Source organism: Embiotoca jacksoni, unplaced genomic scaffold, assembly GCF_022577435.1.
Source record: "Embiotoca jacksoni isolate LCO1_2020_lvr unplaced genomic scaffold, fEmbJac1.0.p SCAF_9, whole genome shotgun sequence".
NCBI lineage: Eukaryota > Metazoa > Chordata > Actinopteri > Embiotocidae > Embiotoca > Embiotoca jacksoni.
In genome coordinates this window covers 3,564,302-3,777,871 of record NW_027185447.1, presented here as the reverse complement: position 1 = coordinate 3,777,871, position 213,570 = coordinate 3,564,302, and the positions used below count along the sequence as shown (strand labels likewise).

The following is a 213,570-nucleotide window of genomic DNA, read 5'->3' as shown; positions in this document are numbered from 1 at the left end:
GTATTGTACTTCATGGCACTTCTGCATTGATCTCGTTTTTCAGACTTGGAAGCTACGTTCACTTTTATATATACATACAGTCCACACCAGAGGTTGATTTACAGGTGTCATATTAGGCAAAGCAAACTGAACTAACCAGGCAAATGCATCACAGCTTGTTTAATCTAAATCAAACAGGTATGTAAACGCTAAAGACTTCATCAACTGCAGCCACCTATTATTGTCCTTGAGAAAAAAAGAAAAGGTTTTTCACTTCAGGATCATCCCAGAATAACCCACACATGCTTGAGTACATTACGGTCCTCTAATGATCATTAACGATGATCTACGACTGTCCTACATTGACTACTGCTATGTGGATACTGTTAGCAGAGACATACAGTACATGTATATGATAACACGACCAGTGGGAGGTGAGCTATAGATTTAATGTTAATCAGACAGTTGTCAGTGGTCATTAGGGGTTTGCATCATACATACAAAATGTACCATTATTGATGGGCTCCCAAAACCGAGTGAAGTAACTGTAGTATTGATCCAATCGCAGAGTATGTTCCGTCTGAAGCCGGCCTCAGAGGGAAGCTCCCTGAAAAAGCCCCAGGATCTGAAATTGCCAGGTCAGCTTGTACTCAGCGCATGTTTTGTGCCTGAGTGATTCACACAGCTTTCTTTGTTACACTCACACTGACATGGATCCACCTTCAGACACAAAAACCCACACACAGACATGAGGACTCATCCCATGCATGCATAAACACCCAGCCTACTAGGGTTGCCAAGATCAGCTGTCAATCATGGCCACTGTGTCTATAAAGAAGACACAAAAATCCCAGCTGCACTTTTCCTGGACTATCCACATAAAATTAATGGGTTTCAAAGGTTCAATTACCTTGTGGGGATTATGAAGGAAAGGCTTAAATAATAGTAGTATTGTTGTCTTGGCTGTTACATAGTCCTCTTCCTGTCAAGTTTGCTTTTACAATAGAGCCAAATTGAATGGAAAAAGCAGCCTGAAGCAATAGTTGGGTGTTGAAGCCATCCTGAATGCTGCCGGCAAAGGCAAATATTGACATACTGTACATGGATGCCAAACACGAAACCACCTGCAACAGCCCAGGGGTGAGCGGAGATGGCCAGCGAACAAGTACCAACAAAGACGGGGCACCTGCGGCATCTGTGTGGTGAATGCCATCTGTTAGCCAGTGACACACAGTCTTAACAAAATAGTGTAGGATTACATAAGGACCCATTTTCCTCTTGAAAGACATGAAGGACTTCTCTTTACTATATAACAATGTTATAGTCAATGCCGTCCTTTCACGTTGGATGATATCAGATCAATGTTATTTTGATTACAATAAAAATCAATAGGCAGAAATACCATTAAACTAAATGATGCTCTGTCCAGATACAATAGTAGTCACGCCTAAATGTGTTTGATCTCATTGACTGTTAATAGATCCATCATTACCATGGTATTGCAGAGCAATTAGAACTATGATTACCATGAGTTAGTACAAGTAATGACAGCTACACTTTGACCAGACTGTTTCAATGTCAAGGTCAGGCCACCACTATTACAGAATTTTCCTGGTGGAGGAAGACATTTACTTTCTAGAAGCATAAAATTATGTTTCATATGAAAACGAATATGCTATTCTCTATCACATAATGCACACATAAAGATAATGAGGCAAACCAGAGGGGACAAATTCATTCTCAACTGTAACCACTCACAAATCGTTAATGTGCCTTTAATGTCAAAAAATAATTGAACTGCAGTTACAACACAGCAACAGTAAAAACAAAGGTAATATATTGTAAACTTATAGTGGTGGGCTTTATTGAACTAAAAGAAAAATCGTGAATTATTCACACAGTTGTGTTGCCTTGAACTGTTGTCGGTGAGTGAGACTTTTAATGGTTTGGTTGAGATTATGCAACATCCATACGGGACTTGATTAACTCTACAGCCACTTGAGGTTTAAGCTAATACACTAAAAGCAGTCATTACATGGTGGGTGCAGCAAAAAATTAATTACAGTTTAATTACTATACACAAAAGATTTGAGCCCTACAATTTTCTGCTGCATCTGCTGACTCAGGGGTTTCTATACAAGGGCATGCTATTGATTTCTGTTGAACAGCACACAGAGGGACAGCATGTGTGAAGACAACGATACAATTGAAATGTGGTGATTAATGCTGAACTTTTCATGTTGAGTTTAATTATAACACCCATCTCCTCAAGCCCCTCCCACTTCTTCCTCTCTCTCTCTCTCTTTGGGGTTGTTTAGGTATCAGCGTGGCCCTAGAGCGGGGAGGAGAGGGCAGTCATCTGTCAAAAAGGCATTATTGCTTTTTATGACATATGTTTGCGTCATGGTGCACACTTGGGGTGCAGCATAATTACAAATGGGAAATCAGAGGCAGCTGTAAGTGTGCCACTACTGTTGTTCTCAAAGATGCATGTTTATCCACCCTGGTAGAGGAACACCCACTACAATGTTGGTTTGACTTTAACTCTTTGAGTAATGGAGCTCAGCAGCTGGCTCAATCGGTCTTGAAGTCAAACCCTGTCCTTATACGTCTTTATGTCTGTTTGTACTAAACTGTGGATATGTATTCATGGATAAAGGCTAAATTATATTAAACAGGCTCAAAGTAAGAACCTTAATCAAAATGAAATGATATGTTCTGATGTAAATTGTTGGAATGTTGTTGTATAGATCTTGTGTAATCCCTACAAAACTCTTGTGTCTATATTTTTAACCACGCTGCTCACACCTACATGAGGTTCACTACTTTCCAAGAGGTCTTGAATAATGGAAAGTATGCTCACATAAACCTGGTGCTTTTTAGTCAAATCTGTAACAGTAATAATGGTGCAAAGTGGTTTACAAAAGCCCTTTTCAAATTTTTTTCTATGGGAAAAATACTTTTTTATGTAGGTGTTTAGATATTGTATGTTTCTTCTAACAATGCCAAAACCATTAGCTCAAAGAATAACTGTCATTCAAAAGTCTCATTCAAAAACCTTACAAAGAGAGGCACTAATATACAACCCCCATCCAGCTTTACTTTGATTCAAAGAGGAATACAACTGAAGTGATTACAAAAGCAAGTGCAGATAAGAGGACACTGTTCAGCTTCCACGCATGTTTTTTATGTGGAGATATTCTGCATGTTTCTCTCAAGTTTCGTTATTGCATTATAATGCCAGCTACATGGCCATAAATCAACCTCCAATGATTTTCACGACTAAATAAGCAATGATAAATATTTGCTCCATGCATCATCTCAATGGTATGGCTGCAGAATGTGATGTATCTGGAGGATGTGTTTAGAGGATAGTGTTGTATGTGGGGGAGTGTGGTGTGAAGTCCCTGGTGTGTCAGCAACATCAGTTAAAAAAAAAAAAAACAGCTGAGGAGGCTCCTCGGGGAAACAGTACAGGGGCGCAAATTCACCATTGCCTCTAAAAAAGATTCTAACATTATTATTATTTCCATTTGACTGTATTTTCCATTATTAGTATACGTATGCAACAGTAGAATGCAGAATAGAAATGTGTCTTATTCATTGATTTGTTTCTTTGGAAAAAGATGAGCCTGCTGCTTTAGACAAAAAAAAACAATTACAGTAAATATATTTTCACTATATACCCACATACACATTAGTGTGTACTCTCATCAATAGTGAGCCTATAGGTTTATTGTCCTTCATTCCCTATGGAAATATTACAGGAGTATAAAAATGTCATAAATTGAAGCCATCTGGGAATAAGAAGCTAATTTGATTGATGTCCATGATACCACCTAAAAGATGATTGTCAGGATTACACGCCTTTATAACTTTCTTTGAAACCTTTACTTTTATCTTCATTACATGAAAATCACACCACTTCCTGCATTTGTGCTGAACATTTTCACTATGCGTAAATTGCCACTGGAGGATTGCTGCATATGAATGTACTTCATAGTAGACAGGGTGGAATTAACGAGACATCTTGAAAATGTCAAGTGAATTAGGGGAAATCTCCAATGCATATTAAGAGTCATTTGTCTTGGCCACTGTGGGCGTCCCACATGGTGACACTGGGATCCTGAACACCGTTGGCTGTCTCTAGCATGTAGCTACAGGCTCCCTCATCCATCACAAATCCACCTGACAACTTGACACAATGTGCTTGGATGATTTCTATTACTGTTAGCCTCTGACCTCTCCTTGCACATCCCACTGTTTTTCAGAGCAAGTCATGCATGATTTTGTTTTAGAAAATAGTCATCCATCAATGACATTATTAGTGCAGGTAACATTTCACCGTGCTGGCACCCTTGTTGGAGCGTCTCTACAAGTAGGCTGCTCCAAGGTATCCACTGTGCAGTTTGAGTAGTTTGTGACTCCTCTCAATCTGGTTTACAGAATTTTAAATTGATGAAACGGTCTGTCTATCTTATTAAAAAATTGTGAGTGTAGCTGAGATTTAGGGAGAAAGCCAGGTCTTTCATCTACTCTTGTATTCCAGTTGTTAGATTCACAAGAATGTAGAGGACCCAGAACCACAATGCTGAGGTGGTTAGTCAAAGCAAACGAGAGCGCTACTCACAAAAGGAACTCACAGGAAATGAGGCAGTTCAATAAAAAACATTACATGCAGGCTGGAGTAGAATCCAAAAAATAGGCAAAATAAGTTTTTATACACTCCCTCTTCACTCAAACATGTCTTGGTAAATGTTAAATTTGAGCTTTACTGTACAGAGATGTATGTGCAGAGTTGTTTTCAAAATCTTCTGCTGTTTAATACCTGGACTGTTTTAGGTTTTATCAAAAAGGCCTAACTTTTCTGATTAGAAATAAAAAGCCTTCTCTGTTGCCTTTTCAGTGGACAATCCATTCACCCATTGTCCTCCGCTTATCTAGGGTCAGGTTGTAATCCACCCCTGAATCTATCCCAAGGTCTCCTACAAGCTGGATGTGCAGCTCAGCATTCATGAGTGAGAAATCATCATCATCATGCCTGCCCATTTCCTGCATTATATTACCCACCTGCTGGCTTGCTAAATTGTTAGCCGACAGCAAGGAGTATTTTGGTGTCCATGTTGCCAGTGCCAAGCAGCGGTGCTTTCACAGTTTAACCACTTGAACACTGAACATATTGTGCACACAACCTCGCAAGTCTTAATCACCAGCTCCATTTAAAGGCAGCATTATTACCAGACATAAAACATAAGGAGGTGTTGACCCGCTGGAGCAACAATAAACATCATGGAGCTCATCTCATTTTCTCATCCTCCTCAATAATGGAGGGGAGAGAGGCTGCCTGACTGCACGGTTCCTCAAGGATTGACAAGGAAGTAATTTGCACTGCTTTTGTGTGGTGTCAACAGCCTTTGGGCTTCTTTTCTACGGTGCGTAAAAGCTGCAAGTTATCTATCTAATTGAATCGTTCCTGTGAATAAACTTTCAGCCTTGATTGTGATTACTTATACCAACTGTACTAAGGAGTCATTTGGAAACAATGTTCTATATCTCTCGAAACTCTTATCTTTCATACTGAATACTTCCTCTGCAATAACTGAAGCTTCACAGATACTCTGGACATAATGAGTGTGCTTGGTTTAGCAGGACTGTGTACTCATATTGCCTTTCCCTCTTCCTCTGTCTATACTTTATCCCTCCCACTTCCTTCCCTAACTTTGTTCCTGTCTTCTCCCGCCCCCCTTTTCTCTTCCTTTCACTATCTGTCCCTGTTTCGGTCACTATCCATCTCAATCTGTCTTCCCAAATCCACCTGCTGTCATCTCCTCAGTATAAGGAGGAACAGGGGAATGTGTGTACATGTGTGTGTGTGTGTGTGTGTGTGTGTGTGTGTGTGTGTGTGTGTGTGTGTGTGTGTGTGTGTGTGTGTGTGTGTGTGTGTGTGTGTGTGTGTGTGTGTGTGTGTGTGTGTCATTGTGTTTATGTGACCTGATTTTTAACAATGTATAGATTTCTACAACTGCTGACATCATCCACTGAACATCCCATCATTAGAGTGTGTTGGAAAGTAAATTATAATGAAATTTCTGTGTCCAAAACTTAAAAAAACAACAACCCAATAATAATATAAGTTAGCACAATTCAGTTTGTTGAACATCTCCAATCTTTTTTTCTACCCGCTACAGCGAAGCTCTCAGAGGAAAACAGGTTGGAGACCCCTGGGTTACAAAATGCTCCGCTACCAGTCTGTGTAGACCCGGATGTTCTGCACAGTCCTAAAAAAAAGACACGTTTTGTTTGCTATGTCTTTCTCCAACTGAGCATGCGGTTGCACACAGATTTATACTCTGGGGGTTGTCCAAAGGAATAATGGGAAATGTTAGCAGTCTAATGAAGGTGTTTCTGTAGATGAGGCGGGTTTAGTTATTAAGTAAAATTAACTTTATCACCATGGTAATTCTTGGAAAATAACCTTTATTTGACTTTAACCTTGGATTTTCTGACTTTTCTTTATTCCAGCTGTTCCAATATATATTCCTTTTTTCCTTACATTACAAATGCCTTCTCAAATTAGAAATATAAATTTGAACTGCCTTTTTAATGTAATATTTAAATTCTGAATACTTTTAGTGCTTCATGGACAATTGGTGGTCTCAGAAAACCATTTCCATCTAAATTCAAATTGTCTAGTTAGTAGCATGGAGGTAACAGGGGATGGCATTCAAAAGTGGTCCAGGACAACGTTGCAGTTTGCATAAGTTTGATTAAAAAAGGTCAGAAATATATTTTCTGAATGCTCACATTCAAAGGCATAATAACCTCCTCCTGACTGCATCCCGCTGCCTCCATCAAGTCTCTCAAAAAAACTTGGTCTATTGTGTGTCTTTGTTGTCACAATGACATTAATTGTATACGTGTGGATAAGGGCGGACACTTCCTGACAGCTCTCTTCAAAGACAAGACACGATATAATGTCATAATTAGCTGCATGAAGGATAAAAGAAGAAAAAAAGAAGAGTCTGCAATTATATTTAATTCCCGTCTACGTCTTTCTCATCTCTGCATACTTGGGAATGCTTGTCACAATGTCGCTTTGGGAAAAGTGCAAAAAAAATAAAAAAATAAAAATCACTAAATACAGGCACCCAAACCTCACGAATGGAAAGTATCGGGTAATGTTTTTCAGATGTAGTAGCTTTCACAGAGGTCTGTAGTCAAATTGGTTTTCAGCAACTTTTCTTGTTATCAATAGACTACATTAGCTTCTCCACTTGTTAAGAAGGCACTTTAGAGAAGGTTGCCTGAACAGTAACCTCTGAATGGTGTTTGATACTTTAATTTGCTGTTTAAGGTTTGTTTTAGACACAAATGCCTGCATATGATGGTTGGTGCTGCTTAGAGCTGAATATTAGCCTTTTTTGTTTCAAACTAAACAACTTTACTCCCATTTATAATTATTTTGGCTTGATTATGAATGAAAAAAAACTCATTGGGAGCCTGGGTCACAAAAGAGCTATTGCTTACATGCAGATTGCAAATGGTGGCCACATCATTTCACCAGTATTTGGTGAATATTGCAGATATATTTGCACGTCCTACAGGTTCATTATGTGGTCATGCAAGTGAAAGATGTGTTTTGATTAGGGAAACATGTCAAAATGAGTGATAAAGGATCTCATGTTGCAAATTGCCGCTTCCTGGAACTTTGGTGAAATCTTTCCTTTTTCCACTTTTACAGTGATGAACAACCACCTGTACAACACTACACGGTGACCAAGCTGTCCCCAGTCTGGTGTCTTGGGTATTCCTTACCAAATTCTCTGTCATGAAATGTTGGCAACACTTTCTGCTTGTGCAAAGAGATTTTGTGTTTGTTTCGTGGTGATTTTTTATTTATAAGAACGAACCCCTCTGGAATGACATTGAGCTGGTCCACTCTCATTAAAAAAAAAATGACAAAGAGCCCTAGCTCTGAATAGGACCTCAATGCTGCAAATCCCTTGTGTGGTGCCAAGCTGAGGTAAGTTAAGAGGAGGCTGCTGGTTTTGAGTTTGAGTTCTTGCTGCTCTCAGCTGTGTCCAAGAAATAATGGGAATAAAATATTTTTCTCTCAATACTTTTTCCCTTATGATTCCGTAAGATTTTGTGAAAATGGTTTCATTGCAGTGTACAAGTATAGCTACAGGCTTAGGTTTATTACTGTAACTTGTTTTTTCTAAAACCCACCACTGGGAGCAAATTATTAAAAAAATACACTGTTAAATAAAACCTCAGCTTAAATATTAATTCACACAGTTCAGTTTGCTCTGAAAAATAAAACTGAAATAAATTAAAACACTATTATAATGGTTCAAAGCAGCACAGGTAACTATATTTCTAATACGAGATTTACAAACTGAATACTTGATCACCAATATCCATCAATTTTAAATAAAAACAAAATTATGAAATTTTCTGAAAATCAAAATCCTTTTGAAAATACATAAATTTATTTTTGAATGAATAATTTGCTCTGGTAATGTTTTCCTAATGAATGGAAAATTGGCCCAAGTTGATGAAAATGTTAAAAAAAAAAAGATATATATATATTTCTCTTGAACTGACATCACAGTTATTATAGCAAATTCTGTAAACAGAAAAAAAAACCTACAATTTCATCGCAGATAAGAATATTAACGTTGACATTCTTTTGTATAAAACTAATTAAAATAACACACCTGAACCACATTGCTGTCGTAACCCACCTTTTTAATTCCACCTTTCAATCATCTATTGTTAGGAGTCTCTCACTAATGCCTCCAGATTGCCCAGTTTAAAGAGCACCCACTTTTGATAGCTTTAATTAAATGGGGAATACTTAAGTGCAGCCTGAGTGACTAATGCTGTTCCCCTGATGTTAAGGTCACCATCTGAGGTCCAGTGGGGGGTGGGCTCTCATCAATACTTAAACATATTCTTGTAGATAAGTGCTAGTTTTTGCTCCCCTGAGACACAGAAACATCATGCAGTGAGGAATGACTGCATAACCAGTGCATGCAACAATTTCAACTGAAATTTAATGCAAATGGAAATTAGCTTTAGCCAATCTATCTAATTTTTTGTCATGCAAAGTTACTTTGTGATGCATTTAATCCAAAGCCCTTGGTCTTTATATACACTGCTTAATTCATTTGATGAGTGTTGGGCACTCATGCCTTCAGGCTCTTATCCAGTGGCACTTTTAATTTAATGGAAGTTTTAGCACCGTCAAAATTGAAGGGCCAGCTGTTTTACGCTTGTCTTACTCCCACAAGGCACCAACTAGCCAAACTTTAATTCTGGTTCAAAGACTTAAAATATAATTGTTTTTTTTAAATGATATTGAAAAAGTAAACAGATCCATGTGATAAATAACTATAGCAACATTTTAAATACATGATTATCTCAAATTCTGCTCCAGTAATAATAGAAATAGGACAAACGAGGTCAACATGGAACAAAAAAACTAAGAGCTATAGACCAAAGTGGCACAAAAGCACCGTAACCCTGTTAGATTGGTCTTTTTTTTGCAACACAAATGGGATTATTCCCATGAGAGAAGTCGGGGAGTTTGTGTCCTTGTCACTACTCCAGCGACAAGTGCCTCCACATAAAAGTAAGTAGACTCAGATTTATGATTCTTCATCAAGGTGTTCCCAACCAAGATGCCTCCATTTCACAATTACATTTACAGTTCAGTTTAGTAGTTTACTTGAATGTGATTAAGTGCCACTGCGACACCAGATGTCCAGCAGTGCCATACATTATCAGACTGTGCCATGCATTCATTATTTGTATCAGGCAATGAGTTTGCATTTTTTCACTTTGTGACAGAAAAAACAGCTGCAGCGCAGACAAAATTTGCAGTACAAATATCCAACATATTGTGTCCTTTTTAACACTGAAAAGGAAAAGATAATCCAGCCCTTCTTCAGATTTTGTTCCATGTTGTGATCACCATCAACAATCTCTGTTTGCATCAGAAATGGGAAGGAGAAAAACCACAAACAGCCCAAGCTGAGGAGTTCCAGTTTCTTGTACATCTACATAGAGCCCTACCGTGTAGTTACAGCTAAGCAGGACCCCTGGCAGAAAATAGTCTCCACGTTGGAAAGGTTACTTTTGAAATGTAATCGGTTAGAGATTACTAGTTACCCGGTTAAAATGTAATTAATAATGCAACATCATTGCCTCAAAGTAATGTACTTTATCACATTTGTTTGAGTCATGATACAACCATTGACAGGGCTGGCTAGTGTTTGCAGGTTTTTGTCTCTGGTTCCTGAACAACTGTTAATATACCTTTTCATCTTATCTGATGACATGGCCAATTGCCTTGGTTTGGCTGCTTGGAGCATTGCACATTAATTTGATTGTCAGACAAGAGGCAGGGCAAAAAAAGAGAACCAATCAAAAACAAGAATAAAACTTCTGGCGCATACTGCCAAATGAATAGAGCCTGTCTAGACATTGACACAAGACATTCCTGCATACCAAGACATTCCTGCATACCAAAGACGTAAAGCAGCTAAATGATTATATTCAACAGAGCTTTTTATTGAAAAGAATATATTCACATGTGAGCCATTTGTAATCACCAACATTTTGAACAGTAACTGTAATTTAATATGTAATTAGTTATTCCAACACTGTCCATGACAGTCTATTGGAAAAGCATGGAAACTAGCTTGTTTGATGTACAATAGCTTAAGGTCTAACATCATTAGTAAATGTGTAAGCATGATTTCTAGGGATTGTTAAGAAAATGCTGAAAAATAACGATGACAAATATAAGGTATGCTGGGTTCACATCAAGTAATAACAAATGAAACATTAGAAACAGGTGAAAAACTGACGACAAAATGCGATTAGTGATAATTTGGGGTTTCAGAAAATGTCGCACTTCAGCCAGTTCTTATATTCACTACTGAGGCATGTCTTATTTCAACCTCTAACTAGCCAGTCCCTATGGAGAGCTGTAAACAATCGAAGTCTGTTTTTGCCGTTTTATTCCATTTTTGTTGTCATTTCTGGATTGCAGAAGATCTGATTTCTACTATTTGAACACCAGCTGTGATAATAATTGCAAGGTGAGTACCTCTCTGTTAGTGGAGATGGGGAAGATGGATGAGATATTAAAGATGGATGAGCGATAATTGTGTTGCAGAGCTTGACAAGACTTCCTGGGGTTCCCATCTTGTTGTCTGTCGCCACCCACTGAGGTTTGAGGCGCACATCACAGCACTGCCTTCATTTTCCTGGAAGAATGTAAAGTTCATGAAGTTCTGTATTATTTGTTATATATCATATTTCACTGATATAAACTTCAATTTGAAACATGGACATACATTTATAATTTAATTCATGGGCAGAAAATATCCAGAATTAATTTCTAGAAATTGGGGTCAGTTTAATTCCTGCTTTATATCTGATGTTTGAGGGGCTTTTTATTTGGCCTAAAAGTCCACGTGGGAATAACCCAAAAAGGTCAGTGAGGATTGAGAAGAGGTTTCAGCGATGCGGCAATTTCTGAAGAACCTTGAACATATTAAGTGCTTTTTAAAGTAGCCTTCAAGAAAGATAAATTCCCATAAATAAAAAAGGTTTAAGACTCACTGCAACTCAAAGCTCTCCCTTGTAATTCTAATGCTTCAGAGGCCAGATGACATCTCATATGTTTCCATTGAGAGAGTCCGTTAAATTATTTCCAATCATAAGGTGTCAATAAGAAATTACAGTGAGGCTAAAAAAAAATTAGTTTAATATTTGCTTTTCTAACATTTTCCATTCCAAATGTCATCTATGATATCTGAAAGTTTAAGTTTGAAGTTATCCATTGTCAGTCTATAATATTGCTTTTTATGCTACCCCGTCTACAGTTTAAGGTGGCAAGTATTTTGTCCCTGTTCTCTTTTTTCATTGTGAGCCATGACCTTGGAACAGCTAATCAGTTCAGACCTTGAAAAGTTTAGGGATGCCGTTTGACTACTCCTTCTCAGATCAAGAAAACAATCATTGTCTGTTTCTGTTCAATCTGATATTAATAAATGATGCCAAGGAACTAATGTACCCGGTTTAGACAGTATACAACAGATAGGCACATGTTATCAATAAATCCTACTGACTCCCAAAAGCACCAGCAAGCACAGAAGGGTTAATAACACAAAGAACTATTGGGATTAAGTGCCCATGTTATTGGAGCTACACTGCTGGCTGACAGGAAGGCGCCTTTAACAACATAGCTGCTTAATAAATTGATAGCATAAGTCACTAATTACTTAGAAGTTAATGGTAAAGACTTATTGGTTAAAGATTGGTATGAAGAGTGATAAAAGACTTAGTGGTACCTTTAGGTCAGTCATTAAAAATGCAGAGATCAATGTTTTGACTTTCTTGATTATGATGTGGCACAGGTTGCTCACAACAGTCACGTTATCCCAGAAGTCTGCCGAGTGCCACAGAGGACATATAATGTGTAAGAAAAGTTATAGTAACACTTTGTTAGCCCCCAAAGCAAGACAGACGCTCTAAAGTTAACTCTCAAGTCCATAAACCCAAGTGGGAACCAAAAGTAACGTCAACGATTGACTGATCTGAAAGTTGAAGCCAATGTTTCAATACCAAAAACTGCAGTTCTTCAAATGGCCACTTGAGGCTGACTCTAAATGGAAGTGAATCCTCACAGACCCCCATGTTAGAGCAGAAATAAACAAATTTACAGCGTGGTTAAAAAATAGTTTTGATCTCTCAATTAAAAGACTCTGCTAGCATCAGTTGTTAGTTTACAAGCAGTATATGTGGGAGTGTGTCTGTGTGTTTGTCTGCAGCTTAGCCTTACACTGATCTCAAAAGTTACTAGAAAATTAGAGGATACCATGTCAGTGCCAGAGGAAAGTCATGTGACAAAGGCCGTGTATAGAGGAGGTCGGGGGTGGTTGGTTGTAACAAACACAAGACATTCACCAAGATGACCAATGTTTGATTTCATCTCAAAACATTGTGTTTTTGTCACGTTTTATTTTCCTATCCATGTTGTTTTTGATGCCCAAACCTGGGGCACCTTGCTTTTGGTAGGTAGACTGGACAAAAACATTACTCTGACACGGTATCCTCTTGTGGACTGACGGCTGTATTACATGATTTGGTATCATACCGAATTGAAACTCTCTCTTTAACCTCTGTCGTTATACAAAGTAATTTCATAAAGCATTGGCATTAGAGCAAAGTTTTGGTTTAAACTGAAATATTTTCAACTCATGCAGATGCCCTGGCCTTAGTTCATGCCAGCTCTATCAAATTATCATTCATTGACTTTGCAATTGTGCGACATCTAAAATCCGCCTCAACTTCTGTCTGAACATACCACTTTGTCACAGCTTCCTGTGTAATCTTCTACAGCTGCACTGAACACTTACCTACCTCATATGAAGGAATTCTTTTCAGACCTTCAATTTGCCCATTTTAATGTCTTAACATCTTTTGTGTCGCAAGCTTCATCTCGTATGCCTTGACCTACTCCCCTTTTCAGCATAATATTTATCTCAGTGGCACCAATTTCTTCTTTAAAACTGCAGACTAGTTTTTTGACCTTCAGCTTCCAATTTCCACACGCATGACTATCAATGGAACAAAAATAAAAAATAAAAAAAAAAGGAACCCACCAAAAGCCTTTATTTCTCACTTCAGATCTCATTCAAACTGTCTCCAACCACAAAAAGCTACAAAGGAGACCATATTTTTTGGCTTTAAGAGCTTCGCAGCTCATTTGAACCTCTGTGAAATTTCATTAACTCCAAAATATGCCAATCATGCTTCTCTTTCAGGATTCCATCTTAGTCACAGAATCAGGCCCGGTCGCCACACTCACATTTTAACTTCTGCCAAGCTGTTAATTAGAGCTGGCGTATCACCAAAGCAATAATCAAGGCATCAATAAATTATTTCATATTCAAAGTGTGGGGAGGAAAAAGAACCTGCACTTGCCTCCAGGTCATTTACTTCACAATCACACCGCTTTATTCATGCAGTTTCACTTGTTTTACTCATGGGTTTCCCTTTGTTGTGTTTTGCTTGAACTTATCTTTTGTCCTTTTCCTAGAAAGACAGAATTTTACTGCTACTGAGAGTAGATGACGTCCTAGCAATGAGTACATCCCACCCATCTTTCATTTCCAGACTGAAGCATCTGATTGTCTCCTTGAATAGTATTTGTGGATTTAAGCTCATAGATAAAACCTAAACCCACAACAGCTTCTTTCAGCTGCTGCCATCAGGTGCTGTGGGACCTACATGAAAACACAGAGCAGGTTCAGGTGAACCCAGCTCTGTCGGTCTAAGAACATCGGTAAGGCTTCCCCCGAGCCTGTGTGAGGTCAAGTCTGCTACTTACACTGAATACTAATGAATGTAGAAACACTGACAGATACATCTTCACTCGCTGCAGTTCTGCTCTGTGGACAACAATGTGTTCCAACTTCCACATGGACGGGGGCACACAAACTGACTTTGAAGAAATCAGATACGTAACTGTGCAATGTGTCTATAGGTTCTGTAAATATTCACATTCACAGTCCGCTCAGTGTATAAGTTGCGTTCCCAATCACATACTTTTTCTTTTAGTATGTACTGCAGCTACCCTTACAAAGTATGTACTGTTGCACACAATTGGGACAAACTACTTTGTCATAAAAATGTACCCTGAGGTTTAACCCTCTTGGTCCTATTCGCCACGATTCATAATGTAACATTTGAAGTAAAAGGAAAAAGTATGCAATTTGTGAAAGGTGCTGCACTTAAATTTAATTCTTCTTCCTCCTTTTGCAAATTGCAACCAGGTGGAGCATTACCATCATCAACTCTCTCGGCTACTCAGTCGATGTGATATATCGTCCACTGCTCAGAGGATTGTTGGTCAGAAATAGCCAGAGAAACACGCTGGTCTGCATACTGCAAAATACAACTGGATGCTTAAGGACATCCTGGTATTTTTGGCATACTGCATTTAACAGACTATGTATTGTTAAATACTACATCTTTTCCTGGTATACTAAATAGTATGGTAGTATGGATACTGGAACACAGAATAAGTCGAGTCTGTCTAATAAGACACGTTTTAGAATAGTCTCTCTATGTCTGGTGTAGCAATCTGGTGATCACAAGAAAAGCTGTTTACCTGAACAGGTCAGACAAGGAGGTCACCTTCTGCCTCAGTCCCATTCTAAACAGCTCAGAACAACTCAAGTGTGCATGCTCAGTGCAGACTTTGGCCTATTTTTTCTGACTGCAGCATGATTTGTGTTGAAGTTTTACTTGAACAATGTTAATTTAAGTTCCTCTGTGGAAACTGGAAACTTTTTTTGCTTTATTAGCATTGTTTCTTTGGAGTTTAATTGTTATTGTTTTGCTGGAGTTCAATTATGTTTTGTTCATTTTGCCGAGGAGGATTTATTCAGCCACATTGAGCGACTTTAATGGACTCAGCAACTCTTTTCATTGTTTAACTGATTTCTGTTGTATCTCCATTAATTTAAAAAGCTTTGCTAGAACAAATGAATGCAATCTTTATATAGTAGTGGCTGTATGGGTTTGTTTAAGTCAGTGCGTAAACCAAAATGCACACCCAAATCTGTGTATAATTTGATGTCAGGGGTTCAAGGAATACATTTTAGATTATATTGCCTACAGTTACAGATTGTTAAAAATGACCCGAACTTCTTGAAATAACTTTACTGAAACAGCAGTTAAATAAATGTGATCCAAATCGGACCCTGCATCACATTAATCAATATCCATGACCAATCACAAAATTCATGCGGAGCGTTGCAGAAAGAGTAATCATGATTGGCGTCAGATATTATCACCCTTTAAGTATGAAATGAAGATCTGTCGAGTTTAATTTGCAGTTTTCAATCTTAAAGCCCCCACTGATGATTGCTCTGGTTGGACGTCTTTCATAGAACTTCTCAAGCCAAGAAATTAACTACAAGTAAACATTTGATCCAGGTTGAAATTTAAACCAACTCAATATCTGATCACAATTATATTGAAAATCCCAGGACAGATTCCTTCTTAAATCTTTATACATTTTCCAAAAATTTAATAAATGCAGCTCTAACAAATTAAAAAAAACTTCTGCTGTGTAAAGCTTCTTTGTTCTGTCTTGAATTCTGATCATTTCAGTGAGGCATTACTTCCCTTCTGCTCTACATTGAAAGAAAAAAGCTTATCTTGGTTTCCTTCCCTGGGTTACAAGGGCCAAATTAAACGTCACCTAAATGGCCGCACTCCTCCACAAATCATAGATGAAGGATTTACGTACTTCCTACACCCACATCTTCTCTCTGTTGAAATATAAGGAATATCAGTCATTTACTAAATTCAAAAGAAATCTGCTGTAAGCAAGTCAAGGACTATTTATTCAACCACGTCTACTTAGATTTCAACCTCCTCCCATCATTTCCTGTGTCCCTGAAGTAAGAATCGTTTCAGTGAAAATACCCTGGTTTTATGAATAACATTACAAACAAGTAAAAAGCTGGTAAATATCACAAAGATGTCATCAATGCTCAACAGACATGAGTCTGTTTTCCGATTCCACTTTATATTAGTGTGACACACTGTATTTACGTTAGCTTTCAAACCCTAAATATATTACATACAGGCTCAGGTATTACTCTTTTGCAGGAAGTATTAACTTGTATTACTGCGTTTCCCTCTTTAGGATTAGAAAAGGTCTCAAGTGTGCTGATACTCCGTATGTGAATGAGTGTATGTTGAGACTATTGAGCTGTTGTAATGATTACTTTATATGTGTCAGATTAGTGTATGTGAAAGGCATTTCTCATTAGAATCAAGTATTATCGCTTGACTTCAGTTTGCTTCAGCTCTATGAAAATTTATAGCATTCAACATATTGTTTGATTTATGGCGAGGAGTAGGTGTTTACAGTAAAAACGCTTTGATAAACCCTCAGTACAGTCAGCCCAGTATCAGACCAAAGTCGGTAGTACAGCCATTAGTCCACCGGGGGATACCGTGTCGGTGTCACGTTTTGCCTCACCTATGTGTGAAAAGTAGACACATGTGTGACTGTCAAAGAATGAGGTCACATGATGGAAGATAAAGTTCATGTCGGGAGAAGGTTGGATAAAACAAAACCATGAGAACGCAAAAGTATAATGTAACATTACACTTTTCCTAAACCTAACAATGTGGTTTTTAGTTCTTTGACCTCAGGCTCCTTATTTTCCATGACTACGCGAGGCAAAATGTGACACTGACACGGTATCCTCTAGTGGACTGATGGGTGTATTACAAGCAAGGGAGTGATGCAGGTGACAAATTTAATAACTGAGGCAGAAAGGACAAAACTGTGACAATGTAGCAGAAACCACAAGACGTGAGAGTTTCAACATACAACAGGAAACATACTGATCAGGCTAAAGATAAGGGGCAGACAAAACTATACCACCTGGCTATATGTAGTCATAATAGGCAACTGTTCACCAGCATGTTCAGCATGTCAATTTCATAAGGTGATGTGTGTTTGTAGCTTATTCCGCTTCCCCGAAGAAACCAAAAAATACTTTTTGGCAGGTTTGAGCATGGTTTTCAGTTTGGTTGGTATTGAACCAGAAATTCATTTGACAGATAGAAGCAACAATAAAGAGGACCCAAAAGCAGACACTGGCAGAGGTAGTGAAAGAAACTTAAATATAGATTTACACTGACCATTGTGAACGAAGTCCAAAAGAGGCAAACTAAGCCCAAAGCATCACAATCATGTTACACATAAAAGGAATATATTGTTGGTGCACTTGTAATTTCTTAAACAGACCAGAAGAGTACACAGTCTAGTTAAGTATATTCAAGAGAAATTAAAGATTTAAATTAGACTGAAAATAAGAATAGAAGGAATAATATTAACTAAGCTTGTAAATAAGAAAGGGGGAAGAGACTGGTCACAGTTATGAGGAGTACGTAGAAAGTGCCTGCTATTAATGCCGTAAAGGCGATTAAGGTAACAAAGGACAGATGTGTTGGGTCAGGTCAGGTGACTGTCAAATAGCAGGGAAGTCTCATCTGGAGAGATCCATAAATAGATGAAGGAGGACAGAGGGCTGTAGAGGGGAGAAAGGGAGACAGGGCAGATTACACATGATATGATTTTACATAATTGTATATTTATATAGTGCATAAATGTCATTATGACACCAATAAAAAATGTTAACTATAAAACAAATTAAAAATGAATTACAGTGCATTACTGGATTGTGCTTTATCGTGGTTATCAACACACATACTGTATACTCATTGATACATATTCCTCTCATATTCACCTAACGTTCCTTATTTTATAGCTTTTATCAGTCACATCATTCATTTCTGTTTACTTGTATGGAAGGGCAGACCACAGGATATCAAACATTTGGTTGACTTTTCTATGATACTACATCATTAAATTGGTAATTTTGATACTGACAGCAGATGAATAGAATTCTGCTCACAAAGTGTTGCAATCATAATAGTTCACAACACATATATATCTTCCTGTTTCTTCCCACACATGGGCATTTTTATAATGTGGTGTGAAACATATCCTGATATGAGGCCATTCAAATTACACTGTAGCTTTACAGAGAAGCTGGGTTCATTTAATGAAGGTAGGGAAACAGAACACAGTCATCACTGTGTGCCCTAGTTTTAATATTCTGTAATTATAGATTGTATATAATGTAATAAAATATATTTTAACATAATGATAAAATTTAACAGCAACTGATTATGCAATAACCTGCTCCTAATATAATAGCATTATGATTACATAATGTAATAACTTTTGCATTTAATTAAATAAATTATATTGTGCATCCTTGATTCATTCAGCGCAGACTCCCCACCATCCTACCTAAATATCCCAACATCAGCACCATAATCACCCACATCAGAACTAATGACATCAGAGCTGGACAGTCAGAGGTTTTAAAACGAGACTTTCAGGCACTCCTCAATTCACTGTTGGACACCGGCAGCAAGATCATTGCCCCATCCCCACCCACAACAGGGGAATCCAAAGGTGATCCAGACTTTTTTCTCTACACACCTGACTGAAGGACTACTGCGCCGCCACTGGGATCCCCTACATCAACAACTTCGACCTTTTCTGGGCGAGGCCCATCCTCATGAAGCGCGATGGCCTCCACCCGAACACAAGGGGATCCCAGATGCTGTCTGAGAACGTGGACTCTGCACTGAAGAAATGACACGGCGGCACGGTAGGAAATGTTGCAGCAACCCCTACTCCTCTTGCCGACTCCACTCTCCAAAACAGGACTAGTACACCTTCTTTTATTACCACCATCATTTCCTACCACAGATTCACTGCAGCACGCTCAGTATCACACCCAGCTGCTGCTAATTATAATAATTTGATTAGAGTTCCTCTGTAACGTCCCATACTATCTGCAAATAATAGCAATCTGGAAAACTTTGGTCTTTTAAACATCAGATCTCTCAATAATAAGTCTTTTTTATGCAATGATTTTATTACCTGTAACAAACTGGACTTTTTTTTTTATTATCACTGAGACATGGTTATCTGAGGGAGATTGCAGTCCTCTGATAGAGGCAACCCCCCCTGATTTTACACACCTTCATCACACTCTGACCTGGAAAAAGTAATTCACACACTCATTTTGTCTCGACTCGATTACTGCAACTCCCTCCTTTCTGGCATAAACCAAAAATTGATCTCCCGCCTCCAACTAGTCCAGAATGCAGCAGCTCTGCTTCTTACTGGTTTTAACAGCTGACATCACATTACTCCAGTTCTGGCCTCTCTCCACTGGCTCCCGGTTGGTTTTAGGATTGATTTTAAGATTTTGATGATCACTTTTAAGGCCCGCCTCGGTCTGGCCCCGAGCTACATTATTGAAATGTTGGCCCCATATGAGCCAACTCGCAGCCTTACATCCTCCGGTGGGGCCCTTCTGGCCGTTCCAAAGTCGAGACTTAAATCAAAAGGTGACCGTGCTTTTGCCATTAGAGCCCCTCGTCTTTGGAACGACCTACCTGAGGAGATAAGGCTTGCAGAATCATTAACTTCTTTTAAATCACTTCTTAAAACCCATTTTTATCAAATTGCTTTTAAGTGATGTTGTCCTTTTATGTCCTTTTATGCAGTTCTTTTGTTCCCCTGTTTTTAATTTGTTTATTTTATTCATTTATTTATTTGTTTGTTTTCTATTCCATTTGCTCATTTTGGTTATTTGTTTGGTTTTTGTCGTATTCATTACCTTTATGGTATGGTCTTTTTTTGCCTCCTGTTTTCTTAAATGTTTACCGGTATTGACGTTATGTTTGACTATGCTTTGCTTCTCTGTAGAGCACTTTGTAAACTCTGTTTTTAAAGGTGCTATATAAATAAAGTTATTATTGATGAAGCTTTTCTTTCCTTCTGAAACCTCATCCTGAGGTGTAAACTCATCCTAACCCTTTTCCCGAGTTGTTTTTTTTCTTAGTGATATCATCCCTAACTGGCTTCCCATCCACCAACAGTGCCAGTTGTTTTGGTTACAATATCTGGCTAAACTCGAGGCTTGGTTGCATCAGTTGACACTAGTTGTCTGCAGTACTGAGCCACATGAGAAACATTAGTCTTACAAAGGTGTGCAAACACTTCTGTGTTTTTCTTTTTTGGAGCACACTCAAATTAAATGCATTTTACAAATTTCTACATTAAAAAAAAACATGCAGTTTATCTTTAAATTTTATCATATCAAAGACATGTTTTAGCCATGTTAACGGTATGGGTCTGAGATGGCAATGTCTGGCCGTCAGTTGGTTCAGATTAAAACTACTGTAGATTAAACTACTGTTGGATGGATTGTCAGGATCTTTTTTCAAATCAATTTATTAATTTGCGATTGCTAAACATTTAGTCTCACCATCTGGCGAAAATGTACATTCTGTGCTACAATACTTTGGTGGTCAAATATGTTATACCAGGGTACACAGGACCCACAGGCATGACACAAGACCCAGACAGTTCAGGCTCTTTACTTGCAGGTTGTACAGAGCACAACACAATGAGGCAGTGGATCAAAGGAATGAGGCAGAAAAGAGCAAGATCAAAAACCTGGGAAACTCACAAGAACGGTGGAAAACACAGGGGTAAGAGAGAGCAGAGAGAAAAAAAGAACAGCATAGAGATGGGAGAAATAAGCTGCCGGTGGGGCCAGTAACCGCAGAACAGAAACATGTGGTCAGTCATAGTGGTTAGCGTGACTGTCGGCTCTTGATAAGTTTCTGAAGGTAAGTTGTAAACCACGGTTAAACCTAGCAGAATTATACAGGTTTTTAACCTCACACAAAGTAGCTTCGGAACAACGATTTGAGGTAATCTTATAATCTTACAAGTAGCCTATAATGTTTCCTGTTCTGTGATTGTTAAGGCATAAAACTATAATAAATTTCTGTAAAAAATGGTGTAAACTGACCGACAGCTCTGTGATTATTTCTCCTGTTTCTATTCAAGCATAGTCACAAATATTTGTGACTTTGCAGTCCAAACTAGTATATCAAGCTAATTAGTCAAGTCAGGTTATACATCAATAAAATGGTCATATCCTTCCTCCGATCTGATAAATGAATGACCAGACATGCTTCTGGCAAAAGCCTTTTGGGAATTAAGATCAATTCAATTTGGTAATTATCTGATGATTAATGACAAGCTACGTGCTCTCAGTGAGGTTTATTCCCAGGTATTATTCTCGTACAGGGACCAATATCTGGATCGCCTCTGTTTGTTTTTTTTATATATATATATTGTTGACAGAGGACTGGAAAATTGTAATTTGTGAAGAACCTGTCACACAAATCACGTCACGCTCAAGTTACACGTTGAACCTCTACACCTGATGGGAATAATTAATTATACATGACACGTGTCTTACCTCGTGAAAATTTACCTCGGCTGTAAATCCATTCATATAAGATGCCTGTCCCGTGTATGATTATTGATGTGCATGCATTTATGCTTTCACCCATTTATAACTTAATAAAGAGCCACACTCCACTGTGAGGGGATCAGAATGACAATACGTTATAGTCATAAAACAGTAAGGCAATACAGATTGCCTCTTGTCATTGTGAAAAGCCTTTATCTGAGCTGCAGCCGGTGTGTAATGACGGTAAATTATGATATATGTTGGCCAATATTATCTACGCAACGGGTAATCCCCTCCCCCATTGTCATTATGGCCCCGTATGTCTTAGTTTGTGTATGTGTGTGTATGTGTTACTGAGAGAGATAGAAAGATCACCTATGTCTACCCTTGGTGGACATCGATGACACACTGCTGATGTAACCCAACACAATACATAAATAAAATGTATACATGGAGCCCACCTCAGCAGACCTGTGAACAAACACAGCTGGAGTCAAGGACACCGAATCATTTCATCCTCTCCTGTGTAACTGCAGAAAGTCACCTCTGGCAAATTAAGGATTTATGTTTGACCTGGGCTCATTTGAATAAACAGCATGTAAGTTAATTTAGTCATATATGTGAAGTGCAATCAATTCAGAGGGCAGGTGAGTGATTTTTTTTTTTTTCAAATGAAAAGCTGAAAAGAAAAGGCCATAGAGCGGTTGAAATGTGCAGTGAGGCTGCTGGAGGAGCTACATTTTTATTGCTTTCCTTTCTGTGCACTCAGTGGTAAAACATGTCAGCACACATACCATTACCAAAATGCATAGAGCCCATCTGTTTTTGGCCCCTCATTTGACAGGACTCTCGTAAGAGGTGGATCACTAATGGTTTCATTGATTGTTGGTTCTAATCATCCATCATCAAAGCGTCAGTATCCTACCTCTGTCTAATGACACCATTTAAACACAAATCTCTCATCTTTGGATAAATGTCTCTGGCTAATAACAGTGTTATCTCTGTGCTCATGCAAAACAGCAGCAAACCCAAAGGGAGCTGTCATATTTGTGTTAATTCAGCTGGTTTCCCACGAGTCACAGCAGAACTCTGGGTCCATCCTTGGAGTATAGTTGTGGCAAACATGCATTTTGCATTTCAATTACTGAAATGAATTGGTAATATGCTCAAAGTCACTGAAATATAGATTAAACTCCAAATGCTTGTGCCTGCTAGTTGTTTGTCCTTTGGTTTACGTTCTGGGTGGTCAAGCTGACTGCAAATCCCAAGGTGCTGCAGAGAGTAAATAAGCCTTAGATGCTGTGTCGCCATCATCTGACTTTTATTAATGGGCCAATCAATTCCTATTTGTACCACCCTTTAACTCAAATCCTGGCTTCTCAACACTTAACAAATTGGCTGACCCAGGGTTGAGCTTGAGGCATGGAAATGCCCCTCTGCTATTTTACTGACAATAGCCAATGGCTGTTGAATTGGTTGTTAAATAAAATCAGGAGACAGCAATAAATAAATCTACTTTTTGCTGACATAGACACAGGTAGTGATATGTAGGTTTCAGCTGTGCTATGTTTCTGAAAGTATGTTAATGTGTTTATTTAGCTTGCTTTTTGTTGTGGGGTGATTTTAATGGTTTGGGTTCCGCGGTTTAGTTTTAATCAAGAGAAACCTTGAAATCTATTGTAGACTAACAGTGCTATTAACTTTGTGGCATAAGTATGTGTAAAACAATTCCCTGCTTAAACAAAACAATACCCCTGTGCACAAAGCAAGGTCTTTAAATAATGTTTCATCTCTCTATCTATGGTTCTATCTATCTATCTATCCATCTCTCTCTCTCTCTCTCTCTCTCTCTCTCTCTATATATATATATATATATATATATATATATATATATATTTATCTATCTATCTATCTATCTATGGATCTATCTATGGATCTGTTTATCTATGGGTCTATCTATCTTATCTATCTATCTATCTATGGGTCTATCTATCTATGGATCTATCTATGGATCTATTTATCTATGCCTGTGGATTTCTATTTCTGGATGTATCGCTGGAGCTCTCTATCTATCCCTGACTGAAATGAAGTTCTTGGTTGCCATCTAGTGATCTATGGCGAATATTACAACATGTCACAGCATCATCTTATTAACACAGGACCTAATAAAAAAAAGGGGCAACAGAGAGCTACTTTGTCAGTGATGTACAAAGTTTTATTATTGAAGAAGATGAAGGTGCAGTTACACAATGGCGCTGAACTAGCATCTACTGTATCATGTAAAACCCTACAGGTCCTTCCAAAGGGTTGTACAAAACATGCCGGAAAGGTTTGTTGTCTTCTTTTCTGAAAAATACGGATTGTGTTTGACCAGTCTCTTCTGAATGACATTTCCTCGATTATCGTGTCCATGTTTCAGTAATGGTGTTAAAATGAATTGGTATGACTCGGGTTAGCTTTAACAAGAACTGTTCATGCTTAAATTGTTAGCATTATAAATGACTAAATAGGTAACCTAGAACATCTGCTCTCAGGCCACTGAACCTCCCATACAAGTCTTGAAAATGTACTTCCACAACATTTATGAAATGTCAAACATGAAATGGTCTATTTGTGATGTGAAAATAAGGCAATGTTTGGAAAGGATGCTTCTTGATTGCCTTGCTTGCTTTTTATTGCATTTCCTCATTTAGTGCAGAACTGACATATCATCAGGGAATCTAAATGATTGATCAATGCATCGCAGGCTAAATGACAACATATCTGACTGTGCCAAATTTACTCAGCCCAACTTCAAGACTGAACATTGTGTGATGACGATACAAAAATGTATGAGCTCCATATATATGCAGCATCGGCCTTTGTATTTGATGTGTACATAACGTTTGTACATATTTGCCCAGACGAGAAATTAGCAAGCTCAGGCTGCAGTTACATGATTAGAATTCACGCAAAGCCCCTTAGAAAAATTAAAACGTAGCTTGAAACCAGTCATGCATGTGCATTTTCATATAACATTCATTGTTATATTCACCACTCAGTCTGTCTGTATAGAAGAAAAAACAGTTTTAAAACTGACATCTCGCAGCTGTTTGCTTTTATAGCCTGCCGAACAAAATCCTTAAATCAACCATTTAACATGCCATGCAGGAGGTTCACTGGTTTATTGAGGGGGAAAATATCTGTATTACTTAAAGGGGAGTTCTTCTGTCGTATCACCACGCTGAATTTATGATGTGGAAAGCAAGCTGGGTTTTTTTTTAGTCTGCAAGAATCTAACTGATTATCATAGCTAAAGTTTTGGCATCGTAACACCTCAAGTCATTCAAAGGTATAGAAGTTATCAAGACACTATGCTAACCACGTGAGTAGATTTTAACAATCTTGCATTAAAAACTCCCACAATCTTTTGAACGTTAAAGTGGTCAGTGTTTAACAGAAGTGCTGAAATGCACTCAGTACTCAAAACAAAACAACTTTCTCTTGTTTGTCTCATACAAATGAATGTCAAGTAGAAGTTCAATGCAAAAGTACGATAAATCACTCTCAATCATGTACCTTTCATCCGTAATATATACAACGGAAAACATGTTCAACTGAGTTAAATAAAAGTTCCAATCAGCTAGTTTTCTAACCAAGATCTTGATGGATAAGCATTGCTTGTAAAGTGTTAACATCACAAACATAAAAGTGATAAAGTATGACCCCTTTGTTTTTATGAGCAGCTACTCATACCCTCCCTCGTAACGTAAAATTGTCTGTCACAGCATCATCGTCATCATTAAGTCGGTTGGCTACAAGGTCTAGTGACAGGTCTCCTGTTGGCAAATAAAGCACCGATCTCTTTCACCAGCAGCCTGTCTGCCAGGCAGAGCAGTCCTCCCTAACCTATTTCAGTCCAGGCCATCCCCTCTCCCCGCAGGACACCTCTCCAGTGAAGGACAGAGGCGAGGGAGCGTAGAGGTCGGAGTCTGTGTCTGATTCCCCCTCGGCTATGAAGGGTCTGACCCTGGCACAGAGTGAGGGTCCAGCTCCGGCTTCAGCCGCTGCTGCAGCGCCCCCTCCTGAGCCTGTAAAGAAAGTAGGCCCGAAGAAGTCCTCCTTGGCCTGGGAGATGCTGAACCCACTGAAGGAGCGCTCCAGCTCCTCGTGGTCGACTGACGGGATGGAGAGGGACGTGTCGCTCTCCACAGCGGTGGCATCCTGCTGACACCTCTGCCTCCTGTGGCGCCTCCTGCTCTGGGAGCCGCTCTCTCTGCCGCTGCCGCCCTGACCGGAGGAGGAGCGGTCGTGAACTGGAGCAGGCGGAGGTGGAAGGCGGAACAGGGTGGGCGAATGGTCGCCACCGACTGGTGAAGGGGTGTTGGCCACGCTGCTGTTCCAGGCAGGCTGGCTGAGGGGGTGCTGCAGCTGGTGCTGCCAGGAGGTAGAGGGGCGGCTGTTGCTGCCAGAGGGAGTGCCCACTGATATCGCCACAGACAGGCCAAGTAAGGGATCTCTCTTTTCCAAAGACCCGTCAGAACACGGGACGTCTGCCACCGAGCACGTCTTCACCTCCTTTTCCTCCTTGACCTCCTCTTTTTCCTCCTTCTCCTCCTTGCTTTCCTCTGGGCTGTGGTAAGGCGGGGCTGGGTATGGCTCTTTGGCGTTGAAAAAGGCCTCCGTTTCAGAACGAGGGATGCCCATACGCTGCACGTACACGTTGACCAGGAAATCAAGTTTCCTGTCCATACAGACCACCTGCAGGAAAAAAAGCACACACAATGAAGAACTAGAGTCCCATCAGCAGAATTAAAATACATTAATCATCAGGGAAACATTGATTTGACCTCATCTGAACATAGTGTCTGTTTACAATTAGATGTTCTGCACCTCACATATACAATCCTGTACAGTATATAGTATTTAACACCTGCACTACCTGTATACATAAAAGATGTACACATAACCTACAATTTTTTTTTTTTTTTTTTTTATATATAAAGCTTATAGTTAGAGCTGCTGAGGTGTCCCTGAACCATCCCTTAGTTCTGCTGTTATAGGCCGAGGCTGCTGGGGGATATTGTGATGCACTGAGCTTCTTTCCTCTCACTCTTTCACTCTCTATACACTCATATCTCACCATTATATCTCATTAACTTAATGCCTTTTCTCTCCCATAGTTTTTGCTTATTGTCTGTTGCCTCTCCATAATTTCCATCACTCGGGTAGTTTCTGTTCTTTCTTTTGTAGATGTCCCGGCCGTGGAGCTGCACGTCTCTGCTCTGTGATTTCTCTGCATAATTCTGTTGTAAGGACTTGAATGTGTTACGTGCCATGAAATAACCTGTGTTTTGATAGTGGCGCTATATAAATAAAATTGAATTGAATTGAACTAGTGTTTTACTCCAACTCTACCACTCCCTCTACATACAGTATGTCATAAGGTAGGACAAATCCAAATATGTCCCTATATTTTTTTATATATTAATCCATATTCTTGTATCTACATTGTTGTCTTTACTTTATTTTTTCTATGCCCCTTGTTTTGTAACGACCTTGATTGTTTTCTTCAGTTTTCCTTTACAAAGACAAATAAAAGGAGTTCTGACCCTACAGACCTGGGTGCAGCATTCCTACCTGTTTTTCCACTTTGACCAGACGTCCCATCATGCTCTGGTCCTCTGCAGCCTCTCCATCAGCTTTAGGACCTTTACCAACTATCTGGTCAACTCTAGCATTTGAGAGAGGTACAATCTTAGATTTTCTTTTTTTTTTTTACTTTTTTTAACTAAAGTTTAAGGTGCCAAAATGTGGATTATTCCTACATGGTAAATAGGTAAAGAAATAATGTATGTGGATGGTTTCGTCAAGCTACAAATAAAGTAGGTGTGAATGAATTAATGATGGCCAAACACTTAAGGACAATAAAGTGAACATCACTGGCTGATTTTAGGTGAATGGTGTGAAACATGCATTATAAGATAAAGCAGCTCTTCAATGGAACAAAGACTGAACTGAAGGGATTTTTTTTTTTTTTTTTTTTTCCTGGGCCAAAATGCAACACATGCATTTATGGTGCTTCATGCTTCATTTCCATTGCGTCCTACTGGGGGAGCTCTCCCTCTGTCTCTCCACTATGAGAACAAGCATCTAGCACTTCAAACCCCTGTTGAGTGAGGCCTTATGATATGGCTCATTAACATTCAGATAGCTGCTACTGTTTGTTTTAGATTTTTTTCTTCTTTGGCAAACAAGCTAACTGCACAACATCATGAAAATGTTGCATATAAAACCATTTATCATACCATTTCCTGGATTCTACGTTACATCTTTAACTCTATTGCCATGTACTATGATGGTATTCCTTGAGCTCAATAAGACAGGTCAAGTGGCCTGAACTCAAAAGGGGTTTCATCAATCAAAACAATAAGGTAGCATGTAACTGCTTTAGTATTTGGACTATGATATAAGGAGAATAATGCTGGTAAAATGGTCATTCTAAAAGGTGCAGTCTATTAACCTAACCTAGGACCGTCAGTGGACTTCTTATGGCGAGGTGTTGTTGGGGGAGGGGGCCCCACAATCATATCTATCCTGGCAAGGTACACAGAGACGATATGAGTGCAATGCAAAATGAAGCAACGGGGGAATCACATCAGCTATGGAGAACACGTTTCAATATATTCCATACACACACACACACGCACACACACAAGACATATGGTGAGTCTGACTTGCTTCGTGGATGAAAAGTCTATGCATTTCACTACTGGAATATATTTCTTCTACATGTTAGACCTTCAAGGGATCAAGATGTGGGGAGCTAATTTGCGGGAGGCAAAACTGATACAGAAAACAACATGAATTATACATCAATGTTACATCAAAAATGAATTTGAGGCGCATTCAGAGCTGAAGGAGTGAATCACACTATGATTTATAGATAAAACGTTACCAGGATAAAATAGATCTGAATACAACACATGTAGTTGGACAAATGAAACAGGCAAATTAAATGTGTGTCACAACATGTGTGTATCCAGTGACACCAAAAACACCATGTTAGTGGATGACATCTCTACTATCACTGCTCAGATATTTTCCTTAAAGAAATAACTCCCTTCTACTGACAGAAACAGTGGAGGTGCACTTGCCTGGACTGCAGGTTCTTAATGCGAGACAGCATGTCCAGGTGACCTGCAGAGTACTGCTCGATCACGTCCATGACATCATAAGGCCGCAGGCTCTCTTTGAACCTCCTCTTTGACACCAAGAACTTCATGATGCTGAGGGAGAAGACGCATTGTTTTCAATCACGTCACAGTGAAATGAGCAGATGTTTTGTCTTGTCAGAAAAGCACAGGTGTCACTGTTCTTTTCTCCTAGTAAGCTCTGGAAGTGTGACTGTGAGCTAAACCCACTCAATATCCACATCCTGAAACCAAAGCAGCTAAATGGAGTTCAGCCATCACTAATTTTTATGATTTACACCCATAGTTTTTCTACTGTGACATGTCAACATGTCTTGTCTGACAAAAGGTCTATTATAACAATTTGACAGGGGGGGGAGTATTTATTATAATACACAGATATTAAAATGCTAGGCTTTAAGTCCACTTCATAGCTTTTCCCAGTACTTTCCACTCTATGTCATGATCTTGATCACCAGACAGAATTGGCATAGTTGTCATCATGTGATGTAAATATGGCAGTTTGCTCAGTTGTTCTGAAAATCCTCGTAACTGGAAAATTTTTAACTGTTATTTCCATATTTTCACAATTTGGGCCATCCCTTCTGTTGGTTGTTATAAAGTGGAAGTCACCAAAGTAATTGATGGGATCTGGGAAGAATAGCACTGCAAAAGTTCAAGTCACATGTGGAGGCACATGACTGGACAGGCTGTAAACAAACCGGAAAGTTAGTCAGATTAGATGCAACCACTTTATTCGGAGGTAAAACTAAAAATTAATACCCCCAAGTTATTGCTGATAATTCATAATTCAACATAAAAGTAGTTAAGCCAATAAGACTTGATGTTTTCAATCCATATCATAAGTAAGCACACTGTTTGCAGTGGAATTGGAGTGGTGAAAGTGAGGATAGGTACGTCATTGGGGTCGTCAAGTGGGCACCCTCCTTCTTTGATGCTATCTTGCCTGGTCCAAGACATCTCCAGATGGCTCAACGATGATAACTGGCATGCCAGGTACACCCCCCTTCAGTTCCACACCCTTCTGTTTTCATTTTGCAGCCCAGTTGTTGGCTTTTCCTTAAATTTAAATCCATTTGATGCTTATTTTCTGCTTCACTTAACAAGGACTTGATTGCCTGTTGTTTAAAAACGGTATACTCACAACTACAGGAGAATTACTAGGTTTGAACCTGAATCAGAAAGTTGGTTGGTTAACTGTGATGGATCTCACCACTAAATGTTACCATTGCTGACACGAATGATTGCGAAACCTAACAAAGTAAACCTAAGTTATAATACAATGAAATTGTCATTTAAACACTGTCAAAGCTAGAGAGACCTTTTCAAAGTGAAGGAAAATCCAAATTACAGACCATTATTGGCCATTTTTGTGACCATGGGTGAAATAAACATTGCAGAACCATAAAAAAGACAGTAAATTAAATCCCTACCAGATTGCCCGAATCGTAACCTTCAAGCCGGGTGGTAAATCTTGGGCGAGAAACTCGCAGTGGCAGCTCTTATCATCACCAATTTCCTCTCCTGGGAGGCTCGCCTCTGGAAAGAAAGGACAAGGACACTTTCAGAATATTTAATCTGCTTCCGCATGACGAGCGTCAACAGCAGGAGCGAAGCAGAGCTGTTGCTTTAAATAAAAAAATAAAAAAAAGGGTGCAAAATTCAATTATCAGGTTGGTTTCCAGCCAGTTAGACAGTTTGTGAGCATATAGTGAGCGAGCTTTGACGAACAACAGAAAAATAGACTTGGTGCAGAATTGAAGGACAGTGTTGATGTGGTAAAGCTTTACCGAAACCTTTAAAGACAAGTACTCTCTTCCCACCACCAAGGACAGATTAGCATTGTGACTAGCATGTTTAGAGTAGCCAGAAGGCTGGTCTATGGACTTTGAAACGTGTTGCACACAGGTGTCAAGGCCTGATTACTGTTGATCAGATATTAGATAACAATCTGGTAGGGAAAGTGAGGTCTCTTCATGCATAGTAAAGCAGGTTTTGGGCATCGTGTCTCTGGGTCACTTTTGAGTCATCTTGGCACCACTTGACTTGAACCCACTGTCAACTTACTCTACTGTACTGCCACTGTAAATAAATCAGCCTGGTATCACACCAAAGTGTGTAATGCACCCATCAGTCCAATAGAGGATACCGTGTCAGGGTCACGTTTTCCCTCCTCTGGGCGTGAAAAGTACACGCAGGTATGACCAGGGTGGAAGGAGGAGTGAGGAGGGGGTAGGTCAGGGGTGGCTGGATGAACCAAGTACTGGACTCTTACCTGGGAGACCACTGTTTGAGTCCATGTGAGAGAAAATTAACATCGATTTGTTTTGAGTGACGTAAATAAGTTATTTACAAAACGCAACATATTTAACTTGTACATTGAGCTGCTTAAAATAATGTAAAATTTCTTATTTCAAACCAAACTCGAAATCTTTTCATAAACCTAATCACATGATTTTTGGTACCTAAACCTAAGGCACCTTACCGTTCATGTCTTGGGGAGACAAAACATGGCACTGACATCCTCTAGTGGACTGGAAGGGGTATTACATGCTTTAGTGTGATACCAGGTTAAAATAAATACATACTGTATAAATCATATCTGTGGTGTTCTGATAATAAATTAAAATCAATTAAATCGTTACATGCTTGTTTTCAGCTCATGCTTTAGAGCCTTCAGTCATCACAGGAGGAAAAAAAACACAAATAAAAAGGGGTTCATGTCAAGTGAACATTTCTCATTTCAGCATGCAGGTTTCTCAGACCGAGTAAAGCTGACTTGTCTTTTGATTATTTCTCCTACAGAAGCCAACCAACAATATATCCCAATGTCTTACTTATTAAACCTTCAATTGCTGCAAAAAGAGAGAGGAGAGACATGGAGAGAGATTTGTTATGGATTCTAGCAGGATGACAATGGCAGACAAATCAGTTCCAAACATGGAAACTTGTGGAGTCCACTAAATGGTTTCTGGCTCATGTTTGAAAGCCCTGGTCTCTCTTCTTTTACATGTACCAACTGCATATACTACAAAGCTGTATGCAACATGTATGGTAAACTACACATCTACACATTACAGGCTATATTACAGTCTAAATTGAAGACATGTCATGATGACTTGTCTAACCTGGAGAACTCTTCAGTCCAAAGTCTTCATCCTGCATTTCAATCAGCACTTTAACATACCACGAAGTGAAAGAAGAAAAAAAGCTAATGAGAATTGGTTCAAATTGTTTAACAAAAAGGCAAAGAAATGGTGAAAGAGAGAAATATATCTGCTGATAATGACAGTGGCCTGGATGACATATGGATGCAGCTGGGCTGTTGAGCAATAACTGATGACGACATCCAAACCGACAGTCCTCTGTCTCCTCAGTCCAATGTTGAAATGCTGGCTTTAGTTTGTGAGAAAAATGCCCTGTCCTCCTCATACGTTTGAACACATTGCGGGAGAAAACTACATAGCAACATTACATAAATGACAATTACTGTACTGTCTGCGCAGTGATTGCATCTGCAGGAATTTAGTGGCATCAACACCCTCCTTCCACACAGCCTTAGATATCAGTTAAATTAATAACTGTGGAAGGAGTCACCATCAACAATAAGCTATGGTCCGAGGTCTCATTAATGAATACTTTGGGTTGTTAAAAAAAAAAAAAAAAAGGTATCAGGCAATGATTTGCGTGAAGAATTTTGACCAACATGGCTTACAAAAATACTCTGCATACTACAGTATATTGGTGTACTGTTGTTGTTTAGCACTAGAGGGGCTGTGGTTGCATAAAAGCTGACAGTAAAACAGCAAATAAATGTAATTTTCATTTGAATTCTAATCTTAAATATTTCTAAAGGCACCTTAAGTTTGTCAATGATTGAAGAGAGCAGGTCACACTGGCTTAAAGGAATCCTTGGACATTTTGGAAAGTGCACTTACATGCATTCTTCCTCAGAGTTAGATGTCACTTTTATGTCTAAATATGAAGCTGGAGCCAGCAGCCTGTTACCTTAGCTTACCATAGCAAATGACAAGAAGCAGGCTCTATGCTTAGCTAAGCTAAATGTTTCCTGGAGTTTTCCACATGTTGTTTTATGATGGTTTTTATGCTGTTTCAGAAACCGTCAAACTACAACTACAAAGGGCAAATACATTGATTTTACTATGAACAACTGTCGACTCTAAATCACTCTAAATCAAAAGCAGTGGAAGTCCTTTAAGCGTCCACAGTGAATGCATCTGACCTCTGCTCTAACACTTGTCATTATATATTCTCTGTACTTTATGAGGTCCCCTCACCCTCAGAGTTTTGGCGCGAGGTGCTTCCACGGGCCCTGAAGGCATGTTTCGGCCCTCGGTTCTTCTCATTGAAGCTCCAGCTCTTGGCGACCTTGCTGGGGCTCGCCTCAGCACCGTCCTCGGGCCCCGGAGACTGAGCCTTCCCCTTGGCCAAGGGAGTTTTGGAAGGACTGGGAAACACCTTGTCCTTCAGACTGGCCTTCCGGCTACAGAGGGGGGAAATTTCACCAATTCAACTATTATTTACTTTTACAGCATCATTAAATTCAAGTAAATGACTCTCTGGAACTACACAACTTTATCCTACTGTTTGTTGTAAACTTCGTAATTTGTAGAATTCAGCACTGATGTGATCATAAATCTTACCTCAGCCACAACGCAAAATGCGCAATGTCCTACAGCAGAGGGAGCCATGTCCACATACGCACATAGTGGAGCATTCAGTGGGTCAGGCAAGCAGCAGGAAGCTACAAGCAGGCATGCACGGGAAGCAAAGTGATACTGCACGTCTCAAAAGGAAGAGCTGTGGTTTCAGTCTATGCAAAAATAAATTTAAAAAGTGAAAACAAATCATGCAAAAAAATTCACCATCATACTGTGTGCTCCGCCTGATACACATGAATTGTTAGGTACCCAGCAATATGTACCTCGCCTGCTGAACAGAATTTCATAAGAGCTGATTTGACAAAAAAGGCAGCAAGCAAATCAACTGCATAAAGACATCACTAAACAGAAACCATAAATCAACTGTGACAGGGTGGTAAATAAGGATGTATATCTGCGTCTTCTCTGAAGAAAATGGAAAAGGTGTGTACAGAGTAGATCTTCAAGCATTTCATACAGACATCTCTGACAGAGCTGCATACACTATAACTGGTTAACTGGTCTGATCTTATATTTCACTCAGTGACGTATCAAAAGTGTCCTTAATCTGTGACATCTCTGCCTTTACTTTGAAGAAGAAATGAAACACAGGTAAGAATGGAAGGAGACACACAGACTTGCAGTGCAGTTGTTAGTATCTGTGCAGCAACTATACCTAATGGTTCTCGGACAGCACCCGCAAAGTCTGTCTTTGTGTGCATTTTCATTACTGGAGTGGTGGGCAGTATAGAGGAGACACAAAAAGATAAAATAGCAGTGGGTACAGTCACAAAAAACAGCAGTGTGTGCCATACTGTGATGCCAGTAACACTTTATTCTAACTGTAATTTATAGTTAATTTGCAATCTGTTTGTTAGTCGCATCATTAGTAGTTGAATATCTTGGAAATGTTGCCATTGTAAAGCTTGCCAGTATCTTTCCAAGTATGTTTAAGGGATGATTTTGCATATTAAAGTTAAACACAAAATATGCAAATGGTTATATAAATTAATCAGTTATGATAAAGTGTCACCACATTATCAATAAGTACACTTGTTTCCTTTGTCAAAAACAGTGTGATCAAATTCAAGCAAGGCTCTTAAAGTGTTCGAAATCACTTTTTTCCTCGGGCGATGCTGAAAGCTAGAGTATCAAAGAACAGCTTATTGGTGCATATTCAATAAAGCTGCTGGTTGGGAGTGAGGCCAAAGAGAGCTGATCTTTGAGCACCATGTGAGCAAATGCAGCATGACCATTCTTGAAGGAGGCGCTCAGCACACAGCCGCGTCCATGTCTGAAACCACAACACTCAAAACTTGTCGCTCGCACACAGACGGACTGTGCACACACTCCCCCAAGAAGAGTGCCTCAGTGGCAGCTCAATGCAGAGTTGAAGAGAAGCCAAAGGAAGGTGAGGTGAGATATACAAAATATAAAAATAAATCACATCACAGACCTTGGAGAGGTTTCTGTCTGAGACTCCTTCCTGTGAGCAGAAAAGACACAAACTGTTACACAGCCATCAATTATACTGCAAGTCATAATTAAAATCACCCCATGTTGTAGAGTTGAGTTCAGGAGGGAAAACCAGAATAGACAATGAAAGTAGCTGTGCTGTGAGAAATAATATTTTAAAGCCACTTTTGGAACTTAATACCCAAAATATGGACACATAAGAAAATCCTTTTCTGTTTAAACCTTCTATTACAACATGTTACCTCTTGGGTGCAGCAGAAACAAGCTCTAACAGTTGCCTATTTACATATCAGATACTGAATATTTACTACTGAGCAGCAGCATTCAGTCGAATTGAGTTTATGTGTCTTTTAGCTTTTAGTTTTTGGTCTCCACTGATTTATGAGAACTATCATTTTCTTTAGCAGATAAATGCAGCGCTAAGGTAACTGGATTTGGCCGAGAGGCAATAGTATTGGTAGTCATGTAGGACTTTGTGGCTTTGAGCAAAGATAACGTTGCCAAAGTATATAGGCACAAGTCATAATAGATTAGATGTAGATTAGATGTAACTGTTGAGCCTTCCCGAGGTATCGCAGGCTTAACTGGAGGAAACACCAGTGAACAGAGGTGCCCACTTGATAATCCCAGAGAGATGCTGCACACTCTCACCTTGTTACTGAGGCGTTATTCGAGATAGTGTCTGACTTGGGTGTATGAGTAATGTGGATAGTTACACTAAGATGATAAAATAGCAGCCTGTGAGTTAGCGAGGCATTTGATTGGTGAATATAGGTAGTAACATTGAGCAAGTCGATCTTTGACATGTTGTTCTGCAATAATATGGCACTTTGTGTGTTAGTTAATCATACTAAAATGTTTTCTGCTGAAAATATTCATCTTCTGCATCAAAAAATTTAGCTCTGAAAGCAAAACAAAGCAGTAAAGTTGCAGGCTGGAAAGCCAAAAACATTAGACGAAAACTGAGAGGGACTATAGCATTTGCTCAGTGTACAATTGCACCATCGTTTAACTGTATATGTGTCCTTAGGCTGTATATATATATATATATATATATATATATATGTCTATTTATGTCTTTTTCTGTGTATGTACATTGAGGGCAAGTTACAACCAGAGTCAAATTCCTTGTATGGCTAAAAATACCTTGCCAAAAAACTGATTCTGATTCTGACTGCAGAGTCAGGTCTCCCTTCACATACTACATCAAAGTTTGATCCATTGTTACTATAAAAATACTGATTGAAGTCAATTAAATCACTATTAATCTTTTGGCTTCAAGGAGTCGAAACTCCACAACAAGTTAAAATGTTTGACACATTTTTTATGTTTTTTTCCATAAAGTTTTACTGAGGAGTACTCCTTAGTCTTCACAAACTTTTAATTTGGTCTTTGGCTCACTAAGTGCTCCACTATGTTCACCAGTGTCGTGGTCACAGGTTCATGTTTGGGCTTTCATTAATTGCTAGTCTAAACAGGCCAATTTGAGGACAGAGGAGAGCATTTCTCCTGGTGACCATTTGCTAACCTAAATGAACGGAGTCCAACGGTGAGCTAAGTGCAGGGTCGGTAACAGGAGAAGAAAACCAGGGTGAAGCTGGCCCGAACACAAACAAAGTGCAGGGGGGAAGTGTGAGAAGCTCACAGGCAGTTCAGTTAAGGCCTGCAACCTTTTCTTATTGTAGAGTATTGGTTTATATTTTGACCTCTGCTTAGAGATAATCAACTAACAAATTATTTTACCAGCGCTATCTGTTTTCAAGCACCAGATACTTGGTAGTTTTCTGTAGGTTTGTTACTACAAACACACATTGCATAAAATTATTTAAATATTGTTGATATAACACTGTATTAAATATGGATGAGATCTTTTTCAGAATTACTGATTCATTGTCATTGTCATTATCATCCCTATTATCAGCCTCATGACATCATTTTCGTCATGACACCATGCAGTTACATCATCATCTTGGTTACTCTTCGTGTCATGTTTCTACCTGAATGTCTTGCCCTTCAGATTCCTCAGCAGGTCCAGCTGATTCAGGGGTGGAATAAGTCTGGGAAAAGACAAAGAGCATTTTGTCAGTCTATCACGATGGTTCTCACAAACTCAGTCTGGAAAGGTTAAATCTCGCCTTTGGGGCTCTTTCAAGCTAATTGCATTTAGTTTGGCAGTTATCCGTTCTGCCGGTCGTCAACTTTTCACCTCAAATTACGACTGGAACAAAAGTGAACGGGAAGTCATTTTCAAACAGAACAGACATCTTTTTACTTCAGCAATTTGTGATATGAAAGATCAAGCATTGCCGCTTATTTGCTGATTCATACAGCCGGACAGCAAAATGGGTGGTTAATTCCTCAAAGTGGCCGAGGGGAGCGTTTGTCTTTTGAGCAGCTTTTCAAAGAGAGAGTGTCACTGCCAAGACTCATCCCCTCTAAAAAAAAAAAAAAAAAAAAAAGCCTTATTAAAGCAGAAAGTGAAAAGCCACACCAGTGTGTGATTCTTCATGACAGACAGCAGCATCTGATCTAACAAAGGAGTCCAGAATACAATAAGAGGAAGATGTTCTTTGGGGTCAGCTTTCGACTTTGGCTCTCAGTTTTAATGAAGATGGCAGAATGTGATATCAGAAAACAGTTGTATCTCCTAAAAACGCTGATTAATGTGCAGCATTATTCAGCCAAATTAATCAATTACCTGTACATTGGAATGGCTACAGTCTGCTCATAAAAATCCCAAGTGCACAGCAGATCTGTACGGGAAAGGTTGGTAGCATAAAACCTCCAAGCACCCTGTATAAGGACAAACAGAAGTATTTTGTTTATCAGGAAAACAAAACAGATTATATTTATTGAATACATACAGGGTGTTGTTCTTACTGTTTTCTTCGGACACATACCTGGATGAGGCCTGCAGCAGGGTTACGTCTCTTCTCAAAATGCTTCTGCCTGTGCTGCTCTTGAACTTTGAGAGCAAAGCCAGAACCCAGGATGCCCTGCACACACACAGAGAGCCCATAATGAGATCAGAGACCTTTATTGACCTCAACTGGCCTGGAGGACGAATTGCAACAACAGCAAGCTGTCTCATCTAACAGTGTAAGGCCTCTTCAAAACAAAGTCCAGAGAATTCATCCAACAGAAACATGTAGAAAAAAAGGGAATATCACACATTCACATCTGCAAAGCCTCAAGGTAAAAGAGCTCTGAGAGAAAATGCTGATTTTAAATGCTGCGCAAAAGTAGTGTTTCCTGTTAACTGAGTGCTGACACAAGAATTCTATATTTTTTTGTGTGAGCTGCTTCCTGAAAGCTGACTCATGTTTCTCATGTAAAACACCCAACATTTAACAGCAACTGGCAGATGCATCAGTGACTGAAATTACAACAGCGAACAACAGTTTTATGAATGTAAAGGGAATAACAAAGTGCATTTTTATGTCTGGTTGATTGTTTGTTTTCTTGCAGTCAGAGGAACCTTTTAGTTTTCTTCTACAGTCTAGATATAACAAAGAACAGATGTAATCTGTAAAAAGAGATGAACTCAGTTAGAATGATTCATTTTGTGATTTATAAGATCAGAATGATCAAGACTATATAGTCCTTCACATCCTTTTCCAATATACAGTGTATATATATATATACACACACACACACATTTATAACAACAGACATTTCATAGCAGCAAAAAAACACGTGTATATATTAACATTGATAATAGCTGAATCCTATTTAGGCACATAATTGTCTTTGTATCCACCTTTTGCCTCCAATACTGACTCAAATGAAAATGGTAGCCTATGTCACTGCTGTCATTTATTTAGAGCACCTGTATCTGTTACAAATGCATTTACCAAAACATGTCTTACATGGAATAATTTGGTCTGTTTGTTACAAATAATAATTTTTTTTTTTTTGTCACTTGGTGGCTGCAGTGCAGCAAGCAGCAAATTAAGCACTGTCATACTATATAATTACTCTCTAAAGCTAATAGCATGATAGCCAGCAGTTGCCAAAGCATCAAGCAGACGGAGCAACATTCACATTCATGTGCTAATTCTGCTTGTGTTGTGACTTGATGAATGCAAGTCAAATAGTCAATTTTAGCTCTGTTTTGGTCTCTTCCAACTCCTGAGGGAAACATCTCTTTATCAGGTTAATGCTCCACTATGTTCACCAACTAGTAATTCATATTGTCTTTCAGCTGATTGGACCTGAACCTGTTTCAAAGATGAAAACAACTAATTGTTTTGTTCAGAAACAAGGTTAATGAGAGCAGTGAGAGTGAACCACAACAGTGCATTGAAAACAATGAGCTGAAAGACACTAAAAACTAAGTAGAGTTGGAAAGAGCTCTCAGTTAGTCACCTCCTTACCTCTTTGACCATAAATATAGCAATAGGAGTATTGATTAGGGGCACTTTAAATAAATAGTTTACCATATTTGATATACATTAGCATGAATGTGTTACTGTAAGTAGAAATTCTGAATCCAAGGAAGAGCATGTCGTAGAGCTGTACGTACAGTTTCTGAGGTAGATGCAGAGTTTGTAACATCACATTGATGAGCACTTAAGAGAACACCATGAATAGAGATTAAATGAATACAAATGAGGATCTTCCATATCAGCACTTCTAAGAGTCTCACTCTTTCGCTGGTGACACTGGGTTCAAAGTGCTCCTGACAAGCCCACATACTTACAGCCGGAAGTGCAAAGAAGGCCACTCCAATCATACTGAAAGTGGCTGCCAGCAAGCGTCCATTCCAGGTTTTGGGTACTTTATCACCATAACCAATGGTGGTGAGAGTGATCTGGGAAAGAGAATAAACTAATGTCACTGATTTGTTTTAGCACTGTGCTACAGGTTGTATATAGTTAGTGACAAAAGCTTTTAAAAAATGAGGGAAAACTGGGAATAAAATGAACATCACATCATCACAATATGATTATTTCTCAGTACTGTGAAGTGGACAGCATAAGGTGACCCCTATAGATCCTTCTTTTTTTTTTTTTGTCTTACCAGCCCCCACCAAAGAGCATCAGCATAGGTCTCAAACTCATCATTCGACTCCTTTTCCACAGAGTACACCAGGAATGAAGCCAGGATGAGGCAAAGGAAGCCGATGTACCACGCTGTGATGAGCTCCTACAGAGAAAACCAATAGGGTGAGCAACAGAGCATCAGTAATATTGTGTCATCCTGGATGCCTTGCAAAGAGGGTGATGTAACCTCTATCAGTGGGTGAAAATGGTCTCCATAATAATATTGGACATGATTATGTGAGGCCTATGCCCTGTGCGGCACACCAAGTATTTCATAAACATCTTTATTTCCCTCAGCTCCACACACGCTGCAGACACACTGTCTCTCCTCACATCGACACACACGCACACATACATATTTTCCACAGCTTATTAGTGCAAGCAAATACTTCTATTTCAAAGCTCATTAAAACACTACAGAGAGAAATAGGCTTCCTCACCATGACAGGATTACTTGGAGGAGACACTACTGGAAAGATTGTGTCACCGAAGTCACACAATGGAAAGTAAAAGATTGCTTTTAGCTTAAACTGTGGTGGTTAAAACCCCATGTTAAGATCTCATTAACCAGTTTAACAACTAGTCTTGGATATGAGCTACTTCAGTCACAGACTGGAACTCAATTTCACTTAGTTAATGACACACCATTACTCAGATTTGAGGTCAAACTTTACACTTATATTTAAACCTGATCATCTGGTTGGCGAACAATTCACCAGTTCTTCATGTTGACAAAAGCGATCCAAGTCTATCCAGGACTGTAGCACAACGATGATGATATAATCTAATGCTGCTAAGGAAGACTGAGAAAGGACTCTTTAAAACGGGACAATAGGGCAGCATTTATGGTATATCTATACAGAAATGTTGCTAAAATAACTTCTTCAGATGCCATGGGATGTTTTAAAAATCCTAGTTATGCCCTGGGTTCTACCTGTCAGGCAAATTTTTGGCTGCCTTAGCTTGTATCCGTTGAGGTTGGGCTGTGAATGCAGAGTCGACTCAGTAAAAACATCAGTGAAAACAGTACTTTCACCTCCTCTGCTGGGTTGAAAAATATGTGCTCTGTATTTCCATCAAAGATGAGTCAGTAAAGTGAAGGTAATGAGGGTCTTGCAAAATGTTCTTGATCCTGTCTCTCTCACAAAAGATGTTTCCAATCATAATGGGACCAATCAGACTGAGCAAAGGATCAGATTGTTTAATATCAAAGTGCTGACTGGTGAGAGGAATGTGAAGACTTTTTTTATGAGGCCATATTATAGTACTGCTGTTAATTAAAAGACAAATTCAAGGTAGTGATTTTGACTGCAGTGGAGAACAGATATAGTTTTAATTGTTGTACATAATGTTTAATAATGTCCAACCTTTAATTACACAATTTAAACTACAGACAAAACCAAATAGTGTCATGATCACCTTGCTGTGGGCGTAGACTACAGATCCGAGCAGCTTCCAGGTGCCTCCGCGGCGGTCCATGCGCAGCATCCGCAGGATCTGCAGGAATCTCAGACTCCTGATGGCCGAGGTGGCAAAAACATTGCCCTGAGATCCAGCTGCCAGTACAGACACTGAGGCGATCAGCACCATGATGTCTGGAGAGGGAAGCAAAACTCAATAACAGAATACAACATACGTATAGAGGCACGGGAAAGCCGGCAATAATATATCCGTGATCAAATCAGCCTGAATTAACAACACTTAACTGTGCACGGTGGGGATCATTTTACTTGTAGTCTGAAGGTTAAGCCAAGTACTTAGAATTACAATTTTCACTTTCAGAGAACGTATTGTATCCTTGCTTTTTTACACACCCTCCTTTTAAGAATGTAAGGTTCAGAAAAACACAGCAACGTGTCTGTTTTATGTTCCTCTGACAGAGCAGGGTGAGAAACTTCAGGCAGCCAAACTCAAACCAACCCAGTTTCCTTACCGATGACACAGAAAGGCTTTCTGGCAAATTTTAGCCTCCCTCTCCATCCTCTGTATCGACAGCAGCAGCCGGCAGCCCATATCCTTACAATGTACTCCACTCCAAACACCACGATGGTCACAATTTCCTGTGGAGGAAACCAGTTAACCCTGTGACATGAATGGATATGCAGTAGAGGCTTAACACTAATCAAATGATACCTACCAAAATGTACAAGGCACTCTCTGAGCTATTTTTGAACTCTCTGATGGTAGCGAAGACTGAGAGTATGAGACAAGAGAAGACCAGGAGGAAACTGGAAGAGATAAGAGAGGCAGAAAGAAAGTTATTGCTTTTTCTTTGTAGCCTGTGTCGCTGTAAAACAGATAGGGTGTTTAATATAGTATATTCAATGATACAGCTGCCTTCATTTATAAGAAACACACAAACATAGCACCCGGGATGTCAATAAAAAGATTTCTAAAGGAGTTTTACTTCTCGCTGTCAGGTCGGTTAAACCACAAAATCTACATTTTGTTCATGTGTGTTCTCGTCAAGACACCTGTCAGTCCAGCAAAGACAACACCAGACATACAAGGGAAAAATTCCTTTAAAAAAAAATATAAAACCTCTTTGAAAAGTGTTGACAAGAAAAACCTGCATTTTGCCTGAATGAACAGAATGAATCTAATTTAGTTACATAAGAAACCTGAAGTGACCCTGTGGTGAACATGTTTGCACACATTGTCAGTAAATCCACAAGACTGTGAGTGTGAGTAGAGAATAGCATCAGCTGACACTGCCTTCAACCTGCCTACCTGCGTGCCAAGTCTCATTAGAGTGGGTGAGTGTTTACAGGATGAGCCAATCGATAGCCCTTCACTAGAAAGACAAAAACCTTTCCACGTCCTCCTGACTGCTGTAATATTGCTTTCTGTATTTCTATGAGAGTCAATGTAAGAAGCAGTGATAACAGAACTGTAACAGTTTCAGTTTCCCATGTGTCGTCTAATCTTTCATTCGATCTGTTTTTGGTTTTCTTTTTTTCCTGTCTTTTGAATCTTCAGTCCATCCTCTCCTACCTGCTCTGCTTCTCCACCCACCTCTCTGCCTACCTGTTTCCACTTTGCCATCAGCCTCCTCTGTATGTACAATATAATATATACCTTCTGTTCTTCCGCACTCTTTGTCAGCTTGTAGTTTCTCCTAAAGTAATTCGTAGTGTCTGTATTTTTCAGCCTTCCGGTTTCTAGTTTATTTCATGCCTCTTTCTGAGCTTCAGACTCTGCATGAGCTCCTCTTTGTGTCTTGTTAGCCTCTTGTTTTGTTTTTTGTAACACTGACTATATCTTTATGGGCAGAAATATGTGTCGGTAGAAACTGAATTTGAATAAATTTGAAAGAAAAATGCCCTTTTAGTGGATGTACTTTTGACGGGCTGTTAGTAAAGTTATAAAGAACAGTGTACAATGTGCAGTAGTAACAGTTACCTGAAACGTTTTCTACTGCCTCATCTACTAAGATATACCCACTCAGGTATCTGTTGCTGTTTGAAAAAAAAATAGGTTACAGTCATTGCAAAACAGTCGAACACAAGCAGAATTATATTGAATAAATGATTATCAAGGTCAGTCGCTGCACCTCTGGTAAAATAATGATGAATGATCACAAGATGTGAGACAAATCAACAAAATACAAGATAACTTTGACTCGGATCATTTTTGTCATTTGGATGCCGCCAGTGTTTACACCAAGGTTATGCCATTGGTGTCGCTATAAACCTTTTTCTTATACAAGGCGCAATTAAAAAGTTGACAGACAGCTTGTGTTGCGTGCAGATGGGGCGCGGCACCGCGACGTGCACGGAGCGCGGCACCGCGACGTGCACGGAGCGGGGGAAATTATGCTCTTCATTAAATCGCGCCGCACATATGGTCACAAAAACGTGTGTAACTCAACTGCTCGTGTTTTTTTTTTTTTTTTTTTTTTTTTTTCTCAACATAACGTGAGAGACTCGGTAACAAAGCGCACAGCTCCCCCTGCTCCGGGCACGTTACTGCGCCGTGCTCCGTTATAGCGTAGCTGGAGCTGTGAAAGGAAGCTCTGTGGATCTGCCCTCGATTGCTCTTCCTCAAAGACCCGGACGTGTGAGACGCGAACTGAATCTGAATTTCATGAACTGAATTAGAAATGTGAGAACTGAATTTAGAGAGTTTAATTTTCAATGACATTTAAATGCGGTTTCAAAGCCAATTCATTCAAATTCAGTTTCAAGTTTATTGAAATTCAGTTTCAAACAAAAAAATTGAATTTAATGTTGAGATATTAAAATTTTAAAGCAATTATTCAAGTTTTGCAATTCACCTTCAAATATAAATGCTTCAAATTGAGTTTCTACTGACACATAGGTCTTTGTCAATTAAAGACTTTGTTTTGTTCTTTAACCTGCTTTGTGCTGTACATTTGGGTCCACCAGTCTTAAACCCACCCAACAAGAACTGTTTAGGCTTGGACAGTGGTGATGCCTCCACATCCCGATCCTCAGACTGAAGCAGGTAAAAAACTGATCAAAGATGTATAAAACGTAATTCCTTTGAATAGAACAGATAAGCGATGGTCTGATGTGTTGAAGCAGACTGATGTGATTCTGAAACACTAAAGAGGTTTGGAAGAAAAATCAATTGTGCGCTACACACTCAGAAGACTGGCTGAGACCATCAGACCAGCAGCTCATTGGACAGAAGATAACATGTGATCTGAAGAGGCCGAGGCAGGGCCGACCTGACCTCAGGGACTCTCTTTAGGCACGGTGGTGCAGTGGTTAGCACCGTCACCTCACAGCAAAAAGGTTCTGGGTTCAAATCCGGTCCTGGGCCTTTCTGTGCGGAGTTTGCATGTTCTCCCTGTGCTTGCATGGGTTCTCTCCGGGTTCTCCGGCTTCCTCCCATCATCCAAAAACATGCACCTCAGGTCAGGTTACCTGGCGCCGCGCTAGTGGCAGCCTGCTGCAGCAGCTCCCCCCTGAGAGCCCCCCTGCTGTAGTGAAGAAATTTCCCCTCGGGGATTAATAAAGTGAATAAAATAAAAAAATCAAAAGATCTCCTGGAAGAAATCCAACGCAGAGTTAATGGAGAGAGCCTGATGAAACTCAATACTGGGGCAATGCAGGATTTTAAAAGACGCAGTCGCAACTTACATTAATCGGAGTGGAGATGTAGAATGTAATGAGGACTTTCTGAGCACAAGATCAGGTGTTACAACTTACATCTCACGCTACAATATACAGTGAGATATAACCTTTGCTCTGAAACAAGAATCAGAAATATTACAGTGCCTAAGATACAATACACTGATGCCACTTGTGACTTATGCCATGCAGTCATATCTATATAAGGCCTATAAATAAAGATTTTATTTTGCTCTCCACAAACTCTTTGGTAGGATATCAGCCTCTTTAGCTACAGAAACATCCAGCTATCAGCTACGGTTGCTATAATTTACTGTGTGCCGGACAGGTATACAGCTACCTTTAATGACTGGAAAAGAAACCGATGAGAGCAGAGCTCGAAGGCCAAAAAACAAAACAACCAGCTAAAAGAGGCAAAAAAAAAAAGAATACTCAGTAGAGCTGAGAGAAATCTTGTTGGATTTATCACTACAAGAGACACCTTTCCATTATTAACAAGCATTTAATCCAGTATTAATATGAAAAATATTGTTTGGTGCAGCTTTAAACATGTTGAAGGGGGTCATCGTGACAAAATTGTTCATATAGGGCCTGTAAGGAGCTAACACCATGCTTAAATCACAGACTGGACTATTTGAACTTCTGCAGTCCAAGAACAAAATTATTACCTGCACCATCTCTCAAAACTGATGAAAACAACCTACCCTGGGTTGAATCTTGCACTGAGTATATTTAAACCAAGGTCACATATCTTTGTCACAATTCAACAATGGAAAGGACCCAAACGCACCACACTGAGATGTGAAGTAATTACTAAAAATACAAAACAGGCAGGTGAACACAATACAAAGAAGATGAGAGTCCAAAATCCAAGCAGGGAACAAGGCAGGCCAAATACTGACCAAGAACAAAACTCAAGGAAAACTAATGTTACTATTGCTGATAGTTTTGACTTGAAACAACCCTAGAAGCTCTAAACACTGCACTTTGATTTAGATCGCTAGCTGTGGTATCTTAGACTAACTGGGCTTGATGTGTTCTGACAGTAAAATATTCATTAGCTCAGAAGCTGCAAATATCTTAACTCTAAAAAATACTAATGTAACATGACGAATTTGTTTTCTGTTTTAATTTTAATATAATTTACCAGGGTGGGAGGGGGCATTGTTTCCCTATTAACATTTCCTTCCAGTAAGCTTTAACCAGACATTCCTAACTCCCTGCGTAAATTCAGAGCGTATCTGGCATATTAGTATCGTCACATTTTTCTGTTTATCCATTTTTTTATTTACGTTGACACGCAAGTTCATCTGAGCTTCTGCTTTCTGTTCTGCTTCACTGAACCCTCATCACCCCTCATCAAGGATCCTCGCCAATGCACCTTGAATAATAATATTTTAAGTAAAATGTTTATGTCCTCATTACTGCTGTAGCAGTTTCCGTTTTGTCATATCAAACTCTTGGCAGTGTCCACTGGCCGTCAGCCAATCAGAATGAAGCAGCAGAGATCAATGGTGTGTAGAAACAGTAGAGTGAATGAATAAGCTTTTTTCATTTCTTCTTCATGATATTATTCATCACTTTCCATCAAATGCATGATGCGTGGCAACAGAAAGCAAAATAATCTCTTTGCACTTTCAGCTGTAGCCACACCCGCTCTGCAAACTTCACTTTGTGAAGTCAGACTGAGGTCATTCTCTCTCACATCTACAGCAAATGTGGGTTTTTGGCATCTCATACAACATTGATGGCCACAGCAGTCAAAGCTTGCTTGTAAAACAGCTTTTCATGCACTGAAAAAGCTTGTATTACATTATGCGTTAAATTTGCAAATTTTCATTATACAGCAGATTGGATTATTAAATCTATGAAAACTGCTAAGAGCCTTCTCATGGATGTACATTAAAGTTTTGTCAGATTTTATTAGTTTAAATTAGAAATACTGTACTGTTCTCATGGTGTTCTTGTGAATAGTTCACTAAATTTTGCAATGTTTTTATTGGACAGGTTGTTCTTTTACAAGTGGTTGTTATAGCATCATGAACAGATAAAAAAACAAACACTGATACGTTTTCTGTTGTTCGGCTGATTGAATTTGTTGCTTGAATGTAGCCTCGAAACAAGACAGGGATACCACGCGTGGCTTCCCTGTCATTTTCACTCTAGTGTAGCCAGGTGGCATATTTAGGTCAATCAGTCAGTCAAGGAGTCAGACACTTTACATCTTGTCATTTACAGATCTTCGACTTGTCATTTTGATTTCACTGTCTGAAGACCGATTGCTTCAGTAGAGTGGAAATAGCTACGCATTTAGCTTAGAGTTCAAAACTAACTGCGTTAATCACAATGGTACCTTAAAGAAATTGTTCCTGTAACCTTGTCGTGAGGACATCTGTGCTAACGTTGCAGGCAAAAATTTCAGAATGACAAGGCACGCTGCAGAGAAATTGTCCAGCACAGAAACCATAGTATGCTGTTCATTTTCCTGTTTTGTTTTGACAGATATTCATGTGACATCAGTCTTATCATCTAACTCTCTGAAAGCAAAATGGTGAATTATTCCTTTAAGTTTGTTGAAGCGTTTATCCAGAAAATACAGTCTGATACTGAAACATGTTACAAAAGCAATAAATCAGTCTTTAACTCCATGTTGTACCGATTGTTCTGAAGTAAATCGGATCCCTTTCACTTCTAAAATACACACTGAACTGAAATTTTGTGGACAAAGAAGCTGGCTGGCTGCAAGTCTAATTGGAGATTAGTTTATATGCAACTTTCCTGACCTTGCCAAGCTCATCAGTACCTACTAATGAGGACACTTGCTGATAAAGGAGGGGACAGAACCTGCCTCCTGAAGCAGTCAAACAATTAACTCCTACAGATAGGCTACTCTTCTGTCCATCCCCTCACCGTCAGTAGAGTGAGGCTTTTGAAGATTCATTTATATCTCCCTGTCATAATGTACCCTACATGGATACACAGAGCAGCTCATGGTTGTGAGTCCAAGTGGGAGACACAGTCAAATATATGAGGTCTTGTTCAGAGATGACCTCAAACAAGCTCTGTTTGACCACAAAAGCACTTCTAAACATCATTCATAGTTTCTTATACGATACTAACAGCGAACTTGTGCTGAGTTTCTTGCCAAGAAACAGTTTGACATTTTAGAAAATAGACTTGTTTGCTTTCTCACACAAAGTAGAAATGATTTTTGCCTCTCATGGCTGTAAGAAGCGACATACTAGTAGCAGCCAGATAGCTTAGCATGGCATAAACACTCGAAACAAACTCGCCTGGTCGACAGCGAAATAACCACCCACACACAAACCCTCTTATACGGAGGTTATTGTTCTTTCGCTGATTTTTGTACAAATTAAATGAGGGAGATATAAAACGTTAGTTTGTGTGCTTAAGAGGTGATTGTAGGTGGCAGTTTTCCTGTCTTTATGCTAGAATGCTATTTATGTTTAGCCGAGCATGCAGACATGTAACTAGCTGTAAGAAAGGAAATACACGTATATCTCACAAAGTATTTGTTACATAATGTATGCAAATTGTCAATGTACAGTTCAGAGCAACAGACAGATGATCAAATAAGACTGTTAGATGTCCAGTTGGATTCGGGCCTGATCGGGGTCCAAGGTCCCCTCAGCTCCTGGGTGTCAAAAGAGTTTTTCGTTGACTTTTAGACAGAAGAGACCGGAGCCAGAATACAAGTTAAAGGGTTTAATCAGCAGTTGATTAAACTTGTACAAGAGGAGCGTTTTAACAATGCACCGACATCATGTGGTTACAGAGTAAAAGGCTCAGAGTATGAGCGTTTACAGTCAGCATTTATATGTCTCTTGTGGACGTGGTCCTCGTCGACTCAGACGATACATTTCTCTTCAGGCCGAGGCCTTGGCCTTCATAATTATCTCTTCGATAAAGGGCCTGTTATTGACTACTTGATGAAAATAACAAGTTGCACAGCAGTGAGCCATCTCTACACGGGCACAAAGAGTTGCTCAAGGACGTGTCTCCACGTATTTTACCATATAAAAATGAAATTCTTATAACACTGGCTGAGAGACATTTTCAGAGCTAAAAGACACGATACACCAACAAAGAGGCACAAATGGACCCCAAAGAGATGACACATTTATAATCATCTCTTTCAGTCTGGGGGTTTTCCTCATGGTTTTCCTCAAGAAATGAGAGGTGGGATCTTTTTTTGTACCCATCTTCAATCACTGTATTTATAGTTCACAATTATAAACTATAGTTTTCATTATATTGGTCAGTATCATTCATATTTAAATTATTCAATGCTACTGGTTTACTTTCTGAAACTATACGCGCTGCAGCGTGTACACGAAACCACACACGGCCATACACAGCTCAATTTATACAGCATGTTGTCGGCGGTACCTCGTCCACAATAAAACCAGAGAGAAAATCCTACTCCTTCTTGCGCTTGACAAACAGCCGCAGGCAGCAACACACACACAACATCCACTTGTTGCCAGAGAGATCCAGACAACATCACTAGCAACGTGACTGTTGATCAATCAAGCTGAGGGGGTTGTTGTTGGATGAAGAAAAACCTGCATTTCTTCCTGAGCTGCAGATAAAGAAACATTGATTTTCCCCGCTCAGCACATCATTGCCCACCCAGACGTACCCATCACGCTAAATTTAGACTGCGACAAACTCAACGAGAGCAAATAAGGAAGAAAGGTTTTTTTTTCACTAAGCAAATAGTGCCTGTGAAGACCATGTGCCAGTAATGCAGCGTCCACTCTGTGGAGATGTTTGAGAATGATGACGGCTCCGGGCACTATCTTGTAGAAATACTACACTAGGTAGTCTGCTAGTGTAGCTGCCTGCTGTGATTGTGTTCCTCATGAGCCTCAGAGCTGCAGCTGCTTGCTGAGCATTCACAGCAGCCATTAATAGGTGATGCTAAAGAGGTTTCCTTGTTTTGGAAAGAGACATCTTTAGTATTTGCATGCACAGAATGAGAGGTACCCTGCAAAAAATATCAAGAAAAAACATCCTGGCAAGCCTGCACTCTAAACTAATGTTTCCAGAAGCTTTATGGAGGTTTGCCAACTATATCAGCAAACAATGTGATATACAATTTAGCTGAAGCCAGTTGAGGCAATGACATAAAAAAAAAAAAAAAAAAAAAATAGGACATTTAAGGGACTTTACAATCTCTTGGTTTAAATGCAGCAAACCTCGAATTAATGTGATATTGAATGTAACCGCCAAGATAGGTGACCTGTGTTAAAAAAAAAAAAAAAAAAACTATAGCTAGAGGCTAAATCTGTTTACCCATGCCACATGCAACGTTATAAAATAATTATACGAGTATTTCTTAAAAGCTGCAGTAGCTGGTACGACAACAGAAGCAATCACATGCCAGCTCCTATCACGCCAAAGCATGTCACGTTTAGCCTCGCCAAGGACTGAAAAGTACACGACCAACCTGTTCTCAGCCCCCAGGGTATAAAGAGTGATAAAGTGTGCTCAGGTCGGTCAACATTAAGTTCTTTTTTAGTGACACAAGTTACTGAGTATTTAACTTTAAACTCACTCACGTACTTGCTGTACTTACTTTAACATAATCTTTTCCTGTACCTAACTACGTGGTTTTCGGTGGTTAAACCTAAGGCACCTTATTTTTTTATCGCCTCAATGAGGCAAAACATGATACCGATGGGTGTTTTACATGTATGTTTTTTTATGATACCAGGTTACATATAGCTACCAACCCACTGACCCTTTGAGCATTGCTTGTATTTTTGTATTAAAAGCTTGTAGTAGCAACAGACTGAACTGGTCTGCCTTTGTGCCTCTCTACAGTGGTGCGTTCACCAACTGACACGTACGGAAGCACATTTAAGCAGCAATGTGATGACTTTGCTTCAATACATATGAAACTACATTGTTGGTGAGTACAAAACTTTGAACTGAACTGCATGAGGTGATTCAAAGCACAGTACCACACTGCAGGCAAACCCTTTCACAAACAAACAGCCATGTCATCCATTGGAGAAATATTTGTTATAGCTTGTCTAAAGAATTCTATAAAAGTTGTTTTATTGTGTAATGTGGCCCTGCATGTCATAACTGTCGTCACAACATTGTGACAAACTAACATTTAAATCTATGTAGCTTTGGTTGAACAGTAGCCACTGTGGCTACAAATGACATCAACAGGATGATGATATAAATACAGTGTCACCAATCTGACTCAATATTTTCTCAATAATGTTTATCTAAAATGTGATAACATTAGTAACTATAACACAACAGGGAATCACCAGACCAAGTAAAGCTGTAGTGGAAAATCCCCTGAAAGTGTTGATTAAAGCAAAACTGCATTTTATGGGGGCTCTTGTTTCAACAATAATAAATATTCAAATATCCTGGCAGCATATTAAGGTTTCTCATTAGAACAGCAGCAGGACACTTCAGTGTCATCCGTAGCCTGGCTAAAGGACTCCGACTTTCACCCCTCTTCTCCTAAAACAGACCATTCAATCACGTCCCTGTAGCTTGGCAGCCAGCATCTGTCTGCTTCTGTCCTTGCCTTATTTCTTCCTCAGTTTGTCTTCAGCTAGCCAGCTCAGCAAAATAGTGAATAACTGGACCATGCCCTCAATCTGTCTCTCTGAATCACTTAACAGAACATTTATTTATTTTTCACTGACTGATCACCTTCTAAACCCCTCTGCTCACCCTCCTCTCTTTGCAGTCTTTTTCGTTCATATACATCTGTTCCACTTTGGTGCAGAACTCAGAGGCCTTTCAAGTCTCGCACACAATTGGTGCTTTCTGCAAGAGGACACAGTAATCAGGCTTCTCTTGAAGCTAAACCAGTGAAGATATCAGAGCCCCGAGTTCTGCATCAGAGCAGGAATATGCAGTTCCCACAGCTTTGTAGGGATCAGTGTTGGCTGCAGAGAATCAGCTGTCTCACAAGAATAAAGTCTTTTTTTTGGTCCACTGTCAGAGTGTCCTTTGTGGCAGAATTTGTCAGCAAAGAACACAGACAAGTTGCATTTGACAAGATGCTAAAGCTTTAGATCCTCAGGAAAATCCTTGACAGCGGATCACTGCGTCTCTCCCCCTTTAACAGATGTTGGACCAACTACAGAACTGACGGGGAAGAGTGGCCTTGGTCTCAGACAGCTATAAACAAATAGAGGGAGAAAAACAGAGAGAGAGAGAGACCGGAGGCAGCAACACATAGAGTACTCTGGAAGTACTCGTGTTCCTCATATTGATCATTCACACGCAGTACAAATAAGGCCGCAGAACAAAACACCTGCCCGACATTTAAAAAAAAAAAAAAAACTCACCAAAAAGAAACATCTGTTGTTGAAGCGTTACATTCTGCCATTCTGTCCTCCTCAATTCAAGGCAACTGTGTCACTTTGTTTGCCAAATTATTTTTTAGGAGCAGAGTTGAAGAACAGAATTAAACATGGAGGAGAGGGGAAGGGGAATGGGGGGGGGGGGGGGGGGGGGTGACTGACACATGATAGTTTTATAAATCATCTGGCTGGAGGCAAAGGGTTGGGAGATGAAATGAAGTGTGGTCACTATGAATAATGTACAAAGCAGACACATGGAATAAAAGGAAGAGTCATAGTGACACTGCATAGACTCTTTTGCAGGATAGATGCATATTATGGGAATGTATGTGCATAATAGTGTGACGTTTACAATCACTTTTCTCCAATCAGGTTTCTTGTGTTCGGGCGGAGTTCGACACAAATTCACAACTTTCTAGAGGATTCCTATTTTAGAAAGCACTGACCCTGTTCTAACTAGGCTGCTTGGAATAGCTTGACTCCGAATGCTGTACAATACAAAAAAAAACCCACTTTTGCATAGGAGTCACTGGTCAATGAACATCCCCCAAAAAGCAAAACAAATGGTGAAGAAGGCATGTTAGTCAGCTGCTGTAGTATTCTGTTAATATTTTAAAAGTACCCAGAGGCCCTGTGCGAGTGTGTGTGCCGCTTCACATCAAAGCGCAGGCCATCCAGCTGTCTCAGGGGAGTCGATATGCTGCGCACAGTGAATTCCTTAATGTCTCTTCACCCCCTCACTACCAAGCATGCAGTATCATTGGAGGGATTCTGGGATGGCTGGAGGGCGATTCAAGACGCAGTTGACCCACTTTTTCATTATAGTTATGGGCAGAACGTGCACAAAACTACTGCACGTCACATGCAATAAAAGAGAACTCCATTGATTTTACACATCGGTTTACTAGTAATGAGGTGCAGATGGTGCAAACAGTTGTCTGCTGTCTCAGACTGAAAGGCTGCATTACAGACAGGGAGGTTGGGTGATTATGAAGCTAGGAGGATCTAAGTATATGTGTTGGTTGCATTGTGGGAAATGTAGGATCAAAGTCTGGATATCTTGGCATCTGCCCTACAAATTGTGACCATAAAATATCTCGCAAAGCTCCCAACCATACAGAAAAATATCACTAAATTGCTACAGCACCACTTCAATACAGAACAGTCAGGTGATTTTTGTTATCATGGTTCTCTGAGTGCTGATCACTCTCCAGAGATCCCAGATCATCAACTTGCATATTCATGATGGGGGCATTCGAGTTTGATATTAACTCTTTGCCAGACAATGCCTTGCACATAAAGGCAAGAAAAGCAAAGCATCATGTTCCAGCAACAATAAGTCATCAGATTGTCTGGTTGTTGGGTGTAAAAAACAGAGCATTCCCTTTTGCTTACACACACACAAACACACACACACGCTATTCTGTATGTGGTAGAGTCCACATCACTGTGCAGAGACGGACTGCAACGTTAATTAGTGATAAAGCACTGAGGCGGCCCGGAGCTGTCCACAGACCACGGTGCTGAAACCTGCCGCAACATGCTACTGTATGACAACTCCAGTGAATAGAAAACAATAGTGTGTAAATGTGAGCACATGCCAAACTTAGACTGTGTTACATCATGAATACATGTCAGTCATAAATGTCACTAAGACATGAGTTGCAAAAGCTCAAACAAGGAGTTATAGTCGGAGTTCTGCAGGTGAAGTGATAGCCATCCTATATTCAGGCTGTAGCAGCTTGGCAGCAGGACAGACTTTAACCCTTTAGTGCGCCATCAGAACACGGATCATCAATGCAGAACGAGACCCACCAGCTGCAAAACTCCACAGCAGCTCATCTAAAATTATGACACAGTATAACAGCAGTGTAGCCCCAAGAAGAAGAAAAAAAAAAGAAAGAAAGAAAAAAAGGCCACGAATCAACATGAAGCACAAACAGCACTTACACATAAGCGTGGTAGATGAACGCCCATCCCCGCGGTCTCTCCAGCGCATTGTAAAGAAAATTCTGTAGTTTCCGATAGCTGGCATTTTTCTTCGACGGTCTGGTTCTCCCGGCGGAGACGCTGGACCTCGGTCTGCAAAGGATGCCGCTCCGCTTGGTGCTTTCCGAACCCGCAATGAGCAGCGCCCCGTCTCTGCTGGATTCGGGAGCCCCGGGATCCAAACCAACAAACCCGACTTTGTGCTTCTTCTCTCCGGCTTGAGTTGGGTAAACCCCGCCGTTGAGAGATTTCTTCACCATTCTAAAGTGGAGACGAATCTGACAAGGAGTTGTCCGTGCCCTTGCCGCGGGGATGCATCACCGGCGCTGAGGGGTGTGTGCTGCTGGTGAACGCAGTCGGTGTCGGTCCCCCCCTTGAAAACCAATTGCAATAACTATGCGAAACTGCACCGTGTATGCTCCTGCCTTAGCCCCTTCCGGCTATCTGAGACACACAGCAAGGAGGAAAATGCCCAAGAATTTCATTCCAGTCTCATCACTTATTCGCATCAGTAATTTAGATACTGTCTGCAATTATTTAATGGCCAAGAAATACATAGTATAAAATCAAATCAAATTCAATGTCTTCTTCTAGTGAAACAACATCTGGTCTGGGTGGTCAAATTGGAGCATTGGAGGGAGGAGAGGACATATTAGTGTCTTATTCTAACCATTTATCCTGAGATAACCTTTCATCCTCTCCACTCAACTCCAGCACAAGAGAGAAGCTGCAAGGAAGGTTTTCATTAGAAGATGCATGTTCATGCAATATTCATCTGCGCAGCTTTCTTCAGTGAGGGTAATGGTCACCAAAAACTATGTCAAGCTATCCTTTAAGGTTCGCAGTCTCTCAATGAGAAGCCATACAGGACCCTGAGGTACCCGTCAACATCAGCAAGACTTAAAACACAAAGATGGAAAATCTCAGCAGCTTTGCAAACATATAAATGTACATTTCAATGTGAAAGATCAATTTGCAGAAACCTGAAACTGAAAGATGTCTAAATAATGTATAGCAGTGTGTTGTGAGTGAATTCAGCTTCCGCGTGATGAGACAGATCATACGCACCATGATGTAAAGTAAGATTATGAGTAAGTGGGGTGAAAAAAAGAAGCCAGCTCAAGTCCTATTGTTCACTTCCAGCAGCACTTAGTCACAGGCTGCTGATGTGATGTATGCAGGGAAAGAGATGGAATAATAATCTGTGCGCACTCCTCCTTGATGAGAACCTGAAGTAACATGCAGGAGATCAAGGGGCAACACCACCATGGGTGTGACACAACGTTAAGTAGAAAGAGAACAAGACAAATGGTAGTTGGGGGAAAAAAATCCTGACAATAGGGAAAACACTTTTAATCTGAGTGTTAGCATTTTTATGTTGCACATCCCGTCCTCTGTCAGACCACCACATCCCAACAACCCGGCCTCCCCAAGAAAAAAAAACCAACAACATTGTCATACTGGGAACATTTTATTTACTAGCGTGTTAAGATTCCATTTACAATGATCATTTTAGAAAGATTGAACAAAAATCCTTTGTACAGTTATTTTCAAGCAACATAATATTGCAGATAAAATATATACAAGGAGATATTAGAATAACGTAAATAAATGTGTAATCGGTGACATGTTTGTCCAGCTACACCAACATGCTGCAGTCATTAGCTCATCTGAACCGGTAACACGATTAATACCAGGTTACGGTGACTAATGCTGCATTGGGACTTCGTGCTATTTACACTGCTCCATGATACGAGCACATTTGAAACAGGATATGGTGTAAATAACTGATTGGATGTAAAAACGTGTAGAGGTCATGCTACTGTCACAGGATCTACGGAGACTATTCCAACATGCTCATTTGAACCCAGACTGCCTTTAAATAAATAAAAGAAAACTAAGTGATCTGCCTAATGAATGCAAGCATGCCAAGAGAGGCTCTTGAAATGCATTTCATTTGAACAGTCAGACACAGCAAATTGTCAGTGAGGTTACGCTCAGAGAAAGAGATGCAGCTTTTCCTCCAATGCACAGTCACAAATACAAAAGGTTTTATATACTATATTATTTCCATAAAAATAATCCGATTTAATTTATAGCATTACTCTGCTGCTGTAATACATTTCCTATCTTTTCCCTCTGACATTGTTACAGTCTATGTACAAGAAAATAAAATCTTCAGTAAGCTAATGTTACTGTGGTTCAGTCATCAAGCAGTCCCTTTGTTCACCTCACACTGTTTACAGTACGTTTTACTAACACTGAATGGACCAATCATTGTGCTTCTTTTAATACCTACAGTGAACGCAGCAGTTTCAAGACAACATGAAAGCCAATTTTTAAAAAAATCAGTTGATGTCTTAGTTAACTGAACACAGTCCTTTAACTAGTTAATTAATATATTAATAATTTAAGAGTGATTCAACATCACAAACCTGTTGACTTGGCTGCTTGTTGACAAACAGCCTCTGGTTTTAGCTTCCTTTGTCCTGATTCTGATTAGCTCATTTCAGCTCATCCATCCCTTGCACTCCCTGAAGATTAATGTAACACTTTCTGACATGGTAAAAAATATAATTAAATGAAATTACACAAGCAGTTACATCTAAAAAAAAAAATAAAATAAAAAAAAAAAAAAAAAAAAAAAAAAAAAAAAATGGCATGCCATTGGTCCTTTAAATACTGTTCAATACGTAGGCTGGAATGCTTTTAATTCTTTAATACCTGATATAGTTTAAGTAAGCGATAAAAACGCTCCTTGTGGACACAATAAATAACTATCCTTCATATAGTGCAGTAATACAGTACTCACACTAAACCTACAGTAATTGCACAGTAACCGCATGCAACGGGCTGAAGAAGAAGCAGCCCCACCCCATCATTACCATTTTCTCATCTGTCCCTCAATCCCTACTTCCACCTGTCCGTCTAGTCTTTGACTTTCTGTATCTACTCGGCCAGCTATCATACAGGAATACCAGGGGAGTCTAGTATTCTACTTCAACTGGGGTCCAAACATCGAGCCCTGGGGAACACCAGTCCGAACAGAGGAAGAGACGGCTCTCTCTGGAGTTTGCAGTCCAAGGCAAAATGGATAACGTCTGCATTCAGGACGACAGTCAGCTACAGGTAGTTTGGTTAATCCAGTTAATAACACAAGCTCAGTTTTGTAGCAGAATCACTGTTGACATCGTCTTTACGAGGCCTCCTCCTGTTTACCTCTGTTGTGAAGCACATGACTAGTCTTGAGCCTCAGTTGGTGCTCCGTGATATCTGACATTAGTCGTCTGTACAGTCTCGTATAACCTTCACGCTGCACTGAAGACTCTAGTGGTATCCATGCTACGATAATCCCTGTGAAACTGGGGTAGTCGGGGGAGAGAGGACAGGGGTCTTTCCATTGGCAGTGTCTCTTGGAAGGAAATAGGCGAGACTCATACACTTTGTTACTGTCATCTCTCATCATATCTTCCACTTCTCCACACACCCTCGCAGTCCTCAAGTGACGTTATTCTTAGAGTTCTCCATCTGAGGGTGGCAAACACAGCTTGAAGAGCCTGTTGGAAAAAAAAGAGACCACCTTAAATGAGGGGAATCCGTCTTGTTTATGACCATAAATGGTGTATTGTACTGATAGAAGAGGGGAAAAGGTGTCCGATAATGGCTTCATACAGTACCTTGGGGCTGCTGGAGGCATCTGGTCCATTACTTTAAGGTTTTTAGCCGAGAGCTCAACTCTTGCCCCCTGATAATAGAAAATATATTCTATAAGCTGCACAATGACCATATAACAAATGGCTCAACTGTTCTGAAATGTTAAGCATGAAAAGTGGGGGTATAATAAAGACAAAACACGCTTATATATGTTGGTAACACTTAGGCTAGTAAAAAAAAAAAAAAAAAAAGTCATTCCTAACAAGTATTTAAAACTACAACGTAAATAACAAATTAATAGGTTACCGAGATTTTGTGTCTGAAAGTTTGTTTGATGTAATAAATGAATGTGGAGGACAGCCGATTGCACTGGACATCAAACTAAATACTAATATTAAAACTAATACATACTACTGTATGGGATTTTGGTTGCATTCCACGTTGTGATAAATATCATAAAAATACACTTATTTCAATAAAAAGTATTGCATTATTGTATGTAATAATATGACCCCGATTTGACCCATATTTCCAAGTCTTTGGTCTTATTAAAATCATTTAAAAGGGTCCTCTTCTGGCCCATGAACCTCAGACTGAGATCCACTGAGGTTTACCTGTTTACGCATGATGTCCATGGTCTGCATGATGCAGCGCGGCATGAGGCCGTGGTTCCTGGCCAGGATCATTGCCTGTTCCAGTGTCACACTTAGGGTACATCTGCAAAGAAGAGAAAGGTTAGCCGTGTCTGTTCCTCTGTAATAAGCACACACTGATGGGTTTGTCCATAATGTGCACCTGCAGGACACACTGACTCTGCACCGTGTTAATCTTTATTCCAGCTGACAGTCCGGTGATCATACACATGCAGCGTAATGATGCCGACGTCGTGCCTGACTGACCTCTGCATTCCCGTGCCACACATGGTGATGTGGCAGGCTCCCAGGCGGTTACACAGCTCGGAGGACACACACAGCACGCTGACACCTGACGGGTGGCCGTGGGCACTCGGGCGCACGTTGACGTAGGACTGCATCAGTCGACAGAGGTCGTCCAGTGTGTTGAGGGGTCGCAGCAGCTGTGAGGGGGTAAAATAAACGTCACACGGGGTCAGTGGTTAAATGGACTGCTAACAGGAGGACTCGATAGCATATTATAAAAATGCCCTCTTCACAAGTCATTTAGACTACCATTGAATGTTGAAATTGGATTTATAAAACCGAGTGGATGAAAAATGCCTTGTAACCTCAATGAGGGGCAATCAGAAAGTTTCAAGACTATTTATTTTATGCACAATCGTAAGGGGAAGCGATAACCTTTGTAAGTAAATACTCCAAGTTACATCACTTGATCAGCGTCTGATGTACACATGTTTTTGTAACCACTCGTATGTGCACATCTGCAATGTCACCATGGAACTGAAACCTGAGCAGGGAGCGAAGTCACAGGGACCCAAATCCAGTGAGCATGGATGGTGGGGAGCGACCATTGTGTGTTTTCGACATCCTGTCAGCGGGTGTGTTGTCAAACGCCATTGTGCCACAGTCGTTTGCACCAAATGTTTTCCCTCAGGCGCCGCCAAACATCACAGTTAAACTCTGTGTTGACAGTCTGAGGGACGAATTCACCGTGGATAACCCAGCAAATATGCTGATGTTAATCAAGCGACACAACTTGGAATACTTCCTCATACAGGTGATAGTTTCCCCCTGCTCTGTGCTGCGCCGAGTTTGCATGCAACAGGAACAGTCTCTGAACTTTGTGATTGCCTCCCATACTGTTTCTTTATTTCTGGCCATTTTGGCAGGACAAGTGACAGTAAAATAAGCAGAACACTCCAAAATAACGCCGTAATATCAATTCAATTTAAGAAGAGGAATATAAAACATTGTAACAAAGGTAATTTGTAGAATTAAAGTATTTTAATATGCAATACTTTGCAAAGTAGAGTAACTGACTTGTAAGATGGAGTACCAGCATAAACAAGGAGAAAACCATAAACTATAACTCAAAAGGTGTTTACCTCTTTGCAGTCTAGATACAGTATAGAGAGAATAAAGCTCTCTATATTGGCACTATGTTCTATTCAGGTTTAATCAGTGGAGTCTATTGCAGCTACAGTCAGTTCGGGACACTAGTGTTGAAGTTCAAATGGAGGCAGTTTATAATGCTGAGGTGTTGAGGTTAGTCAGAGTTAATAGGGAGGTCTTGAGCTAGGGGGGGTTTCCAGTGGAGGGAAAAGCACACCAGTTCATCTTACTTTGGAAATGCTTGGTTGAAGGTCTCTAACTTCAAGTCCCAGTATCTGTGCTTGCATTTATATTCAGTCACAACATTATATATAAAAAAAAAAAAATTGACTTATGTTACAGGAACAAGATATAAGTCACTGTGATACAAGACCATAGAGAGTAAAATGTAGCAGTAAATGGGAAATACATCAGAATAAGTGTATATTTACCTGGTCTATCTTCATCGCTGTGGCGTTTGAGTCTGTGGGGAGATTAGACTTCTCCAGATAGAAAGCCCTGTTGGGACAAAAGCATTTCTATTTTAAAACTCATCGTGTGCTTTGAAAATGTACAGATTTGTGTCCTATGACTCACTTTGTCTGAGAGCTGAGTCATCTAGCATCTAGAATACTTTACTTTATGGAATATGCATCTGCTACAGTAGATATTTCATCATTTATTGATGTTGTATGAGTCATTTTCTGGGAATTAGTGTGTACATATCAGAAATGATGACCAGATCAAGAGGCTATTATAAACAGTATTATGTTTCAGGGCAATAAACAAGAAGAACAGTCAAATTAAAGTCTGAATGAACACATACTGTACATGCTAATATAAATATACATATATATTTAAAACAGAAAGATCATCAAAAATAAACTACATTCATTGTATTTCGACCTGTTAATCAAAGGCATGTAAAAAGTAGCATATTATAGAAAATATTGTAAAACTGTAAATATTCTGATTCCTAAAAAAAAACATATCTGACAGTTCAAATTCATACTGTATGGGAAATATTCCTTAATTATCCCTTAATTCCTGCACACAGTGTTAGAAAACAAAAGATATGGAGGAGTCATTTTGCTTTACTTAATGAACAAGCCAACAAAATCCCGTTAGTGGATGTGGAATTCTGTTGAGAGCAGGTCTGGCTCTAAAAAAAAAAGTCAAGACCTTGATTTAAAAAAGAAAACAAAAAAGGAGAGTAAAACCGCAACAGAAGCCAAGTTTCTGCTTGCTTATGCAGCACCACACGGCGAACTCCTGCTTTAAGGTGAAACATATCCCGAGAGAGGAGTGAAGCCGCTGAAGAGTTGCGATGCGGTATAGCCCAGCGTACCTCAGTCTGCGGTAGTAAGCCTTGACCTTCTCTAGTGAGACGGCATTGGTGCGCTGCTGGAAGTCCTCCATGGCAGCGTAGTCCTGCTGGGACACTCCCTCCGGACGCTCCAGAGCTGCAACAAAAAAGGAAGGAGATACACACTTATATGAACACGGGACTTATAACCCCAGAATTAAAATCAACCTCATCATTAGGCCTAATTTTTGTGTTAACTCTGAACCCTTCATCTATTCAGTCTAAACAGCCTTTAACTGGCTATAAAGGTCATGACCTTGACATTAAGAAAATACTTTAAAAAAAGTAAGAATTGGCCCGAATGTTCTCACAATGTGAAAAATGTTTGTATGAGAACATATGCTTCTCATATATATGTCTACACACGGAAACTACAACACCTGCAACATCACATTGCCCTGTACATCCCCCCTGCAGCCAAGACTATTCTCCAGAAGGTGGCGATGTTCATTCACACAGCTGCACCACTGAAAAGCTCTGAGCTGAGTTGCACTTTGAAGTACATAAGCTCTCTCATTAGATTAGTGTTCCAACTAGCACTTGTGTATGGAAAATTAATGTGTATTTGGCAGACAGGCATGATGCGTAATGTCCTCTATTCATCTGAAGACTGAGACTGATGGAGGACTAAAGGAAGCATTGCAGCAAAGAAGACTGTGAAGGTGGGAAGTTTTAAATGGACAGTAAAGGGCTTCAGTCTAACTCAATAAAAGCATATAGAGCTATCAGGAAATCTGCAGGTGTTAAAAGGCTGCATGATAAACGAGAAGAATGAAAAGTTGAAGAAGAAGGAGAAGCAAAAGAAGGAGGAGGAGGAGAAGGAGAAGAAGAAGAAGAAGGAAGAAGAAGAAGAAGAAGAAGAAAGAGAAGAAAGAAGAAAGAAGGAAGAATAAGAAGAAGAAGAAGATATTGCTTTGGTGCTGAAACTGAGCTATTTTACATGAAGGGAACGACACCTGGCCCTACTTGTCACATTTAAAACCCGCTGTACCAACTGATCCACGCCCCTCCGGTTCTCCTGTCCCAGTCTGCCTAGTCTTACCCTTAGTGAAGAGCACAGTGTGGAGCTTCAGGCTGCCTCCATTTTTCAGCCGACTGGGCAGCTCACTGAAGTGACAGCTGTCCAGGCACAGGGTGACCCTCAGGGCCTGCCGGCTGCCCTCCACCTGGTAACACACTGGTGTGTCTGCAAAACACACACACACACACACACACACACACACACACACACACACACACACACACACACACACACACACACACACACACAGAGACAGACAGACAGACAGACAGACGGACAAAAGAGGAGTTAACAAGACTGTAACACTTTTGGCTGTTGGAGCCACTCAACATGTGAAAATGTGAGAACTGTAACACGCTATATAGGAATTTAGTTACCCTGAAGTACATTCAGATACTTTGTTGGAAATTAACTGTGAAACATTTACTTTTAATATGCATAAAAGTCAACAATCACTTCAAACCACAATCACAGCAGTGACATCAGAAGCTTCATCCTGCCAGGGCTGAAGGTGGAAACTTTACTGTTTACTGTGCCTCCAGTATTTCCTTCACTTTGCTATGACACTGACACTGTAATGGAAAGAAAATGACTAAATTCCATTTAAAACAAACAGTGTTTCTTACCTATGTTTTAGTGTTTGGACAATATGTGGCACACTCACTACTGCGTCTGTATCTAGACGTTATGTTTATATATACCTATACTGTATAGCGTTAGTGATATTTTATTAAAATTTTAAAGGCATAGAATACAAATATTTTACATTTTGTGGAAATCTGATGTGTGGTGTCCAACTCATTGCACAGGGCAAATGGACAGAGGTTGATTTCCTCATATGTGGCAAAGACATGTTCTATTTAGGTGGTTAGATCATTAACTGGTACATTTTTAATTTGTAAATATCTTTCTGCATCTAAAACAATCGTTTGTTTGTTTTTAATCTGTAATAAATATATGACTTATATGCAGAGCATCATTTTTTTTTCTATTTCTACCAACAATACATGACTAGTAATAATTTATACATCAGCTTAATTCTCCTCACATTTTCTCAGAAGATGGAATGGATAACCTTTACGGCGTCACCTGTGGGGTCAGCACTCTTTCCTGGAGAACCCATCAAGCCATAATCTGGTGGATTTGGCTGCGGTGCTTCAGGCTCAGGGCCCTCACACTCTGTGGTGCTTACATGCGTGTACTCTACTTATAGCTGTCAGCTGACTGAGAATGCTATTAGCAAATCAATACTGTCCGATGGACTCTTGACGCCACAAACCATCTACGTGCACTGCAGCAGTCTGAGCGGATGTGCAACTTCAGCAAAGAAGCTGGTTCTAAAACTTTTCAGTCTATATATCACTACGTGCCTGTAATGCGTACTCAATAAGTACGGTAGGAATGATCGATAGCAATATGTACTGGCTAACATATGCGAGTACAATATATGCATGTGTGCACAAAATTCTTCCTGCAGCTGAGCGTGTATGTAGAAATGCAAATCCATGCCTCATCCAAAATGTTGCCTCTTAAAATGGGAAGTGCGTGTTGTGCTTTTCCTTTGAGCAGCAATCTCTGCCGGCCATGTTGAGGCTGCTGAAAAGAGGACTGATTTAGGATGCAGTCATCCTTTGTATCTGCTGGCTTTGAGGCTTCCGCTAACCCGGACCACCTTCAATGAATGCAGATACTAAGGTTGTTAGCGGCACAAATGCACCTGAGTCTTTAACTTTGATACACGCAGTTATGTAGAGATGCCCACAATGCCCTTTTAAAAAAACCCGGGCGCATCCTCAGTGGAAACTGCTGCTCTACACCTTTGTATTACAATAGTTACTCTGACATAAATGTTCTGACCTTGAGTGGTTTGGCAGAAAAGAAGCAATGCAAACCACAAAATACATTTTCACACTCCAAAAGCTAATTTCTCAACCACCCCATATTGCATTTTGATGCAATAATATTACTTTTAAGTATTTAAATATTTGTATATATTTTGGGGTGCTTCAATGACACTTGTATAAGTATTTTATGTGTCTCAGAGCAGCACTAAAGTTTAAATGAAGCCCCTCAGAGACTGTCAAGAGGGACCAAGTTATTTGTAATACAAGGACAACAAGGACTTTAAGCGACTGCATGCTTTGACCTTGTTTAAGATGATTTATGAAGCCATTATAATGTTGTTATATCTCCCTATTCAGGTGCTCTCCACTGAAAAAAAAAATTGAATCAGCAATGGCAAATTGGCAATTTCACCCTCAATAGCTCCCATACAGGCACATAATAGAACTTTATTTCGAGTTGCTCAAAACATACAGCTGCTCATTAGCAGCAGCGTGGTTTGAATGGGCTGACTCTGTCTTCGCTGGTGGAGTGTCTTACTTGCGACTAGACACTCGTCCCTCAGTTGCCTGAAGAACACAGTGACTTTGTCCAGGTCCAACAGGGCTGCCTTGGTGTCCTCCAGCATGGTCCGCTCCTCCTTCTGCCGGAGGAGAGAAAGAGAGCTCAGAAGTGGCACCAGGAAGAGAGCTGTGATAGTTGTGGAGACAGGTGCATTGGCCAGAAAGCCATGCAGACCCAGAGCATTTGGGAAACACCAGGAAAGTAGAAAAAGATCCAGGCATGCATCTAAAAATTACATTCAACTATGAACTATCGAACCCTGTTATTTCCTGTTTCTACAACCAAATCTGTACTCACCATGTGTGGAGCGAGTGTGGACTGGAAGTTCAGCAAAACCCCGATGACAGATATTTGCTCCAGCCACTTGTGGCTGGTCTCCTTGCTGTCTTCCTGGTACTCGCCAGCGTTGTTGAACCGCGACCGCAGTGCTGTGAGCAGCTGCTCGGCCAGCGTGCACAAGGCGCCCGTCGCCGCCTGGCAGAAGATCACGTCCCGTCGCAGCTGCAGCGACGTGTCTGGTGGTTTTTGGAGAGATGATCATGTCAGGGACTGATGAAGTAGTGCTACAGAGGTTGGAGGTTATGGGGGTGAGCAGGTCAGTGGGCAGGACGGGGAAAGGAACCTTCCTCATTACACGTGTCCTGAACTGGCTCCAGTGCATATACTTTATTCCATTAAGCTCAACACTCTGACATGATATGTCCCATTAACCAGCACCATATGCCACTGAGCTCAGTTCAAAGGGATGAGAGCGTCATGTGCTTCGACACCAACCCTCATTCCAGCACAAACACACAGAGCCAACCTGAATATGACCTTTCTACAAAAAATAAAAAAAAACACTGCTGACAGCTGAAACTTATACTTAAGAGTTAGAGCAAAATATACTGGAAAGAGTGTATACTTAAATTGCTTTATCTTTTTAATAAAGCGCATGTAATAAACAAGAAACAGAAAAAATAGCTCAAATGTATTTTGGGTATTTTGAATACAACTTTTTTTTATATATATTTTAATATTTATCAAAGATGTTTTAAGGCTCTGCAGATGTCCTGATGTAAAACCGGCTGTAATTTCACATGATGGATGATCTCATTTGCAAAGAGCTCTAAACTGTTGGAATCATTTAAAATGCTCTGGTTATGAGACTGAGCTCTGCCGAGTGATTGCACCGCCTGTCTCTTCTGGTAATTTGATGGAAAATTACACTCTAGTCTAATTATCTGCCACTTTATTGCACCGAATGTGAACTGCTTCTCTTTACCCGCTGACTCGTTACTCTACCTGTACACTTGAGCAGAGCCAGGAGAAGCTGGTTCTTTCCCTCTGTAGAGAAAGAAAGAAAACAAGATGCGAGTGAGAGCGTGCACGACCATGTGGCCCGGGTGTGTGCATGCGTGTGTTCCACTCACCGTCCACAAATCTCTGCAGGCTGTCCATCAGGGTTTTGATGGCGTTGGGGAGGTTCCAGGGGTCCTCTTGGATGTTCTTGTGGATGACATAACGACAACGAACAGTCCAGTCTTCTGTTTGACGAAACTCTAATCACATAAAAACGGAGAATGTGTGAGTGCATGTCGTTTACACACACTCCCACCTTTCAAGCAGCAAACACACAGAAACAAATATGCACCTGGCTGGCTGTGGTCAGAGTAAAAGTGCTTGGTCTCCTCGCAGGCCTTGGTCATGACAGGTCCTTTGAGCAGGCTGTTGATGGAGTCAACCTGCGTGTAAAAATAAAAGCAAACACACATTCAAGCTTTTTCTGTACTTCCCCCCGTCATATTCTCCACTTATTTCATCCTTTCCCCTTCAAACTACCTCCTTTCTTTCTGTCATGCAAACACACACACACACACACACACACAAACACACACACACACACACACACACACACACACACACACACACACACACACACACACACACACACGTCAGTCAGAGATCTGTCAACATTAACAACAAGAAGGCTTGTGTTTGCAGGCCCCCCAAGCTGCTGTTTGCATGTGGAAAGAGATATAGCAGCCAAAATGGGTGCACCTCACGGGGAGTCAAAGGGCACCTCATGCTGAGATGGATTTGACTTTGCCCATGTATCAGTGAAACTCTGCCTGTGTGCGTGTGTGTGTGTGTGTGTGTGTTAGGAGAAAAACAGAAAGAGAAGGGGCAAGAGAAAGAAAGCAGGTCAAGTGAAAGATGAGAGATTAAGCCAGAATCCTGAGCAGAGGACAGAGAGCTGCATGAGGTAACTCAGCCCAGATGTTGACCGATCATTATCACCATGATCTGTTCCAAATGCTTAATGCTGACATGTGGGTTTCTTGTTTCTCTATCTTACAGTTTTACATCTACTGGCTGCGTTTAAAGTTAAAATTAGACTGAGGGTTTGGAAAAGCATTCAAGAGCACATTCTGCGACAGAAAACATCAACGAAGCCCCTCTTGCAGAAAGAAAATTCACCTTTTACCATAAACTGAATGGCAGAACTCACCTGGTTGAAAAGGTGCTCGAGGCAGCCGTGCAGCTTGTCCTGTTTGTCAGAGGAAATCCTCATGTCGCATGGCAGCTCATCCCCTGGTGACCAGAAAAACCCCCAAAAATATCACAAATTTAGACACAAGTTCATTTCTATTTGACCACCTGCACGTAGTAAACACACTTTTTGTCCATCTGTTAATGTAAATTCGGCTTAAAGTCTCAAATTTGAAAGTATGAAGGCTAATAAATAATAATGCAGACAAAAACAAAGCAATAAATACTGTCGCAGTGGACACATATTTGGCTCACTGTACACGAATGTGGCTTTGGGGGTTATGAAATGTTGTTTCTAAAATATCTGGCCACAGTCACCTCCACAGGATTTCTCTGTTTTGGAGAAGTGTGACATCTGATCAACATTATCACAAAATAAAGAGCCATCACAACGAGGCAACTACTGATTTATTCTTATGCAAATATCCATTATTTCTTGTCTTTTTTTAGATGTTCAAAAAGCAAGTATTTGCCTAAGCCTGGCTTATGTTGTTTACACTGAATTCACTTTGTTATGCAGTCGTCTGTTTGCACAGCGACACAGTTTGTCTTGTGCTGGCTATTCAACCAAACACCAGATCTGAGACGATCATTGTTTCACTTTAAAAATCCAACACGCAGAGCCAGAAACAACAGAAATGTGTCACTGGCTGAATCTGAATCTGAATCCTACTTTGTCACTCTTTTACAGATGGACAGAAAACCAGAGGCATGTATTACCTGATCCCATCTCGTCACTCCCCAGGTAGGAGCTGTTACTCCGCACGCTGGTGTAGGACAGGACTGAATCTCTGTTGCTGTTGCATTCACTGCAAAAATGCACACACACACACACACACACACACACACACACAAATACACACTGTTAAAATGCATTATAAAACAAAGAGGTTTCATTCCGTTCTTCAACCGCATCGAGGATTTCCAAAGCAGCATTTGGTAATTATGCTGCCAAATAATCCTTCTGATTGTACATGCCTTTTCTGATTTACAGTATGTGAGACCGAAGGTAATTAAATGTTTCTCCCAACAACAACCGCTGCTGGTTGACACAGAGGAGCAGTCAGTAAACTGTGGCTGCATTACATTCCCAAATATTTGACTAATAATACATGAGCGCATCAGACTGAAATGCAGCTCTTCATTGACACAGATACTTTTATGGACACACTATTTTCAGCTGTATTCCTTCATTCTGGTGTGTGCAGACAATTTCACCGTCTCTGGGACAGTTTTGTAAAATGTCTCAGTTTGGTATTTATAGTCGTACATCTACGTGATTCAACATGATTACCGGGAGCATGTGGAAGATTTATGTGGCTCAAATTATACATGGCCTTAAGGGAGCACGCTCACAATCCCCTCAGAGGAGCTCGGAGTGATTCACAAGCTGAATTACCATGACAAATGGGCTACTAGGGACTAGGAGCTACGAAACGACAACAGTGGCTTTGTCTTCCTTTACTATTATGAGCCGTGGCTGGATGACAGAGTGGGGGAGTGAGGCCTGGATATCACCTGCCGGGTTATTCTGTGGTCTCTAAATGTGTGTATAAGTGTGTGGGAAAGTGTGTGTGTTCTGGTAGGGTGGTGGGGGTGGCTACCGCAGAGCTGCTACAATTATGGGGAGAGTTAATATCACTTGGCTTGAATTCTCAGCTGGCTTTTACTCACACACACACCAGAAAAAAAAAACACAACATCATACACTTATAGTAAAATGTGTGTATGGACTAGTAAAGAAAAAAATATTTTTCAAAACTATTCTCTGTATTTGTTGACGAATACACATAATCGCCTCCCTCCCTGTGAGTATTATTCCCCTTCTGGATGTCTGCATCTGCACGGGGAGTAATATTTTCTGGCTGAATTCAGTTACAGACACAGACAGACGCACGCACGCACGCACGCACGCACACACGCACGCACACACACACACACACACACACACACACACACACACACACACACACACACACACACTCTGTCTCACAAAAAGATTATTTCCAAATTTAGCTTCACACCCCTCCTGCCAAAAGTGAAAGCCCCACTGTGATAATTAGTACTACTGTAGTGGTGAACACATGCACGCACGCACGCACGCACACACACACACACACGAAAACACATACATGTCGACTACAGCTCTAAATACAGGTGAGAATGCATTCATAAACACATTGAAAACAACTCATCAACAACTTCCTTGTTATAATATAAAGCTACAGGTAGGATTCACACTGAAATAAAGGGTACTGAAAATGCCAGCACACAGACTGAAACCACTTGATTTTTTTTTTTAGGGTTGGCGTTAAGGGACATATTTTCCCACAATGCAATATACAGTGAATATATTTCAGGACATCGTTAATTAATTGTGACTGGGCTCTTCTCCGAGGAAACAAGGGATGTTCGGGGCTAATCGGCATGTAAGGACAATCAATCACCCGAGATACACTCTGACACTGAAGGTGAACTGTAATCGGTCTCAACTGGATCTGGGGACACACACACACGGCAAAAGGTCTTAAAAGGGCCACATACACACAGATGCACACGTTCACTCAGGAGCCAGCGATTTATGGAAGACACAATGTACCAGAGTTTGAAACAAACACTACGTTCTTCACACAATCCTTTTCTTCTTCTCAATCCTCTCAGCATGTCTCTGTCTTTGACCCCTGTGTGTGTGAATGTGTGTGAGTGTGTGTGTGTGTGTGTGTGTGTGTATATCCAGAAGCCAGTCTCTCCTGTCCCTCAGTAACATTATGTTCCTCACAGGCTGTACTTGGCTGCTGACCTCCAACTGTTGAGCTCTGCTGTGGTCTGTCAGCACCTCAAGCTTTTAATACCTGATTCTCTTAAGCAGGACAAAAAAATTAAAAAAAGATCCAAACACCCATCTCTGAAACACAGTAACACATTTCATCATGTCCAAAAATGTACAAGTGGGAGGATTCATTCACGTTTACTGAGCTACACTGCTACCTTGAACACAGTATTTTTTTTTCCACTTGGATTCAAAACCCTGAGTAAACAACCCAATGTGTGCGTGCGTGCGTTTGTGTTTGTGTGTGTATGTGTGTGTGCATGTGTGTGCGCGCACGAACAGCCTACATTTTCCTTTACATTTTATTGTGATGAGGTAGTTGCGTTCCACATGGCGTGGCCGAGCCCTAATGACAGAGCGGGTGAGGAGGCCTCGCCCCAAACATTTGGCTCTATTATACACCAGCCCACCACACCAACAACCAATAACTACATCTTAGTGGGTGGTGGAGGGTGGGGCTCAGTGGAGCTCTGCCCAGTGAACCGTGCAACACACACACACACACACACACACACACACACACACACACACACACACACACACACACACACACACACAAACACAAACACACACACACAGAGGCAAACATCTGAATGAACTCGCAACAAGCAAATGACATAACCAGATTCTAGCGCAACATTTTGAAGTCATTTTTAGCCCTCGATCGGAGTTAAGATGCCGACATCTGGAAGGAATTATAGCCTCCAAAGGGGGTAAATGAGAAGCATTATAGGTTTGTGGAGTAAGGAGGGAGTTTGAATGTTGTTTATGTTTTATAGAGTCCACAGTTAGAAATCCAGGTGTAAGCCAAGTGTGTGCTGTGTCTCCAATCTTGTGTTTTATAAAGGTGCTGCTTTACCAGGTGGCTTATTGAAAACAGAGGAATGACAGCATTGCTCTAAATGATTCAGTTTAAGTTGTATAAACTACTCAGCTCTCAGTTGGTAAGTCTCAGGACCAGGTTGCACTTTAACATCCACTTTTTTGAGACCCTCTTAAACCACCATTTACCTGTAGGAGTCCCTGTAGCTCATCGTGTCGTGACCCGAGTCCTCCTGGTCGTCCTCGTTCACCCTGAAGCAGACCCTTTTAATGCCGCCTTGCTCCACTTTGTCCTGGTCACAGCCGTCCTCGCAGGGGGCCAGAGAGGGAGGCTGACTCGGCTCGTAGACCGGAGGCTCCCCGCCCACCCCCTGGAGCTGCGTGGGCTCGGTGATAGACGACAAGAGGCTTGAGGAAACAAAAACAAGGTATTATTAACAAAATTAGATTTGAAAACAAACTGTAGACAGTGCAAAAGGTCACAAGACATTTTTTGCATGTACCTTTTTTGCATTTTAAACATGAGGATTTTGACACATTCAGAATGTTGTAGGATTGTTCAGACAACAGCTTCATCTGCAGTCATGAGCTCCGGAGTTCATAGAAATGTGCATTCATGTTAATGGTTAAATAAAACTGTTGGCCTATATTTCAGCATTTAAAAAGGTGTATTTAGTTTATATAACTCACCATTTATTGTGTGTGTGTGTGTCTATATACTTTGGTCTTTATTCAAAACGTTTTCAAATGTTGTCTTCTATTTGTATTGTATTTGCAGTTTTTGTACTTATCTTTTCTACCTGTATCCTTAAGCCGCTGTGACGACTGAATTTCCCCGCTGTGGGATTAATCTAATAAAAGTCTTATCGTATCTTGTTTACTGATACTGTATCTGTACTGCAGATAAAAGTGTTTGTTTTTCAGATGTTTCGCAATCCATAATGAACTTTTCCACGAATTGTGAAAGGTCTTGACACAGCACGAGGACCAAACCCATTTCTCAGCATCAAAGGCCAGAGAGCATTTAGGACTTTATTATTGTATACAACATATTGGACAGACTGGTGGTTTGTCAAAACTGAGTGAGCCACATAATCTAATATCAGCTGATGATGCATTAAACTGTGGAAATCTGTTTTTAAATGTCTCAAACATGTTTCACATCTCTTGGAATTAAATGATTGATGTGAAGGCTCTATTATGCTCATATTTACATTGAAATACACTATGCATGGATGCCCCACCGTCAAACTTACACATCTATTTATTCACATTGTCACACCCCTTCCTCCGCACAGACACACAATACGTGTCTTTCTCTCTGGATGTTATCCCGGCCTCCCTCCCTGTTCCTGTACTGGGTCCGACCCATAAATATTTTGGGCCTGAAGAATGTTCCTTTTGTAAATCCTCAGCTTTAAACAAGGCAAAGGGCAGATAGACAAAAGCACGGCTGATGAACGGTCTCGGGAGGCTGGCGTGGAGATACAAGCTCCTGGCTTTTTATGCAGAGATCTCTAAATGTCACTGTGAAGGCTACAAAAATAGTCTATTCATATAAAAACACCAGTGGAATGGCAATATTTGATAACAGCTCCAGGCCGTCTAAACTGAAGATATTTTCTGAATGTATGTGAGTAAACACTTTTCTATTTATCTGATCGATGGCACTTGTCACAGGGGTGGAGAGAAGAGATTTATATGGAAAAGGTATAAAAAAAATTGCTTAAAAAAAGGCATTTGAAGGTAGACGAAAAACATATTCATATTAAAAAGAGTTTCAATATGATCTGTGACACTTACACATCTATTTGAGTAACATACTGCCTCATTTCCCTCACGGCAACATCCAGGCGGCTGTACAAGTAAATGTAAGCGTCCTGTGTCTCCGTGTCTTCCTGTTTGAGCAGGAAACTCAGCCCGCCTTCTCTGTGTCCCCCCCGGCGACTGTCCATCAAACCGTTGCCGCCATCCACCGTCACCTCCCCGCTGCCATCGGCCTCATCTCCTTCTAGACCGGTGCAGCTCCACGAAGGAGCTCCCATGCTGGTCATGCAGTGTTGAGTGTGGGACATGGGATTCAGTTGTGCTACAGGAGAGAAAAGGAAGAGGAAGAGGAAGAGGAGAGGAAGAGGAGAGGAGAGGAGAGGAGAGGAGAGGAGAGGAGAGGAGAGGAGAGGAGAGGAGAGGAGAGGAGAGGAGAGGAAGAGAAGAGGAAGAGGAAGAGGAGAGGAGAGGAGAGGAGAGGAGAGGAGAGGAGAGGAGAGGAGAGGAGAGGAGAGGAGAGGAGAGGAGAGGAGAGGAGAGGAGAGGAGCAGTGCGAATAACAACATGTTAGCGGTGGTTAAGTAAAAAAAGACTTCACTCTCTGACAATTATATCTAACCCAGATGTTGAAAACCTATGAAGTAACGCTCTTGTCTGTTCTCTATTTAGGTCTCAATGAAAAACAACTTCTTAAAGGACACTTATGAAACTGATATGTACGGCGAGCGCATGATGCAAAAACTGTTTACTTGGGTTGAATGCCAAACTAAGCTGTAATAACCTGACACATCCAGAAACTGAAGACAGATTTAAATTCCTGCGATGAACTCGAGAGTGTGCAAACCCTAACATTAAATACAGTAGTGATGTTTTTATACATTCCGCACATCCTTATAAAATTCATAGTTTGGTGTTTTTTTTTTTTTTTTTTTTAAATCACCTCAGGTAATAAACCTTGTTTCGGCCCGCAAAACTAAAGACTGCTCATCTCCATGGTTGTAGTCTGGTTAAGTAGGGAAAATCTGCACTTAAAAGCACCAAAGTTGAAAATCCCACCAGTACAACTGCTCGGCAGATGTCTGATCGGCAGCTGGTGCCGGGAGGGAAGATGAAGACGAGGCATCTTGGAACAATGCAAGCAATGCTAACTGTCTGCTGTCTGGACAGCTGTATTGCGTTTTCATCTTTGTTCAGAGTGGAGAGAGTTCAGCAGTTAACCCTAAAGATTTACAATAATCATCAAACCGTTTCATTATGAAGTTGGGGTCATATAGACACTTAACAGGATTCTTCTGTTTCTGTATCAATGAACAAAGGATTTCTAACCTTTTGCACTATTCTTGAAATTATTCTTATGCAGCATTACATTCCACTTAAAGTCAACTTCTCACTCTCTTTTTTTCCCTCTCCTCTTTGACCTCTGCAGCAGCAGGGAGTGAATGGCACACATTCTTACACTGCCTTCAGGCACCAGCTTTGCTGACGTCATTCATTCACTTCTCATGTCAATAACTGGAGCATGGCTTGGGGCTAATGGAGTCTTAATGGCAAGCCACTCATCAAATTTACTATGGGAATCCTTCCTGAGACCGTATGACTACTGTAGGAGGCTGAGGTTGGTGTTCCCGCCTCTCTGCTGTGGGATTAAAATGGTCATAGAGGGTAATTAGTCAAAATGATCACTGAGTTAGTGTTAAGTCGGTTAAGCTATATTATCATGAAGGGGATTGATCTCAGCCAAGCTTAGTTTAAGCAGTGAATATGTGATTGTGAGGAAATTGTACGAATGTTCAAATCTTCTTGGATAGAGGTGTGTGCGTGCGTGTGTGCGTGCGTGTGTCTTGCTCCTACCTTGGTCATGGTCCAGGCCAAAGATGGAGTTTTTGCGACCAAACCGCATGCTGAAAGTCCTGCCAGCAGAGGTAGTGCTTTTGGGGTAGGAGACCTGCATCAAGTTGACGTGGCAGTTGGTGGGAACAAAGTCCATGCAGCCAAGTGGGTGAGGGAGAACACCGGCCTGCCGGAAGGCGGGCCACACCTTGTTCCTCAGCTCCAGGGCAAACTAAGTAAAAAAACAAAAAAGACAAACTATGAAAAACAAGGCAAAAACTTAAATTGCATCTGCAGTGACTTTGTTTAAAAAAAACCTGGTCACTACACTTACATGAGAACATGTTAATGACTGGTAATGTAATGTAATCTTCTGAAGTTTATTACAGACTTCCAACTAACTGGAGAGTTCCTGCTGTCTCGAGTAATTAAAGAATAAATTGAATAACAGTTTGTTGTCTAACTATCTTCGTATCACATTTATTATCAGATTAAAGCTTTGGAAGGATATAAAGAGGAGCTGTATTTCACAGTTGTCAACCCACCCTTACGCCACCCATTAATTTGTGAACTGCCGTTTTGAAGCCTCCAGTCTGGCATTTTGGCCGTCACCATCTGGTTTGTTTTTTTAACCAGAACTGACCATATTTGGATAAGTTAGGGAGTCACGATGGTGGATCTGACTGAGGACTGCTCAGGACTGTGCCCATCCACCTATAGCAGAAACTTGGCTGCACCCCAGGCATGTCAATCAAACCAGGCATGCTGCCAAACACACCTCTTGGTGGTATTACACTTCTGCATCACGTTTTAGAGACGACTTCCATTTTTAGATACAATATATTTCACCATGTCGTGGTACATTTGATATTTGAGTGTGCTTTAAACACACTGACATATCACTTTAAAAACAAATACAAATGTACTGTTTCAATTACACAAGAAACAGTGTTAGAGTCATATAATGCAATGCATCCAGAAAATAAAAGCCAGAATGAAAGATACGGATGGGGAGCATGAATATACCGGATTAACGGATATTTCAGTGAACTGTTTAGTCACAACTGAATACAGAAATTGTGTTTTCTAAGTTAATATGAATCAATAGGAGACATTCCTATGTTTATATCGGTCTTCAAGAGAAAGTAAAGTATGTCCTAATACCTGCTCATAGCTGCTGATACGCCGTCTGATACTCTCCAACTTGGTGTCACAGATTTGTCTGAACTCGTACTGTGGCATGGTAACCACTCGGTCGCTCTGGGAGATGAGCTGGCTGCAGTTACAAACAAAGAGGCTGTCATCACCAGAAAATGCCTTTAGGATCTGTAGAGACAAGAACCGCTGGTAAGTATGGATCACTACAACAATAAAACATTTGACACCTGATTTAGGCGATTACATCTGCATAAAAAGGAATTTCTGGCAAATTGTCATAAAGCAAGTGTTTTTTGTTACGATATACATTCAGCACTACAATATGAACAACTGAAACCAACAGTAAGGCAACAAAATGCTTCTGACAGCTCAAAAATCCTGTCATTATAATATGATTGAACAAATATCAGTGGCCAACAGACTGGTGAGCAGCTAATTTGGGATCTTCAATGATACAAGATGCGTAGGTTTAGTGCTGCCGGAGCGCACTGCAAGTGAGGAAATATAAAATGTTTACAATTCTTTTGATCTGGCTGCAATCCATTTTGGATTTTTTTGCTTAAAGATCCAATCCTCTCTGAAGTGCAAGTAATGCTAGAGAGCCAATAAAAACAAAAAGCCTCTGATGATATCTGATATTTTCTAGGTTGCGAACATTAGATCCATATTAACAAGTGTTATACAAACTAAAATAAATGAATAAAAGTCAGACTAATACCCCTCCATCCTCTCCTCAGTATCATATGATCAACTTTAGGACGTTTGCTCACAAACACTAAAGCTTAAGCTAATCAACCCTAACCTCATCTTCCTGTAAGTACCTGAGCAGTAAGGCTGAAGCAGCCTTTGGGCTCCACGATCTTCTCTAGGACGTGGCTCTTGAGGCCAGCAGTGCTCACGTATTCATAGACCACGCCGTGCTCCAGGTGGACATTATCGACCGTCATACTGACCAGAGGAAGCTCACTGGAGAGGGAAAGTCTGCCGAGCCTGTGGTCTGTGGATCACAATTTTCACTTAAATACATTGCATACATCCATAAGTAAGAAAAATATTTACAGTTTTTATAACAATACTTGTTTATGTAATTTAAAAAACACTGAAAAAAAGATTACATTTAATTCACAAAACCATATCCAATTTAAAAACTAACATAAAACTGGAATTAAGTGTAGAGGTAGTGTCATGCCTTCAGCTTTGTTAGTTTATTGGAGATAAAAAATTTAAAAAAAAAAGAGCACAAAGCACAGACACATAGTAAACATGTAAAGGTGTGCTGTACATTCGTCAGGCGTGTTTATCTTGCCAGCAGTGGAAGAAAAATTGGCAACTAAGTGTACATACAGTACACTGAAGTTTACCACATGACGTCCTCCGACTGAAGCGTGCGGAAGTGTAATTTTCAAACAGAGAATTTTCTATATCCAGAGCAAATTACCAACTGCTGAAGCCACTTTCTGACTGACACAGTGACTATGACCCAACGCAGGGGCCATCTGAAAATAGCAAACTTAGGTGGAACATAATGTTTTGATGTCGTGTTTTTTTTGCTAGCGACACTTTGTTTTGAACATCAAGCCTTCAATCGACGTGGAGTCACACACAAAGCAGCTACAGTTTACAATGCAAAACTCATAAGTTTTACTAACCGAGAGGCCACAAATGAAACTTGCTGCCAACAGTAGAAAAACTAAAATAGAATTTCCATTTTCTCTTTGAAATATTCAGCATGGACTCCTTAAAATTCCTGATCATAAATATACTGCTATTATATTTTCAAGGAGTTTTAAATCCAAGATAAGAGAGGGTAACTATAATGAAAAAGGCGTAACAGCGTGTTTCACCTGTTCCGTTGGTGCCGTTCTCCTCCTCGTGGTCGGAGCCGTTCTCCACCGGGTACGGCCTGAAGGGGCTTTCCTCCTTCTCACCTGCTCCCCTTTCTCTCTGTTGCTCTTCCACATCTTCGAATGCATGATACACCCAGTGACACTGTGAGAAAAAAGATGAAAGCTCAACGGTCACATCGAGCACAATTGTACTGCTCCATAAATATTTATTGGAATTAAAAATGTGTGAAAGAGGAGGTGATGAGATGTGAGCTAAGAGTTACGAGGTGTAGGTGAGATAAAGGGGGAGAGCCTGAGAGAGAAGAGGCAATAGTTGTGTGTAGATGTGAGCGCACTTTCTACACTTTATTTGAAGGAAAGAATGCAGAGTATTTCTACGTGTCCTGTGGACACAGACACTTTTCACCTAACGAGGCAGTCGGGCCTCACCGCAACTACCCGAACCCAGCAACGCCGTCAGCCACATCAACAACGTCCCGGTAATTTATCCTGCTCTTAAATGAACCAGCAAACATTTACTGGAACGAGTCCAAAATAAGGCTGCTCAGCTGAGCCTGTTCACTGGGTTTGAGAAGAGGGGGATCTGTCAGTAGGCTTGACTAAATAAAGTAAAACACTGTTTTACACAGCAAGGAAGACACCGTACTCTGTCTGCAGCCTTGTGAAATATCGCTTGGAGACATGAAATGCTGCTCTAGGAATGTCAAAACAACCAGACAAGCGTGTGCAGGTTTGGCCATATGGTATTGAGTATAATATATAAACTAATATCTAGTCAGTTTAGATATAAAAAAAAACAAATCTGCTATTATTACATAAACAAAGAATTTAACGCAAATATTATTGGCAACAGGAATGAATACAAATTCAGTGGAGAAAAGCTGAAGTTGCTGCTTGTGGTTACTCTTCGGCTCCAGGCAGGACTTTATCATGAGCTGATTAAAAAAAAAAAAAGGTCAACTCTCACAGCAAGTGGCCTCCAGCAAGAAAATGTCAGCTTGTAATGTATGTAGTAAATCACTAGATAACCTACTTTTGAAGCCAAGAACATGAAAGAAATAAAGAAACAATATGTAATGTGTTGTTTCTTCTCTAGTTTTAGACTGAACTACTTCTAATGTTGTTTTGTGCACCATCTCAGGATTGTCTGCGTCACGGCGGTTCTTTGGACTGTGATTTCAGATAGCTACCCCACGCTGCTGAATAATCTGACAAATTAACATTCAAAGCTACTCCTGTTTATAATCACACTATCTTGTGGTACTACATAGTTTTTAGTATAAAGAAAGCACTCAGGGGTTTCCCTGGTACACTAAGAGCATGACGACGCACAACAGGACTGTAAAACCTCACCGGACATCATGTATTGAGTGGGATGATGTTTGAATTTTTTTTTTTTTTTCAGATTTCATTGACTTAATTATCTCAATGTAAGAACGACTAATGCTACAAAAACCTGCTCTGATGAAGAAAGGATGAAGCGTTTTCGTTCTCTCACCGCTTGCGGAGGCTCCTGGTGGGTGTTCCCAGCGGTGAAGTGCTCCAGGACCTCTTCGTAGTCACTGCGGTTGACATTGTTGCCGTTCACCTTTAGGATAACCTGGCCGGGCTGAAGACCCGCCCCCGCCGCCTCCCAGCCTGTAGCGTGGTGACACAGGATCGTAGGTCAAAGGTCACAGAGTGGCATAAACACAGTGGACATGCATACAACACATTAGGGCTATTATGAAAACATGAAACTTACTGTACATCAGAGAAAAACAGGAGTTAAAAAGTGCCGTAAATGTGTCACCAATGTTCTGGGAAACATCTTAACGTAAATGAGCTCATCTTTTATGAGTTTGTTAAAATAATTTGGATTCAATTCGCACATCTGGAAGTAACCTCAACCCCTTTTGTTCCTTAAGGACAACAGAAAATGACTCGGTTCAGCACCGTAACACGTCGTCTCAGGCTACTAAGGCTTAACAGGCTGGAAGTCCAATCAACACCTCCATCATCTTCCTCTCCACTCTAAAAATACCAGCGCTGGCATCACTTCCACCCAGGGTGCCAGCCATTACCCAACACTGGAGCTACTTGACCCAGGCATGAAGAGCACATACGGAGATGGATTTAAGACAAACAGAAAATGAAATGAACACTCTGAATCCAGATGGAAAAACTGCACCGCGCACAACAACAGAGAGCCAGAAGGAATACAGAACACCAGGAAATAAAAGGCGTGTGGGATTGGGGGCGGAGCGGGGAGTGTGTGTGTGTGTGTGGGGGGGGGGGGGGGGTGTTGGGGGTCCTCTCCTACTCCTGTCTGGTTTACACATTGGGATTCATCCCTCATTCAACTTGTAATAAATCTCTCCTTTTTCTATTTCGAGTCAGTCTGGGCGTCACAAACATCTGGTGAAGAGGTTGAAAGGACACAGCAGGAAGAATAAGAAGGCAGAAAAGAAAGGTGTGGGTGTCTTGTCAGTTACCTATTACATGGAGATCACAGAACATTGTGCGTGTACACGTGTGTGTGTGTGTGTGTGTGTGTGTGTGTGTGTGTGTGTGTGTGTGTGTGTGTAGTTTGGTAGTTTGGTCTATTAGGGTCTTGAACCTTGACTGCAGGCTGTCTGGCTGACAGGTGGCCATAAAAACCTAATAGAGGTTCTCTAAAAGCAGAATGTAACAGGTGGTTGGAGGCTAGAGTTACCTCATCTTTCCCCTGATTTCACTCACAATTATTTGACTTTCTGACACTGTAAACACTTTGAACGCATTTACTGGCACTGACGCAGCAATAACAAGGTCAAAATCCAACAAATCTTTCCACAGATCTACGGTGTTGCAGCATAAACAGAAGAGTTGAAACTGAATATAAGAAATATCAATTTAACTACATCTTCCTGAGGGCTGTAAACTGTTTCACTGCCCAACTGATTACTTTTCCATCACACACACACCAACTGATGGTGTTATTTTACCTTTAAAACTAGATTATAGACTTTCTTTTCATGTGATTGTGACACTGACTGGTGCACAGTTTCTCCCTTCTTTCACTACAAGACTTTAGCGAATGAATTTAGGGGTAAAACAGAATATAAAAGATATGTTTTTGTAATCGTGTAATATTACATTTTACCCCAAAATTCAACTTGGGTGATAAGAAAAGAACATCTTTTTCCTAGCCATATTATTATCACAACTTAAATAGTATGCACTTATCCTGCTTGTTATTCCACACATGTTCATAACGTAGGGAGTAATTCTCCAATTGATATACGACTCTTTAAAAAAAAGAAAAAAAAAGAAAGGATATTGTGAATGATCTGTCTCTCTGGAGGTCAATTAAATCTCACCTTTCCTGACAGCGTGGACATGAGGAGGAGCAGAGCCGCAGAGTCTGAAGGAGAGGCTGTCTGGGTTGTCAGGGATCTTCACAATCCTGGAAGACAAAAGTCCAATCAGTCCAGACCGTCCCGTGTGTGTGTGTGTGTGTGTGTGTGTGTGTGTGTGTGTGTGTGTGTGTGTGTGTGTGTGTGTGTGTGTGTGTGTGTGTGTGTGTGTGTGTGTGCATGTGTGTGTGTGTGCATGTGCGTGTGCGCGTGTGTGCCCTCACTCCTTGGCCTTAGTGGCGACCAGCAGCCGCAGCGAGCGTCGTATGCAGAAGGCCTGGTTGATCATGGTCTCCACCTCTGAGAAGGATCTGAGGAACAGCAGGTCCTCGTTGATGGTGTAGATCTTCCTGCCCACCTGCAGGCCAGCCATCTGGACGGACAGACGGATAGACAGGAGACAGAATGCTGTTATTTATAGGCTGCAGCTCGTATCAGCTCCCTCTGAAGGGGCCATTCGCACATTGAGTGTTTTTAGGTGGGGAAGGCGATCAATTCACAAATCTATAGCATCACTGTGAGACCTGAACTTTGACCTGGTGAGTGTGGATTACCCCCAGTCAAGTCCCTCTTTAGTATAATGTGCCTCTGAGGAGCACAGCAGCAACAAACTAACAAAACAAAGGGTTCTCCTTTGCATGTTTGTCTTGACTATCAATTCATTATTGTTCATATAAAAGAAGCCTATTCAGCTGGTTGGGTGGAGCTCAGCTATGTGAATAAATGCACTCTCATTTTGTCAAAGTAGCTCTCGGAAGAAAAAGGTTGCAAACCTGCATTAAATGGAAAAACAGTGAGTACTGCCCAAAAGCCTATCATGGCGTGTCTTTTCCAGCATATAAATAGTTTTTATGGAGGGAGTGCATATCAAGATATGATTGAGATGGATGATATCGACACCCGAGTCTCCTGCCTGCATTTCCAGCGAAATGTTTTTATTGTCCATCATTTTGATGCATGTTACAGCCCGTGACCTTTGGCGGTATGAGTTATCATCAGACCTTTGTCCTTTAACTAAATACAATCTCATCCGTCACAGTGAAGTAAATGCAGCAGAACAAGTTATTCCACATGCTCCCAAAGTATCAAACATTCTCAGGTTTGCAGTCAGACATCAGCTTCTAAAATCCCATCACAAATGACAGACACACAGTACCACAGCCTGTTGCATGTCATTAATTGCAGTCATCTTTCACATCTTCGGTCACGTGAGAATAATGCCGCCTCTGTGTGTTCGCTGTGTGAGTCCAGTGTCCTGGGCAGAGATCCGGTGGGGTGGCCTTGGCTGCGCCGAGCACAGACTCTGAATACCAGCCCAGGATGGATGGCTGTAGGAACGACTGGGAGGAGCCACAGCCATCTGAATGAGGGAGGATGTGTGTGTGTGTGTGTGTGTGTGTGTGTGTGTGTGTGTGTGTGTGTGTGTGTGTGTGTGTGTGTGTGTGTGTGTGTGTGTGTGTGTGTGATTGCACAGCATGAGTGCCGGTCTACACGTGACTTTCTATAATAGTATCATATAGTGAAAGAGCTCAGTGTGTGTGAGTGTGTGTCCTCGCAGCCCTTTTCTGAGCCCCATGGGAATCAGCTGAGCTTCATTCACTGTGCTGGCACACGGGCCGTGTCACAACTAGCAATCCTGTTATTGTGGGGAGTGGAGGACACGGGGAATGAATAACAGAGTGAGAGGGGGAGAGAGAGATGAAGCAAGAGGGAGCAAGAGGAGTGAGGGTTTACTGTGGTGGAAGCAGGCAGAGGAGGAAAAGAAAGACTATCAAGAGAGTCACTGAGGAGAAGAGCATTATGGGAAAGAACTGCAGTAAGTAAAATAACAGACACAGTGAGGATTACTGAAGCACAGAGAAAAGAGGGTGAAATGAAGTGGCGCAGAGGAAGACAGTTAAACTGGAGATGATGAGGAAAAGGGTTTCCATCTCTGGACCTGTGGAAAAGGACGATTCCACAAACAACCAGGACATCATCCTGTATTTTGAGGGAGATGCTGAAAATATTGTACAAACAGAAAACAGGCTTGGGTTGCTCGTCAGACTGACCGTACATCTGAGCAGTGTAGAGTGACAAAACATGAGGATGAAATGACACAAAAGACAGGGAAATAGTTGCTTTGTACATTTTGTTTTTGCGAAACCATTAATGTGTCACTAACTTTTTTTTTATAGGTTAAAAATCAAGTAGCCACAAATGGAATGTTTTTTTTTTTTGTATGTTGCTCTCCTAAACATTACCTAAAATTTACCACATTATTCAAAATAAACTAAGAATAGGCATTTTGATTTTAAATGTTTTGTCAGGGCAATATCTGTATTTAAATTGCCCCGGATGAGTGAAGTTTTATGTGTGTGTGTATTTTGTCTGGAGGTCATGTGAGTAAGCATGTCAGTGGTTCTGCAGCCAATCAGAGCAAAGTTCCTACAAAGGGAACAGAGGCAAGACGGACAGCAGCCATCCAAACCGTAGACAGTCATTACCTACTGGAACTAACACCCTCGGGCTGGAAGAGGATGCAGTGTGTGTGTGTGTGTGTGTGTGTGTGTGTGTGTGTGTGTGTGTTGACCATTACCTCAGCATGTGATCCCCTGGTGACAGATTTCAACATGATGGCCTTGTTTTTCTCCTCGATCTCAAAGCCGTAGTCCTCCTCCTCGGGGTGAATCTAGCACAGAGAACATCACCTAATTACTCCCTCATTTACGCTGGTGACTGACTGTCAGACGTAAATGTCTCTCAACAGTCTAACGTCGTGAGTAAGCAAGCAGCCAAATAATTTTAGCAACACACATATTCGTAAAGATTTTATGCCTCACTGGGCTCGGCTGCTGTTTTTTACAGTCTGTAAAAGTCCTCTAACGCAGATATTTGACTCTTCATGATAAATCATGTGTTTTTACTACAAAAGGTCATTTGGACGTCAATGACCTGATTTTCACCTGAGGAATCCTTAAAAAGACAAGGCACTCTGGGTGGTTTCACATACAAGCTATCCACACATAATCATAGTTTCGTTTGTGATTTTTATCGCATGTCAGGTGTCCTGCGTCTGACGATGTTTCCAGCTCCCCATATTGCATTCCCCTGTGGGGCGAGGCTTAGATTCTGTCATCACCGAACACATTAGCAGCTTCCATTAGTTAAGCTGCTCAGGCCATCTTCCTGCTGCACACGCCTGATAAGATGTGGATCTCGTCTGTTGTATCAGAGGAGATGGCTGCGGTAAATAAAGAGTTCCTGCACTTCACTTCAATAACAGGCGAGAGGGATGATTGGTTCCGCTAATCAAGGGAAAGAGCCTTCTCCACGTCGTGTGGAAGGCCAGATAGCGTACTGACTTCCAACTCTGATATGAAAAGGGATGCTGGTGATGCTTCTAGGTTTCCCTGAAGATAATAGATTTAACAGTTCACTTTCTGTTTCAGACTTTGGAAACCCCCCTTCAGCTTGACCCAGAAAACTGTAAACATTGACTTCATTTTATGTGCCAAATAAATACAAAATTGTCAGTTATAAATAGCAAGTTACATGCTATATGACATACAGCACAAATCATAAACTGGTGGGGATATATCTTGTTTCTTGTTGATTAAATTGGCAACCCTTGCATCTTTTTTTTTGTTTCCTAAGAAATGGCTGTTAATATCTGTGTCATTTTTTCATCTATTATGTAACATATACTGTATATTGTATTGTGTTATAAATATTTGTGTCCTAACTAGTTCTTATATGTTCCTGAAAGTGAAAAAAAAGCTTGTCTCTCAAAATAAAGTCATTCAATAAGTTATACTTGCGTAACATACTGACATATGTTACACGCATCAGTGGTTTAGTTTTGTGTATTTTGTCTCATCATGCATAGAACTAGCTTTAAAGAAAGCCCTACATTTTTTTTTAAAACGTTCACCTTTGTCTACAAAGAAAAGGCCAAGTTACATTAGATGCTTCAACCAATTTGAATGAAGACAAAGTACGCAAAGCTAAAACATCTCCCGTCACGTATTTTGGAGGAGTTTCTCTTCTTCACTCTGTTTTTCTAACACCTGTTGTCTCGTCATGACTGAGATTGTTGGGTGTCAGAGACAGAAGAAAGAAAGGGAAAAGAAATGTGCATGAAGAGAAGAAGAAAAGTCAAATCCCGTTGACTTTTAATATCAATCAGCTTCTATGTTATTAGATTTGGGAACTAATAAGACTGAAGCCCAAATCCTTACTAACAAGGTATTTTATATACGTCTCTAAATCAGAGCAATCCGTACAGGAGGGAAAATCCAAACTGGTGTTGCTACTATTTACTATTCTCTGTTATATCTCTGTGCACCACCATCACCAACCAGCAACAAATCATGATCTCATGTTTATTTCTAGTGTATTCATCTGACTGCAACAATTAATTTCAGACTCCTCTAACAGTTTCATCTCTTGTCTCAGCAGCAGCACAACAGGGACTTCATCGCTCCCAATACAGTTGATTATATTATGATGGTATTCACAAGGAAAGACTTATTAAGATGCATTCTGATCAGAGCGAATTTATTGTCGTCAAAGTTGCTCCCTCTCCCATGTGGATGAGGAGTAGGGGGTATTCTTTGTGTATAGTGATGTTAATTACATCTAGCTTTGGGGATCAGTAAGCAGAAGACACACAGAGATAAACAAACTGAAAAATATGGTAGAGGCCAGTATGGCCCTGTTTCCATCTGGCTATTTCAATCCGGACATATGCGATCTGACCACAAGCGGCCAGCAAACGTCCAGGTGGAAACACACCCAAGAAACATTGAGGTCTGATCTGTTCAGACCACATTCGGAGGTGGTCTGGCACGCGTGTGTCCACATTCGTTTAGCAGTGGAAACACAATCCATCCTGAGGACTCATTGTAAGACCGACTACTCAGCTGACGTCCTTTGAATATCAATAAAAATAAAAGCAGCTTCAGGTTCCTGAGTTGGTATCTGACCCGGAGCTCCGGTGAGTTACCGACACGTTAAAGCAGGTTCGTTAACTGATCATGCATGAAAGAGTGGCACAAATCCAGATATATTTGATAAAGTATCTTGATTTCTATGTTTTTATATTCCACACTAACCCGTTCTTTCACACCATTGTAATGTTTTCTGACAGTCTGTGTCTCCATGTACATGTGTGACAGCATGTGAAAATGTGTATTGTGTGTGTTCCAGCTCACCACGAAGGACTTGGCCAAGATGTTTTCAATGAGTTTGAAGTCATTTCGCTGGAGCTGCTTGCTCTTGGTGCTTGTTCCCTCCGTTTCCTCGTCGGCGTAAAAGCGGAAGAACTGGGACTCATCTTTAAACTCGCTCTTCTCCAAAACTAAAGGGAAAGACACACGACATGTATGAGCATTGAGCAGCTGAAGAAACCATGACATAGCATCACATCTCAGTCTTGTTAATTAACTGAGCACAGAGAAAAGGTGAAGAAGCCTTCAGAAAGGCTAAACAAGCCTCTTACAATGAGCTTGGATCATATCTAAACTGTGCTGTGCTCATACCGCATACTATAAACGTTATCCAAAATGGCACAAGAGTTGTTTGCAGGTCATTTGCAACTTCAAAGACCTGTGGAGATACACAGGTGTTTGCAGAATCAAAGTAAGCTTCATGTGTGGACATCTTCACACAAACAAGCTAACTGCAAATTAGCTAATTAGCTGATAGATGTTATGAGGAACATCTGGAGCCAAATCACATCTGGGTCATAGCCAGTGCAGGCCAGAGTTAGCAAGAAGACCCTCCGGAGGACACAAAAAAACAGTCTGTCATGTGTTTCTGAGTGTTTGGAAATCCCACTGTTGCGCTGATCCTCACTTCAGCACATGAGGCACTTCAGACAGGTGAGGAGCACATCATGGATGCTTCTCCAGTCACAGCATTTTTGGAGCCTGAACCAAAATGCACTTCAGGAGCTACAGGAAATGCTGTGCGTTTGCATGCAAGCAAAAAAGGATAGTTTAAAAAAACCAGGTACTTTGTGTTATTAGATAAGCAGACTGGTGGTCATTGTATCTGCAGCCACTAACAAATGGCTGTAGGCTTTAGTAACCAACAGTTCACAGTTGTCTTGGATTCAGCCGTTACAGTATGTTTACTCGCACACTGTGTTCCCAAACAATTTTTTTTTTCAGACTAACATCTGTTTTGAGGCACATATGTGAGTAAAATATCTACACTCTACATTTTCAGATACTGAAATCAGACCCTCATTTAATTTAAATTAGCATGTATCCATACGAGTTCACAATCACTTACAAAACTGCGTTAAACAAATACTTTTTGAATGCGAAGTCCCTTTTCACAAAACTTCCTGACCCTCTATGGAATGTTGACAACTAGAAATTATAGGAAGAAGAAAACTTACTACTCTGTGACAATAATTTATACTGTGGATGGCCATCAAGTCATTAAGCTGAAGCACAACTGCAACAGGCGCAAATACATACTCATGTCTTAACTAAGACATGCACCATTGTACTGCACAGTGTGCAGTCAGGCTCAGCTTTTTCATGTTTGTACTAAAAAGACATGATATAAAAAGTAAATATGTAAATATGCTATGTGAAATAGATCAGCTAAAATTTGTGACATGCAGTGCAAACATTCACAGAAACAAGCCAACTGAGGACTAATTTAACAAGGGTACGTGGGTGTGTGTGAGAGTGTGTGTGCGTGCGTGTGCACGTGTAGGTATATGATTATCTTAAACCACTGTAACACGGGGCTTGCACAGGCAACACCGAGAGTTAAAGGTACCCAGCTGTTCAGAGATTTGGAGCACATCTGTCACCCACAGATGAACAAAAGCACAAACGCATTACACACACACACGCCACACCCCACTCACACTGGCCTCACGCCAACTCAAACGAAGCCTGAATGCAAGCGATTTCCTTTGAGTCACGGAGGCTGTGGCCGTATAATACCTTAACACCACCTATTCAACTGGAGGGAGTGGTGGTCCGGAAACTGTCATACCCTAATGACACACACGCATAGTTACTCACACACTGTTAAATCATCATTTAAATTCTGAGAACAGCTGAGAACATCCAAGAAAACAGTGGTAAGACTCATTCTCTGCACAGGAAGAGGATGGCAGGTGCTCAACAGTATGTTTCTGTGAAATTTAAAATACGAAGGACTGATACAAGTATTTAGGCAAACATGAAATAGATACATCAATGTGAAAAAAGGCTAATTTAAAAGACACATTTCTGACTGATCTGAGCACAAGTTGCACCTTTAAAAATTGTGGAAACATTTAATGCCACTGATCAGCAGATACACAGTTTGTCCCAGAAAAGTTCATGGGAAGATCATTAACTTTTACTGCTTTGGTATTGATTTATGTGTCTGTTAATATAGAAGTCATTATGACTCCGTTACTTATATTGATTACATCATCATATGTAAACTGTATCATCAAATAGATGACAGCAAATGTCATTTTGCTTCAGAACCCATTTAACCATAGGAAATGTACTCTTGTACTCTGTATACCGAGTTGTCTGAAGGACAAAATGCAACAGGTGTTTATGACAGACAGTGTAGATGTGTGACAGAAGCAGGTAAGCACAGATGACAGGCATATTAACTGTTATCAGTGATCATCCCACCAATGATGAGCTTTATTACCGCCAAACAAACAAAATCAGTCAGACAGAAAGTTAAAACAAGACAGTGAAAAAAAAGAGAGGAAGAAGAAGCAGGTGAAGAGCAGCAGATGTGCTGACTTAAGAGCTAAAGAGAGTGACTTGATGGGAGGCGAGGAGTGCGGACAGGCTGAGAGGAGAGGTCGTGACCTTGAAGACGGGCAGAGAAAAGAGAGAATAGGTGACACCTTCCAACAGATGGTAGCGGGAGGAAGGTGTGTGTCAGAGTGCAAGAGAGGCAAGCAGAAAGTGAAGTAAAAGTCACTGCATGGCTGTAGGAGGAGGACTAGATAGTTACAAGCCATCCCAGCATATTTCATGAGCCAAAAAAATTCCAAATAAAATAAATCGAAAGGATTTACCAACATCTACAAATAACGGGTGTAATAATGATCTTCTTCTTAAATTTCTGTCGTGCACACTTCATTTTAAGCATCAAGAAATCAGGAAGTGCTGTCATCATGTTACGACTTCACTAACTACTTTGCTTAAGTGCTTCTCTCTTTACACATAACACACACTCGGCCTGCGAAGGTGACCGATTCAATGCCTGGCCTTAACCAGTGGTCGCGGTTCAGTAGACAGATCCAGACAGCCATGTAGCAAAGCCAAACAGCTCTGGTTAGGGTACACTGCTAAAGCCTGTTTACGTTCAACACGCTGGGCTGAAACCGAAGCTGCTCCACTACAATGTGGTCAGTGAGGTTTGAACATTTTTACTGGCTATGCAAATTTACGATGCCCCTTTTTTTTCAAAGTATGACGGCATGAGAGAGGAGAGGCCAATATTACATTTTTGTGGTGTTGACTGAGGGACTGACCGGGTGCAAATAAGGGGCAAGATGATATAATGGAGAAGTAAGAATGAAAACAAATGGAAAAAGTCCTGCAAAAACAGCATTAATAAAATTTAAGCTTAGCTGTTTGCAAATGAAAATGCTGTAAATCATCAGAGACCAACAAAAGACAGCACTACAACCCATTCAGCATTTTTCATATCACAATGTCATTGAGCTGAAAAAGAGTGTCATCAAACTGAATTGAAGCAAAAATACTTGTGTGTGTTTATCCATCCTCCATGTGAGTGTGTGAGAGGATTGAACTGACCGTGGTGCATGAAGCCATTGTTACAGAGCCCCACACCCAGCATCACAGCATCCTCTCGGGTCGAGCAGTCTCCCTGGGAAACCAAATCAATGAAGCACACACTCGGTCAGATACAATGCCCGTTGACACCTTGTCTTACACTGACCACTGCTGCACCACTGGAGTTAGACAGTAATCGGTGACCTGAACGTCTTAATAACTGTGTCTAATAAAGACGAAGACTGATTAAAAGACTGATTCTCCATATCCAGATCTGTTAAGTGAATGGTGCATTCAAATCGGAGCTACTGGGTTTACTTTAATAAACAAACTGCCTCCATGACTTGAATGAAAGGGAGCAGTGCTCTTTTGAAGAGTGTGCATTTCAACTATAATAATCAAAAAGGTATAATTTCTAAATTCCAATCACTTTTATAACTGTAATTACTCCTCCTTTGTTACATACTCCATTGTCACCACCTTTGCTGTTAGCTAGAAAACAACAATTACATGTTTCCAGAATCTGAAAAAATAGAGATAAGCATCTATGCTCCTATTTTTTGGAGGGAAATCAAAATCAGTTCTTGGTTGCGCTTTTAAAGATATTTAAGTGGTGACAACTGTCCAAAATATTTTGTTGAAAATAACTTAAAAACCCCTTAGTTTGTGTCTTCCAAATGTATAAGAAAACTAAACTGATCAACTGTTGGGTGTCAAGCTTCATTTGTACAGAAAGGACTGTAAAATAACCCAAAATGCACTGCAGCAAAAGCAAAATGGTGACACAAAGTGTATAACCAGTTACAGAGTTACAGTGATGACAGTTATGAAGATTTGATGCATCCTTGGTGCCTTGTCTATTTTCTTTGTGTGTGTTTAAGTGTATTAGATCCTGATTGTACCTGTGACAGTAGCCAGTCCACCAGTTTGCTTGCAGGCACCACAGATTTAAAGGTTTTCAGATGGTGGTCTCTGTCCCTGAAGGAGAAACAAAGGTTTCACAAAATCAACTGCAAGAAAAAAAATACAGCTCAAAACACAAAGTATAACAAAACCTCTGTGGTTGACTGTATCAATACCCAACTGTGTATGTTATGCTAATGGCGTGAGGTGTGTCTCTGACTGGGCTACTCTCAAAGGTGGATTTTCTTTGTATGAGACACTTTGTAGTGGATTTACTTTGAAGTTCGGGGTCATTGTCCAGCTGCATCCTTCAGCTTCTACTGAGCTCCAGCTGTGGGACAGCCGTCCTGACGTTATCCTGATACATACCTTCATAAATTTGAGAATAATTCTCCCCTCTATGATGGCGAGCTGTTCAGGTCTCGGTTCTACAGCTTGGTAAAGATCTACATTCAACGTCCCTTTCATTGCTGATTCTTTGAGCTTTTGTGAGCACAAGTGAAAACCAAGAGTGACAGCCTGCTCAACATGTAAACATGAGAAACAGCAAACACAACAGAGGATGTGTATTTGGCTGTGTGACTTGGAGGGTGTATCGGAGCTTATCAAGTGAATGCTATAATCTATTTGCTTTCACATCTCAGTGTTGTGAGATGTTAATCTGGCCTATACATATCTACAGATGTGGACATAACTGCACTGATTGACGCTGCAGACAGTGCATTAAAAGTGAGTGACTGTACTTCCAAACATCATTCGCTGATCAGTAATTTTCTGGTTCAGGCATCTGTGGCACTCTCTGAATGATTTTATTTGGTTTATATGTATTCTATCATGTCTCATTCTTATTCAAGTAATTTAGATGTTATGAAATCGGGTGGGGGGGAGGGATGAGACGAGGGGGGGGGTGTTGTCACTCAGCAAAGTTTAATTAAACAGACTCAGTGATTATTTATGATCCATAAATGTAATCCATCTATCACTCAAACATTATAATTAATGGTTGCTACTTACAATGCCAATTTAGTGATGGAAATAAAAAAGCACGGCCGTGTTACATAATAAATGGCTGGCAGGCAGAGGGATTGCCTTTGTATGTTAATAGGATTTGTCCTCGGACCAAAAGGCTCTTTGTTTGCACCAATGGCAACCCTTGGCACTTCAATCAGCAGTGGAGTGATGGAGGGGAAGATAGAGGGATGAAGGTGGAAGAGTAGAAGAGGAGCTGCGGTGGACAGAATGAATATGTGTGTGTGTGTGTGTGTGTGTGTGTGTGTGTGTGTGTGTGTTTTTGAGGGGTTGTCAGCGAGAGACAATGTGTGTTTTCTTTGCTTCTGTATAAATCTAGATGTATTAGACCTTCAGATGGAAGATTTTTGTGAAGTGTGATTATTGTATTCCACTCAACAGAACTATTTTTGGTCTCAGGATTACAATATAATTCACTCTTAATCCTAATGCAACCCTTAGTTTAAGGTCTCTGGTCCAGATTTATAATTATTATCATGTTCAAAGTTAGTTTAGAAGAATAACGATGGACTAAGAGAGGGCTGCATTTGTATATTAAGAAATGGTGTGTGTTTATATGTGTGCATATAATATATATTGTAATGTTTACATTTCGGAGTAGATGTACTACATTTGTAAGCAAGAAAGTGAGTGTGTGTGCATTTGTATGAGAGAGGCACAAAGACAGAGAATAGAGAATGATGGTACTATAAAATGTTTGCAGACATCATTAGAACTTCCATTAAATTCATATCAATGTAATAATTCGCTAATATATACTGAACTAACCCCAAACACTACAGATTAAGAGACAAATAGTCACAATAAGTGGCTCTCCTTAATCCTGCAAGAGCTTTCTCATATAAACCTCCAGTCATGAAAACCTGGCATCCTCAACCTGAATTGCATCTTGAAAGCGAGATCCCACAGCAGCTCGAGCCCGGCTGAGAGTCCGAGCTGGAGCGGGAAGAGGTTTTTGAGGGCTGTCATTCCTGGCAGTGCAACTGTTTGTTCAGTCATTACAAAGAGGGTGACGTGGGGCGAATGTGAACCCTTCATGAATATGCATTGGTGCACCTGGAGAGCAGGGACATTAGCATAAAGTGTGTGTGTGTGTGTGTGTGTGTGGGGGGGGGGGGGGTAGAGGAGAGGAGAGGAGGGCAGGTACTTACTTGATGACAGGCATGTGGAGGCTGTGGAGGCGGCAGTACAGCCTGATGCCCTGAAACAGAAGAAAAACACAGCTGCTGAGTCATAGATCATACACACCTTGTGTAAACGAGTACAACGGTGACTGTTGAGTGTGAAAAGAGTTACCCTTGGGCTATCATTTTAGGACAGAGATTTCAAAACTATAATCTCTGAATGAAGACTGAGAACAAATGTAGGTCGACACAAACACCCTAAATTATTTTCAACCTTTACATCCTTTTTGGAAATCTCCTTCTGGCTGAGTTTTCTATTGGAAAAAAGAGTTTATCTGAACATTTACATATATATTTTACTTAAATTAATTTGTATTAAAAGTTATATATTGTTCAAAAATATTTAAATGTAAGTTGTAAGGTACTTTAATACATTAAGATGATACAAAGTAAATATTTGATGTGTTGCTAGTACGGAGGTGAAAAAATGACAACATAAAACTGACTATTTTGTGAAATCTAGCACTGTGAGCACAGGTAGATTTTATTTTTGCCTTGCTATTAATCTTTTTTAGCAGGGTCATTCAAGGTTTTGAGCTATCCTCTGTTCTAACTTGCAGCGTTTTTAGAGCTGACATTTGCCGTGTTCCAAACGGTGTACTTATGTACTGACACTCACTATTTTGAGTGCATAAGTACGCTCACATGGTCAAGTACAGAAACATGCAGTTTTTTGTTTTTTTTTGACAGGTCATCATTGTAAATGAGAATTGGTTCTCAATTGATTTTACCTGGTTAAATAAAGGTCATATATAGGTGCTGCAAGTACCCAGATAAGCACGCAAAACAATGAGTGTGAAACGCTGGACACTTTTCAACCTAAGCGAAGCCATTAGTGTGTTTATAGTGTGTTAAACAGAGGGCATGATAAGTAACAGACTTCCCTTCATATTTTTCCTTCCAATTTAATTAAAATCACAATGCACTACACATTTACAGCTCAGACATTTGCCTTCTGCCCTTTTGTTGCCCTTTATTTTGACATTTCTTCTACGACACCAGTGAGGATATCCAGGGGCAGCATTATAGTCACCTTAGACATGATGTCCTCCATCTCACTGCGGGCCTTGTAGGTGCCGTCATCATAGCGGAAGCGGTACAGCACCTGCTCGTTCCTGAACTGGTGCTTGTCCGACACTGAAATATCACCAGAAAGAGAGGATGTCATCTCAGCTGGGCTCCAGTTTGACGACTTGGTGATTCAGGGTTCATAACATTAGCTCCGAGCGCTTGATTGCATAATATCTAAGTGAAATAATAACTGTGCCCTTCACATATTTCCTTTGGGACTTTCTAATCTTCAAATCACGTCTGCATTTCCTGAAGATTAATCTGAACATCTATGTTAGTTATTGTCACCTGTAACTGGATGGCATGTCTATAATATAGTCCCAATGCTCTCTGGTATTTGTGGTTTCCCGTTGTCACTGATGTATTCAGACATTAAAGGCTGAAGATCGTATTGGATTGTATCCCATGTTTGGCTGAAATCAGTTTTGTTTGTGCCTTTCCAGTTCTGTCAAGCCAAGTATGTGTCAGTAGAGCTCAGTACTCAGATGAGAACGGCATATAGTTCAGAAAACATGATTTCAGAATGTAAAGAAGCAAATAGATTATAAATGACTAAATTTTGAGAGTTGAAGCACATCTGTATTGAGTCCACCCCTGAAGAAATGTTGCATTTATTTGTCTGCTACGTGTAAGTTCAACATTATTTGGAGTGCAGAGCTTTAGGTTTCCAACTGTTTTACACCTTTAATAAACTGAGGATATTCGGGTAGATACAGAAAACAAGCAAGAATCAAAAACCAAATGTTAGAGGGGGAAAAACTGCAGTTGTAAATTTGTGTCTTTGTTGGGTTAGCAATGACAGAAATATTTAACATAGCAGACAGCTGCCAATTCCCATAAAAATCTACCAACTTTCAACTCAAAACTTCCAAAACAAGTTCTTATTCATAATGAAAAGAGAATGGAAAATGACTAATACATACACAAACGGATGAAATCTGCCAAAACAGAGGCAGTTTGGTTTGGCCACAACAAGCTGGCATGGACTCAAACAAGCTGCTGGTTTTCTTAGTCTAGACTTAAAATGCCCTCATAAAAGAAAAAGGAATGCACCACCAAATCAGTCTCTGTAAAGTGTCAGTTGTGGGATTTAAAGTACACTGAATGATAGCTGAATTATTGTGGGAGCAAAGGAGATGTCAAAATTGCAAACATTCAAGTATGAACTGGCAAGTAGCTTAAACATGAACACGTGGTTGGATAAAAGGTGCTAGAAAATGCATTGGGTTGACAATCTCTTCTTTATCTCCTCTCAAAACTAATACATTACTTAATACTGCTAGATTGAAACCCACAGTTTGCTGTCACGTTACTTTTCTTTTTCATTTATTTTCAATGACTAACTGGTGACACCTACATTTTGCTTGCAGGGCCCCGAACCTCTCCGGTTTGCCCACAAAGTCTTACTGGTATCCCACAGAGCCTTACATGTCATCATTGTATCTCTCTGTGGTTATAGGCAACTGTGAGGGAAGATTTCTGGGGATTTTCCACAGCCATTAATGAATATGAACGTTGGGTCTCAGCAAATTTCCATGAGAACGTGGTGTGTAAACTGTGACGAGGATTTGCACTCGCTATGTACAAGAGCCCCTTCAGCAACATCCTGGATCACTGTCTTCATACATTATTTATTATAGTTGTTTGTGTACGAGTGTGTGTGTGTGAACCTGTAAGTATCACCCTAAAGACAAAATCAGGGATATAATGTGAGACACATTTCCAGTGCTATTTTTAGCAAAGAATGACTTTGGATTAATGGTTGTTCCTACCATAAGACGTGTTGGAGTCACGCTTAAAATGAATGTGTCCAGCAATTATAAAGGGGGAATTAGCATCAGAGGAAAGAAGTCAATAAAAAAAACAAGCCAAGAGACAGAGAATTATTAGACATAATTCAAAACAGAATAAAAACCATGACAAGCAGAGCTATGAAATCTATATAGGATTAAAAGATGAGAGGGGTTTAAAAAAACTGAGAAAAATAAAGAGAGAGAAAGGAAGGAGGGGAGAGAGGAAGAAACAAAGATTTTCTTTTGTTCTCACCATGGTGAATGATGCCATTTTCCAGCAGGGCTTGTCCCAGGTTGACCCCTTCATCGGGTTTACTGATCTCTCCGCTCTCTATCAGCCAGGACACAAACTCACTGAGGACACAAGACAAAGATCCATAGATGAGGCCGGGTTTCTTAAAGTGCCGATGTTTTTGTTTTTTGAATCTGTGTACATTTTTGGTGCGGGGCTCCTTGCTATCCTGCTTTTGCATGGGGCGTGTGTGGTAGCCACCAAGCCACCATGTTTGTTTCTTGGTATGCTGTCGATAAATTCGGTATTTCTAAAAGTAGCATTAAATTTCTTTTTTTTCCCAATTCATTTAAGAAACCTCTTTTTGGCTGATGCATACAAACAACATACAAATAGACAAATGTTAAGAAACCTTGAGAACCGTTTTGCTGATATTTTAACATATCAGTCATAGTGGAGTCATATCTATAATACGTGTGTATATGCAAGATGCTTTGATGTATCTTCACCAGCAGGTGACTTCAGTACAGCTCAGTCTTCAGTTGAAACAGGCATTTCTGTACTTTGGTAAATGACCTTTCAGTATAAGTGCAGAAGTAATTATTAATTCACTATTTGACAAAGTGTACATGCACACCATCCCACTAAATGTCACTCTCATGAAACATAAATCAATACATTTTTTTCCACAAGTCATTATTGAGTCTTTTGCTAAATTCAGTCCTTCTGATTATCGTTCTGGTGGCTCTACTGAAAGTAATTTCATTTTAGGTTGTTTGGTATGATTGCCATGCTGAGGGAGCAATCAGGTTTCCTGTGTTGGTGGGCGGGGCCTATTGTCCTTAGGTTCTCAGTATGATTCACCCATCGCTCCTCTCCAGGTAGTCTCAATATGGTCACTTCTGGTTCCAAAAATCCAAGATTGCATCAGCCAAGATGCCAGAATCAAGGCTTCAAAAAGGCCCTTCACAAACCGTGGCAGTGGGTTGCCACCATTGACTGTGGTTGTCACTTGATTTTACCCGAATGCTTTGTTTGTATATGTCTAGCACTGTAATATATTTTGTTCAGCTGACTGCAACAGAATAAGTTAATGTCTGCTTGTACTGTATTACATAGAGTGATCCTTGCAATTGTTGTTTACACACGCGTCTTACAAGCAGAGGCTACTGTTTTCAGTTGGCCCACATGACACAACCAGTGTAACATCCTTTCTGGAGCTAAGCTGACCTCGCTATCTTCTGGGAGCCTTGAGCAATGCAACATGTTGACACTGTGGAAAAGCTCTTTACACATATGCTGTTTAAACTTTCAGTATAAAAGATGTTACAGCATGTTAATGGTTCCTATAGACCACGGGTTTTCCACATATATGTAAAGTTTATCCTTTTCCTACAAATATCCTTCAAAGGCACTTGGCTACATGCGTTTACAATCCAAATTTAAACACTTCAGCGCTGCTCATTTGTCTTCACAGCCAGCGGGCGCTGAACAAATGTTTGAGGGAGAAAATCACATTCTTCCCTTCTTTGTCTTTCATACAGTTGAGTGAAATCTCTTCCCAAGAAAATGATGAACAGTGAATTGAAGAGAGCTGGAGCATGTTTGTGTGTGTGTTCATTACTTCTGGGAACACACCAGAATAATTTTAAAGCATGTGTGTCGGTGAGAAATCTGTCCTTCTGTGTGGTTTTGCTTCCGGGCAGTCATGCAGTGGGGATGCACGAGTGTATGTGTCTCAGTGTGTAGCATGCGTAAATGTCAAGCGTACAAGCTCTGCGGGTGTGTGTATAAAGTATGCCCACAAGCACATGATTGTACTGTGTGTGTGGTCATGTAGAGTAGTGGACACCTTGAGCCATCTGCCACTAGTTCTTCGCAGAAAAGGAATATTCTGTCATTATTACTAACAGTGTGACTTGATAGCTGCTTGCTGTAACCTGTGTATGTTCTATACGTGTGATTCTGTGGACATGAATCATTCCCAAAGGCTTTTCCTTTTTTTTTTTTCATGCCTGTGATATTTGTGCATATGTGTGTGTGTCCACTGTCCCTCTTTATGTTCATGTCTAAGCCGGTGGCTGTTAATTGACATTGACAGGGGACTGAAGTGAGCGGGAGAAGAGGCTGTGTGTGTGTGTGTGTGTGTGTGTGTGTGTGTGTGTGTGTGTGTGTGTGTGTGTGTGTGTGTGTGTGTGTGTGTGTGTGTGTGTGTGTGTGTGTGTGTGTGTGTTATGTAAGAGTCAGGTTCATTTTGGACACAGAGGGGTTATGGGAATGAATATGATGAGCAGAAATAGTGAATAGAGAGACAGAGGGCGGAAGAAAGATCCTCAGAGGGAGAGGTGGAAGACAAGAATAATGGATTTGTTGATCTGTTGTGAAATTTCTTTAAGTTCAGAAGCATATTGTCGCGTAAGCATTTTTAAAGATGTCATTTTAGTTCAAGTGAATCCCTGTCCTACTACGCTTGGGTAGAAACATGCTTTGTCCCAATTCCATACTACCTACCTAACTGTAAAAAGTCTGGACTTTATGCTAATCTTTACAACCCACTGTTTTTACAGTTACATAAAAGACCTAAGTACAATAATATAACATGGATGCTGTACACTGTACATCAAACAGCAACTTCTGAATGCCACTGCCAATTAAACTTCACCAAGAGAAAACAAATAGCTTTCCAAGCTTTTCTTTTTTGTTTTCTAAGATCTTTCTGGAGCCATCTCACCACCATTCCACTTAATTTGTTCCAGCTCCATTTGCTTTGAGCATTGAATTGTGGAACAAAACCTTTGATTGTAAACTGACTTTTTTTTTTTTTTTTAAAAGCTATTTAGTTTTATCACAGTGAAGACACTACACGCTCGAAACCTGCTTAGGCTTAACGCATACTATGGAAGCGAGACACAGGTCATGTTTCTTCACCACAGGGGGCTAAAAAATACATTGAGAATCAAAAGCTAGTGGAACTGAAGCTAACCTGACAAGAATTTCTGCCTCGCGGTTGTGTGCCTCCGCCGACCAGTCAAGCGGCAGTTTACATCCATATCTGTCTTGACTCATATAATGTATGTAGTGAAGACTTTGAATGAATGTTTTCACATGCTTGGCCAATAAAGCTAATCGACAGTAGACAATGCTTAAAATATAGATGTTGCTGTAAAGAAGCTACAAAATTCTACGACGTGGATGCTTCACACAAACTTCAACCCGATAGCACAGAGGATCGATACAATCATCACTGTTTCAATGAAATATGGTCACGATCTCCCTTTCTGTTCCAGATTTATGGTGCTGAATAATGGCCAGAAAAGTACTTTTGCAGAACATTTTAATGTCACCATGAAGTTTACCTTCGACCTTTAACCGTTTGGGTATAAAATGTCATCACATCATCATGCTATCTTATTAAGCTTTTCTGTGAAATTTTAACATAATTAGCAAATTCATTCTTAAGTTATGGCCAAAAAAAGTCATAGTGACCTTTGACCTGTGCCTTTTGAACTCCTAACAACTAATCAGTTCATCCTTTAATCTGAGGAAAAGTTTGTGCAAAATTTCAAGAAATGACCTCAAGGCATCCCTGAGATATTGTGTTCATAAGAATGGGAGGGCGGAGGGCACTGTTACCTTGACCTTTGACCCTTGGCCACCAAAAGGTTATCTGTGTGTCTTCAAGTCCAAGTGAAAGTTTGAGTCAAATTTGAAGACGTTCCTTTACCTCGTTCTCGCTCACAAGAATAGGAGGTACGGACGAATGTGTCTACTTCCGCTCTGGCTATCGTCATTGCGAAGGCATACAAATGAAACCTAAATTATATCTCTTCCTAGCCTGACGTCTCCTCTTAGCATGAAAAGGCACAAACAGGGAACAAATAATATGTATGTAAAATGTTCAGAAATGAACCCTCCCATTCTTATGAACACAATATCTCAGGGATGCCTTGAGGTCATAACATGTAAAAGTATGAGGATATGATACACCACCACTTTAAATCCCATCATAATGTGAAGCCAGCATTTACACAACCTAAAAGTACCCGGAAAGAAAATATAAAGTGTTCAACTGCTGTCCATTTTCCAGTGTGGATAGCAGACACTTGATGGAATTAAGCTATCAAGACAACAGGGCACGGCTATCAAACCGGCAGTCAGCATCTCTGTTTAATGCAATAAGCACTCAAACTATGGCTTTTGCTAATTTCATCAGAAAGACAAATGTAGAGCTAATGCAGGTTGCACTCATCGCCAGTAAGTGAATGAGTGATAAAGTGGGGAGACGGTGGGATGCTAAAACAGAGAGTGGAAAAGGCAGACAGACTGGACTGATACCACATGGAAGAGGCAAAGAGGCGACTAAAGAAATGACTGTTTGAACCAGCTCCACGGCTACTGTTCTGGCACTGACTCTCAACTCTGACCTGCAAGATGAGAGAACGTTACTTCCCTCGAAAAGGGATTATGAACACAGAATCAGCTCTGACTGGGGAAAAAAAAAGTGCCAAATGCTAATACACACAAACACAGTGCGGTGGAATGTAACTCCTAGAAGGTCCCGGTACCTCGACTTAAATGGTGCATCGGACAGAGCAAGGAAAACACCCAGACTAGGACTTCACACGATGCCACCGAGATGGAACTCGTCTCCCAGAAACACCCTTACATTTCTGAACAGCTCATTAAATTCACTTCTTGGCAGTGAATCTGATGTGATAGCAGTCAACTCGCTGTTATCGTCCATTCGATTTATCTCCAGAAAAAAACTGTTTGACATGAGGGATGCATTTAATGATCTGTAAGGTACTGAGAGGCCACGTTGGCAGTGGTGCACACATTAATGGTTGCTCCCTGGTTTCTCTTTACAAGACTAGTCATTGGTCCCCACCGTAGTCTCGCCTAGTTTTATTTTTTGTTTCCCCAAGATGGTGCCAGAAAGAATTTTAATTGCTGCTCAGGATCTCACAAACTCTGGTGTGTATGGAGAGCAAACTGACTGAAACTTAAGCAAGTCTCTCATTGTCTATTCAGTGCACTGAAACATCGAGGGGACAGAAAGGGGAATGGCCTGTTGAAGAGACTCAGTTAAAGGTCCTCCGCTAATGAAAGTCTCGGTGTGCCTGTGTGTGCTGGATGATATGAGGGTGAGGGGAGCAACTTGGCCCTTTCTATAACCCGTGAGACTGTAAGGGGGCCTCATTACGGACAAGAGGATGTAGGGATAAAACAGTCTAGGCACTTTGCCAGGACTCCGGGAGACTGGATACCAGCTCTTTTGAAAGCCTGCTGATCTTACGTAACGACAATTTGTAAGGATCCCCATGTGAACAGCAGAGCACTGCAGTCACATTCTTGGAACCTGAAGAAGCCAGGCACTGAGGAGGCAAAGAAACTCACTTTCCCATGAAGCACTTGGGCACAGTGCTGAGCTTCCTGCGCCTATCCCTGATCAGGTGCCGACTCTTGGTCATCATCATGTGGTAGAGCTTCTCCCCCTTCTCGGCAATCATCACGTAGGCGTCCCGTTCCATTCCCAGTTTGAGACCTAGTGACAAAAGAGAGAAACAAGGCAGAACCGAGAGGATTTAATGCCAGTACCATCAATGGAGTGACACTCAGTTGGAGTAAGAGTTAATAAAAGAATATGTGAAGGGAAATGAATGAACAAACAAAATCTCAGCCAAGACAAATACTGCTGACCCATTACAGGAAAGACATTTCAACTTGCTTTCCACAGCTATCTACATGTATCAAAGCAAAAGGGCAAAGGCACGTCATGGTGCTGTTAGAACAGACAAATGGGCCTTTGCGTGTCTGGCCTAGTTGTGTTCTGGTATTGTGCAGATGGAAAATAGCCAGGAGCAGCGCATGGCGGCTCCACAAACCCAGATGTTAATCTATCCTGGACGAGTTGTTTTTGGAGGGCGGCGTGATCTTGATCTTGATTGTGTCGATTTGGTAACTATTATTCCTCTATTGTAAAGCAGAACATGTGAGGGCCCATTGTAAGACCCGCTGCCCCAGTAAAAGCTCCTCAGTGACTACACTGTTTGAGCTGCTTAACCTCATCGTGGGCTTTGATGAACTTCTGAACTGCACTGTGAGACTTTCTGACTCGGGCAGCTCAACTCTGCAGCACTGTGACTCCCTAATCTGCTTAACTCTGCTGAGGCAGATTGCACTACTAAACTTGAATGTAAAGTACTGTGTTTTAAGTTGCAATGTGATTGGAAAAGTACTTATATTGGTGACACCTGGAAAAAAAAAAAATCTACTGAAGAGTCTTTGACAAGTAAAAAAAAAAAGCCAGGCGTTCCTCTAGAGCTCTGACCCAGTCTATCAACCACCAAATTGCCATTGTGACATTGGGCTTTCTAGACTGGTTGGTCAACCTAACAAATCAGTAATTTCAACCTGTATAAAGGGCTATTTGTCATTCTCTTGTTGCCCTATTGGCATTATGGCTACAGCTTTTTTCTTTTCAAAGATTCACAATTACGATGACAACTAACAACTATAAACTGTTTTTATTATCAATTAACCAGCCAATGTTTATCTCTATGAAACAAGTCATAATTTTGTCTGTAAAATGGCAGTAAATAGAAAAGAAAAAAAATTGTTTTCAGGAGCAATTTCTAGAAATTGCTAGTTGTATCCTCCCTAAAGCATTCCTGCGGTGTCCAGCACAAACTATGCAATGATGTTGAAAACTAACAAACGCCTAATACAACTTAAACCATCTGAAGGCAGAATGTTGAGTGATGAGTTGGCGCTTCGACCAACTGAATTGAAGGGGGGGGTTCTGGGACAAACAATGTAAAAAGTTACACAGCTTATTCTCAAATCCAATTTTCCCCATTGAGTCTGTGGGGACCTCCGCTGGCAGCCTGTGATGGAGGTGGGGTTATATTACATTTGGCAGCAGCTGGAGTAGACTTAAACAATGACTGTCATTGAACAACAGACGGGGCTTGTCCAGCGCAGCGCCCCCACAGCTTCTGGTCCAGCTGTCGGAGTTTGTCTTGCATTGCTCCTCATCTTCCTGCGCTCACTGGCACAAGATAAAACCCTACCGACATTATCTGACCCACGCATGTTCCCCTAAACTTCCATAAAAAACAGTGATAAGACACAACACCTCCAGCTGGCAGCTGTTGAACAAGTCGTTCGGGACACATGTCCGACACAAGGAAGGATTGCAGCAGTACATCGAGAAAAAAAAGGTTGCATTAAATAAGGCGTGACAGCAAAAGTAATAATGCACTCAGGGCAAGAAGTGAAAAGAATCACTGCCAGGATTTATTGCAGAAAAATGTAGCGTTGCTGTCTAGACAAGAGCAGAGATGTTGAGCACACTGAAAGTAGAGTATGCTGCAGAGAGGGTAATAGAAGGGGAGAAAGTGGGGAAATTGGGCACTGTGACTGATCTGGCATCTGTTAGCCTCAGGTCGATTTCCGCCGGGTTGAAACTCTACACCACACGCTGCAGCACACTCCTCCGCACTTAGCCGTACTCTGGAAGCCTTTCATCACAGGATCAGATGCTGATAACATCAAACTCCGCTGTACACACTTACTTAAACGAGATCCAATTTATAAATCTAATTTAAAGAAAGTTCATGTTTTTGTTGATGATTGTCATCAGCTAAACTGCTAAACACACACACACACACAGACACACACACACACACACACACACACACACACACACACACACACACACACACACACACACACACACACACACACACACACACACACACACACACACAGCTGAGCATTCAGCCAAACCCTGGTCCGATAGCTTTAGGGGGATCCAGTTTTAATTGTTAGCTATCAATGCTATCAGGTGGCCTGTTGTGTACAGCCCCAAAATCTGGTCAAAGCCTTTCACACCGTCTAATGCACAGAGCAGAACAAAGGCAGATGGCCAGTGCTGAACAGGTGGGAACACATTTTGAGGCAAAAAGAGGGAAGGCACCAGTTGAAAGGAAAACAAGTGAAGGAGCAACAAGAATATCAGTTTACATTACTAATGTCAAATCAGTGGAAGTGGTGCTGAGACTCCGATTTACCATGAATGAATGAAGTCTATCTTTCAGAGGATTTTTAGGGGCGAGACAAAATACTTTTTTGATCCTCAGAACGTTAATCCAAATAAAAGTCCACAAAAAAATATTGATTCAGCATGTGGCTGCAACACTGAGGAAATTAAAACAAGTGTCTTTAGGTGTGTGCAAGACACAAACACTAGTATTACAGCAAAAATAGATGCAAATGAATTGAAGTGGATGTGTATGACGTAACAGTGTTTCACTTTCTTTGACCAGTAAATGCTATTTTAAGCACTTGACCAAGATACTGTTTTTAGCATTTCGGTTGTTTCTGAAAGAGACTTTTGAATTTCACTACCCAACAGGAGCTTTGACTAGTCAAACACCTCTGCTGCAGACTCTCTGAACGTGAAAAATACGATATTTTGTAGCAGCCTACCCGGCACGAGTCAACCGGACAAACACAGACGTCATGTCACCTATGCCTCTGTTGTATAAACAAAGGCAGGCAGCTTGTTCAAGGTGAGACATAGCCAGAGGACACAAACAGTGTATCCAGGTCATAGGTACGTCCACAGTCATTACTGCGTGCCAGCTGAGGTGCCTTGATCGTTTGTGCATCTAAAGGTGACACCAACATGCGGGGCAACGTACGAGCGTACAGGTGAAACCAACCAACTGAACGACTACGGATAGAAATCAGGAGTGTAAAAGCGCTAAAACTGGCACCCGGACAAAATACTATTCCCACTCTTTGAATTGAGAAGTGATCTCTAGGACGTGCAGCCCAACACTGCAATGGAGAGACATAACAGGAAAAGCACACGTGTAACAATAGTGATAGCATTACACTTAGAGAAGGTCCTGGTATCGTGCATGCTGCCACACAGAAACAGTTTAGTGGGACACTTAATACCAGAGTTATCATTAATAGTTTTTATTTCCACTTGTGGATATCCTTCTAGAGCCAAGTCAAAATGTATTCTTGGAAAGAAGGTCTGTGATCATGCAGCATGAAAGGTGGAGATGGAGCACAAAAGAATTTAGAGCATTGAAGTTCAAGAAGTCTGAAATAAATGATTGCACAGGGTTTCCGTGTAAAACATTTTTGATGGAGTATAAAATGGATTTCTTTCTGCTTTTGTGCTGTCAGTCCCATACACTAGAAGCATCATTAAAAATGGCCTTTAAAAAGTATTACTTACTCTCTCTCTGCTCACGCTCCTTCAAGATGGCATCCAGCCACTTCTGCTTGTCCTCTGCGTGTTTGGCCATGCAGACAAACCACTTGTTTTTAGCCGTGTTGTGGATCTTCCAGCCACTAGTCACCGTGTAGTTGTTGCTGTGATAGTCCGCTGGAAGGCAAAATATTAATTCATTTGAAAAAGGGAGGTCATCATTAAAAACATTAAAATACATTATTAAACTGAGGTTTCTTAGCTATTTTTGTTTAGGCTCAGCTGTTATTAACTACCAATATTATACCGGATGGGCCTAAAGGGTTCAGAGAATAATCCAATTCAAATGAAATGTTACATTTTAGATTATTTTTCTGGTCTTTTGTCAAGCTTGTTGTTTCTTCATCTCTTGTTCTCATGTTTTCATTGAGAACTTCAAACAAACAAACAAAACACACACACACACACACACACACACACACACACACTATGTAAACAGTGAAGTCAGTGGTAAGTAAAGTAATCAAACCACGCTTGTAAAGATGTTGTCGAAGTTAACATTAAAGTTATCTCTGCAGAGAATTTCCGACTCGAGGGAAGATTTATAAGCCAATTAAAAAGATAAACACGATGCACCGCGAGAGTAGTAAGAAAGCATCGTTTCACTGACTCAGCAAAAATCTCCCCTCGTACCCATTTCTAATTTTATCATCCATTTAGCTGCAGGTGAGCAGCCATTGAATAATGAATGGCCACTGGTAATGGGGTGCATTAGTCTCACCCTCGAAGGTCGTATAAATAGATGTGATACTTCAGGCCCTGCAGGGAGCAGCTTCTGATGTTCTTGGAGTGCAAGAAAGTGTGTTGAGACACACATACTACTGTGTTGACTCTCTTTTCAGTAATCAGCATAGAAAAAAAGGATTCTAGTACAATCTTGTAAGTAAATGCTGAGATCTGGTCAAGCAGCTTCAGAAGTGTATGAGTCAGAGAAGATGAGGGAATTTTTAATCAAACAGGTTGGCATTTAAGTCAGCTATTTCCCTTTAAAAATGCTCTGTTACCTATTATCATGTTTCCATTCAAGTTTTCTGCACTTTCCTACATTTAATATCTTTCATACAATCAGTTACATAGTCTCTGTTCTGAGTTCACGTGTGTATTTCCAACGTGGAACCCATGAGTTCTGCGAATAAGGCATGTTTTTCTTTGTGGTTTCCCTTTCAGCAACCTAAATGTGACAGCCAGCAGCCGACATGCACGAAAAAAAAAAAAGGTCATGTGAGCTTGCAAAATATTCTGAAGAGAGAGAGAAAAAAAAAAAGAACGCAGAAACATGTGAGAGGAAGGAAGACCAAGTGTTTCTATACCAGCGGACAGAGTGTACCAAGCCCAGCGAGGTGCCTCGCAACAAGAATCACAGGCAAACTGAGCCGAGTGATGGTGGTATCACTACCAGCCCACACGAGGTGTTTATCTCTGGCACAATATGAAGCGTGTCACCTAGCTTGGGTTGTTTTTGCACTTCAGCTTACATCAAAGGGTGGTCGCAAGCTACATCCTGTTTGAAACTAGGTGCAAGTACGATACTCCACCTAAACTGTCAACAAGTACCTGATTCATATCCAACCAACAGTTTGTAAACGGTTTCGTGAACGAAGTTGGGAAATGAAAAGTGAGCACTTTATGCAAATTGAAAGTATTGCGAGTCATTTTCTATATTTTCTGATATATCAAAGTAAGCAAACCAAGGGACTGAGTTACAGGGCATTGCATCAGATATAACTAGTGCCTCATGAGAGATGAGAGTTAAATCAATGGACTTACAGACAGTTTCCAAAGGTAACGCAAACACAAACCTGTTCCATCCTCAACATTTTCCACCTCCATCACCTCCGTGTTGATTCGGCCTCTGAACACATAGAGGGGCCCGTTGATAGACTTGGTCCTCTTGGTGGACTTCTTTCCAGAAACCCTAGAAGAAAAAAAAAACAGGGACAACACTGCGGTTACACTCGGCAGGGAAAACATCCGCTGATGCCAGTCGCAGCGCTGCGAAAAATAACCTGTGTGTGTAACAGATGCGGGTAAAGTAGCAGCAGACATGTGTTGGTGTTTTTGTTTTGCTTGCATGCTAATAATGTGTCCACACTAACAGGGAATGTGGACGTTTCCTCTAATTTTCCCTGTCTGGTCTACTTCCATTAGTCAGCCAATAAAAATATGTTTGAAAGCTCTCTTGTTCCTTTCTCCTTTGACACACAGTTTTGGTGGCTAGTTGAGCAGATGTTGCATTTCTCACCTGGACTTTCTCTTACAGTAAACCAAAAGGTTGTCAAACAGGAAGAAGACACGCTCCTGAATGTTTCCAGCTGAGATTTTGAGGAGATTTCCATGAAGCAGCAAATCTGTGCAGATATCTGTCAGGTTGGTTCCCTGAAGGAAAAAGAAAAGGATTATAGTTCACTTCACCAAACAGTCTTCATGGTCATGTGCAGCAGCTACAGTATATTTTATCTGAGCAGAGCATGGAAACTCTGTTAGCATTGTCAGTCCAACTTAGAGAGCTGTAAAGAAAACACTGTTGTCTGTATCAAAACGTAAGAGTTCATAACCTCAGTGAAACAATCACAAACCCAACTTTGACTTTGTGAACAATTTGTTTTCATTCCATCATCAATGATAGGAAACACAGCTGTCCTCCCCACCCCAAACTCGTTTTGTGTTTCTCTGCCAGGACAGTTAGTCTCTTGCTTGTCAATCATTGTACTTGTGACAAGCGACACCAAAAATTAGCATTATTGTGGTGGCAAGCAACACATACTTGCAGGAGAGATTCACACCAGAACTGTGAGGTTCTATCAAATGGAGTTTTCAGCAAATTTATAATGTGTTAAAGTCTGCAGTGTCAGGGCAGCCCCACAAAACTCTTACCTTGGCCTACATTTATTGTCCTTTAGGACAAACAAAGTATTTCATTCTCCTTTCAGGATGCAAACACACAAAAGCATCCCTACACCTAAAAATCCAGCTGTAAATACATAGAGGAAGAAGATGAGTCATAACATAGGACAGACTGGAGGCAGAAGTGCTTCAGTCTTCTTCTGATCCCTGCGGTCAAACCTGCTTTTTAAGATTTAAAAATTGTTATAAAAGTCTTGTCTCCTGCTGTGTACTTATTCAGACAGATGCTATTATGTTACCACCTTCACAGGGTGTGACGAGGTCTTGCATAAAAAGCCATTTCTCGTCAGCTATCAAACACACCACAACCTTTTAGGACTGAAACAACCTTTTCTTTTTATGCAACCGAATAAATGGCAGCGACAGAAACGACACACTGCTCTTTTTCAGTCATCACAATCGACCGTTAGAGACAGTTGTTCCTCCACTCAACACATGACCTACGTTCATGAATGAGATTAATTGTCTGAGTTATATTAATCACTGAAGATCCAGATGTGCCTGATTACTTTCTTCCTTATTTTAAATGTATTACTTAGAAAATGTACTTTAAGGAAAATTATCTAATAAGCCTTTTTGGTCTTTAATCTAGAACTGTTAGAAAACAATGTCTGGTTGAATGACCACAGCATGGTATCTAATCAACCTTTTCACAAAGTAACTCAACTTCAACATCAGCATCAACCATTAACATTATGTCCGCTTCATTATTTATAGAAAATTCATTTTTAAGTGTTTTCACATTTGCAGCTGGGGAACAGCAAACTGATTTCACAGATACACGTGAGCAACCCACACGCTCACATGTTCCGGCCCAAGTTGTGAATAACAATTGAAACTACTTCCTAATGTCAAAAATCTCAATGGAAATGCTAAAGGATTTAATTCAACCTGGATAACTATCCAGAGTCCCTGATCTGTTCACCAAAGCAGTCAAAACAAGGCTACCAAGAAGTAAAATAAAAGACGACTCATTACTCATTGTTAAACGGATCATTCCACTCCAAATCATCTGGAACTAAATATACCCATGTGTGGACTTGGGACAACCTCCTCCCTTTCAGCTCGCAGGATGCCCATCATCCCCCGCCACATCGCCACAGATCAGATTTGGACTTCACTGTTGTCTTTGATGTTTCTGACACGGGTCCACCAGAGACTTGTGGAAACCCCCCGTGGCCGGCCACACCCAGTCTTGGGCGTCCATAATTGATTCTCATGAGTATATATGCATGATGGATGTTCATAGTTCCAAGGTTCATGGAGAGAAAAATTATTCTGTGAGCTTTTCTTAAGGTGCATGACGACTGGTGGTGGTGGTGGTGGTGGTGGGGGTGGGGGGGTCGTGTTTCAGACAATCGATTCAACCTGATGTAATCTGCACCGAGCTGAGGTGGGGGTGGGAATATGTCTGTGGTGAGCTTGTACCTGCACATATGCAATGCATGTCTTGCAGTGTGAGTCTGCAGACATGTTTATGGTCATATAATGCATGTGTACACGTGCAACGCGGTGGTGATGTGTGTGTGTGTGTGTGTGTGTGTGTGTGTGCACGTGCACGTGCACATGCACGTGCACATGCACATGCACATGCACATGCACTGTATCTGAGCAGTCGTAATGTATGTAGGCCTAATTCGGCACTACTGACAGCTTCCTCCATTAGGGCTAGAGGTGATTAGCCTTTGAGAGTGTCTGGAGAGAGGGGAGAAGAGCGAGACTAATGCTGTTAGGTGGAAGGCTCTACAGGGGGGCAGGGTCGGAGTAAAGTGGCTTTCAGAGCTTCTACTTTAGTTGTTGAGAAAGAGAAAAGAGAAAAATTGGGGGGAAAAACGAGTCTGTTTGAGGCCTGAAATAATCAGAAATGCCTTCCTTTATAGTACAGTTGAAATTGGGATATAATTTTATGACTGATTTTTTTTTGTGTGACTGATATCATCAAAAAAATTATTAATAAATCACTCTAAAACTACTTGCTGTGGTCTGTGGATATATAGTGCATCCGGAAAGTATTCACAGCGCTTCATTTTTTTTCCACATTTTGTTATGTTACAGCCTTATTCCAAAATGGATTCAATTCATTTTTTTCCTCCAAATTCTACACACAATACCCCATAATGACAAAGTGAAAAAGTTAGTTTAAAATTTTTGCAAATCTATTAAAAATTAAAGCTCTCTGGAGAAGGTTTTCATCAAGGATGTCGCTGTACATTGCTGCATTCATCTTTCCCTCCATCCTGACTAGTCTCCCAGTTCCTGCCGCTGAAAAACATCCCCACAGCATGATGCTGCCACCACCATGCTTCACTGTAGAGATGGTATTGGCAGGTGATGAGCGGTGCCTGGTTTCTTCCAGACATGACGCTTGGCATTCAGGCCAAAGAGTTCAATCTTTGTTTCATCAGACCAGAGAATTTAGTTTCTCATGGTCTGACAGTCCTTCAGGTGCCTTTTGGTAAACTCCAGGTGGGCTGTCATGAGCCTTTTACTGAGGAGTGGCTTCCGTCTGGTCACTCTACCATACAGGCTGCTTGGTGGAGTGCTGCAGAGATGGTTGTCCTTCTGGAAGGTTCTCCTCTCTTCACAGAGCAACGCTGGATCTCTGTCAGAGTGACCATCGGGTTCTTGGTCACCTCCCTGACTAAGGCCCTTCTCCCCCGATCGCTCAGTTTGGCCAGGCGGCCGACTCTAGGAAGAGTCCTGGTGGTTCCAAACTTCTTCCATTTACGGATGATGGAGGCCACTGTGCTCATTGGGACCTTCAATGCTGCAGACATTTTTCTGTACCCTTCCCCAGATCTGTGTCTCGATACAATCCTGTCTCGGAGGTCTACAGACAATTCTTTGGACTTCATGTCTTGGTTTGTGCTCTGACATGCACTGTCAACTGTGGGACCTTATATAGACGGTATGTGTCTTTCCAAATCATGTCCAATCAACTGAATTTACCAGGTGGACTCCAATCAAGTTGTAGAAACATCTCAAGGATGATCAGTGGAAACAGGATGCACCTGAGCTCAATTTTGAGTGTCATGGCAAAGGCTGTGAATACTTATGTACATGTGATTTTTTTCGTTTTATATTTTTACTAAATTTGCAAAAATTGCAACAACAACAACAAAAAAAAAACTTTTTTCACGTTATCATTATGGGGTATTGTGTGTAGAATTTTGACAGAAAATTTTGTGCAGACCATATTTGGTATGTATCTTCCTGCCAATGTACCCAAGCTAAGAGACCATTTATTGTTGTTTGTTGTTAAATACACTTATCAGAGTCAAATTGTGATTTTTCTGTGCAGAAAAGGGAGAGAAGGGGTCAATTTTGGCAAGCAGGTAGTGGGATGTCACTGTGGGGCCCAGTCTGTGGTTCCATCCTTCAATCTCCTCCTCTCTCCCCATGGTACAACCCTCCCAGTGCATGTGAGGCTACAGCTCTGCTTCTTAGCTCTCTTCTGATTGGGCAGCGAGCCCATTGGCATCCCCCTCGGCACCCTGTGTGGGTGGATTGTCCCATTGGTGCCCGCTAAGACAAGGCTTCTGTTGTGGTGGGTGAGGGAGGCGTGAAAAATGCACTGGACCCTTCAATCGGCTCCCAAGCCCCGTCCGCGGCCCCTGCGCTCAGAGCAGTAATTTGCAATAGAGCTTAACTGTTAGGATGGTGATGGCTGAGGTTTTTCTAAAACAAGTCGAGCTCTTTGGGTTGTGGTTATGTAACAGGACTTTCTCTTTTCTTCCGTTTGCAGAAGCTTTGAGGGAAATGTGGTTATGTTGCATTTCAGGATGCTCTAATACGAGTGTATTCATCAAGATTCTCTTCTGTCTCTCTGTCTTTCAATTTCTATCCTCTAAATGTCACAGCACTAAACCGAGTCGCCGCATGATGACGGTCTCCAGTTTTCTCACAAACCCTTTCTCATTCTCTTTCTCATTCTCACCTCCCAGCCCTCGATGTGGGACTGCAGCTGTTCGAGAGCCTCCAGTTTCTCCATCTGCCTTTTGGTCTCATTGATGTTAGAGCAGACAGCCTTCATGGACTGCAGAGCCTCCTCCACTGCTGGATAATCTGCGTGCTTCTTAGGAGTTCTCTTCAGCAGCTCCTACATTGTGGAAAGAGGAGGTTTAAAAGATAAACTGCAGAATTTACAGAAGCAGGCACATCAAAATATCCAGTCGAACAAGAAGGTAAAGTAGTGTGTGAACTATATAATCAAAATTTCCCTCATGAGTCTCAAACTTGCCACCCCCAACACTAAAAGGTGGGTGCCTGTCTGGCCAAATAATAAATGAGTCACTACAGATGCATTTTGTTCTTTTTCACTTTATCCATGTAATGAAGTCTCAGATGAGAATATGCTAATTGTCTGCAGTGTGATATGACAAACAAAGCTGTTGTTATTATTTGACGTCACTGTAGCAGCTGTACCTTCAGCAGCAGAGGGTACTTGCAGATCCTCTGAATGGGAGTGAGAAGGTAGCCCTCCAGGGGAATATCTGTGCTTTTCTTCCCTCCGAGTAGCATACAGTGCTTAAGAAAAGAAAGAAAAACAGATTATTTTAAACTACTGTACACATAAATATATAAAAATACATAAGAAATTATGGATTATATGTGTACAGAGAAAAAGAGGCTGTTGGAGGAGAAAACGTGCTGCAGAGTCCCATTTTGTCCGTTTTTGTTTGCTTTACTTCCTTTTAGCAAACACGTTTCCACTGAAAATCTCTGCAACGCTGGGTTACCCGTGAAAGAGAATTAAAGGTCTCATAATCAGATTTTCATTTCTTTTCTTATTATAAAGCAGGCCTGGGTGCTAGATAAATACTGTGAAGATGTCAAAATACTCAATTCACAGATGCACACATCTCGTATTCATCAACTGTGCCACTTGGAAAAGATGTTTGGCCGTATGTAAGTTTGTGATGTCACAGACTCACTGATTTAGTAAGTTTGCCCTCAGCAAGGTCCACAGTCCAAAACATTTTATGTGAAAGAAAACACAGAGTGGTCATTACATCGTGGAGCTGGCAAGACCGAATAGATCCTGTGATTGGCCTGCGGTGTGCTGCTCAGAAAAGATTCAGCCAATCAGAAGAAAGGGTCACTGATGGTAGAGTGCCTTAAAGACACAGAGACAAAACAGTCTGTTCTCGATACAGCTCCAGAGAAGCTCAAGAAAGGAAATTTAAAACTATGTTGAGTGGATTTTTGGTACTTAAAAACACAAAAAATATATATTTAAGACTCCAAATAAAATATTGGAAAAGTGTGAAACATGGGACCTTTAAAGATTAACAAGAATTTGTATGTAATTTCTTCATTAACTCTTTCAATCTTGGATCAGTTACAGAGTGGAAGAGTACACGTAACTTTTCCATAGTTGCTGTATAAAACTTTTTAAACTATTTTTTATTTAAGACAGCACCTGTTTGAAACCTGTTTTGGAGCATCGGCAGACGTTTTCTTTATTGTTTCATTCCTTTTGAATTGTTCCAGCAGTAAACAGACTTTAATTGACTATTGTTGTCATTTCCATTCAGTCACAGACTGTTGCACCGGCAGTTCATCAATAAGGGTCCAGGTGCAGCAGAATAATCGGCTTCTCTGTTTGTCTCTGAGCAAAGCCTTAGGTGTGGTACGATTTCCATTTGTCTAATGTTTTACTGTTTCTACAGATTGAGACATGTGTAATTGTGGAACAAATGTTTTGCTGCCTTTGAAATGGCATCGAACCAATACGGTGTGATTTCAAATTGAATCGTCATGCAGGCCTTTTTGGTTCATTTTGAAAATGCAGTAATATATATTTGTTTCTTCCTTTCGCATTACATTACAGTATACTTAGCTATTACAACAGTTGCAGCGGTAGTTGGCAGAAATTGACCACATCACATTAGCTTTGTTTAGCTATTATCAGTAGAACTGTCTGTTCTGATTCAGCTGCATTTTGAGAATTAGTTTGATGCCGGGGTTGTTTTTTTTACATCTCCAGTGTACTGCCCTGTGTGCTTATGTGCAATGTTTTGATTTTAACATTGTAATTCATATAAATCCATGGAGTATGATGGTGCCACTAATTTTATGCATACCCAAACATCACTCTTTGTTTCTGGTCTGACCCACTGGATGTAGAATGCAGGTATAAGCCTGCCATTGGTCGACTATTTCAAGTCATCATTGTCCTTCCCTTACACTATCTGTGTGTGACTGTTTTCAAAACAAACCTTTGGCCTTTCAGCAAGGATGTTGTGTACCACCAGCTGGAGCATGTACCACAGTTTGCAAATTGCTGTCTTAGATGAAAGCAACAGCCAAGAAATTAAATTTAATAAAGAATTCAGGGTCATTTTATGGTGGTTTGATTAGAGACAAAACTCTAAAATGCCCAGATGATGTGGGCTTTAAGCTGCTGCCCCCCACATCTAGTTGAAAGGAGGGTTTTCTTCAGAAGTGGAGGGGGGGGTTACAGTTGCAGACATGGTTTCACTACGCCTTACATTTTGTTGGATCGCAAGCAGCCAGTATTCTACTGTATGAGCTCATGGGATGAGATGAAAGATCAAAGGCAGCCATGCAGATAAACCACTTGAGTGCTCTCCAGTGGGAAGGAAGGCAGGAGATCAGTTTAGAGCATTGCAATCATATGGCAAATCCTTTCAAGTCTACCCAGAGCAGGAGAGAGGCCGCCGGGATGTGTGTAGAATTTTTGATGACAAAAAAAAAAGAATGCAACTTTAAAATTCCAGATTCCAAATATATTAATCTCTCATCTGTCGCATTTCTCTCCCACACCCCATTTCTTTAAACAATTTCTCGAGATTTCCCTTCTCTCTCTCATCTTCTGCTTGCGTGTAATCTGCCAGCCTTGAAGCCAGAATTCCCTCTGCTCTTCACTCTGACCTCCTTTTCTCATCTCTTCCAAATGCAATTAACACTTCATTTTTACGTACAATTTCAGAAGCTTCCCCTCATTGTGTCATTCAATTAGCATGGAAATTGTTTAATCCAGAAAAAAAAAAAAAAAAAAAAAACTTTCCAAAGGAATTAAAAACAGCTGAAGAGAAGGCAATGGAATATAATATTGCACTGCCATTAATTACAAGTATCTGCAGTCGGCACCGATTAAAAACATACATTTTAATTCGGTATTCTCTGCTCTTCTAAAAAAGAAGTCCAATATCTTAAATAGATAATGTTTAGAATTTCTTTCTGAATTTTACTGACTCACTCCTGTTTCTATTTTGCTGGTTGTTGCTACACAAAACACAAGAGCTCATCCAATATTAGAGATTTAACTGAGCAGGTCTGACAACTGCTTTAACACATAACCAGATGTTGTGTAGCAACTTTCTTTTGGAAGCATCGGTGTCACGTAAGACCTGACCAATTAATGACTGCACGACTGGGCCAGGAGGAGCTTCAAGCCAAAGCATACGGCAACACTCTGATCCCCCTGTTTCCAGTCCTGTGGATCAGAATAATGCCATGGAAGCAAACCATCAGGCAGCAAACAAACGTGGGTCCTCAGATCTCTTGGCCAATCCCCCCCCCCAAAAAAAAAAAAAATGCTGCCAACACTCCACAGCTGGCTAGCCCTGAATCTGCAGATGAGTTCATTGGTTGGGTTCCCCACTCAAAAGGCCCCCTTCGCCATTCTTGAGTTCATTGTCCCGGACCCAAAGGTTTAAGTGTCAAAACACGGAAACAGCTGGCAGCGGAAACACTACAATGCACAAAAGCAACCTTGATGGCGGTTGCATCCTGTCCCGGCAGGAAGAACCCTCTGACCTTGTTATGGTTTCTGCCCCTTTATTCAAGTGTTAACATGGAAATGGAGGTGATACGATGGAAGGAAGAAGGAGGAAGGGGGGTGGATAGATGACAGAAAAAAAGCAATAAGAGAGAGGAGGCTGAGATCCCAGGAAGAAAATGAGGTGAGAGGATTATGTAGACTGTTTTTCCACCACAACAAGAGAAAAGGAGACATAAAACTTGTGTGGCATAAAATAATGGAAACATGGAGATTTTTTTTTATTTCCATAATTAAGATTAGAGAAGTCAGAGTCATTCATAGCGGGAAGAGGAAGGAAGCCAATTAAAATGCAGAAGAAAGGCAGATTTTATGACTCCAGGAGAAGAGTAGCGAGGCAGAGGGGAGGAGTTGGAGTGTCTTACCAGTAGGAAAGTCCTGATGTTGGGGATCTTGTTGAGCTCCATGAGAAGCCGCAAAGCCTTCTCATGGTTACTGCAGTACTCGCCATAGACTGAGAAACGGTCCTTCTGCAAAGTCGAAGAAAAACACAGGTCAGGACTGCAAGCCAGGGCATTGATACCGTATTTCAGCAGTTTACAGCCGTGAAAAATCCACAAAGCTGAGAAGAGGAGGTTTGACAATGCAGAGCAGAAACTGGGGAGAAGTTTAATCAGATTCAGTCGCTCTATTGTGAGGAAAGTGGTGGATAACCTCCCTTTCATGACTCTATTCTTATCAGAAGAATGCCTGAAGCTACAGATGGAGATTTAGACTCTCTTTCTGGCTTTTAAACTGCACTAAAATATTAGCATCGCGGAATGTAGTGAGTACCAGTTGTAAATGCTGATCTAAGGTCGGTATATCAGAGAACCCCACTGACATTGAACTGACACACAGCAGCACAAGTTTATTGTGGTAATGCTAATAAGTTTAATACTACTGTATATACACAGGGAATTGTGCTTCAGAGCTACTCCTCCTCCTACTATGTCATAATGTAAATATTAGAGCTAATGGCAATTTTAAACACATAAAAAGAGACGAGCTACTTTTAAGGGCACGACCGATTTATTGTCTCGACCACAGATGGTCTTCCTCAGGTGAAAGAATACATTAAAACTATACATTAAAAGCTACATAATACCCTGCTTTGAATGGAGAACTTGATTATCTCCTTTTCTGTAATTTTTGCTTTGTGTATTGTTTTTCTTTGGGCATCTGGGTCCTTTTAAAAGGTTATTTATAATTGAAAGTGTGTATGTACTGAAAACTCATTGGTCCATATTGATCTTGTGACTACTATTGGTGTAAGACACAGGCCAAAGGCAACCATATTGTACTTTGCATGATGAAGGCTTTCATTGCTCAGACTTGTAGGCATGTCTTTAACTGTGATTAAATAGCCATGAGATATTCAAGTTTTTTTTTTTTTTTTTTTTTTAAATCATTATCTTCTTGACTACCTCAGATTTCTTCAAACAAACTGGTTTGATCCCCGAACTGAAGAATCCCAGAGGGACACAATTTGCAATCTCGTGCAGAACTCGTGCTGAACTCCACGCAGGCTGTTTTTTAAATTATACAGGATATATGTTTACTTCTTTACCTTTAGAAGGACCTCTGTCATTACTTTGATACTTCTCATCAGTAGAATGATATTTGCATAATACTGGTAGTCAAGTAGTTATTTTGATGAATAATTTGTATTTCTACATACCTGCTTTCACAGAGTAACTGTACTTTTATTGCCTACCTTTAATCATGCGAGAGCGTAACTACGACAATTTCCACTGCAAAAATCATAACCCTCACAAAACCTCAAATTCGTATGCACTGGCATTCATCGACATCCTTTGTCACACTTCTCTTTTTTAAAGTTGTCTACGTCACTGTGGAAATAAATAAACCGCATGCAAAGATAGAGCAGTTCCTCTTTGTCTTAGGTGATAGCATCACACTGTGCAACAAGACAGAACATCCCTTAATACAGAAGCTTTTGTCAATCTGCCATTTAGTCTTCTTTACAATACGTAATACAACCGCGGCCAGTGGACATACAGCGCAGCCTGAAATACATTATTCATGCAGCGTCCTGTAGATAACAATGTACACATAGTATCATGGCTGCAGTTGAATTTACACCCTGCAGCTGATTGAAGCCTATTGTGTCTGTATGCTGTGGTAGATAGGATGTGAAACTGTGTGCATGCTGGGGTCTAATCTCGAGGTCTAGAAATTGAAACTGTAATCTGAAACAACCTAGTAAGTGAAATCCAAAACTGCAGGTGCTTTGACGTCGCGTTCAACCTTAACTGAAACACTACTGCCTGAAGGCTTTGCATTTGAAGTTGGCCTGGCTATTATGCTACAAAGACATAAACAATACTCCTTTATTGTGATAAATGAGGCCCAAGAGTATCTTTGAATAGTTTTTATGAGTTAAAAAAAAAAAAAAAAAAAAAAAAAAAAAAACTTTAAAATAACAAATGATTGCCAAACCAGCATCCTGTACCAACACGGATGTGCAAAATAACTATGCGAGTGGTTCAACTCCCCCCCCCCCCCCACACAAACCCAGCTCCATACCGTATGTCACTGCTTAGTGCATGTGTCTGTTTTACATGGCAAGCTAACAGCTCATTTTATTGAGCTATGTGTCTCCGTTCCATTGACCAAAAGGAACTGAAAGTCTTTGGTGGATGTGTAACACAAGTGAGCAGCACAATGTAAACGGTGGTCAGTTTTTACGACACAGGCAGGAACACAAACACACACCCAGAGCCACGTTTGACAGGGGACTCCAGTCCAAAGCACCACTGGGAGCAGCAGCTGTGCCGGCATATGGCGTGAAACCCCTGATACTGTCAGACTGACTCAGAGCAAAACACAGACAGAGGAATCATTTTAGCTTTTTTGATCATATATACAAAGCAGTCTGACAGCAGTAACAGATTCTGGATGCATGGGTAAAACAATAAATTGTTTTTCTGTCCATCTACTCATGTATATTTAACACTATTCATTAGACCTACTAAATAAGCTATGGTTTCTATTCATTAAGTACAGATTTAAAATCATTAAGGTTGTATTTACATGATGGCTTTTGCACTGTAGCACTCTATAATAAAAAGGCAGGCTCCCTATTCATCTTAAAAATACCACTCAGTCAGGAACAAATGCAGGGTTGTGTGACAATAAAGCTGGTTATGGCCCCGTGTGTCCACAGCAGCAAGCCAAATGCTCCAAATATCAAATATGTGCATGGATGCATAACATGCAACATGTGCAAGTGACTTTTGTATCTTCAAGCAACCCTGTTTTGTTCCAAAACAGTCAGAAACTTGCTTGTATGCTTACAAAAGTAGCTGATGGTAATATATATATATATATATATATATATATATATATATATATATATATATATATGAAAACATTAAAAAAAAAACATTAGCATGGTCCTTTAAAGTCTTACTTCAACCAGAGTTGGCAACTAAAAACATCCTTTCCTACAGGCTGCTACCAGGGGTGTAGTGCTATTTGTTGAAGTGCAGGAACACACCAGAACATAATTGTGGCTTGTTTCTAAGGTTGCGTAATCACTGTGGTGGCAAGTTTACATACAATAGCCAACAATGTCACTTAGATAATTAAATCCCTTCAATTGAATGAACTCCAAGAGAATCCTGCTATTTTTAAAGGTTGTCCCAATAACTCCTCTAAAGTGTGATTGTCCTATTTCAGTCACAACACATTATTGCAAATGTTTCACAAAAAAAGCCTTGTTAAGAAATTAAGTGTTAATTTAAACACTTGAGGGCTTTTCATTTGAAATGGATACAGGAAGTGTTGAGTAACACATAATGTGGTAACTTTAACAGGGCAAACGGTAGCGGATCAAAATGATGCTTCGAGTTGACATCGTGATTTAATCAATGTGCCTCAAATGTCAATATGAAAACTTTGACCATTTCCTTTTACTGTCTCTCTTGCATCACATTTGCTTTAGAGAGGATTGGATCTTGAAGTACTTAAAATTTTCTAATAAATCTCATCTGGGTAAAGAGAACCGTAAACATTTGTATTTCTCACTTGGGAAACTAAAAAGTGGTGGAGCTTTGTTCCTTTGGCTGCTACTCATTAAACCAGTAAAGCAAACACAACATGTATTCTCACTGTCTGCTTCCCCCAATTATTTAGCAAAGATTGCATAACTGTACGAATGTACTCAACTTGCCCCGGCTGTGAAATGTAGCTGTAAACAGACTGATGTTCTGATGCATCAGCATCCCAGCGAGTTTCACAGTATCCCACACAACTTTTTGAGCTTGCTTGTACCAGAACTGAATTGTTCCAGGCTATTGTAGGAAGAGTATAAAACACACAGAGCAGCTCACAAACAGACAACTTGAGCATGCTGACTGTTAAAGGAGTGTTTAGGGGCATGTAAATGTAGCCTCTGTGTATCAGTTTGCACTCATGATCCTCCTGCATGTGTTCAGCAGCTGAACCTGAAATAACCATTTCAGCTCTCAATCACCATCTGCAATTGAGCCGCTGTGCTCGCACAAACAGCGTGTCTCTTTGCAGCAATGTTTACAACTAAAGTCCCACTCCGAGGTATTTCCTTTCCTCAGGTGACAACAACTACACAGTCAATTCAGGGACCCCTTAAAGTAGCTTATAACTACAACCAAAAGGTGAAGCTTTTAATTTCGGGGGAGTTTTAACACCACGACGACTCTGAGAGACTGAAAGACATCAGTTGTACCCAGAATAGCTCAAAGACTTTGCTTGTTCCTTTGATAAATACACGCCTGTATTTGAATTCTTCATCACTGGAATGTTATTGCAGAGGTTGGATGAGAGGGTAGTATCACACACGCCGAGGAATCACGACAACTCAAAGCATAATGGGCGTAGTTCAGAGAGTTCAGAAAATGCATAATGACACGACTGTTGCTTCTTGCACGGTCCTCATATATACACTCCCCAAAATAGAGCAAATATTGATGTCTCTGATTTCTCCTCTAACATGAGTCACTTTTTCACCTCTGCAGAGTCTGAATAAGTCGACCAAAGTCTTTAAACAAGGGCTTAACATCTGTGTGTGTGCATGTTTGGTCAAAGGAAAGGCACATACTCAGAATTTTTGCCTCTAGTTCGGAAGATAAACACGAATTTGTTAAAACTGCACAATGTGTTCTATTCATTTAAACATGTAACATCTCTATCCTGGTTAAGAAGATTTAAGATGAGAAACAGCTCTACTTTTTTTTTTTTTTCTATTCAAAATCTGACTGGTGCACTTTTCTGTGCAACTGCAGATTCCCAAACCATCTTGACTTTGAATAGCAAAGAATCTTCCCATTTTTCTTCCCCTAAGTGTGAGTGGCAGACAGTCTTGCGGAACAATGTGGGAGGTTAATCAAATCCCAGTCATGGTGTTGACCTCTGGTTGAGGTCAAGGGCTACGGCTGGAGGCCAGCAGACGGGGCGAGCTGATTGGCTGAGGGGTGTCAGTGCTGAAGGAGACAAAGGTCACGGGTAGGGAAGTGTAATGGATACACGGTTAACAAAGAAGGTGTGTGGGAAGCTCAGTACCTCAAAGGAGAAAACACACAAACACAGAGGAACATATTATCAGACACACAAACAAGTAAACACAAACATGAATGAATGCAAAAAAAAATATATATATATATACAATTGATTTAACATTTTGTACGACAAGCCAGGCAATATTTGATTATTTTTTTGTAAACAAAGCCAATGAAAAGACCAAACTAACCATGCAACATAAACTACAGTATGTGTGGAGTTTTTGGACAAAGATTGAGGTCTGTTGCATAAAGCCCTAGATACAGAAACAAAACTTTTTTCAGGATCAATTTGTTCTCTTTTGGTTTTTCTGTGGAAGTGGTTGTCAATCAGAAAAATAAACACAACCGTATTCATATCCTTAATCGAGCAAATGTTCTCTGGTTGCAGCTTTTAAATGTGATGATTTACTGGCTTTTTGTATCTTTAATTTTATTCTATAGCAAATAATTCTATCATCCAGAATTGTAAACTGAATATTTTTTTGCTTTTGGGTTGGTGGACAGACAAGCAAGCTATTCTAAAATGTCACTTTCATAATCACTATCATATTTCAGCCTTTTCTGACATTTATTGACTGACTAATACATTAACTGAAAATACCTGATATTTAAATTAGGTTTGATTTGAAGTATGTTTTAAATGACACTATATTTAAAAGCACTGTACTGAAATATTACTTCGACAACATAATTGTGACAAAGATATGTATTGCTTTAATTGCTATTTAACTGCATTTATTGCTATGACTCATAATCATATCTGAAATTAATATCCAATCCTGGTTTGAGTCAGTAAGGGTATTTTCTGTCTATACTGACTTAATTTCCGGGAAACAGAAATTATTAGGAGACAGACAATAGTCCATTTTTAACAAATGAGTTCAGTTAGAAATCAAAGCCCTTGCAGCTTCCCTGCTACCCATCAAGTCGGCCCTCTCTGTATTTCCCCGTCTGATCACAGAGCGATGGAAAAAAAAAAAAACATGTTGAGCTCCTTTAATCAATTATCTGCCCCGACACTTGGCCTGACGGACTGAATGAGCGCGACAGACTCACACATGTGAAGATACATTTTGATGAGCCAATTCAGCGGCTCTCCACAGAGGTGAATAAATGTCATTCAAGCCGCAGGCAGATAGCGGCTAGATAGCGACTGATTGTGTAATGACTTCACGACAAAGAGTTGGTGTGATCCATAAAAAGGCACACAGGCTGGAGGGTTAGCGAAATAGAATTTTGACAAGCAGCAGTGGAGGCCGAGATGGTGTCATATGTTGAATGAACTCTTCGTAAAGACTAGGGGTGCAGCGGTACACCGATATCACAGAAAACCGATGAGTATCATACCATGTACAAGTGCTTTTTACTGGTATGTGAACAAACACAAAAATGCAATGACCGGAGATTCTCGCCTGCATGCAGCCCATCTCCTCTCTGCTTCAACTGCCTGTCTGTCTGACTACACTCACCATCTCCACCCCCAAAAAGGTAATTAAAAACAGCAAACATCCTCGAGGGTCTAGTAAACTGGCTAGTATCTTGATAATAGGTTCGAGCATTTGTGACGGCATTTCTCATTATTTTCAGTCCATTTACAAACCAAAAATCTTTTGAATGTTTCCTATTTCATAGTAAAGCATTTGTTTAATAAATTAAAAAAAACAGTCTGTTTTCAACCTTCAACCGTTGCAATCTTAATACAGACAAAGATCCATAAAACTTTGGCTCTAACATTACATTGGCTTTAAAAAAGAAAAGAAAAAGCAAGGGGCAGCATTTTTTTGGCGATGCAACAATGACATTTGTTTCTGCCTCTAAGGGACTAAAACTTTGCTCATGATGTGCTCCTTTAACACCATCCTGTAGGATGATGGTGCAGATGAATGGTGGAATATCTTGCTAATTGTTGTGATTTTGTGTCTTAGTGAAAGTGAACTGAGGATAGTTTATCGTAGAGAGTCAAACACAGAGAGAGAGAGACGGAGCTTGAGATTGAGTGCTAGCAGCAGAAGCATTGTCCCCTCGCTGAGTGACACACCATCTCTTCGTCCCTGGACACAGACCCTGCTTTGTTTGTTCCCTGGGGCCAAATGAGTTCAAACAGAGGGGAGCGGGGCCGGCGGGGTGGTGTGTGCTGGGAGTTGCAGAACGGAGAGGAATCTCTGTATGAAGGGATGGAGTAGATGGTAGCACAGACTGATGAAGAGAGGTGGAAAGGGTGTTTTCCCTGACAGGAAGCTGGTCTTTTCCCGAAAGGGGGAAAAGCAAAGGGTCTGTGAGAGTATTTGAGTGAAGGGGGAGTCCAGGAGGTGGGAGGGGGGTGTTTCGTGTGAAAAAGAGAGACTTAAGGGGTATTTTCACAGCAGGCTTTGCACGCCTTCCCTTCATCTGTGGCTACGGGTAGCCCATGAAAAGAGTATGTGTGTGTTTCTGCATGGAAGAGGAATCCATGCATGCGAACGCTACCACATGCATGTGCGTGTCTGCTGCATTTCATGTGTGCTTCTGTGTGTCGTGCACTTACAAACTGGAGGAACACTTTTCCCAGTGCATGCTGAGGCTGGGGTTCGGGATGCAGACTGGCCTCCACAGCAGACAACATCTCATTGTGCAACTCCAGGATGCCCTCAATGTTTGAAAACAGAATCTAAAGACAAGAGGGTGATGAGAAGGGAGGCAATACGGAGGAAGGACAAGGAAAAGAGATGGACAGGGATGTGGAAAAAGATCTGAGCATCTTCATAAAGGAAATCAATTTGCAATATTTTTTTGGAGGACTTAGGCCGGAGATATACTTGCTTTGAAACGACATTGACAACCATTTGTGTAGTGAAGATTATTACTCTGCGTCAACCTGAAAGACTCCAATAGAAGGCACACCAGAGACAAAAGGATTTAATCGGAACATCCGGATTTGCCTGATGTAAACAATAAACATGGTGACAATCAAGTGGGTCACTGCCATCACCCCCACTCTGTGTCCTGCACGGATGTAACGTCTCCGACTTGTTTCCCTTCAGTTTTGCTGGTCTCTGACCCTGTCCAAACAGCAAGCAGCAGTGATGTCACCCATAGATTTGTGACCTGCTGTTATTGGGCATCAAATTCGGATTTGAACCGTCACCATCTTGCTCTTTTGGAGCCAGAAGTGACCATATTTGAACGAGCTGTGGACGAGCGAGCTGTGAATCTAACTCGATCTGATCAGGAACCGGAGGACACTATGCCCCGCCCACTGATAGCTGTGACCTAACTGCACCACAGGCCTGTCAATCAAACAGACACACTCCCGAAAAACTTTTTTTTAACACTAATATCTAATTAATGACAGGCATATTTTCAGATGGACTGCCAGAAAATCATTCAGAAGGATACACCAAATTGATTCTTTGAAAAAATTGATTGACAATGTATTTCATTAGAGAAGTTGAATGGGAGTCTATGGAGCCAGAGCTTTTAGGGAGCCAACCCCTAATGGTCCTCAGCATCAGGCATTTCTGCATCGGACTCATTTTTTTAGACCCGGAAGTTCCGTCCATTTTTATATACAGTCTATGACCCCATCACATCTCCATACTGCCCTTACCAGTCATGTGTATATCACAATTTCTGAGGACATGCACAACCAACGCTCCAAACACTACAACGCAGACTACAATAGGAAGCCATGATGTGCATGTGAATGCATAGTTCAAAGCAAGTATATCTCCGGCTTTAGTCATTTGGTTGCACAAAGAAAAACATTAAAAAAAGCCAGTCATACCTTGACATGTTCAGGTGACAGACACTGTTGGTCATCTGCAGTTTGTCTGATTCGGTGCAAAAATGCCTAAAGAGGAAACAGAGACAACACAAGTTTTAAAAAAAAAAACATGCATTGGGATTCATTGCTGATACAGCAGTAGGTTAAAGCATTTACATATATCTGTGAGAATATGTGGTGAGTTTTGAGCACTCAGAGTCTGGTTCACTATCTGCAAGATAATGACATAGGTTTTTTTTAAATTATGCATGCAGAGGCAGTCTGAAAGTGGAAGTCCAGGTTCCCTTTTCTGTAGAATGCATGTGTTTGTTGCTTTGAGGAAACCGATACAATATATACAAATCCTGGTATAATTCATGCATTAGCATGAACACATGCCTCTGAGCCACAGACAATCACATGAACTCTCACACATTATGAAATATTGCCTTTCATGGTGCGACACAGACTGCTGTTTCAAAGTCCCTTAGGTACTTTCCACTTTATGAGAATAAATGTCTTTTGTCACCATATTGTGTCACCTACTTGAGTAGAGGAAGCTGATGCACCTGAGCATTGAGCTGGAACACATCAACCGAAATAACTGTTGCATTGTCGCAGCGTCTACACACACCACTTCACCAAAGACGGCCGTAATAGGCTCATGTTAAGTTGAGCTTTGCTTGTGTGTGCACTTTTGTCCTTGTGTGCACGTGCGCGCGTGTGCGCGTGTGCGTGTGTGTGTGTGTGTGTGTGTGTGTGTGCGTGCGTGTGTGTGCGTGTGTTCATGCCTGCCAATCAGAGTCCTGACTTAGAAAAAAAAAAAAAAAGAAGAATGGTGAGAAGGAGAAGTGAATCTGCAAACAGTTTTCTTTTCTTCTCTCTTCCCCATTTCTCCATCTATTGCTGCGTGTCTGACAGGCTTAACCTGCCTCCGTCTGACTGTCTGCCTCAACTCCAGATGCCAACACCGTCTCGAAAAGAAAGGGATAGAGAAAAGGAGATGTGTATCCCCTAAACTGCTGAATAAAACTCTTCTCCTGAAGCCTCCTTCGTCTGGCAAGCTCCTCCTGTTGTGTCTGTCTGCATTTCACTGCCTCAAGTCTGAAAACTGATAGCTTCAGTGTTGATGAAGGGTGTTACAAAGGAAAAGCCACTGGGTTTAATGATGGATGTAGAATAATAGTGAAAATCTAAGGAGCACTCAAGGTTACTGCTGCTGTTCTAATCTCTACACTTTCACCTGCCACTTGAGAGCCATAGTGAAGAAACAGGCAGCACAACGGTTTGATTTACTAATGTTTTAAGATAATCTGTATTTTGTCTGTATTGCCATAACCCCCATGCAGTGGAAGAAAATCCAGTTTCATTGTATTCATTAAAAATGACAAAAAAAAACAAATCAACAGCTTTTTCTTTCTCAAAGAAATGTCCCACTGAATTATAATAGTCCACAGTCTCAGAGTTATCGCTGGGAAATTGTCAGTATCAATGCCAGAGTTTCATTGCAGACTGCAAAGCAAGTTTTCCACCCATAGTTTCAATAGAAAGAAGTTTTGAACCCTGTTCTATTTAGCAATTAAATTGAAGTTATTAATTATTGGGTATTAGCATTTTATTAAACAGTACAGTGAAAACAGACAGGAAATGTGGGGAAAGAGAGCAGGGGAATCACATGTAGTAAAGGCCTACCTGGCCGGGAGTCTAACTGGGGTCTTGGCTGCTATGTGATGCGACCTTCACCACTCGGCCATCAGGTCAGCCCTATTTAGCAACACTGTCAGACTACTGGATGCATCCGTGTAAACTAAAGACTTCAGCCAAAATGAAACACAGCCTGAGGTTGGAACAATTTCAATATTCCGAGCAGGAAATGTTCAATCAAAGAACTGGCAAAGACAAAAAAAACAAAATGCATAAAAATCTGAACAATCATTTTATGACAAAGATCAAGACTTTTCTGAAACTAGTTTTTTAGTACTGTTCAAACATAAATATTTACTATTTCCCAAATAAATAGTCCTTCTGAAAACTATTGACAGTTTTATTTTGAGTAACCCAAACTGTCTGCATGGCAAGGTATAACTGGGAAGGTAAGAAATAAAATAATATTTTGCAATTTTAGTCAATTTGTGTATTTTGTAGAAAACCTTTGCATGCATGCTCCATGCAATCACACATAAAACCACCCTGCTGACTTACTTACAGTAAGTCACTGGCCTATAATTACAGACTGACACTTGTAATCACACATTTACTCTAAAGATAGAAACCAGCCAATCAAGCAAGGCAGCAATTGTATAATTTCCTCTGAGTTTTAGGGAGGATTGCGTCCAATGTTTTTCCCTCTTTACTGGCTTTATTGACGTAGGTTGTACCAAAATAGATAGTAAAGGTCCTTAGCAGTGAGCTGTGAACTTGCTAATTAAGACTAGTATTAAAGGGAAGCAGTAGTTGTCGTGTTCTTGACTGGTTTCAGCAGGAAGCTGATGGTGCTTGAGGCATACACTAATTAAATCTCCCATATGGCAACTTGTACCGTGTCCACACTGGTGGAGTCCCTCTGAGATCACTTCCCCGGCAGAGAAGACAAAAAGAGACAGGAAACAGGGCTTTTTCTTCGGCGCCTTCAGACAGCGGAGAGCAGTGACAGGGGCGGGGTGGCTGCAGAAGTGAGCAATAGATGAAAAGAAAGAAAGGGAAAGGGCCAATTGCAGAACAGAGAGTGAGGCACAAACTAAAGTATCTCTAGAATCATTCCTTACTGACATCCTAGACCGCTCCTGTCCAGGCAGGATCCAGTCCTCAAACAAAATGTGCCACACAGATGTGGTGATAGGCAGATCAGCGGGGAGGATGGTGGGAAGCAGCAACAAAGAGTTCCTTTCAGCCCAGGTCTCACCCCCAACGTGGCCAGTCTCACCCTGCAGGCTTGTATTGGCTGTCTTCATTGTTCCATCACAAAGCACACAGGTTTATTTGGAGAGAAAATTGGAAGCTTTCTCTTTCCGTCATCGTGACGCATCAGTGGAGACAGAGCAGAGGACGGCACCGAGCATGAACCGGGCATGCACACCATGCATGTCCGAGTTTACCTAAACTCACAGTTTTTGCAGTCTGGACACGCGACAATTTGAGTGCATGATCAGAATCAACGGCAGGAAATTGCCCCAAAAAGAAGATATTGTGTGTATAATCTGACCACCAGAAAAAGTAACTTCCTGCCAAGAGAACAATCAAGTCTCAGAAACTGGAACCTGATTTGTTTTGCCCTTTTTCTTACAGTCTCAATCTGCAACTTGCCGTACGACGAGTTAAAAACACAAACTGTGTGTCATTCTGTGGGACTTGTGTTAACATGTTGTGATTTTCTTGATAATTTGGGAACAAAAAAACAAAAGTAAAAAAAAAGAGACAATAATTCCCTCTCTGGTTTGCTCGTATAAAAGACGCAGATGTGACTGCATCCTCAGATAACCTCCAGCATATCACAAGTCATGCATCATTTCCATGTGGAGGACAATACCTCAGAGCATTATGCATGCGTGAGCGCGCGTGCGCGCACGCACACACACACACACACACACACACACACACACAGAGAGATATGTATATTGAACGACCCATCCTTTTCCACACTATGTAGCTCAGCCAGTTGTTATTGGAAAGATGTGTCATGAAACCCAGTGAAACTCGACCCATCGGCTAATTACTTCTTGATCAACATGCAGAGAGGCGGCAGGATGCAGCTGATGGTCCTTGTTTACTTTCATATCTCCATCTCGGACGACCTTTTCTGCCTCCTCTCTGACATCAGCACAGTGTCATGATGTGTCTAATCATGTTTAGCGGAGGATCGGACCTCGAGGAATAATATTGGCATGAATGATGAATAACAATAACTGTCAGCAATGGTTCGAAAGAATACATTTGTCTTTCAGTCGTCTGAAATCTGAATCAGCCGCAGGTCAGCTCTTGACCCATGACGAGTATGATGAAGATGAAATAGGATATGATTATATTTTTGAAAGGCCACTGCAAATGCAATATGTGGTGCATATGATGGATCATAAATCTCCTTAGAGAAAATACATCTATATTTTAAAGCCTTTCCTGCATACGTTTCTCTGGACAGCTCACATCGCGTGTGTACGGTCCGCCTGTCACTCTCTGATACCTAAAAATAGCGATGACATCAATCAATGTGTTAATAATAGTTGGTCAGATGGGACACAAATTATTTTTTTTATACTATTGGACTCATAACAATGAGTCAGACCGGCTGAGAGAGAGCTCAGCTGCAGCGCGGAGCACAACAAAGATATTGCACATCGTGGTCTCTTGTCACAGGGGGGGTGATGGGCTGTGTGGGGAAACGGCTCATGATGCAGTCCCACAGGAGATGAGGAAGAAAACCTTGGCGATGCACCACAAAGTACTGTAGCTGCCAAGTACAACACTAATGCAGAATTATACCACTGATGTGTAAAGACGGTAAACCCAGGAAAGTCCAACATCATCCGGAAGTGGTTCAAAGTCATCCTAAAAACATTAAAACACTCAAAGGTACATGCTATATATGGCATTATCAGCTGAAAGAACCTAAATGAAATGACGTAATATGTTTTCTAGGCACTTTGTGTTACTTTTACACCTTTCTGTGCTTTTATTTCTCTGTTTATTACAAAACCAATGACAAATAAAGTCATCTCACTTCTTTTTGTTGATTTCTATCTATACAAATAACGTGTTTTCATACTTTTGGCAGTCAATTAAGCAAACATGGCAGCGTGTTTAGGGATTTTACTCGAGCTCTTTCTATTGCTCAATAAGTGTTCAGTAAACTAAATCAAAAGCCAGTACACTTCAAATCTATTCATAAAACATGTACAGACAGAAGCACACTATTAAATCCTGGCAGCAATAAGCAGGTATTACAGAAATGTCATCTGTTATTAAAATTCCTCTGCTTGGTCTCTTTGCGTGGACCAAACAGGGCCACAACAGCAAGCCATGATAGCTATATTCATATCTACTGATTAAAATGGCTGAAAATGTGTAAAGCAGCTGGACTTTAACATGTTTAGACCGTAAGAGGCAGGTCAAAATGACCCCAAGTTCCCAGAAAGGAGCATGTTGGCTTTGTATAGCACACTAGCATTTTGTTAGCATTTTCACAACCCCACACCCCTTCCTCTGCCTTCACTTAGAAACAGTTGTATGAGGGTGTTTTCACACTTGAACCAACAAAAAGCTGGTGAGCCTGAAAAGTTCAGCGAGTTCACTAAATGTGAAGCTTCCTGCAAAAATCAGGTGCAATTCAGAAAATTGCTCTCGGGTCCACAGGAAGTGTGGACAGCAGTGATCAGTCCTCCCCTCCCCCAGGGGGGTCTCCCGGCTGCAAATAACTGCAAATTGCAAAGAACAAGATTTGTGCGGTGTGAATATGCACTGTTGTGCGCTCTTTTGAACGTGCTGCTGCGTTATGACAGCCAGGCATGACCAATATCATGCTAATAAGCACTGATGGAGGCACAGATGGCGTACAGTTTTGTCATGGATGCGTGTTGCACAGTCCATCCACAGTTTCTCTCCACTGGACTTGCATGCAAAGGCTGTAAATTGTGCCACTTGTTGAAGGGACACACGAGTAGGTTGAAGTAAGGTTGGGAGATGCCACCAAGCTGAGTCAGTGTCATATTTATTGCAACAATTTATGTGAAACAAAAGCTGAAGACAAGGAAAAAAGAAGAACCAAGTTTGCACGCATGCCTCTGTTTGTGTGACATGCAAACAGGAAGTAAAAACTGCAATCAAACAGAACAAAAAGCTAATACCTTTTTTAGGCACCCCAAATCAATGAGAAGAATTTTGTTTCTTTTCAAGCAGATAGGCGTGGTTCAGCTCAGCGGGGAGGGAAAACAAACAGCGAGGCGGAATGAAGCAGTGCCTCTCGACACAAAAGCAGCAGATGTCGTCCCTGGACAGGAAGTGTGGCTTTTGTGAAAAGGAAGTATATGACATGTTTGACTGGCCACTAACTGGGCTCGGCTCTAAGTAAAGTCGAGCAGTTTTGTGGCCGAGCGTTCACCCAAAGTGCAACAAACAAATAAATCCCACTGTGCTCTGAGCACTTCAAATTATTCAAATGATGTAGCTTTGCTCATTACTTTGTGGGACAACACTCACACTGTACTGGCAGTATGATGTCTGAGGCACCAATGAGTACATAATGACAATCGAGCTGCATATTTAAAGAGACAGACAAAAATCTGAAGTATTTACACATCAAATTGCCATACGGGGCAGGTTGAAGCATCCGTCCTCATCTATCACTGTTTAGCATAAGACGCATCAGGCTTCATATCGTATGACTATCAGTCAATGTGTCATCGTGGTTTGGAGTGGAGGGGGTTTTGCTAAATGCTGAGGTTTATCAGAGCGAAGAGGGGCCAGACAGTAAGGTGTGAAGATACAGATGGACCATATGCTGGTGTGGGCTCCGTGTTCGCTCCACTGGACAGTGAGTAAGAGGCCTGCTGCCCTCACGTCTGCCTCGTCTGCTACTGAACAGATCTCTCTACCTGCAGCTCATCAAGTTACTGTATGTCCAAACACTAACTTGACTCATTTTTGGAGTAAAAGCCTCTACTGTGGTCTAGAATCCTGCATATAGATACACACCGCTTTAGAGTTCATCAATCTGAATCTGAAACAAGCTAAATATTTATCTATGTTTGTCTAACAAGGTTCAACGCTAAAATGTTAACTATAATTGCTACACATGAAAAACCAGCCATAACTATAATAGTAGAAACTACTGGGAAAGTAACAAGAGAGAAGTAAGGAAATATCAGAATTGTAAAAGTGGGTGAAGTTGCAACATGAGAGAAAGTCAGACGTACAGTCACGCACATCGAGTCCAAGCTGTTGAAGCTGGAGTCACACGGGATGTTTTCTTAAGGGTCACACGGAGTCAGGAGCAGAGGATGCTTTCAGTTTGTATGTTTACCTTCAGCACAGATGATTGTTAAACAGTGACTGATGAGAAGATTAATGTCTGTGAAAACATGATCACAGGACTCTTGAAAGACCAGACAAACTGAATAAATAAGTAGGGTTCAGTAAAAAAAAGGAGTGTATTAATGGACACAGACAAATACTTTTACACACAAAGATTTACAAATATTTGTCACTTGCTGGACAAAGAGATTAATATTATAATATGAGCCACAATAATCACTGACATACAGTATACAGTGAACCCTCGTTTTTCACGGGGGTTACGTTCCAAATAGAAACCGAGATAGGCGAAATCCGTGAAGTAGTAACCTTTATTTTTTTTACAATTATTATACAATGAAATACTCCATAATACATTGAAACCAAAGAACAAAACCTTTTTACAGGCCCAAGCATTTGTTTAACAAATAAAAGTACTGTAGAAATGTTTTTTTTACAAATAACTACTGTACTGTAAAATAATCATTTTAATCATCAATACGAACTGAAGGCTTCAAATTGCTGAGATCAGCACCGCCCCACTGCGACCCGAGTCATTGGATTAGAACGGGAGAAAATGAAAAATGATTATGAAAAAAAATACAAAGTACAGTAGGACAAATAGTGACTCGCGTGTATTTCACTGCTCTTCTGACTGAGCCGCTGCATCCTGACTCCGCTCTGTAGCGTTTTTTTCTTCTAAAGCCCGCGGTGCAGGTGTGGTTTTTGAAATTGCAAGAGAATTTGCAAACTTAAATTTGGCAAGCTGTTTTATGTACGTGTACATACTAAACCGCAACGTTATTGACAAACAGGTAGAGAAGAAGCGGAGAGACTGTTTAGCCAATCAGAATGCAGAACACAATGCACGATGCAAATCCGTGAAGCAGCGAGACCGTGAAAGGTGAACCGCGTTATAGCGAGGGTTCACTGTATTGCAAGTGACACAGCATATAACAATCAGTGTTATTACCAGATTCATTTGGTGGATTATATAGTGTACTTCCTGTTTGACTGTAATATATGGAAAATCAATAAGATAGTGTAATGGTTAACAAATGTGTCAAATAGGTCCTTTGACGAAACAAATCCATTTTAAGAGCAGTCTATTAACTGCATTAGTCTTGCAGGCAATCAGACAACACTGCGCACATCATTGCTTTAATTTCCAAATATCAAACTTGATTATCTTCTTTGGGAATAAATTTCTCCCATTCTCCATAATGAGAGTAGAGACGGTGATAATGGGAACAAAACTGGGCCATTTCTCTGTTTGCCCGAACCTTCATCAGCATTCAGCAACAAAGCCGGGGCCATCTCACTCGATTCACATATCTCACAAGAGACCCCGTATATCAAGAACAAGCTCTAACACTTGTCAAGGTTTTTCCAGCGGGCCCTGAGAGCCCCTTTTCAATTCGCCGCGGTTCCCACACCTACTAAAACAGCCCTCATACAGAACCACAGATTCAGGACTTTTCTATGCGAGCTCTTAGGTCACCAGCCTGAAACTCTCTACCCCTCCTCGTCCAAGAGAAAACAACAACAAGTTAAAAACAATGCATCCATTAAGGCTCTCTTTTTGGAAATAGGATTGGGGTGGCCAGCCACAAAAGAAGACAGGGCAGTTTTGGAGAGGGAATGGGGCCATTTTGGGGTCGACATGGCATGAAATTGAATAAATAAATGAAGAAATCCCCTCTTTGTGGCCTGAGTGCAGCGGAGCCAGAGAATGGCCCGTGGCGTTGCCACAATGAAGGACCCCAGCAAACCTTCGCAGACTTCTTTCTCTCTGAAGCCGTAATTCACATGTCTCCCCAACCCTCCCAAAACCCCCCCAGCTCCCTCTTCACCCTCCAACCAGTCCCTCGCCGTCTTCCAAGAGAAACTCTTTTTGACAGAGCCAATCACCAAAACACAAAGTCTTCTTTGAGCCTCGTCCAGTTTTTTTTTTTTTTTCTCCCCATCTCGTTCACTTCCGCTTTGAAGGACTTTAAACTCCAGGGCTCTTTGAGCTGCTCACATGGGCGGAAACTGAACACTACAGGGGGATGAGACGGTGTCCTGACGACAGAGGACAGACGGACAGTACTGGACCAGAGACTTCCTGCTTAAGACTGCTTACTCATCAAGCCCACATCAGCTCTGTTGTACTAATGATCAGATGACACATGATGAATATGTCAACTACAAATTTTCAACAGAACATGACAAAACTGTGATCTGAATTTGGCTTAGGGCACTTTGTTATGCAATTAAACAGCAGCTTCCTGCAACTGTTTCACAATAAAAGCCTCGTCAAGCTTTTGGCTCAAAACAGGTTTTCAAGTTGAGTGAGTCCATCAGTACACCTTACATGTCAACATGACAACTTTGATGATTCGATTTATTTTTATTAACTCTCTTTGACATGAACTTTAGAGATGATTGGCTCCTCAAGCATTTACATTTATTTTAATGCCTTTCATCTGAATGAAGAGAACTGTGAACAATTTATTTCCTCAGAGCGTATACAACTGTATATAAACAAAGGCGAAAGGGGCACACAACACTTGTTCTCACATACTTATATAATGCAAATGGAAATGGAAATAGAAACATCTTTAAACTGCTTTCCCTGAGTGACACAGCCACCAATTCTGACTTTCACATCGCCTTCAGCTTGAAACTCTGCTAAAAAAAAAAAAAATTGTAACTTCAGCTCTATTTATATTCCACGCTGCTAAAATAACAAATTGGATTCACGCTGCATGTTCAGCACAGGTTTGTCTGCGAGTCCTTTTTCTATGTGGCACATCCTGGGGTGACATGTGACATGTGGTGATCTGCAGATAACATCATGGACCAGATTGGAGAGGCCATCTGGACGTTTGGACGCATGTTTTTTTTTGGTGCTGACAGACGGGGGGATCACAGACAGGATCCGAGTGTGGCGAGTGTGTGGTGTTGAGTGAGCCATCAGAGACCTGCGGAGCTTCCAACATACCAAAGACAAGCTCCAGAAAAAGAAGGTAAACATCGTAATACACGTGCATTTCCAGGAAAGGTTTCAGTTTGCATAACCAAGAGTGCCAAACCTGACGATCAGCTGGTGAGACATAAACAGTCTGCACAGAGAGAAGAGATGAAATGGTGGCAGGACACAAATTAGTGCTTTACTCTACATGATAATGGTCATTTGGCAAAGTAGGAGGGATATCGTAGAGTTTATCCAGTGGTGACTCAAACAGTATTTACCAACCTGATGGAGAGCAGTGTTTCATGGACAGACAGCAGCTAGTTAAAATGCCTTTCTGTCTGAGCTCTGAAAACACTGAAGCAACTGACCTACATTCTACCTCAACTTCTCATTTCAGCAGCGACTAATGCAACTAACACAAGTGTTGGTTTCCACTTCTGAAAGTGCTTCCAGGATCGTTTTGATTCACACTATTCCACTTCAGTGGAGCCAGAAAGTTAGAGCAGAGAGATGACAGAGTGTGCAACTTATTAGGACTCGCATGTCATCATATGATAAATACAAACAATTTCCTGCTGAATCCACATTTAAAAACAAGCAGTCCATTCACTTTTTTGTGTTTCCACTCTCTTATCTGTCCTGTAAATGGTCAATCACAGCTGGAAGCAAAACTGACAAATGGCTGACTGGTAATTCGTCACATCAAAATGAAACATAGTACAGTTTCCTTAAAGGTTTCCTGTCAGCATTTAAGGGCAAAAAAAAAATCATCACAGCAACAGCCCAAGCGTGAATGACTCAAGCCTTTAATCATGCCAATGTTAGTTGGCAAAAATGTCATCCCAGTGAACAAATGCCAAAAAAAAAAAAAAAGGCCCTTCGGCTAAACTGGGGCAGGCAGAAATTTGTCAGCAGCTGTCATGAGCACTTCAAACAGCGCAGTCAGGAGCTTCTCTGACTGGTGGGGTAAATCACAAACAGACAAAGATCTACACTAATTGGTTAACAAGGGAAATTATTTAACCCTGTTAAACTCTTTAAAGAATATATGTACAAACTAGGATAGTTTAATCAGTTAAATAAGATGTTTTACTTACATTCTGTTGTGGAAGTTAAGGGAAACATCCTCTTCTAAAGTTTCAAGCAGAAAGTAAACAGATCTGATCATGTGACCTTTCATACTCGTCACATGGCACTGATAAATTGTAATCATCACCATCTATTTTTTGATACGTGTTGGATTTCTTGGCAACAACAACACTTTTCGAGCTTCTAAACACACAGCTACAATTGTGACGGTAGGATTTGGTTAAATGTTTGATAAAGTTTCTTTGTAGCTGCGTCAGTGAGCTAGAAACTTTAATTGTATAGTCTTCCATCGATCCTCTCACCACCTTCACATCACTCCGCCACTCCCTCAGGCCATCACAGACAACATTTGGCATTCTTACACTTTACAAAGTATCTTCAGACACTCTATTTAAAGTGTATACAGTCTTTGAGAGGAAGTGAGAGTGCTAGACGGACATTAGCAGAAATGTGAGACTGAAATCTAATCTGCACGGAGAAATTACATCTTGGTGATTTCACTTTAAAATACATTTGTAGAACTGCTTCTGTAGCATAAACAGCAGAAGACCTACTTAGAGGTGCTTGTTTAGTTTCCTCCTTTGTCCTATTGTGACATGAGCACAACTTCCTGGCTGTACTGCGTACAGGTCAAGCGTTTACTCTAACCCGCACTGATCCGGAGAGACTTCAACAGTTTCAGGATCCAAATAAGGTGTTAAAATACAGAACGCATCATATCCTGTACATTTGACCTGCAACAATTAGTCGATTAATGAATTGGCTGACCGACAGAAAATTAATCTCCAACTATTTTGATAATCAATTACTCCTTTTGAGGCCTTTTTTTTTTTTTTCCATAAAAACGTTTTGAATTCCCAGATTACAGAGTCTAAATGTGAATGTTTTCTAGTTCCTTAAATCCTCCATGATAACAGGTCTGTTGGTCACGACAAAACAAGACATTTCAGGCTGCACCTTCAGCTATGAGAAACAGTGGTCGATAGTTTTCTACCATTTTCTGACATTTTAAAGACCAAACAACTGATTCATCAAGAAAATAATTGACAGATTAATGGATTATGAAAATATTGTGTGTGCAGACTGTAAATTCCCCTGAAGGAAGTCTGTTTTGAGTTGGCTTGTAATCCCATCCAGACTTTATCAAACATCTTCGCCTCATTCTGCACCCTGAGGAAGCTTTGTGTAAAGTTTCTCTGCGGCTGTTTGGTAGTCCAGCGTTTTTCTATCAGCCAAATGACCTTTGACCCCTAACAGAAGCAACACATATGGTTGCATTTGAGAAACCAAACAAACATTGTAAAGCCTGCTGCCTCAGTACAAAAACCAAACAGGAAGCCCTCTTGGGAGATCCTGTGCCACGTCATTCTGCAGATATCCATCCGTCCTCCTCATTCAGAGAGTTGCACGGTGACTGCACCCGCTGTCCTCCACCAGAAAGTACATGTCCCAGCTTTGTCCAGGTCACGATCTCAGAGGGGACATCACAGATCTCATGTTGCCTTGCTTTTACAATTCAGGCTCGGCCACCCACTGTCTCGTATATCAGCCTGTTGAGATGCACTTCACACAGCTTTTCATGGTTTTACCCTTTACTCCAGTCAAAACCAGCAGAGTGTCCCAAACAGAAGTCTGTCTGGTCTGCATTCTTCACATTGCATGATGTGATATTTGGCACAGAGACATCTGTAAACTGATATAATCTTACTGACTTCTAATTTATGACTTTCTCACCTCTGCACACCACAGATTCCACAGTACATAATCCACTGACCACAAACAGAGAACTACTCCAAGAAAATAATTCATCGAACACTTATTGTGAGCAAATAGAGGGGAAATTCACCAAAAACTAGCCAAGTCAAATTCCACTTCTCTATATGCTAATTGACAGCTGTAAATCTGCAAACATCTCTCGCAGATGGAAGTTTTTTTTTTTTTTTTTTTTTTTTTTACATTGTGCCTCTGGGTGTTACGGTGGTTTAGACTTGTTAACTTGAATACTTAAAATTCCTGCTGCAGTCTTATGCCTATAAGAAATGGATTATCAAACACATGACTTCAAAAAAAAAAAAAAAAAAACTGGCATAAAGATTAAGTTGAGAAAACTAACATTGACCGCCACCGCATTGTAATGAGTCAGTCTGGCGCAGTACCTGCACTGCAAGGTACCAATTGTCCAGAGCGAGATGGAAGGGTGCACAGTGGCAGCTTCAGACATTAATTGGCGTAGATATCAAAGGCAGGTCGGGGGTTCAAGCACTGACGTGGGAAAAAAAATCCAAAACTTGCAGGAGATAGAAGATAACACTTGGCATGATGGATTAAAAAGGACGGTGGAATGTTTTTTAGACCAAATAGTCCCCCGTACATCTTTTTATTCATCCGAATGCCTTCAGCATTTGAAAGGTTGATTAACCTGAAGGTTATAAAATGCGACTAAGTGTCCCAAGTTAGAAGCAGCAGAGTTTAAAGCCCAATAATAATAAAAAGCCTCACAAACTCCCAGCTGTCTGTCACAGTAACTGTTCTACCTGCTGTTACGACTCCACAGGCTGCCCCCCCCCCCCTGCTATATATGTGATGTGTGTCTGTGTTTATATGACTTCAGCGCGATCGAGGCTGCAGTGAGCTGAAACCACCAGCGTTGTGGCCAAGATGAGAGTTAGGATCTTAAGCTATTTATACGCCCGAGCCCGGAGAAATTCGATGCTGGTCTTTCCCACCGTGTGGGGAGGGCTGGAGGGATGGAGCGGAGAAAAAAAAAAAAGAAAAAAAAAAAGGGAAAGGAAAAAGGTAGACACAGGCTCAAGCTTGCAGAGGAAGCTCAATACTGGCTTCCTGCACGTCTGTCTTCTCGGGCACCGGTCGGATAATGTGTTGTGCGTTTGTGTGCAAGCTTGTCATCCTGTTTTCTTAGCCGGTGGTGTCGACTGCAGGGGAACATATAGAAAAAGTCAACAACAGCCAAAGAAGAGAAAGAGTTGCAAAGAAAAAAAAACAACTTCGCTATATGTCATCAGTATTAGACGAGTAATCTCACCAGTGTGTGGCCCAAAGCAAAGGTCACAGCAGGCCGGATTTCCAGATGTTTCCCATTATCTCAGCACCAATGAGACCTTCCTGGTCACCGTACTCTTCTCTGTCTCTCCAAATTAAGAAGGAAGGTCAAAAGCTGACTAACTTATTGGCCACGTGTTTCCCCTTGCTGTGTTTACTGGGCAGGATTCACCGAGACGTGGGTCAGTGTGGCCAAAAAAGAAAAAACTCCAGCAGCTTCCAAAATGGGAAACCACCCATTTTCATGGTTTTGGAGGAAAACCCCTCGAGTCTACCAGGTATGACGCCACTGACCATGTTCCTGTCATAGACAGGATCATGTCAGGGAAAATCCAGTTGCCTGGATTAAATCAACAAAGCGCTGATCTGACAAAAATCCCAGCAAATCTACGGCACTGAGGCAAAATGAATTCAGATACAAACAAGGGGAAATGTTGCAACAAAAGCTTGACGGGAGCAGCCATCACCAGAATTGAAAAGGGATCAGCTATACTGCTCCCAGTCTACTTGAAGAGGTAATAGATTTTGAGATTTGCAATGACAACACTGAGCGAAACGAGTCCTCTAATCCCTCTTTTCACACCCCCAACCCCCTTCTCACCTCTCGTCCTCCCACCACCCCGACTCGCTTCCCTTCCAGCACGCTGGATGAGCACGTTGGTAATTGCCAGGGGATGAGTGACATGCAAGAATGGCTGAGATGCGTACGGCGGATAGCCGTCTCCTATGTGTGTATGTCATTGCAATCACTGCAATTGAGAAGCGGTGATGCGCAGATCGGGAAGGGTTTGAGGAAGAGCACAAAGGGAAGTGGAAAATGAATCAGGGATAAGGCGATGGAGAGAGATGTGGCCGGTCAGCGGTGAGCTGTCGTTCAATCAAATACTGGTCAATTTCTACCATCGACATGATGACAGAAACCCAATGACACTAATGAAAACTAAACCATCAGGTGGCGGCAGATAGGAAAGAAGTTGAATCAATAAGAAAAAAAAGAAAATAAATCAATTAAAAAAAAAAAAAAGAGGGACTTGGGATGCAAATTATGAAATGCAGATATGATGTCATGTCCAGATGTCTGACAGTAGAAACTCAACACAAACCCAAGTTTGCATCGGTTCCACGCAATCCAAACTTTATAGTTTGCACTGACGTTCAGTATACAGGCTGAGACGGTAGAATCAGTGGACTAGAAAGGTTTTTACCCCACAAACCATGTTGTGTTTCTATCTTCTACACTATCTCTATTACTGCCTGAATGTCCATCTTTAACAGCCAGTAAACACATAAATACACCAAACATCCTTCTGAGATGTCAAAAGGTAATCTAAGAAATGGAGAAGTTATCTGACTGATGAGGAAGGCTGAGAGGAGAGGAGGCTTATCGTTACAAAATAATGATATGATTCTACGCCATGACCGCTCATTTGCTCGCCCCTCATCCCCCATCAATGTATTAGCCTCTTCAACACTGTGGACCCCCCCCCCCCTCCTCCATCCCCCATCCTCAACCTATCTATATCTTTACTGAAACCATATGTCCCGAGTTCCCACAGCCAGTCTTCCCTTATCAATACCACAGTGAGGTGATTGGTGACAAAGCCACGGCCCCCACCGAGGGAAGGGGGGCAGCCTGGGCTGGACCCGAGATTGGGGGAACGTACAAAGGACAGGCAGTGGTGGTGGAGACTGACATTTCCTTTTTCTTTTCTTTTTTTTTTTTTTTTTAATGTCAATGTACTCCTTTAATGATCAAACTCCAATTCCACCCCCCCCCCCCCCATGAAGATACAGAGGACCCTGTCACAGATAGGATACGTTAGTACAGAGCAGCATGTTTTCACATCAAAGCTTATTTACGCGAAACTGTCCTTTTAAAAAACGACCCTAAAAGGTTTTTTTTTTTTACATGTAAGCAGGTGAATTACAATCCATAACTACATGTCCATGTTTAGCCGCCTTTTAACACAACAACAGGTTTTTGTGCAGGAGACTGCTGTTCGCTTCCCATTTCCAACAGTTTTTTAAAACGGTATTTACTGTTGCCATGGCAACGAAGGTTGCAAAACTTTAAGTAGTACCTTTACCCATTTCAAACCATCATTTTACCCGGAACCATCATCTTCCCCTCACCCGACCCGAGTGGTTTTTGTGCCTAAACCTCATCGGGGGCGCTAATTTCAGAAACTCTCCCGTGGGAACAAACGACCTTTATGGACATTTGGACCGGAGGGCTTGTTGGTTTTCACAGTACTGTATGTCCCCATATGTGAAGATGACTGCTAATGATGGCAATTACGTGCATATGTAGAGGCTTTAGAAATGCTTGTTGACAACATGATAGAAAAAAAAAAATCAGCAGTGCATAATTGTTATGTAGTGTGTTTTAAATAGCTACCAGGTGGTATTAATTATTATCAAACAAAAATCCCATTGAGTCCCTTATAAGAAATAGGCTAAATCTTGACACTCCATAAAACATGAAGGGTATTCTATCCAAAGACATGCGTGCCAACAGAATATCCACGAAGCCAGACCACATTACTCGCCTCTGGCTATACAACGTATGGCTTAAATCAAAAGACGCAAATTCATGTGATGATGCGGGGAAGCTTGGTGGAGAGCACCAACAGCTTTCAGATGACAACATGAAAAAGTTCCCCGACTTTTTCTGATAGATCTTTGGGGTTTCGTCTTTTATCATGATGCCGGAACTGTTTTTGGTTTTTTTTGGGAGAGGGGGGGGGTTTGGGGGTGGGGTCGAAGCATGTCCCTCTGCTGCCTGGTCTGTCTTATACCACGAGATAAGAATTGACTGACTCTTGTGTAACAGAGAGAGGAAGCAGCCCCCCCTCCTCCCCTCCCCATATTTTTAAGGATGCTTTTCTTAAACATAATTCGAATAATTAATTGGGAGGCTGTGGCTCAGACGGTAGAGTGGGTTGCACACTAATCGTAAAGGTTGGTGGTTCAATCCCCAGCTCCTCCTGTCCACATGCCTAAGTGTCCTTGAGTAAGACACTGAACCCTAAGTTGCTCCTGATGGTGTACCATCGGTGTGTGAATGTTCTCCTGATGGCAGCACCTTGCATGGTGATCTGTCTGATTAGTGTGTGAATGGGAAAAACCATGTTAAAGCGCTTTGAGACCGAAAGGTGATAAAGCACTATACAAGTACAGATCATTTACCAAACCCATTCCTGGTTTTGCCTTGAGGTGTCATATTGAAGTGACATTAAGTGGGTGTCATTTTGAGACTGTAAGATTTAATATGCGACAGTGAGCCGTCTGTGCAGATTAACTCAATTATTTTTTGAGGAAGTTCCCTGACACGTGAGGGCAAGGCAGAAGAAACAAGGAACCACGAGCATGTTTGACAAATACTTGTCAGATGTGGAAACAGTAGAATGCACAGAATCATCACAATGCTCAAACTGTAAAAAAAAAAAAAATTACGACAATCAGCGCTTGCCTTTGAGTCAGCAGGATGCGAAAGCAAGCGTCAGGAAAGCCTGAATCCCTGCGTGCTCAAGGGTCACGGTGCGGCTGACCCTGACCTTACTGTGGAGGGGGCGAGAAAAGAGGGAATCTCCTGACAGCAAGCAATTAAGTATCATGATAATAAAGCCGCATTATGGCTGCCACATTAAATGCAGCGAGGTCGGAGGTAACCACACACTGACTTGAGTCTCAGCTGGAGGCAAAAGCCACCTGCACTGTAGGAGTACCAGAGATGACAAGGCGAGGGATGAGGGGGGAGAAGAAAAGGACATCGAGAAATGACAAGGGGAACCGAATAGTCTCCTGCAGGTGGGAGCCATCCACACTGGCACTGTGGTGGCGGCTGAAAGGAGCGTGTAAAATTACCAGGACGTTCATTCATCAGGCAGCTGATGTACAAAGAACGAATCAAGTTAACCGGGCTGAAATGGTTTCTTATCCCTGCCTGTCTGGGGGGGGGGGGATGTGATGGTTGTTGAATGCTCATGAATATCTATTTAATTGCAAAGCGTTGCGTGAACTGGGCTCTCTTGATTGTTTTTAGACCTGAGCTTTAACACACAATAGAGAGGTGTGAATGACACCCCCCCCCCCCCCCCCCCCACACACACACACACACACACCTCCCCCCACCCCCAGCACAGGCGGCCATGTGAAAATCCACATGCACGAATCCGAGGGGTGAACCTGGGAGCATGTCTCTGATTTGATTTGAATGTGTTCATTGATACCGTGAGGTTAACATGCAGCAAAGTCAGACTCAGGTGCGTTTTTCAGAGGAAATTCAGCCAAACCAATAAGAGTCTCTATGAAGAAAGCCACGCTGTACGGCGAACCACAACTGTGTGTATAACCCATGTACTTTGTTTATATATATATATAACTGTTTGTATAGAATAACATTTGGTTACAAGTTAAAATACAAACAAACCAGCTGTCCGCGTGGACGCCAAAAAGCCAATACAAATCGCGAGCGGTTTTCTCCTCGCATCAAGCTCGTAAAGCTACACCAGTGGAACATATTATGTTTGGGGTTGGTTGTATTTTTTTTCTAACAACGCGCGCCACTAAATCCGCCGTTTATATGCCGAATTAAAAACAATAGCCTGCCATTTGATAATGTTGTACAAAACAACGCACGAGACGCGCTAAGGAGGGACGAAATGAAAAGGCTGCCTTCAATTGAAAGATGTGCGAGTGGAGTCTGGCCACTCCGTCCTGTCCGTGCGGGAGGAGCGCAGCGAGCAGCGTGAGAGGTTATGTCAAACTCACCGACTGAAGGAAGAGCAGTGTCCGAACATAATCCCTCTCCGTGTTGAGGATTTCATTTAAAACACACAGCCGGAGCCGCTGCTGTCGGTCCGACTCCTTCACGGCGTGGATCCCGTTCTCCGGATGCCCGTCGTCCTCTTCCATCGTGGTAAAACTCAACCCCTCTTGAAAGGTCGCTCTCTACACTGAAAACGCTTTCTTTTTCCACCGCAAGTATCCCCACACACACACACACACACACACACACACACACGCGCGCACACTCTGCTGGCTGGTTGTTTCAGTCCATTTTGCAGCGGCAAGTTTTCCCCCAAAACCTCGCCGAGCGGTGGACGCGCACAGCTCCGCCGCACGCTGCGAGTAAAGTTCCCCGAAAAGTAGCTGACAACACGCAGTCGGGAGCGCCGGGAGGCTGTGTGGTCGCAGCACCAGCTGAGAGCCAGCGAGGCAGCAGCGGGGAGGAGGGAGGAGGGAGGAGGAGACACCCCGGGTCCCCGGGCCACGGCTCACCTCTGCTGCGGAGAGCCAGCACGCACACACACACACACACACAGAGAGAGAGAGAGAGAGAGAGAGAGAACAGGCTGAAACATCTCTATCCGACGTGAACCTCATATTTGTGAAAGTAGAAAAAGTCTGACAAGCTCAGTGATTTATTTTTGAAATGAAAATGTTCCGATGAAAACAAGATGACGAACTGAAAGCGACTACAGCTGCGAACTAATTCAGCCTAAAACAGTGGCCTACACGTGGGCTATAAATGTGTGGAAACATCTGCTAACAGACCATCAAATTAACAGTTTATGTTAAAAAAAATTAAACAGGTTGTTGTTTTTTTTAGTAATATTTTTGTAACTGCATATGTGCCATGTGAAGATTTAAATTACATTTCTAAAAGGGAAAAACTATCAATTTAGCCGAGTATTCAATCAACATAGCCTCTGCATTTCCTTATGCAGCCATAACATGCTTCAAAATATATCAATAGTTACTAGGTTATACCTAAAACATACAAACCATAACAAAATGGTAACTGGACAGCTATAAGGCAATACAAATGTGAGCTTGCATTTCACCTTTTAGCCAAATGCTACATGCCAACAAACTTAAACACACATTAAAACATTAAACTGTCACGAATTTCAAGTTTCATGGAAAATTGAGTCTTAATTTATTTTAAGTTAAGAGTCAGGACTTTTACAGTGCTGTCAAATATTTAAAATAATGTATATGTTAAACTCAATTAGGCCCCTACCTGACACAGCAGTGTCTCACCTGTACATATTCAGGTAATCTAAGGGAAAGGCGCCCTCTGGTGGATGCAGGGTTAAGTCCTATTTTCAACAAGCTGCGGTACAAAAAGCGTTCTACTTTGTAAATATACTGTAACATTGATGTGCTCTTGACCTCCCTCCCCCCCCAGTAGATCTGAAAGTAATTTGCAGCTTGGTCCTCTTCAACATGTGGTCACTGATGGTCTGTGTATTTTTTCTAAGGGCAAACGTGTGATTTTACTATCAGGACTACAGCTGTAGACCAAATCTTTTTTTTTTCCGGTTACAGCCAGTAAACATTTTAATAAGAGTTTCAGGGCGTGGAGACTCACTTGCTGCCACTGGTCTCACCCCAGGGATGTAGTAATATCGGTATTAGTATCGGGCTCGTTTCGCTGCATTCATACTCAAATACCACCCTCAGTGCCACAGGCAGCATTCATTCTGTTTGAGCAGAATAACTGAAGTGTCAGCATTTTATTCAGACTAATTAGAGCAACTAAGATCTGAATCAAGTTGCTTCTGAAACGAAAAAGTTGTTCATCAATTAAATATAAAAAAGAAAAAGCAGAAGTGGAACTTCCTGTTTAAGAAAAAAAGTCAAATATTAGAAATGGGAGAAATTAAAATGTCAATAATAGTTTTAATCAATGCATGTTACATTCAATACCCATTGCGTTCCTCCCACACATAATTGCATACATACATAACTTTCCTGCCATCTCAAGACGAGGAATGCAACAGACAACTTGTAAATGCCTTACACTATCATATATTTACATATTAATTCTCCTCCACTTCTGTACATGGCAAATCCTTAAATATGATCAAACATCAGAGGAGTAACAGGATACAATGCGTGACTGATTGTATGTAGTTTTTCGAAGCATATTTAATGTACTTTCCTTCCAAAAAAAGGCATGTGCTTACAGCACTGTCGTAAAAAGTGAGTCACAATTAGACATGACAGGTTAAAAAGTCCACGCCGACCTCGTCTTCATTCAGATTTAACAAGATAAAACTCTTCCTTCAGCAGGGTTTTTTCTTCCAAAACTGCACAGAAAGTACAAAAGGACATGTACGGTAACCAAAGAGAATAGAAAAGAAACAGAAAATGTGCTCAGTGCATTAAGACTTTCCAAGATAACAAAGAAACTTAGAGGTGTTTGCCCTGTTCCATGTCTGTGATAAATAAATTCACATTGTTACAGGCAGACAGTGAGAGGGCTTCAATCGAAACTAAAGCACAGTGAGTAAACAAGAGTGAAGCAATTGATTAAACAAACCCCAAAAAGAAATAGTGAAGGCAAAACAGAATGTATAACTGGCATGTTAAATATTTTCTTCCTGGGTTTACGATTTAAAAAAATTACAGCTTTGATCAGCCAAAATGTGAAGAACCCTGTTAGCTACATGGAGTATTTTGGCCTTTGAGTCGATCGTGCAGACTTTGTTTGGAGGAGCAAGACATGTCAAGATGTGCTATGGTTCCTTTTGGTATTACCAGAGCTTTCTCCAGGAGCTCTGGACCTGCTCTCGCCATCAGTGGACTCCAGCATTAAGAGTAAACCTTTCTGTCAGGTTACGTCTCAATGGGGAGTTTGAATGGATCAACTTGAGATTCCCGTGTGTTTAAAGTGACAGTTTTCATCTGTTAGATGCCTTGTATGGGTTTTTTAAGGGTTCCCTGACTCCTTGTAGTGTCAACCGACAGGCTGAACAAGCAAAACATGTGGCCGTGTACACACACACACACACACACACACACAGTGTAGTGGAAGTTGTGCGATGAGATGGTCCGGCACAGAGCAGAGGTGTCAGAACTGGCATCACATACAGCAAAACAAAACAGGAGTCTTTTAAAATCATCTGGGAAAAAAGAAACTACAATGTGTGTGTGTGTGTCAGCTGCTGTGATCGCCAAACGTGTGTTCGCATGAGGAAGACTAGAGCAGGCGTCTGGATGTTGTTGCAAAAATTCCGATTACGGGGCAACAATCTGTGTTTCCTTGAAGCCACCTGCCTTGAAACCGTGTATATTACAAAACATCTTCTTTCTTTTTTTTAATGATGCTTACATGTTTACGTCCTTGGCAAAAATCCACTCAAGAAATCTGTTTGATTTGAAATGTACAAACAACAGATGTGCAGATCAGGATTTTGTACACAACTCTGTATTAACCAAACCTCATGAAAGTCAGTCATATCACAGGGTTTTAAAGGACAAACTGTTTACAAGTTCAGAAAAGGCCAAACAGTGTAGCTATTGTATTGCAGTTAAGAGACAAGCAGAAACTCTTTTGCCACAAAGCAGGAAGCTAAACGAGGAGAGACGGTCACTGTTGAACTGCAGCCGTTCAGATCTCCAGTGAGCGGCCGCGACACAGAAATGGAGGTTGTTCCACCTTGGCATGGGTTTTGACACTTTGATCTCGGAGTCAAAGGCAAACAGTGTTGATATATGTATTCATATAAATAACAAAATAGTACAGTATAAATATAAAGATTCTGTGTGTGTGTGTGTGTGTGTGTGCACGCACAGTTGTAAATGGTGTGTGGGGTAAGTGTGTGTGTGTGTGTGTGTGTGTGTGTGTGTGTGTGTGTGTGTGTGTGTGTGTGTGGTGTAGTATGCGCTCGTGAGCCAGTGTTAGGACAGGACAGGGGGGTTAGAGGTGAGGCTTTCCCTCGCCCACCTCGTGGAAGAGCGAGGTGTAAAACTCGGGCTCCAGTTGCTTGTTGCGGTAACGTTGCACGATCTCTGTTATTTTCTGCTTTCGCCTCACGTGAGGCGGGTTGTACAAGTCACTTTCCAGGCGCTTCCGTCGGCACACGTTGATGACTGTTTGACGCACTAGAAACCCTGCGAGGAGGACGAAGAAAAAGAAAGAAAAAAGAAAAATCAGTAACTTTCAAACGCAACTGTGTGCAAACAAACTTCACGAAATGGATGAATCCTGCTGCATCTTATTATTCCCACAATTTTTCTGCAATAGATGTTCACGTTAGAAACTCTGCTGAAAACATGACGGCACAAACTCAGCCTCCAAAGAAAACTTACTTCAATCGACAAAAATAACTCCTTCTTTTACAGTGGAGCTCTTGAACCTCTCGTCTCATCATCAAAACAAATCACATGCCGTCTGACAAGAAAATACAGCAAAACAGGAAGTAACGGGGTTTACGGGAAATATTGTCTTACCATGAAAATTCAGCGACCAATCCTCACACTTCTCTGTCTATTCACACAGCATGTGATAAATTATGTGGGTTTTATGTAACTTTACGGTTGAATGAGATCACAGTTTGTCTGTGTGAACACAGAACGTGTATTTAGAGCTTTGTTGTGTATCCTTCAAGCATTATGATGCAGGTTCAACAAGAGGAGACAAAGAACATCGATGCGTCTGCATCATCGACCTCTTAAAACCTCTGAGGTGAAACACGATGGAAACTCACTAAAATGAAGGATTTACTCCGCAATTTCAAAATAAAATATTGATGTGTGCACGCTGCTAATGAGATGATTCCCTGTGATGCATTAAGACCTGTTGCCTGTGTTCTTCCTAAGTGCGGTAAGGGAGGACTGGGAGAAGTTAAGTCAGAGCAAGAGGAAGAGGATTACCGAGAGCTCTGCGGCTGACCACCATGCCGTCCACCAGGGGAATCACCATGCCAAATTTACCCACAGCTCCGTGCAGCCGGATCCTGAAGAGTCCCGTCTTCAGAGGGTGGATGAAGATCAGAGGAACGTCCTTTTCTAGTAAACCTGACCTGCAGCAGGAACAACAGCGGGAGAGAAGAGGGGATACTGTCAGTGATTTGCAGCAAACTATAATGGTACAGAAAGACTACGCGCGGTGCTTTTAATCCCAATTATTTTATGTGGGAGTACATTTGATGGCGTTTGACAAACGGTCACCAAATATTAACGAATAAAAGACTACGGAAAGTTTGAATGCATGCGATCTATCCATCTTGATGTGATGTAGTGCTGTTGGTATGCAGAGGGAACCAAAAAATGGATGAAACAACAGATGAAACTATATCCTAGCACTGAAATACACCATAATGCAGTCCAATAGTGCTCATTGGAGCACAAAGTATTATCGTTAAATACAACTCTTGTTCTCTACAATGAAACTGAACCTAAAAAAGAATGATTAAAACAACATCCTTTTTTCACCAATACTGCTGAGCCGCAGTTCCTTTTTTCTGCCTGCTTTTGCACACTGTAGGTCGCACTTCCTGTTTTGCATTGCATGTTGGAGCACATTTGGTTTTGCAGAAGTGTTTGGTTTTTTTTCTTTCTTCCTTTTTGCATCTGACCAAAACCAACTCGTGAACCACATGTTTTTCATACCGGCAGCAACGTGCTTTGGGTGTCGACTTTTAAATACCTGCAGGAAGTGCTGTTGCTCATGCTTGCTTCCAGTCCCGTGCTGGTTTCCGCCAAGAGATCAGACAACGGGAAGTTCTCTGAAAACACACAAACAATGACAATCACGCACTTCAGTCCTTTTGTCACATACTTTAGAAAAACCTTCTTACAACCACCGTTTAAGGTTGTGAAGGTTGAGTATTTAATAATAAAAGATTTAGTGTGAAGAAACTATAATCTAAGAAAGGGAGACAATATATTTCCCCCCACCTCTAGCAGTCTTAAGTTACAGGACAGGAGGATGTGCCTACCAATATCATCAAAGCGCTCCACCCAGACCACAAACACCTTCGTCTCAGGCCCCAGTTGAGGGAAAGACTTTCCAGTCGATGACCTCTTCGTCTTCACTAAAGGACTCAGCTACAAAAACAGGAGAGTTCACAGTGACTTTAAGCAAACATGACATAGAAAAATTGGAATCGGTGCCGTCAGCATGCGGCTCACATATTCTCTCATAAGCCAAACGTTACCTTTTTGGCAGACTCAAGGTTTTCAGAGTGGTTGGGGAACAGTTCCAGTGTGAGATTGGGTTGTTTGAGTATACCGGGCATGAGGTCTGTGTTGGTGTCGGCCTCCACTGTGGAGTCACTGTGCACTGATGACTCCTCTGTCAAACACCAAAGAGAACACTTAAACTCTTTCAACCCTGAGTCCCTCACTGGGCTTTCCATGTCTATGAATTCATAGTGAAGGTGGTGAATACTGACCAGAATTTTCTGTCAGAGATGGAACAACGAAGGCAATTTCCGTCAGAGCATCAGCATAGTACAAAACTTTCTTCTCTCCGTTGAACACTGAACCTCCCGTGTCCTCAGGAGTGGCGGCTTCCTCTACAATAAAAAAAAAATTAAAAAAAGCTTATCATTGACTTTGTTACCACTAATATCCAACATGTAGATAAAAAAAAAACAGTTGCCATGATGTGCATTCGTTTAATTCAGTCTTTGGCTTTGCAGCTTACCCGCTTGTTGTATATCATTGCTGTCGGAGCAGGAGTTCAAGGACCAGCTGGTGTCGAGGTGACCAGTCCACCCTGGGTGGCGTCCCACGTCCACAGGCCAGCCCAAGGACAACAGGAACTCCAGAAAGTGAGGCTGGACGCTGCTTGATGACTCCACATTCCTCAGGATCTGATCACCGAGAACAAGAACAGATCCATTGATCTTCTTATATTTTCTACACTTCTATACACATATTATTAAAAAAAAAATAACGAGGTCAACATCTGCATATTTTCAAGTAAAATTCAAGCCCCATTTATTTCCACTTGTAGTTCAATACATGCCCAACTTCTCAATCAACATCATACCTTAACTACTGTTTTAAACTAAATCTATTGTGTCCTGCCAAAATCATTCGAGCCGAGTCCTTCCCTCACCTCGGGGCTGCTCTTCTGTCCAGGCCTCACGTAGAAAATGAAGACAGTGTCGAACGGTCTGCAGGGAAGCAGGTCCAGGTAGCTGATGTCATCAAAAAACCCTGGCAAGGACGACTCCAGGCCAATCAGATGAGGAGGTAGACGACTGTTGTTGGGTTCCTGAGAAAATGAATTAATACACATACATTGAGACTATACTGTATTAATGATAATGATATTATGAATGAAAGTATTAATATTGTTCATTTCACAGACTTAAATAGAGTCACAATTCAAACCTACCTATTAAACTATTATAAAGTATAAGTAGATGAAGTGCTTGAATATAATATTTGAGTTTGGCAGAAAATGTTTTTTGCAGTTTCAATCAAAAATGTTTTCTACTCAGCCACAAAAAAAAAAAAAAAAAGAAAAGAAAACAGAGAACTTATTTTGACCAACCTTAAGTGCCTCCAGAGACAGAAAGCCAAAATGAGAGAGGAAGAGGCGAGCTGTCTGGAACTCCTGCGAGGGTGGAGGAGGTTTGCAGTCTGTCTGAGGGTCGGGGAAAGGCTTGGACTTCCAGATTTCCTCACTGTGTCTCTCCAAGGCATTCTCGTACTCTATCTGCTTGGTCATCAGAATACGGAGCTTGTCATGCTGAAGTTCCAGCTGAAAAAAAAAGGAGATGAGACGAAATTAAAATGTAAAAGTCGTAAATTCAGCAGTAACCTTAGTGGAAGTCCCACAAACCCAAATAGATGTCACCTCCTATAGTTAATGTGAAAACTTCTCACAGGTGTCTTCTGTGCTTTAAAACAGTGTTACCATTTTAAACCTGTGCAATCGAATTCAGTCCAGTGCAACAGCCCTTCAATTACTCCGATTAAAACTTTGTCAGAGAGGCATTGATTCAACTTCTGTGTATATTTTTCACACTGCAGTTAGTTGTGGTTTCGGATTTCAGTAAAAGCTACAAATTATTCCAAGGGCTTTGCACTGGTTGAAGAAACAATCATCATCACCACACCAGATGATTTCAACCCCTATATTTTTTTTTTACAAAAAACAAACGAGGGATATTTCATGTCTCCAACAACTCACGTGGGGGTAATTACTCAGCAGTGAATTTGTGGCTCTCGAATCATCCAGCCAGTCCACACAAAACACCTGAGTTTATACAATAACAAGTTATACCAATAATTAATGTACTGCAAAGTTCTATATCAGCCATACCAACGAACACTCTTGGTTCACCTTACACCTGCAGTTGAATTGCATGTAATTAGCCTTAATGTGGAAACAAGCTCAACAACAAGTTCCAACAGGAAGTGATTCTCTCACCTCCTTGCTGACGATGTCGTCCAGGTCAGGAATACTGACATCAGCTTTGACAAGAGGGATCTTGTCCACCTCTTCGGGGAAGGGCCTCTGCTTGACGTTGTACTTGATCCCCACGTCATTGTTGGGTGTTGGACGGCCTTCAGGAACAAACACCTGCTGTGGGAGGAGAGCAGCAGGCAGGTACGGGGGAGAGTTGCGTTATCAGAGGGACAAGATGGAAGTTTTACAAAAACTCTCGCGTGTCAACTTCAAACATTTCTCGGCTGATATTGGTTCTACATTGTTGCCTTTCACTATGCAGTAATCTACAATGTGATCTCACCCTCTGATTGGCCCGAGCTCCTCTGGGTTGATGGAAGAGCTGCATGGTCCAGGCATGTCTGCCGGCCGTCCCTCGGATCAAAACTGTCACTGACGGACTGGGGTCTGTGGGGACAGAGATGCTCTCAATCATGAAGAAATAAGATGGCCTATTGGTTATTGATTTTAAGTAGCCAGTGCTTTCTACTTAGAGGGAAATGCAGTCTCTACTTTTACATTTAATAAACCAAATAACACTGTATTTTCTGCCATTACTATATCAAAAGAGATGCTACTGACTCTGCTCATTGCCAAGAGGTTGCTCCAGCATTGCAAGGATGACAGAGTTGTCCAGGACAAAGTAGCGGAAGTTGCTGGCTCCTGTGGCACTGAGTCTGGCATAGCGAATCAGGGTGTCTTCATTCAGCAGGCTGCAGGTGGAGGCCGGCCCACTGGGAGAAGGGAAGGCCCCCAACACCTGCATGATACTGGGGAACACCACAGGAACGTAAACATGAAGAAACTGGGTCAGTGTGTACTGACATTTTATTTTCTATTAGTCATCTGTGTGGCGGTTCAACACTGAAGCAGCAGAAAAATAAAACATCCAAGATCTAAATTCTTGACAAACTTACTCCTTCTTTTGCAAAAGTGGATGTTCTATTACATTTTCAATACTTTATTGTTGAAAGAAAAAAAAAAAACATTCTGGAGATAATTAGACTGCCTGTATGTATTGCGTTTTCCTACATTTTCTTGTTCTATTAGTCGGATAGACAGTATAGTCTTTACTGTGTGACTGACAAGCCAACTGATCTAATGTCAGTTTGCCGGCTATCTAGCATTGACAGTAGTTAGACACCACAACTAAGCACTTTGCTTTGTTGCTTTTCAACAAGCTACGGCACAAGACCAGATATGTGTTTATGTTTGAAGATAAGGAGGAGATGTCACAGCTAGAAAGATAGATGATGCTGCAGTTGACTGGCAGTAACTCTTTTCTATCAGTTTCATAGCCATCTGTCTGGATATCATTCAACTACCATCACACAGGAGAGGAAATTGTTATGATTGCGGTTTAATGTAAATGCTTTGCAAATGTGTTTTGATTGTCTACATGAAAGAGGAGCAGAAGAGGTTTTACATACACAAATTAATACCCAACAGCTTGTCTCTTACAAACACAGACCAACAAATACAAATGTAAATTTCTGCCAAAAAAACCCCACCATCACACATTCATCCTGTATAAACTTTGAGGAGTCTCACCAGGACAGAGTTGCCTCGGCAGCATCCTTCACCCTCATTGAAGCTGGGTTGTGCTCCTTCTCTCCTTTATGTCGGACTTCCTGTTCCTGTCGGGATTTGCTGCCGGAGATTCCCAGCTCCACGATGTCCAACACCTCGACCAAACAGTCCTGGAACAAAACAGGAACGATAATTGTACCGAACAAAATACAGTACCACTCCCCTCAATCCAAACAGCAGATATTTGAGATCGGTCGATAAGCTGACCTTCTCATCCAACATGTCGGGGTGCTCTGTGAGCCACACACACAGAAACTGGAAGGCAGCTACAATCATGGAGTGGAGGTCTCTGGATTGAAGAGGAGCTGGACGGCTACACTGGTACACAATGTAGCAACATATAGAGCTGACAGCTCGTTTACGGTCCGCAGAGTCTACCCCAACCTTTACCTGACGAAGACACAAAAAGCACAGGAAAACATAGTACATGTGATGGGTTTCATGCTACTGGGGTCAATATATAAAAGCCACTAGTGTTCAACTGCTAGGAATTGTTTTTATCCGAAATGATTACATATTTGATCATTTGTAGCTTTAGAACAAACGTTTTAAAGATAAATTACAGCATAATGCCCGTGTACTGGCACGCATTATTATGAAAAGTGAGATAACGTCATGTAGCCTTTGTGCTGCCTTGGCCTCTCCTCTCGCTGCTCTTAAACATTTCTCATTGGTGTGATATCAAATTGCTGATATTTACATATAGCTAATTACTGTCTATTTCGCTCATGTTATTTGGAAAAAGATCTATCTCACGGTGTGTTGTTCAAAATAGATGGCTCCTTCATTAAATGGAAAAGAAATGGCAGTGTCTCAAGAAACTTAGCTGGTTCGGGTCATTTGTGGTGCTTGTTGACAGCGTGAGGGCAACTCCCTTGAAATTTCTGACATAGAAGTTGACATGAACCATCCAAATGCTTCATTAACTCTCCGGGAGGCTAGATCGGCTCATTGGAGAAAGGCATGCATTATTTCCCTGAGACGAGGGGTCGATATCAAGTTAACGTGCCACGTAACAAGCTGGTTTCAGTCCAACAGTTGCCATGGTAACAGGTAGAGCTCTTTTGCAGGATTTCCCTGGAAAATCTATTGGTAGAAGCAATACAATAGTCTCTCCTTGGTCCGGCCAGCTAGTTACATTAAACCTCTGTGGTGTTCGCTTTACCTTGGCAAGTCCAGCCAGCAGCTCCAGGGCGGCGAGTGAAATGCTCATGTCTTGTTTCCACTGGGAGTTGAGCCTCTGAGTGACCAGGTGGATGCTGCGCACCAGCAGGCCTGCCGCTGTATCTGGAAGAGCTAGACCATATAACACCCCGAAATACCAAACATCGCAAAGAATAGAGCAAAGCAGGATTAAGGCCGCAAAGCTATGAAGTTATACAGGATAAAATGTTCCTGATGCCCAGTTAGTAAGTATTTCTTGTTATTCACCACATGCAGTAGAAGAGTTTGAAATCGCCACAGCACATAATGTTGAGTGAAATACGAGCATATTAAAGAGATTGGAGATGATAAACTGCAGAGGAACAGGGCTGAGCGATGTCAACATTTTCAATATAAAATGATTTAACTGACAAAAAAAAAAAAAACAGATACCATAATTACCCCATACTAATTAAACTCAATTATTACACACTGTTGCCATGGCTTCATGTGGTGTGGACATTAAGACAGGGGAGCAATCACAATTCCCCTGACAGCTCGACATGCTTTCTAAGCTTAATCTACCATTTAATACATGTAATTTAAGTATTATTAGTGAGTTGTAGAAACCATATTAATTTTAATAGTTTATACTGTTTACATGGTTTAAAACTTTGAACATCAGCAACTGCAAAGACTGATGTCAAACAAGGACAATTTTCTTTTTACACTTCATACATACCTTTACTTGCTGAGAGTTCTGCCATATTTATTTTCTTTTCTTATTCTGACTCCCCTTTCAAAATTTCGAGTTAAAGCATCTGCAGAGTTTTTAAACCACACAAGCTGATCCTGTAAAAAGTAATAATGTTGAGGGTGGAGATCAGTTAAACGTCCCAAATCATGCTCAAATGGCTGCAGCCTTTGAAACAACTGCCCGCCCACTCTGAGGTCTTGTTTTTCCTGTGCAGCATGAAGGCCTCACAACACAATGTAACAGTCCTACCGCTCTGTCCCACAGGAACCCCGCAAGATCCTGTCCTCTAATTTCCTGCTGGACCAAGTCACGGAAAAGCAGCATAATGTTTAGTGAAAATAGCTAAAAACTTGTGGCCAAATTTAAACGAGAGACCATTGTCAATATATTTTAAAAAGAAAAATCACTAAATGCCTCTTGCATCAGAAGCTCCTTCATTAGTCAAACATCACTCAGCCCTGCAGAAGAAAATACAACATCTTTGAAATGCTTCTGATTAAGCAACCTTGTTGTTGCAATCAGACAATGCATCTCGGGGCCAAACTGGCGTTTAACAGCATCACAGCAAACAACTATGAATCACCTACAAAGACATTTTACCCAACGCTTCTTAACTCTGCATACCACTTTAACCACGTTAGCTAAGAAGAACAAATGAGTTTGTTTCATCAGTTACATGTATTGCATTGATTGGTTAGCAGGTAGTGATCACTTTAAATTATCCTCCTACAAGTTTGTTATGTATAATCAGACCAACGAGAGCACTAATGTGTTAATTCACCAAGCACAAGGATGTTAGTGTATGTGCAGCAGCTTTATGTCTTACCATAATCCCGGAGCAGCGCCTGTGCGGGGCGCTCAGAGTCTGGGCTGGTGGCCTCTGTGCTGCCTCCACTGGTGAAGCTGATGCCACTGTTGGTCCGGCTGTGACTCTGACTCCTCACCGTTATGTGGCTCCCATCTATACTCCCCTGCCACCACAACAACACGGTAATCATTAAGTCCAGCTTCTGCTATTATGGAGTGTTAAACTGCAGTGATCTGAGCCTTACCGTTTCAGTCTGTGCACCTATGGACTCCAACAATGCAGAGTCTTGAACAATATTTAGCATTGCACCTGAAAAGGTGGAGAAAAATTAACAATAAGTCCGTATACTGTATGAGCAGTAAGGAGAGGCAGAGTCACCGGATAAAGAGAAAATGAGGATGTTGGCAGATACCCAGGATGAGCTGTGTGTTGGTGGGGTCAGTCTCGGTCTGCAGTGCTCCTATGAGGACATTGACAAGACGTAGCCTCAGTGATAGAAAAGACACAGGCTGGTCATGCGGCCACCCGTCCTCCTCATTGAACTTCCCCTCCAACAGAACCTAAAGCACACAAAGTCAGTCTAGTAAATAACCTGCTTGCCTGAAAACGATGCAAACAATTAAAACTTATAGGGATTCCTTTATAGTTATCCCTTGAAGAAACAAAACAAAACAAAAAACGACATCCTATTGTGTCTCCAACATGTTAAGAATTTCAAATAAGCTACGAGGAAAGATTGAATGAGCTACAAAGTCAAAAACAGAAAGTAGAAGACAAATAGAGCACAACTGTATTGTCAGCTCACAGAGAAGTATCGCTCAAACATTTTCTATCCCTCTAAAAATACCTTGTCTTTGATACTGGTTCCTAAAAAATATTTATTTAACACAAATTTGATCAAATCCATTTTAACAAAAACAAAACTACTTTTCACATTGTGGTTTAGTTTCCATGCAGTTTAGAGGAGGAGTGTAAACCAAGTTGTTTTCTGTATGTACAGAGGTTCCCTGAATGCCTCACATGCTATCAGTAAACACTAGCTTGTTGGCTGAACAGAGAGAAGTTACTGCAGTGCACATAATTCAGACAGGAATGAGAAACATGTTTAAAAAAAAGATTTTATCCACCTGGTTGGGCCTCCCAAGTAGAAACTACGTATGTTAACTGCCGTGGCTCACTGATGCAGATGCGTAAAGCTATTCATTTTAAGATGAAAATGTGGTAGCCTAGGTATGAAAATTTGGCCCCAAAGGACAAAGCTCTTTTTTAACTAGATAGTACCGAAGCAATTCGCTCTGTGTCATAAAGTGTTGAAGTTCAGTACCCAGCCTTGGAAATGCGACGGATATTAAATCTGTTACCTCTGATTTGATGTTGCCAAAGTGATGCGGCAGCGGCAGCATGGCAAGCAGGATGTTGATGGAGGCTCTCCTCAGGTCGGTAGGATTTACATACATCTTGAATTTGGACAGTTCCCTAACAAACGTGACAGAGACAAACTTAATAAAATGTCCTCCTAACTTACCTCAGACTGAAATCATAGTTTTCTAGTTTAATCAGGAAATATCACATCCATGAAAATGTCATCCAGTTAATAAATGACACAAATCTTTTATTAACTGATTTATAATTGGTGTAAGAAACCACCAAACTAACCTGTCTGGCACAATAGTCTCCAGTGCAGCTATGAAGTAGGGCACCACCACATTGATGCCCTTCAGGTCAGTACAGAAGAGAGAGGAAGAGTTGAGAATGATAGAAGCTAAAACTGGTCTACAGATGAAATCAGAGATCTGGAGACCCTGGATCAGGACCATGTAGAACCTGCAGGAAGACAACAGTAAAATATGATCCATCCAATTTTGCCCATCCTACCTAGTTTTAGGCAGTTCAATATATTAACACTGATGGAAGGCTGATGTGACTGTTTCAATACAATTTTTGGAAGTCGATACCTGGACAGGTAAACGGGCAGAATGTCCTCTCCAGTTTTCTTGCTACAAAAGATGCGGCTGAGAGTCCCGCAGGCCTCGGCTCGACCTGCCTCGTAGCTCTCTGGGAACTCGTTGGCATCGAACATCGGGTTGGACACCATCGAGTCGGTGGACATTTGGGATCCCTTCCTTCTCAGCTCCAGACCCACTTGAGTGGCTATCGCTGTAGAGAGCGGGAAGAGACAAAGAATGAAAGGACCCTGAATTGTATGGTGGTCAGTCGTATTCATGCATGTATGAGAAACAAGCAAACATAGACATGTATCTACTATATGCACACTATAACAAAAAGTTAACAGTAAAAACTTGAAAGAAAAAAAGCAACAAACAAGCAAACATTTAATCGCTGTCGCAACGAGAGAGAATAAAGACTTCAAGGACTGCAGACACACACTCACATCCCATTAAAAGCATTCAATAACGGGAACTCTGACACAAAGAGTTTGCCATAGAAGTTCCACCTATTACTGGCACAAAGAATTAGCAAGTGTGGTGTGCTGGTACTAAAATGTGTCAGTCATTCACTGCAGCAAGGCCACAAAGCAAAATCCCTGTGTCAGCTCCCTCAATGTTGCAATTATATGACTGTCACTCAAGGTACAGAACATTCACTTCATGCATTGAGGCACCAAACCAATAAAGTCCAAACTCAAGTAAACTGACAACACAAAAAGAAATTACAACAAACAAAACATTAATGCTTAACTTGAAAGGGGGGGGTTCTGAAACTAAATCAAAAGGATAAGCGTGACTCAAAGGAAAAGAAAATGACAACTTAAAATGGGGTTGGCATTATCACAAACTGGCAACGTTATGGTCGAGACAAGTGGTCAGTTGGTGAAACCCATTCCATCACCTTTGGAGAAACGCTGAAATAACGCTGGTGAACTTTGATATATATACATATATACATATGTATGACAAGGAGTGGGAACGGAAAACAATGGTGACAATGGCGATGATCATGAGGAACTCAACTGAAAAGCAGGAAGAGTTGTCAAGAAACGCAAATCAAGTGAGGGAAAAAAAAGCTGCCGTTCCTACTTACAAGATTTATAAGAAAGGAGAATTTGGATAAAAGAGGCTGCAAGATAACAGAAATAGTGGAGAGAGACAAAATCAAAGCAGATCCAAGATTTTGGGATCAATTCATATCAGGCATGAATTGTGTTTTTGTTTTCCTCAATACATGACTTTTGACCCATTACAACTCTTTAACATTAATCAGACATGGTAGACACGTGCAGGACACTACACCAAAAAGAGAAAAATAAATGGAGTCAATAATGAGCCGAACTCCTTTGCTACACTCGTACTGTATGTGCTGTCAGTGACTCCTCTAGTGATGATTTTACCATAAAATGACTGTATGAAATCTTCAGCATATGATTCTATGTAGTTTAAATAGTTGGTAGATGCAAATGGTTTAGAATCAGATGGAAATCTCATGTGAGGCCATTTCTAACCAAGCCCTCCACACACAGGAAGGCACAAGGAAGTTTCAGAGAAAATGGTGAAAAAAAAGAAACGATATCCCGACAACATATAGTAAAAAAAAATAATAATAACAAGACCAAAAACACAGATAACTCCACGAAAACACATACTAATGAACAGCAACACCCACCTGCCCATGCATTAATGGAAACGCTATTAGCCGTCGCTTCGCTTCTTACCGGTCATGCTGGGGTCTCGGCTGAGGCCGCTGTGGAGCTTACAGTGGACCAGAGCGGCGTCGAAAAGCCACTGGCCGAACAGGTTGAGGATGCTGTTGACCTTTGGCCGCGCCGGGGCCGGCAGGGGCCGAGACTCCCAGTTGCTCTGGTTGGGGCTGGAGAGCAGGGTCGGGGAGGACGAATTTTGCTGCTGCTGCTGCTGCTGCTGGGATGCTTTGGTTGGCTGACTACTGCTGGCCTGCACGGTGCGGTGGGATAGAGGAAGAAATTGGATTAGGGCTTCGAACAACACCACGAGAGCACACGCAGAAAAGACGAGTAGAAAAGATGATTTCTTGTGACTTTCTCCACATAAAACAAAGAGCGGATGTGAAACACACACTGATTTGGACAGGTGTAACGCACTCGTCCATAAAATCCTAGTTAAGTTATATAGGCGACAACAATGCATCACAAAAGTATTAACTTTGTTCTGTCTGTCAAACAAATAAAACAAACATGGACCTAAACTTTCTACTCGTGCACTTACTGAATATGACTTTCTGTAAGAGTCAGTTCAGACCAAAGATTTGCGATGATTTAATATTTTCTACCACTCGTAATTTGCAAGTCTGCAACCTTCTGAAAGCTCAGAGTTTACACCAAAGCTACTGGACGAGACAGTGAAACGTCGCCATAGTAATGACTCCCTGCACTTCTGTTTTAACTGCTGGCGTTTCACGCTTTTTCGTGGCTATATAGTTTTACATTATGCATTTTAGTTGTGATGAAACTGCGTAAACATAAAAAAGCAAGAAGGTAGAGAATTTGCAGCCACCCATGGGTGCTTCAATGGACTGCCCGGGGCACTTATGCAAATTTGTTAGGTGTACTTGAAACAGATCTGTCCTGTTTAATCAGTTTCTCTCTTCTTTTTATGGAGCAGTTCTGGCATTTATAGGAGCTGATGTCTCCTAATAGGCAGAATAAGCAGTATTCGGCTCAGTCGTAGTCGTTGGCTTGAATCGAGCTGAGTTGGGTCCTTTTACTCTGCTCTGAAACAGTTTAGTCTGTTTACGAATCTTTGGTCTGAACTGGGCTTCTTCACAGTTGGACTTACAGTTGAACTCTTGCTTGTTGTTTTGGTGACCACTGCATGCCGCTGCTTGCGGCTGTGAGGGGGCGTGGTGTTGGTGATGGAAGGGGGCGGGGACATGCTCATTCTGTTGACTGGGGTGGGCGGGGCACTGTCAGCCCTGGGACGTGATATACCTGTTGACAGGAAGTTAATATGAGCTGGGAACTATAGTCAGTTTTTTCCTCATAGCAATAGAGGGGGGGTCTGATTAGCCTCAGCGAACAAGAAAAAAAGATTTCCTCTCCTCCACTGCTCAAGTGGACAGAATTTGTTTGGGTAAATATAATCATTTGAAGTCATTTCCAATTTTGAGTGTTATAAGACAAAACAATGAATTCAAAATCTGTGAGTTGATCAGAGACAATATTCATTCGTAGACATGCAAGACAATAGTTAGACACAAATCATCAACAACTGATCCATCTTGATTGACTTTTTGTTTCTGCAGGAGACCCCCTGGTTGATGATCTTGTAGTTTAGTATAAATATCTGGAATACATCATTTTGCTAGTAACTAACTAACTAACCCCACTTGTTAATGTCATCACCACCAATAAATAGACCAATCCATCATATGCCCACAGTATCTCATTATATGACGTATCAGCTGGTGTCTGTACCATGAGAGATCAGCTTTGGAGAAAAAGTGAACACCCTCTCCCGTACATCTCTCTTTTCAACAGAGACACCTACAGTGTAAAGAGAAAAATACACACTGACATGTTTCTACTCAAATGTTTTAACAGGTACTACTGATGGATATCCTCCACCTTGGTTTTACTCAGGGGCAGTGCCTGAATAAACACTGGAAAGAAGGCAAAACTGTTACAAAAAGTAATGCTTGGATTTGCTATTAATAATTCATATGATTAAGTGTTCTGTATAGATTACTTTTTTCCTCTAATAATTGCATACCTGATATTTCTGTGGTCTTTTTTTTTCTTACCCTACAACACCCACTGGAATCTACTTATTTTAATACAGTGTAAAAATGAACTTTGATGTCTACTTATATTTTTGTCAAAGTAAAATTTGCTTTGCATATGATGCAGCACAGGCTTTGAAAATCTGTCAATTGTGTAACTTTGACAAAATTGTTGGGATACCTTACTTAAGCAGGCAACTGCCTAAAAGACGGGAATAACACATTTCACAAATAAACACCACAAAACCATACATTGCAAAATGGTCAGCAATGACGCTAACATGACTTTTAGTGCTCTTGTCGGATCTTGGTGCCATTTAATCCTCACCTGGATGCTTTGTTTACTTGTTAATGTCTTAAGTGAAAAGAAAACGGAGGTTTTCATCCTAACTCAGCATCCTCTTACCCAAGAAGGCGTCCACTAAGCAGCTGACGCCCTTCATGGCTCTGAAGAAGATCTGGGGAAGCTGTTTCAAACATGGATGCAGCACCACTTCATGGGGGATACCGCTCGAGTTGAGGAACTGTTCCTGAAACTTTGGAGTGGTGCTCACTATCGCTGGGTTGCTCAGGTCCACTGGGTTGCTGGAAATAAAAAGGAACGATAACATAACATAAAGCATATTGATGCCACAAACGCTTTCTTGGCTATTCTGAGTGAAAGAAAGTTTAAATACAAGAAGGACGAAGTGGATGAAAGAACTGAACAAAGATGAAATAATGTAAAACATAATCAGCCATTTAAACAGACAAGAAGAAGAGCAACTTCCCCTAAAAATACAAGAGCAAGGAAATCATCTATGTCAGTTTGGACTAGTTTTTTTTTTAATAGGGAAAGCACGTATGTTTTTCAGGTGAAAGCACTTATATTGAGGCATTATGCACCTGAGCATGTGGAGAAAGCGGTACCACGTCTGTGCCACGCAGTCACTGTCCATCTCTAAAGGAATCAGATTGGCATCCTCATCAGGAACTTTAAAAGGTGGGAAGGATGGTCCGTGGGAGAACCGCAAAAGTCTGGAGAAGGAATATAGAGATGACCACATTTAATAGAGACTATAGACTGACAAAAAAAAAAAAAAAAAAAAAAAAAAAAAGCACAGCAAGTCTCTGATGTTTTTTTTCTATTCATCAGGACAAACACTTTGTTTGGTTTGCTTCTCCCCACAAAACTTTTTTTCAGCACTAACACTAAGACCACATTAAGTTGAATTCAAATCATTTGAACCTGGAGGTCAGAGCACAGGCCACTCGGCTCCACTGCTCCACCACCGGAGGGTGATGTCTCCAGTTGGCCAGCATCTCCCGTGCCGTCTTCCAATATGGCGGCGTGGGAAAGCAGCGGGCACATGCCAGCAGCCACACCTCAAACAGCACTGCCATCAGCTTCTCTGCCAGTTTCTCTGCTACACCCACTGAAAGAAGGGGAAATATCAGGGGATTATTACAGCTAAACTACAAACTAATAAAAAAAGGAGGAGTTTAGGTGGAGGGGGCGGGGCTTACCTCCAACTGTGGGCGGTGCAAGCAGTGTGTCGTTGATGCGAAGCAGGAAGAGCAGCAGCACCTCCCAGGTTTCTCTCACCATGGAAACGGACTCACGTGCCAACTTCTGGACTGCAGTCAGAACCTGCTGGCAAAGCCTGATGTGGACCAGATTGTGTTGTTCAGGTCTGGAGGGAGAAAAAGTGGGTTTGAAAGGAGGACATCACAGAGACAGACAGAGAAAGGATGTAGGAGAGGAAATGTGAAGACAAACAGGAGGTATTGTGAGAGATTTAAGTGCACCAAGTAAAAATGCATGTATTTATAAATTATACCTTCAGGAAATTAAAGTCGACCGTGTAAACTTTTCTGACATACCTTGGTACGAAGACGTTGTAGAGATGCTTGAGAATAGTCTGGACGTACATATTGGGCTCCTTGACCACAGGCTGAGGCATCGAGTCCCTGGGCGACACCAGGGCCATCATCCAGTCTGTGTACACATCCACACACAGCTTGACGGTGTCGCCCTCTAGCGGGAGGGTCAGGCCATAACACAGCACCTCCATGGTCCACTTGACCTGGGAACCAAACCATTCTCATCAACTTATGTTCATATGCTTTTCAATTGTAATTCACCAGCAAAAATGTCACATCAAAACTGTTCAGCGGCGATGTGAATTTGTGACAGTTGTTATAAGAAGAAAAGTTTCAATAGATTCGCATCAGCTCATTGTTCAGAGAAATGGTGGCTGGAACATCCTCTATATATAACTATATAAACAACTCACTATCCTGACCGCCTATTTCTGTAACAATGCTATTTCATACGCTCTGTCATACAACACCGGGTGGCTGCAGACACAAACAATCAACTTCATTAGTTGTTATGTAACATCTGTTCCACTTCCTCACAATGTGATTAGTTGATGCCGATGGTCACTCAGCGAAAGCGCAGAAAAACCAACCTCCTTTCATAATAAAGGAAATAACTCGGCTTTTCCCTGGATAAGATTCACGTTCTGTGTAAAAGTACTCACAGTTTGAAGAGGTATATTAACATGCAATTTAATTGCACAAAGAAACCCTGTTTTTTAATGACTGGTGTATTTTGTGGCATATTGCTTTGGAGTCGTTTTGTAACCAACTGCACATGAAACAGAAAGAACGACAGCTGCCAACCACAAGGGGTTTAGCGCACCTGATTTACTGTCTCATAACAATAAAGCCCAAAGGTTTAGAGTAAGATGATTACAGCAATAACAATCTCAACCATATGTTTCTGAGACTCTCGCCAAACGAAAAACAGACTGTATATTCAAAAGACAAGTGATGAATGAAAACCAGATTATTACTCTCTGGTGAATGTTACATTTAAACATCAATCAAAGATGGCAGTAAAGACTGGGGGTTTTATAGCCCTTATCTTGATTCAAAATCTGATATATTCAGTATCAGCAAATATTAAGTCCAATCCATTTAAAAAAAATGTTAACACAAAAAAGCTGCATGCTTTGCCTAAATTCAGCCAACATTAAGTGCCTGCAAACAAGTTCTCCTTTGACAGTTTCCTGCAATATTTCCCAAAGTGTTTTGTTTTATATTCGCGGAGATGTCAGTGTGGATCAGTCGTGGAAGTAAAGTCGACCCAAGCTTCATCCTCAGCATGACGAGAAGTTCAAAGCAACAGCAGCACTTCAGATGCACGGCGCACCTGAGAAACAGTGCGGAAATATTTTCTAACCCTGACGCAGCTCCCGTCGCATCACTTCCTGACACATGCTGTCACATCATTAATTGAAGCTGCTGGCTTCCTATGAGCTCCGTGGTTTCAGTGTCTTGTTAGAGGACTGGGAGACTTTTAGACAGCTGGTGGATACAGACTATGTAAACAAAAAGATCAGAAATGTATCTTGCTTTTTAACGCCGATCCATTAAAAAATAGCCTGAATCAGCTTCTGTCAGCAGTAACACTGCAGAACACTGGGTACATAGTGTGTGCTGCTTCAGGGCGTTTAAAACATTAAAATAGGAATTTAGCATGTATTTTTCTAGTATTCATTCCATAATGCATTCACTACATGTAGAAAAACAGACACACAAATGTGCACCAAAGCTGCGGTCATTTTGGTAAACACAGAAGGAGAAGTTGAGGTTGAACTGTACCAGCGGCACTCACCGTGTGGTGAGTTTCAGGTGTGTAAAAGCAATCTCTGTTGTATTCCAGCTGTCAGGCCTTCATACGCTTGAGTAGCTACAAAAAGTTACTCCTGAGTAAAAGACTTATGACAGCCGGACTGAGTTTTTCCAAGTAGAATTTAAATGGACTTTGGGATCGTTAGGAAAAAAAAAAAATCTTGGCATAAAATTGAACTTTAAGCCTCAGTGTCAAGCATTACATCGGATCAATATCACATACTGTCTCCACTGCAGTGAAATATTGTCCATTAATTGTAATGGCAGGAAGTGGGGAAACTGCTCAAAACATAGGAAATGATGAATGAATCCAAACACAGAGAAGTCAGACGAAATCCTGATTCACAGTGCAGGCAATCTCAGACTGATCTGAAGATTCAACTTGACAATAACACAAGGCACAAATCCAGTATGGCGCTGGCGTTCGTCCCAAATATGTCCAATTGCTGAGCTGGATTTACGTAAACACAGAAAAACCCTGAGTGTAGATTTACAGAGAAGAAACATAGAATCTATTAAAATAGAAATAGAAAACTAATTTCAACTTTCATGTTAAATTAGACATTGTCAGTTGCTTTCACTGCTTGTTTGCCAACATATTTTAGGTTAACCTCATTTAAAGAGATCCAGTTGCCATGATTATTTCCAAATCTTAACCAATTATCTTTTTTTTCCTTCTTTTTCTTTTTAACAGCATCACCATGTAAAAACGCTGAGTGTGACTGAGAGATACAATAATCACTGGTATTACGTATATCTATAAAGCCCTGACTGGAATATTTCCATCATTCAACTCTAGTCCATGTGAATCATGGACGCATGTGACCTAAAACTGAACTCTCATACTTCTTGGACACGTCAAGAATATAATCAATAATCATCCTCTGCAGGCCTTGACTGATTTGTTAATTATGTATGCTTCTCTGTTGTTACTTGTCTTCCTTGTGTAATATTTGATACGTAATCCCTGAGCGGCTCTCGGCATTAATGTGTTGTAGTCCGCATTTTCTGAAGTAAACGATGGAAAAGGGATCAATAAGGCCGAATCCTCCTCCAGACAAATGGAAATAAGTTCAAAAGCCGACAGGCTCCGGCAAAGTGTTTGCGATAGGGGACGGCAGCTCGGCAGACCACCGAGGCGTCGAAAACACACGTCTGGGCATTGCACAGGAAGCCCTCCGGCGCGGACCGACCACTCACCTCTTTGTCTGTTTTCAGGATGTTCTCCGTGGCGACCGGGCTCACGGCCGTGCCCAGAGGCTTGACCACAGCATTTGCCACCTCGGTGCCCACGGCGGTGGGGTAGGTGTGCAGGACGCTGAGGTGGCCCTGGTCACTCTGCACCACCAGCTGCAGCGAGCGCCACTCGGAGTACATGCTGCTGACGTCTGCTGCACTTCTCTACTCACACCGCCTGCCTCCACCTGCAGACACACGGGGGGGCAAAGGAAGTCAGCGTCACGTGACAAAGTTGGGAGAGCCGCGAGCACACGCTTCGCATCTGATCTGATGTTTGGCACCAACACAGCTGTGTGTGTGTGTGTGTGTGTGTGTGTGTGTGTGTTTACGTGTCAACATAAATATAAACAGACGTCTCGTTTGTGTTCATCTCGAAGTGTTTCAGAGTGCAGGATTAAAACGAGCCACGCTGGTTCAGACGAAACATTAAACGTGACAGCAAAACAAGCAGTCACGTGACCCGCACGCAGCGCGACACGCAACGCATGTCGTGAACCGTGTTGAAAGGTTGAAAGGTTAAAGGTTAAAGGTTGGACGGTCTCCTCCGGGTTCACCGGGGTGACAGCGAGCAGGATTTCAACGTTGTCACCCCCAACACGGAAACTAAAAAAAAAAAAAAAAAAAAAATTAAAAAAAAGTATTAAGAGCAGCATTTCGCGGCACATGTTATCTTTTTGTTCTGCCTGGATGCCCCAAAACGAAGGAAGGAACCCCTCCGTCCCCGTGTGCAGGCTCCGTCCCGTCCCGGGTCGGGGTCGGGAACCAGCCCGGCCGGAGGAACCACAACCAGGAAACGGTTCTGGACGTTAGTAGCTCGCTAACGCTAGCTAGCATCGACATCAAAACATCGCCCTCGTCTCGTCCCGTGACACCGTGTGACGGGAGCCTCCTTCTGACTACGACGAGAAGATATCGTTGATTAAAAACCGGCCCTCGTGTGTTCCGACTTCATCTCAAACTCCGCTGCAGTCTGTCCGACGGTGCCAGCTAGCGGAGCTAAATGCTCGCTGCGCTAGCCCGCTCGTTGACATCAGCTGTTCGTTTGTGCTAACTGGCGACTCGACTTCACGAAGACGTTTCCGGTTTACCTGGACCAGCTGGAAATGTTGTCATAACAGGGCTCCGAAACTCGCAGTTGGTGCTTTGCGTGCGTCCTCCCGTCTAAACCATAACAGCCTCCATCTTCGCAATGTCAATGTAAAGCAGCCTGGTGGGCTAACGGGAAACGGGATCCGGCGGTTAGCGCCCCCTGCCGGCGGGTACAGGAAGTGCCTCCGGTGCTGCGTTCAGGTGCTCCCGGCGAGCTCGTTTTCAAGCGCTCACGGTCAATAACAAAACAAAATCTCTGTCCCTGGAAAGAAGATGCGGTAAGATGCTGGCGTGTATACCCAGTGCCAGAACCCCCCCCCCCCCCCCCCCCCCCCAAAAAAAAAAAAAAAAAATGTGGCAGAGGGATTAAAATACGCGGGGCGTCAGTTGAACTGCAACTTTCGCTAAACGCGACTTTAATTCAACATGCCCTTTGACACGCAGCGAACGTCACATGTCAACATCGGCTCTTCTCATTGGCTGTTACCGTAATTTACTGTAACATAAATTTGCCTGTTGACAATACAAAAATAAATATTAACATTATCAGTCGAGAGCACATTTTTAAGTATGTCAACATTGTGAAAAAGGAAATTAAGTTTAAATGAGACATGATAGATTATGTAGAATTTAACAAGAATTTTATCCGAAGTCTTCAATGACAAAATGTCTCTTCAAATATGCAGATGGAGAAATTAAGATGAATGTAATGCTACAATTCAATGAACACTGACCTTAATCAACCAAAAAAAACAAAAACAAACAAACAAACAAATCATACATTCTTACTATCTGTATTGTTGATTCACAATTGTGACAAACTGATGCTTCCAATGACCTGCAGGGGGAACCCTTGATACAGAAAAGTTGGGCTTTTTAGTCACTCATTAGCATATTGTTACATTAATCTGTTTGGGTAATTAATCTGTGAATAAAATATGAAATAATCCAAGTCTAATAAAGAATTTAGCTTCAGGAGTGATTGAAAGTAAAATAGCCTTCAAACAAAATGGACCTCTATGTACGTATCAAGCATGATCTTGTACTAATAAAACTGTGATGTGACGTTGTTATCATAATTCTGTTCTTTTAATCTTCCCTAATTAACTGTTGTTTCTAAAAAAAAAGATCCTAGACATGACCTGAAAATGAGCCAAAGTGCTGTGTTTCCAAGCATTTGGAAGAAAGTATCCTGTGTTTCAAGGCAAATAACTGAGGCTTTTTTTCTTTTGAAGAAACTTGGATTGTGTTTTTGTTTTTTTATAAGTAACAACCACTCACTTTAGGGATTTCATTTTATATTTCCACACATTTAGGGGATTTAGAAGAGGCAGATTATAAGAAGATTGTTCTAAATCAAAGCAGTAGATGCTCTGATGACCTGAATTTCCGTCCTTAGTATGGGTCAAAATTGTTCTGGATGCTACACGTTCCACAATGGATCTTTCATTAGACCTGATCTACGTGGTAAATTATCATTTCAGAGCTACTGCACAACCACATAAGACATCATGTTAGTTTTGACTGGCTGAGTAGCATCTTCATCAAATGAATTTAATGTGTAAAATTTGCAAGTAGTAGAAGATGAGAAGCACACAAAAGTAGATGCAAACATAGCTGACCAGCTGTACTTGTCCACAAGTGGATTTGATTCATGGATCTTCAGGTCTACAGAGAAGGCGACTTGCAGGCTGCGGCACCAGGAGGTCAGACAGTTTATGATAATACAATGTTAAGAAGTTGCCGGCATGGTGGCGCAATGGCTACCACTGTTACTTCATAGCTATGGGGTAAGTGGATTGAGCCCTTGTGACAAAACTGAAAATTATATCCTGTTTCCAAACAATATCCGTGTCAGTTTTGGTAACATTTGAATAAAGATTTGTGGAGTTATAAATGGTAAGTGATTTTACATATTTTAACAAATACAGTGACAGACTTCTGAATTGACCATAGGTTGCAGTGAGCCAAACTTTTGTCACAATGCAGAGGATATTTTGAAAAGAATTCTGCTCTGTAGGCCATAGGTGGGATTTATTGTCATTTTTTTAAATGTGGATTGTGAAATGGTTAGAGTTTTGTAATTGTACAAAATGATTGGAGGGCTGATGTTTGGGGTTAGAGCAAACTGGTGGTACAGTTTATCCTTGTTGCCTCAAAATAACAACATTAAGGGTTGTAGTCCCGCCTGGAGCTTGTTTAGAACCTTGACGGGGACAGAGGATTTTCATTCTCAATTGCCCATCGATAATAGGTGGATGGATTTTGGTGAAGTTTGGGGACATAGAAAATGTTGTGCAAATAATGGGAAGATAATGAATATCAGTGCAGACTGACCTTCTTACCAAACAGAACTCCTTTGAAAACATGCGACATCTAGTAGCCAAAGAATGTCTGCATCAATTTTGGTAGCATTTGAATAAATATTTGTGGCGGTATAGGTTGCAGTGAGCTAAAGTTTTGTCACATACACCTTCATGGGGCGATAAAATGGATCTAAGCAGACTGGTGGTGCAGTGGGTAGCACGGTCGCCCCTCAGCAGGAAGGAGCATGGTTTGTGTCCTGCCTCGGGTTTGATTGGAGTCTCAACTGATTTGGGGCATTTGATTAAAACCACAAAAACTGGAAGCAGTACTGGGTAGGATTTGAGCCAGCAACGTTCTGCTTACTTTATTTGCTTATATAAATTGTGGTCTGCTGCCACCCTCAGTCAATTAACAGTAAGCTCAACAGGTAAAGATGCTAGTTTGACCAGGTGGGGATTGAAGTTTCACATCCCACCTTGTGCTGTTGACTCTGATCATATATAATTGACCAGACCTTTTTTTTTTCCCCCGCAAAAGTAAAGTAAAGTAAAAAGGTTATAGTACATAACAAATTTGCTGAGATTTTACCACATGGCTTTTACCGCACAATCACTTTAAGCGCAGAAAAATAAGCGGGAGAATAATCAGAACAAGGACAAAAACAAAAAAAACAAAATTATTAAAGGACTTTATTGAAAGCTTATGTTAAATTGCAATAGTAGTCAACAAACATAAAAACAATTCGTTTGCCCTGCAGTATAGAGTAAAAGCTCCGTTGTAAGCCTGTAAGGATCCTGTCAGTAGGGGGCAGCAGAGACACGCTGTAAAAAGGTAACAGTCTTCAAATGTAAACAGCTTGTCTGCAAATACTCTTAAGCTATTACGTCTCATACTTACATTAATCTTCATTAATAAATATGAATGATGGGCTATTGTCAGTTACACACATCTGTATAGTACACGTTGTCCCTCTAGTTTCAGGGCCTGTGGTTTGTCTGTTCAGTATTTTTGGAAAATTCAAAGCAATCCTGCAGATCTTGTATTGACGTCTTTGCACTCCAGTTTGAACACAAGTTTCAAATGTTGTCAAGCATGCCTGAAAGAAGTCATTTAAGTACAAGTTATACGTATTCACTATAAATGTAAATCAGATGTTCTTTCTGAGTGAGCAGGCGGAAAAAATGGTGATTTGAGCACATGGGCTACATATGGTGCAAAGCCTCTCTCCAAAACAAGCCACATAAAAACATTAACATTCCCAGCATGCTCTGCTCTCTATCTGCATAACAGACCTTAGAAATGTTTATTTAAATTTTTTTTGTATCTTAAGTTTGCATTTTGAAAGTGAAGCATTATACATTTACTACAGGTATGAACCCGATGATGACAATAAAAACAGAAAAGCAGATAATCCTCTGTCAACATGTGGCCATATTGTCCCAGACCACTCGTTAAAGTGTCTATGGCTTCCACATCAGAGCTCAATGAGCCAAGACAAACATCTTTCCTGGATGATGTCCACAGAGGGGAGAGACACAGAAAGGAGTTATGGATGAAAGTCAACATTCTTCTTCCCATCATCCCTCCATGTTTGGTAAGGTGCACTTACAGTTTGGTGAGGTTGCTATGATTGGTAGCTGTAGGCTAATGCATCTACAGGGAAGAGGAAGAAAACTGCAGTTAAGGCAATGACATTTATTCATTTAAATCAGATCACCCCAATTTGGGGCCTTTTTTGTTTTGACCTTTGACACGCCTGTGCTTATTCTCCTTATTTTTAACTGTCATAAAGTCTTAACAGTAATGACTGTCAACTGTAAATTATGTGCAGCTGTAAAGGACATAATATAAGTTATACAGAAATGACTATTAAATCACATTGACCTACATTTTATCTGTGAAGAATTATGGTATTCTGTCGGTGTGTCCTTCATCACTGACTTTGTGTTGCCAGTCAAGATGAGCGATGTGGCTCACTGACATGAGAACATTTAGAAAAAAATGACAAGACAACCATTTTTTACTATAATTTCTGCAAAATAATTAAATAGATTTTAAATAGATTAAAAGTAGTATTCTGAAGTTTTATTTTGAACTTAAAATGTTAAATGGCCTTTCATAGAATTTGGCCACCTCTGATTTAAACCTTTGATAAAAAGGCAAGTTTATTTGTAAGTACTTTTCACCAACAAGGCCCTTCAAAGTGTTTTCTATGGGATATGAAAGGTATTAAAATGAAATGTAAAATTATTTTATTTCTTGTATCTATACATTCTAACGTCAGACAACAAATTGACTCAACCTGGAGCTATTGATTCAGTCCAACATGTTTCATTTAAAAGTGTTTTTTGCTCCTATCTAGACATGAAAACAGCTTTTATTTGCCAGGGTTCTGTGATTTCTGCCTCTGCTCCAATATAAAAGAGGCCATTAAAATTTTGTCTCCAGTGCTCACAGCAATGCAAATTTAAATGTAAAATTGTTTTTATTTTACAGACTTTTTCTAATATGATGAGGTCTGTGAATTATTCAACTTAACCAGGAAGTGGATGTTGCAGATGAATGTTTTGAGCCTCACAAACAAAAGTCCATTTACCTCCATTGTACTGGGGCAGAAACAGAAATCTCAGAGACAGATATGTCAAATCCTGAACAATAAAATAAAAACTATCCAAGTAGCTTGATACTCTACCACCCCACGTACATGAGGTTTTAAAAAAAACTTGTGATAATTTGTGATAATCAACCCTTTAAAAGAATTATTCAGCATTTAGGGAAATACGTGAATGAGATTTTCTGCTACTTTTGGAAAGATAGAGAGTTTATTCAAAGTCAAAACTCCTCCTTAAAATATCAACCCCACTAATTCTAAAAGGTAATTTCACCAAGTAAAACTGACCATCTACCCGGTCTGTACTCACTTGAATGAAACTGTGCCGTGCAACACAGTCCCTCTCCCCGTGCCGTCCTGTAAATGGGCGACACACACACTCTAGCTGAAGGGGGGAGGTGTGTGAGGCGTGTTGACAGGGAGTCAGGTGGCAAATACAGGGAGGAGCGCTGGCCAGGCACGGAGCTTTGCTGTTCCTCCCAGGTGAGCCAGTAGCCCTTCAAACCAGCCACGCTGCCCTTCCAGTCCACCTGCACCGAGTCACTACCCACGGTGGTCAGCTGGAGGTCTGCCAGGGCTGGGGTCACTGCAGGTGGAGACCACAGACAAGTTAGTCAGCATGTTTATTACAAAAGGAGAGAGACCTGATAAGACTTGAATGAAAAAGAGTAAAAAATTTAAAAAAAAGTAGAAGCTACAGAAAACAGAAGCTTTGGAGAAGAAATCAGGCGAGCTGTAGAGTGACTCCAGCTCAGAACTGAGCTACTTGGAGCAGTTAAACCTGAATGGAACTGCTAGTAATTATCTGAAATTGAAGACGCAGGAAGGACAAAACTGCGTAGGATTAGGATTCGTGTGCAGTAAACAGATCCTCGGTCACCAAGTTTGATTGCATTTCCTTCACACAGCTCACCTTCTGGAGTGCACAATTTGACCGACATTGCCTTCTCCTTCCCCGAGGTGTGTCGGGCACTAACGGTCACCAGGTAAGTAGTGTCCGGTTGGAGGTCTCTGAGCAGAGTAGAGTTTTGTGTTCGGCCCACTGTGACGGCGTGCAGCTTTCCCCGGGGCAGGGCAGAGTACTCGATGTGGTAACTTGTGACCGTCTCCGCATCAAAAGGACCCCAACTCACGCGAACGCTGGTCGGTCCCGACTCAGAGACTGTAACCACAGCTGGGCTCATCACCTCTGTTGTATTAGAGACAAAAACAACACTACGTTAGTACAGAAAATAAGACAACTTTTAATCTTCATTTAATGGATTTGTAATTTTGTTATTTCAAAATAACAAAACAAAAAAAGTAGATTGAAGATAAGCACAGTCTAACTGCAGTTCATAGCTAGCTTTAGGTCTTCAGAGAGGCATATAACTAGCCTGCTATTATCAAAACCAAAATTCTCTGCTTGAATAGATAGTGTCTGTTGCATCCTAATGGGCGTGGACCTCGGGTTAATTTTGAAACTATTGGAGAACACTTTAACCAATCGGCATTGACCACCACATGATGTTACAATATTGATTCATCTGGCTCTACCACTGCCGCCATCGTTGAAACTAGATTTTGAAATAAACGCTTGACTTCATAATCGCACTAAGCCATGCCAACTAGTCGTTGATTGGTCCGTACTTCAGAGTGGCTGAGTGAACATTAATGTGAACAGGGTTTCCAGACTGTAATCACAGCAAAAACTGAAGCTGTGAGGAAAAGGTGGGCGGAGTCAAGACAGTATACAATCCAAAATATATGAAAATAAAGCTCCAGTTGAGCTTTTTCTATTCTACTAAATTAGTAACAAACTATTGGGGCTTTTTGGGAAAAATCTTGGACGCCTTACATAACATAACATAGCATTACCTTCTTTAAATGGTTTGTGCAAGTGTTCAGAACCACAACACATTCACTACAACCAACCAATGAGAAAGATTTTGTGTAGGAAGCACAGTATGAGTATAATGTGTTTTGACAGAGTGTAAATGGGATGTGACCCAACCTGGCTTTGTGGTGAAGGTGACAGACAGGGTGTTAAATGCTTGTTCGTTGGACTCCGGGGTCAGTGTGGCGGTGTAAGTGGTATCAGGCTTCAGGCCTGTTAGCCTGGCAGTGCTGGCGTCTGCAGATTGGGTGAGTCTCTGGTATTGACTTCCACCAGTGCTCGGACTGGTCCCGGTTCCACCGCCGCCTCCTGCTCCTCCTGTCTGAACCGGACCAAACCGGATCTCGTAGTAGCCCGTCAAACCGGAGAGGACGGGTCGCCACTGGAGCGTGGCAGAGTTGGTGGCAACGTCTCGGACGTTGATTCGCTCAGCTCGAATGATCTCTATTGGACAAAGGATGAAGAAAAATGAATGGGTCTTTCGAGATGAATGTACCAGTTATAAATCTGCAAAACCAGAGAGAGAATGATGCTGACAGGAAAGATGGTAAGACAGAGTGCTAAAAATGCCTTGGCTTCAGACAGCCACCCATGTAGACAGCCAGACGTGGGTTTTTCTAAATGCATTTGTAACCCTTGCAAAAAGACAACTTGAAATAGCCAACCCAGTGAGGCCCTGCAACAAAATAACACCACAGAGGCATTGATATCTCTGATTAGATCCTTAGGCACTCAGCAAGGACTGGTGCATTCCTTTTTGTTGTACACAAGCCTTATTTATACTATGCATCATGTCTTTCAGCTGCAATGTATAAATGCTGAGGTGTCCATTGGGAGTGTTATGGCAGTTACTTAATCTGGCCAGAGAAAATAGGTGATCTCCCCAGTTTATCTATATATAAATACTTATATATGTATCATGTCTAGCATAGTGTTGGAGGATGAGGCGAGATGTTGAATCATTAATCCATTAATAGATCGGCCTATCTTATTACAGAGGCTCTTACACATGCACACAGACACTCTCGGTGTCCTGGCTTCCTATTTGGTCTCTGTCTTGAAGAGCATGTGTGGCATTAGGGAGAAGCACAGAGTCATGTAATACATCTGCGTCCAAGAGGCAGGCCAGCAGTGTGATTGTCGCTGTTTGAATGGAGGGTGTTTCACGAAGATACTGAACCGTATGGGCTGCTTGCTGTGTGTAGAAATGGTCCCAGTGACAATCGTGTGAGTGAACCAAAGCAATAAAATTATGGGCCGTAAAACCAAAATAATGAGCTGAAAGATGCTAAAATGTTGAAATATTAAGAGAAACCACAGAGTTGGATGATGATTGTCTGTGGGTTTGTAACTGTGAGCCAATCCTTTCACGTTACATATGAGGTGAGAACACAAAGTTCACAGACTGTTTCTGTTGTACACAGTAATTCACATGAAGCAGGGGCAAGCAAAAACTTGTATAAGTAAGCGTTCCAAGTTACATCCCTCGATCAACATCAACACTTGTGTTGCATGTGTTTTTGTGACCTAAAACTAGAGCAGAGAGCACACATCAAATTTTGGGTCCAATTTTTGAAAGAAGTCACAGGACGTCAAATCTGGCGAGTAGTGGGGTGCATAGTGTTGATTGTGTTGTTGCAGGCAAGAGACTTGTGTGTTTTCATGTTGGAGAACCCAACTGCCATCGTACCACAGTCCAGGCCATTTGTACATAATGTTCTACCTCAGATATTTCAGAACGTCACAAGTACAGAGTTGATAGTCTGACTCTGGGGGGAAAATCCACCTGGTCGGCGCCTGACAATGATGCGCCTTCTTTGGTCATCGACAGTGAAATTGTTCCCCTCTTGATACATGAATGCTACTCAAAACACCTCACCCGGATCATTACGTCATTGTCGTTGGCTTTCTGGAGCTTTTTAAAGGTCTCCATTGCAGTTTTCCAGATTTTGAGACAAAATTTGACATAAGCTTTTTGCTCAGGTCAATATTGAAATTTCAAATGTGCACGTACCGGTGGTTACAAAAACGAATGTAACACAGGTGCTGATGTTGATTACGTGACGTAATGTGGAAAACTTTTTCACAAAGGTTATAGCTTCCTCCTGCTGCGTGTGCATTACTGTGCTGCGCTCAATTTGATTGCTGCAGGAACAGTCTTGGAACGTTATGATCACTTCTCATAGTCACATGATCAATAGTTGAGACAGCTTTAATAAATTGATAACGTTGAAAAATCGCATGAACTGATTCATTTAATTTGTATCAAATGTTCCAATACAAAACGAGACAAGCCAACAAACAAACAAAAAAATTGTCAATTAATAATTATATTTTCTTATTTTGCCTTACAATAAAATAAAACATATTTTTGTATACTTTTAAAGTTATAAGTTTGTTATTTCATTGACTGATCTGTCTGTCAGTCACAATTCATTTGCCTCCTGCTTTCAGTTCTGTAAATGTCTTCATCCACCTAAATATAAGAGCATTTTAAGATATGAATTCAACATTAATTATTTGATTGGTATGAATCACTGAAAAATAAATAATTATTTTCGTGGCACAACTTAACCTCAATAATCCCCCATCCCATACTCACCAATGATGGCATCCCGCAGGTCCTCTGTGATGATGCTCATATCATCAATGTCCACAAAGTACAAGTTGTTTTCCACAGGTGGGCTCACCACCTGCCTCAACACCTGATAGTTGCCATGCCCGGTGGAGACCACCAGTACAGCCACACCTTCCTTCCGCAGCTCAGCCATTGGTCCGATCACATCCCCAGGTTTGACCCCATCCGTCAACCACACCAGCACTCTCGGGAGCTCTGCCCGGGCCCCGCCCGCCACTCCGGGTCGCAGAACCCGCTTCTTTGCCATTTCCAGTGCCTCCACCGTGTTGGTGTCCCCCCTGAGAGGTTTGACATTTCTCAAGGCACCCTGGAGGCCACTTTGGGTGCCGTGTACGTCAAAACCAAACTCGACACGGGGTTGGGTTCCCACCTGCAGAAGTCCTATCCTCACCTGGTCCTCTCCCAGAGAAAAGGGGAGGAGGAGCTCAGACAGGAAGGTGAGCATGCGGGAGTGCTCGTAGGAGGACACGCTCCCTGAGGAGTCCACCAAGAAGAGGACATCGCCCTCGCAGCAGTTCAGCACTGGGGAAGAAACATAGAGATCAATATGGATGGGCTGACTGACGGACGGACGGACGGACAGAGAGAGAGAGAGAGAGAGAGAGAGAGAGAGAGAGAGAGAGAGAGAGAGAGAGAGAGAGAGAGAGAGAGAGAGAGAGAGAGAGAGATAGATAGATAGATAGATAGATAGATAGATAGATAGATAGATAGATAGATAGATAGATAGATAGATAGATAGATAGATAGATTGATAGATTGATAGATAGACAGATAGAGATTACGAAAATCAACCTGACAATAAATAAATAAACAGATGAATAAAAAGGGTCAATGATACAAAAGTGATGCTGATTATTACTGCACAACGTTAACACAGTTCCTTTAAGTCCTGACACAGCTAATGCAAATGGAATATGGAGAGAGAGCAAATAGGAGGGGGGACAAGCAACAGTCTTTAACATGCAAATTACTAATTAACATGGAAATCAAGTAGGCAAAAACAGTATGTGTTGCCTTGCCCAGGTCTCTTCTTATGCTTCCCTTACACACACACACACACACACACACACACACACACACACACACACACACACACACACACACACACACACACACACACACACACACACATATTTGGAATATCTCCCTCCCTGTCTTCATCTACTTTCTTGGAACAGCACAGTCTCTCTGTGATCACAACTCATGCAGAGTATTGTCAGCATGAAAGCAGCAGAAAGTCAGCAAGAAGTATTAAACAAACAGGCAATTACTCTGCAGACAGATAGAAATGAAAACAAACAGAGGAACTACGCAATTAATCCGGCATCATGATAACTTCAGAAGTGGACAATGAATAAAAGCCACTTGAGCACTTAGCCAGAGGGTGGATTATTTTTCTTTCTTCCTCTGCAATTTTCTAACTTTCATAACAGAAGCAAAGTTTAAAAAGTGGATGCCAAAAGTGAAGCGGGAAGGAAAACAGTAGCTGCTGGGTATTAATGGGAGAGGGAGTGGAGAAGGGAGGTGGGACGAGGCAGAATAAAAGGCGTTAGAAGGACAGGAATGAGGCGGGGAACGGGGGCACTGGCAGTTCCATGTGAGAGACAGAGAGGAATGCTAAATGGCCATATACTGAGCAGAGAGAGCACGAAGGAAGCAGCAGCACCGGAGATAGAATCTAAAAGCAATATTTAGTTGTAGATCTTCAGATTGTGGAATCATCCAAGAAAAAAAACATGGTTGAAATCTCAGATCAAGGGTTGAAGAGAGACAGCTATAGTGAGAGTAGAAGACCTTGGATTACGCTGACCTAATTTTACAGCAATTACAGGCGCTGACTTAGACACCTTGCGATCTTTGGAAACTCAAAATTTTCTTTGAATGCCTCTATTTCCAAATATCTTAAAGTTTAACACATCAGATGGGGTGTTGATAAGACGCTGAGGTGTTGAAAGTTGAGAAGCGGTGAGGCATGTACAGTATACACACACAGATCAAGCACGCACACACACAAACACACACACGTGCCAACATGCACACTCGCTGCCTTTCTCTCCATCAACCTGAATGCATTCTTTACATCTCTCTCATTGGGTGGACTTTGGAGTGAGGGGGGTGCCCCTTTGTGCATGTATGTCTTTATCTAAAACCATACGTTGACGTCTGGAGATAACAGCTTCACTGTTTAGTTAGAGAAAAGATGTGTTTGAATAGAGCCGCACTATAAATCTGATTTATTGGTGGACTATAGGCACTCCGGTGATGTAATGGTGGGAAAAATAAAGCGGAAAAACCCACATGGTCTCTTGTAAAACACAGAGGGAGCAGAGCAGCTCTTGCAACTTGCAAAACATATGACTCCAACACTGACATATGCATAGTAAACCAGGAGCACTATGGGTTTTGTGGGCTGGATGTGTAGAAATGTGGCATTTGTAGACCGCACATGAGAAAGCAAATATAAACACGTGTGCTACAGACATTGAGAGAATTTGGATTATGTGCATTGCATGTTCAGAACACACCAAGGTATCATCAAACTAACAAGCATCCAGCAGTAGAGTGAAATAGTGACAGCCTTTTTATGCCTCTGTGCCGACGACAGCCATTACCAGAGGCATCATGTTTTCAGGTTGTCTGTCCATCCGTACGTCTCATTATCAGGAACAAGGTATCTCAAGAACGTCTTGACAGACCGTCTTCAAATTTGGTACAAACGTTCACCTGGACGCAAGGATGAACTGATTAGATTTTGGTGGTGGCCAAAGGTCAAAGGTCAGTGACCCACATCCATCTTCAATTGTAAATGCAATATCTCTATAGTAATGCATTGACAGAATTTCTTCAAATTTGGCCCAAATGTTCACTTGGACTCAAAAATGAACTACTTATATTTTGGGGGCCAGAGGTCAGAGGTCAATGTTGCATTACAACACATGTTTGTGGCCATAACTTAAGAATTCATGTGCTAATTATGACAAAATGCTACACAAATGTGACAAATGGTAAAGTGATCACATTCTATATCCTAAAGGTCAAAGATCAACTTCACTGTGACATCAAAATGTTCTGCGACACTAATTTTGGGTGTCCACCTTGAAACTGCTGATTGTATAGATCTTCCATGCTGTCAGGTTGAAGATGTGTGTGAAGCATCCAAATTTTAGGACTTGTAGCTCCTTTGCAGCAACATTTATATTTAAAGCACTTTCTACTTTCACTCAGCTTTATTGGCTAATAATGTCAACAAACATTCCTTCAAAGCCTTTACTACAAATATTTGTATGGGTCTGGACAGATACGAATATCAACTGCAACTTAACTGGTTGGCAGAGGCAGACAACCGGGAGATACCCAGTAATTGTATTTTTACCCTTAATTAAATTTGAATTACTAATAATTACCCATAAATCTGTTAAAATTGCTTCTCTGTCTGTGGCTGACAGTTGCATAACAAGATCTTTGTTTAACAAGGATGACATGAATACACAATAAGTCCACTTATAAAAAGCCCAATTACTGAAAGCTGACTTGTCTCATCAGGTCTCTATTAATGGAAGCAGAAAAGTGACAGCATCATAGCTAAGTCATAAAGATCCACTTCCACTAAGAAATCTGCACCATCGCTAAGTTAAGCCTCTCAGTCACTCCATGGTCTTAAGCTGTAACGCATGGCATAAAGGCACTGCTGTGTAACATTTGATAACATTTATTTTGTTTTCATGACACATGAAGTTACTGATCAGAACTGATGGAAATAGGAAACATGTATTAGAATCAAAACCAGCATGAACACGATGAGGAGTGTCTCAGTGTTAGTCTGCTGTACATCACTGTAAAAATGGGAACGATCACTTTAAGATTTTATATGAATAAATCAACTCCTAATTTTTTTTTTTACATTTTCTAGCAGACCTTGTGACTGGTTTGTCCTCCCCTAAGAAACCAGCAAAGCCAAGAGATTTCATCAACTGGCAATAATCTGGGAATTGAAAAAGGTTTTGTGTGTACGATATGGGGAGCACCTGAAGCCATCCACGGGACGTCTGGGTGGTCCCTGAATGCCTTCAGGCTGTGGAATTTCATCAACTGACAATTCAGTAGTTGGAGTCATGCCATTTGACTGAGAACACTGGTGTAATATCAACCACACCCTGATCCACCCAGAGCACAGACGGCCCCTCCACCTACTGCAGCAGTGTTAATAATTGCGTCTCATATTTTGTGCCACCAATTCCTTTCAACTTGCTTTAAATTAACTGGAGAAAAAGAGATAATGGTAAATTAGCCTTATTTTAAACCTTTTTTTCTATTATTATTCTGACTGTTACCGAACCACTTCCTCTAAATAGATTTGTGGCACGTTCCTCTGTTACAATGCAAATAATTACAATGTTAAAATGGATTTCCATCGGATTAGTGACGCTTACCTCCTTCAGGTGCGGGGTTCTGCGCAGCCGACAGCCGCAGGAGCAAACACAACAGCATCCATGTCAACAACATGCGGCTCTCCATCCCAATGGTTATGAATGAGCTCCACTGAAGCAAAATGTATCACCAATGTTATGTCTTCTTGTGTCAACCATATATCCACCACAGCCCGGAGGAGCGCACTCCGAGTCAGTAAATCACAGTCAGAAGCATAATTTATCTGATCTTTTTTTTTTTTATTCCGCTCCTTGTCTTTCTTCTTCGCTGAGCATGATCAGCCAGTCGGTAACTGGACACTCCGGAGGTTAAACTTAAACTGCAGGCAAAACTTCTGACCCTGTGCGTAAAGTTTGGACGCCCCTCGTCAACACAAACGCACCTCGCTCGCGCTCAAGGCTCGAATATAAAGCGCGACCCAAGACAAGTAGACTAAATACAAGCTTTCCGGGAAACCTTTTCAAAATAAGATTAGATGTGTGTTCTGTGTCCTGACAAAAATACTACGAACAGAAACAAATCCAGGGGTTTAGTCACCGATAGAAGAGATATTTCACATTTAGTAATAAAGTCAAATAGCAGGTTAGCACCACAATGTTGAATACATCAAAGAACCTACAAAGCATTCATTCAAAATGCACAATAATATAATATTATATATGTAATGATAACATTACAATGATATGGCTGATTCCACGATGTCGAAGTGTGGCCAATTTTACATGATCTACTGTTAGCTTGTCTATAAAACAATGCACAATATTGTTGTTGATGATAAGATTAATTTGAAAAATGACAGTTGTCAGATAAATTTGGTTTAGTAAATAGTAAAATATTTATGATGATGCTGAACAATAAAAAGGAAAGATCCATGTGAAGTAGGCTACAGTATGCCATAAGAAGGCCTGTCCCAAATGTGTACTTAAAGGCCCTGGAAACCTGTTTTTCCATTTAGCATTTCATTCTGAGAATTTTTTTTTTTTTTGCAAATGTTTTAACAGTTTTGTTATTTATATTACACATTTTTTGGTTTGTTTGAGCTTTTCTCACTGGTTTGAAGTGGGACAGGCCTCTGTGGTCATTTTGCATCAGTCAGGATTTATCAGTGAAATCAGTCAAATCCTGATTCATCATTTTATCATTATTTGTCAGATTGCTTATGCTGCCCGTCACTGTCCACATGAAGCTGATTAGCGGAGCTCAATGTTAAGTCTGAACAAATAATAAGGAATACAATATAGGCCCTCGCTATGTATATGTTTTTCTGAACTTTGTAACTTAACTTTGTATAAATGTTTTATCTCATTAGGAAAGATTTGAATGATGGCTTCTCATTATAAGCAGCTCTTATGCGGCAGAACTGTTTTACAACATGAAACAACAGATAAATCAGTCAGTACGACACCATGAATTAGCTGACTATGAGGTCCCTTTATTTTGAAGAAAGGTTACTTTAACTTCCTTCTGGTTGCTTGTGCTTGATTAAACTGTTGGTGTAGTGCAGCCTAGCACTCCTCCCTTCTCTCTCCAGTCTCCCCAGTAACTCAGAATAGAGGCTTCACCATCCAGGCTTCAACACCTTGAATCTGAACCAGAATTAGATTTTAAGTCTTCAAGTTACTCTGCCAGCAGAGATTAAAAATGGTTAACACGTCTAAAACTCACTTAACATTTTTTGTCTAAATGAGTTATGCGCCACAGGGAGGAATCAGCTGATATGGGGTTTAAACAGCAATAAGAGCACACATTAAGAAATTTGTACAAATGTAACATGTTTTTTGTACTTCTATCTGTGGTCACAAATTCTCTTTTGCCCTCTTGAGAGCTTTCGTACACACTGAGTCAGTAATCATATGGGGCAAATAATATTGATACATTTCCAATCTTATTTTCTGAATTCTTATCATTGTAAGGAAAACCAAGAATGTCAGCTATCCAACAGATTAAGGAAACCTGTGGTTCACCAAGACTGACCACGGATACTTTCAGTATTCAGAACGCTGGAAGTGAATTTGTGAAATTATACGGGACACAGGCCTGTAGTGGAAAAGGGCAAACAGCTCTGCATGTAGGTTGTTCTCTGTGGTCAACCACTCAGCCTTTTAAAATACAGTAACGTTTACACGTAGAAAGTAAAGTGAGCGGACAATTAGGAGCCTGCACGAAGTCACACAGGACCTATTGTATGATTCAACATGGAAACTATTAACAGTGTGTGTGTGTGTGTGTGTGTGTGTGTGTGTGTGTGTGTGTGTGTGTGTGTGTGTGTGCGTGCATGTGCGTGCATGTGTGTGCATGTGTGTGTGTCTTTAACCTCGGTGTAGGTGTACTGTGGTTAGTTTAAGGTTAGATTTTGTGTTGGTTGTCCTAAATGTATGGAAGTCAATGCAATGTCCTAACGAGGATAAATGTGCAAACTTTTCTCCGCGTGTGTGCGTTTGTGTGTGTGTGGGTGTGCACAAACAAGGAACAAAAACAAGATTGTAGGAGGGAATAAATAGATTTAAGAGGATGGAAGAATTCAAGTGGGACCAAACAAAGCTCCGGATTCCTGTGACGCATCGTATCCAAATACTTTTATTATTCCAACGAGACATTGACAATAAACACACCCTCTCCAATACACACACCTACAAACTAAACACAGTACAGTGCAGTCAGTGATTGGGAAGCATTCTTATGGCTCTGTCTGACCTACAGTATATGTCATTGTAGTCATCATTATGGAAAACTTTGCGTAATATGCTCAAGATAGGAGACAAGTGCCAGCCTGTATTTGTACTTATGGCTGATGATTCATCTTTTAATCTTCTTTTTGTGCATTTAAAACAATAACTTTGGCTGCTGTGATAATTTCTGTCTGTGACCGCTTACTGAAAAATGTTGGTTTGATGCCGTCTTGCTAAAATTGAACTCAAAGGTTTCCTGCTGCATCATGATCCACTTACGCCTTCCTGCTACTGCACAACAGACATGCAACATTCATTTCTCTGTGGTTTTGGTGCACCTCCCCTCCAGGGCTGAGCAAGCTCCCACATGTACATGTGTGGCCCTCGCAGCCCACGGTCACCAACACTGTGCTGGTTATTACTACAGATGGGAATTCTCTTCCTGCATGTTTCTTTTCTCTTTTTTCAGTTCAGTCAGCGAGCTGTAAATCAGTCAGAGACACAAAGTGTTCCCCCACCTACAATGGAACAACTTGGTAGCGGTGTGTATGTGTGCATGAGAGCAGTAAAAAAAAGAAGCTGAACATGCATGTGCACAGACCATGAAAATATCTTTGAATGAGTGCACACACGCTCCATATTTCATCATGTCAGACGTTACATTAGCTCTGCAATGACTGACTGACTTTTGTCGAATGCATGAGCTCAATCTCATTTATGACATTGTGCTGAAATCCACAGACACAACCAGCTGTTTCCACCCAGCTCGGCCTCATGTCAGCACGCTGTCACGATCACTTTGTCAGATTATGCAACCTGAACGGTGATCTGTTTCTCCTCATTTTTAAATGCCATCCTGCAAGGACGACGGAGAGAAGAAGAGCAACAGCACGGCAAACGTGACCTTTTAGCTCATGGCACAGGGAGGAACAGGAGAAGAGGCGAAAACAGTAAGATGTCATCGGTGCAATGGAAGAGTTTACGACATTTTTGTTGAACACAACTTTCAGGGTGTGATGACATAGGCGTAGAAAAACAGCACATCCATTGGGAGTCAGTTCACAGCCTGGAATACTTTAAGCAGCCTGTGTTACTGCCTCTTCTACAGGCTCTTGTGACGTTGGCCCATAATAGCAGCCTAGTTGCAATTACCCATTAACATTTTAGCTGCAGAGGATTTGGCTACCTACTGGAATGCCACTGTTGGTGGTGAAGTGAATTCCACAGATCTATATTTGCCAGTCTTTTCCTCCTTTCTGCCAGTCTGTGGTCTTTGAGGTTTGGTTTAAAGCAAACCATTGCTTTTGTGCATATTTGAGGAGGAAAAGCAGAAATGTCAGTGAAAAAAAGTGCACCCCAAAGATATAAAAGATGGAGGAGAGGCTTGATGAAACACTGATTGTTTAGAGGGAATAAGATGCAGGGGATTCTGGAGAAGATTCTGGAGAAGAGCCAGAAACAGACACAAACTTTTGCAGAATTTACATTTGGACCTGTCAGGCAAATGGAAGAAGATCAAATGCAGTCTGGAGCTGAGAACACTCTTAGTCTCCTGCTTAGTGGACACATAAATTACAACCATTAAACTAAAAATACAGACAGGGAAGTCGGAGGGACTTCCCATCAACAGGGTGTGCAGAAAACCAGAAATGCGCCAAGTACCCTCTGCCTTCCTGAGCAACGCAAGACCCCTCCGGTCCTGCGTCAGTGGTACTTTCCTGCCTCCTTTGATCAGCATCCTGTGTATGTCCATAGAGGGTCTTGTCTTTCAAAGCCATGCGGAGGCATTTCCTAAGCTTTTAAACTTTAGAAGATCTTTTCTTCAAAAAAAAAATACCTGGCAGCAGCAAGTTGTAGCTGTAACCCGAGACACCTCAAAAATTGAGAGTAAGATTTTTGTTCCGAGACAGTGCTGTTCATATTTCTATGTGTTCCAAGAATCCAAGACTTAACTGCATCAAAGAAAATGCTCAATCGTTCCTTTTTCTAAACAAATATGACAAGTTACATTAAACACAAGCAACTGTCCGGTTCAGGGCAGGATAGTGTTCCACACAATAAATCAGGAGTGTGTATTTAAGTTTGGACAGAAGCACCCGTATTTGCTCACTATCTTAGAGTAAGACTACAGCTCGAACCATCTCACTCGTTAGAACATCTGTTTTGCAATAATCGACAGCCAGTGAGTCTCCACGCTGGCGAGGCCAACACCCACTGCAAGTTTCCACAGTAAAATGTCACAGGCCGCCTCTGGTTCTGCCAAGTTGGGTCGGTGGCGGTTCGCTCTATAGCTGACTCGGCTCCTCTTGAGACCTCTGAGACAATGGTCTTATTGTGTTGAGGTTTGGCAGTGGGGCTTTATTTATAGATACAGGATAAACGTACTCATCGTTTTGGCCCCGGTATTAAGAAAAACTGATCAGTGCTGCTAGTGTATGGTCAAAGGTCTGATTCTGTTTACCACCTGAGGTTAAAAGGCCCGTGATTTATGAAGAAGCTGACTGAAAGAAGATTTTATGAGTAAGTTTAACAGCACAGTAGGGCAGCATGTGAGAAACCTCTGCAGCTTGGTTCCAAAACTTCTAAATAGAGTGACTGAGAGCTGAAAAATTCTGCTTTGTTGACTAAAGTTCAGCAAAAAGAAAGGAAATTCCATTCACAGCCTCGGTGTGCCCCGAGTGCTCTCTTGTACTGTATGAAATGAAAGATTTCCATACAAACTGCTGAAAGAAGCTCCCCATAAAACCAAGAAATACTCAAGTCCCACTTATTCAGAAACCACATGAGAAAGGTCAGTAGCGGTGACTCATCGATGTCAGAGCTCTCAGCAGCCCAGGCTGCACTCATGCAGGCAGTGGGAAGGAGGATGGCAGGCCAAAGCTTGCTGGATGTAACAGGCGTTTTCTCTCTCACATGCAGACAAACACAGTCCAGCTAAAGACTAATAAATCTATCCTGCCTCGTTTTCTCATCATATGTATAATCTCTCTTTATTTTATATTCATTCTTCCTCCAATCATCCCTCCCCCTCTCAAATGTTTTTAATAAAGCAGGCCTATCATTATGTTTTCTCTCCCTTCCAGCGAGCTCTGAAGCTTTTTGGCCACAGTGGACAACAGCTGGATTCTCCATTCTCTCCTCCCTTTGCGATTCCTCACCCTTTTTGTTGCTCCTCACGCCGCACACTTTCTCGACAGCACTCCCAGCTGCTTTCCACCCTTAGTAACACTCGTGTGTATGCTATACAAACATGGAGACACATGGGCCGATGCATACATGCACAAAAGGTAGCTGAAGTCACTTTTGTGGTATGTCTGAGAGTTTGAAAGGGGCAGGGATCAGTTGTAATTACATGTGCATCCACAATGGAATCTGTCAGGGCAGGTTGAGGTAGGGGAGAACCTGGCAGCCTATCAAAGCTATCCGAGAGAAAAACCACCCCGTCTCTTGTATCTGCTTGCTCTAAAAGGAGTGTACAAATAAGAGGAGAATGCACACAAAGACTTCGATCCTCCTGATAGTTTGTGCTGCAGAAATATCAGGTCAGGATTAAGAGAGGGTGAAACTCAAACTTTTACTCCAACACCTCTCCAGGTGTGATGAACAACCCACCATTCCTTTAATGACAGAGAGATGACAACCTTGCTGTCCAGCCCATCCTGCCTGTTAACACAATCACCTGTCATCCACATCCGCTGTCTGCTGGTACACTTAAATCTGAGCCTTTCACTTCGAAGCACATTCTGCTCCGGGTCAGAGTTTCAGCCGTTCTCTCTTATCTATTTCCTGCTCTTTCTTGTTACCGTGCTCACACACCCTACGAGGTGCCCCGCGGGTCACAAAGTCCACTCTGTGTTGGTTTCACTCAGCTCCCCTCCTGTCGAGTGACAAGGTGACAGAAAGGAGAAGAAGCCTGACATTGTCTCTTAGTGATATGGTATCGGTGGAGGCGGGAGGGGTGCTGTGTTTGAACTTGTCTGGCTTGAGTTCAGCCTGTCTGCCTTTCCAATGAGTAATCCATTGTCAGACTGAACACAGCTCAAGTACATGAGGGAAGAAGGGTTTCTAGCCCCGGGTTGATCAATGAGTGATGGCAGACGTGAAGGCTGCTGGTTAAGTTAAAGAGTTTGTCTTCTTCTTACTCAAAATTGGCTAAAGCTTCTGAGGTTGAATAAATGTCAATTTTGGCTCTGAGGCGGTGATGTAAACCTAAAATAGTTATATGCTCACACAAGTTGTTTTACAATCTACTACCCAAGTTTCCCTTCATTCGTCATTCACGAGTGGAGTAGTTGCAGAGATGGCAGTATCAGTCGTTGGTTGGTCCACCACTCTATTGCAGATGGCAGTAGGCTATCTCAACAACCACTGGATGGATCAGCATGAAATTTGGAGCAAACATTTGCGGTACCTACAGGATGAATCTATGTGACTGTGTTGATCCTCTTACTTTTCCAGCACTATCATTTGTAGTTTTGCGAGAGAACTCTCCATGAATGTTGGATGACTCGAAATGAAACGAATGGACAGGATGACAAGTAACAACCTTACATTCTCATTCAGTGTTTTAATTGGGTCAAAATGGGCATTTGTCAATGTAGCAATGTTTGTGCTACCGGGGTTTCTCCTGGACACAGATGACTCGCTCAGTCCCACGTTCGGGTATCAATGCTTTTATTTGCCCTGCCCACACACCACTGTCTCTGTGCCAACGCTCTTTTTCCAGCCTCCTTCTCCCTGCTCCCTTTATAGGGGAGAGCTCATCAGTTCATATTTGGTTCAGCTGTGCTCATTACACCTTCCCGGCACCGTTCCCTGAACCACTCCTCCCACTCTCTACTCCCTGCAGCTGAGCTAACCACACCCCGCCACCACATACCCCCACCGCCCGACTTAGGCCCGGGAGCCATCCAGCCTAACCTACTCCCCTCCCCCCGTTCGAGAGCGGGAGAGGAAGTTGGCCACAGTCATCTGCGCCCCCGGCCTATGGACCACCTTGAAGTTAAAAGGCTGTAACGCCAGATACCACCGAGTGATCTGGGCGTTGGTATCCTTCATGCGGTGGAGCCACTGGAGCGGCGCGTGGTCCGAACAGAGGGTGAATGAGTGTCCCAGCAGGTAGTACTGCAGGGAGTCGACCGCCCACCGGATGGCCAGGCACTCCTTCTCCACTGTGCTGTACCTGGCCTCCCTCTCCGATAACGTCCGGCTGATGTACACAACAGGGCGGTCAACCCCCTGCACCTGCTGGGACAAAACGGCCCCCAGCCCTCTGTTCGACACATCAGTCTGCAGAGTAAAGGGGAGAGAGAAGTTAGGGGTGTGGAGGAGTGGTTCCCCACAGAGAGCCTGTTTTACCTTCTCAACCGCCCACTGGCACTGCTCCGTCCACTGGACCGGATCTGAGGCACCTTTCCGGGTCAGGTCGGTCAAGGGACTGGTCAGCTCTGCAAAGCCCGGGATAAGCCGTCTGTAATACCCCGCCAGCCCCAAAAACCGCCTCACCTCTTTTTTTGTCTTGGGACACGGACAGGCCGCAATAGCCGCCGTCTTGTCCACCTGAGGGCGCACCTGCCTGCCGCCCAAGTGGTACCCCAGATACCGTACCTCCCTCCGTCCAACTGCACACTTCCCTGGGTTGGCGGTGAGCCCAGCCTGCCTCAGGGACTCCAGCACCGCGCCCACCCGCTGCACATGCTCCGCCCAGGTGGTGCTGTGGATGATGACATCATCCAGGTAGGCGGCAGCATATGCAGCGTGCGGACGCAGCACCCGGTCCATGAGGTGTTGGAACGTGGCCGGAGCACCGAACAACCCAAAGGGAAGTGTGGTGAATTGGTATAATCCAAACAGAGTGGAGAAGGCCGTTTTTTCCTTGGACTCTGGCGAGAGAGGAATCTGCCAGTAGCCCTTGGTTAAATCCAGTGTCATGAAGAAACGTGCAGTGCCCAGTCGGTCCAGGAGTTCATCGACCGGGGGCATTGGGTACGCATCAAATCGTGACACATCATTCACCCTGCGATAGTCCACACAGAACCGAATAGATCCATCCTTCTTGACAACAAGAACAATGGAGCTACACCAGGCACTGTTGGACTCTTCTATTGCTCCCATCTCCAGCATAGCCGCCAATTCTCTCTGAATAATTTTTCTCTTGTGTTCAGGTAGCCTGTAGGGTCGCGACCGCACCGTCACGCCCGGAGACGTTTCAATGTTGTGCACTATGAGGTTCGTGCGTCCTGGCAGGAGGGAGAACACATCAGCAAACTGCTTCTGCAACTGGGCTATGTCTGTTCTCTGGGTCCTGGAGAGATGGGCGTCGAAAGGAAGTGAGGCAGGATTGGTGGACTTTGGAACCTCTGGCCCCAGCTCCTCTCTCTCAGATACTGCGGACACCAGAGAAACAGACTCCGCCTCTCTCCATGCTTTTAAGAGGTTGAGGTGGTAGAGCTGTGTAGCTCCGCCCGTGTCAGAACGCACCACCTCATAGTCGACGTCCCCTACTCGCCGTGTGACCACAAAGGGCCCTTGCCACTTGGCGAGGAGTTTTGAGCTGGAAGAAGGAAGCAATACAAGTACCTTTTCTCCCGGTGTGAATTGCCTCAGCTTGGCCCCTCTGTTGTACAGCCGTTGTTGACGCTCCTAGGCCTGGAGCAAATTCTCACGTGACATCTGACCCTGAGTGTGTGGAGTTTTGCTCACAGGTCCATGACATACTGAATTTCACTTTTGCCGGGGCTCGGACCCTCCTCCCAGTTTTCCTTAAGCAGGTCGAGCACCCCTCGTGGTTTCCTGCCAAACAGCAGTTCAAAGGGAGAAAATCCCGTAGAGGCCTGGGGTTTCTCCTGGACACAGATGACTCGCTCAGTCCCACGTTCGGGTATCAATGCTTTTATTTGTCCTACCCACACACCACTGTCTCTGTGCCAATGTTCTTTTTCCAGCCTCCTTCTCCCTGCTCCCTTTATAGGGGAGAGCTCATCAGTTCATATTTGGCTCAGCTGTGTTCATTACACCTTCCCGGCACCGTTCCCTGAACCACTCCTCCCACTTTCTACCCCCTGCAGCTGAGCTAACCACACCCTGCCACCACAGTCAAATTGTTTAGTTTCTGACCAAATGTCTGCAAAACTAATTTCCATCAGCCAAAGCTGCATTCTGTGTTTAGCACAGATTTTGAAATATTAGCATGCTAACACACTAAACTGTCAAGGTGAACACAGTAAATATTTATCTCCAAAATATCAACATGTCAGCATTGTTGTTATGAGCATGTTAACATGCTGACGTTAACATTCAGCCAACATCCTCATACTGAAATGACAAAATAAGTCCATTTTCAGTGAATCCTAAAACAACACATCTGAAAATGTGAAGTGCCTTCTATAGGACCAAAACATCCTCACACCTGAGGGAGAATAAATGTCTGATGTGTTTGATTTTGAACCAAGCCTCTTGAGTAATTTTTCTAATAAGGTTAAGAAAAATATGTTTTGTGTTAAATAAATATGGAAGTTACTTTATAACATGACATGTTAAATACATCCCATCAGTCAAATTAAGTCAAAGCTGGGGTGGTTAAATGACATGCCTATGGTGCATTCAGGTTTCTAAAAACCTTTTGTTCTCAGTCAAATCAAGTCAGCCAGCTCTCCAGCTCATCTAAATATGGTCCCTTCTGGTTAAAAAATAACCAAGATGATGACTGCAGTTCTCAAACCAGTGGGTTACGTCATAGTGGCTTGCCGCTTGGTCTCATTACATCATTAAAGAGCAGCTAGCGTGAATGTAGAACCTTTGTTCTCAAACTCCACACTTGATAGATAATGCACATTTGTTATACAAGTATGTTCACTAGCTGGGATGCTTATACACCTGACACCAGCTACATGTACTTTAGGCTAACTTAAACCAGAGAAATATGTTAAATATATTACATTAGTGCATTTGAAAAACATCAAGACAGGTGTAGATCAGAGGACTAGGGACTTTAAAATGTTTCATCCTTTACAACTAGATGATGACAATCAATGAAATATCTGGGAAGACACAAGCAGGTGTAGAATTTATGTGATCAGATAAGCTTTGTAAATTTCTTTAAAAGTCTCTGCAGTAATTTTTTTTCTATTTACACTATAGGCCTCATCAATGCAGAATGTTGTGTTAAATCTACCTGTGGTGGCTTTAAATTGAGAAATAATAATTGCATGGTAAAGGATTTGCATTCACAAATAGAAAACTGCTTACCTCAAACACAAGTTTGGTGTGTAGAATTGTTTTCAAAATGTTTTGCCCACCCAGTCTTATTATATTCATAATTGCTGAAACTGTTATTTTAATCCCACCACAGGTATAAAAACTAAAGTACACTGGTAGTAGCAGACATGAATAAGCAGTGTTTGACGGGTACGTCGAGCACAGATGTGCAAATACATAGCCTGGAAATTATGCAAGACTCAGCAGCAGTTCACCTCATATTATCTTTTCTATCATTGCTTTTCAACACTTCAGGTTTTCAAAGTTAGACCCTGGGCTTTTCTTTTCTACCCGATTACAAGTCAAGGCAAGCTGAAAAGGACAAGTCTGTAAAAGCAACGCTCATAGGGGTTCAAGTCAACAAATCTCCTCTCACAGTGACTCTAATCTGAACATCATTAGTGGTTAGTATACTTTGTACTTGTGCTTTATACAGTAATCATTATCCCCACTGTGCATGAAAGAGTTTCCAGATAAAAACACACTACTGTATTTCATTAGTAATCAAGCTGTGGTTTTGCTACATATAAAGACTTGTTTATGACACACTGGAGGCAGTTCAGTAGGCAGTATAAACAGGATGCAGCTCACGTAGATTTGGAGATTCCTCTGTGACAAGGCCAGGATATTATTCTGCCCACGCTGTACTGAGTTCCTCCTCACAAAGACCAAGTGGAAGTTGAATCCACCCTCACTTAACTTTCTGGTTGTTTGCCTCGCTCTCTTGTCATTGCTCAGAATTCAGACTGGAAAACATGAAGAGGTGTTAGAGAGCTGTTTGTGCAGCTACACAAGTATGTACAGTAAATTTGAGTTGATGAAGCAGAGGGGAAGGGAGTGGGTGAGGAGCAGTCAAACAATACCAAATGAGAAAACATCCGTGATCATCGGAACAGAGGTTATGTGTACGAGAAGTGCATAAGAAATGTATATTTTGGCAAAGAAATGAGCATGAGATACTACAGGTTGTTCTTCTCCTGTTCTCAGGGCGGCTGTATACATTTTACTGGTGCCGCAGATATCTCACACAAAAACTTTCTCTATAAAAAAAGATTTATAAATTTAGTACTGTACAGGCAAGAAGCTCATAACCATGTTTTTAGCATTGTTTAAATATGTATGCTGAGGCTGAGCCCGGCCACCTTCCGGCCGCTTCTAGCCGCGACCTCGTTCTTTCGGTCACGACCCAGAGCTCGTGACCGTAGGTGAGGGTCGGAACGTAGATCGCCTGGTAAACTGAAATCTTCACCTTCCGGCTCAGCTCCCTTTTCACCAACACGGTCCGGTGCAGCGCCTGTTGTACTGATGCAGCCGCACCGATCTGGCGGTCGATCTCCCGCTCCATCTTCCCCTCACTCGTGAACAAGACCCCGAGATAGTTAAACTCCTTCGCTTGAGACAGGCACTCCGTCCCCACCTGGAGGGGGCAATCCACCGGCTTCCAGCAGAGAACCATGACCTCAGATTTGGAGGCGCTAACCCTCATCCCTGCTGATTCACACTCGGCTGCAAACTGCCCCAGTGAGTGCTGGAGGTCGTGGTCCGAAGAGGCCAACAGGACCACATCATCTGCAAACAGCAGAGATGCGATCTGGTGACCCCCAAACCCGACGTTCTCCTCCCCCCGGCTGCGCCTAGATATCCTGTCCATGAAGTTCACAAACAGGATCGGTGACAAAGGACAGCCCTGGCGGAGGCCAATGCCCACTGAAAATGGGAACCACCACCCCAGTCTGCCAGTCCATGTTCCTGTTCCCGACCCCCATGCAACATTGAAGAGGCATGTCAGCCAAGACAGCCCAGAAATGTCCAGCGCCTTCAGCATCTCAGGGCGGATCTAATCGGCCATCCAAAAGTCCTTCTCCATGGCCTCCCCAAACTCCTCCCATGCCCAAGTTTTAGCATCCGCAACCACTGTAGCTGCAGCGCTTCTGGCCTGCCAGTACCTACTACAAAGTCGATCATTGATCTCTGGCCTAAGGTGTTCTGGTACCAGGTACACTTATGAGCCATCTTATGCTCGAACATGGTGTTTGTTATGGCCAAACCATGACTAGCACAGAAGTCCAGTAACAAAACACCACTCGGGTTCAGATCGGGCAGGCCGTTCCTCCCAAACACCCCCTGCCAGGTTTCTCCGTCGTTGCCCACGAGCGTTGAAGTCTCCCAGGAGAACTAGAACCCAGGAGTCGGAAGGCGCCGCCCTTTCCAGGACTCCCCCCACCGACTCCAAGAAGGCCGGATACTCCGAACTGCCATTTGGTGCATAAGCACAAACAACAGTCAGAGTCTTCCTCCCTGCAACCCGCAGGCTCATGGAGGCGATCCTCTCATTCTCCGGGGAGAACTCCAATACATCGGCGCTCAGCCGGGGGCTCGTGAGTATCCCCACTCCCGCCCGGCGCCTCTCACCCTGGGAAACTCCAGAAAAGGATAAAGTCCAGCCCCTCTCCAGGAGCTTGGGTCCAGAGCCAGTGCTCTGCATGGAAGTGAGCCCAACTATATCTTGCTGGTACCGCTCCACCTCCTGCACCAGCTCCAGATTTTTCCCTGCTAGCGAGGTGACGTTACACGTCCCTAGAGCAAGTCTAAGCCGCCAGCGATCGGCTCGCCCGGACCCCCAGCCCGGCCCGCCGCCCGGTCTGCATTGCACTTGACCCCGATGCTTGTCCACAGGGTGGTGGGTCCACAGGGTGGCTGCTCCATGTTGTTTCTTCGAGCTGAGCCCGACCGAGCCCCTTGGGCGAAGGCCTGGCCACCAGATGCTCACCGGCGAGCTCCCCTCCTGGGTCTGGCTCCGGGAGGGTTCCCTGGTTTCCCTGACCCGGGCGAGGTGACCTCAGGCTGCTATTCATCGGGGAGTCTTTTTGAACCGCTCTTAGTCTGGACTCTTACCTGAGACCAGTTTGTCTTGGGAGACCCTACCAGGGGCTGATGCCCCGGACAACATAGCTCCCAGGATCACTGAGCCACTCAAACCCCTCCACCACGTTAAGGTGGCGATTCTCTATTATTGATATTCTACACAAATTGTAACATACAATACTTTACTTCAGTGCACTATGCTACAGAGTGTAATAAAAACACACACTTTTTGTGGGCAATATGGCCCTAAATAATATCACAATATTTGAAGGTGTTTCTATGATAATATTGTTGATAATATGACAAATAACTGAAAAATATTTTTTTGTATTAATTTCAAGAACATAGAATTGCAACAAAATGTGTGTTATAGTTTTACATGAAAGCAAAAACAAAACAATTTGTCTTTAAATATTTATTAAAAAACTAACATTATTGTGGCTTGTAATACATCTCATCTTTCACACAACAGAAGTCACTATACTACTATACTATCTTACATTATAATAGTCTACATTATATCATACTATACTATCCTATACTCCTATATTATACTATACTATCGTAATTTTATACTATACTGCATTATACAGTACTATACTATACTATACTATATTATACTATATCCTACTATACTATACTGTAGCTACTATACTGTACTGCAACGGTCTTGTCCATTGTAAGGGTTTCTTGCTCTTCTCTCTTCTTGCTTGTGACTGACACTATTCAAATCTGTTTATTACACACACAATAGAATAATGTCGCTCTGTGTTTCATAGCTATGTCTAATCAAATGATTCCAACGTGCTTCTTGATTATGTCCTTGAGTGAAGTTGTTTCCTCCACTGGTGGCAGAGTGATAGACTGTCTAATATGGACTTTGGAACAACTTTGAACAAATTCAAATTCTTTGTAAATAGAAGGATAACCCATTTAAAAAAGCATATGAATGCTTTTAAAATTTAACAACACCTCAGAATAATCTATTAAAAAGGATACATATTCAGGTAATTGAAATAAACAACCATATCAGTTGTCGTATCAGGGTGGTGGAGACAGAACTTCACAAAAAGGGCATGTGGCAAGAAAATAAATGTTACACTCACACCTACTGGCCGCACATGTACAACACTGGCTCTGTTGGATCTTTTGTCAGTTTTCATTGGGATCCTTACACTCTCTGCAGCGTTGGTCAAACCAGCTGCTGCTTAAATTCAGTTACCCGTGGCGCGTAACTGCTCATTTCTGGCTTAAACATGTGTAATTCACCATTTTAATATCTGTTTCTTCAACAACACTTTAAAAACCATGACAGTCGTAAATAAACGTCTGCCCTGCTCTGAGCGTACGTGGAAGTTACGTCAGCTAAAAATTGCGAACCAAAGATGCCTTTATGGACCGTTGTAAATATTATAACATGTAATATAACCACCGAGACGACTAAAAAGTGTTTTAAACCACATAAATTGCTCCATGGAGAAGCTGTATTGCATAACACGTTTTTCCAAGTAAGTTAAACGTGTCCTGAAATGCGTTTTTATTGTGTATTTCTATTCTTCGTTTTTTTTATTTCTATTCTTCAATTTAGTGTAAAGCAGTGAATATTTACCTTTATGTGCGTGTGAAGCTTTTTATATAGCCTGCAGCATGTCGTGCGATTGAGTGAATGTGATAGTTGTGTAATATCCGAGCTCAGAATTATCACGTGAATGCATCACAAGTTCAGTCCGCGGAGTTGTGACATCTTCAGCCATGGAGGAAAAACAAAGCAGTACGGACACACATTTTGCTCCAGGTACCATATAGATTTAGTTAAAGATGTTGTTTACTGTAGACTATTGCGGCAAACGAGTATGATATCAAACTGACGAGGTTAGGAAAGGTTACCCGTGTACCGTTAGATAGTTAACCAGCTGAAGCAGCACGTCCACTAACAACCAGCTGTGTGGCTGCTCACACACGAGAGTTGTGTCTGGTTGAGATTAAACTGGTTTAAATTACCTTGGTTTTAGTTCACATTAAATCTTAAACAAACATGTGGGTCAAATCTGAGCAGCCTTGGTGTACTGAATTCAGGTCAGTTCATCGGAGAGATGATAAGTAGCACAAAGTTAGACACCATTTAACCCATTTCCGTGTAGCTTTATTCTTTCAAGGCAAGAGCGAAACGAAATTAAACCCCCGTCAAAACTTGCATAGTTTAACGCTGCATTTTAAATATTTAGCATTAAAGTTGACCCGTGGACCTGACTTCTGACCTCATTTCAATTGCTGGGGTCTTGTGGTTAATTCGGCATGTACGTGATCCATCAAACAGTGTTAAAAAATAAATAAAATGAAAATCTTCTTACTCTTTGTCACGATAACCCTCCTGAGTACCAATACAATATCATTGAGATTTCTGCTTATGACTAATGTGAGTTTAGTCTGGTATAGTGGATGGCATCTATTTGGTTCGTTCTATGATGTGAATGAATCAAATTATTGCCTTAAAGTTTTAAAGTTAATTATTCAGCGTTATCTATTGGTCACCTACAGACCCAGGGGGATCAGGAACAACAAGAGATGAGAAAATGATCAGCCGGCAGTTGTCTGAACAGAGCCGCTTTGCCTATGCTGCACTGTGTGGTGTCTCCCTGGGACAGTTGTTTACTGGATCTGAAAACAAGTAAGTGGAGGATAATGTCATCATGGCATTGTTTGTGTATGTCCTTCGTGCTGTGTTGATGACGGTGCTTGTTCCTTCTATTTCTCAGTGCATTTAGGGAGCAGTACCTGCAGGGTTTGGTCTGCTGGCTGGACCTGGATGAGTCGGTGATGCCGGTTATGGGGGCTTTCCTGTCAGGCCTGGGCTTCGAGGGCTCCGACACTTTCCTCTCCATCCTGCACGCTGAACCACTGCTGGCTGCAGGGGCAACCCCTATCATACAGGTGTTTGTCTCTCTAATAGAGGACGAGATGAGGCTGAACTGCATTGCTCCTTCTGGGAAGCTGGGTTGTTGTAACAGTAAATCCATTAAGCGTGGCAAAGGAAATGCACAGTAGAGTAGAAAGATGAGAGCAAATGGGTTCCAGTAAATGAGTGCAATACAAGGACACATTAGGTAGAAATGTATAAATAGAATGACGATAGAAATATGGAGTCAAAGATATATGTAATGTAAAGTAACAAGAATTCATATTCAAGTCTATAATCACATGTTCTAATCACAATTTCATTTTTTTTCTTTGTCTTTAATAACAAATTAAATTGTATTATATTCAATTCTACAAACACACTCTTCTAACCGGCTCTGGCTTTGTGTTACAGGATCTGGTGTCTTTCTCTGTCAAAGACGGTAAGAATCCTTTAAGAATTCATGATTTTGCTGTAAATTCAGGAAAGCCTTTTCTTGTACAAACTTTGCCGGCCTGTCATGTGCTCAGGGCAATACGACTCCAGAGCGAGGGTTCTCATCCGTCATGTCAGCTGTCTGCTGCGAGTCTCTACTCAGCAGCTGGAGGAGTTTGAGGAGACGCTGGGAGAGAGTCTGAGGGAAAGAGGAGAGGAGAGCGAGTAAGCTGTGGTTGGATGGAAAGATGGGTAATAGATGAGTGTGACTGAGTCAGCAGCTGTGGTTACATCGAACCCTTCACACTGCTAACCACAGGATGCCGCAGTCAGTTTATGAACACAGGTGTAGTGCTGCCGAAACGCAGCGAAAAGATGCTCTGCCACTTTTTTCTCCCAAGTGAGGAAATGTAATGCCTACAGTTCACTTGATCCACTGCTGTTTTTCCTGTTAAAGTTACTGCATTACACCTTTGATACAAACTCAACACTTCCGGTATCTGTTTCAGATTAAAAGGCCTTTAGATTTTCTGTAGAAAGAAACCTTTTTCTTAACAAGGCTTTTATTCTGAAACAGCAAGAACGTGTTGTGAGTGAAATCCGACAATAGAACTTTAGATGAGAAATCCAGGACCACCGACAACCTAAGAAACAAAGCTACAACTTAACTGTGTGTATGTCACAGATATGCTCCGGTACTTAAACAAATAGCATTACGCCCCTAGTTATAAACTTTCAATCTCAGTTCCTTAAAAATAGTAAGTGTTTATAGTTTCCTGCCTCCCTTTTTTGCCAAATCTTGTGTGTGTGTGTGTGTGTGTGTGTGTGTGTGTGTGTGTGTGTGTGTGTGTGCGTGTGCGTGCGTGCGTGCGTGTGTGTCAGAGTGTTCAAACCACAATTACTGTGCATGACAGTCACACAGTACCCAGAATGTGTGACATAAACAAGTAACTTATTGTTTTCATGAGTTAGAAGAATCACATGACATCCTTGTTTTTTCGATGGAAGTGAATATTTCAACTCATACAGATGATCTGTGTAACTCCATCAGAGAGGAGTCGTCCCGGCGGCAGAGGAGAGAAAGGGGACGGAAGTTACGACGGTACCTCCTCATTGGACTAGCAACCGTGGGAGGAGGAACTGTGATCGGTGATTATTCCTGCTTCTTTTGTGGTCAAATAAAACATCGATCGTCTTATGTGAAAGCACAAAATGATTGGATTCATCTACTGATGATTACCCATAAAATGTGAAGACCATCAGAAGATTGCATCGATTCCTCACACACTTTCAAGAGTTTTTTTTCTTCACCTACCAGTTATTAGCACCGAGTATATTTTGTGTTCTGTACACTTACTTTCATATTTTGGCCTTTTCCAGGTGTGACAGGTGGCCTGGCCGCCCCGTTGGTAGCAGCAGGAGCCGGTGCTGTGCTCGGGGCCGGTGGTGCTGCTGCTCTGGGCTCAGCCACTGGCATTGCAATCATAGCCTCTCTGTTTGGTGCTGCGGGGGCTGGACTGACTGGTAGGCACACTGAATGATTGTGTGCGGACTGAAGTTATCATCTTCAGAATTTCCACTAAACTTGATAAAATACATGTTTTTATTATGTTTTTGGCTATTCGTTACATTTCTTTTGTTTCCATCCACGGTCTCTCCAGGCTATAAGATGAACAAATGTGTTGGGGCAATAGAGGAATTTGAATTCTTGCCACTGAGTTCTGGGAAGCATCTTCACCTGACCGTGGCGGTGACAGGTTGGCTCTGTAACGGTAAATACAGTAAGTATGGCTTCCATTTCCATTCATTTAAGAGCGTACAATTCAGATATGAAATACAACAGATATCTTAGCATATATCTCTGACAAGTGATACATTTATGCAATTTCATGAAACAAATTGCACTATTTACCACTAATAATCAAAAACTAAAAACAATATCAAAGCTATTTCTGTACAATTACAGGTGAATAAGAGCATCATATTTTGCATTTAGAAATGTTTATCTTTAAACATAGTAGACAAGAGACTGTCGCCCAAAATACACACTGGACATGTACAACGTGTGCTGAAACCTGAGGAAATAGTGTGACCTTTGAACAGTTAAGCCTGCGTATAGTTCAGTTTACAGATCACTGAATAGATCAAGCATTGTCAGTGTCAGAACCATTACATCAATATGCACAAGGAAAGCAGAATCAAACTAAATTTCAGTTCACAAACTGCCAGCCAAACACATTTGTTGTCATCTCTTTGTAAATATTATGTGCTTTTGTCCAGTTCAGTGTGAGGTTTCTGAGCCTAATTTATCCTAGTTACATTTTACTTAAAGTTTGAATTAAGAAAAACATTTGAATAACAAAAGATGACGTGGGAAAGCTGATAAGTTCTGCACATAATGCTGTAATAGTTTACCCGTCAAGGGTCCCTTGAGATTACGCAAACAAACCACTTAGGTTTTGCTTTTACATAAAACGATGCAGCTCTCTTCCCCCATTAAAACACACACTTAGTTATAAGCTCAGTACCCCCTTCACATACAATGGGGGAAAAAAACAACCACTCCAGGTACAAGTGCTGCTCAGATTAAAAACTCAAACGCTGTGTTCCAGGTTCGTTCCAGGCCCCGTGGTGCAGCTTGGGCGAGTGCGGGGAACAGTTCTGCCTGGTGTGGGAGTCCCGGTTCCTCAGAGACCTGGGCTCAGCCATGACCTCTCTGTTGGATGGGCTGGTCAGCATGGTGGCCCAGGAAGCCCTCAAGTACACCGTGCTCTCCGGTAGGAGCATGGTTGTGCAGGAAGCACTTAACCTCTATTCATTGGATATATATTTAAATTCGAGAGTGCTTGTGGTATGGGATGTGAAGAGTGGATGCTGTTGTTGAGGAAAAGCGTGGACACCGGTGAAGAGGCACCATCTGTTTAGCATTTCTATCTATTATCTATCTTGCCTTATCTAACCATTGTCTTCATGTTGCGCTGATCCTCGCTCTGTACTGCGTTCATATATTTTCCACCATCGCTCTGTTCAGGCATTGTGACGGCTCTGACATGGCCTGCGTCTTTGCTGGCAGCAGCCAGCGTCATCGACAACCCCTGGTGTGTTTGTTTGAACCGCTCGGCTGAGGTGGGGAAACACCTGGCACAGGTTTTGAGAAGCAGACAGCAGGTATTGTACCACCTCACACATGTTACTGGTGTGTCACACAGTCAGCTGTCAACCCAAAGGGATTAGTCGTATATTTTGTTTGCACATTAATATTACAATTATTATTCTACATTTTTTTGGGGCCTTTTTCCTTTTTTTTGACAGCTGCAGAGATAGAAAGGAAGCATGGGAAGAGACAGCCAGGGTTACTGTGGTGCCTGTGTACTCAGATTAACTCCAAGCATGATATCTTTGTTCTTTGCTTCCTCGAATCTACTGATTGAATATTAGAACAAAACTTTAAATAAATTACTGTATTTATTAAACTTGAATATTGCCTTGTTATTACAGAGAATAATTATCCTGTGTTCAGTAAAACCATGAGACAATGAAATCCTCTCTTGTCCTTCTGTCTGTATTTGAAGGGGAAGCGACCTGTCAGCCTCATAGGTTTCAGTCTTGGAGCCCGAGTTATCTACTACTGTCTACAGGAACTAGCCAGTGACCAAGGTGGGACATATTCCTCAGTTAAAATCAGGACTTTTAAAAGCTGCAGTAATCCACACCTATTCTTCTAAATCATTAGTGTTGCAGAGTAGAATTATTTAGCTAATTCCCGATATGCATTTATTTTTCCCATATTTTTCCAACAACTTGCATCAATCTTTGCTGTTTTGAATTCTCAGGTAATGAAGGAGTAGTGGAGGATGTGGTCCTCCTGGGGGCCCCAGTGGACGGCTCTGAGAAGGCCTGGGAGAGGATGGCGACAGTAGTGGCTGGAAAAATAGTAAACGGATATTGCAGGTAAATCAGAACTCTTTCCTGTCATGTGTCTCTAGCATTGTTTACATTTTTACATGAAATACTTAGCAGTTACTTTATAGTTTTGATATATTTGTTGTTCTATCTCTGCTATACAGAGGTGGGTCCATTGTTTTGCCTGCAATAAATGTGGAAACCACAGCAAGATTATAGTTTTAGTAGTGCATAAATAAATGACTCTGAACTGTCCACCTATCAGAGGCGACTGGCTGCTGGGGTTCTTGTACCGAAGCTCAGCTGCTCAATTGTCTGTTGCCGGGCTACAGCCAATCAACATCCAGGATGGGCGCATAATCAATGTGGATCTTTCTTCTGTGGTGAGTCATTTAAATTGTATTTGTAGTTGTATTTAAATTAGGATCTAGTTCAGGTTAATACGTTTAAGTACAGCTGAAGGAGCTGAAGGTTAGTTAACATTTTAAGGTTTTTATCTTTTATCTAAAACCACATGCAGCAGCCTTCCTTCGCATTGACCCTGTTCAAGTGTCAGTTTGTGCTCCGTACCAAATTTGTTCGTCGGATTTGAGTTTTTGAAGCAATACATATAATAATTTATAAGAGGGAAGAAATGTGACCCATTCTGAATGAAATGTTACAATCATAGCTTTTGTGATGCAGTATTATTAAATAGGTTTTATTTACACTTTAAAAGAGACAGTTGTATCTTTTAAATAAAGTTGAAATTCAAGAAAAAAATAAGGCCCCTGCTGGTCTGTTTCAGTTCACAGCAATGCCTTTCTACCAACCTTCATATCAACAAGATTTCACATTAAACTTATTACTTAATACTCATCATGGTAGTTGTTTGTTGAACCAGGTAAAGCATCAGAGTTTCACATTTAACAACTTAACAAAAAAAACAAAACTGTAAGAAGATACTTGACATGTCTAAAGCACCGTACAGCATGTACCTTGTTATTTAACGCGTGGAATAGGAAAATTTGTTGTACCAAAAAAAATAATTATATTAAACACATTTGTACAAAGTGATACATTTTCCGTGGAACTCGCGTAGGGTCGTAGCGAGATTAGTTTTTTTTAGGACTATTTTGGATTTACCTTGGAAAACACATTGCGAGGAAATACAAAATATTGTGAGAGAACCCAAAACATATGGCAAGGGAACACAAAATATTGCTTGGTCAGCAAAATATTTTGACTGGTAACTCCAAATATTGCAATAGAACAGAAAGTATTGTGAGGTAACATGGAATATATTGTGAGGGTACTTAAAATATTGCATGGTAATGCAAACTAAATGGAAAGGTAACTCAAAATATTGTGAGGTAACAAAATATTGCCATGGAACCCAAAATATTGCGTGGTAATATTAATAATTTGAGAGCTCAAAACTCAAAATACTGCAAGGTAGTGCAAAATACCTTGTGAGGCAACACAAAATATTGCGAGGTAACCCAAAATATATTCCAAAGGAACACAAAATAATGCAAAGTCACAAAATATTTTGTGAGGGAATAAAACATTTTGCACGGTAATGCAAAATAGCTTGAGAGCTAAATTTACATATCGTGAAGTAACACAAAATGTAGTGCAAAGGGAACACAAAGTATTGCAAAGTTATACAAAACATCTTATGAGGGAGCAAAGAATATTGCAAGGTAACGCAAAATACTTCGAGGTCACACAAAATATATTGAGATCAACACAAACTATATTATGAGGTAAAAGAAAAGTAGTCTTCAAAAGAAAGTATCTCATTGTGACCTGTGTAACCTGTAACTTTTCTTAAAAAAGCAAAAGATACATACACACATATACACACACACATTGTAATTAACTGAGAAATATGAACCCTTTTTAACTTATGGATGATAAAACTGTATTCCTGCTTCCCAGGTGAAAGGTCACTTGGACTACATGCGGCAGATGGACACCATCTTGGTGGCAGTAGGAGTTCCCACCAAAGAAGTCCCAGGAGCTTCTTTTGCTCTTCCTCAGTCTGTGACAATTACAAAGGGGACAGTGGACATCCCTGACCAAACCACCGATGAGCAACAAGGGACTGAGACACAAAACCCAGCTGAGGAAGCTGAGACCTGTACCCAAGAGAGCAGAGACGAGAAAGAGGTGTCAGAGACGGAGGAGACGGGTGACGGTTGGGATATCCCTGATATTTCAGACCTGCTGGACTCATTAAATTACACAGAATCAGACGGGAACAATTCATCCCCGACGTCCGAGCAGAATGCCGCTAATAACGCCACAGCGTCTGATTTAAATGCCCAAGTGTGACGATGTAGAAGAGACTGACCAGGAAAATGACCACATATCATGGAGCTGGAACGACACAAACTGGACTACAGAGCACCCACGCGAATAAAGGCGGCCAAGCTTGTAAAGAGCATGTTACGGGACCAGCTGCTTCCTTGTAAACTCTCATCATCTTACGGGTTTTTTTTTTTTTTTTTGCCGCATCAAAGCTTTGTTGGAGAAAAACTTCATTCGATTCTCAGCTCAGACTGCACTAGAGTCAGTGCACGCATACGGCAGCTTCTAGTGAAAAGCCCCTAAATGAACTTTATTTGATTATTTCATTTGTTTAACTACGTAAAGGAGTTTTTAGATGCTTTAATTTAATAATAATTTAGAATTTTATCGACTGTTTTTTACAAACTGTAAATAGGACCATAATTTATTTTCTAATCTTACTGTGAGATTAAATACTTGGAAATACTTGAGTGTTTTGCAGGTTTTGGAAGACGCTACAAAATAGGTGTCATATATGCTCCGTTCGCCCTTCTTCTTTTCATCCGTTACCTCGGTTGCTATGGATATTACCACAATAATATGAGTTCAATGGAGCTGGGGGCAATTCAGCAAATGAATCTTCTTCAAGGCCTTTTCTTTTCTCTCTTCCGTTCAACCTATACGAATGTGACACACCGCCTACCAGAGCCTGGTTACATTGTATACTGGTACTGCTAATTAGAAAAAGTCTTAACCCTGACATTATATGCAATGTGAACGGAAAACACATCTTGAAGCTGTGTGTCGGAGAGAAACCCAGTGCTCCAGGTAGAGCAAGAGCGAAGCTTACTGAAGTGTGCTCGTAGATATTTCAGAATTGTATTTAAATGTGGTTTTCTTGTGCGTCTTACCTCACAGTGAGTAAATCATGATACGAGCCTCGGTGTCTGCCATGAATCACTCTCCCACTGTAAGCCCCGACATGACGTCTTTTTATTTCCATTACTGCCATTCAATCCAGGTTGTCAACCTGATTGGGCAGAAGCAGCGGCAACTCAATCCCAGCATGCTCAGCATCCAGCAGGTTGACGGCATCGGTGGCGGTGGCAGGGGGGTGAGTGGGGTCAGAGGCGAAGGGCGAAGTGGGGTTGCTGGCGATGTTGGGCTCCCCTGAGTTGCGTAAAGAGAGGGAGAGCGCCGGCGACGGTCTTCTGGGTGACCGCGAGGAACAGCAGGGTAAGAGCTTCCCGAGAGCTCGCTTGAAGTCTCTCATGAACAGCGGGTAGATGATGGGGTTCATCGTGCTGTTGCAGTAGCCCAGCCAGGTGATGGCGTCGAAGAGCGCAAGAGGGACACACTCACACACTGCCTGGATGGGAATGGTGAAAAGTATTGTAGGTAATTAAGGCAGGACATGGGAAAATAGTTCATTGAAAAAAATAATAGGAATAAAAAAAACAAATACAGAAAGGACAATAGAGATCTTTTGGGAAACTGCGAGGGGTGTCTAAAGGAGTAAGATAACATTTAGTGATGAATCCATCACAATCCTGCAAAAGCGGCATCATTTTTGGCTGAGTTTACTTGTAGTGAGCATGTCCCTAAACGAAACAAAGCAACAGCTAACACAGACGCAGCAAACGCCCACTATTACATACTTGGAGACATTCGCAAAATTGTAAAGGGAGTAATCCAAGACAAAGTGCCTGACTCACGACTGAAATTTGGCTGGCAACTGCACCATTATGATAGCTCAACTATGTGTGTGTGTTTATACAGATAAAGAAGTGAATACAGAGAAAAACGATCTGAAAGGGTCCCTGCAGAGTTTTGACTACTTGTTGCGCTGTGGAGCAAAAAAATTTTTATATTGCATCCCACTGTGTACGTGTCGTGCGTAAATATTCACATATACAGGCACAAAACATATTCCTCTTGTTGGTTTTACATTGTTCTTCTCATTGACAAAGTAGATAATCCACAATGCACAATTTGAAATTTAACAAGGGACATTCCTCCACAGTGGATACACACAACGTGAACTCTATACCTTAATTTTACGGCACAATTTAAAAAATGTAACATAAAATAAAAAAGATTTGTATTGCCCCGCATCCGCATGCATTTTTTATTCTTTTTGGCAAAATGTACTATTGTTTTTTCTCAAAACAGACCAATTTACAAGTCCTAAATAAATTAATTATGGACAAATGAGAATATACACACATATAAACTATGAATTATTGTTTATTGCTTTTTATGCATTCATTTATGCATTTATCACATTTATATGTGTTTTAGCTGGTTGTAAAAATTAATGTTTTTATTTATTGCACATTTATTTTTTTAAGTTATTGATTTATTTACTAATAATTGTTGAAAAAGCAGACCACAATTTATGTACAGCTTGGACATTAATAAATACATAAATTAATAAATACAAATAATGCAAAACATATAAATAGACCAAGTATAATTGTAATGCCGATACATTCTTTCATATATTCCTGGTTGCATTATATCAATTTCCTTTTAAATTTAATTTTTTTTTTGACATAAGACAGATTTTTTATGTCCACCACTTCTGTTCTTGCAGCCAATTGTACATTGATGTCCGACTGTTAAGACCATTGATCTTGAATATAGCCACTATAGTTTAGAGAGCGACAGTGAAGGAGGAGACAGCTGTTAGAGGAGAGCTTCCAAAACTATCAAGATGAGACTGGGAGGCGGTGGGAATAGGACAGGAAGGGAGGGGGGGGGAGTGCATTTCACACACCACATTGAGTGCGAAAAGAAAGGCGACTGCAGGCACTGTCGAGTCTCTGTGCTCGATGTTATGCAGGGTAGGAGAAGCGCGAGGGCACAGATGGGAAATCAAAATGACTGGATCATTGAAAGCTTGAAAAACAGGACAAGTGTCATTACCAATTTAGATTAAGCTGTTTTTTGACATTCATGAGTTTTTTTCATGACCTCTCTAATTTGCTTACTGAGTAATGAGTGTGTATATATCCATTCCAATCAAATCAAAACCAACAACTTACAAAGGACAATAATTATAAATGGTACTTTGGTAGGTTGTTTCTGGGCTCGAATGAGTCAGCCACACAAAGCTGAAATGCCAATCTATTTCCTGGTTAGATAGCTATGGCAAGGCTGTGACGCCAAGGCTGGCCAATACAAAAATAGATTGGTATCCAAGTGTTTTTCTCTCTCTCTTTCTTCCTTTTCCATTTATTTCACACTCTTTTTGTGCCCACCACACACATACATTTGTGAGCAAACCTCTGAATCTCTGCGCTATATGAACTAAGAGAGCTCTGCCAGAAAACAAAAACAAAAATGGTTTCAAATGTTTGTAGTGAAGAAATAACAATTATATATGCACAGATTGAAGTTATTTGTCTCTTCCAGATAACCTGACGTGTTTTTCTACCATTTTAACTGACCACATTTCTGTGTCATATCTGTTAAGAGTTGGTGTCTGGTGCCTGTACCGACCTCAGCCATGTTGGTGATGAAAAACGGCAGCCAGGCACTGAAGAAGAGTCCCAGCAGGACTCCCAGGGTCAGACTGGCCTTCAGCGCCCTCCGACCCTGCCGGTGAGCCAGACGACCGTCACTGTTCACTGACGGCTGTGGACAGTAGAAAACAGTAGAAAGCCTTATTCCCACAAGTGCAGACACAATGTAAATCCTCTTTGGCTGTTATGATATTTGGCGAAAGCTGTGAATTACATAATTGCAGAGTCATACATTTTGGCATCTTTCATGCATTTTTTTTTTTTTTTTAATGTTTTTGCTTGAAGCTGTCCAATTATATTTGATCAAGTTAATGAATTGAAGGAATTGTTCATTGTTTTGGGAAACATCTTCTTTGCACGGAGCCAAGCTAGCTAATAGCCATGCTTGCTCCTGCTAAATGTAGATGTCATAGATGACATGAGAGTGACTCACTGCAAAAAAAACAAAAACAAATACGAGTATTTCCCAAATATGATGAACTATTCCTTTAACGATTTAATGAAACACAAATATCTCAACTCTATTTATTTTAGTAGTTTACTCAAAATGTTAATGGAGATTCTAAAATTCCCCAAAATGCAAAATATATACAGCTGAATTCGAAAAGATTCAACAATAAATGATTTCAATGGGACTACATGTGAAATCGCTGCATTGAAGCTTGATGTGTATTATACACGATAACTCGGGACAGTGAAGAGAGTGATTTTAAAGCTATTAATATGGGATAAATTGGAAAAGGTAAATGTTAAAAACGTCCAATGCAGCTGATTGATTGAGTAGATTTGAGTTCCTCTGTAACTGAGTGTTCATGTTCTGGATGCTTGTGGTCACGCTGTAGGAAAATGTGACAGACGACGTGGCTGTGACTGTCGCAGACGGAGGCAGCACATGTGACACACTGCCTGTACTTTTCTCACCAAGACTTTTAGCCAGGATTTTCCCCCTCTTTCCTTTTTCCTCGGCCTCTACTCTTCTTTTATGCATTCTTGGGCCAAAATGACTGAAGGACACTTTTTTTTTTTTTTTCAGTTATACATCTTAAACTCGCTTCAGCGAAAGGAACAAAAGAAGTTGTTTACTATCTCGTCCCTGCAGATAGCACATTGAACGACCAGAGCTGTATTATTTCGCTCGTTCACATTCAATGCCATCTCCTTACGCTTTAACAACACAAGGTCTTCGGCATGTCTTGGCTTTGTTAATAGCCTCCACGGTCAGGCTACAATCCTCCACAAATGTGATTTTTTTTTTTTTTTTTAATTTTATTGAAAGAACTATAAAAGTAAAAAAAAAAAAAAAGAAGAAAATTCTAACATTTTTTAAGGTTGACTTTTTTATTCCTAGTTTTTTTTTGCAAGCACGAAAAGGTCTGGCCTTTAAACCGAAGTATAATATTAGTCATTGCGGTCCGCTGGAAGGTTTGGTCAGCATACATACACTGACCACCCTCACGGATATACCTTCTCTGGCGTGTCTATTTTACGGTTTGGTCTCTCTTTCTTACCGGTACATTCTGTGACACAGGAGGCTCCTGGTGACTACAGTCATCTCCATCCTGCTGAGCTTGCCCTGCTGCAACCCCGGGTGAAGGAGGCCGGGAAGGCTCACCAAGAGAAGGATGTGGGTGTGGTGGGTGACTCAGTGCCGCGACTCTCCTCGCCTGCCTCCGCGCTGCCAGGAGGATCCGACAGTAAGTGAAGCAAATGGCGCTGGACGGCAAAAAGAAAGTGAGCACGGATGCCACCAGAGCAAACGGCAAGGTGACCCGCAGGCGGCACTGGAAGGAAAGGCCTCCTGATGGCGACAGCTGAAAGTAGGATTCTGGGTACAACCTGTCCAAGTAGGAGCTGATGTTACTGATGCTGACCCCAGGGACCAATGAGTGTCCGCTCCCGTGGCCTAAGCTGTGCCATTTCATCTCAATGGGCAGGAACGAAGCCAGTGCCGCCAACCCCCAAGCGGCTCCTACCAGGAGCAACGCTCGAGGTGGGGTCATCCTCTGCTTGTAGCGCAGAGGTGAGATGATGAAGATGTAACGATCCAAGCTGATCACACACAGATTGAGGATGGACGCACTGCAGCACATGACGTCGAAGCAAAGCCATACCGGGCAAAAGGCGGGCCACAACACCCAGGCCCCGCACAGCACGTTGAGCATGGCCGGGGGCATGACCACCAACGCCACCATCAGGTCAGACAAGAACAGGGACACCAGGAAGCAGTTTGAGGTGCAGCGCAGAGAGCGATGGGCAAACACCAAGGCAATGAGCAACATGTTGCCACAGATTGTCATGAGGATGATGACGGTCAGCATGAAGGCCAACAACCACGGGCCGCTGCCTGTGATGTTCCAAGCACTGGTGGTGGGAGAGCTGCTGTTGTAGCTTCCTACGAAGCCGGACAAGTGAGAGTCAGCCATGGTGCCGACCGGCACCAATCAACGAGCCAGATTCTGAGCGCTCCTCTTCGGGCAAATGTGAGACCTTAACCAGTTCTCCTTCCCAGCAAAAGCTCGCACTTCAGAGACATTGCGGAATGAGAAGAAGCCACTCGTCTCTTGTGTCGAGAAGCCGTCCAACCCTTTCCCTGCCAAGGTTAACCGGACTGTTGTCGATGAATATCTCCATCTCCCTTTGGCAGGAGTACATGCAGGCGCCCTCCGCTTACTTCCACTGCCACCGGTATAACGATCCAAATCATCAACACAGTTTCACTCATCTCTCCATCCTGGCCGGCACGTCCCATCCTCATTCACAGCTACGAGCCAGAGTGAGCCATCCGATAGCTGGCAGAGGGGTTTGAAGCAGCATGTCACAGTGATGACAGGCTCTGGAGGATGGCACAAAGAGAGAGAAGCCTTGACTCAGGCACCAGAGAGCCGTGTCAGAGAGAGGAACCCACTGAAGAGATGAAGAGAACGAGGACCAATTCACAGACATGCATCTCCTCTCACAAAGTGGATTTCTTCAGCTTCCGCAAGTCCTTTGCTGAGCTGCAGCTCCGCTGCCACACACAAGTCCTTTTATTCTGAGAAATAGCAGGACAGCAAAAAACAACAACAACAACAAAAAAACCACCACAAAACTGTTCAGGGTCATTTGTAAGCAAGGCTCAGTTCATAAGTGCTCTACAGGTATCATGGTCCTTGTGATGCTGCCTTTATATCCCTCGCTCCTGTTAATCCCTGTGTCGGCCACTCCAGCGCGCCTCCCAGCCAGAGCGCACAGCGACTGAGAAGGAGCGTGTCAAAGCATTGAGCTGTTAATGCACAACCATGCACAAACACAGCCAGGACATGCTAATTCCACACCATAGGAACTGGTGTGGGTGGTCTTTATTCCTTGTTTGGTCATGTTGTTTTCAAGGTACAACTAAAAGCATTTTTGTCAATGGATTATAAAGATCTGATGTTTTCTTAAAAGCTGCATCTATTTGAAAAGGAGTTTCTCTGACATTGTGCACAAAGTTCTCATTTCAATTTTTCAATTTGAAGATATAGCTAGTGTTAAAAAAAATCTGTTAGAGAATTCTTCTTTCATGTATATTTTGTTGTTCTCTGTTTAAGAATAATGTACCGTGTTGATTATGCCTAAAAAGAATTCACCTTCTTTAAAGTTTTTATGTTTTCCTGAATTTGATTTACTTTAATTGAGTATTTTCATTGTATAATACTTTATGCTTCAATTTCGGCAGGAAATATTAGACTCTTTACTTTATTTATTTGGAAGCTTGAGTTATGATTTACTTTGCAAATTAATGTTTTTATATACAATATGTATGATCAGTTTATAAAATATAATGCATTGTTATTTAATAATCAATGTAAAATAGTCTTTTTCTGTCACTTTCACGTTTACTGTATTAAAACAATAAAACAATTCTAAAAGGGT

The 213,570-nt window shown here is 41.4% G+C and overlaps 6 protein-coding genes across 19 annotated transcripts; 1 reads left to right on the top strand and 5 right to left on the bottom strand.

Annotated features, from left to right (window-relative positions):
* Nucleotides 1-24,140: 24,140 nt before the first annotated feature.
* On the bottom strand, nt 24,141-55,221 carry LOC138192804 (potassium voltage-gated channel subfamily KQT member 2-like). Of its 9 annotated transcripts, XM_069140469.1 has the most exons (18): nt 54,739-55,221; nt 42,460-42,550; nt 42,256-42,382; nt 41,742-41,917; nt 40,300-40,425; nt 39,980-40,090; nt 38,178-38,273; nt 37,976-38,070; nt 37,275-37,334; nt 35,258-35,287; nt 34,478-34,531; nt 33,439-33,644; nt 32,269-32,316; nt 31,978-31,995; nt 30,574-30,679; nt 29,084-29,215; nt 27,567-27,660; nt 24,141-26,687 (listed from the first exon to the last, which is right to left on the bottom strand). In XM_069140469.1, exons 1-18 carry the CDS (start codon nt 55,035-55,037, stop codon nt 25,836-25,838), a joined length of 2,721 nt encoding a protein of 906 aa, XP_068996570.1. In that variant the 5' UTR covers nt 55,038-55,221; the 3' UTR covers nt 24,141-25,835. The 9 variants fall into 9 exon arrangements, 8 of the variants coding, with proteins under 8 accessions (XP_068996570.1, XP_068996574.1, XP_068996572.1 ...); XM_069140473.1 differs by lacking the exon at nt 34,478-34,531; XM_069140471.1 differs by lacking the exon at nt 31,978-31,995 and having other exon boundaries at nt 54,739-55,220.
* A 1,008-nt stretch (nt 55,222-56,229) lies between these two features.
* prex1 (phosphatidylinositol-3,4,5-trisphosphate-dependent Rac exchange factor 1) lies at nt 56,230-144,979 on the bottom strand. Of its 2 annotated transcripts, XM_069140266.1 has the most exons (41): nt 144,542-144,979; nt 125,680-125,745; nt 124,441-124,563; nt 116,739-116,843; nt 112,992-113,093; nt 112,504-112,665; nt 107,905-108,038; nt 107,462-107,577; nt 105,630-105,779; nt 101,768-101,915; nt 96,392-96,492; nt 94,308-94,411; nt 93,242-93,291; nt 91,061-91,136; nt 90,180-90,252; nt 86,589-86,734; nt 83,972-84,064; nt 81,618-81,766; nt 81,358-81,443; nt 79,515-79,654; nt 78,014-78,158; nt 76,991-77,166; nt 76,176-76,337; nt 75,033-75,243; nt 73,218-73,503; nt 71,604-71,822; nt 68,483-68,571; nt 67,722-67,804; nt 66,864-66,954; nt 66,643-66,771; nt 66,515-66,556; nt 65,528-65,745; nt 65,207-65,309; nt 62,846-62,989; nt 61,786-61,900; nt 60,890-60,956; nt 60,689-60,733; nt 59,331-59,506; nt 59,046-59,148; nt 58,455-58,522; nt 56,230-58,334 (listed from the first exon to the last, which is right to left on the bottom strand). In XM_069140266.1, exons 1-41 carry the CDS (start codon nt 144,683-144,685, stop codon nt 58,292-58,294), a joined length of 4,983 nt encoding a protein of 1,660 aa, XP_068996367.1. In that variant the 5' UTR covers nt 144,686-144,979; the 3' UTR covers nt 56,230-58,291. The 2 variants fall into 2 exon arrangements, with proteins under 2 accessions (XP_068996367.1, XP_068996368.1); XM_069140267.1 differs by lacking the exon at nt 60,689-60,733.
* Nucleotides 144,980-146,438: 1,459 nt separating this feature from the next.
* ralgapb (Ral GTPase activating protein non-catalytic subunit beta) lies at nt 146,439-169,152 on the bottom strand. Of its 4 annotated transcripts, none has more exons than XM_069140302.1 (31): nt 168,991-169,152; nt 167,864-168,087; nt 164,846-165,048; nt 164,489-164,655; nt 164,211-164,397; nt 163,868-163,999; nt 163,389-163,567; nt 162,040-162,191; nt 160,941-161,178; nt 160,313-160,348; nt 159,226-159,427; nt 158,927-159,094; nt 158,632-158,746; nt 157,683-157,830; nt 157,515-157,579; nt 157,289-157,433; nt 155,728-155,849; nt 154,770-154,952; nt 154,524-154,672; nt 153,555-153,742; nt 153,277-153,380; nt 152,955-153,110; nt 152,073-152,282; nt 151,632-151,790; nt 151,215-151,383; nt 150,961-151,083; nt 150,724-150,860; nt 150,505-150,613; nt 150,213-150,291; nt 149,438-149,586; nt 146,439-148,675 (listed from the first exon to the last, which is right to left on the bottom strand). In XM_069140302.1, the coding sequence occupies exons 2-31, from the start codon at nt 168,038-168,040 to the stop codon at nt 148,482-148,484; spliced, it is 4,545 nt and encodes a 1,514-aa protein (XP_068996403.1). In that variant the 5' UTR covers nt 168,041-168,087; nt 168,991-169,152; the 3' UTR covers nt 146,439-148,481. The 4 variants fall into 4 exon arrangements, with proteins under 4 accessions (XP_068996403.1, XP_068996404.1, XP_068996405.1 ...); XM_069140303.1 differs by having other exon boundaries at nt 152,955-153,107; XM_069140304.1 differs by lacking the exon at nt 160,313-160,348.
* A 2,817-nt stretch (nt 169,153-171,969) lies between these two features.
* On the bottom strand, nt 171,970-183,227 carry vwa1 (von Willebrand factor A domain containing 1). The gene is made up of 6 exons (XM_069141431.1): nt 182,854-183,227; nt 178,388-178,945; nt 175,903-176,229; nt 174,823-175,098; nt 174,220-174,495; nt 171,970-172,951 (listed from the first exon to the last, which is right to left on the bottom strand). Exons 1-6 carry the CDS (start codon nt 182,936-182,938, stop codon nt 172,923-172,925), a joined length of 1,551 nt encoding a protein of 516 aa, XP_068997532.1. The 5' UTR covers nt 182,939-183,227; the 3' UTR covers nt 171,970-172,922.
* Nucleotides 183,228-198,378: 15,151 nt separating this feature from the next.
* tmco4 (transmembrane and coiled-coil domains 4) lies at nt 198,379-208,263 on the top strand. 2 transcript variants are annotated; one of them, XM_069141034.1, is made up of 14 exons: nt 198,379-198,436; nt 199,180-199,309; nt 199,398-199,572; nt 199,952-199,979; nt 200,068-200,197; nt 201,024-201,121; nt 201,353-201,496; nt 201,634-201,753; nt 202,585-202,749; nt 203,004-203,140; nt 203,545-203,629; nt 203,806-203,923; nt 204,141-204,258; nt 205,799-208,263. In XM_069141034.1, the coding sequence occupies exons 1-14, from the start codon at nt 198,394-198,396 to the stop codon at nt 206,192-206,194; spliced, it is 1,887 nt and encodes a 628-aa protein (XP_068997135.1). In that variant the 5' UTR covers nt 198,379-198,393; the 3' UTR covers nt 206,195-208,263. The 2 variants fall into 2 exon arrangements, with proteins under 2 accessions (XP_068997135.1, XP_068997136.1); XM_069141035.1 differs by having other exon boundaries at nt 198,406-198,412.
* On the bottom strand, nt 207,161-213,037 carry htr6 (5-hydroxytryptamine (serotonin) receptor 6). The gene is made up of 3 exons (XM_069141036.1): nt 211,185-213,037; nt 209,654-209,788; nt 207,161-207,518 (listed from the first exon to the last, which is right to left on the bottom strand). The coding sequence occupies exons 1-3, from the start codon at nt 212,097-212,099 to the stop codon at nt 207,162-207,164; spliced, it is 1,407 nt and encodes a 468-aa protein (XP_068997137.1). The 5' UTR covers nt 212,100-213,037; the 3' UTR covers nt 207,161.
* Nucleotides 213,038-213,570: the final 533 nt, after the last annotated feature.

Excerpts from the sequence above, each read along its gene's own strand:
- LOC138192804 (XM_069140469.1), bottom strand. The coding sequence starts at position 55,037 with ATGGTGAAGAAATCTCTCAACGGCGGGGTTTACCCAACTCAAGCCGGA. Across the intron at positions 34,532-35,257 it reads CAGACAGAAACCTCTCCAAG|TAATGAAAATGCACACAAAG; the intron begins GTCTGTGATGTG and ends CCACCACTCCAG. Across the intron at positions 33,645-34,477 it reads TGCTGTCCGAGAACCATTAG|CCGGAAGGCCAGTCTGAAGG; the intron begins GTATAGTTGCTG and ends CCCCCTCTGTAG.
- prex1 (XM_069140266.1), bottom strand. The coding sequence starts at position 144,685 with ATGGAAGAGGACGACGGGCATCCGGAGAACGGGATCCACGCCGTGAAG. Across the intron at positions 77,167-78,013 it reads GAACGGCACCAACGGAACAG|ACCACAGGCTCGGCAGACTT; the intron begins GTGAAACACGCT and ends TGTGATCCACAG. Across the intron at positions 62,990-65,206 it reads GGACGAGTGTCTAGTCGCAA|ACACACCAGTGTGTTACCAG; the intron begins GTAAGACACTCC and ends TGTGTTTTGCAG.
- ralgapb (XM_069140302.1), bottom strand. The coding sequence starts at position 168,040 with ATGTACTCCGAGTGGCGCTCGCTGCAGCTGGTGGTGCAGAGTGACCAG. Across the intron at positions 164,656-164,845 it reads TACAACGTCTTCGTACCAAG|ACCTGAACAACACAATCTGG; the intron begins GTATGTCAGAAA and ends TTCTCCCTCCAG. Across the intron at positions 157,831-158,631 it reads TTGGCAACATCAAATCAGAG|GTTCTGTTGGAGGGGAAGTT; the intron begins GTAACAGATTTA and ends TGTGTGCTTTAG.
- vwa1 (XM_069141431.1), bottom strand. The coding sequence starts at position 182,938 with ATGGAGAGCCGCATGTTGTTGACATGGATGCTGTTGTGTTTGCTCCTG. Across the intron at positions 175,099-175,902 it reads CACCTTCACCACAAAGCCAG|AGGTGATGAGCCCAGCTGTG; the intron begins GTTGGGTCACAT and ends CTAATACAACAG. Across the intron at positions 172,952-174,219 it reads CACGGCACAGTTTCATTCAA|ATGCATTAGCCTACAGCTAC; the intron begins GTGAGTACAGAC and ends TCTTCCCTGTAG.
- tmco4 (XM_069141034.1), top strand. The coding sequence starts at position 198,394 with ATGGAGGAAAAACAAAGCAGTACGGACACACATTTTGCTCCAG. Across the intron at positions 203,924-204,140 it reads ATAGTAAACGGATATTGCAG|AGGCGACTGGCTGCTGGGGT; the intron begins GTAAATCAGAAC and ends TCCACCTATCAG. Across the intron at positions 204,259-205,798 it reads ATGTGGATCTTTCTTCTGTG|GTGAAAGGTCACTTGGACTA; the intron begins GTGAGTCATTTA and ends CCTGCTTCCCAG.
- htr6 (XM_069141036.1), bottom strand. The coding sequence starts at position 212,099 with ATGGCTGACTCTCACTTGTCCGGCTTCGTAGGAAGCTACAACAGCAGC. Across the intron at positions 209,789-211,184 it reads CTGTGTCACAGAATGTACCG|CCGTCAGTGAACAGTGACGG; the intron begins GTAAGAAAGAGA and ends TACTGTCCACAG. Across the intron at positions 207,519-209,653 it reads TCATCACCAACATGGCTGAG|GCAGTGTGTGAGTGTGTCCC; the intron begins GTCGGTACAGGC and ends ATTCCCATCCAG.